This window comes from Lycium barbarum, chromosome 3 (genome assembly GCF_019175385.1).
Source record: "Lycium barbarum isolate Lr01 chromosome 3, ASM1917538v2, whole genome shotgun sequence".
Lineage (NCBI taxonomy): Eukaryota > Viridiplantae > Streptophyta > Magnoliopsida > Solanales > Solanaceae > Lycium > Lycium barbarum.
The window spans coordinates 140,269,845-140,526,658 of NC_083339.1; the positions used below are offsets into that span (position 1 = coordinate 140,269,845).

Sequence of the window (256,814 nt, forward strand, 5' to 3'; positions counted from 1 at the left end):
CTTGTGTTGCAATTTTTTTTATACTCTGCTGGGGTTCGAACCCAGAATCTTTGATTTCATAGACCATTGAATAGGGTTACTTTGACATACACATGTTCATTAAATGAGAAGTATGGGCAAAATTAAGACCAGCAATTTGAAGGGCAAAAATTAAGGACCAGTCCATATGAAGGGCAATGGGCAATTCACATGATTGCCCCTATCTTGGGGTGGTCTTTAATTTTTTCCCCTCAAATTGTTGGTCTTTAATTTTTGCTCTTCGCCACTTTAAGTAATAAAAAAGTTATAAAAAACACCCTTGTCATTTTGTGTTCCCATTAGAGTTTAAAAATAATAATTTCGCAAGACAAGATTTTCATAGAAAATATGCCTATTCGGGCAAAGTTATGCCTTAAGGCATAGTTCTGTAGTATGCCTTTTCCGACATAATTTTGTAGTATTACTTAATTTCTACAAGACTATGCCGGACAAGACATAGTTTCTATGTAACTACATAGAAACTATAAGCCTGTTTGGCCAAGCTTATTTTTCTTCAAAAGTGCTTATTTTTTCAATAAGTGCTTATTTTTAAAAAAAGTGACGTGTTTGGCCAAACTTTTGTGAGAAAATAAGTGCTTCAGGAGAGTAGCAGAAGCAATTTTTCAGAAGTTAAAAGAATAGCTTTTGTCCAAAAGCATTTTTTTGAAAAATACTTTTGAGAAAAATACACGTGGAAGCACTTTTTAAAAGCTTGGCCAAACACTAATTGCTGCTCAAAAGTGAACAAGAAACCACCACCTTCAAGGTGGTGGTGGGTGGTATCAATCTGGTGAAACGATTATCAATGCATTTTTCGGAGAAGTTCAAGGTTTTCTAGATCTTGTTCATGATTGTTTCCATCGGATGATCAGTAATTATAATCAATCTATCATTGAGACATTGACTCATAGACTTGATTTTCTCGTCAATGAATTTCACTATTAGGAAGAGGAATAGTAACCAATGGAAGTTAATATAAATCATTGCTTTCACTAATTTGATGAAGAGGTAGACGTGAAATGAAGATGCAGGTTATTTAGTAGTAGATGTAGTGGTTTTGTACGGTGATTATCGGAGAAGAAAAGAAGTTTATAATAATTAGATTTAACATTAAAGAAAATGAAAGAGCAGTGGTCTGAATGGTTTCCAGACTTCGTACAAGATCTGATTCGGTCAGATGTTTTCAGACGTATTCAGTGGTTAGATTGGTAAAAAAACAAATGCACTTAATGGGCTTAGAGCTGAACCATTCAGATTCAAACCTCTATTAAGTGCAAACAAATGAGGCCTAAATATTCTTGAATCTACTTGTTGAGTCTATTTTCTAGATTAAACATTCAAATAAAGAAGGAAAAAGGTTGCAAAATTAACATGTTTCATATTTTTGAAAAGGGAGATATTTTAGAGTTACTTTACACTTAAGTTGAATAGCCTTTTTTTTACGCGGAGTGCCCTTCTTTTGGGATGGTCTTTATATTTTGCCCTTCATTTATGCCTTCTTTAATTTTTGCCCCTGCCGCCTGTTTAATGAATGTTTTTTGACGAAATTACCCTTACCCCATTAAAACCCTTTCTATTTCGTCATTTGCCCTTTTCTTTTCTTTTTTTTGCTTCTTCGTTCCTCATTTGTTTTGTGTCTGTTTTATCTGTTCTAAAATTTAGGTACGAATTTGGATATTTTGCTCGTTTCAATATTTGTTTTTATGTTAAATTGTTGTTTGTTGAATTGATATCTTTGTCTTCGTCGTTTTTTATATTTAATTGATCCTTTTTTATTTAAAATTATAGTGTTTTTGTTACAGTGTCTGTACGATTTTTTGAACTTTAATTTCGTTCCCCATGGATATATTATGGTTTTTTGAATGTCGTATTATGAATGTCGTAATATGTTTTAGTTGATTTTGATATGCGTTTTGATTTTCTCTTTGTTGAATCTTTGAAGTTTTGCCTGTGAACAGCTGTTTTATGTTGTTGCTGTTGTTTTTGTTTAATAATCTGGGTTTTGTGAAGAATGTGTTTGTCTGAGGCAACATATGCCGGGTCCGGCAGAGTTGTTGCTTTTTGAAACTGAAGTTATGCCGGTTCCGGCATAAAGTTATGCCTGTTCTGGCATAACTTCATGAATTAAGTTAATTTATGTGTGTCTTGGTTTTTTTGTGTTGTCTTGTCAATAATTTTGGTTTTTATGCAATCTTTATGTGTTTTGGTGTTGTTTTGTTAATAATGTTGGCCTTTTATGCAATCTTATGTGTTTTGGTTCTTTCTTCTATTATGCAGGTATTTGTGTACCAGTCTAGGGGCTGATTTTTTATTATGGTATATGCTAATTATTTTCATTCTCATTTTTGGTTTATTCTTATGCAAACTCTTGGTTTCTGTTGACATTAATTTTTCTTTTATAGGAGGAACATCCCTTGGTTAAGTTTGAACACTGGGTTGAAGGAGGTGGCATGTGGAGTGGTGATTTTCATTTTCGGAGTTTGATTTTGTCCTTTTTGAGTGTCTCTCAATTGGAGTTGTTGAAAGAGGGTGTGTTTGGACAGTTTATGGATTTGGTTGATGTCCGCCTGAGTGATAGTATTTTCCATTGCTTGATCTTATCGCAACTTTCATCTAGTAATGATAGTGCGTTAAAGTTTAAGATTTTTGATCGCGCGTGTGTATTTGATTCCGAGTCTTTCCGTCTTATTACTGGGTTGGATTCTTGTGTTGGCGATTTTAGTGTTGTGTCTAGCAGACCAAATAGATTGTTGAGACTTTATTTTCCAAATCAGGATAGAATAAGGTTGTGTGATCTCAAGAGTTTTTTACAGATCAAGTCAAGTAATCGTACTGGTGGTTTTTAGGAAAGATCTAGTGATCCTGTTAGACTTGCTGAGGTCTATATATTGGAGAGGGTTTTGTTGGGTCGTAACGAGAAATGTGTTGTTAAAGGTCATCTAATGAAGATAATTGACGATGACAGTCTTCGGGTGTCTTATCCTTGGGGTTCTCTTAGTTTTAATTAGTTGGTACGGTCGATTCGTGGTTGTGTGAAGACTTTCAAGAGCATGCCATCTACACGTTATATGATTAGTGGTTTCCCTTACGCTTTAAATGTGTGGCTGTTGGAGGTTTTCCCTATCTTTCGAGGGTTTTCAAGTTTTCATGGTCTGAAGTCTCCTCGTATGTTGTCTTGGGGTCCTTCAAAGCAAGTTAATTATAAAGTTATTACTGATAATTTCTTCCATGCTGAAAAAGTATGTGTTCCCCTTTTGTTGATGCTTCTTTTTCATGGTTCTTTTTCCCTCTTGTTATTTTTTGTGTTTTTGTCTAAATTGATGTGTTTGTATTGTGTTATTGAGATTCAAGAAATTTATTGTCCATGCTGTTGTTGTTGGTACGGAACAAGAGATGCTGGATTATCCAGTTGCACTTAAATTTCCTGATGATTCAGGCCCTTGTTCTTCCCGTGCGATTTTGCCATCTGAAGTTACTTCTCAGATAGTTGATGTAAGTTGTACTTTGCTTTTTGTGTTTTTGGTTGTTTAACTGAATTCTGAGTTAGAGGCCTTGTGGTATAGTATTTTAGTAGGAGACATTTTTGTAGTCTTTTCTGTTTTGGTTATGGAAATTAAAGTTTATGCCCCTTGAGGCATACTTTTTGGTTTTGCAAACTTAGAATCTGCCCCTTCCAGCATACATTTCTCCTTTCATATTTTCAGTTCTGCCCCTACCGGCATACTGTTCTCATTTTGAGACTAATTTTAGTAGGTAACACCTTTTGAAGTCTTCTCTGTTTTGGTTTTGGAAATAAAAGTTTATGCCTCTTGAGGCATATTTTTTGGTTTTGCAAACTTAAAATCTTCCCCTTCCGGCATACAGTTTTCTTTTCATATTTGAATTCTGCCCCTACCGGCAAACTGTTTTCATTTTCAGACTTCAGTTCTGCCGGTTCCGACATACTTGTTCAACATTAGTTTAGTGACATCAAAAGTAATGTGTTGTTTTATTGATCTGTTATACAGGGTGTTTTGTCTAGTGTGAAGAAGCAACTTGATGATGAACGATCTACAATTGTCAATCAAGTAAAGTTATGGCCTTTTATTTTTTTATTTTTGAGTTTGTTAATATGATATGTATACTTTGCATGCTGCATTCGTTGTTTTTGTTTATTCTCATTTTCTTTTCTTCTTTGTTTATTTTTTTTTTTCGTTTTTTTGTAGTCTTTGGATAGCCGTTTCGAAGAGTTGGATAAAAATTTTGTTGGCGCGATTAATGCTGTGGATAGCTTAGTTCGTGTACATGATGAAACAAAGTCAGGTGTAGCAGCTTCTGAAAGTGCTAAAAGAACTTGTTTAGAAAGTAGACTTGACAGTTTGGAAAGTAAATTTGATTATGTGATGCATTGTGTTGAAAGTTTAGTTTGACTGCATAGCGAAAACAAATCTTGTAAAGCTTGTGCATCTGGTAAAAGACAACCTGATTTGGGTTATTCAGTGAATGATGAGGTGAAGTTAGATGCACATCTTGGAAAAGAGGAGAATATGCTTTGTAAAGCAAGGTCTAAAAAAATGAGACGTCTCCCATGCTCGATATGCTCTGTGATGCTGCTGTTTCTTCATCAAGTCAACCGTCTAATAAAACTCAAACTCTTTCTCAGTTTGAAAAGGAATTTGTGAAAGAAAATGAAGACCGCGTTAAAGAAATTGCTGCAAGTAATAATGCTTTTCAATGCGGAGATTATGTGTTTTCTTCTAATGAAGTATCACAAAATGTAAATGAAGCAGCAACTGCTGTTGAAGATAGTAGAAAACGTCCGAGATGCGAAGATGGAAACAAAGAAGATGATGGTAGTAGAAAACATCCGAGATGCGAAGATGGAAACAAAGAAGATGATGGTTATCCTAATTGGTATTTGCTTACACCAAGCAGTACTCCAGTTGAGAAACGGTTGAGATCTGTTGTTGAAGATATATACTGTACTGCAGAAGAGTTAGGAAAGTGAATTAATTTTTTTGTTGTTATTTACGGCAAGTGTTATGTTATTGTGTTTCTCCCTTTTTCGAATGATGTATATGTAAATTGGTCTTTCATTTCTGTACATATAATGAAGTTTCACTTTTTCAAACTGTGTTCTGTAGTCTGCCTTAACCGGCATACTTTTGCCATTTTCTCAATAGATGTTCTGCCCCTTCCGGCATACTTCTAAGATGGAAGTAACTGTTTTTCCTAAAAATAAAAAAGATAATTAAAAAGTGACTCTTGTTCCAAAACATCTCGAATAAGTGCGACAGTTACTTCCAATTAATGTATTAATTATTTTGTTTTTTAAAAAAAAAATGGAAAGAAAAACTGAAAAATTCTTTGTATTTTTGTCAATAGTTGCGACAATTACTCCAATTTAAATTTGAGTAACTGTTTTTGCTTTTAAAAAAAAATTCAATAATTTTAATCTTGCCGCCTCCGGCATAAGTTTACCCGTTGGGAACAGAAATTATGCCCCTTCCGGCATACTTCTAAATTCGTAGTAACAATTTTTTTTTTTTTGCTATAAATAAAAAAAGATAATGAAAAAGTGACTCTTATTCCCAATATCTCTAATAGGTATTGCTACATTTACTTCCAATTGAAAATGTATTAATTCTTTTTTAAAAAAAAAAAGAAAAAAGAAAAAACTGAAAAACTCTTTGTATTTTTGTCAATAATTGCAACAGTTACCTCAATTCAAATTTCACTAACTGTTTTGGTTTTTTTTTTTTTAGAAAAAACTGCAAAACTCCCTGTATCCTCATTCAATTGAAATCCAATCGTTTCAACTGTTATTCCAATTTAAAATGCACTAATTTGAACTTCTATATAAAGTCACACAGTTATGCCTACAACGACAAACTTTTATTCCTAACACACTTACATTATGCCGCTTTCGGCATAAGTTTTGTCACGTGGTTAGCACGTGAGCAGTTTTAATTTTTTTTTTGTTCAATATATATTTGCCCGCTCTTCCTGTAATTTACTTTTTATTTTCGTTTGTTCACTTTAAAGCTGAAGAAGACAGTTGCTTTGTCACGTTTCCTATATCATCTTTATCATTCATTGATTTCTCTTAGTCGGGTTTCAATTTCATCTGTAAGTTATTAGTTACTGTTTTATTACTTGTTGATAAGTTATTTCCTTCAATTGTTTGTGTCTGTATTTTATTTGAATAGGGTTTTCTGTTTTTTTTTTCCTTTTTACGTTTTTGGTAATGCATTGTGGTAATGTATTTTTGTTGGTAATGTTTTTTATGTGTTTTTTTTTCCTGATTGAATTTTATGTTTTGCTCATGTCAGTGTGCTAAATCATGAGACGACAATTTGGACAAGTTGCTGACTATTATATTTCTCCGGAAGAGTGGACGGACACACGCATCAGTGCTGTATGGCGAGGGGATGAAAAGTTTATTAAATTTGTTGAGAAATTTCTTACAAAAGAACAGTTGGTAATTTTGAAGAATCGTCCTTTTGGGAAATTTATGGAATTACATAATATAAAAATGCCGGGTATCTTGGTGAATTTTATGTTGTTGTCGGAAGTTCAGTGTTCTGAAACCAATGAAATGCATTTTAATATACAAGATAAACTTGTGACATTTACAGACCAATCATTTAAGAGAGTCACTGGGTTATCAATTACTGAACCTCTTAGATCTTTCTATGCTAAATATAACAAAACCAATGACAGTTGTCTTTTGAGAAGATATTTTGGTGTTGAAGATGGTAAAAGGAATTTGGAAATGAGGGATTTGAAGAATGTGATGAGTGCTGAAAATGTAGATTTTGAAGATGACCTTGATGCGGTGATGCTAGCAGAGGTATACATTCTTGGTCGTGTTTTATTGGGCGGTAGAATTGATAAAAAGGTGTTGTGGCAGCATATTGTATACATCGAGGACAATGAATTGTTTGAGCAGTTTAATTGGGGGTCTTTGTGTTTTTCCGAACTCCTGAGGTGTTTCAAATTAATATATAAGCAAGGGATAAACAGAAAACATTGATTATGGTGTTGTTGGTTTTGTTTTGGCTTTAGTGTTTGGGTTTGGTCTAGGTTCAATGACTATCGCAAACAATATGTTGATATTATTGACAATTGTCGTGAACCTCTGTTGTTGTCGTATGTCAGCAATAAATCTCCACATTTCAATGATGTGAAGAAATTGCTTGTATCCGAAGAGTACACGAGTGGAAAGGTAATGGTGTTTATTGCCCTTTACTTTTCGTTTGACTTTTAATGTGGTTTTTCTTTTTCTGTTTTGATGTCATTATTTATTATTATTGTTGTATGGATTTTATTTCAATAGCGAGGTAAAGGGGTGGTTGATGAATCTCTGGACAATTCAAGTGCTGATGAAAGTGAATCTGAAGATGCCAATATTGCTGGCAAATCCACTGAAAGCTCTTCTCTAGAGCGTCGCATTGAGGTATTTCTCACGGGTCCTCTCTGTTTTTCCTGTAAAAGTTTTGTTCCTTTTTTTTTTCTCTTGAGTTTAACACTTTGCTGTATTTGTTTATTTTCACAGTTCCTAGAAAATGTTTGTGATGTTAAATTGGATAGGATTTTGAATAATCAACAGAAGGAGAAGGCCCGGATGGATCAGCTGATTTCTGCTTTGCAAAAAGCAGGGTTAAATTTTGAATCCCAAACTGCTTCTCATGCTGAAAATGTTCGTCGACATGTTGAGTCTCCTCGTCATGTTGAAAAGGGTAGGCGCAAGAGCACAAGATCTGTTCGTAAAAGTGCTGCTACTAAAAGGAAAACTAAACAAGCCATGCCTCGTAAAAATGTTGAGCAATCTTCCGTTGGGCAACGAAGAAGATCGGTGCAGTCTGATGTTGGGGAAGATGTTGCTGATCTTGAACAGGCATTTTGGGAATCTGAAACTGCCACCGGAGACGAGGGGGAAAACGGTGTTGATTTGTCTAATGTTGAGGCTGAAAGTAATCAAGAAATTCAGATGGAAGATGTGCAAGCCGATTCTAGTGAAAGAACCGTTGATGAGATAGAGTTGGGAGGCAAAATCCAATTTTACAAGAGAAGAAAATTACGCAAAATATTACAAGATGCAAATGCTTCTCTAAATGTGGCATTTGAAGATGTTTTTGGAGAAGGCCAAGCAAATGTGACATGTCCCATGGAGACAGATGTTGAACAAGTTGAATCTCTAAATGCAACCGCAAATGTTGAGGCTGAATTGCCTTCGGTAATTTTACATTTATGCTTTGTTGTTTTCTAAATCTAAGTTGCCTGGCACACTTTTCTGGTAGTTGACACTTTGTGTGCTCTTTTTTGTTTCCCCATATGCAAATGATAGTTTTGCCCGTCCTGGCATAATCCCTTTTTTTATTGCAACTCATGTTCTGCCTACTCCGGCATACTACCTTTTTCACAAAGTTATATTTCTGCCTACACTGGCATAGTTTCACATTTTATATGCAAACTCATGTTCTGCCTCCTCCGGCATACTCATCTCTTTTGGAAAGTTATTTTCTGTCCACTCCGGCATACTTTTACTTTTTGAAACTTAAATCTTGCCCCTTCCGGCATACTTTTCCCCTTTTCAAGAATAAGGTTTGCCCCTTCCGGCATATTTTTTCAAAACTTGTTCATAAATTTTCCTTTTGTGGACCTAACTTCTGCTTGTTTCGACATAATTTTCAATCTTTTACCACTTTCAGAATTTGTTAATTTTTATTTTAATATTTTTGTTTCGATGATGGATGTTGTGTTTCTTAATTTGTTACTTTATGTAGGTTGTTGTGGAGGAACAATTTGCCAGTGAACAGTTTGGTGACGCTAATCGTGAAGAATCCAACGTATCTCCACCGAAAGAACATATGCTTGAAAATCTTGAGCAAATTCAAGATGACGATGTGGTGGTTTCTGATCATCTCGAACGAGATTTATCTCCTGCCAGAGATGATAGGATAGAAGAAGGTGATACGTTGGTGTCGCCTCATCATGATGAATCCATTGTATCTCAAGCTGAAGGAAATGCAACTGGAAATGTTGAGGCTGAATTGCCTTTGGTAAATTTACATTTATACTTCATTTGCTCTTTTCTGTTTTGCTTATGCAAATGATAGTGTTGCCCCTCCTGGCATAATCAACCCTTTTATTGCAAACTCATTTTCTGTCTACTTCGTCATATTACCTTTTTTCGCAAAGTTATATTTCTGCCTACACTGGCATACTTTTAGTTTTTGAACTTAGCTCTTGCCCCTTCCGGCATACTTTCACATTTTATATGCAAACTCATGTTCTTCCTTCTCCGGCATACTCATCTCTTTTGAAAAGTTATTTTCTGCCTACTCCGGCATACTTTTACTTTTTGAAACTTAAATCTTGCCCCTTCCGGCATACTTTTTTCTTTTTCAAACATAAGGTTTGCCCCTTCCGGCACATTTTTCGAAACTTGTTCGTAAATTTTCCTTTTTGTGAACCTAATTTCTGCTTGTTTCGACATAATTTTCAATCTTTTACCACTTGCAGAATTTGTTTATTTTTTATTTTAATATTTTTTTACTTTGATGACGGATGTTGTTTCTTAATTTGTTACTTTATGTAAGTTGTTGAGGAGGAACAATTGGGCGGTGAACAATTTGGTGACGCCAATTGCGAAGAATCCATTGTATCTCCACCAAAAGGAGATATGGCTCAAAATCTTGAGCAAACAACACTTGAAAATCTTGAGCATATAAGACGTGAAACACTTGAAGCTCAAGTTTCTAACGAGGGTGATGAACACGCTGTTGTTCCTCATATTGGGGTTATGCCCGAGCCTATTAATGCAGTTGAGCCATTGAGGAGCGAACCAGCCAATGCAGACCTGCCCGAGCCTATTAATGCGGTTGAGCCATTGAGGAGCGAACCAGCCAATGCAGACCCGGTTCAAGTTAGTACTCCAAGGGAGTCCGCTGTTGTTGATGGAAAGGGTGAGAACTCTCAAGGAATGGGGGACAATTTTCGATATGTGTCCTTTGAAGATATTGTAAATGTCGCTTCTTCCGCTGTCAAAGAGAGTACTGTTAGTCAAACCCCTCCTATTGCTGAAGAAAAACCTGTTGTTGAAGTGGCGGAAGTGCTATCTTCCTTGAAGACAAGGCGCCAGAGGAAAAGGAAAGTAGTGGGTGATACCCCGGCACCCGGATGGATGCTATATTCTGGACGAAACGATCTTCCTTTTGGGTCACGGAAGGACGAAAGTTACTGGGATGAACAGTACAGAAGGATGTGCCCATTCCATTACTTCAAAAGCAAACTTGCCGTGACCTTTTGAAAAAAATTTATCAATCCTCAAAATCTTCCACCAAGTAGATTTTGACCTACTGGGTAAGTTTTTAGTTATTGTGTGCTTTCTTAAAAGTTATTTTCTGCCCACTCCGGCATACTTTTACTTTTTGAAACCTAAATCTTGCCCGTTCCGGCATACTTTTCCCTTTTTCAAGCATAAGGTTTGCCTCTTCCGACAAACCTTATTCATAAAATTTCCTTTCTGTGAACCAAACTTCTGTTTGTATTTTTCTAATTTTTGCTCCCTTTTCTTTAATTAGGGAAGAAGATGAGGTAATGTATCCTGGAAAGTTGAACCAACTGAGTGAAGTTTATAAGTTGGGTGATGTTGAGCCAAATTATAGGATGTTTTTTTTGGAGCTGTACCATGATGTCTATGCGCTTAATGATGAGGTTCGTGATTGTCTTTTACTTTTTCTTTTCTTATTTTTCTATTAGTTATTGCTTCTTGTTTTTTTTTTCTTTATTGCTGAATCGCTATTTTTTCCCCTTAACACAGCATATTGATGTGATGCTATATTATTTGAGGAAGAAAATGATGTATTATCCTCCAACTGCCAATGCTGTTAAGTACACAACCGTAGATATGATGTTTGATCAGCTTGTGCAATTTGACATCAATATATACTACCAAAACCCGGTTAATTACCACTGGTATGCTGGCGGCAGTGATGATGCATTTTTGCTGAGTAATATTGTGTATGGGCAAAGAGGAAAATGTGGTATATCATGGGAGAATGTCGACAGAGTATTAATTCCTATTCGCCCAGGATCTGATGATCCTAAAGCAATTTCTCACTATGTACTTGCTGTTTTCATGATTGATGAGGGTAAATTGGTAGTTTATAAATCACTCAATCATAATGATGATCGTTTGGTTCGCATTGTCGAGGCCTACTGTGGTATGATCCCTAAGTTGTTGGAGGTCAATGATTTTCAATTATTCAGGCCATCATACAATAACATCAGTAATCTGACATATACCTGGGCTGCCTGTCCAAAGCAAGGATCGTACGTTTCATTCTTATCTTTTTTAGCTTTTTCCATTGTTTTTTGTTGATTTTTATATTTGTTTATTGTTTTTGTTTTTTTGTTGTTCTAAAACATCTCTCTTTTATGACTTTCAGAGATTATAATTGTGGTCGTTTTTTGATCAAGTTTGCAGATATGCTGATTAGTGGTGAAGATCCTGCTGATTGGGATGATTCTGGTTTGATGGACTACATGAAAGAGTGGTCAATCAATTTGGTTTGTCATGGGAAAGATAAGCTGAAAAAGGGTTATGACACGCCACCAGATACAGCTGGAAGCGATTATCATGAGCATAACGATATGGAGTGTGAGTATGAGATGAAAAAGAGAGCAAGATCTGTGAAGAAAGCAAAAAAATAGTTTGTTTTAGTTGAGCAAGATCTGTGAAAAAAATAGTTTGTTTTAGTTATTTTTGCACTATGTAATTTTTTTTTCGTGCGCACTTGTGGTTTTTGTAAATGCTATAAGATTGTATAGTTTGTTTGTGTTATAAATTTCAAGTTAAAGCCCCTTTGTAATTTGATGGTGTTCATTTTTAATCTCAACTTCTCCGTTCATAAAAGCTGTTATTTTGTTGAAAATCCAAGTTATGCCCTTTCCATCACAACTTCATGGTGGTTGTGTAATAGAATTTTGCCGGGGTTGGCATAGTTTCTCATTTTGTAAATAGAAGTTCTGCCCATTACGGCATAATTTAAGTTCAGAAAAGTTGCCAAAACCAGCAACAAAGACAAACCCTTTGAAGTTATTGACCAACCAAAATGCATTTATTGGGGATTATTTGTGACGTAATGCTGTTATTTTGTTGAAAACCAAAGTTATGCCCTTTGCATCACAACTTTATGGTGGTTATGTAATAGGAGTTTGCTGGGGTCGGCATAGTTTGTCATTTTATGAATAGAAGTTCCACCCTTTCCGGCAGAAATTAAGTTCAGAGAACTTGCCACAACCAGCAACAAAGACAAAACCTTTTATACTTTTTCACCAGTCATAACGCATTTTATTGGGATTAGTTGAGACCCCATAATTGTTATTTTAGTATGAATGAATTTTTATTTTTAGTCTAAGTTGTTGTTGTTTTTTTTTTTTCCAATCCAAAATTTGTATGAATGAAATTTTAGGATTGATGAATGAAATATTTTACTTAGTGTTAATTGTATTGTGCTGAATGTTTTATCCAATTTTTCAGCATTTTAAAATATTGTATAAATAACAAACCACATAAGTATGCCCCTAACGGCATACTTATTTGTTTTGTAAGCGGAAGACCTGCAGATTCCGGCATAAATGTAAAACTTGAAAATATCAGACAGAAACAATATTGTTATGTCCCAAGGCATAAGTCTATTAAACTTACTAGGGTGTAGTCTTTGAGATACCAATTTTGTTTTCACAGCAGAAATTAAGTTCAGAGAACTTGCCACAACCAACAACAAAGACAAAACCTTTTAACTTTTTTGACCAGTTAGAATGCATTTTATTGGGATTAGTTGACGCCAACTTTTTGGGCGGTCAAACGCATTTATTAACTTTAATTAAATGTATTTTGACTATACTTATGATTTTACACTATAAATTAGACCATTTTTACATTCACTCACATTTTATCTCTTTCTTATACAACTTTTGCCGCATAACAATGGATGTGAATTTCGAGAAAAGGTTAAGCAGGTCCTATGTCCATAACGATGACTTTGTATGTGTAAATGTTATCAAGAAACTTTTTTGTTTTCATCTGGGTTTTTATTCCATTCATCCTTATTTTTAGTAATAATTTTGTGTGTTTATTTCGTTGCAGATCCTTCCAAATGACATCTCAGACAGTTTTCCGAACTCTGAATGTGAAGCCTATGTGCTTTATGGTCGGCATTACTACAAGATGACTTACAAAGTTGGTGCATATCGGCGCCTTTGCCAGGGGTGGAAAGACTTTGTTGATTCCAATGGGCTGCAGGAAGGAGATACTCTATGCTTTAGGCTTGTTGAGTGCAATGTTGGCATAGGGATTATTGTTGAGAAGAAGGAGGAGATTGTAGTTATAGACTAGATCTGCTTATAATTTTTATTTTAGTATGAATGGATTTTTATTTTTAGTCTATGTTTGTTGTTGTTTTTTTTTTTTATTGTTGCTCTCCAAAATTTGTATGAATGAAATTTTACTATGAATGAATGAAATATTTTACTTAATTTTAATTGTGTTGTGCTGAATGTTTTTTTCAATTTTTCAGCATTTTAAAATATTTTATAAACAACAAAGCACATAAGTATGCCCCTAACAACATACTTATTTATTTTGTAAGCGAAAGACATGCCAGTTCCGGCATAAATGTAAAACTTGAAAACAACAGAGAGAAGGAATATTGTTATGTCCCAAGGCATATATTTATTAAACTTACCAGGATGTAGTCTTTGAGATACCAATTTTGTTTTGCCATTTCCCCGGCAAAAATTGTTATACCTGTCAGAGGAGGCATAAATTATAAAACTGGATAATTAAAGTTGATGTTTTTTTCTTTTTCCTCAATGTTTTATGGTAGAGAATTGTAGATTTCATGTAGGGACATTTATCTGTTGCTATTATATAGTCTTTTATTATCAGCAACAAGAAGATAACAACTTAATAAAAGAAAATAATAAAAGAAAGAATGGACAGAAGAATAAATGAGTGATAAGATGCTTGAAGTCTCAGTCTTAGTAATACCAAAGTTTTGCCATTTCTTTCAGGCAGAGTGTGCATTATGCGTCAAGAATCATAAGATAAATTCATATAAACCATGTATAAGAGTGTGATGTTAGGATGACAATTTCCTCTTCCTGTATCTTTGATAACTTCCAAATCCACCCTATTAATTAGAATGAGCATGGTCGTATGCAAATATAATTTACCCAACTATGAGTCGGGGTCGAATCCCACAGAGAACAATATATAGGCGATTAGGAAAAGTAGGAATTATCACCAATAATAGCTATGCCTAACAATAGATAATATTTTGGTTTTTGGAGAAAAGTATAACTAATGCAAAAATGTAAACTAACCTAGAAAGCAAGTAAAATGATCAATGGCCACAAGCATGGATACAAGGGAAACTACGCTCAAGTAACGATCCAATGTACTTCATGATTTACAAATAATGGTGAGTTTATATTACTTAGCCTCGGATAATGACTCTAAATTAGCTTCTTCCGAAGACTAACTAGACTACCTAATTGAATATCCCTAAAGCAATTAGGAGCATTAAGAACACCCGAATATGGCTACAAGTGGTGTCGCCTATCCCTAGGTCGATTTCCATTAGATGAGGGTTAACGCCCCAAATTCTTGTTAATTAATCTTTCCCAATCCCGAGTTTGCCTCTTCCAAGTTTAAATCGAAATAAATGGGCAAGTCTTAGGGTTAGCTACTCCCTTAAGAATCATTCAAAATGAGATTAATTAAAGAAACAATAACCCACTTCATTAGGAATAAAATCATTCAACACATAAGCAAAACAAGAGATTCAAACCAAACTTAAACAATGTATACTTCCATAAACAAGGTTCAAGTATTGAAATGAAATACTACACACATAAATATTCAATACAAAACAAAGAATTGAAGAAAGGATTAAGAAATATCTCATTAAAGTGCTTCCAATCTTCTCCTCCAATGGTGTTGGTGATGAAACCCTAGCCTCCAAGTTTATGTGTTATGCCAAAGATGATAATGTTTTTGCCCTAAGCCTCTCTTTTATGCCCCATATTTCAGATTTGCAATTCTGCCCGGTTTAGCGAATCTGTCCCGTTTTTGTAAAACTGTCCAGTTTTGACAGTTTTGCAAATCTGTCCAATTTGGCCTTTTTTTTACTTTATTTTCACTTGGTTTCTTCCGATCACTTCTAAATCATATAAAAACTGTAAAATAGATGTAAATGATATTAAATGCACTATTTTCTCAAGCAAACATAGCAAAAATATAAGATTAAAGAAGAGATAAGTTGGTAAAATACTAACTTATCAATCTTCTTGAATATGGATTGAGAGCTGGACTGTTGTTACAGGTTGTCCTAGTGTGTCCAAAGAACTTGCATCTACCACATCTGTATGTGTACTTTGTTGATTCTCTTCTTGGGCGATATCTTTTTGTTTATTTTCTTCCAGGTCTTATTTTAATATCAGGCGGCGTTATTTTAATATCCATAATGCTTTGTGGAATAATCCATGAGTCTTGATTTCCAACTGATAGTATTTCACCATTGTATGTCTCTTGGCAGACTTGTTTCTTGAACCAGTCCGCACAGTATGTAGATTTTGGCAAACTTCTTTTGTCTATAACTGCCATGGCATGTGTGCATGGTAACTCGTCAGTTTGGAACTCCAAGCACTCAGAAGTCATATTCTTCAGGTCTACATTGTATTGATATCGTTCATCTTTCACAACAAATTTGACGGGAGTTATGTTTTCTACCTGTGGAAATTGACAATATAAATGAGTGATATTTTTTGTGGCAATTTTCAGATTATATGAGAGTTATGCCCTTTCCGGCATACTTCCTGTACATTTAAAATAAGAGTCTGCCCCTTCCGGCAGAACTAAGTATAAAATAGGGTCATAGTTGTTTCTTTGTCCAGCATAACTTTTGTGTTTGGTTAATTTTAAACTATACATTGCTCATAAAACTAAGATTGAAGTGTGTGTTGGTAAAATCTACTTACTTTCATTGTGAGCATAAAAACAGTGTCATAGTTATGCCCTCACCGGCATAATTCCATGCTAGTTAATATAAGTGTCTGCCCCTTCCGGCAGAACGAAGTATAAAAATAGGGTGATAGTTCTTCCTTTATCCAGCATAACTTTTGTGTTTGGTTAAAATTAAACTATGCATTGCTCACGAAACTAATATTGAAGTGTGTGTTGGTAAAATGTACTTACTTTCATTGTGAAGCCTCTACTTATCTTTTCAAGCAGAATCTTTTCAGCCCAACATGTCAGGTCGTGGGACGGTCCTGTTGCGTCCAATTTTCTCTGGTAAAAATTTTTTTGCAGCTTGTTCGGGATGTAATCAATACATGCCATTATTGGCAACTCCCTTGCTTTCCTCAATACAGAATTCATTGTCTCGACATTGTTTGTTGTGAGCATGTTGTAACGCCTGTTGGTGTGGAATGAACGTGCCCATCTTTCCGGTGGTTCTTCTTCTATGTATTCTGCAGCTTTTGGGTCGATTTGTTGTATCTGTGACATATAGGTACGAAACTCTGCCTGTTTGTAGGTAGTTGCTGCATTGTAGAACAGTGATAGGATCGCTTCGGATGGGAAATATTTCTGCAAGTTCTTCTACATGTGGTAGATGCATATTCCATGTTGTGTATCTGGATACAGTTCTTTGATTGCAGTTGCAATTGACGAGTGGCGATCGGAAAGAATTGATAGGTCTTTGCGCGTGCCAAATACCTTTTTCACGTGTCTGAAGAACGCACCTGTAGGATTCATTATTCTCGGAGTCTGCAATACCAAATGCGAGAGGAAATATGCTATTGTTTCATCTTTTGCTACTGCTATCATGAGCACACCGCGGTATTTTGATTTCAAGAAGGTTGCATCCACCATCATTACTGGTCTGCAGTGTTTCCAACCCTCAATTGATGCTCCATACGCGAAAAAAGCATATTTAAACTTATTGTCAGCGGTCCATTTGATGTTAGCAACTATTCCAGGATTTCTTAATTTCATCATGTGAAGATATTGCGGTAGAAGTGTGTAGTTATTTTCTGGGCTTCCTCTTATGACATTATAAGCGTGTTGGAGGGAACGCCATGCTCTGTGGTAACCAATGTGCAAGCCATATCTGCTTCTTATTTCTTCAATGGCAAATTTGGGTGTTATCTCTTGTAGTGTATGGCGTACTAGGTCTGTAATGTATTCCGCTATGACTTTTGAAGTTGCATTCCTCATGTCAGAGGTGATGAAATTTATTGAACAACTATGTCTCTTTTCAAAGTTAACTACTTTGAAAAGTTCTGATCCTCTGAACCTTGAACTGTGGAAACGCCAAATGCAGGTTGGATCAACACATCTGATGTAATACCGTTGCGTGCATGACTTTTCTACCTTGTACTGTTGATGACGAGTAATTGCAATGTTATTCATGCACTTTTTCACGGTATCTTTGTCTTTGAATAAAATGACAACTTCTATTTGATCAATCGATGCACTAGGTGTCAAAATTTGTGTATCATTTTGTATCCTCTTCCTTTTTAGTGTCTTTGTTTTGTTGCATGGCTGTGTTTGTGTCTCTTCAACTGTCATGCTCGGAGTAAGTGATACAGCATTCATTGAAGTTGGATGCTGAGAAAGGTCATTGTTTACAACTTGCTCAATGTTTGGCGGTTGCCATTGTAGCTGCTGAGGTGTCTGGTTAGGAGTTACTATCTCGCTCTGCTCATGTGGAATCCCAAGGTTATGTCCAATAGGGCTGTGTTGTTCGTCATCCAATCCAACTTCAGACATGTCTTCTTCATAAGCAATGCAGAGTTGTCTGTCAATTTTCTCTATGGTTTGTCCTTCTGTCATTAGGATAGATTCATTATGATGTTCTTGTAATGGGTTGTTCTCCGCATCAACTGAATTGAACTCTAATGTGAAACGAGAATTCCTGAAGTTGTCATTGTTGTTGAGCAGGTACAAGTAAGTGTGAAGATCAATGTCGTTTGTTACACGCATCCCTTTGGATGTTTTCTCACTGGTGTCAAACCATATGTTGGCCTCTTTTTGCTGAGTATCTTGTTTATGCCCCGCAAATATCTGTTGAGTGAATTGTTGAAAATTTACACCATCATTGACAAGTATTAGCTTAGTTTCATGATTAACATAATTGTAGGCGGCGTCCCATTTGCCGTTGAAGGCTACGTAGATGCATCTTGGTGTCATTTTTTTTTTGTTAAACTTCCTGCATAAAGAGAGATTCATTTGAGAAAAAACCAAAATGAAATGTATTTAATTTGTTAGTTTTGAAAATTTAAGTTCTGCCCTTCCCAGCAGGCTTTGTATGTAAAGTCATGAAGTATGCCTGAAACGGCATACTCTACCATTTTGTAAACAGAAGTTCTGCCGTTACCAGCATTCTTCAAAAACGGAGTAACTGTTTCTACAACAGTTATTCCAATGAAATTGCAACAGTTATTTTCATGAAACTGAAAAACCTCCTCTGTCTTTATCCAATTTAAATCAAATCCATGCAACAGTTATTCCAATTTAAAATGGACTAATTTATACTTCTATATAAACCAACACAACTTTTGGAGGAAGGAAAAAAAATACTTTACTTTTGAAAACCAGATATAATCACATACAAAATGAACCAAAATCAACATATTGTACATGTTAATGGTGGCCACGGGAAAGCACATGAACATGCCCATCCTCATAACCAAATCCATCCTAATATTGCAAATTTGCAAATTACTCATGAAATTGCTGATATCAAAAGAGACATAGATTTTCTGAGGGCTCTTTACGGTGCTCTAAGTAGAGAAAATGATGATCTGCGAAGAGAATTACGATTTGTAAGGCAGAGGTTATTCCAGCACACTGGCCAAGTTGACGATGGGGCAATTTGGAATGGGTACACATGAAATTAGAACTGATGATGGTAGTTTGGTACTCATGAAGTTAGGATTTTATGTTTTGTGGATATATATATATATATATATATATATATATATATATATATATATATATATAAATGTATGTTAATGAAGTGTAAGTTTCTTTAGGTTTGTAGAATTTTACTTTAATGGCTTCTAAACAGAAGTATTGCCTTCTACGGCATACTTGTTCAGAAGTTTGTTCAGAACTTTGCCTGTAACGGCATACTCTACTACTTTGTAAATTGTACTTTTGCCTTCTCCGGCATACTTGTTATGAAATTGGTTCAGAACATTGCCGTTAACGGCATACTCTACTCTTTGTAAATTGAACTTTTGCCTCCTCCGGCATAAACACTTTTTGTTTTGCTGATGATAATGCAGTAACTGTTTTTGGTTAAAAAAAATTAAAAAAAATGAAAACCTCCTCTACCTTCATCCAATTTAAATCAAATGCCTGCAACAGTTATTCCAATTAGAGGATTGACGCAACTGGACTAATTTATACTTCTACATAAACCAGAACTTTTGCCTTCTCCGGCATACTTGTTATGAAATTGGTTCAGAACATTGCCGTTAACGGCATACTCTACTCTTTTGTAAATTGAACTTTTGCCTCCTCCGGCATAAGCACTTTTTGTTTTGCTGATGATAATGCAGCAACTGTTTTTGGTTAAAAAAAAAAAAAAATGAAAACCTCCTCTACCTTCATCCAATTTAAATCAAATTCCTGCAACAGTTGTTCCAATTAGAGGATTGACGCAACTGGACTACTTTATACTTCTCTATAAACCAGAACTTTTGCCTTCTCCGGCATACTTGTTATGAAATTGGTTCAGAACATTGTCGTTAACGGCATACTCTACTCTTTTGTAAATTGAACTTTTGCCTCCTCCGGCATACTTGTTCTAAATTTGCACACAATTTACCTTAATTCAAGTTTAAATCGATAAGCATTGCCTGATTTAAATTGAATTTACTATAATTACAATTTCAAGTAAATAAGCATTGTATACTAATTTAATTAAGGTATAAAGTAATTAAAATCAGAACAAAGCATTAAATCCAATCGATTCTATTTTGCTGATTAATTTTATCATGCGTAATGTTCAATCTGAGCTGTATGTATCTGTTTCTTAATAATCAGGTCGTAGAAGATGATCTTTTTCAAATATTAACAATCTAAACTCAATAAAATCGTTAAATTGAGTTGAATTAAGATTTGTACGGTTTTGCCCTAGGTCTTGTCTCATACTTGTTCTAAATCGTTAAATGGAGAAATCTGGCTTGGGAACGAAATTGGGCTGGGTTAACGATAGAAGGATTTGAGAATAACGATTTTTGTTGTGTTCTATATGTAACGGTTAGGGGTAGTAATGTCTTTTTACTATGTTAGTTTTGCTCGGAAGGACAATAATTAAAGACCACCATTTTGAGGGGCAAAATCTAAAGACCAACCCAAAAGAGGAGCATTCGCGCCAATTGCCCCAATAAGTACCTAGGTAGACTTCAAAATAACCTAGAGTAACGGTGTAAAAAACTTATAAAATCGAAAAGGCGATTACATGTTTCTCTCGTGGCATACACCACAAGAACTGGGTTATAAGTAGTAACAACCAGTGATGTAGCTATATAGATTGAACACTCTTTGTCGGAAAAATTATATATTTGAGAAATAATACTGCATACATAAGTCATAATTAAATTACTGTTATAATATACTATATATTAAAGCTTGAACACACTTAACAATATTCCTGATTTCACCACGGTAACAGCTAACAACAACCGGAACATTATAAACATTTCCATAAGGACATCTAGTAAAACAGAGCATAACAAGTTTTTTTTTTTTTTTTTTTCGTTTTGGTACATAAAAAGAGCAAAGCCACGGTCAACTTTCAGTATTGATAATCGCCCCTAAATAATTAAGAGTATTAGAGGCTAATTAATTAAGGCTGAATTCGAATAGGTTCATCAGTTTGAGTAGGAATTGGAAGGTGGCCCTTCTCCTGCAGGCTCTTCACCGTCTCATATAAGCACTGTTTCACAGGTGTAAACTCCAAGCCCAAGTCCTTCAGCTTTTGGTTCGTGAATTTGTACGGTTTTGCCCTAGGTCTTGTCTCATCCGAGCACCTGAATAATTATATTTAATAATGATACGCTTTAGATAACACTTCTAGAAATGAGATTACGTGTCATATATGAAACTGGTATTATACTAGTCATTGCTAACAACTACATTGCTATTTCAGTTTAATAATCGTTAGAGATGATTTAAATTATTAAAAAGGAGGTCCCGTACCACTATTGTTGGCACTAAGATGCATCTGGATGTAAAGAGGGGCCAGCCAAGATTTTGATGTTTTGTAGGTAAGGCAAGTTCAGGTCCAGAAATATTGCTAGAAACATACTTGAACGTTTGTTAATGGGTAGTGGGTACTTGTATTCATATTTTATACTTATACCGTCTATGCTTAAGTCAAATTCTTTCCTAAAGTATATTACACGATTTTGTTTGTCGGGTACACCTACTAACACATCATCATTTCAAACAGAGGAAAGCTCTTTTTACGCATAAAGAAAGCATCTTAGATATGGAGTATATTTGTAAGCGCATTAATTGGTATTAATGTTTATTTCATGAATAACAGGATCAGCTCCTCCAGTTCTTTCCATAAAAATTCACTTTCGACAAGGAAGCTACAGCTACTTCCAAACAATGGTTTCAGATATGGAATTTTAAAAGTAAAATAGGCAGAATTTCTTAGAAGATATAGTGGACACAGTGGCTGATTCTCGTCACTAAAAATATGATCGAAATTTATCACTATTCTATCACTACATAGCTCGTAGCTAACAAGAAATTTTTTAATAATCCATCACTACTCTGTCGTTAAATAGGATTAGCAATAGAATTTTGTTATTCAGCGACAGATGTTGTTTGTCACTAATTCTTGTTTCTTTTGTCGTGTATAGTCTAGGCACTAAGGTTAGTTCAAATAATGATTAAATTTTGCTGAAAGATCTGGGAAGTAGAATTACTTGGTGGGGATAGGATACTCCGGGAAGAATTTAGCAAGAATTTCGACCACCTCACCGCGATGAAGCACGCTCTCAGCACAGATGTAGCGGCCAGATGCAGAAGTCGTCTCGTAGAGAAGTAAGTGGGCTAGTGCAACATCCCTAACATGAACATATGCCTGAGTTGAATTGGCATATGTTTTTGCAGAACCAGTGAGGTACTTGAGTATGTGAAGAACGCTGGCATTCACTGTTGGTTGGAGCAATGGTCCAAGCACCAACACTGGATTGATCACCACCAAGTCTACTTTTTCCCTTGCCTCATCCCATGCTGTTTTTTCAGCCATCATCTTCCCATAGCAGTACCAATTCTGCAAAGACAATTTTGAAAAGTGTGTTAAGCAAATTGAGATCGATTGTATGAACTGTCACTGTCAACTACTCCTCTCAATTTTTATGTTTACGCATAAGTACAAACTCAAAGTCATAGTTGTAGATTGGGTGCGTGATTTGCTGCCAACTAGCAATTTTGACATTTTATGCCAAAAACATGTTCCGGAGGTCTCTACTATAGTTTGTCATAATTTGTTTGAATTGAGAGGTAAGCTAAAGGACATGCGCATTAATCAATTACTTCCTTCGTCCCAAATTACTTGACCCTTTCATTTTTAATCGGTCCATAAAAAAATGATCCATTTCTATATTTAAGAGTAACAATTTACATTTAAATTTCCTATTTTACCCTCATGAGATAATCTACGGTCACACAAATATCCATAAATTGTTTTACACTACAAATTTCAAAAGTTTTTTAAACCCTGTGCCCAGTTAAATGCGTTAACATAAATTGGAACGAAGGAAATATTTGACAACGAACCTTAGTATTCTTGCAGAAGTCAAGATCACTCCAGCAAGACTCGTCGACAACTTTGTCAGGGGCCCTGTTAGGGTCCATATACACCGCCCCTATTGTCGAAGTGAACACAACCCTTCGAACCTTGGCTTCTGCTGCTGCTGTTATCACATTCTTCGTCCCAATTACTGCTGGCTCCATCATTTGCTCCTTCAACATTTATTAACCAAATTAAAAAAACAGCATTATCCTCGTACAAAAAGGACATATTTCAACTTGGATATAGACGTATTAGGGGAACTGAAAGCTAAAGCAATTTTGCTAGTGCACCTTGGACGTGTTGGTCAATGATGAATTATGGTTATATACGTGGGCCCACCATTTACGTGACTGATCCTTTTTTAAAAAAAAATATACTCTGTATTTCTAGAGAGTATCTTTGTAATTCTAGTGGCTTTAATTCTAAATAGTATCTTTGTAGTATAATATTTTGAAGCATTTGAGTTTTTTTTTCTTTTTCTGGGATTTATGAAGGATCAACTAGGAAGTAGGCAATTTATGAGGTATATTAATAGAATATTAATTTCTATTTTCATCTTCATGCGGTTCAAAAGATGAGGTTATTCGGCGAGTAAATTCCCTAAAAAGTCACCTGTGTATTGAGAATTGACTACAAATATCACTTATGTTTCCTTTAGGACTAGAATATCACCCAACTATCACTATTTTTCTCAAAATATACTAAACACACAAAACCTCTCCTTCTTTCACAGTTGGCATGCATGTCACACAAAATTCTATTGTTTAACTCATTCAATTTATTTAACTCATCCAAACCCAAACGTTTAACCGGTTAAAAAATATCAAAGAAGCATAACTTTTATACCCATTTTTTTTTTTTTTTGCATCTTGCACCTTAACGTATACTCCCTTTTATGATTTGCACCCTATCCTATTTTTTTAACGATATGGACCCTAATCTTTTCTTACAAAACCATAAAAGAATTATTTTGTTTTATTATTTACAAGGGCAAAAATTGGAAACAATAGAAGACTAGTTTTTTCATTTTTACCCTTGTAAATAATAAAACAAAATATTAAATCTTTTATGATTTTGTAAGAAAATACGAAGATTAGAGTGTATTTCCTTAAAAAAATAGAATAGTGCGCAAATTATAAAAGGGAGTATTTTCACCCTAATCCATTTTTACCAAGAAGTAAGTATAGCTTGTTTTACCAAATAAAGCTTGAAATTTACCTACTTGGTATGTTACATTTGCTTGATCAGATCAATTCATTGGACATAAATTTAAATTAGGTCCTACTCTTGTGTACAGACAGTCCTATTACGAGCTAACTTAAGACCGTTCTTGATCCCGTTCTTGATCCCATACCTTGTACCTTAGCTAAGGCTATTAGCTCTTTACAACAAATTTGCCTTTTATTAACTAAGTTAGAATAGCCAGATTAGGATAGCGCTTATGTTAATAATTAAAAGTTGAAAATTAAGATTGAGAGAATAGGTTACTTAATGTTTGTCAACTATAAACAGTCTAATTGTCGTGCTTTAACTCAACATCGAACGCATGACGGTAATACTACATAAAACACTAATTATTCAATTCAGGGTATACACAGAAAAGAGAAAAAGTAATAATAAAACAAAATAATTTTTTTATGGTTGTGTAAGAAAATATAGAAATTAGGGTGCATATCGTTAAAAAAAAAAAAGGATTGGGTGCAAATCATAAAAGAGAGTATACATTAAGAGCGCAAAATGCAAAATATCCAAAAACAGATATAAAAGTAATGCTTCTTTGATGTTTTCTAACCGGGTCAAATGGGTATAGTTGGTTGGTTAAATGGGTTTGAATTGGGTTGAATTAAATGAATTTGATGAGTTAAATAAATTTATTATCAAAAAAATAGAATTTTATGTGACATGACATGCCAACTAGGAGAGAAGGATGATTTTGTGTGTTTAGTATATTTTTGAGGAAAATAGTGATAGCTGAGTGATATTGTAGTCCTAAAAAAAACAAAAGTAATATTTATACGCAATTCTCAATACATGGGTGACCTTTTAGGAAATTTACTGTTATTGGGTCGCATAATATGAATACTTACTGGATCATCAGTGAGAGGGGAAGCCATGTGGAAAACTCCGTCACAGCCATAGATTGCTTCCTTCAAACTCTGGTAGTCCAGAAGATCACTTCTGCACAGAGTTAATCTTTCCTTTGCACCTTCAAGTTCCCTCAAGTGACTATTTTTGGGATCATCTGTACACAATTATAGTCAATAAACATCATCACAAGCACATATTCAGAAAAAAAATTGAAGCAATTTGGAAATGTATCATGAACTTTGACTGAATTTGTATAACAACAACAACAGCAACAAACCCAATGTGATCCCAAGAAGCTGTTTCCGGTAAATCCTTGGCTCAAAAGAAAAGTAACTGACGCATGATTGTAACAAAAGAGACAACAAAATAGCAATATACAAAGACTGAATTTACATAAAAAATTAACAAATTCAATGTATATTACCAGGATTCCTAACGGTTCCTCTGACAGTGTAGCCTTTTTCAAGAAGGATTTTAACAACCCAAGAGGCAATGAACCCACCGGCACCGGTAACACAAACGACTTTGCCGGATTCTGATGGCATGCTTACTTTTAGGAATGAAAAGTAAGAGTAAAAAGAAAGGAGCGAGTGATCTCAAGATAAAGAAAACAAGGGAAGGGGAAGAGTTTATATAGAGTTGGAAAAGCCAAAAGCCATATTCACCAACTTACCTAGTACCTACTACGGTTACACAGTAAATATTTCTTGTGCTTGAAACTTGAACTAGTTACAGACTTACAGTTTCTTGACACCTCTTTTTTCTCCGTCACTTTCTTGAGTCTTGCATCGTCAGGAATAATCAGGAAAAGGCATTAAACCTCTTGGAAGGTGCAGCATTGTTATCTTAATTCATCCGTGATAAAATTAGCCCATAAAAATATGACTCGTTTAATTGACCTCAATTGAGCCCGTTATTAACTCAATACATTTTGATCCGTCCAGTGGTCTACTTAAAAGTTGGGCTGATATATAACGTGTATGATCCATCGGTAAGAGTTGAGTGTTCTTAGTTATGACCCATTGTTTAGCGCATTTTAATCAAGCCTATTTCAGCCTAAGTAACCTTTGAGCGGATTAATGACCCGTTCAAGATAGTTAGCCTTGAGCTGCCTAGATTGGGTTAAGTTCACAAATGGCCTTCATAAGGAGTGATCTTGATATTTTGGCCCCGCTTAATATTTTTTTTTTTTTTTTAAATAGCTTTCGCTTTAGAAAATCCGCTAGGCAATGCTCGGGCATAAGTTGTGGCAATGAATTAGTTTTGCCTATATGGCAGAAGTTCATGATATTTTAAGACAGTAAATCTGCTCAATTGACCACAAGTTCTGCTTTACAGGAAAAAGCTAAAACTTATGTCTGATGGGCAATAGAGGCAAAACTTTTGTTGCCCGTCGAGCATAAGTTTGGGAATGAATTCATTTTGCATGTAAGGCAGAAGTTCAAGATACTTTAAGACAATGAACTTGCTCAATTGACCACAAGTTTCGCTTATATGCTAAAGCTAGAATTACTTATACCTGATGGGCAACCAAAATTCTTCCCATTGATTTTTTTTTTTTCAAATTAATGTCATTTTTTAAAGATTTTGTTAAGTGGGAACAAAAATTCAAGACCGGCACTTTTAGGGACATCATTCGTAATTTCCTGAGTTAAATACAGTCTAATCTGCCCATTTAATGCCCGTAGCCGGATCGTACTAAATTTTGTTAATTTTTCAATTCTCTGTTAAGAATTTTCTAAGCACGTCTTATATTAGTATTTAGTTTTTCTTCCAGATCGTGTAAAGACTAAGGGATCGTTTGGTATGAAGGTTAAGTTATCCCATGTAAATGGGATTGGGTGGATAAGATGGGATAACTTATTCCACCCTCTAGGAAAATTTAATTAAGGGTGATTTTTTAGTTTCAAAATTAAGAATGGACGACTCAAGTTATTTTTATTGAGTAGGGGTGACTCTTTTGAGATTAGTGTTAATGACGCTAATTTGAAAAACCCCAAAGTTTTATTATTTACACAAAGCCCCCATCCCTCCCACTCCCCCTTCCTCTGCAGCTGCCACCACCCCTACTTATGCCTCCTCTACCGTTGCCACCACCCCTTTCCCCTCCGCTGCCGCCTCCTCATACTCCACCACCACCATCACCTTTTCCTCACTACCACTACCTCCACCTCCTCTTCTACCACCACCATCACCACCTCCTCCTCCACCTTTTTTGCCTCACCTTCCACCTTTCACTTTCTGCAGAAAAATTCAACAACTAAAGTAGTTGTTGCAACAATTACTGAAATTCTGTTGCAACAACTCAAAAAATACTGAGTTGTTGCAACAAATTTCGTAACTGTTGCAACAACTATCGTGGTTGTTGCAACAAATTCTGAAGTTGTTGCAACATATTTCAGTAATTGTTGCAATAACTTCTATAATTTGTTGGATTCTCTGCAGATTTTTTTTCAATGACTTGAAAAAAGAATCAAACTTTTTTCCACAAAATTCTTACTACCAAAGCAAAAGAGTCCATAGAATAAGAAAAAAAGGGGAAAAGGGTCAAAAATGTCCCTTTACTTTGGAAAAAGTGCTAAAAATATCCTCCGAACTAATTTTGGGTCAAAAATACCCCTCTCGTCATTAAAGTTTTCAAATATACCCGTATCTTAACGGAAATCTACAACATAATCCAATTTCATTTTTAAACCCACTCCGTTTAAAATCGACCCAACTACATAAAAAACTCATATGCCATCAACCTGTTCCCGAGTCCTACATCTGGAGCCACCAGGCACAGGAGCGGGCAACCCATATGCGTTTTTTATTTAGTTGGGTCAATTTTAAACGGAGCGGGTTTAAAAATGAAATTGGGTTATGTTGCGGATTTTCGTTAAGACAATGGTATATTTGAAAACTTTAATGACGGAAGGGTATTTTTGACCCAAAATTAGTTCGGAGGATATTTTTAGCCCTTTTCCCAAAGTAAAGGGGCATTTTTGACCCTTTTCCCGAAGAAAAAAAAGAGGAGAACAATCCACCACCACCACCAACACCCACACCGCCTCTCTACCGCCGCCACCGCTGTCACTATCACCACCACCGAAGAGAAAAAGGAGGAGGAGAAGAAAGAAAATGGAAGAGAGAGAAAAAAAGGAGGAGAGTAATCCACCACCACCACCAACACCCACACCGCCTCCTCTTCCGCCGTTGTTATCACTATCACTACCACCACCACTGAAGAGAAGGAGGAGGAGAAGAAAGAAAATGGTAGCGAGTGAAGAAGGAAGAAAGAGAAGAAAAGAGAGAACAAACAATGAGATGAAAAAATAAAGAGAAGAAAGGGATTTGAATTTTGAAATCTTAAAGTAGGAGGGAAAACTTTTTAAAGTTTTAAATATTACATTTCAGCCCCAAATTAATTTAATCAAATATTAAGTGGGTTTTGACTTTGGATGGTCAAAGTTGTCACCATTTCTAATTTCAAGATTTATAGAGTACCTTTAGTTAAATTTCTCCGCCCTCTACATGGGATAACTTATCCCACATTTTATCACATATAGATGGGATTAGGTGGGATACCAAAGTAGTTATGCATCAACCAACTATGGGATAATTCCAATCTCATGAGACTAATAATCCTATCTCATCCTACCAAACAACCCCTCAACCAAATATGGGATAATTACAATCTCATGAGACTAATAATCCTATCTCATCCTACCAAACAACCCCTAAGGAGTTTCGGAAAAAGTATATACTCTATTTTTTCTTAGTGTATTATTCTTTTCCTAATTTCATTCTGTCTTAACTTTTCCTAGTGCCCTAATTTCAAACTTTTTATATCTAAGTTTAAGTTTCCCCTTATGTCCTGTATTTCCATCAAATAGGGAATGAATTCAACATTTCTTCTTTTAGATATCTCAATATCTTATCTGATCTTTAGAAAGAAGTGAATCTTGGTACCCAGGTCATCCAAAAGAAAGGAAGTTTCAAGTATCTTGGGTCTATTTTACAAGGAAATGGGGATATTGACGATGATGTCACACACGTATTGGTGCAGGATGGTTGAAATGGAGGCTCGCTTCCGGAGTGCTGTGTGACAAGAAAGTGCCACCAAAACTTAAGGGCAAGTTCTACAAAGTGGTGGTTAGACCGACTCCGTTGTACGGGGCAGAGTGTTGGCCAGTCAAGAACTCTCACGTACAAAAGATGAAAGTCGCGGAAATGAGAATGATGCGGTGGATGTGTGGGCACACTAGGAGAGATAGGATCAGGAATGAGGACATCCGGGACAAGGTGGTAGTGGTATCAGTGGAGGACAAGATGCGGGAAGCGAGGCTGAGATGGTTTGGGCATGTGAAGAGGAGAGACATAGATGCCCCAGTGCGTAGGTGTGAGAGGTTGGCTATGGATGGTTTTAGGAGAGGTAGAGGAAGGCCAAAGAAATATTGGGGGGAGTTGATTAGGCAGGACATGGCGCAGTTTTAGATTACCGAGGACATGACCTTAGATAGGAGGTTGTGGAGGACTCAGATTAGGATAGAAGGCTAGTAGGTAGTCTCGCTTTTCTTTCGCACTAGTAGGCGTAGTTTTCTCTACTTTTTATTGCCCTTTGATTCCTGCTTTTATGTGTTGGGTCTTGTCTTTTCATGCTGTTTTATCATGACTTCTTTGCTCTTGTTATTTCTCATTTTCGCATTGCTTTGATTTGCTTGTCTGTATATGACTCTTTTCCCTTGTTTTCTTTTGAGCCGAGGATCTTTCGAAAACAACCTCCCTACCTTTCCAAGATGGGAGTAAGATCTGCGTACACTTAACCCTCCCTAGACCCCACATTGTGGGATTCAACTGGGTATGTTGTTGTTGTTGTTGTTGTTGTTGTTATCTGATCTTTAGGTAAAAAAAAAATTCCTCCTTTACTCGATATCCCACCTGTGCTTTCAACGAATTGTTCAAATTTGTATTCGATGTCCATTTGTACCTCCATTATTATTTCTTATCCAACATCTTACCATTTTTTTTATTAAACTTTTTTCTATTAATAGGAAAGAAATATTTTTTAACCTTTAATTGGAATATTTTCTATTTAAACACGAAACTCCAATATGTAACTGCTCCATTATTTATTAGGGTCGAGTGTAGGTATTGAATTCTCTAGAATGAGGAATTTAGTTATATAGACGCATCATAAGTTATGGGGTCTGAAAATTAAGTTTGAACTAATTTCGAGTTTTTAATCAAGTATAGATTCATATCTGATTATATGATCGAATCATGCGACTCTAATATGAATGAGTAAAGTCCACTTTACCTACTTAATCTTTTAGATTTGGAAAATAATGCCCTCTTCACATTTTGAATCGGATAATAAACCCAGTTATTCTTAAATCAATGGCTAGAAATTAGTCGGATTATCAAATATATTTTTAAAATGTTAAAAACGAGCTTCAGTTAATTAATATGGATTATAACATGTACTCTTTTAAATAGAAAATTTTAAGCAATAACATTGCATAAAAATTAAACTTTGTTACCTCTTTTTTCCTTTAATCCTTTTGTTTTGATTTTTCAAGCCTGATTTTGCTGCATGAACTTTTTTTTTTTTTCGTAGAGCTTCAAATTGTTTTGATCCGTATCATATAGTATTGCTAGAATTGAAAACTTTATTTCAACTATTCAATTTTATATAATAATCATTCTATTTTCGTATCATTCTTACATATTATAAACCTAACAATTTTCAAAGAAAAAACACAATGTAAAAACTAACTTTCAATTTATGATTGACTTTTATATGTTTTTCAGATTCTAAATAACTACCAAAAAGTACTCATCAACATTGTATATAAATGAGTAAATTTTATTTAACAATCCTAAAATTTTGAAATAGAAAATAATACCTCCTTTTGTATTATGAAATAAAAAACTAATTTGAATTAGCATTTTAAAAAAAATTAAATAATATCAGTTATTACTATATTAATATTGGAGATTCTTACTTTTGTTTACAATATTTACCAGTAAAATAACTTCCAAAATAATTAGACTTTATGTATGTAAGTGTAACATAAAAATAAAAATAAAAAATGTTTTACAAAAAAATTAGTTGTTGTAGTAAAATTTTAACACTAATAATAATATAAATAACGAGATAGTTACGACATTTTTAACTCTAAAATTAAAGAAATATACCATGAATCTTATCGGCCGGGTTTGAGAAACAAAAGGAAGGAAAAAGAGATGTATGATTTTTAGTTATTAAATACCATTACTTAAATTTTTTAATTACTGAAAAGTATGTCACAATTTATATTACTCCTAGTGAGGGTTATTTTTGACATTTAAAAAATTCATGCAATGATTCAACTCATTTATTGCCGTTGATTCAAAATTAAGGGGGTTCATTATCCCATTCAAAAAATAAAAGGGGTATTATTTCCCAAACACAAAATGCTAAGAGGGTGTAGTCAAATTACCCAATATGAATGCATAACTTTATAGGATCTCAATTCTAAAAATAATTTCTCGAGTGGTTAGTAAAAGAACGTTCCATTCTTATAAAAGTAATTTATGTCATTTTATGGACAAATAAAGAAAAAGGCTTAATTCAAACTTCATCAATACGTGTTTAAAGTTGGGGACGGTCAAATTTAACTTCAAATTTAAATATGTGAAAAGTGTACGACACTACATAGTTTGACGGCAAATCCCAGCAGCTGATTGTATGGCAATGAAGTGGAGTCCAACACTCTGAATAGACAGAAAGAATTGTTACGCTTCAATTTTCTTTGAGCGTTCAACTTCAGAAGGAAAATTTTGGGCAATACTGAAAGGTTTAATTCTCCACAAGTGTATATGATGCGTATATTATTACTCCTTCCGGTGCTCTTTAGTTGTATATTTAACTTTAACACGCCTCTTAAGGAATATTACTCCCTCCGTCTCGATTTATGTGATACTTTTTGCTTTTCGAGAGTTAGTTTGACTAAATTTTGAAGCTAAATTGAATTAGATTAACTCAATATTTTAAGATTAAAATTTGTATATATTGAAAACTACCTGAAAATTACTATAAGTTTCAACTTGGCGAAAAATACATCTTAAAATGTTGGTCAAAGTTCATGCAGTTTCAATCTCGGGAAGCGAAAAGTATCACATAAATTGGGACAGATGGAGTCATTAAAAGGATAATTTGACTAAGTTATCCATAGTTATTCTTTGATCTTAACTTAATATTAACTCAAAAGGTCGAAATATTAAAAAAATATTTAAAAAATAAATAAATAAGAGGTATGTTAGTTTTAAGAGCAAAAGTGAGCCTGAAATGTGAGCGGAGGGGTATTTTTCGCAAAATAGGTAGATGAAAGGTATATTTAGAGACCTTTTGAGATAGTTCAGAGCATTTTTGACCCTTTTCTGTTCTTTCTTTCACCACACTAATCTCTCTCCACAATTACTTTAGGTGAAAATAGAATCTATTGTCCTCTTACAATTTGAATAGAAGAAAATGGTTTTTCCAAATCTCTTATGTGTTTTTTCTAGATCTCTTATATGTAAAAAATGAAGATCTCTTGTAAAAAGGCCATAAAACTAAATAAAGTTTGTAAAGGATAAAAAAAACTACTTATATCTTAAATAACAGTTATTTCTGGAACAATTATTTTTAGTAAAATTAAATCGGACAGGAGGGAGTACTATTATTACTACTTAATATAAGGGTGAATCCTTACTTTTTGTCATCCTCACAAACCTTTGGTGGGGCCTCCTAGAAGAAATTCCTAATAAATCTCAAAACTTAGGCTGTGATGTTATCTTAAAAAGACAACTTAGACTATGAAGATTTGTACAATGAGCTATGTAAATGATACCTTGTACTTGTTCTTATCTCATACATCACCGTTGGCTTCTAATAAACACGTGTATTTACTAAGGAAGTAGCGTATTTCTTCCTCTGTCCTTTTCATAAAAAACAACAGTTGTCCCCTTATCTATTTTTTATTTTTTTTTAGTTTTCCACTCGGTGTTCGGTATCCGTATTGAAGTCCTACTAAATTCATATTCGCACTGCGTAAGACCCATTCAGGGAAAGCGCTCTCTAACAAGAATTTTTCCATACTCAAGGCTCGAACCCAAAATCTCGAATTAAAAGAGGAGTAGCCCCTTCCGCTGCACCACATCTTTTGTGGTTTTTTTTTTTTAAAAAAATAAAATAAATACCACTAAGTTGTACTTAGTAGTTTTATTTTATTAAAATAAATATTTACAAAGCAGATAAAACAAAACAACAAAAGGAAAAGCTAACAGTCACTTTCCACTTTCCTAATCTATACTTCAAAGACATCGACCTTACTTAGCTTATCCCTAAAAACTCTCCACCGCCGTGATGAATCACCGTACACCGGCAGCCGGTGCCGATCATTTCAACTTTTGGTGATTCTCCGTTTGTAATGGATCTTTCGGTGGTTCTCCGTTTCATTTCATTACAAATTTGGCCAATTTTTTAAAAGTCAATCACTCCAATAAGTACAACACCTAGCTAACACATGTACAACACGTAAAAAGTTTTAAATGCAACATTGAATATCCAAATGAAGATATGAGGGGTTGCTCAGATAATAAGTACCCTCCACCTCCAATCCGAAGGTTGTGGATTCGAGTCATCAACGGAGGAAAAGAGGTGAGCTCCTGGCCTCGGGGGGAGGGGGGGAGAGGGTAAAAGAAAAAGAATATCCAATTGAAGACCTAATTTTATCTCTATCTCTTCATCCCTGATTTTTATCCTTATAAACGGAAACAATATTGCTATCACGGGTTTTAAACCTATTGATGCTAGCTTGCCAATTTTTTTACTATTACCAGGAAAGTTATTTTTCTCATTTTTAAGGAACTTATTTTTTTACAAAATCAAACATAAAAAAATTGAAAAAACATTTTCTAAAATGTTTTCCTCCATACCGAACACATTAGGAGTATGCAAAATCCGGTTTAACCGATTAACCGAACCGAGAAAAATGTTATTGATTTATCGGTATCGAATTATTGGGTTAAAGGTTTTTAAATGGTTTTGTAAATATTTTTATTAGACTATTGGGCTGGTTTTCAGTTCTGAGGTTTTAGTTAAAGGTTAAATTGATAACCCAATAAAATTATATTAAAAATACTTTTTTATCTCTAATTATATTAGTGACTTTAGCTTTTAAATACAATCTCTATTTCCTAAATTCTTACTTTCGTTCCAGGACACTCTATTTCCGCAAGTGACACTTTAGTTCTCTCAAACTCGACCAGAAAGAAAACAAGTTTGTTTTAGTAATAACGGCTTTGAATTTGCTTCTGCTTGTAATTTGTGTAGACTTTTATGCATTAAGGCAATGTCTATGAACAAATGAAGCAAGAGAAAGAAAAAAAAAAGCATTTTCTTATCGGTTAAATCGAAAATTGAACCTTTAAGGACCTAAACTGATTAAAACCGATAACGAATATCATATTGTTTTAAACCTCCAAAGTTTTACTTCTTTAGTGAATATCAAATCTTGTATTTGCTAATTCTCATTCTAAACTTCCTTCCTCATAAATAATTTACTTTTTATAAATTATTCAATTATGTGACTGAAAAACTCTGATAATTATAAAGATTTACCAATAATGATACACGTGCCAATAGATTAAATTAATTATGCAATTAAAAAATGTAACATAAGTGATATTTTTTTAAAATTAAATTTAATATTTTTGTAGCATGAGTTTGGGAGCAGCTAGTATGAAGTATATATATATAAAAACTTATACCCTTTATATATGGTTTTGAAACTTGTCTTAGTATGAGTCGTTCATCTTTCAAGCTAAATTTAGAGAGACGAATATAATTTAGCTCCAAGTTCAACATTGACGCATCGAGGATTAATTACTCGTCTTTACCAAAATACCTTGTATAATTCTTGTCAAAAGCAAGTGGATAACTATCAGAATAATCAATTACTAACAAAAGTCTAGAGCTTTCAGTTAAAGGAAAAGTAACTCAAAATGATCAATATACTATGTCTTTTTAGTAACACTGGAAATAGTATAAACACTTAAAAATGTACAAAAAAGAAATATATAACATATATACAAGAATAGTACTCTTTCCAATGTGGAAATGACGAATATTACTCTCTCCAATGTGGAAAAGAAGAAGACCAGGAATTGCGTTTCAAGGTTTAGTCTTTATATTTCTTTTGGTCAAATATATAACTGCTCCGTTATTTATTAGGGTCGAATGTGGGTGTTGTTCTCTAGAATGAGATAATTTTAGTTCTAGATGCATCATAAGTTATGGGGTTTGGCAATTAAGTTTGAGCTAATTTCGAGTTTTTATTAATCAAGTATAGATCCAGATGCATAGTAGTTATTCTTCTAAACTTTGTTATGATCCGTGCCTGGTTACAACAACAACATATCAGTGTAGTCCTACAAGTGAAGTCTGAGAAGATAAAATGTACGCATACTTTACTCTTATTTTTATGAGACAGAGAAGTTGTTTATGATATACCATCGGCATCTGGTTATTTGATTGAATCGTGCTACTCTAATATGAATATATATATAACAAATAGAGATAATTATTTTGTCGTTGTTAGTTGTTACAGTACCCTGTCCAGGTGAGATTTGTATTCTACTCTGGGCCAAGCTTGGATAATTGGATTGGGCTGATTTGGAGCCTCATATGTTTCTGGGTGTTATATCCATATATCACATTAAAAAATTAAGTTTATCTTATTTGGACACCGTTATTTAACTTGTACTTACTTTTTAAGTTTTTTTTGTATGTACACACTTAGAATAACTTTAGACAGACGAAGTCAGAAGTTGAATAAATGTTAAGTTACATATATATTGTTGAAGTTCAAAGACATTTCTGCTTAACGTAAATGCTTTGAAGTTCAGGCAACAATGACTCAGGTAGGAACGACGATGGTGGAATTAAGGAGGATGGCTTAGTTCAAACTTCATAATACGTGTATAAAGTTAACAACTGTCAAACTTAACTTCAAACTTAAATATATGAAAATATGTACATAAACTACTTAGGTTGATAGCTAATCCTAGCAGTTGATTGTATATCTGTATTACAATGAAGTGCAATCCTCTATATCAATTAATCGATCAAACATCGTGTGAAAGCCAGTAAACATCACCACTATTAATATGTTAAACTTCAAATTAAACTTTGGCAATTCCAACTTCAGAGTCATTCTAAAATCAGAAAAGGCTCATAAATATTCCTAACCTATTGAAAGAGACTCATAAATATCCTCCTTCCACCTTTGGGTCTAAAAATACCCTTTCATCCACCTTTTAGGTTTAAAAATACTCTTAAGGTTTGTTTTTGGCTCAAATATATCCCGTTAAATTTAACTCTTTTAAAAAGCCACATGGCATTTTGTGATTGGTCACACTTTTTAATTTTTAAAACCCACCCAATTTTTAAGACCCAAATCCATTGACCCATTGCAGTTTTGGTTGCAATGATTGTTGTTTTCTCTGCAGCAGCATCGGCTCAGGAGATTGGAATGGCTCCGGTACCGTCACCTGACGCCGGAGCTGCATTCGCTTGGCTCAATCTAGTGCATTATTAAAGTTGGACTCTTTTGTTGTCATATTCCCTATTTCTTCTTCCTTTTGTGTCTCTGGTCGTGATTCTGTTACGTTATGGTTCCAAGACTTCCAGTTGTGTTTTGGTGAATGTTCTCGTCAAATGCTTGCACTGGAAGATTACAATTTGTTTAATCCAACATGAAACAATACTGGAGAAACAAATAACACGAGATTTTTGAGCTGAAGAACAAATTGAAACTAATGTTTCATTCTGTTAAAGCTTTTAGCTTTGTGAAATTTACCTTTTAGTATTACTCCTGTTAATTTTAATCTTCTGGTCATTTCTGTCAAAGCTTTAAGCGTTGGAAAATGATTATTAAACCTTTGAATGTAGATGGTTAAATAGTATTACCATGGGTCAATGGGTTTGGTCTTAAAAATTGGGTGGGTTTTACTTATTTTGAAATTAAAATGTGTGATCAATTACAAAATGTCATATGACTTTTTAAAAGAGTTAAATTTAACCTGTTAGTTTGAGGGGTATATTTGAGCTAAAAACAAACCTTAAGGGTATTTTTAGACCTAAAAGGTGGATGAATGATATTTTTAGATCCAAAGGTGAAAGAAGGGTATTTATAAGCCTTTTTCAATAGGTTAGGAGTATTTACGAGTCTTTTCCGTTCTAAAATTCATCATTTAAGACCCGAATTCTTCAACTCAATCTCGTATTGATTCTAAAGTTGACTCAGAAAAGGCTAAATTTACCAAAAAAAAAAAAGGTAAATTTCGAATATGTTTTAAATAGCGGTCTTCCAACCGGCGGCTACCTGTGGTCGTACCCCTCCATGCGTAGCATACTGGTAATTGATGGAGATATTGAAATAGAGTCGAGTTGAATAACACTTATTGTTTTGTATATCGGAAAGGGAAAGAAAACTAATCTTTCATTATTATAAAAACACTATGCTGTTTCAAATACAAAGTTTCTTATCACAAAATTACAAGGTGTTCTATCCTTTGAGAAAAAAAAATCAATTTAGAGTATGAACACCACATTTTAGTTGAGCGTTAGATTGCTTACGTGTTAATTTGCTATACCCCATGAAAGAATTTTCATTAAAGCTCTCCATAATGCTTTTTTTTTTTTTTTTTGAAAAATAAAAAATATTCTTAGCGGGAACCGACATTTCCTGGAAACAGCTGAAGAAGCTAGACTCTTTCTTTCCCTTTTTTTAAGAAGATTTCTTTAGATTGCATTTTTAATTTACGAAAATACATTATGTAGGAAATATTTAGTCAGGTGGTATTGACCGATGATTTTGAAAAAGAAAAAAAAAAGTATTGACCGATGAACTTTTTTTTTATGTGTGCTTTTTGGCTATTTAATTATTTCCAAAACTAATTCTTCCAAAATTAAATTCAAATATTATGTTAAAGCAAAACTAAAACCAGAACTAATTTTCTAATCCGACGTTGTCCAATAAATCTATAGGTTCCGAACAAATAGTTAAGAAATTCGTGACAATTTCCTTGTGTAATTTATCTGCTATCGAGTTCTTAGGGAGCAAAGAATAAAGAATCAAAGATGGATAGAACTTGTATGCATGTAGCCAATTAGAATATATTTAAATTGAAGACCTTGCATTATATAAGAGACTTAATATTTACTTGCTGAATAATCGTTTTATACTTGTTTAATAATCATAAGCTGCATGTTGGAACGATTTTCTTGGGATAACCATCAATATCAGAGTTGGTCAGATGGACACTGGCAATTAGAAAAAGAGTAATTAATTACTACGGTATACATCCTCGATATTATAATTTAATGATATTTCAGTGTAAATATTTTCGATCATTGACGGATTTATAGTAAATGCAGATTGTCAAGGGACGCTAGCAAAGAAAAAGAAGTAGGTGTTACTTGGCCCTGTTTGAATAAAAAACAGTAACCATGCTTTTGTTTTCTGATTATCATAAACCTTAACAATCAATGTAGCAACAATATAAACTATACTGATTATTTATAACAATGTAGCAAGAGTTGTTATAGTAAAAGCCGAGGAGGCAAAGACAAATTAATGAATGTACAAATTAAAAAGGCTTCTCTTATCTAAACATTAATTAAATAAATTCGGTGAGAGGTGAGGTGCCCAACATATATTAATATCTATGATTTTTTTTATTTAAATATTTAGCAGTTTATACTTTTAAATAAGGTAAAATCAGTAGTCAGTTTGAATCCATTTTCCTTCTTTCACAGGTGAACTAGGTGTATAATGATATATACACCAAATCAATCTGGTATTTCAATTTATCAGCTCTGCTTCTTTTTTATTCTTTATTTTTTAATTTGTTGCAGGCTAGGAGTGAGAAGCATATCTACGATTTTCAATAGATGAATAGTGCACCACACCTATATTTTTTATGTCAAAGGATACAGATTGGTGTATATAAATTCAAGGGGAAGGTAATGACTAATGAGAATAGAAAAAGAAAAAGGTAATGCTAATGAGTGCAACCACAAGCTAGCGACATTATATTAGGGTTACTGAACCAGTTAAATATTCTTTCGCTGAAAATTATATTGTGTATATAGGTCAGAAATTACTTGTATATAAAAATGTAAACATTCACGGTTCAAGTTAGAAGGTTGGCTCAACAATGAAGCATGTTCAAAACTACTTGAAATTTGCATTCTCAATTCTCGCCTAAAGTATTAACTTGAACATTGTCTAACATTTTTTGTTGAAAATTCCCTATTTTTATCCCTTTTTCTAATTTTCCATGCCTTTCTATTTATTTCTTTGTCTTTTCATCTTTTGTAATTTTCTTTCCGTTCCTTTGAGCTTTCCCCTTTTTTCTCTATTTTCTTTTGACGATGACTATAAATGATAACACACGCAATATATATATATATATATATATATATATATATATATATATATATATATATATATATATATATATAGCTCTTAAGTTCTTAACCAAATTTGTAAATTTCCTAGTTCATTATGATTAAGAAACTCTAAATGAAATCGAACTAACCGTATGTGTCTTGTTTATTAGATTAAGGAATTTTAACTCTTCATAGTGTCCAATTCAATATAGAATTCTGACATTTAACTATAATAAGAATATTTGTATAGAGATAGCATAATTTTAATAATTTTATTTTTTGAGACTCCTGTTATCTACTTTTATGTTTAACTTAGTGAATTCTTTAATTTTATTTTTTATGACGATGGTATCGATTCGAGTCAGTTTGCGCCCATCTCAATCTTTAATTTAATTTTATCATGCTCGCGAGAATAATTACGCACGGCGCTCATTCTCTTTTTATGTGCTCTTTATTTTATTTTCTATGACTATTCTATTTATTTATTTTTCTTTCCATTCCTTTGGATTTTTCCTTCTTTTTTTTTCTGTCTTTTTTTTTCTGTCTTTTTTTTTCTTTTTCTATTTTTTTGACGGTGACATTTAAATAAAACACACAATAAAAAATTCAAAACATCCAAAAGCTAAAAGTTTAGCTTTTAAATTCTTAACCAAGATTGTAAATTTCCTAGTTTATTAGGAAACTCTAGAATGAAACTAGTTAAAGGTCTGTCTTGTTTATTAAAATTAAGAAATTTTGACTCTTCATAGCATCCAGTTCAATTTAGAACTCTTTGGCATTTAAATTATGATGAGAATATATGTATAGAGACAGCATAATTTTCTTAATTTAGTATTTTTCAAGACTCATGTTTATCTACTTTTATATTTACGTTAGTGAATTCTTTTATTTGACTTTTAAATAACGCTGGAATTAGAGTCAGTTTGTTCGCACTTTGATCTTTAATTTAATTTTATCATGCTAGCGCGAATAATAAGCATTTGTATAGATAACATTTTGAAATTAGATAGGGTACTAACTATGTAACCTTACTCCCTATCAATTTTTTTGTTTCAATTTTGTATAAATTCATATATTTGCTAGAAGGGTGTGGTTCTCCTATTAGCGAGTGATAGAATTACAAGGTTGGATAACGAGTAAAATAGAATTACGTAGAAATTCTTTTCCCTCTCTTTCTCTTTCTATGTAGACAAAAAAAAAATCTAATTTTGTATACGGCTTCCTTCTACGTAAAATTCAATAGCTGAATAGTCTAGCCCTTTAATTCCAATAAAATGATGATGGAATACACTTTTAACTGTTGAGAAAACAAAAAATTGGAAACAGAAAAGTTGCTCAATTTTAGTTGCACCCACTAGTGTTCGATAATGAACGTTAATGTTTTACACTGTTGGGTGTTTGACTAACTGGAACCTACTACATTTCGTTATTGATTTTCCATATATATTATTTACTTTATTTTCCAATTGCAAAGCCTTTTGCTATGTTAACACTACCTAAAGTGACGCTGTAAATTAACATCACTTTTAGGACTTACGTTTCCCATAATATTATATTTTGTATGGTTTATAGCTCGCAACCTACAATTGACAAATGACAACTTTCTTTTGTCTTTTCTTTTTCTTATAGGAATTTCGAGTACTTCTAGTTTGAGAAGTTCTAGATGCGTTTGGTTTATAGAAGTTTCCAATAGGTTTGGCCAGTCATGGATAAAGAACCTAGGAGAAGTATTTCATCAGCATGATACACATACTCGGTACTCCACTTATGGATACATTATTTATCACCTAAATTTGTACTCGATTACAAATAGTATTGTTTTAGTTATATAATTACTTTCACAAAAGATTAATAGAAAATAACAAAAGAGGTCTGTGAATAAACACCTATTATACTTATTGGATCATTTTTGTCTATTCAAGTTATAAATCGGCATAAGAGATTATTTCCTCCTAACAAAGTGTACAATATTTTCCTAAACATGAAGTGTTCAATTTTCCTTTGCTACCAAGTTCCTTTATCAACGTCTACTCCTCCCTCAACACAAAAACACATGCGCACACATATAGAGCCCGTTTGGATTGGCTTATAAAGTTGCTTATAAGTTGCTTATAAGCTGATTTCAGCTTTTTTGAGTGTTTGGCTGGCCAGCTTAAAGTCATTTTGTGCTTAAATAAGCTCAAAAAAATAATTGGGCCCATTTGACTTAGCTTATCTAAAGTAGCTTATAAGCTGAAAACAGCTTATAAGCCAAAAAAAATAAGTTAGACTACCCCAACTTATTTTTTTTAGCTTATAAGCTGCAAACAACTTATAGGCATAAGCCCATCCAAACAGGCTCATAATATTCATACCAAAGATACACATACATTTTTTTTTTTTATCTTCACTCCTAACGACAAAGTAAAACTGGACTAGGTAGGAACTGGTGATGCAGAAAATATACCTTTAGGAATTCAAGATTCCATATTATCCCAGTTTACATCCTATTAATCTCACAAAATGAAGGATAATAGTTTGCTGTAATTACCTGTTTGATTTGAGCCAACAAGTCCAGCATGAATAACTAAATCTCAGCCCAATAGAATTTATGGACCTATTGGATTATATCGACTACTATCAGTGACTTCTTCCATTAATACATTGAGTCATAGAATTCCACTGCTCCACTGACTATTTTGAAGACTCAACCTGATATGGAAGTCACTATGAATGCAGTTGCTTTGTTATGAACTCGGAAAGTTCACAGCGCAACAAAAAGAAATGAAAAAAATCTGAAAACAAATCAAAATCGCAAAGGACAAAATTACAGGGAAAACAAAGAAATAGTAGCAAGCAGTAGGATATTCATTCATGCTCTTAAAAGGCGAATGCATGGAATCCTCCAGCTGTCCGTTCAAATAAACCGCTTTAACAAACTAAGTGTCTCATAGCTTTCAAAGTTAGAGAAGCTATGTGATTCAATAATGATATAAAACTTCCAAATTTGAACTAATAACGAATAATGACTACTGTCTTTTTCCCAAACAAAACTTCAGCATCTTTATATTTTAGCTTCCTTCATTTTGACAACGTTGTTAGTCCACTAGCGTCAATGAGCTCTCTAAGGCAACTTCTAAAGTCTTCAACTCTGCTTCTGTGACCATGTTATCTTCCTTGTGCACAAGTTCTTTTTGCCCACTGCTCGTTTTGCAACCAACATCGATAGCATCATTCATCATATCTGGAATTGGAATGTCCAGGGGTTCAATATCACTCTTTTGGGCATTTCTTTTAGACCTGAAGATAGAAACCTACTTGTCAAAAACCTCAGAACATTCACTTCGGATATACTGCGGGCAAAAGAGTACAACAACAGAAAAACAACCTTTTCGATGAAGAGACTCCAGTTTCCCTTTTTGTTGAGGTTCTTTTTGCTTTCTTATTCGTTGATCTGCTCAAGTTCATCAACCAATAACCATATCATAACACAACAATAGTAGAGGCATATGAAGGTGATACTAAATACTATCTCCATAATAAATGCAGGAGATCATAGAAGTAAACACGACAGACGACAGTCAAGAATATGTAGAAAACTAGAGTATGTAAAAGGTTACAAGGAAATATAGAAATCAATACTTACGGAACAGATGAAACACCAATGGTTTTTTGAAGAACAGCGTCATGCTTTTGTACATATTTCATCCAAAAGGACTGTATCACAAAGATGTATAATGCCACTTATAATTTGAAAATATGTTAAAGTAACACAGTATCAGATGGAGAAAGGACCTTGTCAGAAGGATGGTCTTCAAGCGTCGATGAGCTCTCTAAGGCAACTTTAGAAGACTTGGACTCTGTTTCAGCGATGATGCTATCTTCCTTGTCCACAAGATCTTTCTTCCCACAGCTCGTTTCACAACCAACATCAGATGCATCATTCATCTTATCTGGAGTTGGAACATCCCGGGATTCAATATCACTCTTTTGGGCATTTCTTTTAGACCTGAAGATAGAAAAGCTACTTGTCAAAACTCTCAGAACATTCACCTCAGAGAGCAATACTGCAGGGAAAAGTGTACAACGAACCTTTTGGATGAAGTGACTCCAGGTTCCTTTTGCATTGAGGAGGTTCTTTTTGCTTTCTTCTTCGTGGATCTGCTCAAGTTCATCAACCAATAACCATATCATATCAAAACAATGGTAGTGGCATATGAAGGTGATATTAAATACTATCTCCATAATAGATGTAGTAGATAAAAGTAAACAGGAAAGACGACAGTCAAGAACATGTAAAGAACTAGGATATGTAAAAAGTTACAAGGAAATTTATAAATCAATACTTACGGAACAGATGAAACATCATTGCTTTGAAGATCTGATTCATGCTTCTGTAAATATTGCATCAAAAAAGAATCGTATCACAACAATGATATATTGCCAATGCTAATTTGAAATATGTTAAAGAGACAACACAGTATCGGATGGGGAAAGGACCTTGTCAGATGGATGGTCTTCAAGTGTCAATGAGTTCTCTAAGGCACCTTCACAAGTCTTGGATCTCTGCTTCTGTGTGATATCGTTATCTTCCTTGTCCACAACTTCTTTTTTCCCGCTGCTCGTTCCGCAACCAACATCAGCACCATCATTCATGTTATCTGGAGTTGGAAGATCCAGGGATGAAATGTCACTCTTTTGGGCATTTCTTTTAGTCCTGAAGATAGAAAACCAACTCGTCAAAATCCTCAGAACATTCAGTTCAGAGGGCAATACTGCAGGGAAAAGTGTAAAACAACAACCAAAAAAAAAAAAAAAAAAACCTTTTGGATGAGGAGACTCCAGGTTCCTTTTTTGTTGAGGAGGTTCTTTTTGCTTTCTTCTTCGTGGATCTGCTCAAGTTCATAAACCAATAACCAGATCATGTCAAAACAATAGTAGTGGCATATCAAGGTGATGCGGAATACAATATACAACATAAAAGTAGTAGGTAGAAAGTAAACACAAAAGACGACAGTCAAGAACATGTAAAAAACTAGGATATGTCCAAAGGTTACAAGGAAATTTAGAAATCAATACTTACGGAACAGATGAAACATCATTGCTTTGAGGAGGTGCTTCATGCTTCTGTACATATTGCATACAAAAGGACTGTATCACAAAGATATATAATGCCACTTAGAATTTGAAAATATGTTAAGATAACACAGCATCAGATGGAGAAAGGACCTTGTCAGATGGATGGTCTTCAAGCATTGATGAGCTCTCTAAGGCAATTTCGCAAGTCTTGGATCTCTGCTTCTGTGTGATATCATTATCTTCCTTGTCCACAACTTCTTTTTCCCCAATGCTCGTCTCGCAACCAACATCAATAACATCATTCATCTTATGCGTAATTGGACTATCCAGGGACTCAATGTCAATTTTTTGGGCATTTCTTTTAGACCTGAAGATAGAAAACTTGCTTGTCAAAACCCTCAGACCATTCAGTTCATGACAGCAATACTGCAGGGAAAAGTGTACAACAACAAAAGAACAACCTTTTGGATGAAGAGACTCCAGATTCCTTTTTTGTTGAGGAGGTTCTTTTTGCTTTCTTCTTCGTGGATCTGCTCAAGTTCATCAACCAATAACCATATCATATGCCGACAATAGTATCGCCATATCAAGGTGATGTGAATACGGCAGTCAAGACTTTGTCGAGTTCTAGGATATGTCCATGTTACAAAAAAAGTTGGAAATCAATACTTACGGAATGGATGAAACAGCATTACATTGAAGATCTGCTTCATGCTTCTGCACATAATGCGTCCAAAGGAATCATATCACAAAGATGTAATGCCAATGATAACTTGAAAATGTTAAAAGTAACGCCATATCAAATGGGTAAAGCACCTTGTCGGATGGATTGTCTTCAACTATCTCCCACCGTTCCTTACTCAGATTCAAATTTTCAATTACACCGTCATCATATGTGATCTGTTGTTTTTTAAGAAGATGTTGCAGCCAAAAAGATTGGAAGAATAATTAAGAATGTCTCTCAATAATTTTATTAAGCATAGAGGGATTTAATCAGTCAACTTGAAAACATAATCTGCAAAAAGCTGCATAACAAAAATTCAAAAAATCTAAAATATCTCAACAAACTAAAAATATAATCTAATAGAAATTTAAAATTCAAAACAATAGATTCATCCTAAAACTAAGCAACTTATTAAGCTAAAAAAATGCAGCAGTAACTGAAGGAAATTTCAACATGATCTCAAAAGGCAAAACAGCAAATAGCATCAGTCAACTAAAAAACTTCAGCTAAAACCACTACTTCACTCCCAGGATATTTCCTTGTGCAAAAAAAAAAAAAAAAAAACGACTACAGTCTTCGACAAAAAGGTCTTTTAGGCTGTGTAAGGTCATACCTAAATATGTAAAAGGAACTTCTGTTGCAGAGATTATATTTGGTTCGGTAAATGGTTTTGGCTCTACTTTATTTAACAGGAAGATGGAGTCAACCTCGGTAAATAGTTTTGCCTCAACATTACTTAGCAGGAAGAATATTTTAGCAACGGTAGGAGAATAATAACAAATAGAATATTTGGAGTTCGTCTCAAGTTAAATTGAGAAGGAAAATGGATTCAAACTGACTACTGATGTAGAATTTTTGAGACTTGGGATGGTGTATAGATTCTTGTCATCATTGTTAAGTGCATATATGGACATCGCAAACTGAAAAATACATAACATACTGGGAAGAAAACTGTAAAGAGATAAATTAAAAACAGCGCACGAAGCTTGATAATAACGTCACTACCTCATGCTTCCTTTTCACAGAATCAAATGTAGAAATTGCACCCTCATAGAACCTGCAAAGGGAGATGTAAAATCAAAAACTTTAGCTAGAATGCTTTCCTTTTTTCTTTTTCTTTTTTTGAGAGAGATAGAGGTGGTAACTGTACTATTAATATAGCACCAAGAACAGGATAGCAAAAGAGATCCCATCCTATTCTTAGAGGGATTATATGAGATCTATCACTGTTGTAGCTAGACTTAGTTCTTCCATATGTCAAGACATGATAAAAGCCAATCTAGTAGAAGGAATTGAAGATGTGCTCTGATACTCCACAAGTCAAAGGAATGAAGCAGATTCTTGGCCGACAGCCTAGCAGGCAGGTCAATTTTATAGACGACAAACTTAACAACAAAAGCAATCAAGTTGAGAATGGATTTGTAATTAGTGGCATAAATTTACAATAGTGTGACAGTCCTGACATAACATTTTGTAGAACTTACACTTTGTCCAATGGCCACCAAACTCTTATTCTGGTACCAACCACTTCTTCTCCATAATTTTTGGTGAAGCGACGCTTTTTAGAATCCTGAATGAAACAATAAGGAACCATAAGCTCTTTATACATGAAAGTCTCTTGGAAAAAAGATAATTTGAAAGCAGTAGGGCCTAAACCAAAACTACTTTCAGACTTTCAGTCCTTTAAAATCTATTGAAAAGAGGTAAGCATAGTGTTTGCTCCGAATTCAAAAAGGATAAAGCAGCTTATAACTTATTCTTGCTGTGATTGGATTCCTTTGAAAAAGCAAAGAAGTCACAGAATTTTGGCAACAAGCCACTACATTTCAACAATACTGCGTGAATAGAAGCAAATTCTGCAAATATGGAAACAAGGTGGTTCAGTTTACTTCAAATAATGCTATATTAGTACCTCATCCTTTCTCATGGAAAGCTTCCTCCGGCGCTTGGTTTTGGCAAGCTGGCTGGAGATATTTTCATCCCCTAATGATAGTTTAATCTCCTGTAAAACCCACAAGCGCAAAAAGTGATTGTTAAATTTATGCTTAAAAAGAATTATAAGCACATATCTAGAGATAGCAACTTCTAAGAAGTTTTCCTTTCAACCTCATCTCTTGATTCTTCAATCTCATGAATATCAATGGTAACCCTGTCATTCTTCTGTGTTTTTCCATCAACTAGTTGCACTGGTGACTCCTCAGCATCAGTAAGGTTTCCTCCTCTTTTGACAACGTTAAGACCAGAAGTGGTGTGCACATCACCTTTCGGAACAGACCCGCTCTTCTTTGAGCGCTGACGTGGTTTTCTTTTGCTACATGCTGTGCCCTTACACGATCTGTTTCTCTTATCTTGAGATTGCAGAACATCGCCTTCTGGAACTAACACTTCCAAGTGAGCACCCTTATTTGCCCCGCTCTCTTTCTTCTTAGCCTTTTTCGAAGAGGCACCATTAATATCTGAAGGAGTCCCATCTTCCAGCAGCATCTCACAGATAACAGCAGCAGATGGAAAAGCAACTTTTACAGGATACACGGCATTTGTCACATTTTTATTTTCCGTCTGACCATAAAACTAATGTTAGCAAAAAAGGGAAAGTATCCAATAGGTTTTTTACTTATAAGGAGCATTTTTTTAATCAGTAGTAATTCAATAGCATATTTTGATAATTAGTAGCAAGAAAAGACATGACACTGAAGCTACATATTAAGCAAAAAGGATCATTTGATATAGTCACGAGGAGGACGCACCATTTGTTCTCCCTCAGGCATTTCATTGCATAGTGCGGCAACTATTTCGGCATAATCATCAAGATTCATGCCTTTTGACTTGAGAGCTTCTAAAAGACAAGGTCTAACGGTGGAAGCACATTCTTTCAGGACCTTCTCTCCCAACTTTGACGAGATAGGTGAACAGATCTATACAGTATATATATAAGATCAATAAAAGCACTAAATAAAGAAACATGATTAACAAAAGATCAATAGGATGAGGGGTTTATTGCCTGATTTTCCTTTCTGAGGCTATCAAGAAGGGGCTGAAGAAGCTCCATTGAGATTTCATCACTTTCTTCAATGAGAAGAGTCATGATTTCCTCCATGCTTTTGAATACGACATTAGGATGGTCGGGCCTTACAGCATCAAACATAAGCATTATCAGAGAAACCTTATACATGATAACCTTATAATCATTTACTGGGCCAAAATGACTGTAACACTAACTAATCACCTGCACCTCAATCCCATATTAGCTGGGGTCGACTATATAATCATCTGTATTTATTCCCTGTTGTTCAGGTTATTGTCATTCCAATACTGAATAATTAGTTTTTTAAGGAAACTAATGTTTCTCTAACAGTAGAGTTCTCAACAGTCAACATCTCACTTGTCCCTACATAAACATACAACTTTGTAACAGAGAAAAAACACTCTTGACAAACACTAACCAAATATAAGCTTAACGATGATCCTGAGAAACATTTGCTAAGTTATTCTGAAGGAGGTTAAATTCATTGCTTGACGTAATAAAACCACAACTCTACGTAACATTCAAAAACGAGGGAAAAATCCAAGAAGCTTGTAAATATGCTAAGTTACCTGATGACCCTGAGAAACAGCTGGAATATCTTTATAACCAACGCATCACATTCAAGGTCCAGCAATATCACACAGACCTTGACATCTGCTACTGTTTCAAGAACATTCACAGCCTTATAATAGTTGCAGCCGGAATGAGACAACTCCTCAAACGCCCTTACAATAAGTTGGAAAATTTCCTGAGATTTTTCAATGCACCCATGTGAAAACAAAAGGTAATGGATATAAAAGTTTGAGCAAGTGGCATTACCCAATCTAGTTTGTGTGGCTCTCTCTCTCTACATATAAGTGTGTGTGTATTAGGAAAACAAAACAACAAACAAGAATGTTATATCTTGGATACCTTCATCAGTCCATCATCGTAAGGTTGTTGCGGAGCAGTTATTCTTGAAAGCTCAGTGATACAAGATACAACAGAAACTTTGACATCTGTATCAGCATGCTTTAGAAGTTCACTTCCGACCATAGCTCTCATTACTGGTCGGAGGGCATCTTTCATTGAATCGGCAGGGGCTTGACCTACCTTAATCAATAGACACTCGACTTTCTAAAAGACACAAGAGTTGTAAAGGAGTCAACTTGCAGCCACCATAAATTACGGAATATGAGCAAACAGCTTCAAGAAATCACAAAGCTAATTTATAAAGATTAAGTCGCAAACGTGGAGAAATTGCTCTATGGTGGGATTCATGTATTCATCTATTAAAAAATGATGTCCCTTTTCATTTAAATCCAAAATGATTACACAAAACTACATTTACCACTACCGTTCCTCCAATTCTGATTCAACACCATGTCATTTAATAAGCTAAGAACAAAAAGTTTCTATTTGGACCCAAAAAAACCATCTTGATGCAGAAGAAAAACTAGGCACCAGATTTATCTACTTGACAAACAACCATTCCTCTAAAAAGATCTTACCCTCATCAATATCAAATCAGTCTAAATCATTGTCCTTTTCATTTTAATTCCAAAATCATCACACCAAAACTACATTTACCACTTCTATTCCTCCAATTCTCATTCAAAACCATGCCATTTAATAAATTAAGAACAAAAAGTTTCTATTTGGACCTATAAAAAACCATCCTAAAACAGAAGAAAAACTAGGCACCAAATCTATCTAATCAACAAACAACCATTTCCCCTAAAAAGAATCTTACCCTTATCAAAATCAAATCAATCTAAACTGAGAACACATGAAAAGAGGAAATAAAAAACACGGACAAAACTAGTACTTTGTATGTAAAGAACATGAAAAAGAACAAAAATTGAATCTTTACATCAAGTAGATTGAGTAGCTCTTCACTGGAAGAAGGAGGATTGATGAGGGTAATCCCAAAATCTTTTAGGCCATCCTCAATTTCTTTATGTGAAGAAGAATCATCCATTTCCCAGCACCACTCAATCTCACTCTCAAAACCCCAAGAAAATTGTATCAATTGCTCTCTCAAGAACCCCAAAATAAAGAACACCCAAGCAAGAAAATGCGGCTCAGATACAGCAAATGCTGATTATATAAGAGGGGGAAACAGGTGGGGTTTGTATTTTGGAAGTAAATTTGGGACCAAATTGGAAAATTTGCTGACATGCAGAGAGCCTCTCTAGATTGTAATAATCTGCACTGGCTTCACTCACATTTATTGTGTTTTGAACTAATTTTCAGGGTTATTGTGCTTTTCTAGTGTGAATGTGCTTAATCTTGTATGCTATTTTGGGATTTTGGCATTGAATTCAACCTGGCTTTGCAAAGTGCAGAAAGACACGAAATTTATGTTTCGACAGTTTAAGAAAGGAGGAATCTTACTCAGACAAGGAAATAGAGCCATATTATTGGACTGTTTTGCCCCTGGAACATTGGACTTGAGTACTTGAGAAGAGGTCTTTTTCTGTTGTTGAAGTTGTGTCTAATATTGGAAAAGTACTATAATGTCTCCACTTCATTAGCGCGCCTATTAGCGGGCAAAGTTTATCTTTTTTTGAGCTTTGAAATTTTTTTATTGCAAATTTAATTTCTAGTATTAAATTGGAAAACTTATAAATTCTATTTTTAGCATGTTTGGCCAAGCTTTAGAAAGTTAAAGTGTTTATTTTAGAAAATTGAAGCATTTGTCCAAGCTTTTAGGGAGAAGATAATTATTTTTAAATAGTAGCAAAAGTTGATTTGTCTGAGCTAAAAAAAAAAAGGTAATTTTTCAGTCAATAGCACTTTTTGAACCTTGGTCAAATACAAATTATTAAAAAAAGTATTTTGATTTTTCAAATTGAACACAAACTGCTACTCCCAAAAGTACTTTTTCGAAAAACACTTCTGATAAAAAGATATTTTTCAAATTAAGTCAATTTTGGAAGTTTGGCCAAATAGACTAGGGTGCCGTTTGGCCATAAAAATTATTCACTTTTTTCCGGAATTAGCGTTTGGCCATGAAAATTTAGAATACAACTTGAAGTTGTATTCCGGAATACCAAAAACTCAAAAAACTTATTTTTCAAAAAAAAATTACTTTTTTCACTTTTTTACAACTATATTTCACCAAAAACTACAATTTCAAAAACTATGACCAACTCCAACTCCAACTCCAAAATTCCAAAAAAAAAAGTGAATTTTTTTTTGGTATCTATGGACAAACGGGGCCTAGAAGTTTGTGTTTGGTGCTACTCAATTTGAAAAGTACTTTTGGCAAGACTCGACGTTTAACCACGGCCCAAAAAGTGCTTTTGGAAATAAATTACTTTCCAACTTCTAAAAACAACTTCTCTGTTACTCAAAAACACTTTTCTTTTTTCTAGAGACTTGGCCGAACACAACAAATTTCTAAAGGGATAAGGCATCAGTATCCCCTGAACTATACTCGAAGTTTCAGGACATATCTTTTCTTTACGGGGGTCCTATTACAGCCCTAAACTATTTTAAAGTGTAATAAACGCAACCCCAACTATTGACGTGGCATAGAGAACCAAACTCTTGGTGGGCAGTTCCAAAATATTGGTCAAACAGGCTATTACTTATGTTATCCTATTAGTTCACTTTTCTACAGATGGTCACGTGATTTTTTTTTTTTTTTGGTCAATATGTTGGATTGATGATATGGTAGCTTTGTTCGCTAGTAATACCTATAAATAAAGATTTCTAGTATATAGAAGAATCTCACGAGGAGGAGCTTGTGATAATATGACTTCAATTAAAACAACCTATTTATTTGTTAGTCACACCTATAAATATAAAGATTTCAAGTATGTAGAAAATTTGATTATTTCCTCATGAGGAGCCTGTGATCATATGACTTCAATGAAACAACTCATTTATTCTCTCTCCCCATCTCTCTGAGTTGATGAATTTTTGCCAGGGGGTTCAAAAAATTAGTTCACTTTTTTTATAGATGTTCATGTGATTGTGTGTGTGTGTTTTTGTCAATATGTTGGATTTATGATGTGATAGCTTTGTTTGCTAGTCATACCTATAAATATAAAGATTTCTATTATATAGAAAATTTGATTATTCCCTCACGAGGAGCTTGTGACAATATGACTTCAATAAAAACAACCTATCTATTCTGACTACCCATCTCCCTGAGTTGATGAATTTTTGCAAGGGGGTTCAAAAAATTAGTTCACTTTTCTATAGATGTTCATGTGATTTTTTTTTTTGGATCAATATGTTGGATTTATGATATTGTAGCTTTATTTTGCTAGTCATACCTGTAAAGATAAAGATTTCTAGTATATAGAAAATTTGATTATCCCTTGTGATAATATGACTTCAATGAATTAACCTATCTATTCTCACTCCCATCTCCACGAGATGGTGAAATTTTGCCAAAGGAGTTAAAAAAAAATATCAAAGAAACAAGAAATTGTTGTAAGCAAGACTCAAACCTACATGCTCTACGAAAATATATGCCCCCCCCCCCCCCCCCCCTTTACCACTAAGCACAGTCTTTGGTTTGTGTTAAGGGGGCTTAGAGACTATGAACTCATAGGGAGCTGGAATGAACTTGATTAGCTGGGTGTTCAACATTTAATATGTACACATAAAACATAAATTTGATCCTATATAAAATATATAATTTTTGATGTAGATCCCCATGCTTGAAATTTAGCTACTTCTCAATAATAAAGGTGCCTCTTAACCCTTATGTCTCAATAAATTCTTCTTCTTGTAACATCGGATTTAGTCGTGTTGTTCATTTCCTCCTGACTCAAAAAACTGTAAATATTCGAAAATGTAAGTCTCAAATGTCTCTTCTCCACATTAGATAAGACTCCAAAAGTTGATTTTATTTCCAATACCTACCTATAAGTTATGATGCCAATGAAGTCCTATTCTTTCATAGTATTCCTCCAAACTCTACGTCCAAATAGAAGTGTGAAGTTTTAAGTCCTCTGCCCCTATTTCATGATTCCATACTTATCCCCAAGCCGTCGTATATCTCCATAATGTGGCTCTATTTCTTTGCCTTAAAAAAATATTCTTTCTTGAACTGTTGAATCAAAAAATTGGTCTTTTTGCATTGCTCAGCCACGTAGAGTTCAATGCCAAAATAGCATACATATTAAGCACACGAGAAAAAGCACAATAACCCTGAAAATGTTACGGATTTCAAACCCAAAATTAGTTAAAAACCCAATCAATGTGAATGAATCCAGTGGAGATTACAATTTGGAGAGGCTCTCTGCAGTGGCGGAACCAGAATTTTCATCCAGGGGTTCAAAAATTCTAAAAGGTAAATACACAAAGAAGCCAGGGGGTTGAACATCTACTATATATACATAACAAAATAATTTTAACTTTGAAAATACACTGTAATTTTTTGCCGAGGGAGTTCGGATCTGGAACCAATGTGGCTCCGCCCCTGGCTCTCTGCATGTCAGCCATTCTTCAATTTGGCCACAAGCTTATAAGTACTTTTTAGCTTATCTACATGGTTTTGTAAATATTGGAGTGCTTATAAGCCAACATGTCAAAAGTCATAAATTAGTCATCCCAACTTATGACTTTTCAACTTATAAGCAATTTTAGTTTGATCAACATGTCAAAAGTCATAAATTAGTCATCACCAACTTATGACTTTTCAACTTATAAGCAATTTTAGTTTGATCAAGTATTTTATTATTGGAAAAAGGGTCAAATACCTCTCTACTTTTATTTATTGATCAGTTTTATCTTCCGCTATAAGCTGGGGATATTTTTGCCCCTGTTGTTACTAAAGTTACCAAAAATACACCTCATTTGACGGAAACTCTCAAATCAACCCAAATAACCCGATTTAAATTGAAATTACCCACTCCCACTCTTTTAACCCGACCCGCGACCCACTAAACTAAACCAAGTTAAATCCCAACCCACTAAACTAAGCCAGTTCATCGTCGTGGTCTGATTAGGCCTTTGCCACCTCCACGTGAATTTGGAAAATGACCTTTAACTTACGGACAATGTGTAGATTTGTATTATCAAGATGCATGGTGGGAAGGTGTGATATTTGACGATGAAGAAGGTGACGAGGAGCGAAAAGTTTTCTTTCCAGAAATGGGTGATGAAATGAAGGCTCAAGTGGACAAGCTTCGTATAATTCAAGATTGGGATGCGCTTAGAACTTGATATCATGAGCATAGAACTTCAATGGCAAGTTCTGAAAATTCCCGCAATTGACCTCCCTCTACAAAGACCTGTGAGGAAGTCAGTTTAGAAAAAAATTGCTTGATAGTTAACTTGGTACTATTATGCACAACTTCCTTCACCAATTTCCTCTAAATATTTGTAGAAGACATCCACCACTGCTTGAGAAATTTATCATAATCATTCTTCAGTTGCACTTCATACCAAAATTGTTTCACTGATATTAAGCGCGGGTGTAGCTTCTCAATATCCTCAATCACTTCAATGAAAATTCAAGAACCATGAGACTCCTATTCATCTGTAACCTCGTCCCTATCTTGAGTTATACGAAGCTTGTCCAGTTGAGCCTTCATTTCATCACCCATTTCTGGAAAGAAATTTTTCCGCTCATCTCACCTTCTTCACGGTCAAATATCACACCTTCCCATGAGGTTCCTTGATTTTCCTTGAAGTGATTGAGGAGATTGAGCAGCTACACCTGCGCTTAATCTCGGTGAAACAAATTTGGTATGAAGTGCAACTGAAGAATGACTATGATGAATTTCTCAAGCAGTGGTGGACATCTTCTCTGATAGATATTTGGAGGAAATTGGTGAAGGAAGTTGTGCATAATAATACCAAGTTAACTATCAAGCAATTTTTTCCTGAACCGAACTCCTCATAGGTCTTTGTAGAGGGAGGCCAATGCGGGAATTTTCAGAACTTGCCCTTGAAGTTCTAAGCTTATGATATCAAGTTCTAAGTTCATCCCAATCTTGAGTTATACGAAACTTGCCACTTGAGCCTTCATTTCATCACCCATTTCTGGGAAGAAAATTTTAAGCTCCTTGTCACCTTCTTCATAGTCAAGTATCACAATTTTCCACTAGATATCTTGATAATACAAATCTACACACTGTCTATAAGTTAAACGCCATTTTCCAAATTCACATGGAGGTGGAAAAGGCCTAATCACACCACGACGATGAACAGGCTTAGTTTAGTGGGTTGGGGTTTAATTTGGTTTAGTTTAGTGGGTTGAGGGTCAGGTAAAATAATGGGAACGGGTAATTTCAATTGAAATCATGTTATTTGGGTGGATTTGGGGGCTTCAGTCAAATGAGAGATATTTTTGATAATTTTAGTAACGGCAGGGGAAAAAACAACCCCAGCTTGTAACGGAAGTTAAAAATGACCAATAAATGAAAGTAGATGGGTATTTTTTTTACCCTTTTTTCTTTATTATTTGATCTGTGATTATTTTTTCTAGTTCTTAAAATATCTTTCCCAAAATAAAATTTCTAACTTTCTCTTTACTTTGTATTCATCGTTCCTCCTTTTTTTTTTTTTTTGCGCCGATACTTTTGAATTAATAATCTTTTGCTAAAATTATAGGGGTATTTTAGTTATTCTAACAAAAGAACAGCTTATCAACATTTCTTTACCAACTAAATCAATTGCTTATTAGTAATTTCAACACTTCAATACACACATAACTGATTATTTGTAAATTAATTCAACACTTAAACTTATCAACTATATAAAATCAGCTAATCCAAACGAGCTTACTTCTAAACACCAGCCCCACTTGTCTACCCTCTTATATATAATCAGCATTTGATGTATCTGAACTCGCATTTTCTTCTTTGGGTGTTCTTTATTTACTTGAAAAAGAAAAAAGAAAAAAAGAGGCCAATTGTCTCAATAAGATTCTTCTTAAACTGTCGAAACAAAAATTTCGTGTCTTTCTGCACTTTGCACAGCCACGTTGAATTCAATGCCAAAAGCCCAAAATAGCAGTCAAGATTAAGCACACTAATACAAGAAAGAAAAGCACAATAACCCTGAAAATTAGTTCAAAACACAATAAATGTGAATGAAGCCAGTGTAGATTATTACAATCTAGAGAGGCTCTCTGCATGTCAGCAAATTTTCCAATTTGGTCCCAATTTTACTTCCAAAATACAAACCCCACCTGTTTCCCCTCTTATATAATCAGTATTTTGTTGTATCTGAGCTGCATTTTCTTCCTTGGGTGTTCTTGATTTTGAGGTTCTTGAAAAAAAAGAGGGCAATTGATACAAGTTTAATTGGGTTTTGAGATTGAGAGGATTGCTGGTGTGACATGGATGATTCTTCTTCACAGAAAGAAATTAAGGATGGCCTAAAAGATTATGGGATTAGCCTCATCAATCCTCCTTCTTCCAGTGAAGAACTACTCAATCTACTTGATATCAAGATTCAATTTTTGTTCTTTTTCATGTTCTTTACATACAAAGTACTAGTTTTATCTGTGTTTTTTATTTCCTCTTTTTCTGTGTTCTCAGTTTAGATTGATTTGATTTTGATAAGGGTAAGATTCTTTTTTTTTTTTGTTTTTTTTTTTTTTGTTTTTAGGGGAATGATTGTTTGTTGATTAGATAGATTTGGTGCCTAGTTTTTCTTCTGTTTTAGGTTGTTTTTTTAGGTCCAAATAGAAACTTTTTGTTCTTAACTTAGTAAATGACATGGTTTTGAATCAGAATTGGAGGAATTGAAGTGGTATATGTAGTTTTGGTATGATGATTTTGGAATTAAAATGAAAAGGACAATCATTTTAGACTGACTTGATGTTGATAAGGATAATATTTTTTTCGGGGAATGGTTGTTTGTCAATTAGATAAATCTGGTCCCTAGTTTTTCTTCTGTATCAGGATGATTTTTTTAGGTCCAAATAGAAACTTTTTGTTCTTAACTTATTAAATGACATGGTGTGAACCAGAATTGGAGCAATGGAAGTGGCAAAGTAGTTTTAGTGTGATGATTTTGGAATGAAAATGAAAATGACAATCATCTTTTAATAGATGAAAACATGAATTCCACCATAGAGCAATTTCCCCATGTTCGCGACTTAAATCTTTATAAATTGGCTTTGTGATTTCTTGAAGCTGTTTGCTCGTATTCCTTAATTTATGGTTGCTGCAAGTTGACTCCGTTACACCCTTTTGTGTCTTTTAGAAAGTAGAATCTCTATTGATAAAGGTAGGTCAAGCACCTACCGATTCAATGAAAGATGCACTTCGACCAGTAATGAGAGCTATGGTCGGAAGTGAACTTTTAAAGCATGCTGATACGGATGTCAAAGTTTCTGTTGCATCTTGTATCAGTGAGCTTTCTAGAATAACTACTTCGCGGCAACCTTATGATGCTGGACTAATGAAGGTATCCAAGATAAAACATTCTTGTTTGTTGTTCTGTTTTCCTAATTCATACACACATATATATGGAGAGAGAGCACACAAACTAGATTAGGTAATGCCACTTGCTCAAACATTTATATCCGTTACCTGTTGTTTTCACACGGATGTATTGAAAAATCTCAGGAAATTTTCCAACTTACTGTAAGGATATTTGAAGAGTTGTCTCATCCAGGCCGTTGTTTTCATAAGGCTGTGAATGTTCTTGAAATTGTTGCAGATGTCAAGGCGCCTGTGTGATGTTGTTGTATCCTTTTGGTAACAAGTTAAATTCTCGGTCATTTGTTGGACTTCTTCTTCCAAGCATTCTGTAGGATGACAAGAAGTAGTACTTGTTGGTTAGATGTGCTGAAAAAAATGCTTGAATTTTATATCGTTGAGAAATAGATGTAGTTCCAATTTTGCACTTCAGAAAGAAGTTGTCTAATTATTCCATGAATCTATTTGTTGAGTCTTTTTCAGATCAAACATTGAAATAAAGAAGGAACAAGGTTGGAAAATTAAGATGTTTCATATTTGAAAAGGGACATATGTCGCATTGAAAAGCCTGCAATATGAGAGTTTCAATTATGTCTTTTCTTAAATGAGAAAAAAAAATGCTTAAATATTGGAATTAGGGACTATGAGTAGACCTCAAGTATAATAAAGAACGCATCGTTTAAAAAAAGTTTATACGACTGAAGATTTTCAAAGTATTTCCATTTTCTATTTAAGGACATAAGTAGCTATCTGGTGAAAATATTGATAACCGGATGACCACATAAAATCAAAAGACAAGTTGTAGCTAAAATGTATATTATACACTATATATGCATTTATTATACACTTCATATATACACTTTCATACTATATATATAAATATTTTTTTTCCTATATCTGTACATAATAAATGTATAATCGACGTATAGTCAGTGTATAATGTATACACACTAATTATACACATATTGTACGCTATTTACATAATGTATAAATGATGACAAATTATACACATATTATACGCTATTTACACAATGTATAAATGACGACAAACCTGTCCAGAAAAATATATTCTCCGGCATGATTTTCAGATCCGGTTAATTTTCAGTTAGATCTGAAAGTTTTAAGTGTCTTTCTGGTGATATTCATGGCGATGTGACGATGTTATGGAAGGAAGAGATAAAGAAAAGATGAAGTGAGTAGAGATTCCGATCTATTTAGCGCTTTTAAACCGGCGGTCTTCGGCAGCAAGCTTTAAAGCTCCGCTGCTAGATCATCTCCCTGGCAGATCTCTTGGCTTGAAAATGGAGGCGGGGGAGGGGTCATTTCCAGATCTAAACAACGACTATAGACAACAAACACAGAACTATGCGGCCAATAAAATTCCAGCAAAAAACTCTGGTGAAAAATACGGAGTAAAGGGAAAAATAGTGCTGAAATGCAGAGTAGTGGTGTATGGTACGGACTACGGCCAGATCTGAAATTTTCTCCTACTATCATCGGATATTGGAGCAAATGAAAAAGAAAGAGGTAGATGTGAGGAACAGAAGAAATAAAAATAATAATAAAAAAAGGAGGATGTGAGTAGAGATTTCAATCTGTTTTGCGTTTTTAAACCGACGGTCTTCAGCAGCGAACTTTAAAGCTCCGCTACCAGATCCATCTCCCTCGAAGCTCTCTTGGCTTGAAAATGGTGGCGGGGAGGGGTCGTTTCCAGACGTGAAAACAACTATGGCCAACAAACACAGAATGATACGGCCGATGAAATTCCAGTGAAAAACTCTGGCCAAAAACACCAAGCAAAGGAAAAAACAATGATGAAACGCGGAGCATAGGTGGTGTGTGACCAGATTCCAATGAATACAGTCCAGATCTGGAATTTTATTCGGCTAACATCGGAGATTTGAAAAAAACAAAAAGAAAGAGTCAGAGGAGAGGGGACAAGCAGTGGTTTGTGTAGCGTCGTTGGTTACCCTAGTTTGGCGAAGCTCCGCCATTGCTTTATCGGAGAAGAAGGTTGAGTCAGATATTCTCCAAGAAAATAAAAAGAGAGAAAGTGTTTAAGGAATTCTAAATTCTGAAAAGTAGGATATATATGCGATCAATTCACCGACACTTCGAAAATATCGAATTGTCCAAGGATCCCTAAATGGTGTTGCAGTAAAGGATCATCAACAAATTCATTATGTGTATATAAAAAGAACATTAATGAATTCATTTTACTAAAAAAATCGATGATTATGAATAACCTCAGATAATTTGTAAAATAATTGATTGCAAATGAGATGTACAGAGATATACTTACGTCGATTCAGAGATATACTTACGCCGATTCAGTTCAAATCAATTGAAATTCTCCTTTGATGAAGCAAAGATGAAAGATATGTATCAAATTCATCTCAAACAATTAATTACTTATGACTCTGACTTGCATACAATCTAGCATGAGAAGCACGAACAAGGAAAATATGTTGACTAACACTAGAAAAATAAACTGTTAAAAAGGAGGAGAGAAAACAGATAGTTATTGGTTTGAAAGAAACCTAATTAGTGTTCTTTAAATACTTGATTGACTTACTTATTTTGACACATCAAACAATCTGCCAATATAAAAGGACCAATATACCCTTGAACTATCCATCACAATCCATCAAGATAAAAGGACCAATATACCCTTGAACCATCCATCAAACAATACGTCGAGATAAAATAACCAATATATCCTTGACGGATTATTCAATGCAAGATAAAAGACTAAAATACTCTTTACTTGACTCAATAATTACCCGTCACGTTTTGTATATAGTGTTCCTTTTTTACAAGTTACTCATTCTCATTCTCAAATATCCAAAGTAAATTTGTACAAGTTTCTCAAAAATGAAAATTGCACATCCTCACTTGCTCATGGTGGTATTCATCGTCATAATCTCCCTCTCAAACACGCAATCATGGACTTAGAGGATCAATTGACTATATCGTCTTGGAATTTGTAAGTCATATCATGTGTTTGCCCCTTTGTGTTTACTTTTTAATCATCTATTATCTGTCTTGCTATGTAGACATAAGAAAGATTCACCACATTAACTCGCATTAAATGTAGGAGCATTTTTATGTGATGAATGTTTGTGTATGATCTTATGTGTAACGCTATGTAATTTACATATATTTAATTTCACCGAGACACTTCATGATATCGGATTGTTCGAGAAACCCTAAATGTTGTTGGAGTAAAGGATCATCAACAAAAGCGTTATGTGTAGTTAAAAAGAACATTAATGAATTCATTTTACTGCAAAATCGATGTCATGAATAACCTCAAAATATTTGTAAAAAATAATTGATTGGAGATGAGATGTACATTACATTGATTCAATTCAAATTAATTGAAATTCTCCTTTGACGAAGCAAATCTGAAAGATACATATCAAATTCATCGCAATCAATCAATTACTGATGACCTTGACTTGCATAAAATCTAGCATGTACAAACAAGGAAAATATGTTAAGTAACACTAGAAAAACAAGTTGTTAAAAAGTAGGTGAGAAAATAGATAGTTATTGGTTTGAAATGAAACTTAATTGGTGTTATTTAAATACGTGATTGACTTCCTTATTTCGACACATTGAACAATCCATCAATATATAAGGACCAATATACCCTTGAACTATTCATCACAATCTGTCAAAGATAAAAGGATCACTATACCCTTGAACCATCCATCGAACAATCCGTCAAGATAAAATGACCAATGTATCCTTGACTAATTATTCAATGCAAGGTAAAAATACTAAAATACTCTTTACTTGACTCAATAATTACCTGTTACATTTTGTATATATCATTCATTTTTCACGAGTTACTCATTCTCAAATCTCCAAAGTGAATTTGTACAGTATCTCAAAAATGGAAATTGCACATCCTCACTTGCTCATGGGGGAGTTCGTCGCCATAAACTCCCTCTCACACACGCAATCATGGATTTGGAGGATCAATTGACTACACATTTTTGGAATTTGTAAGTCGTCCCATATTTTACCCATTTATGTTTACTTTTTAATCATCTATTATTTGCTTTTCTGTATAGACATAAGAAAGATTCACCACAACAACTCGCATTAAATGTAATGAACTAGTGTTGTTTGGCCCGCGCCCAAACTACATTCAAATTAATAATTGACTACATATTTTTGGAATTTGTAAGTCATCCCATATTTTACCCCTTTATGTTTACTTTTTAATCATCTATTATTTGCTTTTCTGCATAGACATAAGAAAGATTCACCACAATAACTCGCATTAAATGTAATGAACTAGTGTCGTTTGGCCCGCGCTAAGCCCGGGCCCAAACTACATTCGAATTTATATTTACAACCTTTTTTATGTGTTTCTTTGTTACTCTTCCTTTTTGTTTTGTTTTTGTAATAGTATATCAATTGTAAAGATAGTTTGACAAATTTCCCGATGTTCTAAAATATCAAATCATATAAAAAAATTGTAAGTTAGAAAACAACATTTTTCATAGAGTACATTTAGACTTCATTTTTACAAACAAATGTATGCACCAAAGTTATCCTCCTGAAATTTTTGGGGTTAAAGTCATTACTAATGATTCTAATTGAGTTTTACCTTATGTTGGATTACTTAATTATTTTTTCTCATTAAACTTATATTAGCTATCCCATTATTGGGGGGAAAATAAAACATTTACAGTATTCAAGTACTCCCTCCGTCCCAATTTACATGACACACTTTCTTTTTTAGTCAGTACCAAAAAGAATGACACATTTTCTTATTTGAAAACAATTTAACTTTAAACTTTGCATTTTACACTTAACGAGATGATCTATAACCACATAAATATCTTTAACTTGTTTTAGACTAAAAGATTCAAAAGTCTTCCTTTATTTCTTAAACTCCTTGTCCGATCAAACTACATCATATAAATTGAGACAGAGGGGGTAATATAAAAAATATTTGATGCTACAAATTGTTGTATGATGATGTCAATGAAATTAACTTATTAATAAGGATAACATTTAAAATTAAATAAATAAAAGTCTTCATATGACGAAATGCTTTTGTAGATGTTCCTTCAAATTAAACCATACAAAAGAAATTGAAAAGTTGATGATTTTTTTTTTATACTATAATCTTTCATGTTCTTAAAAAAATGCATGTTAAGAAATGATGTATTTTTTTTTCAAGGAATTTATATTGTAATTTCTTAAAGAGAAAAGACATTTTTTCACCTCTGAACTTGACAGCAAAACTCACTTTAGCAATTAAACTTAACTTATAATTATACACCCCTTATCTAATATGAACTGAAATAAATACCACCCGGAGATTATAATACGACTCTGACAATGGAAGGTGCATTACACACGCGCCATGTCACTGCCACATCAGCACACGTCACTGCCAGATCAGCACACGTGGCTGCCATATCATCACCACATTAGAGCACCTTCTTCTTCACACCCCCACCCCCAACCAAACCCACCTTATTCATTCCTCCTTCTTCTTCTTCACGCCAACCCTCACCCCTAACCAAACAACCAAACCCACCTTCTTCTTCCGCCCCTACACCCCCACCCCAGCTGCAACGAAAAAGGAAAACTCAAATTCATTGTCATTTACCTCCATTATCATCAACGCTCCATCAACAACAATGGCTACCTTTCTTCTTCCATCAACAACCATGGAACTCCAAAAATCCGAAAAAATCAACAACCATGGAACTCCAAAACTATCAATAACATTCTTAATTACGGAAAAACAAGAGGAAGCAGTGATAAAATAATCCAACGGACATCCGTTGAGATTAAGATAATAAAAAACCATCCCATCGGAAAAAATAGTACCGGTGAACTCTAATCTTTCCTACCAATTGATTTTTTTTTTCTCAACCTTTAATCTCATTTCCATTTTTTCTCTTTTGCTCATTTAATACTTGAAAGAGGCTATGTGTTTAATGGAGAAAAGACATCTGGGAAGAAGACAAACATGAAAGAGGGAGAAAAAACGACCAAGGAAAATGGAAAAAGAATAAGAAGAAATATTGAAATTGAAACCGTTCTCCTTCCACCGGCTAACCACCACCATCGTTGTTCTCCTTCCACCGGCGAACCACCATAACAACGAATTGACCTAGCAACAAAACATAAATTTGATTCTAAATGTTTTATGAATTATGAAGAAAACTAATAAAAAAGAATTTTGCTGAAATTGCTGATAGAGTTGTTGAAGAATTCAGGTTTCAAATTCAAGGAGAAAAATTAAAAAAAGAAGAAGAAAGAAGTTGTTGAAGAAAGAAGAAGATAGCAGCTGCGATTTGGGGGAAGAAGGAGAGGGAGGAGGGGTTGGGGGTTAGAAGGAGAAGGGGGTTTAGGGGCCATGCGGCCCATTTTTTATTGTAAAATATACATACATCAGTGGGCCCGCCTTATTTTTATGAAATTTACGAGCATGGATTTCTTTTTTTTGCCACATCAGCATTAGACGTGGTATTTATTTCAGTTCATACTAAATAACGGGAGTATATAATTACAAGTTAAGTTTAGTTGCTAAAGTGTGTATGTAGTTTTACTATTTCATGTTTAACTAACCATTCGTCCTAAATTATATAAAACGTTGATTATCTCTCGTAAAATATTTCAATATCCAAAAAATCACTCTTGTTTGCAATTATTTAGTATTTTTATTATTTGGAGAGCTAAATTGTATTTTTTTAATTAATTTTTTTCAAATATTCTTGGCTATAAATAAAAAATAATTTTTAATTAATAATTAAGAAGGTTAAGGTAGAAAGAGAATGCCATGATAAATTTCTAACTTGTCTATAATAAATTTTATAGGAAAAGAATAATTAGAAACAAGTTTAATAATCATTTCCACATAAAAGAAATACAACAAACTTTTGGATCTATTTTAAATTTGGTTGAATAAATAGATTTTTTGTAGTGTCACTATCACTTTTTTCACATCATCACTCCTTATAGCATTAAAAAAGCCCATATAGCTATTCAAATTTACCAAAATATATAAAAACTTGCAATGTAATTAAAGCTTCAATTGGGGATAAAATGGACAAAAAAAATCATGTGAGTACTACAAAAATTGGAGATTCTCGCTTCCATAGAATAGTAAAGTAATGTGCGTAAATGATTTTAGTGTAGGGACTGGATCACCTCCAGTACCAAATGCTCCAGTACATTTAGGGATGACAATTGGGGAAAGGAGGCAGGGCGGGGTAGGGAAAAGGCATAATAAGACAGGGCAACAGGTAATTGGGGCGGGGCGGGGCGGGACAGGACAGGACAGGACAAAATTTAATTTTTGAATAGGGAAGCCCAAGGATTCAGGTTATATTTGGATTGGATAAAAAAGGACTGACCCGTTTTCTCATGCTTCATTGTTACCCATTGCTTACTCTTCTTTTTTTCCCGTCCAGTGCATGGATGGTAACCCATTAAGTTTCAAAATGTTGTTATACAAAATCACTAGGATCATATGATGATTAGAAGCATAGTTCAAATGAAATCTTTGTGATTATAAAATATTTTTTAGTTTTTTCGATCCTATCTGATTGACTCATTTTTTTAAAAAAATATTTAAAAATATGATTTATTTTAGGTAATTTATTTTTGATATTGAAATGGTTAATGTACAGTGACGATTTATATTGTTCGTCGTAATGGTGTTAATTCACCTTAATGATCATACTGATATATCACTAAAATGTTATTTTTTAAAAAGAAAATTGATTTTGATTAGAAAAACTAAATAAATTAGGTACAGATAATCCAACCAAATAGACCCTAATCTATCACCTATATGGCATATAGTTTAATTGTTTAGGTTTTGACTTACGTGGAGGCAAAAACGATAAAGAACAATTCAATAAAAAAGTTGAAATAGTTAAATAAAAATAAATATAACTGAAAAATAGAGAAAAAATATGAAAAAGAGTCTAAATGGGGCAGGGCAGGACATGGCAAACTTTTGAAAAATTGATAAACGGAGGGCAGGGCGGGTCAAAGTCTTAGTAGGTTAAGGCTTGCTCTGCCGTGCCCTATTTACATTCCTAAGTACATCTCGATGCAGGTCTTGATTGCCGCCACGTGTTATTGTAAAAAATTAAAGGCTTGATCGTGGAATGTTTTTTTTCACTTCACTCATCTCTATCTTAGAATACACAAAACACAAATATCTCCAAAGCAAAGAACTTTTTACTTTATCATTCCATTTCTTTCCTCCAACTTGTAACAGCAATTTGTCACTTTTTTCCCTGGAGAGGAACTTTTCTGAATTATGCACTACCATTTTCTTGTACCCAATTCAACCGCAAAAACCCAACTTTATTTTCTTCAGAGAAATTAAAAAATAATCTATTTTTTATCTTGACAATTTGTTGTTGGATAAATCAATAATGAATTTAGTTTTGCTGGTTTGATGGAATAAATAGAATTAGTGTAATTGTAACACGCACATGGAATCCGTTGGAGAATTTAGTGCTTCCAATCAGTGGCGAATTTAGGCTGAAAAAATAGATCACGTGAACACATGATCCTCCGACTAAACTCGCTATATTATGTGTATAATTTTTAAAATATATCTAATATTAGCGGAAGTAACCCATTATCAATTGAGATTGAGTGGAGCACTGGTTAAGTGTCAAATCTAAATCCTCAAGGTCGAGGGATTGAAACCTACTTGCTGCACTTTCGCATTTTTTTCTTTTAAATTCTAAAGCAGCCTTTAATTATGCATCTCTTTGATGCCGTTGTGATTATAAAACAATTTACTTATTTTTTGTTTGTTAAGTTGATGTCACCATAAAATTCTATATCTTATCTTAAAAGCAATGGTGAATTCATCCTCTTGAAATCCTGAATTCGCCTCTGCTTCCATTGTTGAAAGCTTAGCTTATACAGTGAAAAACAAGCACAGATATGTTTTGGACATAAGAAGTTGAGACAACGTATGAAGAAAGACCAAATAAAAAGAAAAGAAGTTGATGTTATCCCCAACCTTTAGAAGTTTAACGTGACACGTGGCTTAAATATAAAATACCATTGAGAAGTACTAGCGGATTTGATACTGGAGGGGATTTTTACCCTTATATGTAACGCTATGCAATTTACATGTATTTCATTTCACCAAGACACTTCTATAATATCGGATTGTTCGAGAAACTTTAAATACTGTTGGAGTAAAAGAACGTAAATAAAAATGTTATGTGTTGATAAAAAGAATATTAATGAATTCATGATTTTGCTGAGAAATCTTTGTCTTGTTCTACAATTTTGAGGGAATCGCTACCCACCTGCCAAACAGCTCAATGAAGGAGGATAGTGATATGAACACGTTAGTGTGATTTACTTGCATAGATTCTTTGTTGTGTTTTTGAATCATCTGTGTATTGATTACGACAGATTAAAAAAATCTATACCCCATTCCAGAAATCAAATTTGAAAGCTAATCTAACACACTATATCACCGTAGTCAAGATTCACTTACAATGAATGTTTGTGATCGTTATGTCCAATCTTTTGCACTTCAGTTAGAAGATAGACGATATTAGTTATGTCACAATGTAAAAGGAGGTTTATCATTTTGTCCAAGCTTAGATGTAAACAATTGCTAGTCAAAAATATTACCTGTTGAAACAATCTTGATGATGAATGTTTGAAAACGTGACATATTTCTTTTTATTATATGAATGATTTTCTGCACAGACATGAAAATTAAAATCTAATTATCTTCACAGCAGCACTAATTTAATTCAAATATTCAGCTCGATCTCAAGCATCACCACACAAGACAAAGAAAAGCACAGAAGATGTGCTTGGGGCAGGGGTGGGCAAAGTCGACCCAAGATTTTAGTTCTATGGGTTCAACCTTTGGGGTTCTTACTTTGAACACATTATATTTCTAAAGTTATGGCTTTATATATAGTACTATTTATTACAATATTAGTAGGTTTTTACATATAAATTTATACACCGCGTGAAAAATATTGGGTTTACATAAACCCACTCTGTGAAAACTGCAACTGGCCATGGTGGGGGGGGGGGGGGGGGGGTTGGATCATTCTTTTCTTTTGGGGGTGGTGTCGAAAGAGGGAATAAGCTTCTGGAACAAAGGGTTATCAAATTTGAAATGGATTAGTTCAAGCATACCTTTAGCAGAAAACACTAGACAGAGCACCTCACTGCAATTGTTCAAGGTGTTTATAGCATTACATACAAAAACCCCATTCTAGTTTTTGTTATATGACAAACTTAATACTGCACAAAATGCGAATGTTTCCAAAAAGAGAAATGTTACTATCATGTACAAAACAAGATTCAACCATGTGACACTTCCCAGATTCATGATTATCATTCACAATTTACAATAATGTCTTGACATAGAAGCTATTATGTCAAGATAAAGCAGCTGCGGACTACAGAAGCTCATTCAACCTACTCAGCCAATATTGTGCTTGATCCTTAACAGCCTTGATGTCCTGCTTAACTTTTTTACCCAGTATGTCAAATACTTTGACAGACCTTTTTGCCTCTCCTGCCCGGCTTTGGGCCTCTTGCAAGCGCATTTCAGCCTTTTTGAGCCGTTTCTCTGCTGCTAAGACCTCCCTGTTCCTTTGTACCATGTCCTTTTTAGCTGCTTTAGAGACAAGCATGGTAGTCTCGCGTAACGCCATTAGATAGGAAGACTTTTCCTCCATATCTTCCTCTTCGGAAATCTCATCCAGATATTGCTGCAGCCAAGTTACATCAAGCTTGGCATCCGAAGCATCAGAGACTACAGATTTCATAGCTTTAATGGAAGAAGAATTAACATCACTGGTTTTCAGCCGCCTGACAACATCACTAACCACATCAAGAAAGGAAGCTCTGACAGTAGGTGACTTATAGTGACAGTTGATGGTAATGTCACCATACTTGGCAAAAATGGCAGCAAGTATAGGAGCATTGCTCGCTTTTACTTTATAGCCATGCACATCCACCAGTTCACTGCATACATCACCATCTTCGGGGGACACCTTTACAGGTGTTGTCCAACTCATTGGATTTCCCTCTACCCCAGATTCTGAAACTTCAACCTTGATCCTTTTATTTTGGTGCACTCCTTTTGGAGTTAAATTTTGCTGCATGGTCCTTCATAAAAAGAATACTTGGTTCAGCTCGATTTCCATTTATATGCAAAGGGGTCTAAATGCGATATAAATAACTTACATTGTTGAAGGTGGAGTCGGATCATCAGTTGCTTTACCCTGCCAAATTTTCGAGCATAGACGGGTGTTATGAAATAAATACTAAGATTAGGTTTTTAAAATTTCTATCACTTTGCCATGCAAGTTTTCTAGGTTGCACTTTGTCATCTAAATTTCTGCTGCAGTTCTCCATTCACGATGACACACTGAACACTTTCAGAGACCAAAAAGGTTGTCGTGCAGGGTGAAAGGACTAATTTAGCAAGGCAAAAGTAGAGGATATAACAGGAATCAATTACCATAAATTAATGCCTAGGAGAACTTACATTTAGAATCAGTTTGAGCTTCAAAGAAGGCTGAGGAAAAATAAGTTCAGGTGAAGGTGTATGTCTCTGCTTATAACTTCTCTTTTGAAAGTCTTAATAACAAAGAAGGGCTATTCCGTTCTTTCAGAAATCATCATTTTCTTTCAGATAAGGTGATTGGATATTAATGCTTAGAGATTGCAAAATGTTACGTTTAGTTAGAAGGAGATGACAACGTACAATGTAGCAGCAGTTTAATGGCAAAGTGACAAACCCTAAGAAAATAAGATGGCTACAGAAGAGAAGAGAAAGAGCCAAGCATTAGTGTACTGGACTATAATAAAAGGACCAGCTTACCCAACATAACTTTGCTTTGCTGCAAATGATCTTCTTGCTTTCAGTACCAGGAGTAAGCACCGGCACATCATCATTAACATTCAAAGCCTGCTCAAGAAACTGACACCAAGAATGCAGAGAAAATAGGTCGCATAAAGTGAAACACATTTCAGACCACGGAGAATGGTATTAACTCATGCAAGTTCTACCAAAACTACTATCAACTCCATAAAATAGGTGAAATATGATGTACCAGCAAAGGAAGTTCTTGAGCAAATCTTAAACCAGGATATCTTAAAATAGGTGAGGTATACTTTCGTCAACTGAAGATGCTCAGCAGAAGCAAGGAGAAGGATGATATCTATTAAGGTATCTAACAGAGTAGTCAAAAACGAAAAGCACAGAAAAGCGCCAAACTCTGTTGGGGTTTTAAATGCAAAGCACAATTAAAGCGCAAGCCTTAGCAAGAAAAGCGCTATAAAAACAAAGAAAAATATACTTGTAATGCAAGAACATCTAACTAAAAACAAAAATAATACTCCCTCCGGTTCAAATAAGTGTCCACTTAGCCCCTTTTTTTTTTTTTTTTAAAATCAAGTAAAAGTATTTTCATTCATAAACATGGCCAAAGAACGACCGTATACAAGGGATATACCAAAAGATAAAAGAATCTACAAAATATGATTCTCTACAAACTCCACCCAATCCTCTATACAACTAGGAACTTTCTGATTACACCAAAAGAAAATAAGGGAGCGAAGACTACTCCTCAATTGAGAAAAACTTGACTCTATTCCTTTAAAAGCTCTCTTGTTTCTCTCATTCCAAACTACCCACATCAATGCAAGCGGAACCATGTTCCAAGCCCTTTGTCTTGTCCTTCTTCTCTCGCTCTTCCAACTGACCATCAACTCTTTCACAGTTCTTGGCATTGCCCAAGAAGTGTTGAACCACCCAAACATGTCCCACTACAGTCTCATGGTAAACCTACAATGTAGAAGAAGATGGTTCACGTCCCCCCCTGTCTCATTGCAAATGTAGCACCAACTGACGCAAACAACCTTTCTCTTTCTAAGATTTTTCGCCGTCAAAATCACTCCTCTAGTGGCTAGCCAAGTGAAGAAAAACACCTTCCTCGGCAAACTTGGAACCCATATTGCATTACATGGGAAATCAACTTCCTCCCTAACCATAAGTTTCTCATAAAAAAACTTCACCGAGAACACTCCATTATTTCCTTGGGCCCAACACCACACATCGGGATTATCCACCCGGTTGACTTGCCTATGAAGCAAATCTATCAATCTTTGAAACTCATCCACTTCCCAATCTTGAAAATCCTTTCTAAATCTCAAATCCCAAAAAGTCTCTCCACCTTGAGTCCCCCTAATCTGCTAAATTGTCAAATATCTATGGCAAGATATTTTGTACAAACTCTGGAAATCATCTTTCAATAATATGTCCCCACACCAGTTGTGTCCCCAAAAATATACCCTTCTCCTATCACCGACCTTGAATGAGATATTTTTCACAAAATTATCCCATCGCTACATGATATTTCTCCATAAACCATAACCAAAAGGCAAAACGGTATCTCTAGTTTTCCAGCCTCCTTCCATAATCCCATATTTGTCAACTATCACCCCCCTCCACAAAGCTTGTACCTCCACCCCGAACCTCCACATCCATTTACCCAATAAAGCTTTATTAAAGACTTTTAAATCCTTAATTCCGAGGCCTCCCCATTTTTTAGGAGACGTCACAATGTCCCACCCTGGCCTTTTTATTTTGGTTAAAATAAGTGTACACTTACAAGATCAAGAAGGAATTAACTTCATTTTTCCAAATTTGTCCCTATGCACTCAAGGCAATAAATAAGCAAGAGTCTTATTAATCAAAGGTAGTTTAGTCAAAATATCTATTTTTTTCTAGGAGTTAATGTTTTCCTAAGGGGTGCGAAAAAAGCTAAGTGGACACTTAATTTGAACCAGAGGGAGTAATTGTTTTGACAAAAGGATGGAAAAAAATAATTAAACTATATATTTGGAATAAGAATCATGTCACCACAAATCTCAAAGGTTGTCTCAAACTCTAATTTACGCAGTGGGAGTATAGGACAAGGTAAACATATGTGGACTAGCAGCATGCTCTACCCTGACTTGAATTTTTTTCTTTCTTTATAGTTAGAGGCCCCAAAGATTGTTTGTTGAAGTGTTCTATTGTTCATACTAAAGACTTGTATGACTACATTGTCTTGACTCAAGTTAAAGCCAAAAGATAATCATAACTAGACCCATCAATTAGATGCTTGAACTGAATAGGAAAGTAAGCTTGTTGACACCTACAATTGAATTTCCACGGTTTACTTTCCTATTTATTACCCTTAGAGAACCTCAAAGACTATTTGCTAAAGCATTAAAGACACGCACAGCCAGATTGTCTTAACCCTAGTAGTTTAAGATGAACATAAAAAGACCTCCTCAATAGATGACTTGGAAGTGAATTGGAAAGTAAGCTTATTTATACTTACAAATTGAACTTCCACAGTTGAATTGCCAAGTGCAGTGGTAGAAGAAGTTTCCAATTAAAAACAGCTACTGAATTTCTTATTCCATAACTCTTAAGAATCTAATAAGCAGACCGTTTTTTGCAACAGTGAGATAACGCCAGCTTTTTCTGCCTCTCCTCAACATTATATGAAAACACTTGTTTCTGCCTCAGTCAACATTATATACAGACACTTTTTCTACCTCTCCCTCGACATTATATAAAGACAACTTTTCTGCTTCTTTTCCAGAAAATTTACCATAAGAACAATTGACATTATTCAGTAGCAATGTAAACACTCTCCCTGGTTTACTTAGGATCTGCACTCTTACTTGAACTCAAAGATTAAAGATAAACCACTTTACTAATCATGTAGCATGAAGAAAACTACAAAATGGGGGCCTTGGTTTACACAACCCACCCCAAATAAAATAAAATAAAAATCCTAAAGGAGGGACAATAATTTGAATCTCAATCTATGAACAAGAGTCTAATCAGATAGGAAAATGCAAATGCATTTGACAGCCACATGCATTCTTCCCATGATTTCACTGATTTTGGTAAAGGTGAAAAAGTTGGATAACAACACCATACCCAGTGTAATCCCACAAGTGGGGTCTGGGGAGGGTAGAGTGTATGTAGACCTTACCTCTACCTTGGGAGGTACGGTGAAAAGTTGGATGCCATTCCAAAATAGAGGGTTGAAGTAATAGCAGGTAAATCTTGTTAAATTTCCACGATGAAAGGCAGCATTGTTATGGAAAAATGTTAATGCATTTGAAAGGTATGACAACTTCCCCAAGGAAGTCAATTGATTTCAATGAAAACAAAGATTTGTCCAATTGTACCGCTCAGCAAACATGACATGCCGTCAACCTTATTAGGAATGAAGAGGCACATAGACTCAACATGGAAAAATGCTGTAGACCACACTAATAGCACTATCAACTAACCATAACACAAGGTATTCCATGGATAAAGATCCAGGAATAACCTACAAATGGAACGTTATTTGAGGATCAAGCAACCAAGGTGTGAGGAAGTGTGAAAATTTCGGCATTCTTTTATATCTCTTGGCTGCCATACAAGGGCATCACTATATAGCATCTTAGCAAATCAAGCATATTGACAAGCATTCAGTGCTCCTTGGATCATCATTTACCCGTCATTCACAAATGGACCATTATTTGTATTGAAGTGTGTGACCATCTCATCTAAAAGCTTAAGGTGTTAGAGAGAGCACACTTTTAATATTTAATTATATTCTCAATACGCCCCCTCAGGTGCAGGCCTGATTTTTTTCATGGTCAAGCACGTGATTATTCTTTTTGATTTAGGTGGCAGTGAGATTCGATCTCAGTATCTCTGCCTGCTTTGATACCACATTGAAGTGTGTGACCATCCCATCTAAAAACTTAAGCTGTTAGAGAGAGCACACTTTTAATATTTAATTATATTCTCAACAATCTGCTTTAATGAATATTCGAGAGGAAGAAATTGAGATCTGTATGTGAGTAGAAATTGTAAAGAACCTCTGGCTCTAAGGGACCACGATTATTGAATATTTGTGACCAGCAAACTGTAGCAAACCCCACATTGGATATTGGATTAAAATGCGTCCAAATGGGACGAAATGGATAGTGAGGATTCATATAACTAACCCCAACTAGCTTAAATTTGAGTACAGCCGTGGTTGTAGAGAAAACTTGGGAGGCTGAAATGAAGCAGAAACACGCGCTTGAAGCAGAATGTAACAACGGAGAAATAGAAAGAGATGAGTTTCACTATAATCTTTCCTCCCCAGGATCTAAGTTTTTGATCAATAGTGTGATTTGTAGTACATAGAGGACCTTCTGCCTATCTGGTATTGAGTTTTCTATATATGCACTTCTTTATTTTTTATTTTTTTTCACTAAATATGCACTACAGAAAGGCTAATTAGCTTGCACCTTTTAATGCAGTAATTTGACTTAACAAGAAGTAATTAACAAAAGAGAGAGAACGAGGACAGTTTCCTTATAGAGAAAATTGACCTATTTATCACCCAAAGCCAAAGAAAAAGGCCAGAACCATGAATAACGTTTTCCAAGACCAACTATCGTAAGAGAATTAGAACGAGGCCTTTTCAGCTTTTCCCAAATTTCAAGAAGTTATATCAGAATCCTAGCAGGCCTTTACTGACCTTCAACAAAGAAAACAGAAATACTCCTTACACAGAGAGCATTCCACACCATCACAAATGGGCTTATACCACCAGAAAGAAACAAAACGGAACATCGATAAAATATTCTTTGAACTTTATCATGTGAATTTCCTGAAAGGAAACATGGTAACTTTGCAGTATAAACATATAGTGTTGCCTGTTTCATTTCACGTGATCTTAGAAAGAGATCTGAACAAAGATGTGTATCTCATAGGTCAGAAAGCTCCTATACAAGTACTCTCACCTTCTTCTTTTTCCTTATCTGGCGATATGAATCAACAATGCAACCAAGGCGCCTGCACATTAACAACTATGTAATACTTATCAACCACTAAAATTGTTTCACGCAGATATCTGAGGCAATAGCTTTGAAGTATAACACAAAATTTATAAACTTAAAATGTGACATAGTATCGTATCCTAAAGGTCATAAGAAAATATAGTAGTCCTTGTGACTTTGTTTTTGCATTACTAAAAGCATCCCAGTAGTTGGTTTAGTCCTGCTGATGCGTTAAAAAGATTTACTGAAAATCGGCACCATTATACAATTAACACGGAATGCAATCAGTAAACATCTTGAACACCCAACAAAATTTCATTGACATTCTTTTTTTACTGGGTTTTATTACAGTTCATTCAAAATGAAGAAAAAAAAGATCAGTACAAACATAACCTTATTTTGTTCATTTATTATTCACATACATTAGTGCTTGAATTTTAGTTGTTTTTTCCATTTAAGCATATACGTTTAGAATAAATTCTAAAAAAGTGTCTTATATCTTGTTTACACCCCAATTACGCTAGAAAGAAATTGCCTATCAACAAAATGCTAGAAAGGAACTGTAATTATCTGGAAAATGAAGTATAACGTTTCATGCTTTTTGTTTGCTTTAAGAAAAATGAGAGAGGGTGTTCGTCAGACATTTTGTAAACAAATTAAAGAAGGCAGGAGATGAAAAGGAAGGTTTTAACTCCCTACTACATTATGAAAGCTGTCTGCTTGACGAACCTTTTCGCATGGTGTAACGTGATTACGTGACTTATGTAAATAACTCCGAAGTGTTTTGGACTTGCTAAGCTCCCTAAATTTGTGCTAGGAGAACTGTGATTCTGTACAGGAGCTAATCTTTTTTTTTTTTAACTCATTTGCAGCCTCTGGATGGTCTATGAATGGGCTAATTTTGCCGAAAAACGAAAAGGAAGGTTTCATTTATAAGAGGAACAAAAAAAGGAAAGATCTCATTCTATTGAAAGGGAGGAGTCGAAAAGAAAGCTTTTAATATAATCTATAATGTAACTGACTGAAGGCTCTAATATAATAGGTTAGACTTTAAGGGCATCACTTTTAGCTCGGAAGCTTGCTAACGTACTTTCAACGATGGATGCATCACTTAAGAATCCACCTTTGCAAGAAGATCTGCATACTATCTGATTGGCAATAAGCCCCTGTAGATTTCCCTATTAACTTTTTGGATTTGTCAGCTCATTTGCTTTAGCACGTTTTTGTATCAAAGCTGACTCTTTCCCCCTCTGCATCTTCTTGATGTCTATTCTATAAGAAGTTCTTACTTCATAAAAAGAAATATCTCATTGGATACAAGTATCACTATTCTGATGCATGCATTTAACATATCATATTAAATGCTTATAACATAAACTTCCAACTAAAGGTGAAGACATCGTGTAAGGGTAGCTGATCTGAAAATGAGGACACCAAACAACGCGGCAAAAGAAGCAAACTAGTGAAATAGGAAATGCAAATGTAGAAAGTTTGGTCACCTAATCTATCGAGAAGTTTTGCCAAAGGAAAAGAAGGGAAGAAAGGAAAAAAAAAAAAAAAAAGGTGACATTTTCAGTCAGAGACTTGCAGGTATATGCATGTGTATGTGAGAGAACAAAATTAAAATTGGATTATTGAATTTAGATTTGATGCACCGAAAGAAAATTAAAGGGCGCAAGAGTAACTCCACATGGGAAAAGCTAAATGAAGGTGGTTTGCTCTAGCATCTATAGCTATCCAGCATGTCACAACGATCTAAGTTTTACTTCTGATGCTAATATTTCACTCTCAATCGGACAGAATTGTAACCGATGAGATGCCAACTGTAAAAGTTGCACCCTCAGTTTTCATTCTCACATTCATAATCTAGAAACAACAAAATTGTTGATCATGTCAACTTTACAAGCAGCATTCTAAATCATCAAATGACTTGCCATGAATGAGAAGTGAGGTGAATGAAGCTTACCTGTCAGACGAATCACTTGGACCAGGAACAATCTTGTGGCTCTGAAATACATTCAATAAGTCATGCAAATAAAGACAAGTACAGAACAAACAAGTAGAGAAGGGAAGGGAAAAGATAAGCCTGGCAGGAACCCACAGGAACTGATGCATTGTCATCTTCAACTAGTTCCCAGCGTTCATTTGTAAGATTTAGCATTTCTAGTTCACCATCTTCATAGCTCACCTTAGAATATCATGAAAACCATAAATGACAAAACATAGAAAACTGCTTGACAAATTAACTCCAATTTAGATTCCGACAACCTGTGAAAAAGTAGACTGACACCAGCCTATTAACATATGAGGAGCATCAACCAGCAATTAAGGGAGTATGATTACATAAAGCAGTTTAAGTCAACTAACATACATGAAAAATATCATTTATACAGCCATACTAAATCTTTACCATGTGCTTCTTCTTTGAATGGTCAAATAAAGTGATACGTCCTCCATAGAACCTACAGAATGTGAATGCTACCTGATTAACATTTGAACTAAAAAATAAACTTCATTAGAACGAAACAAATAATGTGTCAAAAAAATATTAAAAAAGGATAATGAGCAGGCTAAATGCTCAAAAGTCTGCCTGTATGGATTCTTATTTTTGGGGCACTGACTTTTTGTTGTAAGTATGATTCTGTTTTCTTTTGTCTAAGCAGTTGGAAAAGTGTGAGGAAAAGAAATAGTGATGAAGATTGGTGGCAGGTCATCCCTGCTTGTATATGGTGGGTAGTCTGGAAAGAAAGGAATTCAAGATATTTTGAGGATACTAGCAGTTCCATTCAGAAAATCAGGATGAATTGTCTTAGTTTGTTCTTTTTTTGGCGTAAACAGAATTTGTAGGGGGATATAGGAGATTTGGTAGATTTAATTGGCAATGTATAAGTGTTTAGCTTTTGAATAGGGGCACTGACTTTTTCCTGTAAGTACGATTCTGTAAAGTTCTTAACTTAACATTTTTTAGGTGTTAAGTTATGGTTAATATGATGCATCAGCATCAGTTATGATGTAATCAAAAAAAAGAAAATCAAAAAAAATTACCACCAAAAATCTTTTTGCACAACGATACTACTACATCTCTAATATGATGTAATAACTGACCCAAGCACCATCAAGATATATCTGCATAATGATGTCCTTTAACTTGTCATATTTTACCTTAAGAGAGGCCCCTATTGGTTGAACGTCAGATTTGAAACATATATTACTAAAAACCTTTTCTTTTCATTTGGGTGGGGGGTGGGGAAGAGGGGAGAAGAGAAAAGAACCACAATTTTCTATTTAAAACATAAAGAATCAGCTGCACCGTTATCTTTCTCAAATATAACCTATAATGTTAGGCCCTCACAAAACTATGTTTTTGAGAATATAAGCATTCAATGGGTAGAATTAAGCTTGAAAGTGGAACCCAGGAATCACTACTTGCATAGTTCGATTCATCAGATCTACCTTTTTCAGCTTTTAGTCAAACATTGTTAACATGCAGGCGTACCACCTCCCCCTTCTCTACGACAAGTCATCAACCCAGAGTTTAGATGGCCTTGAGTCCTTATGTCTGGACTACAACAAGTACTTGTATTTAATTTTTATAGCAAGAAACTTTAAGAATACAGTTGACCAGACTATTCCCTCTTCTTTGCCCCGTCCAGTTAATTGGGGGTCCCATCAGTGTCATCTTCATGAGTCAAACAGAGCTAAGTTCTTTATACAATATTCCAGTTATCTAGTTCCTGTCGTTTAAATTTAAAAGTGTTTACCTACTTCTGCAATTGACAGCATAACTGATGCTGATGCATATGTATTATCCATACTCAGAAAATTATGACAGAGCAATTCATTCAGAATTATTCAGATGAAAGAATTTCTACTCATTCAGTGAAAGAGCAAGTCAACATTTAAAACTTTTAACAGGAATAGCAGAAGCTTGGCTGCATAATAATTAATTCAGTGATTGGCAGGACAAATGGCTTGGGGACACTTTAGTAAAAGATTTATTTCCCTCACTATTTCTGATAGCTTCTAACAAAGAAGCAACATTAGCTCAATATAGAGTTAACAACTGTTGGACACCAATTTTAAGGAGAAACTTACAGGATTGGGAAGTTGATGATTTTCTTTCTCTATTAGAAAGTTTGGGACAAAGTACTTTGGTGGCAGATTTTCAGGACAGAATACTCTGGGGCAATTCTAAGGAAAAGATTTTCACTGTGAAGGAATGTTACAACAACTGGTGCTCTCAAAATAGCCTTTTAGAGGTTTGGCCTTGGAAGCTTGTATGGAGAACCAGACAGCCTCTCAGAGTTACTTGCTTCACTTGGACTGCACTGAAGGAAGCATGCCTAACACAAGACAATCTTAGAAGGAGAGGTGTAATAGTTGTTAACATGTGTACCATGTGCAAGCAGACCAATGAAAGTGTCAACCATCTATTTTTGCACTGCCCTGCAGCAGCTAGCCTCTGGTTTTTCTTCTACTCTATGCTTGGTCTACAATGGGTAATGCCCTTCAACATCAAAGATGCATATGCTAGCTGGATACTCTGGAGAGTTGACAAATCCATTAAAAGAATTTGGAGAATGATCCCAGCAGTAATTTTTTGGACCCTATGGAAGGAGAGAAACAACAGATGCTTTGAAGGAATCTCAACTCCTATTTGCTCTCTAAAGTCTAGGTGTTTAGTTAGTCTTTTTAGTTGGCATTTTTTTGCCCCTGTAAACAATGTGGGTAACTTTCTAGATTTTATCAGCTCCTTTTCTCTAGTTCAGTAGAGATAGGATATCTTTAGATTGTTCTACAGGTTTTGCCAAGCCTGCCAGCTTTTCCCATCTGTAACCTTGCATCTTCTTGATGTTTTACTAATGAATTTTATTACTTTACCAAAAAAATAATTAATTCAGTGAAATCACATACGCTTGATCAAGTGGCCACCAAACCCTTACTCTGCAGCCAACCAGCTCGTCGCCATGCTCGCTGACAACCTTATCCACAGAATCCTAAGGAAAAGATGATAGAGATGCTCATAAATCTAGAAAGCAAACACTGATACATGCAGAAACGAGGTGGAAGCATCGACAAGTATCCACATCAGATTCCTTATTGATCAAAAGTCTTTTCTCTTCAGTTACAACTGATAACTTTTTTATAAAATTTCATGACATCAAGCACATGTAGAGGACAGTCACGTTGAAGATAGAAAAAAGAAAATATCCTCTTCTCTTAAGCGAAATAGACAAAAGCAAAACTAGTTTTCAGCACATAAATAACCTCATTGGCAAATTTAATGGAACATTCACTTTAGTGAACACTTAATGAAGGTTGTCTTAATCTCATTAACTATAAGTTAACTCTAATTAATGATAGTAAATGTTTACCTCTTTTTGTGAAAGCGAGTTGTTCCTTTTACGTTGTTCTTTAGAGATATTGGGGAAGTTGCTTTGCTTGGTGATTGAGAGAGAACCCAATGCCTGCATTCAATTTTCGTACATAATAAGCCTAAAACTAAGGGTAGAAAATAAATACTGTACCTGAATCCACATAACTTCCAAACGAGAACATTTACTTTTCCTACCTTATTGAAGAACGTCTAATGTTATTAACTGTAAGCCAGCTCTAATTAGTAATAATAAATGCTTACCTCCTCTTGTGATAGGGAGTTCTTCCTTTTACGTTGTTTTTTAGACGTTTTGAAGAAGTTGCTTTTCTTGGTGATTGAAACAGAACCCAATGCCTGCAAAACTCAATTTATGTACATAATAGGTCTAAAACTAATTAAGGGGTATAACAAACACTTTACTTGAATCCACATAATATTCCAAAAAAAGTACGTTCACTTTAGTAATCACTTACTGAAGGTAGTCTACGATCATTAACGATAACCAGCTCTACTTAAAGATAACAGATGTTTTACCTCTTCTTGTGATGGCGAGCTCTTCCTTTTACGTTGTTCTTCAGAGGTTGTGGGGAAGTTGCTTTCTTTGGCCTGCAGAACTCAACAATGTACATAATAAGTCCAAACAAAGGGGTACATTAAATACTTTACTTGAATCGACATAACTTTCAAAACAAGAACATTCACATTAGTAATCACTTATTGAAGGTTGCCTAATATCATTAGATAAGCCAGCTCTAATTAATGATACTGTAATAAATGTTTACCTCTGCCGAGTTCTTCCTTTTACGTTGTTCTTTAGAGGTTTTGGCAAAGTTGCTTTCTTTGGTGATTGAGAAGACAGACCCCAATGCCTGTACAATTCGATTTATGTATATAATAAGTCCAGAACTAAGGGGCAGAATAAATACTTCACTTCAATACACAACTTCCTAAACGTATTCAGCCAATTGACGCAACTGTTTGATTTACCTCAGCTCCAGATTCCGGTACTGATGACCGCCATCTTTTATCATGGTAGCTGGCAGGTACATTTTTCTTTTCGTCTTTTTCATGTTTCTTTTCTAATGCCTCAAAGACACCAAATTCTTCTGAAGCAACCAATGTAGGTTGCGAGACTTTTTTCTTGGTTATAGCTCCCGGTGAATCTCTTGCTGAAATTGATGAAAATTGTGCACCATCATTCTGACCTATTTTGTCATTTTTCTCCTTTCGGCGTCTCTTTATAGAAGTCATTATTGGAGTCTTCTCCTCACCAGATGAAGAATACAATCCAGTGGAGATTGCAGATTTAGGTGAACAGCTACTTCTCTTTTTAGTATTTTTCCCACAACCCTTCATGCGAATATGGCCTTTTGATCTCCTTTCTCCACTTAGCCATGCATGATCATATCCTTCCTCTGGTTTATTCAAAAAATTAGGTTTCCAACCTCTTTTCTTTGAAGCTTGAGTAGCTTCCAGATCTAGTTCTTTTGTGGCTGCCTTTATCAAACCCAAGTTTTCAGGTGGGGAAGACTTCCTTGATTCTTTACTTCTCTGCTGCTTCATTGCATCTCCATGTTCTGATTCTTTTAAAGTTGTATCCGTCTCTAGAACGACGTCATCGACCTTATGCTCGGGATCATCTTTCCCTGGCAGGTGAGATGGTTGATCTAAGAATGAAGCCACTCTCTCAGGTGCAGAATGTGGTGCAAGCTCACTAGGGCCATCATTTGTGGGCGTCTTGGAAGATCCAGGTAAGGGTGGACCAACTTTGCCACCATAATTAGCATTGTGGGAAAGCTTTTCAGAGTCATTATTGACCAGCGTCTTAACGGAATCGTCCACAGATCGCACAGAAATTACAACAGAGCCATTTGATGCAGCAACTTTAAAATCAGTGTCTGGAAGCATGGAAGTTTCTTCCGTGGGTGGCCTAACATCGTCAAAGCAAGCAACTTTATGACAAAGCTCTTCAGGACCATTTTCCACCTGTGATTTTGATGCTCCATTCACAAATTGATCACTTTCTTCCTGCCCAGATTTTCGAAGAAACATTATAGCATTCTGACAAGTGCGTAGCAAAGGAAGAATTTACATCATTACTACAAATCCAGAACAAACATCACCTATAATCTGTGAAGTTACCTTTACTTATCACTTTTGGATCAACAATTAATCAGCAGATTAAGAACATCTGACTATCTCATAAAGGAGCTTAAGTTTTATCTTTCTCAAGCTAGTCTAAAAATGAGGACAGCTTGGTGGAAAATAACAAGTATACACATTCCTGAGTTTATAATAGAAAAAAGAACCTAAGAGAAACATACAGATAAGTTCTTGTTCACGTCTTCAGATGAAGTAAAGGTAACTTCACAGATTATAGGTGATAATAAATGGCGGAAAAGGTAATTTAGCTACTCTTACATAGTAGTAATACGCCAAAGCTCAAGATCTAGATGTTACTACCATATTCCTTTCTTGTTAGACTATTTTCTAGTCTACTCTCGTATTAAGGATATGGATTTCAAAGCAGGCCAAGTTCCTTTAAAGTTGTGAAATAAATGCATGGGAAAATATTATTAAGATGTGCAACTGTTGTATTACATTGAGTCCTATATATATATCTATATTCTACGCAGTACATAATGCACAGTGTTCAATGGGGACACTTAGTAGAATACTATATAAATGAACTATCTAACAAAAGTCAACTGTGAAGATAAGTAGGATGAGTTCAGCAGCAACTGGATAATTGATGTAGGAGAGTTTCAACATCTAATCTCAGCGTCAGTGCTTTTAATTTCACTAGGAACATGCAATCAAGGTTATAAAAACTCCGTAGCACATTGTGTAGTAGCATGATCCATGATAAATACTCGCAGCTGGTGCTACAGATTGCCTTCAAGGCATAAACAACGAGGATCCAAGTCATCATATTTGAATGGTCAAACATGTCATTATTTCCTTTATCAGAATTTTGCTTTCTTCTTCTAATTTTTTGATAGTTAATTCGTATTTCTTTCTTTTCCCGCCTCTTTTTCTAAGACTATTAGATCATCTGTTTTTCATGATCAGCTGATTAAGCACTGATCCTAGACATATTTCAGCATTCCTTTTCCAAGGTTCACAACATATGCCAGTTTTCTATTACTCCTCCGGAACACCTAAGCTGAGAAATCAGAACATAACCAAGAAAAGAGGATAAGTTTGACAGAATACAGAACTTGAAAGTCATAGCAGAGATGGTCTACCACAAAATGAACATTGCATGTTAATCTGCTTCCATTTCTTTGGTGGGGGTGGGAACTCCATTCTTTGTAAGTTAGAAAAGAAAAGGAAAAGCAGAGAATTATACAACTAAATAATCATGTATTTTACAAATAATTTCAGCAATTAGTTTGAATATCAGATGAACCCACTGTAGTTTTACTTTTAATTACCTCTCTCATTATTAATTCAAGAACTTCCGAATAGTTGTTAGTGGAAATGCGGAGGGACCTCACTGCTGCTGGAAGATATGGATGAAGTTTGACAGCACTTTCTTGAAGAACTCTCTCTCCCAGCAGATAGGAACGAGGTGAAACATTCTGAAACAAAGACGACGTCATTAAAAATAATGAGAAAGATGCATCAAAGATAAATGAATAAAGTTGTAGAGAAAAAGCAATACCTGGTTTTCCTTGTTAACACTACCTATGAGGATGTTCAGAAGCTGAATTGGAATTCCTTCAATACTCTCTTTTATTATCATGCTCATTATTTCCGCGATGTTCATGAATACATGATCAGGGTGGTCCGGCCTTAAAATGGGACAAGAGACGAAACCATTGTCAGCCATTTCCCAGAAGAAAAAAAAGGCATCCTGAGAAACTGGTAGTCTAAGAACTTTATGAGAGAAAAAAAAAACATATCCGGTAGTCTTTGGAATGCTATGTACCTTAGCATCTAAGTTCATTTATGCTGCATCCAATATAAGAATGTAGGACGGTGAATATTCTGCTAAAACTGCCATATACTCCGTCCATCCCATTTGCGATAACAGTGTTTGATTGGGTACAAACTTCAGGCTTAATACATTTGATAGCCACTTAACTTGCCAGAAAATTCCATTTAGACACTCGAACTACGACGTGTTCCAATTGAGCACCTAAACACGTGATAAAGTGTTCCTATTAGACACTTTTGGTTCAAATTTTGGAAAACTTTTACGCGTGTTCTCAAATGCACATTACATAGATACGTTAACCACTTAAAATATGCCACCTCCTTTAATTATACGCATTCGCCTCAGTAAGTCGTAAAACCCAAGGCATTTTCTTATTGAGGCTGAAGTATATAATCAAAGGAAATGACTTATTTTGTGTGCTAAACTTAACTACCTAATAGACGCTTGAGAACATGTGCAAAAGTTTTTCCAAGATTTGAACCAAGAGTGTCTAACAGGAAAACTTTATCATGTGTTCAGGTGCTCAATTGGAAGAAGCCATAGTTCGAGTGTCTAAATGAAAAATTTGTTGGCAAGTTCAAGGGGGTGTCAATGTATTAAGCCCAAATTTATGATAAATTAGTGATAGTGGAAATATATCTAATTAATAGTCAGATTTCAAATTTGAATAGTCACAAACATTGAATGTTTAGAAGTTGTAAAGTTGCATAGAATAATATTTGCTGGTTGTTGAGAAAATTCAGAAAAATTGAGTGGACGAGAAGCCTATATACTAAGGGAGGGAAGATAACAGTACTAATATCAACTCTCCATATACCCAAATGTTTTATATTTATTGTCTATACTTAATATGCATGTAAGTGTTTCAACAGTTTGGAGAAGATCATTAGAGATTTTTTTATTGGAAGGGAAAGAATGGCAATAGGAACTTCACCTAGTAGAGTGGAAGAAGATTATGGTTCCCACATGTGAGGGGGCAGGAATTCGGAGACTATCCACCTATAATACAATGCCTTTAGTAAGTTGTGGAGATTTTCTCCGAAGTAGAATGCTCATGCTTCATGGAGAAAGGATATATCAACTAAATATGGATTAGTATAGTTTTCTGGTTGAGGGGTAAATTCATTTGGAAGTGACTTCTCTTCATCATGAGACTGATCAAAGCTGCTGAAATTGTACTTGATTGGTGCCAGCAATGAGACACAGTTTCTCCCACTCCTGGTCTTTCAGCCTTTACTTCCTTTCTTTTTTTACTTTTCAAGTCTACCGACCTTTTCTTTATGATCGAGAAATTCGTCTGGAGCCAACGCTTTGGGCAAACCGCAACCTTCTAACTCGGGGATGATGGACCCACTCCTCTACCCTTCTCCACTTAAAGACTGGATTTAGTTCGCTTGAGGCAGGGCTCAAACTAGTGACCCAAGAAACGAGTCCCTCAACTGGTTCCTATTGAGCTAATCCCTAGGGGCTTAAGTCTACCAATTTTTTTATCCACGAATACCAACATCCCAACTTTATTCATGGTGCCTAAATAGAGAAGAGAAAATCGACACTGTAATTCACCGCTGTTGTTTTCCACGTTTCCACTCCCATTTTACTAGCTTACATGTTCAAAGCCCAAATCAGTTCAAATAGAACAATTTATATTCAAAAAAGTGAAGTGCTTGGTCTCAGCAGGAGCAATCTTTCAAGGACATGAGACTGCTGAGGTGCCCATATAAAAGTTCTCCTAAGACAGAAATTGACCAAGACAAAACTCTAAGTCAAGTAGCTAACTAAAATATACTGAACCCCAAGATAGCAGTAGTCACAAGCAATTGCTCATCTCATTCATGAAGGTTGACTTTTTGCAGTTTAGTATTTCATTGTCCCAGTGCACAAAAAAATAAATGAAAATGAGAAAAAGGGAAAAGTAATACTTTAACTTGTAGCAAGGACAGAGCACACATTATATTACCAGAAACAAATAAAACCAAAACATAAAATAGCAGCAAAGTTACACCCATGTGTCGGGTTCAATCCCTCTTTCCGTTAGAAAAGTTATGAATGAATAGCATAATTGGAGATATACCTTATACTATTCAGAAACTGTTGAAACATCTGAACAACCAAGGCATCTAACTCGAGATCCCACATTAGCACGCACGTTCGGTACTTCGCAAGAACTCCAATAATTGAAACAGCCTTTGAATAACACCGACCATCCAAGCAAGACAATTTCCCAAACGCCAACACTGCAAGCTCAAAAAAGTCCTGTCCGCCAATTGAGCAAGAAACAAAACTGTGAGTATGTGTAAATACTATTCATGCACCCAAGAAGATCACAGATGCATAACTACTACAGAATCTAAATTCTGAACTGTCAGTTACAAAGCAAAACAGCCTAGTTAGAAGAGAGACTAGCAACCAGCCTTGACTTCCAATTTGGGTAAAGAAGGCTGTATGAGTTGTGCTTGCCTTAATTCTGCTATCATCATATGGTTGCTCTGGAGCTGTAATTCTCATGATCTCACTGATGCAAGATGCAACTGACACCTTCACTTCTAAGTCAGGATGCCGTAGAAGTCCATCTGCAACTAGTGCTTCCATTGCAGGTCGAATAGCATCTAGAGCCGATGCAGGGGGAACTTGCGCCACCCTTAACAGAAGATGCTCTAAATTCTGAAAATTACATACCAAAAAGAAATGATTGAACCATGTCAAATACATGGAAATGCTATCTGGACACATGAAGGCTAGATCATGAGATCTTGTAGAAAATAAAGAAATAGATAAAGTTCTAAACTACATCACTAGGTCAAACATCTCCCTCTCTCCCTCTCCGCAGTTTTATGTCCTTTCATTCAACAGGAAGCCTGATTATGTCCTATACACAACAAGAAGTAAAAGAAACATATACAGATAATTGAACTACCAGGAAAAGTGAATAAGCTATGCCAAATAAAAATCTTAATCTATGATGCAACTTAAGTTCAAGCACAAGTTCCTTCAGAATGGATCAAGTTCCTTCAGAATAAACATGATTCAAGATGGATCATGTTGACTGATCCTTCTTCCACAGTTACGTGCAAGGGACATGTTGATAATAGTAGATATCACAATCTGTCCAGCTGCTAGGTAGATGATAACTTTTTCCCTTAAAAGAAAGAACAAACAACAAAAAGTTCAAAAACTTAAGAATCATTCAACGTAGTACTATATTCATTGAAGGACAGGGTATCACATTTGTCTCCTGTATAAGCCTAAAAACTTCCTTAGGGTGAACGTTTAACCCCACAATCCCAAATCTACACAGACGTGGGATAAAAATTACAAGTGAAAGAATGTTCTTGTACTATTTTGAGAAGCTAGGTTGACAGCTTTTTTGCCTGTCTTGGTTCACCAAAAATTCAAGCATATATTATTAGGTGTGGTAGAGATCTCAGCCTTCTAAATATTACTGAATTCATAACTACTTTAGGGAAACCATAAAATAAATCAAACATTGTGTTAAACATGGCAAAATTCCACTTACCCTTTTGCTTAAAGAGGATATATATACCCACGCATGGCATGAAATGGATGATCTATAGCTGGAGGAAAATAAAAATTAGAGGTATGTAGCACAAACTAGTTCGAGAGCTGAGACGCAATCACAAAACTTAAGTGTTTGCATCTTCTTTTACTCATGAGGACTTTTTGGCCATTGTCTTCTCCAAGCAATCATATAATTCCTAGAACATCAATCAACCTACGTATCCATTCCGCTATTTCGGCCCTATTCAGAGATACATCTAATCAACCGACGGCATCTGTTATTTGGACTTTGACCCCTCTATGCTAAGCGAAGCAAACATGGAGCTTTTAATTACTCGAATGTCTTTAAAAAGAAATAGACCTCTTAGAGGAGATGATCTTTCACTAGGGATGCTTATCAGAATTTCACCATAATCAATCTACATTACATACAATGAAAAGGGTCATTTTTTAACAAGATGGAAATCAAACCCTTACTAATAAAGAGAAAATTCAGGTAGTAAACCAACTAAACTACTAAAATTTTCAAAAGAAGAGTAACCAATAACTCAATCATTTCATCCTAGGATTAATTAAAAATTGTTAACCTGAAACAAATTTCAAACCAGTTTAGGAAGTCAGTTATAAAGAAATTAAACAAGTTACAAAAAACATACATTTGCATAGGTTTAAACAGATGGAAAGAGAAAAGAAAAGGGTTCTCACATCAAGTTTTTCCAGAAGCTCCTCTTTAGAAGATGTGGGATGCTGAAGCAGCTCATTCCCAGCTTCAACAAGTCTTTGGTTGCGTTCCTCCCACTCATTTACAGAAGCACCAGCCAAAGCAGACATTTTCTTTTCTCACAGCACACACACAGAACAAGAACAGCCACTGGAATTTTAGAAACCAAGTCTCAAAAACCCAAGAAAGAAAAATCGCTAGAGAGAGAGCAAAGGGAAAAACGGAAGTGCAAATAGACCCAAAAGGTGACGCTAGTACTATTTAGTATACAAAGAGAGAAAAAGAGGGGTTATATGAAAGATGGAACGCATGCAGCAAAGGCTAGCACATCTGTCAATGAGTCTTTCAAAACCCACAAAAGTATCAAAACCAAATTACTAACGTTTTGTGCTGGTGTGGTACAATTTCAACGTGACTTTAGTAGGACTGAGGTTGTCATTACTCTAACTCCGTAAATTTTCAGATTTGCCCTCTTAAAATTGAGTTTCAATTAAGGGAATTTGCTCCCAAGGGTGTCCTAATAAATGTTTTGCTTACATTACAGTAATCTGTACAGATTCACTTCCCAACTGCCCTTTTTTGTTGTTTAACTTCATTTTTCCTCCCTATTTAATCTTGGGCCCTTCTGCTGCGAACGAATACAGACACCCAAAGATCAAAGAAGCACTAGTACTATAAGGATTATTATGATTAACAATAAAAAGCTATCAGTCTTTAGACCTTTTACCTTCTTATTAAGGTTTTCTAAATATCTTTCTAGTATTTTGAAACTTGAATGAGTAATGTTTTATGCTAGAATTTATATAATTTAGGACTTATACGAGATTCTTCTATAATCTATCTCTGGATAGCAGAAATAGAAATACTTTTGCAGTGGGTCTTGCACTGGATGTTCAAGTCAGAAACTTATTAAGTTCGAGATTAAATTTATACCGTCGACCCAACATAATATAAATTTAATTTCAAACTTAATTCTGAATATCCCATCATATCTTATTAAATTTGGGATTATTTTATCCCACTTTTGAAGTGGGATAAATTATTCCAAAAATTATAAGCCCCGGACTATAATTCCGAATAATTTAGTCCGCTAATCAAACAATTTGAAATAAAAGATTTTTTTTACAAAAACAGAACAACATAGGAAAAACTGAGTAAATCAATTCTGTCGCCACTTAGAACCTAGGGGGGACCCACGTACTAAAAGGTTCAGGAACAAAACCTCGGGTCCTGTCCAGACTAGAGACAAATTCAGTTAGGCGGGTTACCCACTGATTTGAGTTTAGAGCATGTATAAAAAAAAATTAAAAAAAGAAAAAAGTAAAAGTAGACACGCATATATGATAAACCGACTGATAAAGATTGCAAATATATTACTCACGTGGACGTACACATAAGTTGCCTTTCTTGTAAACAGTGTTTTCACGAACAGGTGGAAAGACCACTTAGCGGATTGCGTTGCCTGGGTTCTATCTCCTTAGCGGCTGCCCACTTGATGAACATGTTATACATTGGCTTTAAGGTCATACTGTTGTAGAAACTCAACACTGTTGCATATGACCTTGAGCTAGGAAGCTCTCGTGGATTTGCACTAGAATAGACAGTTGGCTGTAAAATCACTTTACTTTGTAAAGATGGCATCAGATACAGGCGTAGACAGCAAATAAGAGTCCCTAGGCCATATCATGGGCCCTGCAGATCAGCAAATTATTAGAAATGATTAGTCCAAACATATAAGATCGATCCTATACTGAAATAAGTAAATAAGTTAGAACTTATAGGCAGCAAATGAGTGTTACCTCTTTATATCAAACCTAGAATATACTGTACTATGTAAGAAAGGTACTAGTTAACTTTTAATTTTACATCCCTGAGCTATACAAGGTCGATAAGCGTTATCTCCACAGGTTAAAGGTTTGGTCCCCTAACTCGCTGAGCCTCCTTGTAGCAGTTCCGTTCTAAATAGATAAATGTCATTTCTTTATAGCTTCTTATATTTAAGACAATAGTAATATTTGTTTTAGTCACTGGTGTAGTTAAATCAGCTTTTCTGCTAATATTATTCACAATTCCTATACTTTTCAGCATAATAAATCCTTGTCCTGCAAAGACAATCAAGGAAACCTCAAAGCTGAAAAAAGCTTTAACCTTCTGTACAAAAGAGCAACTTGTATGGATAAGATCAATCAAAAGGCTTGAAGAAGCCCGCTGCAGAAACTCGCATAGAACATTGCACTCTAGAAAACTTCTTCTTTAAATGCAGAGCAGAAAAGTAGGGAATCCTTTCCCAAAGTTAGACGTAGAAAATAAATGGAAGATATAGAGCACGAGTAAGTCATCTTCACATACATGATATTAGCTCGACATTTGTTTATGGTCATGTTATCATGCAAATATACAAAAGTTATATACAGGTTAATTTATCATTTCTAGTTACATTTTAAATCAAGGCAGATTCATCCATCTTCCTGAGCATCCATATAAAGGTTAAATGTCAAAGCCAGAGCTATTCGCTTGCATATGCTACATATTGCATCAGTACAAAGCTATTACTTTCAGTGGTAATGCTCTTACTGCACACTTTGTTAACAAGTAACAGGGCAGATACTCAAAAGCACTCAAACATTACACTTTTACTCAAAATCTTCAAACTTTGACTAAAGGATCCAATGTGAGAGGGAAGTACATGGGAAAGATGGATGAGCTTGACTAAGAGTGCAGAAACCTTAAATGATTTAATGGTCAGACGAACAAACATAATCTTAAAAAAAAATATGCATAAAGGGGGGCTAGACATTATCATCAAACAAGAACCAGACAGAGCTAATGTTTCCCTACAACATCTCCAATATCAGTGGGCTCAGGTAGAAGTTTTTGAGATACCTACTGATCCAACTTCAATACAATGGGCACAGCTTTTAAAGGATAGTAATTAAAGACCACTAAAGCACATATACCAACCTTAGAGGAAGCTTGACCTTTGACAAATGCGATAATAAGGTAGAACCATCCACCAGACACCACATAATAGCACCCCTTGCACCATAAATACTATGCGAGAGTAATTTAAGCAGCCCCCAAAAAAAATCATGAGATGTCAATATTTTTTCTTAAAGTAGCAAAACTACACAACATACTTTACCCAAAATGACTCCTCTCCAGCTGAGAGTACTAACCTAACCTACCTCACAAGTCACAAATCACAATCAACAGCGTTATTTTAACTGTCCACAGGTTCTCTTCATCATAGAAGAACAGTTTCAGCCTTTCAGGCTTCAGAAGAAGCCATAACAAGTTTCCAAAGTCAAATGAACTGAACAAAATTAGAAAGAAAAAAACTTAAGTTTATTAGAATAAACAGTTCTCATCTAAGAGTATTTCTAACTTTACCTCACAAGTCACAACGACAGCTTTATTTCAAAGGTCGACTGATTTTCTTCGCCATGGAAGAACAGTTACAGCCCTCAGAAGAAGCCATAATTAACAAGTTTCAAAAGTCAAACTGACTGAGCAATTTAGAAAGAAAAAAGCTAAAGTTTATTTGAATAAACATGCTCGTACAACATATGACGTGGTTGAGAAGCTACCACAGTATACAGATAAGAAAGTAATCTATTAACCTACAAAGGTCGCATAACAAACCTATCTGTCCCATCAGATAATAATTTGTGAGTTGTGACCATGATCTTTGTCCCTGCACAATTTAGAAACAGTTAGTGTCACTACTAACAGCAATAAATCCAGCTTAAGTAACAGATCACAACTAAATAATCACATGATCGAGGGACTACTTCTCCATATCTGCAATATCAACTGGAAATCCTCAGTCAGTTTACCTTCCCGTTCTTTAAATAACAAGATATGGAAGTATGGCAGACTGGCAGTATGCGTTATTGATATAGGAACTGTGTTAGGCGCCGGCATAATGATAGTTAAAAGATGTTGAAGCGAGTCTGGGTATGGTGGCGCGGAACCCTAGCAATGAATGGCGAATATATATATATTCATGAGACGAGTAACAAGTGAGAACGATTTGGAGCGAAGATGAATAGATGATGGACAAGTTTGGGGAGTAGTGCTTTTATATGGAAAACTTTCGATTGAATGGCGGGAACGCCAAGCTTTTAGATCCCACTCCCCCGACTTTATGCGTATCAAACTTGTTACTACTACTTAGTAGTAACTGAAAAATAAATAAATAGATTGGTTTTAATAAAATACTCTTTAGATTGGGAATAACTACCACCAATTTCGGATCGACGCTCGCTCACAGGCTCTTTATCTCCTTTAAGGGAATTCTTAGATGGTGGTGTAACTAATACTATTTATTTGGTATTTATCGATAGTAGCTATATTTTAAAATAATTACAATACATAGCTAATATTGAATAGTTAATTATAATTCGCATCAAATTTGAGTTTATTATAATTCTTCCTCGTCCACCATCTTCATTTTTCAGATCTTAGTATTTCCTCCTAGCTCCAGCGTCTTTGCCGTCGATCGCGGCAGCGGACTTTGCCGTTGACAGCGGTGGGAAAGAAATGGTTGACAGTCGAACGACAGCATCGTTGCCGGATCTGAGTGTATTTCTCAAATCTGAATGTATTTCTCAGATCTGGGTATTTATCATTGTTGTTGCTTGAGATGTATTTGTTTTTGCGTTGAATACATCGAAAGAAATGGTTTCTGGTTGGATCCTTACAGGACGATGGCGCCGTTGTCGGCGATGGAAAAATCTTCGACGGTGTATTTAAGATCTGAGTGTATTTTTTTTTCTTGTACAGTATCTCAAATCTGAGAGTTTTTTTTTTTCTTGTATCTCAGATCTGCGTGTATTTCAGTGTATTCATTATTTTTTTAGTGTAAAACAGAGTGTTTCTTTATGTATTTTTCACTTGTATTTCGAAGAAGATTTTTTTTTTTGTATACAAATGAATACAGTTGAATATCCTTGTATTTTTTTGCATTTATGTTGTTTGAATACAACTAAATTTAAATACAATAAGTTGAATACAGTGTAAAAGTAGTTACGAATGAATACATCCGAATTGAATACAGCGAAATACAACCGAATTTGAATACACGTTATTGTAGCTACGAAATGTAATCAGCAAAAATACAGCTATGCCTAAAAAAAATAGTCATTTGCGTAAGTTGCCCGTCTTTTAATGTGAAAGGTTTAAAGTTCAAATTTCACTAGTAATAATGCGTAGCATCTTTTTCCTTTTCTTCATCTCCCCCAGTGTTTTAAAAGTCAGTTTCAGGGCTCGCCCAGGGGCGGGGCACTGGCAAAACGCCCCGAGGCTCACATGCAGGGCTTAGTTCCTGTGAGGCTTACGCCTCAAGCGCCCGACTGTACGCCCTAAACACGCCTAACGCCCAACACTCGGGGCTCGCCTAATAGTTCTTACACAAATTATATGTTAAATTCCTTAATTAGAATCATTGACCCTTATAATTCTTTAACAGATAAATGATACTTAATAGTTTTTCATCTATAGAAATAAGAAGATTGGGTGTAACTTGAATAACAAGTCATAGTATTGCATACATTTGAGAATATCGTGAGGGTGAATATCACTTTATATTTCTTTTAAAAATACATAACCGAATTGTACATTTTTAATTGTCATTGGTCTTTTGTCCTATGTATCAAAATTATCATATTTTATTATTTCGCTATTTGAAAGTGATTTTATTTTTATTCATGAAGGAGTTACGTTTTAATTATAATACTGAGATAAAATGAATAGTATGATAACAATATTGTTTTAAGAAATTATGATTTTTTCATTGTTTGAAAGTTAAGGTGTTATAGTTGATTTGCATTTCATAATAGCTTTTATTTCATTGTATTATTTATACTTGTAAAATTATATTATAGTATATAATTACAAATTGTAAGTGACGTATAATGGATTACTTTGATTAGTTTTTTCTGAGAATCAAGCAATATATATATATATACTAGTTATGTAAGGCCCGTGCTAAGCCCGGGCCCAAACTCAAGATATAAAAGTAGATATTTTAACTAAAGAAATATAATTTGTGTTAGTAAAAGTGTACAACAACAACAACAAAAACCATATACCCATTGTAGTCCCACAAGTGGGTAGTTATATGAAAGCAAAATTTTCATTCCACTCCTTTAATATTTTGACTTCCAATTTGATGAAATTATTTAATTCAAATCAAATTTGGAGCCAGAATTTAACATTAAAACTTATGTATCCTAATTTTCTGAAGTTATTTAGTTCTAAATAAATAATCTATACATAGTTAATGAACTTTTAAGACAAATACATAATTTAACTTGTGCAACGGATGGAGTTGCTCCTCTCTTAATTAGGGATTACGGATTCGAACATGGATATAGAAAAAAATCTTTGGAGGAAGCGCTCCCCCCGAATAGGCGCGATACAGTGCGAATTATCTGGATTAATTGGGCTCAAATGCGGATATCGAGCACCAATCAGAAAATCAAAGAACGTGAAAAATGAGGTAGGAGGTTCGATAGCTTTTGAAAAGTAGATTTAAAAAAAAAAAATTGACTTAAATAAATAATATTAGAGCCTAAAAGTAATTAATTAAAAAGTTTTAAAAAATTTTGAAAATTATTGTGAGGACTACAAAAGTCCCCAGTTTTGATAGCTTTTGAAAAGTAGACTTTAAAAACAAAAAACAAAAAAATTGACTTAAATAAATAAAATTAAGACATAAAAGTAATTAATTAAAAAGTTTATAAAAAATTAAGAAATTATTGTGAGGACTACAAAAGTCCTCACATTTTCTCTTATATAATATAGTAATATATACACTTTTTTTTATTATGTAATTTTACCAATTTAAAAGTATTTATTGTAATTATATTTTATGAAATATTAAAAATTAAATACCCATGGGGCTTACGCTTCGCTGAGGCATATGTAAAACACCCCGCCTTACGCCTTTTAAAACATTGATCTCCCCTCCCCCTAATATTATAAACATATTTTTAAAATGACATAGTTTTTTTAAAGTGCTTTTTTACTGCTAACCTCTGGGTTCGCATGTAACTTGGGTTTGTAACTAATTATAGGGGTAGGAATGTAGGGTTGACACGTGGATTGTAATTAGGGGTGTTAAATTGGCGGATTAAATTGAATTTATGTAGGTTAAAATGGGTTGAGTTAATGAATAAGGAATAGGGAAAAGGGTAAAAAATACTCGTCTACTTTGAGAAAGGAGCTAAAAATATATCCTCCATTACGAATGTGGGTCAAAAATGCCCCTCATGTCATTAAAGTTTTCAAATATATCCATATCTTAACGAAACTCCATAAATCCCCCAAAATAATTCAATTTTGTTTTTAAACCCGCTTCATAATTTGACCTGGCCCAACTAAAGAATAACATTGTATATAGTGAAAACCGGATGAACTTGTGTCCGATGAGAACCGGAGTAAAAGATAGAGCCGAGGGGTGACGAACACATTCAACTCTGCCTCAACATCGAGGGTATTTTACCGGACACGGAGAATCCAAGCCTAAAGAGCACACTCAATATAGGTTCGGATAATCAGTTATGGAGCAGGCCACGCGTCATCTAACCGTTCTGCCACTTGCGCTGACAATAGTACGGTTGTCAGACCGTACAGACACAGCCTTATCCATTTTAGAATTTTTCTAGAAAAGCTTTTTCTACATTGTACTAGGGCCCATCTACTGTTACCTATAAATAGAGGGCTATCCCTTCATTTTTTAGGTTAGCTTTTCACTATTCAACATATTGTAATCAGCAAAGTGGCATAAATATTTCCTCAAATATTTTGGCTCAGTTAAAAGAAGCTTCTTCCAGACCGGACCAATTCGCAACATTTGTCAACTCATCTTCTCTAGTTTCCATTGCTATTATTTGTTAATACATATCATTACTTATTCGTTACTATCCTATATTATAATTAAATCTATCCACATATTCTTTCCGCCACTTATAAATTTAACGGAAAATGGCCAAAAATACCCTTGAACTATTGAAAATGGTGCAAAAATACCCTCCATCCACCTTTCAGCCCCCAAATACCCTTACCATCCACGTATTGGATCTAAAATACCCCTATTGCTAACAAAATATTCTGGTCAAACACGTGGCATTTTTTTATTGGTTGGCTTATAAAATTAATTAAACTAATTGACCAGATAACCCAAGTGCCCCCCACCCCCCCCGCCATGATTTTTTTTTTTTTTGAAAAAAAAGTTGACATTTTTTTTGCACCCCACCCCGCACCCTACCACCTCCCCCGCACCCCTACCCCCCCCCCCCCCCGAAGCAAAAAAAATTAATATTTTTGAAAAAAAAAGTTTTGACGTTTTTTTTGGGTTTTTTTAGCTGCGAGGGGAGGGGGGCGTAGGGGGAGGGGAGGGGTGGAAAAAAAGTCAACTTGTGCCTTTTAGATTTTTGGGGGGTGCGGGGGAGGTGTAGGGTGCGGGGTGGGGTGCAAAAAAAAATATTGTAGTCTACACTTGTGCCTTTTAGATTTTTGGTTGAAAATATACCATGTTTTTTAGGGTGAGATATATTTTTTTTTTTGGTAACTCAATTACATTAGACATTTTAATTTATCAAGACATTTCACAGTACTTGTGCTTTTTACTAGGAAGTTGAGAAGCGTAACAATATTTTTTTTGCACCCCACCCCGCACCCTACACCTCCCCCCCTCCCAGCTGAAAAAAAAGTTGACTTTTTTTTCCACCCCGCACCCTCCCCCTCCCCCCACCCCCCAAACCCCACACCCTACGCCCCCCTCCCCTCCCAGCTAAAAAAACCCAAAAAAAAACGTCAAAACTTTTTTTTTCAAAAATATTATTTTTTTTGCGTCGGGGGGGGGGGGTAGGGGTGCGGGGGAGGGGTAGGGTGCAAAAAAAAATGTCAACTTTTTTTTCAAATTTTTTTTTTCATGGGGGGGGGGGGTGGGGGCACTATCTGATCAATATTGCAAAAGTTAATTAGTTTAATTAATTTTATAAGCTAACCAATAGAAAAATGACACGTGTTTAATGAAAAGATTCTGCTAGTGATAAGGGTATTTTAGACTCAATAGGTGGATGATAAAGGTATTTGGGGGCTGAAAGGTGAATGGAGGGTATTTTTGCACCATTTTCAATAGTTCGAGGGTAGTTTTGACCCTTTTTCGTAAATTTAATTGTTATCCACTATTCGGGGGTAAACAAACACATATGATCATCCTATTGCCCCCAATTCTCTCAATCGTTTTCTACTTCTCTTCAGCAACAGTAGGAAGGACTTGTGATGAAAAGAGTAATTATTTCTACTAAGCTTGAGTAGTTGAAGAATTGGTCACAGAAGCTTCATATATCATGATAGGCATGCTGCAAGTTTGGTGATGATATCTCTCATAGTTTAGCTGGTAGACTTTAGTAGTTTAGTTGGACTTTACAGAAAGCAAAATGTACTAGGAGCTGATAGACTTTAAATTAGTTTCTTCTTTAATAAATTCTATAAAGTTGCATTAATTGTAAACTAAATTTCAGAGTTTAACTACAGAACAAATTATAATGTGAATGGTTTCACCCTTTTCTTGTTTCTTATGAGTGATTCTACCCTGCAAACATTACAGTGGTTAACAAATAAAAAAAAATCATGAATAAGAAAAAATCATGAATCACCCTTGAACCAATCTAATAGGATAGCACAAGATGGGTGCGATTACTGCTAACTAGAAGAAGATGCTTAAAGTAATGAAATTAAAGGGTCAATCTTTGTTAATTCAGAATAAAATGTTTGAGAGAATTGGGGGAATAAGGGGATCGGATTGGTTATTATTTAGTTGGGTGTTAAATAATAGAGCGGGTTTGGAAAATGAAAGGGTTATTTTGGGTGATTTCCGCTAAGACATGGATATATTTAAAACTTTAATGACGGAAGGGGTATTTTTGGCCCAAATTCGTAACGGGGATATTTTTAGGCCTTTTCCCAAAGCAGACAGGTATTTTTAACCCTTTTCCCAAAGCAGGAAAGTATTTTTAACCTTTTTCCCTAAGGAATAATGACCCGTCTAAAATGAATTAGGTTGAAGTGGGCTAACAAATGGTTCATAAACCAATCCCTCTTATTCTTGCTAAGTTTTATTTTCTTTGTTTATTTTTTTTATATTTTATTTACGTACCTAATAATTTTTCCTTTATTATGGCAACATAACAATTTGTTATATAAAAAAAAAATTGACAAGATTTCTCATGTCTTAATTTTTGCATACCAATTCAACATTTAGATGTTGAATTGGAATTGTCAAAATAAACTGAGTTAATAACTGCGTGGATCATGACCTCTCCGAACTTGAGCGGGTTAGGCCGATCATATTTTCATGGGCTGATTTTTGATTTTTGACACTGACAAGTGAGAATTTCAACCAATTCAAAAGTAATAACTTAATGTCACATTCTAACTGAATTTGCTTAGTTTCAGATTTCCGAAAGTGATTGGAGTGATTGAGGACGAAGTGAATTGTAAAAACTCACAAGCTAAATTCAAGACTGAGCAGAAGAAGTAATCGATCTGCATTGATGGATTGCGACCGTAATCAATGAAGCAAAAAAGTCAAACCAAGCGGCTGAAAAATGAAGCAGTGCGAATCGAAATTGAAAATTGTGATCGTGCTCTAATTCGTAATTCAATCTATCTATATATCCCAAAACCTTAGAGAAAAGAGAAAAACTGGTGAAAGAGCTGTAGGAAACTGCGAACGCAATACTTAAAGTGCAGACTGCACTGGACAACTGTGAACTGTGCGGCCCCAGTCACTTGCCGTAACAAATCCCTCATTGTGAAGATAATTAAAGGCACCAAATGCACTGCCGCAATGTAATTTCAGTGCCAATTTTGAAATAAATTTCGAAGCATTATAAATAATTATTTTTAGGTTCTTTAGATCATCTTTTCGCGATAGCTGATGGAGATTAGGATTTTTGCCACTTTTGAAAGATTTTAAGTTATGATTGGAGGAGATCAAACACTTCCTTTTTTTTTTTTTTTTTTCATTTACATATTTCATTTACTTTGATATGCAAGTTGCTTTAATTTTTAGTATGAGTAGCTAATTTTGCATCTCGTAATCTAACTTTAATATTTGTTTCTTATGGGCTTTTAATATGATGCTGCTTTTTAAATTAGGTTATTTTTATTTAGCCATTTTCATACTTATTTGTGAAGTAATGGTTGTAAATTAATTCATGCTCTATTTGACCTTTTGCTTGAGAAAGAAGAACTATGCCTGGAAATTGTAGCTATAAGATATTATTTTAATTGAGAAATTGGTTAAATTTAATAAAAATGTCAAGACTAGAGATAGAAGACTAGAGATAGGAAAAACATCTCTTGGACTCATAATCAATTGCATATCATGCTACCCTATTTGTCTTGAGAAAGCCAATGGAGTCATTTTGCTCATTAATGGACGTATATTGAGTGAGTCTCTTAGAATTAAGAGTCGGAGCAACCTTAAACAATTCAGGAAAGCTAAACAGATAATACTCATTAGATTTATACCTAAGTGTAGGCTATAACTATAGGCTTTTCTTTATTAAGTTACAACCTTAATTTAATTCTCTAATTTCTGGTATTCTGATAAATCACGTAAAAGACAACGTAACTATTTTATCTCCTCATTTTAAAGCTAAATTAAAAGATATTGAGTTTCTCATCAAGGTATTTATTACTTGAACATTATATAAACATTTTATAGAGTGAATCTCGACTCTATTTGAGTCATTATATTTGTCACGACTGTCATGTATTGAATTTGAACGAGACATGTTAAATTTGAGCGCCCCTAATTGTTAGCATAAATCAAGTCCATGTCATTTGATTGCAACCCTCATTCAAAAGTAGTTGCAAGATTTTTCAACAAACTGATTGTAAATTGTAATTACTTGTAAATTATTTCAACAATTTTTTCTCAAAAGATTGTAAAATTAATAAATGAACATCTACAGCTTATACACAATGTTCCGTGTCGACCGGTTTAATCTTCGTCAAGACGTAGAGAACAACCATCCTCTTCCAACCAAAACCAGCCAAGTCATCAAAATTCCACGTGTAGCAAATTCATTTGCTCAGACTCCTCCTCCGACGTGGCATCCCGAGGCTAAAAAGCCTCCTGCATCCAAGCCCAACCCAAATCCCACAAAGGAAAGTACAAATCGCTTGGAATTTCACCTCATAATCAAAACATTGTCGGAGCTCCACCAGGGCATCCGTAAAAGAGGTTAATCGTGGCTCCCTCAGGCCCACAACAACATCAAACGCTTACTCGAAGGAGATCAGCACCACCATCTACATTGAATCAAGCTGTAGGTTCGGGTCCGAAGCGAATAGTGCTCAAAGAAACATCCGAATCCGAGCTTGATCTTCCATTTTGGCAAAGAACCTGGTTTATATTGCTGTTACTTCTCATGGCTATTTCCTTTTTTGCCCTCGCTATCTTCCTTTTTCTCTCCCTTGACTCTGATTACACCTCAACACCTGTCTCTGCTGCATCTGAAGGCGTCCAGGTAACGTAATATAATTCCACTTAACTCTTCTCCTTCATGTGAAAGCTTAATAGGCATTGAAATTTGTTCTAATTTTGGCTTTCATCTAATTTTGAGTGTTTGGATCTAAAGTTTAATCCAATGAATACATTACCATTCTAAAAAAATATCGACGATTTTACGATGTCGTAGCACCTAACTGTTTATGTTTTCCTAGGTATTGAATTTTTTCTTTATCTTGTCATATGCTGGTATCATAATTCGTCTTAGTTAGCTAGCATATGTGTTTATGTTTTAGCTCTATGTAATCGTACGATGCCATAGAACCTTAACATCACCAATCTGTTTATGTTTTCGTAGATTACATATGGATCCGCGATTAAGTTGATGCATGAGAGGACAAAGTTTCGTTTGCATTCCCATGATGTGCCATATGGTTCTGGCAGTGGGCAGCAATCGGTCACTGGATTTCCTGGCGTAGATGATGCTAACAGCTACTGGGTATGTTAGATGATTGTCTTGGAGTGTTATCTTCTTGCATTCACTTCAAAATGTGTTTAACTTCATTAGTTTTTGGTTGGTTCCAATTGATCTGTGAATTGTGATTTATCACCAGATGGTTAGGAGTACTGACTCAGCCAAGCAAGGTGATGCTATTAAGAGTGGAAGCATCATCAGGCTGCAACATATGAAGACCAGAAGATGGCTGCATAGCCATTTGCATGCATCTCCCATATCAGGGAATATGGAGGTTCGTAGGCTGGTTTATTTCCCTTTCTCAGTTACATAATGCTTGTCATATATTTTCTTTCTTCTTCTAGATAGTGGATGGTATGTTTATGCATATCAGTTAATCCTTGAACCTTCTTAAATTCGGAGTTATATTTTGGGGTATAAGAAATGTTTCATCTAGCACTTGGTGCTCAAATTATTTACACTGAAAAGGGAATAGTGGAAAGTGGCTATTCTCTTATATACAAGCGTAACATATGTGAGGTTTGTTCCATGATCACCTAGACCTTGTTTGGGAAAGTTCTACCTGCATTTGCCTTAGTTTTAGTCTTTTAGATTCATCAACAAATAGAATATGCCAGTTCACAATTATGGAAAAAAAGGAAACTAAAATATAAGGTGCTTAAATAGTCCGTCTTCATGTTCTTTATTGCTAATCAAAAAAGTAAAAAAAATTCATGCTCATGTAGATCTAGTCGGGGAAATTTCCATCTGCTTTATTGTTTGTTTTAGACTGATCAGAAGATATGATATGACATTTTCTCATAATGGAAAAAGAAAACTAAGGTATGCGATAACAAGTCAATATATCCTTCTTCAAAGTGCTGGAATGATCTTGTTATATGCATTGAATTTGTCTGATCTTTTCTCATGACCTATGCAGCATGGGAAATACTATGAGAACTGCCCTTGGTATGATAGATGCAAAACTTTAAGAATTAGAGGGATATGATGAAGTTATGTACACATGTATTTGTTGTTTTATATTGCACTATATATTTACAATCGGAAGAAATATTAAGCACTTGATAACCTTTGGCAAACAAAGTAAGAAGTTCTAAGACACATTCTATAGCATTAGGATTGCTGAGTCAGTGCGACTCTTATACGAATAGGTAAAGTGACAATTTACAGTTTGGATGAGTTGCCTTTATCTTCCTCGTAGTGACTCTTCATCAACATCTCTGGCATGTTATGCACTGCTCCTGTCTGTTAGGTCTTCTATGCTTCTCCCAATTTTCTTTTGATTGGTTGGACGAAATTGTGCCCTGAATTGCTATTGTGCCTGTTAGTAGCAATCTAATTTCTCCTCTTTTTGCAGATCCTTTGAAAACTTTACCGCTAAACAGTAGAAATTGTGGTGATGTATCTCAGTTGTTTATTCACTTGCAATTGTTTTATCCATTTCCATGCATTGATAATCATCAAATGGAACTGTGAAAAGCTATGCTATAAGGCCTTTAGTTTGAGAAGTGCTTAGAACATTCTTCACGGCATACGTAATCGAAATATTGTCTTTTCACTTGAAAATTTGTGAGGCAGATACTATTTTAAGGCAGATATTGTTTGACCATGGAATAATCAAATTGACCTCGAACTGCTAGTATATTTTTGCCGTACTTTGGTTTGTCTGGGTAAAACATTTTGAGGTCCAAAATGGAGAATGCCCTGGAATCCTGGATTAATGGTTAGGGAACTATGGAAGTAACAAAAAGGCATCTAGATGAATTCTCATTTTGATGCCAGTATAATTATGATCATGCTTTCACGATTATGTGAACATCTAGTTTTTCAAGGATAGTTTTTCCTATGACTTGAGTGTTGCATGTTTCGACTTACCAGAAACCCCATCACCAATCAAAAGTAAACGTTTTCTTTGGTTTACATTGAGATAATGGCCCATATATTGCTTGATGCAAACAATTGCATAGGTTCTATGTTGTGAGTTATGACACTAGGTACATCGTTCTCTATTGAACAACAAAAGGTGTGTTCCCTTGTGTTGGTCCCTAACAAATATTGTTAAATATGCATTTTTTTCCATTCTTAGTAGCATCATCAAATCTGTGTGTTACATTTTCTGGTTGATGAATGACCAAGATACATTACATTCAGTTGGTGTTAACACTGAATATAGGTTTTCTATTATGCAAATGTATTCATGATGGATATGATTTTAACTCCTAATTTTCTGAAGTTACATATGAATTTTGGCAATAAATAATCGTAGTTTGCTACTGTTGGGTAGCAAATTGGCAGCGTGTTACTTATAAATAAAATTGGCACCTCAGTTCACCGCAAAAGTCCCTCTCATGGTTGAGTTAAAAGATTAGAATGTTAGTTTGAAGGATGCTAAAAATTTTGGTTCACCTGATCAATATCATTGAAGGCCACAACATTAGGACACACCATGTTATATTTTTCCAATCAAAAGTTTGGAATTTTAGTTCACACAAGGGGCGGATGTTGGCTGCAAGCAAAAGACAACAGGTTTATGTGCTCTTGTTTTTTTGGGTGGGAATAGGGTTGGCTGTGCTGCTATTATTTTAGATGCCCCTCTCTGTTCTTGCGATTTAGTCACTTTAAACTGTAGTTTTCTGATGTCTCAATAACATCCTTGGTTGTAATATCAACTGCTGTTGAATGTTGGTTTCTCTGATATTTTCCAGCTGAAATTAATTGGTGGACAATTTTGCAGGTGAGCTGCTTCGGTGATGACAATGAATCTGATACTGGGGACTATTGGAGGTAAGGCTGGATCAGTCCTTTGGATACAATCTGACATGTGCTGCCTTCTTGTAGTGACCCCCATCACCTCTTTGTTTGATCTGTTCTTTTTTCTCCCCTTGGTAGACTTGAAATTGAGGGCAGTGGAAAAACTTGGAGGCAAGACCAAAGAATCAGGCTTCAACATGTGGATACTGGAGGTTATCTCCACAGTCATGACAAGAAATACACCCGAATTGCTGGAGGTCAGCAAGAGGTGAGCTTAAGATTGTACTGGCGTCGTGATAGTTATGCTGTGTTCTGCTACTTTGATAGCCTTAAAATCTCCATATATGCATGTTGCAGGTTTGCGGTGTTAGAGAAAAACGTCCAGATAATGTTTGGTTGGCAGCAGAGGGTGTCTACTTCCCAGTTACTGAAAGCAAGTAAAGATTGTTGATGGCGTGAGTTCTCTGGATCACATACAATTTCCGTTTGCTTTTCACCTCATATTGGAGATGGCTCTGAGTACCGCATCTTTGTCCATGGTCATCATCAATTAATAGAAGTATTTTCTAACAGCATTGTAGCTGAATTTTATCTGTAGAGACAGGCTAATTAATAGTGTACCAAACCTTTACTAGTACTTTCTGCTGTTTTTTAGCATTTTCACTGTTGCAAATGGTAACAATTGAGTGATACTTCTTCTCTGCTCGGTTTCCTTGTTACTTCCCTCAGCTGAGAGTGATTCTGGGTCAATTGTTAGAAAGAGTTTAAACCTCATCTTCCCAAAAAAAAAAAAAAAAACATGTCCATATTTTGATTCTGACACCCCCAAACTTGCACTGCTAATCAGGTCCACTGACCTGTGTTGGGAATTGTTAAAGATAATATAATCTGTTAAGAAATCACACAAAGCTGCAAAGCATGCCTCAAGTGTTTATGACGTATCATGCTACACATTAAGCAATCAAAGGAGGACCAAGAAGAGGAGCTTTTCACCCCTTCTGGAAAACAAAGTAATATGTTAATTCCAGCTACAAATAAAGCAAATCACATAGAGAGAATACATGAAGGCTGAACCCCAACCAACCTTGAAAATAAATAAGCATTAAAATAAAACAGGTAGAGAGAACGCCATTCTTAGTCATGAATTTTAAGTGATAACGGAGATTTGCCAGACTTCATAGCTCTTACTCTGGGTCTGGAATAGTGCATTAGCTATTGTTGAGAGTTGGCCCAAACAAAATAGAACTTGCATTTTATGGAAGTAGTTTAGCTTGTTTAACTGGAGAACAGTTCTTGGCAAAGTTTGTGTTAAATTCTACGGAGAAGGGCCTAAAATACCCTCGAACTATTGGAATTGGTGCAAAAATACCCTCCATCCACCTTTGAGCCCCCAAATACCCCTGTCATCCACCTTCGAGCCCTCAAATACCCCTTTCATCCACCTATGAGGTCTAATATACCCTTATTTCTAACAGCCCCATGTTGACACCCAATTTTGTCCATCCTTTCATCCAATTTATATCGTTAAGCTTCTATTTTATTATATTATTAATTATATTTTTTTATCACAACTTGTAGTCAAATTTCTTGATGATTTCTATTACTATTATTACTTTTATTATTATTATTACTACTACTACTACTACTACTATCATTATTATTATTATTAATCTTGAACTTGGACGTATTTTTCAAATAGATTCTGGTCCAAACTTCTGTCATTTTGTTCTTGGCATATTAGATGAAAAGAGGAAAGTTTTGATTTCGCAATTAAGGCGGATATTAAGCTATTTTTTTTTTACGATTACTAGCAAGAAATTAAGGTGAATGAATTAAGGAAAGAAAGTGGAATTGAAAAGAGAAGAGAAGAGAAAATCAAACTAGAATAAATGAAGGAATATAAACGGCACAAAGAAAGGGATTTTGTAGCTGTGGAATTTCGACGAGAATCGGGGAATGTTTGATTTTAAGGAAATTTAGAGATGACGGGGTCTTAGGAATTTTGAGTAAATAACAATGAGTTATGGATATTTTGTTTTTGGGGGTATCCTGATGCCTTTGGGGAATTTTAGTTGGAAAGGGATTATGGGCTGGGTAGACACTTTAGAAAATGAGTGAAATTTTTTATTTGGTTTATTTGGGGAATATAGTAATTTCAAATAGATTTTCTCGATTTTCATAATGATAATAAAAGTAGAGGGACAAAATATTTTGGTAAATAGTTTTATCACTTGTAATAGTAGAGTAATCATAGAAACATAACAACAACAATAAGTGTGACGCTAATACAAAAAATATGTTTAAATAAATATTTATAGAGAATACGAATAGGATTAACACTGCAATTAAGCCGGAAGGAGAATAAATGCATGAGTGATTTTTTTTTCTAGTAAAACGAAAAGGTAGTAGTAATAATAATAACAATAATAATAATAACAATAGTAATAGAGATCATCAAGAAATTTAACTATAGGTTGTGATAAAAAAATATAATTAATATTCTAATAAAATAGAAGCTCAACGATGTAAATTGGACGAAAGGATGGACAAAATTGGGCGTCAACATGGGACTGTTAGAAATAAGGGTATATTAGACCCCATAGGTGGATGTCAGGGGTATTTGGGGGATCAAAGGTGAATGACAGGGGTATTTGGGGGCTCAAAGGTGGATGAAGGGTATTTTTATACTAATTCTAATAGTTCGAGGGTATTTTAGGCCCTTTTCCGTAAATTCTAATTCGCAGAAAAAATTCAGGCTAATTAGGCATTAGAGAAGCGAGGCTTTTGTAATTAGTCATTTGGATTATAAGAAATATTGATTTTAACTTCCTAAACGTCATTTACTATTAGAGCACAACATTGAGCTATTGTCCCAAAACACTCCCATCCAAGACCATTGATTCCATTGCTGTTGCTGCTAACAAGAGAAGCATAAGTAGTATATAATTTGCAGGGAATAAAGGGTGTCAAGTTTAGGGTGGTCTCGAAGAATTCTACATTACCATTATCTTCCATGAGTTGCAATTGACTGGTTCAATATATCGTTTCTTTCGCAATTGACTGTTGTTTCTCATATGTGGTCCGTCTCGTCCAAAATTGCTTTACAAGATATTATATGCTCTTATTAACAACCAGTGAATGGGTCCGCGCGAATAATAAAATACCTCATTAAAATTTATAATATATTTTTTTTAACAATGATATTGAAATATTACAATTGTTTAAGACTTCAAAAATTGCAATCACTTTTTATTTTCAAACTAATGAATTAGATTAGTGAAAGGCGTTTCTCTAACTTTGATTTTTGTATTAATAAAATATTGGTAAAGATAAAACTTATTTTCATTAAAAATTATTGCGTTAGTGCTAAATTTTTGTAATTTTCTCACTTTCTCCTTGTTTAAAATCTAATAAAAGTTAGAAAAGCAAAACGAAAATGAAAGAGGAATAAAATAATAAAATCGGATCCATCTATCCCAAATCTTCTAAATGAAATAACTTTTATTTTACCTACCTTTTCTCTCTATTTTTGTGTGCCTTTGTTGTTATATATTTTCTTTATTTCTAGCTCTCACACTTCTCTGCCTAGTTATTTTCCTAAAATGATTTAGGTATTTCATTTTTTAATTTCTTCTCCTTTGATTCTTTTTAACTATTCATTACCAGCCACTTTTTCGATATAAGATAACATATTTTTTCTTCAAAATCATCAAATTATACCAAATAGCGGAAAATTCAAAGATACGTTCATTCTTTTTGAAAATTTATCTTATAAAATCAAAATACAAATTCACAAGAAAAGAATGGCCTAGGAGATATATAATCTATAGGAGCTTAGGTTTTGCATGAGCTACATCTATATATGGACAATTATTATTCTAATCTCATATATAAAAAGTTCATACACGGTGCATTTTCACTTTATATTTCGAATTGCTAAAAATTTCACATTATTTTTTGTCATTCCTACTTCTCCTCTTCTTTGGTATCTTCCTCGCCATTTATTTCCTTGTTATCTTCTTCCATTCATAACTTCTTGTCTGGATAAATAAATAAAATCACAGATTTAATTTTTCAAATATTTTCTAATTGAAAAAAAATTGTTTCAAGGTATTCTAATATGGTAAGCAAAATCATCCAAATAAATCTATCCAGCAGAGAGTAAAATGGCGCATTTTGCATACAAGAAATAAATTTGATACCCACCCATTTCAAACAATGATACAAGATAAGATTCCAAAATAAACTAAGACACCCAACGATGAGAAAAAGAGTTTAAAAGAATAGATTAAGTAAACTGTACATATAACACAGTGAAATGTATGTTTTAACATCTCATGGAAGAAACAAAAAGACTACCAGTAAAACACCACAAGGAGGACGTGCACCAAGCAGAATATAGTTATCTAGATCATATAGCAGCATTTCAATATTTATTTTGGAAAGAAAAAAAAATCAATAATAGACTAATAAATTTATATACATGATCCTGGTTATGTGATAAAAAAATCATACCTTGCAGAGGGTTTAAGACAAAGCCCCCATCATTAACAAAAGAAATATTCAAAGCATAGAGATGATAAGTGACCCAACTCGAACTCGAGTCTGGATACTTAGAATTAAACTTGCACACCCTAAATAATCTCAAAATATTAAAAGAGAAAAGTACTCAACTTTGTGAAAATATCAATATCTTATAGAATAATCTCAGAATCAAATTATATACAATAGAAGAACAAAAACCGCATAAGAAAACTATAAATCTGGAACGAAAATTACCCTCCATATCAATATTAGCGGGGAAGAGTCCATCTGGTAAAGATGCTTTAAGTCCTAATATGGAAGTGGAGTAAACAATTGTGACCTTTGGGGAAAAAAAACTGAAAGCAATGATAAATTTCTTAAATGAAATAACTTCGTCATTTTAGAAAGAAAAAAAATTGTACGTTTGCAACTTTAATACCACAATCGTTTAAAGGTTGTAACTGTTCATTAGTCTAAATAGACTTTTAGACTTTCTAGTACAATGTAAAATCTGAGGAAAGCTTTTGCACATTGCTTAGCATCTCCAAAGTTAAGTTTAATGCTTGTAAAATCTGAGGAGGCTTTTGCACGTAGCTTGCATTTTTAAAATTAAGTTTAATGCTTTTACTAATAAATCTATATATAATATAAAGCTAGGAATAAACAATCTTATGTGACACCTTTCTATGGTCAAGGATTCTATTTATCTTTTTTCTCCTTTTTTTGACTTTTTATATCATTTTTAATTATTTTATTTGAATTTAAAAAGTCATCTCCAAAACTCACACCCCTTCATCTTCATAACTCCTACTCTTAATTAGTATTAATAATTAATTTCATAATTCCTAATTTAATATACAAGTTGTGACACCTAATTAAAATCACACTAACATGGTATTCTCATTTTTTGACAATTTTTTATTCATTTCTCTACAAAATTTATATCTATATCTATATCTATATCTATATTCTATATATAATATAAAGCTAAGCCAAAGAAGAGTGATGTGGCACCTCTCTTTGGCCAAGGATCCTATTTATCTTTTTTCTCTTTTTTTTTAGCCTTTTTCATTTTTTTATTTATGAGTTATGTTAAAAAAAAAATTACTCCTTTAATTCTCTTAATCATATCTTAATTTTGTTAAATGTGCTACATTTAACTCTCTTAATAACATTTATCATGCAGACGGTTAGATGCTGCTAAATGACTTTAGTATTGTATTTTAATTTTATTTTTCTTACCTTTCTCATTTTCTTGACTTTTTAATTGATTTGTTTTCTCTTCCTTTAAAATTGATTGCTTATTTATTGTTGTTTGAAACTGTTGAGGTGGCAATGAGGAGTTGTAATTCTTGAGGGCAACTAATTGTAGCATTCAACGAGGAAACAAATGGTTATTTTTAGCCAAAATAAAATTTCTCTTAACCCACTCTATAAATTGGGACTCACATACACACACAAAAAAAAAAGACCAGTTCATATCATTGAAACGGCAAATTAGAAAAGAATAATCGACACCAATGTTTGGTGATAGCGGAGACTGCAAAATTTTCCTTCTTCCTCAACGTTGGTAATTTTATTTTTACGTTTAATTATGGATAGGTTGTGGTACTACTATATCGGATTTTTCATTTACCAATTGCAAGCTATGTTCCTACCCTATAGATTATTTTTCTTGCTCTAAAAAATAAGTTAAGTTTATCATTTTCTCGACTTACTTTGTTGTATTGTATTATTTGTTATTTTTTAAATTTTGGGTCTATTGATTTATTGCAGAGTTGAATGACAACAAAATATAACTTTTGTGGCAAGTTTATAAGGATTGCTGGTTATTCTTTAGTGTGTGTCTTGCCTGACGTTATTTTTTCAGAACATGCACTATTTCGGAGGTTCAAGTTTGGACGTTATTTGTGACGAACATGAAAGACATGCTCTACCACAGTATTCATAGAGAACAAATTGGATGATTTCACTAGGTCAGAAGGATGCATATTATGGTAGGATGAATCGTTCAGAGAGACATGTGAATATATATTGTTTATGAATTTGCCAACATATCACTTGGTCCTATCACTAACCGATCAAAGGAACTTATGTATACATGTGATTCGTTCTCTTTAGAGAAGAATTTAGAATATATTGCTTTTGGAATATATGAGAAAATAACTTGCAATGTTTTAGTTCCTGTATCATGAATATCTATACATTAATTAATTTATATAGTATTATTTTTGTGCTAATATTCGTTAAATGTTTCATTTTTCTTTTACTAAATGTGATCTTCCTATTCTTTTTTCTTAGTGATACAAAAAAAAGATGTTAGATATACACACAGTGAGGCTGAAAATAATAAGTTAATGAGGTAATTTTTTACTTTGAGATAATTTGAAGAATCTTGACATCCAGAAGGAAGAAAAAAAAAAAAGAGAAAAAGAAATAGAGTCTAAAAGTAATAATGATTTTCATCACCCAATAAACTCATTTTTTCTCCACTAAAAGAAAATAATGAATTTGATTAAAATTTTTAGTTTCAATTATCATTAAACTTATGTACACAAATATGCATTTAGAAATAGGAGTTTGGATTGTTGCTTCACTCTCTCAAAGTATTCTATTTCCTGCTTTATCATTTTTTCTCCAACCTATTAAAAAAATTCTTTATTTCCTTTTACACTTTAGTATTGAAACACGATTTGTTTTGATCCAGATAAGGATCAATTATTTCTCTAAACATTCGCTTCTATGTCACATTACAAGGACTAAAATTATTTACAAACATGTTATGTCTATTTTTTCTTTCTTATTAGTATTTTAATTTGTTTATTTCAAATACAAAGTATGTATCCTTAAAGAACAAGACTTCACCGTGCAAGTTTAAAAATTTTGTGTTGCAAGGGCAAGAGATGGTGTTCCTAATGATGTTCTTTTGCCAATCCAAAAGTTTGTATTTCATTTATGTAAATTTTCTTCTTCTCAATAGACAAATAAATTATAATTTGAATGTCTTTATTCGAATAAATTTTAAAATGAAATTTATGTAAATAAATTAAATTGTTGTTTAATGTTAAATTTTTAAAATCTTTGATAATCTCTCTTACCGAAATAACACTTAAATAAGCCTCATTAGAAATATACAATTCATTATATTCACATGAAAGTATATGTTCTAATTAAATTAAATTTCTGAATTAACCCAAATGCACTTTATTTATACTCCTAAGTCTTTTTCTCTCATAAAAAGATATATATATATATATATATATATATATATATATATATTACATCAATTCGTTTTAAGACTGCTAATGGTTTTTCACAAATTTGTTTTTGCATTTAACGACCGCGCGAAGCGCGGATAAGTATACTAGTTTAATATAAAGTAATCACAATAGCTATAGGGGAAGTGATGACAAATGATGTTATTAAATGGTGAGTGAGTCTTTATTATAGGTGGAGGGATGAAACTTTTAATATTTTATTTTATTGTAGTAAATTATGTTTAATGCTTTTACTAATAAATTTAATATAAAGTAATCACAATAGCTATAGGGGAAGTGATGACAAATGATATTATTAAATGATGAGTGAGTCTTTATTATGGGTGGAGGGATGAAACCTTTAATATTTTATTTTATTATAATAAAATAGAGAAATGAAGAAAAAAAAGTCAAAAAATTGAGAAAAGATAAATAAGAATGGACTCCGTATATGCTAGCTTTATATTATATATAAATATAGATAGATTTCTATTCCTCTTTCTTTCTCCTAATTTTTTTTTCTAATCATTCGACACTTCATGTGCAGTCTATAATGTTGTCTACTAAAAGAGGTGCGTTGCATGTTCCTCAGTGACCAATCTTTCCCTTCAATGATTTTGGATTATTAAAGTTGATTCGTCAAACAAGGGCATACTAATATCGCCAAACATAAAAAAAAGTGATGGCTCACTGATAGCGTACATTAAAAAAAATATTATAACAGCTTTTAAGACATGTAATTTAAATTGTTTTTAATTAATGATTAAGACAGAACTATTTGTGTCAAAAAATTTATCATAACCCTTGAAGAAGGGTGATTGTATATGGTGAAGGAAGGACGCAATAAGATTTGAACTTTTTTTTACTATATTTATCGATTTGCTCCATTAAGTGGTTATTATTATCATTAGAACTTGTGTTTATGGTGAAGGATGCAATAAGATTTAAACTTCTTTTTACTTATTTATCGATTTGCTCCATTATGTGGTTATTATTATTATTAGAAAATGTGTTTATTTAGTAAATGCCCACATTTCATCTTTTTCTCTTCCTCCTACATAAAACCACATTTCAGACTCTTCATCCCTCAAAAACCCCAAACAATCAAAAGCCATAAAAAAAAAAAGAAAAAGAAAACCAAAAACCCTTCAACCCCAAAAGAAAGAAAAAAAAAAAGAAAAGAAAAAAATAGGGAACCATTAACAACCACCCAACAAGTTTTCCCTTTATTATTAACAAATAAAATTCCTTCAATTTTTTGTTTCCACAGAATATTCCAAAATACAAAAACCAAAAAAATTATTTCGAAAAAGCATTTATAAATGTGTTGTTTTAGACTTTTGAGAAAGTGGACAAGAAGGGGGGGCCCCATCTCTTTTTCTCCCTCTAGAGTATAGCATAACCTTATTTCCAAAAAAAAAAAAAAAAAAAAAAAAAAGCAAAAACAAAAAAGAAAACCAAAAACAAAAAAAAGTCTTTCGATTTTGCCCTAAAAAATTCATATTCATATCCCTCTTCGCCTCCTCACATCGGTTCTATTCAAACCCTAATCTTTCAAATCTCTCTCTCTCTCCATTTATTTATATACGTTTCAATCATCGATTTATGGTTGAAAGTTCCAATCTTTATTTGTAGAAATAGAAAGGTAAGTTTGGAAGGATCTATCGGTTATTATATGTGAATTTGTTGTTTATTTGGGCTAATTTTGTTAATTGCATCTCATTTTTGCAGATCTAAGGGATTCAAAGAGATCCATATTTATTCCGGCGATTCGTCGGAATTTGTGAGGGTAATTTAGTCATTTCGTTGAAAAAATGTCGATTTTGCCGAAAACAGATTCGATTCACATTAGAGAGGTTTGGATTGACAATTTGGAAGAAGAATTTGCGTTAATGCGTGAAATTGTTGATGAATTTCCTTACATTGCAATGGATACTGAGTTTCCAGGTGTTGTTATCCGACCGGTTGGGAATTTTAAGAATATTAATGATTATAATTACCAAACCCTAAAGGATAATGTTGATATGTTGAAATTGATTCAGTTAGGGTTGACTTTTTCGGATGAGAATGGTAATTTGCCTAAATGTGGGACTGATAAATATTGTATTTGGCAGTTTAATTTTCGTGAATTCAACCCTAATGAGGATGTTTTCGCGAATGATTCGATTGAGTTGTTGCGAGAAAGCGGTATTGATTTTAAGATGAATAATGAAAAGGGAATTGATGCTAAGCGTTTTGGTGAGCTTTTGATGTCGTCGGGGATTGTGTTGAATGATAGTGTGTGTTGGGTTACGTTTCATAGTGGTTATGATTTCGGATACCTGGTAAAGTTGTTGACTTGTCAGGATTTGCCTGATACGCAAGAAGGGTTTTTTACGTTGATCAATGTGTATTTTCCTGTCCTTTTCGATATCAAGCATTTGATGAAGTTCTGTAACAGCCTTCATGGTGGATTGAACAAGCTTGCGGAGCTGTTGGAGGTTGAGAGAGTTGGTATTTGTCATCAGGCGGGTTCAGATAGCTTGCTTACCGCTTGTACGTTTAGGAAGTTGAAAGAACATTTCTTTAGCGGTTCACTGGACAAGTATGCCGGTGTGTTGTATGGTTTAGGTGTTGAAAATGGGCAATGAAAAAAAAAATTAAAGAAGCATAGATGTTTATTACTTGTGTGTGATGTATGATGCCACATCCAATGTGTACTTCTGTTAAAAAAAGGTTTTGTGGTTATTTATAATATCCACCTTATTTTGGTTTGATATGACTCTTTTCTTCCTTCCTTTCTGCTGCTATTAAACATCAATTCGTGCATATTTCCATTTGTCAATGTTATCTTTTCGATGTTAGTGCTCATTGTTTTGCTCCAGGATAAGAAAGGTATGATTGCCGAAGCTTCCATATATGGGCGCTAGCTAGTAGCTTCCAGGTTTGTTCTGATTTTTCCCTCTGCTTTTCGATTGAGCTATGGGAGAAGCATATGCAAGGATATAATGCTGTGCATCGAGAAATGCTTTTGTGCTGTTGTAGTGTTGTGACGTGTTGATCGGAGTTGGGAAATAAAGGTGTTGTCCATGACTGTCATCCTCACTTGTGGAATGAAATGATTATCTTCAATCAAGGTTTTCCTTCTAACTGAGGATAAATTTTATGGTGAATAACTGAACATAAATTACAACATCATTACAACCAATAAGAGGCTTCTGTATAGTTACTACGTGTGGGGATTACCTGTAGCCACGTACTTTCGAAAAGATTTTCCCCAATTTTAGTAAAGAAAGAAAAGAGAGATTAGGAGAGTCTCTGGATAATCTCTTCCCTAGTTGCAGTTTAGAACTATCACTCTTGTTCTTGATTCCATCTATTGTTTTAGCACATGGTGCATTAGAGTATTGCAATTTACTTGTCCCGCATATATCATATAGAGGATAACATTGGTTGGCATATTGCATCACTCCGGAAGAACGACGATCCCTGTTTTCTGATTTACAGCTATGCATGCATAATTGGTTTTCATTTTTCCTTTCAGAGGGAGGGAGGAAGAGGTACCTGGGTTCTCTGAGCTATGGCTGTTACATTGTCCTTGCAGTTTTTGTTTGAACTGTTCTGTAGGAAGACTCTCAGTTTGACATATTTAGTTGTCCGCGGTGGTGACAAATAATGCTAATTACAATTACTTCAGATGAAGGACATTTGTTGAGCTGCTGATTCTTTCTGTTGAAAGACCAGTTGATTCTGATGATATTCTTCTGTACTTTGTGGGTTACAACTTACACGGCTTCAAGTGTTTTGGCTGTTGGACTCTTGAATTTGTAGTGTGAGTTTGAGAAAAACGTTGAATTAGAGTAAGGGTAAAAGATAGCGCGGATGTGGAAAGGAGATCATTAACTTGTTTTTTTGTTAGTAAAAGTACTACATTGATATACATTAACAAGTGCGTAGTTACATTACAGTGTGTGTAATGAGCTCAAGAAATCAACCGTGGCCTCTATGTTTCTGATTTATGTGTATGAAAAAGCATAGTGGTAAAAAAATTGTTTATTATTATAACATGTCACTTGCAGGTCTTATCTTCTGAACCAAAAGATGTTGGATACTTGCTGCCATGTAGTTTTATTCTACTTTTGCGCAAGCTTGTTATTCAAGTCTTTGTAAACTGGAAATCTCAGATTGAAAACTATTTCGAAATGTCCCAGCCTGCATTGATTAACGAAAAGTGGGTTTACTGACTGATATCATGTTAGGACCTGATCCACTGTTGAAGAACTTGTTCGGGTACAGTTGAAGTAAATACTTGGAAGGGTTCAAGACTAGAAGAGCCAATATCTCAAAATTTTCCGTGTGGGCTATCGTGCTTTGATGAGACTGTAAACATTATACCTTGACTAGTAGAGTGATCAGGAGGATAGAAAACTTTATTATGCCACCATTTGATGATTCTCCCTATTTAGTTAACTCGTTTGGGGTGCACGGTTCTGTTAAACCTTTGTTATGAATAGCATATGCTTTAAAACAGAATGGTAAAAACGTATGGCAGGTTTCTGTTTGCTAACATACAAATAACAGTCCATTTCTAGGCAAATGTAGTGCTCAGATTTTGGCTTCGCAGATGCAGAAAATATTGGTGTAATACTTCATATGATAGGAACTTCTTGGAAATAAGCCCTCTTCCCCCACTGCAGGGACTGAAGCTTCTGTTTGCGTGTGTGCTGAACGACAGACTTCCTAATGGTTTGAGGGGCAAGGATCCTGTTGGCTTGTTTGGTTATGACTATGTTAATGACACATGGGCTCAAAGTTCAATTTATTAATAATTTTATTGGCTGGAATTATTGCAATTGGCCTAACAGAGACTTCTCAGTGAAAAGCATGAGCATAGTCGAATGTTGTCCGGTTCTATTAAAGAAAATACTCTGATAGGCTTTCCTCTTACGGATGTGTTGTGTTCTTTAACTGGGCTTTATACCTTGGATGTGGTCTGGATTGAATAATGGCCGAATTAGTTAAGACTATATTTCTAGGCTTCGAGCTGTATATTTATCTTCTTGTTCTGCTCCACTAGGCCCTTAAGACCAGTGATGTCTTGCAAATAAACAGCACCATCCTTGGCTATACGGGCCGTGTAGTTAGGGGCGAATTTATGTACAAATTTTGGACACGTGAACCCATGATTTTTCTGCAAAATTAGATATTTTATGTACATATTTTCTGGAATTGATTTAATATTACTTGATGAGCTATAAAAAAGCTTCATGGTATACTTGGTTAAACGCTTAGTTATTTACTAAGAGGAATAAGGATCAAATTCCCATTTAATACCTTTTTTTCCTCCTCTCTGGAGTACACTCATATTTTAAAAATCTTAGATTCACCTTCTGCGTGTAGCTAACCCATATCCCGAAAAGGAGTGAATTTTTTACTTGGATCGACATGCAAATGTTCTCATCTCACGTACACAAGTCAAATAATTGAGAGGATTGTCCTTTGCAGACTTCCTTGGGATTTTCTTAACTGATTGCATTGAGGTGAACACTCTTGGTTATAAGACATTTTCTCCCAATAACATAACTTATTATTTTTCTACGTTGGCATTGATCATTTGGGGGAAAGGCAGGGGAATGACGCGGGCTTTAGTAGATGAGTGATCTTTCACCCTTCGAAGTAGGCCAGACACAATTGCATACTTTGAATATTCCCTCGTGAAACCTGCACAGAATTTCATCTAAACACGCCATGCTGTACACTGGATATAAAGCTGTCATATTTCTACATACTTGGTATTGGACTATGTGTTCTCCTCTCGAAGGACAGAAAATCTGATTGCAGAACAGTTTCAAATAAAATCAAAAGACAATTGAACATTTTAAATTACCATTCACAGTCGCATATCAGAGTCGATAATCATATTTTCAACTGCAAAGAGTCGAGTCCCACAAAAGGATAGTCTCCACTGAGTCGTGATTTTACAAGCATCTTAAAAAACATATAGGGGCTACCTGAACTAGTTTGCAGCAAGACATGTCAACCGCCTTGCAAACTTACACATATCTGAATCCCAAAAGTGCATGTATACATCCACCATCAAAAAGTAACTACTCTGGTACATCCCTAAAGTAAGAGCAAGTTTAGATGTAAGCAGGAATCCCATCTGACAACCAGAGAAAGGAGATGAGATAGCACCTGGCTATCATGCCCTCTTGCGTTTTTGCGTCTTCAATTGCTTGAAAATTAAACTGATTACTTCCTTCAGTGTGGCCTTCCCTCCTTCCGTGAAATTCCATAGCTCAGGAACTGCGTACCTACCACTTGGATTGTATTCCTCTATCTCATTCAGAGCTGCAGTCACCGCATCGCAAATTTCATCCCCCAATTCCTCCTTTAGCTTTCGTATTTCTTCATCATTCTCATCTATTACTCTCTGCATTTGCAGACTAATGGTCACACCCCAAGCTATCAACACGACATGACAAGGGTTCTCCCCCTCTTTCTTTTGCTTGTTTAATTGTTGTAAAGCAGTATGGATAGTATATTCTTGATCTCAGCTTCCTGACTTGGAAATCTCAGCTTCAATGCATTATGAAAGGCCTTTGAATCAATTTCCCCCATTCTTTTTATCCCAATATGGGCTCGCCCACTGCTCAATATCTCAAGCAATCCCTAAAGAGAGGATTATTGCAAATAACTCAGCATGATAAGTAATACAATGTTACAACAAGAAACTGCATCACCATCAAATGCTTGTATGGATTCAACATGTCATAAGGTTTTGACTTTTGACTGCATAAAGTAATTGAAAATCTTACTGCAATTGATACCCAATATCATACCTTTTTCAATGTGCTCCGTGCATCTAGCAACTCATCATTACTTTGGCACTCCTTCGCAAGGAGAGTCTGGTTTAGGGACTCCATACCATCCATCTCCTCCATTTTATCTTTCAGCTTCTCATTCATCTCTTTAATCTTATTCTGTACAGCTGCATCGTCATTGCCTCCAAGGTGCTTCATAACCTCTAGTTTTCCTTTAAGTTCTGCTATTTCCATTTCCAGCTTTTGCTTGGCATCGATGTCCCACTCTAGCTCAAGAATCTTTTTCAACGCTTCCTCCTTCTCCCTCTGGATATATAACAACAACATGAGTAAAGCTCTGTTTACTTTGTGCTAACAACAATAGCAGAAACCCCAACTTGCAGGTTTTGCCAGAACCATATGCAGAAATAGCCTAAATAAATAAATACACGCAAACACATGAGAGGGGGGGACATGATTATGAATGACACACCTTTTGTTCTTCAACCAGTCTCAAGACATTCTCATCAGCTTTTCTTCGTTCCACAGAGGATATTTGAAGTGCTGAATTTCTCACATCATTCTGAATCAACAAAATAAAATTCAACACAATAGAGTTCGAAAGAGTTGGCTTTAGAGGACTGGAAGCTTGCAAGTTACATTCCACCCACATAATATAGGCACGAGCAAATGTAAATCATTGTCGTTCTATCATGATAAAGAGAAATATTTATATATAATTTTGACTCATGCTGGAATCTGATACCTGTTTCTTCTCCTCATCAAGCTTTTGCTTTTCTCGCACAGTTAAGGCTTCGCGTTTATTCAGTTCTCTGCTCCAAGAATCAAGCTGCTTCTTCTTGCTCTCCAATTCTAGACTCAACATTTCTTGCTCCAGCAGGACCTTCTGTACATGCTCACGTGCAAGGCGTTGCATCTTCCTTGATTCTGCACCATGTACACTTTAGTTAAACTCTAGAAACTAGTGGCACTTTGTATTACCCGATGAATATCCAAAAAAGGAGCCTCTCTTAGGAAACACCCTCCCTTTCCCCAATACACTTTTCAAAAAAAAAAAAAAAGGAGCCTCTCTTTACCTAGTGATCTTTGTCAAAACAAGGATCTAGAATCACTTTCAAAGCAAATGTAAGATGCTTAAAGTTAGTTACATACTGACTAAAACCATTTTCAAGAGACAAACTCTAGCAAATCCCTTTCGTCCAAGTAACAAATGAAACAAGCTAATTTTAGAGTAGATGAAATAGAACTGGCACTTTACAATGTCACATCTATACATTCTCACCTATCAGACACGTGGCAGGGCCATCAGATAAGAAACATAAATTTCATATATCATCTGCAGACCAGATAAAACAATTAAAAAGAAAAGGTTTGCAACTGAAGACCTTCAAAAAAAGAACGGTGTAGCATGTCTTTCTCCTCGAGCATCTGACGAAGAGACAGCGTATTGGAATTGAAATTGTCTGCAGCTCATCCAGATTTTCATTTTTCATGTCAAGTTCATTGGTTAGAGAACTTTTTCAACCAATACTCCTTGTCATCTAGAGATCTTCCATTTGCTGTTTCCTTTGATATATTAATGACAACCCCAGTCCAAGGCCAAAAAAACAGTTCATCTCTTTCAGGTTCTGAACGCTCTGGTGTCACAGCACGTTTAGGTATTGGCTCAGCCTCATTTACAAGGTCTGTTTCCAGATACTTTACAAGTGCTAAATGGTTTGCTTTCTGTTTAGCCCTTCGGTTAGAAAAACCCTTGCTAACCCCTTTAGCATGTTGAAGAAGGTCTTTATACTTGTAGTCTTGTTTTTTCTTCCCTGCACAGAAGGGACCCGTTTGGACCCATCACTCTCAGTTTTCTGGTTCTTAATGCTTCATAAGGCTTCTCTTTGAACTCAAAAATCTCAGAATCACTCAAATCTGATTCTTCGCCTGAGCTGCTGCTCATCTGGATTAACAATAAAACAAGAGTTAATTCTAAGGAATGTACATATAATATAACACAAACAAATATCACGCAAATCAAGGTAAATCTTAAACAAGCAACTTAGAGGAATTGAGTCATAGCTGAAGATGTTACAAATAGCCTACAGCGCATGTAAAAATCAGTAAATACGCAGAAACTATGGCAGGACTTGAACCATAGCTGAATAATCAGTTAACATATAGAAACTTTAAAAGAAGCAGCTTAGAGGACTTGAATCATGGCTGAAGATGTTATAAGTAGCCTACGGCACCAGTAGAAATCAGTTAATATACAGAAACTGCTGTGCTAACTGCTGTGCTAAACATTGACTGCAACAAAGTACAAAATTTAAAGTATTACCAGTCAACTGAAAGAGAGATATCACTAGCTTCTGAAGCAATACCACTGAAATACACCATTAAATTATGGAAAATAGATACTACTTGTTGAATATAAAAGGGTGTTTTGACTGACACAGTATAATTTCGCGTCATCACCAGACCTACCACTTGATAATTAATGTAGACTGAAGAACAATATTAGAGGAATATATTATGATGTTTCAGGCAAAACCTATCGTTTCCTCAAGTTAATAAAAGAATATTCAGAGGAAAGTTAAAACCAATTTCTGATTTGTAATTTGTTCAATCTCGGAACGATTAAAGTCCACTATTTCCGATTACTCTAATTAAAAAATCCTAACAGTAGTCAGAATTATATTAAAGGATGAATCAAATTTTTTATCTAGTGATCAATGGATGAATCAAATTTTTTATCTAGTGATCAATGTAGCTCTCTCTACACAGGTTAAGAAGCTGAAACTCAAAGCTACCCAAGCTGTTAGTGAAAACCGTCCAATTTGCACTTTGATGAGGCATAATAGAATTTACACAACTCTAAACTAGAACCAGAAGACGACAAGGAAGTAAAACAAGTAGATTAAAGATCTGTTTGGAAAATATATCTCAAAATAAAATAAAAGAAGAATTCTATCAGAAGTGTAAAATCTTGTTAAGATATCAAGGGTGGGGTTCATGGTTACTAGACAAACTGATGCATAACCTTAATGAACAGCATGAACTAAACACAACCATAAGCCCCTCTGAGAGGGGGATAAATTCTTTGTGCACTTGAATTTAAATACTTAAAACTGTGGTAAGGAGAAGATTACTGAATATTGACTTAGAGCCCATTGGCCTCTGTACAATCTTATCCTGAAGAATCAGTTCATAAATACAAGTTTCAAGTCTCTACCATGCAATAGATTACTAAGGACCCGTTTGGCCATGAGAATTATTCACTTTTTTTCCGGAAAAATATCTGAAAATTAGCATTTGGCCATGAAAATTCCAATTACAACTTGAAGTTGTATTTGAAATTTGGAAAACACCTAAAGCCCTGTTTTCACTTTTTTCACTTCCAGTAGGAAAATATCTGAAACTCAGCATTTGGCCATGAAAATTCCAAAAATAACTTGAAGTTGTATTTGGAAATTGGAAAACACCTAAAATCCTATTTTCACTTTTTTCACTTCCGATACATACCCGTTTGGCCATGAGAATTTTCACTTTTTCCGGATTTTTTTTTCACTTTATTCGTTTGGCCATGAAGTTGTATTTGGAATTTGAAAAAACACCTAAAAACATGTTTTCACTTTTTTCAATTTCAGTGCATTCAAACAACCAATATTCTTTGCAAAAACTATAACCAAACATAACTCCATTTTCAACTCCAACTTCTAAATTCCAAATAAAGTGAAATATATTTGGATTTCATGGACAAACGCTTACACAAATTACCAAATATTATTTTGCAAAAAGTATAACCAAACACAGCTCCATCTTCTACTCCGATGCTCAAAAATTCCAAATAAAGTAAAAAAAAAAAAAAACATTTGGTTTCTATGGCCAAACGCCTACTAACATTTGAGTACCGTGTGTTAACAAAAAAGTTATAGCTAAAAGGTTGGTCACATTCTAAAGGACAATCCAAGAAACCCCAGTGTTCCAAACACACACAAAAAATGAAATGGAAGCAAAATAACAGGATGGAATTTATTAAATGACCCTGTACAAAATATACCAGATCGTCTTGTGTTATGTCAGAATAACTCATATATACAGAGGGTCATCGTAGGGTCATATACCTCTATTCATTAAATGCAAAATCATAAAACCAAATCGCTAATACTGCAAACCCCAAACACCACCACACCCACAAAACTAAGCAAAAACAAGGCAGAAAAAAAGGTGTATCCAACAAAAATAACATGTTTCAGTTAAAAAAAAAGAAAAGGACATTGTAACAAGGAAGTGGAGAAAGAAGGGGGGTTTTTTCTTCTGCATTCTACGAAAGGGAGCGACAAAGTTGAAAACAGAAATGTGTATGGAAATAATATGCTTTGATGGAATAGAAACAACAAAAACCTAAAACTGATGAGTAGCCAAAGAAGAGTGTCCGTCCTTTTTCTGCTTCACCAAGAAACTGCCTCCACTAAAGTTTTGTCCTCTACTGGCGGATGGATGCCACGTGTATAATAGCAAATTCTTCATTGGCGTGCATATCAAATTTTTCATTGGCGCGTTAAAATTATGCGTATATGTTGTGTAATATGGCCTTCATTTTGATATAGCATAAGCCTATTAGCAAGAATCAAGTGGAAGATTGAACTTGGGCACCAAGTTTTAATATGTGTGGTGGATACATTTGTTACACATGACATCAAACTTGGAGACCAAGTACTTCTTGCGATAAATAGAAGAGTTTCCCATAGTTGAAGACACACCAAAAACAATTTGAAGAGCTTCTCTTTCTCTTTGTCTTCTTCTCTTCTTTTAGAGTATTATTGTAAGAGAGTTGTGTGTTGGGAAACACTTGTGTGAACCCTTCTTTGGAATGATCTTGTGAGGTTATTCTCTTGGGATACTTATTGGGGTAATTAGAGTATTTACTCTAATTTTGTGCTCTCTATTGTACTCTTGTTGATATAGTGAAATTGCTCCTCTCCGCTTGTGAACATAGGTCACACTGACCGAACCACGTTAAATTTGTGCCTCATTTATTTTCTTTGCTTGCCGTTGTTATCAACTTACTATTGTCTTTGTTATTGTCATTATAACGTTATTTGGCTAAATTCCGCATTACCCGGGTTCTTGATCCTAACACGTTGGTTATTTAATAGTAGTAAATATTAGTATTATTATAGCTGGATTCCTTATCAGTACCAATGTTTTAAGCTCTTCAAACTTTTCTAAATATTCATTGACTTGCTAGTTTCAGCATCCTGAAACCTTTTACAAATTTCTTCAGAGAATTCCCTCCAACTTAGTCTTCCTTTGCTTAACTGATAGGCAAAATACTAAGCCTCAGCCTTCCCACTTAAATGTAGGACTGATTCCTCTAACTTTTGTTCTCTATCTGTGATGTTATTGTAACTAAAGTATCTTTCACATTAACTCAGCCAAGAACAAGGATCTGACCCTGTTGCTCCATCAAAGTAAGGAAACTCCACCCTGGAGTGGTAACTGTTATGCTGAGGTCGATGGGATTATCTAACTGCCCTGCACCATTTCTTCTTCTAGATTCTTCCACATGTGAAGATCCAGCCGGGTCAGTTCCAACCGCCCTTGTTGGATGAGGTTCACCTGGTCCACTACCAAGTATTTCAGCTGTGTTTGTAGCTCCTTGGTGCAGTTTCTCCCTGAGCAAGTCCAGCTTCTTTCCCAAATCATCCAGTTTGGACCCGTTAGAATTGAATTTTCGTGTGGAGTCCGCCATGAGTGTTTGAAGTTGAGCTTCGATTTTTTTGACATTTTCTTCTGTAGTTTTTGCTCGTGTTTCTGTAATTTGCGGTTCCAAGACGTGGCTCTGATACCAATTGCAATGTACTTAGGATAGAATTATAGGATTTGAGTTAAATTGGAGAATTTTATTAATAAGCTACCAGACCAACTGTAAATGATTCGATTAATAAACGAACTTCAATCACAAGCTTGCACAACAATGGTGAACCTGAAATGGAGAAGAAGAATTGATTAAGGAGGGAGAGAGATTATAGAGAGTGAATTGAAGAGAAATGAGAAAGAAGAGAAGATATGTTCATACCAGATTTCTAACTAACTCCTCCTCAATCAGTTGGGCTGATATATATATATATATATAGATTGCCCTCAATCCAAATCGTGGCCCAACTGTAAACAGCTGGCCCTTTAACTCTCAGCCGTCGGATGATCCTTTTAATGAAATGATCTTGGCCCTCCAATTCAGACCACGTGACCTGCACGTGACTCTATTTATTCTACCCCACAACGACTACAACTCTCTAAAATCCCCAAATCCACTTCTAAATCCCTAAATCGATCCACTTCCATGTCCGGTACATAACATTCTCAAACCCTAATCTTTCAAATCGCTCTCTCCATTTATTTATATATGTTTCAATCATCGATTTATGGTTGAAAGTTTCAATCTTTATTTATAGAAAGGTAAGTTTCCAACGATCTATTGGTTATTATATGTGAATTTGTTGTTTATTTGGGCTAATTTTATTAATTTTCACCTTGTTTTTGCAGATCTAAGGGATTCAAAGAGATCCGTATTTATTCCGGCGATTCGTCGGAATTGTTGAGGGTAATTTGGTCATTTCATTGAAAAATGTCGATTTATGGTTGAGAGTTTCAATCTTTATTTATAGAAAGGTAAGTTTCCAAGGATCTATTGGTTATTATATGTGAATTTGTTTCTATTTGGCCTATTTTTGTTAATTTCACCTTGTTTTTGCAGATCTAAGGGATTCAAAGAGATCCGTATTTATTCCCGCCATTCGTCGGAATTGTTGAGGGTAATTTAGTCATTTCATTTAAAAATGTCGATTTTGCCGAAAACTGAATCGATTCACATTAGAGAGGTTTGGAATGACAATCTGGAAGAAGAATTTGCGTTAATGCGTGAAATTGTTGATGAATTTCCTTACATTGCAATGGATACTGAGTTTCCAGGTGTTGTTATCCGACCTGTCGGGAATTTTAAGAATAGAAATGATTATCATTACCAAACCTTAAAGGATAATGTGGATATGTTAAAATTGATTCAGTTAGGGTTGACTTTTTCGGATGAAAATGGTAATTTGCCTATATGTGGGACTGATAAATATTGTATTTGGCAGTTTAATTTTCGTGAATTCAACCCTAACGAGGATGTTTTCGCGAATGATTCCATTGAGTTGTTGCGCGAAAGCGGTATTGATTTTAAGATGAATAATGAAAAGGGAATTGATGCTAAGCGTTTTGGTGAGCTTTTGATGTCGTCGGGGATTGTGTTGAATGATAGTGTGTGTTGGGTTACGTTTCATAGTGGTTATGATTTCGGATACCTGGTAAAGTTGTTGACTTGTCAGGATTTGCCTGATACGCAAGAAGGGTTTTTTACGTTGATCAATGTGTATTTTCCTGTCCTTTTCGATATCAAGCATTTGATGAAGTTTTGCAACAGTCTTCATGGTGGATTGAACAAGCTTGCAGAGCTGTTGGAGGTTGAGAGAGTTGGTATTTGTCATCAGGCGGGTTCAGATAGCTTGCTTACCGCTTGTACGTTTAGGAAGTTGAAAGAACATTTCTTTAGCGGTTCACTGGACAAGTATGCCGGTGTGTTGTATGGTTTAGGTGTTGAAGATGGGCAATGAAAAAAAATAAAATTAAAGAATGATAGATGTTTATTACTTGTGTGTGATGTATGATGCCACACATTCAATGTATACTTTTGTTAAAAAAGTTTGTGGTTATTTATAATGTCCACCTTATTTTCGTTTGATACAACTCTTTTCTTCCTTCCTTTCTGCTGCTATTAAACATCAATTCGTGTATATTTCCATTTGTCAGTGTTATCTTTTCGATGTTAGTGCTAATTGTTTTGCTCCAGGATAAGAAAGGTATGATTGCTGAAGCTTTCATATATGGGTGTTAGCTGGTAGCTTCCAGGTTTGTTCTGATTTTTCCCCCTGCTTTTCGATTGAGCTATGGGAGAAGCATATGCAAGGATAGAATGTTGTGCATCGAGAAATACTTTTGTGCTGTTGTGACGTGTTGATTGGAGTTGGGAAAAAGCTCTAAAGCCGGGTATTCTGTACCAGCTCGGCTAGATCAAAGACTGCCGTAAGTTGCATCTTGAGTCTTAAGAATTGGGTCCCTTAGCCCCTGGATTGGTGGCGCAAGTTACATCCAATCACAAACTACACGAAAGTTGTCCCTTTTTTATGGAGATTTACCCATCACAGAGGAAAAGAACGGGAACTGGATCGATCTATTCTATGGTGAAGCATCCGAAGCATAACTGCACACTCACACGATCTTTGCCGCGAGATGGGAGCATTCGGTGGAACCGGTGAACTACACTTGCTTCTGGATAGATGTGTGGGACAGACGGCTCGTCGCTTTGAGCCGAAGCAGACGCTGCCCATGGAGAGCCTTTTCCTTTGTGAACATGCCCATAAGACAGGACAAAATAGCCCAAAATTGGGCTTGAGGAGGATTCCTTTTGATTTTGAGAAATGGTTTCAGTCGCGCTAAAGCAGCAGCATACTTTCAAGGCTGAAGGAAGATCTTTCGACCCCAGGAAATGGTGTTGTCCATGACTGTCATCCTCACTTGTGGAATGAAATGATTATCCTCAATCAAGGTTTTCCTTCTAACTGAGCATAAATCTTATGGTGAATAACTGAACATAAATTACGACATCATTTACAACCAATAAGAGGCTCCTGTATGGTTACTACGTGTAGGGATTACCTGTAGCCGTGTACTTTCCAAAAGACTTCCCCCAATTTTAGCAGAGAAAGAAAAGAGAGATTAGGAGAGAGTCTCTGGATAATCTCTTCCCTAGTTGCAGTTTAGAACTATCACTCTTGTTCATGATTCCATCTTATTGTTTTACCACATGTAGCATTAGACTATTGCAATTCACTTGTCCTGCGTAAATCATATAGGGGATAACATTGGTTAGCAACTTAGCATATTGCATCACTCCGGAAGAACGAGGATCTTTGTTTTCTGATTTACAGCTATGTATGCATAATTGGTTTTCCTTTTTCCTTGTATTGCTTGTGGAGTGGCTGTTTGTTCCGAGGAGGGAGGAAGAGGTACCTGGGTTCTCTGAGTTTGTCCTTGTAGTTTTTGTTTGAACTATTACGTAAGAAGACTCAGTTTGACATATTTAGTTGTCCGCAATGGTGACAAATAATGCTAATTCACAGTTACTTCAGATTAAGGAAGTTCGTTGAGCTGCTGATTCTTTCTGTTGAAAGACCAGTTGATTCAGATGATATTCTTCTGTACTCTGTGGGTTACAAGGCTTCGAGTGTATTTGGCTGTTGGACTCTTGAATTTGTAGTGTGAGTTTGAAAAAAACGTTGAATTAGAGCAAGGGTAATAGACAGCGAGGATGTGGAAAGGAGATCATTAACTTGTTTTTTTATTGGTAGAAGTACTTCATTGATATACAGCAACAAGTGCGTAGCTACATTACAGATTGTGTAATGAGTTCAAGAAATCAACAATGGCCTCTATGTTGCTGCTTTGTGTGTATGAAAAAGCATAGTGGCAAAAAAATCCTTAGTTTATTATTATAGCTTGTCACTAAGTTTATAAATTATTATTATAGCATGTCACTTACAGGTCTTATCTTGTGAATCAAAAGATCGCATACTTGCTGCCATGTAGTTTTAACCTACTTTTGCGCAAGCTTGTTATTCAAGTCTTGTGAATCAAAGATAAGACCTGATACTTGCTGCCATGTAGTTTTAATCTACTTTTGCGCGAGCTTGTTATTTAAGTCTTTGTAAACTGGAAATCTCAGATTGAAAACTATTTCCAAATGTCCCATCCTGCGTTGATTAGCGAAAAGACAACTGCTTTTTACCTTTCTGATGTAAGATGTTTGCCTCAAATCCCAAAAAGTGGGTTTACTGACTGATATCATGTTTGGACCTGATCCACTATTGAAGAACTTGTTCAGGTACAGTTGAAGTAAATACTTGGAAGGGTTTGAGATTAGAAGAGTCAATATCTCAAAATTTTCCATGGAGGCTTTCGTGGTTTGTTGAGACTGTAAACATTATACGTTGACTAGTAGAATGATCAGGAGGCTAGAAAACCTGTTTGTGCCACCATTTGATGATTTTCCCTATTTAGTTAACCCGTTTGGGACACAGGGTTCTGTTAACCTTTGTTATGAATCAGAATGGTGAAAATGTATTTCAGGTTTCTGTTTGCTAACCTACAGGCTGCAAATAACAGTTCATTTCTAGGCAAATTTAGCTCAGTTTTTGGTTTAGCAGACAGAAAATATTGGTATAATACTTCATGTGCCACTGCAGGGACTGAAGCTTCTGTTTGCGTCATGCATAAACATGGGTGTGTGCTGAGCTACAGACTTCCTAATGGTTTGAGGAGCAGGATCCTGTTGGCTTGTTTGGTTATGACATAATTTATGTTAATGTAAATGATAACATGGGCTCAAAGTCCAATTTATTAGTAATTTTATTGGCTGGAACCATTGCAATTGGTCTAACAGAGGGTTCACTCTGAAGGTCGGACCCTCCTGTGTTTTATTCTTATTGTCATTGAAACAATGAATACCTCTAAGCTTGGTGGTGTTTTGTTAGGCGCTGTAACTCTTGACCATTGATGACTTCTCAGTGAGAAGCATGTACGGTAAAATGCTATCAGCATAGTCAAATGTTGTCCAGTTCTATTAAAGAAAATACTCTGATACTCTGTCCTCTTACGGATGTGTTGTGTTCTTTAACTGGGCTTTATACCTTGGATGTAGTCTGGGTTGAATAATGGCTGAATTAGTTAAGACTATAGTTCTGGGCTTCTAGCTGTATATTTATCTTACTTGTGCTGCTCCACTAGCCCCTTAAGACTGATGTCTTGCAAATAGACAGCACCATCCTTGGCTATACAGGCCGTGTAGCTAACCCAAATCCTGAAGAGTGAATGTTTTTTACTTGGATCGACATGCAAATGTTCTCATCTCACATACACAAGACAAATAACTCGGGATTGCCCTTTGAAGACTTCCTTCGGATTTTCTAGTTAATTGCATTGAGCTGAACACAAGGAACTATAGTGAACGCTATTGGTTATAAGACATTTTTCTCCCAATAAAATAACTGGTTTTATTCTCTTTCTCCGTTGGCATTCTTCATTTTGGGGGAAGGCAGTTGAATGACATGGGGTTTAGTAGATGAGTGATCTTTCACCCTTCGAAGTAGGTCACTATTGGTTATAAAGACAAAATTGCATACTTTGGATATTCCCACGTGAAACCTGCACAGAATTTCATCTAAACACGCCATGCTGTACAGTGGATATAGAGCTATCATATTTCTAGATACTTGGTATTGGACTATGCATTCTCTCTCGAAGGACAGAAAATCTGATTGCAGAACACAGTTTCAAATGAAATCAAAAGACAATTGAACATTTTAAAGCACCCTTATCAGCCGCATATGAGAGTCGATAATCATATTTTCAACTGCAAACAGTCAAGCCCCACAAAAGGATAATCTCCACGGAGTCGTGGTTTTACAGGCATCTTGAAAAAACATATAGGGGCTACCTGAACTAGTCCTGCAGCAAGACATGCCAACTACCTTGCAAACATGCACATATCTGAATCCCAAAAGCGCATATGTACATCCACCATCAAAAAGTAACTACTCTGGTACATCCCTGATCCCTAAAGTAAGAGCAAGTTTAGATGTAAGCAGGAATCCCATCTGACAACCAGAGAAAGGAGAGGATATAGAAAAGCACCTAACTATCATGCCCTCTTGCGTTTTTGCGTCTTCAATTGCTTGAAAATGAAACTGGTTACTTCCTTCAGCGTGGCCTTCCTTCCTTCCTTGAAATTCCATAGCTCAGGAACTGCGTACCTACCACTTGGATTGTATTCCTCTATCTCATTCAGAGCTGCAGTCACCGCATCGCAAATTTCATCCCCCAATTCCTCCTTTAGCTTTCGTATTTCTTCATCATTCTCATCTATTACTCTCTGCATTTGCAGACTAATGGTCACACCCCAAGCTATCAACACGACATGACAAGGGTTCTCCCCCTCTTTCTTTTGCTTGTTTAATTGTTGTAAAGCAGTATGGATAGTATATTTTTGGGACAAAAATGCAAAGTTGTTTTTTTTTTTTTTTTTGGTAGTATCCAAAATATTTTCATAAAAGATACCGAGTAGTAAACTTCAATTAGGTAAGCAATTTAACCCTCTAGTTATTTTGAGCAGTCAAGGTGACCCTAAACTATTCAAACATTGTAATCATAACATTTCTATTAGATTACATAAATGTTACTGTTGTAACAAAATTACATTGATGATTGCAAATGTGATTTTGCGAGGGGCAATTTAGGTATTTTGAGAAGAGAAAACTTAAAAGAAGAATTCTTAACATTATTCTTTCCAAATATTCTTAAAGAAAAAGAAGAAGAAGCAGACCTAAGATTTCATAATACAATGCTACTTGGAGATTCCCGGTGTCTTTATACTTGGAATATGGGAGAAGAGATCCCATATTTCTCCTAAGGAGAGTTGATCAAGTGACAACCTCCATCTCCAAATATAAGGTTAGGGTATCAAGTCACAGCAGGGAAAGATGTGGGAGAGATCCACTGTGGCCCTCATGCAGAGGGGTTCGCGGGGTGTGCTTCACACATAGATAGTATAGGGGTAAAATTGCTTATCTAACTAAGGTTTAAGGAGTGGCAGCACACTTTGCCCTTTAATGAAGCTCTTCCACATTGACCAGATGCAAATGAGAAAAAAGAATGGATGACCTTGGATACTAAGAGCAAGAGAAGTCCTGAGTGCTTTAACAGAAGGAACTAAATTGGCAGAAAAAGGGATACACTGAAATAGCCAAATGAAAGAACAAACCTCTACATTTGAATCATCAACCCTGATTGTTTTAAAGGGATGCCAGTCAGGACCTTGTATTTTTGCCTGCCACAGAGAAAGATGTTCTATGGCCTTGATCTCAGCTTCCTGACTTGGAAATCTCAGCTTCAATGCATTATGAAAGGCCTTTGAATCAATTTCCCCCATTCTTTTTATCCCAATATGGGCTCGCCCACTGCTCAATATCTCAAGCAATCCCTAAAGAGAGGATTATTGCAAATAACTCAGCATGATAAGTAATACAATGTTACAACAAGAAACTACATCACCATCAAATGCTTGTATGGATTCAACATGTCATAAGGTTTTGACTGCATAAAGTAATTGAAAATCTTACTGCAATCGATACCCAATATCATACCTTTTTCAATGTGCTCCGTGCATCTTGCAACTCATCATTACTTTGGCGTTCCTTCGCAAGGAGAGTCTGGTTTAGGGACTCCATACCATCCATCTCCTCCATTTTATCTTTCAGCTCCTCATTCATCTCCTTAATCTTATTCTGTACAGCTGCATCGTCATTGCCTCCAAGGTGCTTCATAACCTCTAGTTTTCCTTTAAGTTCTGCTATTTCCATTTCCAGCTTTTGCTTGGCATCAATGTCCCGCTCTAGCTCAAGAATCTTTTTCAAGGCTTCCTCCTTCTCCCTCTGGATATATAACATCAACATGAGTAAACCTCTGTTTACTTTGTGCTAACAACAATAGCAGAAACCCCAACTTGCAGGTTTTGCAAGAACTATATGCAGAAATAGCCTTAATAAATAAATAAATATATAAATACACGCAAACACATGAAAGAGAGAGAGACATGATTATGAATGACACACCTTTTGTTCTTCAACCAGTCTCAAGACATTCTCATCAGCTTTTCTTTGCTCCACAGAGGCCATTTGAAGTGCTGAATTTCTCACATCATTCTGAATCAACAAAATAAAATTCAACACAGTATAGTTGAAAAGAGTTGGCTTTAGAGGACTGGAAGCTTGCAAGTTACATTCCACCGACATAATATAGGCACAAGCAAATGTAAATCATTGTCGCTCTATCATGATAAAGAGAAATATTTATATATAATTTTGACTCATGCTGGAATCTGATACCTGTTTCTTCTCCTCATCAAGCTTTTGCTTCTCTCTCACAGTTAAAGCTTCACGTTTATTCAGTTCTCTGCTCCAAGAATCAAGCTGCTTCTTCTTGCTCTCCAATTCTAGACTCAACATTTCTTGCTCCAGCAGGACCTTCTGTACATGCTCACGTGCAAGGCGTTGCATCTTCCTTGATTCTGCACCAAGTACACTTTAGTTAAACTCTAGAAACTAGTGCCACTTTGTATTACCTGATGAATATCCAAAAAAGGAGCCTCTCTTGGGAAACACCCTCCTTTCCCCAATACACTTTTCAAAAAAAAAATAAAAAAAAATGAGGAGCCTCTCTTTACCTTGTGATGTTTGTCAAATCAAGGATCTAGAATCACCTTACTAGTTTTCAAAGCAAATGTAAGATGCTTAAAGTTAGTTACATACTGAATAAAACCATTTACAACAGACAAGCTCTAGCAAATCCCTTTCGTCCAAGTAACAAATGAAACAAGCTAATTTTAGAGTAGATTAAATAGAACTGGCACTTTACAATGTCACATATATACATTCTCACCTATCAGACATGTGGTAGGGACATCAGATAAGAAACATAAATTTCATATATCATCTGCAGACCCGATAAAACAATTAAAAAGAAAAAGTTTGCAACTGAAGACCTTCAAAAAAAGAACGGTGTAGCATGTCTTTCTCCTCGAGCATCTGACGAAGAGACAGCGTATTGGAATTGAATTTTGTCTGCAGCTCATCCAGATTTTCATTTTTCATGTCAAGTTCATTGGTTAGACCCGCTATAACTTCCTTTCTACCGTGTTTTTCTTCTTTAATAAGGTCAGAGATAGTCTTCAGCTTCCCCTTCTCTCGCAAATATTCTCCTATAGCCCCTTCGGCTATATAATCATCTTCTCGAGCAACCCATCCATATAAATTTGGATCAGGGCGACTTCTATGGGATTTCCATTCTTGTTTGCTGCAGTGAGAGGCTTCAAACGACTTCTCAAATTCCATTGCACCCTTAAAACCAGTCCAATCACTATTGAACCTCACAACAGCTTTAAAGACCTTTGCTTGGTTATCACAGAAAAACTTAACTTCCAAAGGCATATACAGGGAGAACTTTTTCAACCAATACTCCTTGTCATCTAGAGATCTTCCATTTGCGGTTTCCTTTGATATATTAACAACAACCCCAGTCCAAGGCCAAACAAACAGTTCATCTCTTTCAGGTTCTGAATGCTCTGGTGTCACAGCACGTTTAGGTATTGGCTCAGCCTCATTTACTAGGTCTGTTTCCAGATACTTTACAAGTGCTAAATGGTTTGCCTTCTGTTTAGCTCTTCGGTTAGAAGAACCCTTGCTAACCCCTTTAGCATGTTGAAGAAGGTCTTTGTACTTGTAGTCTTGTTTTTTCTTCCCTGCACAGAAGGGACATCTAAGGGACCCGTTTGGACCCTTCACTCTCAGTTTTCTGGTTCTTAATTCTTCATAAGGCTTCTCTTTGAACTCAAAAATCTCAGAATCACTCAAATCTGATTCTTCGCCTGAGCTGCTGCTCATCTGAATTAATAATAAAACAAGAGTTCATTCTAAGGAATGTACATATAGTATAATACAAACAAATATCACGGCAAATCAAGCTAAATCTTAAACAAGCAACTTAGAGGAATTGAGTCATAGCTGAAAATGTTACAAATAGCCTACAGCACATGTAAAAATCAGTAAATACACAGAAACTATGGCACGAGCAACTAAGAGGACTTGAACCATAGCTGAATATGGTACAAATAGCATGCATAAATCAGTTAACATATAGAAACTTTAAAAGAAGCAGCTTAGAGGACTTGAATCATAGCTGAAGATGTTATAAGTAGCCTACGGCACCGGTAGAAATCAGTTAATATACAGAAATTGCTGTGCAAAACATTGACTGCAACAAAGTACAAAAATTAAAGTATTACGAGTCAACTGAAAGAGAGAAATCAGTAGCTTCTGAAGCAATACCGCTGAAATATACCATAAAATTATGGACAATAGATACTACTTGTTGAATATAAAAGGGTGTTTTGACTGACAAAGTATATTTTCGCGACAATCCACCAGACCTACCACTTGATAATTAATGTAGACTGAAGAACAATATTAGAGGAATATATTATGATGTCTCAGGCAAAACCTATCGTTTTCCTCAAGTTAATAAAAGAATATTCAGACGAAAGTTAAAACCAATTTCTGATTTGTAATTTATTCAATCTCGGAATGATTAAAGTGCACTATTTCCGATTACTGTAATTAAGAAATCCTAACAGTAGTCAGAATTATTTTAAAGATGAATCAAAAAATTTATCTAGCGATCAATGTAGCTCTCTCTACACATGTTAAGAAGCTGAAACTCAAAGCTACCCAAGCTGTCAGTGAAAACCGTCCAATTTGCACTTTGATGAGGCATAATAGAATTTACCAAAACTCTAAACTAGAACCAGAAGACGACCAGGAAGTAAAACAAGTAGATTAAAGATCTGTTTGGAAAAATATAGCTCAAAACAAAATAAAAGAAGAGTTTTATCAGAAGTGTAAAATCTTGTTAAAATATCAAGGGTGGGGTTCATGTTTACTAGACAAACTAATGCATAACCTTAATGAACAGCATGAACTAAACACAACCATAAGCCTCTTGGAGAGGGGGATAAGTTCTTTGTGCACTTGAATTTAAATACTTAAAACTGTGGTAAGGAGAAGATTACTAAATATTGACTTAGAGCCCATTGGACTCTGTACAATCTTATCCTGAAGAATCAGTTCATAAATACAGGTTTCAAGTCTCTACCATGCAATAGATTACTAAGGACCCGTTTGGCCATGAGAATTATTCACTTTTTTCCAGAAAAATATCTGAAAATCAACATTTGGCCATGAAAATTCCAATTACAACTTGAAGTTGTATTTGAAATTTGGAAAACATCTAAAGCCCTGTTTTCACTTCCAGTAAATGACCCGTTTGGCCATGAGAATTATTCACTTTTTTTCCGGAAAATCTCTGAAAGTCAGCATTTGGCCATGAAAATTCCAAAAACAACTTGAAGTTGTATTTGAAATTTGAAAAACACCTAAAACCCTATTTTCACTTCCGGTACATACCCGTTTGGCCATGAGAATTTTTCACTTTTTGCAGATTTTTTTTTCACTTTATTCGTTTGGCCATGAAGTTGTATTTGAAATTTGAAAAAACACCTAAAACCATGTTTCCACCTTTTTCTGTTTCAATACATTCAAACAACCAAATATCCTTTGCAAAAACTATAACCAAACATAACTCCATTTTCAACTCCAACTTCTAAATTCCAAATAAAGTGAATAATATTTGGTTTTCATGGACAAACGCCTACACAAATTTTCAAATATTATTTTGCAAAAAGTATAACCAAACACAGCTACATCTTCAACTCTGACGTTCAAAAATTCCAAATAAAGTTAAAAAAACATTTGGTTTCTATGGCCAAACGCCTACTTACAGTTGAGTAACATGTGTTAATATAAATAGTTATAGCTAAGAGGTTGGTCACATTCTAAAAGACAACCCAAGAAAACCCCATGTTCCAAACACACACACACAAAAAGAAATGGAAGCAAAATAACATCTACGATTAAACGAAAAAACCAAATCGCTCTAATACTGCAAAACCCCAACACCACAACACCCACAGAACTGAGGCAGAAAAAAAGGTGTAGACAACAAAAATAACATGCTTCAGCGCCAAAAAAAACAAAAAAGGAAAAAAAAAAAAAAAAAAAAGGCCATTGTAACAACAAAGTGGAGAAAGAAGAAGGGTTCTTTCTGCACTGTTTCACCTCTACAAAAGGAAGTGATAAAGTTGAAAACAGAAATGTGTATGGAAATAATATGCTTTGATGGAGTAGAAACAACAAAAACCTAAAACTGATGAGTAGCCAAAGAAGAGTGTCCGTCGTTTGTTCTGCTTCACCAAGAAACTGCCTACACTAAAGTTTTGTCCGCTACTGGCGGATGGATGCCACGTGTAAAATATCAAATTCTTCATTGGCGTGTTAAAATTATGCCTAAATGTTGGTTAATTAATACGAGTGGTAAATATTATTATCATAATTTATAATTTATAATTTAATTATAATAAATTAGTATCAAATTATATCGCATTGGAATTTCGAGAGCCACCCAAGTTTTTCTTTGATCAGAATTTTTTTTTATATGTCTTTAAATATTTTAAGTTGTTAATTATTGTGCTTTCTTACGTAATTTTTAAATATATAAATTTTATTTAAAAAAATTTAAAACTTCTATGTCCGAATTGACGGTCAAAGTTTAAAAATTTGAATCTTAAAATTTTCAACTTTGCCACATAATTGGGATATAGGGGATAATACATATACTCGAGTTTAAAAATATTATTAAGTGCATAAATAAATAGGTGAAAGAAAACATGAAAGGGTCTCATCAAGTAAAATAATCCTAAGTCTTTAATGTTGCTATTGTAGATGTCTTCATTTTCGGACGAAGTAGGCAAATAGTAATCGTTAGAATTGTTATTTAAAAAAAAACAATCGAAATTTATAAAATATTTAAAGTTAGGAGCCGTTTGGACATGAGATGAAAACATGCTTGGACATGCAATTTGAATTTCTTAAGTTGCATTTTTTTTATAAACATAAAAATCCTACAAGTTGTGAAAACTATCAAAATTTTCCTAATTTTTATACAATCTTACCAAATGAGTAAATCATAGTTCATAATAAAATTAATACGCTACTAGAATACTTTTCTAAAAAATACAACATCAATTAATCTTTAGTTCAATAAAAAGGAAAATTTAACATGAATAGTAATGTAACTACTCTTTAATATAATCCTCCCACATGGTAAACATGATTGATAAGTATATTTTACCAACTTGCAGATTAATATTTGATACAAATGGTTGGTAAACATGATTGGTAAATATATCTACCAACTTATGAATTTTTTTTACAAAATATAAACGTATAGGTCAAATTTTACATTTATATTTTTTGAAATTATGATTTCAAATCCCAAATCAAACCTTTTTAAATAATTTAGAATTTCATCTCATGAGATGAAATTACATCTCCTAGCCTACTTAATATTGTCTTATCAAACTTTTGACTTCGGGTAAGAAGTTTGAATAGCCAACACTTAAACTTCATACTCGAAGATTTGTTAGTTCAAAAATTTAGACCCAATGGTCTGAAGCTTTTCGAATTTGACTAAATTTTAAATAACTTTTAAAAATTAAATTTATTTTAGACGGTACTACTTGCACCTTTGACCCAGGCATTGATTGGAAATTGAAATGTTGCATGGAGCTGAATGATCCCATTGAATATTGGGCCTTTAAAAATTCCTATGTTAGCCCAAGAAAGATAGCGGGCTTGTAATGGACTTGTTAGTTCGGGTTCATTTTTGAAAAATTTACTTGTCATATCTACCTCTAAGACCTATTTGTAAATAATAATTATCTTTTATTTTATATATTTTTTATAGCTAAAATATTTTCTTAAATTACACATCATAACATGTGCCCTTATTTCACAAGTTCAATTAATTTTCCCTCACCTCCCAAATCTATCTTCTTCTTTTCTCTCTCTCTCTCTCTCTCTCTCTCATCACCCCCCAGATCTGTGAGATCTTTGTGGAGTATTTTTTTTTTGTTTACCCAATTAGAAGCCAAAAAAAAAAAAACTCCACAAAGATGATGATGATATCAATATTCAGTTCATTTGATGCTCCCTCCGCTGAGATTTTTGGCCAAAAGGTTAACAGCTCTTGGGCACATGCTAGTTCTGAGAAGAAAAAACAACAACATGTAGTCGGCCCTCTTGTATCTGATCGCAAGGCCACCGCTTCTCCGCCGTCAAATTCTTCAATCGGTGGTTTGAAGAAGGCCGGAGAGGTGGCGCCGCCGTCATCTTCAAAATCGTAGTCGCGCCAACAACAACAAAGGAGCAGTGGCAGAGCCACATGTAGTTGAGGGGGACATCCCTTCGTCGGAAAATTACGCTGTGTAGTTAGGTAAATTTTTTATTTTTATCTATATATATTGCATATTGACAATCCTTGGCTTTTTCGTGAATTTACTTCTTTATATTTTGACATCCCTTATTGAAAATTCTACCTCCGCCACTGCAAAGGAGGCCAGGTTTTGCGCCATCTTTCCATCCCATTTCAGTCTAAAGTGTATTTTATATTTTCGCCGGACATTTGACCGGATTTGACTGTATTCTCCATTTTTTAAAATGTGTACATAGAGTCTATTTTTTTGCATTTTTACAGGAGATCCGACTGGATTTGACTGTATTCTCCATTTTTTAGTATACTTAAGAGTGCATTTTTTTGTATGCTTGTATTTCTATATTTCGAAGGAGAAAATGTTTATTCAAATACACTAGAATACAGTGTATTTCTTAAAAGGATTTGCATGTATTCATCTTCTTTTGGTGTAAATACAGTGGTATTTTATATTTCGCTTATATTTTTTTGTATATAGTGTATGTTTTTGTATTCGATTGTATTTCTGTATTTTGAAGGAGAAATTGTGTATTTGAATAATCAAATACACCCAAATACAGTGTATTTTTTAAAAGGATTTGAATGTATTCATTTTTTATTTTTCTTTGTGTAAATACAAATGAATGTTTCAAATATAAAGCCTATATTTCTCCACTTTGTTTTCACGATATTTGTATTTCGTTATATTTCAAAACAATGAAATACAACTGAAACCATATAAAAGGTAGCTCCAAATATAGAGCCTATTTTTACTCCACTTTGTTTTCATGTTTTTTGTATTTCGCTGTTTTCACTCGGCTTGGTCTCGCTTCCTTCCCTCACTATTCCTCCCTATTAAAAAGAGCGATTGAGAATCTCGAGAACCTTTCTGAGCGTCTGTCTTTGCGGCGCGATTGGAAAGAAAGGAGTAAACAATTCTTTTACTGCCTTCCATTCCACTATTCTGATTGAATTAATTGCTCTTCCGAACGGCCAAGTCATTATTGGAATCTAAAATACACCACTTCAATAAAAAATAACCACTGCAAGATCAGAAATAATTTGAAATCGAAATTCGCGACTGTTTTTATTTGAATTAGCTTTTGTTGATAAAATTCTATAATTCTCAATTATCCTCCCTGTTTTTTTATTTAGATTTTGTTTTTGTGAATTTTGAATTCAAAAACGTTACTGTAGAAGGAGAGAGAATCCTGAACACTTAAGGAACGATAGGCTGTTACGCGTGTATTATGGACCCATTGATTTCGGTTGCAATTAATAGGATATTTAGTTCTAAATTGTCACGACCCAAACCAATGAGTCGTGACGAGTGCCTGACCTCTAGCGACCAAACACCCCTGTACTCATATCTGAACTTTATTGAACATCAAGGGCCTATAAGTGACTTAAATTGTTCTCATAAATAGGTGACATCATGAACTTTATACAACCTGTATATACATAAACATGTTGAAAGAAACAGTGCAAGCCAGCTGGGCTGCTAAATATATTGTACACAAAAGAATAGAAGCCGATAAGGCTACATCATCTGACTAATACATGCAACTGTCTACAGACCTCTACTGGAATAAAAGCTGTAGAAAGGACGGGACAGGGCCCCGTCACACCCATATGCTTGTACATCTCAAAAGACTAACATACCAAAATAGACTATAACTCCGGATCAATGGAGCGCACTGACCACTGCTGGATAAAAGTCCTACTAAACTGGACCACCTACCGGTCTACCTGAACCTGCCGCCATGAACGTAGCTCCCGGAGCGACGGGGAGTCAGTACGGATAATGTACTGAGCATGAAAGACATAAGAACAACATGTATATATAAGAGCCATGAATAAGATTTGAACTCCTAAGCTGAAATGACTATCTGCATGTACTTGTATGAACTAGTATCTGTATGTATCTGCAAAAATCTGTATAACTGACAATGCCTCATTGGGCGCATAATATGCATGCTCCTGCCTATATATATATATATATATGCGTATATAACGCTGTCAAGCCTCTATGGCATCCCATCATATCATGTGGGCCTCTTTGCGGCCATCATCATATACATTGTTGCGGTACGTATAGCCCGGTCCTCATATCATCATCATGGTGCACCAGCTGATCATGTGGTAATGCGTATATAACGCCTATTCATTTCCCCATACCCCATATACATATAATATTTGCGTATATAACGCCATCTGGTCACGGGTCATTATGCATATATATTGATGAATGTAATGCATGAATAACTATATACATAGAACTGGACCCATGAACAGAAGGAATAATCATAAACGGGGTACATGAACATCAAAGACTGAAGTACTCCTAATGCTTCTAAGAGCAGAGTAATATGGAAGCTTGCTTACTCGTTTGTTTATTCACATCATAAAGTCATGCCAAAAGAAAGAAAGGATAGCCTTAACATACTATGAAGGTATCCAATCGTCCAACTTCTACCTCTCGAACTTGTAAGTCTACAATTAAGATAACATAGGCCTTAATTAGACTATTTACCTTGCTTACTAACCATCTTTAGATACATATAGAGCTTAACGAATTATGGACAACATGTTCCTTGTAAGCTCAACAACCCTTCGACTTCCCATTCGATCCAACATCAACCACAATACTCACAACAACAATAACAACACTTATATATATCAAAATATACTTAAATCCATTTCCAATCATATCTTAAAATAACCCCAAATCACCATCTTACCCTTCATCAACTTACCACTTCCATAAGTATCCTCTCTTCACTTAAAACCACTAAAACTCTTGATAATTTACTTAAATACAAGGGTAGAAATCATTTACATACCTTGAGGGGTCTAAGATTCCAAGGATCAACTTCAACTTCAACTTCCTAAGCTCCACAACTTTGAAGAAACCCTAGAAATAACCTTCCTTTCCACAAGCTCGGGTTTACGAGGCTCGAATCTTGTCAAATCACCACTATAATGATAGAAAAAGTTAGGCGTAAATATACTAGGGTTTTTCCCCGACTTGGAAGAGAGGAAATTAGAATCAAAGTCATGGATCACATATTTATACTCGAAATTAAAAAGTCCAGCGGTACAGTTCGACGAGAAGGTCGACGACCCGTCGATGTGTCGACGGTCTGTCAACTTGCCCGTCGACCTACACCTGTAGATTTCAAGGCTGCAGAACCCTGTCGACGCCGTACAACGACAGTCCATCGACTATGTCGACGGCCCGTCGACGATGATTAGTGTCTCTAGATTTCTCAGATTCAGCTCAAGTCGCGTCGATTCGGTCAACTTCTAATCCTGTAAATTACTAGGGATACCTGTTGGTACCCTTGTAAATGGGGTAAGACACTTTCTATCTCCAAAACTCGGACACGGGTCTCAATTCCAAAGGCATACCCGACTATGAAACCATAGGTTTTTACTATGACGAGAACAAGAGGCGTAACATAAATTTTCAACCGATTTTTTTCCTCGCCCCTGTTATTAGATACGGACATTGCGATTATGTAAATATAGAGAAATACACACGAGACTACCCAAAGACTAGCTACAAATTGTAATATTATAACTTATAGTTATAATACGTTACCAGGTACTAAAAAATAGCTATTTATGTAAGTCTCTCTTCATTTTTTGGCGCGGATCTTCCTTCTTCTAGGGTGCTTTTTAGTTTTTGACCCTCAAATTAGTGGTCTTTAATTTTTGTCCTTCACCGAGTTTCTAATGTTCTTGTTCAAACCCAGCTTAGTAAAAAAGAGAAGGAATTTCGCAAGGCAGAGATTTGCATTCGCAAGGCAGAACTTTCAAGTCGCTTTTGTTGCATTTTTTAATTTCTGTTTTCTAAATGCTTGATGGTTGTAAAATTGCAAGCAGTGATGGTTGTGCATGATGACGTAAATGGATCGATTGAAAAAATCAAGCAGTGGTATTGTCACGCCCCGAACCATGGCCTGGGTGTAACACGACACTCGATGCCTGACTACATATGACCGAGCGAACCACATGACTTGCGGACTCAACATGAGCATGAACTGATTCGAAATAAACTATGAACATGCATGCTTTAAGTAAAACGTGGGACCATAAATGATAAGTCTGAAAATATCATAATATCATAAGGCGAAATAGTCTGAATAAACATAATAATAATGAGCGAAAATGGCTAAATGACTCTGAATATCTAACATAACATAACTGACTAGCCTATGAAACCTTTGACATGAATCTGACTACCAGACTGTTTACGGGACAAGGCCCCTGGCATACCGTAACTGCAAGACTTAAATAAACATAAGTAAAGCTAAAACCCCGAATAGAATAGGGCTTACCAAAAGCTGATATGTGTTGAGTCGTAATGTAGTAATCCGTCGTCCTGTAAATCTGCATCGTGAAATGCAGGCCCCAGGCAAATAAAGGAAAAGTCAGTACACTTGAATTGTACTGGTATATAAAGAGACTGAATGAAACAAACATGGCACATGAAATAATAATACAACAACAACAATAACAACAAGCCCAGTAGAATCCCACCATGTGGGTTCTGAGGAGGGTAGAGTGTACGCAGACCTAACCCCCACCTTGAAAGGTCGGGCGGCTGTTTCCAAAAGACCCTTGGCTCAAAAGAGGAAAACAAGACAAAAAGTCAAATAAGGACAAGCATATCAAAAACAATATGAAAACGAGGAATAACAAAAGAGAGAAAGTCATGGTAGAACAGTCCAGAGAGAAAGTCATGGTACAAAGGCCCAACAAATATAAGCAGACATCAAATGCAGAAATCAAATGGCAATAAACGAATGAGCAAAACTACAACTACTATGGTGAAAGGATAAGCAACCAACCTAGCCTTCTATCCTAATCTGAGTCCTCCACAACCTCTTATCTAAGGTCATGCCCTCGGTAAGCTGAAGCTGTGCCATGTCCTGTCTAATCACCTCTCCCCAATACTTCTTCGGCCTCCCTTTACCTCTCTTGAAACCGTCCATAGCCAGCCTCTCACACATCTGCACTGGAGCATCTGTGTCTCTATTCTTCACATGCCCAAACCATCTCAGCCTCGCTTCCCGCATCTTGTCCTACACCGATGCCACTCCCACCTTGTCCTGGATATATTCATTCATAATTCTATCCCTCCTAGTGTGCCCACACATCCATCGCAGCATTTGCATTTCCGTGACTTTCATCTTCTGAACGTGAAAGTTCTTGACTAGCCAACACCTCGCCCCGTACAATAAAATCGGTCTAACCACCACTTTGTAGAACTTGCCTTTAAGTTTTGGTGGCACTTTCTTATCACACAGCACTCCGGAGGCGAGCCTCCATTTCATCCACCCTGCACCAATACGAAGTGAAACATCATTGTCGATTTCCCCATCTCCCTGTTTAATAGACCCGAGATACTTGAAACTTTCTTTCTTTCGAATGACCTGGGTACCAAACCTCACTTCCTCTGCAGCCTCATGCGGTATGCCACTGAACCTGCACTCCAAGTATTCTGTCTTGGTCCTACTCAATTTAAATCCTTTAGACTCCAACGTCTGTCTCCAGCCCTCCAGCTTATCATTGACTCCGCTGCGAATCTCGTCAATCAAGACTATGTCATCCGCGAACAATATACACCAAGGCACCTCACCTTGTATTTGTCATGTCAATTCATCCATCACCAAGGCTAATAGAAACAGGCTAAGAGCTGAGCCCTGATGCAACCTCATCAGAACATGAAAGTGCTCCGAGTCTCTTCCTACCATCCTTACCCTGGTTTTAGCTTCATCATACATGTCTTTTATCGCTCTAATGTACACCACAGGTACACCTTTAGCCTCCAAGCATCTCCATAGGACCTCTCTTGGCACTTTGTCGTAGGCTTTTTCTAGGTCAATGAATACCATCTGTAAGTCCCTCTTCCGCTCCCTATACCGCTCTACCAATATCCTTACAATATGAATGGCTTCTGTAGTCGAGCGCCCCGGCATGAATCCAAACTAATTCTCTGAAATAGAAACACCTCTCCTCACCCTCATTTCCGCCACCCTTTCCCACACTTTCATAGTGTGACTTAGCAGCTTGATACCTCTATAGTTGTTGCAGCTTTAAATGTCACCCTTGTTCTTGTACAAGGGAATCATTGTACTTCACCTCTATTCTTCCGGCATCTTCGCTGTCTTGAAAATGACATTAAACAACCCAGTCAGGCACTCTAAGCCTACCGTGCCTGCACTCTTCCAAAATTTCCCAGAAATCTCGTCACGTCCGGTCGCTCTTTCCCTGCGCATCCTACGAACAACTCCCTTAACCTCCTCAACCTTTATACTCCTACAATATCCAAAGTAGCGACGCCTATCAGAGTTCTCCAAATCTCCCAACACAATGTCTCTGTCCCCTCCTTCGTTCAAGAGTTCATGAAAGTATGACTGCCATCTCTGTCTAATGTGGGCTACCTGTACCGACACTTTGCCATCCTCGTCCTTGATGCACTTCACTTGATCCAAGTCGCGTGCCTTCCTATCTCTCGCCTTGACAAGCCTAAACAGCTTCTTATCCCCACCTCTGTCCTCTAGTTCTGCATAAAGGCGTTCAAAGGTTGCCGTTTTTGCCGCCGAAACTATCAACTTTGCCTCCTTTCTCGCCATACTATCCGCTTTTCTTCGTTATCCTTTCTATCTACCAACTTTACATATGCCTGCTTCTTTGCTTCCACCTTCATTTGGACTTCTCCATTTCACCATCAATCCCCTCTGCGCCTACAACGGCGGCCTTTTGAGACTCCCAATACCTCTCTAGTTGCTTCCCTAATGCAAATGGCCGTCCTATCCCATATACTGCTCGCATCCCCCCTACTATACCACGTTCCCATAGCCCTCAACTTCTCCCCCATCTCTACGGCACTAGACAAAGTCAAACTCCCCCACCTAATCCTCGGTCGGTCATCCACGACCCTCTTCTTCTTCTTCTTCCTCCTTATCTCCAAATTCATCACTAATAGCTTATGTTGGGTCGTAAGATTCTCACTCGAAATGACCTTGCTGTCCTTACAGAGGCCTTTATCATCTTTTCTACGGAGCAAAAAATCTATCTGCATCGCAGCCACCGAGCTACGGAAGGTCACTAAGTGCTCCTCCTTCATCGAAAAACTCGAGTTGGCTACCACCAATCCAAAAGTCTTTACGAAATCCAGGAGTGAGACTCCTCCACCGTTCCTGTCCCCGAAGTCAAATCCTCCATGCATCTCGTCATAACCCCTCGAAACAGACCGAGTGTGCCCATTGAAATCTCCTCCTATGAATAACTTCTCAATAGGCGGTATACTGACTACCACTTCGTCCAAGTCCTCCCAAAAGCGCCTTTTTTCCTCCTCGTCCAAGCCCGCTTACGGCGCGTAAGTACTAATAATATTCAAGGTGAACCCTTCAACGACCAACTTAATCGTCATCATCCTGTCATTGATCCTCCTAACCTCTACCACCTGATCTATAAGCTCACTATCTACTAAGATCCCTACCTCATTCCTATACCTCGACTTACCCGAGAACCAAAGCTTGTACCCGTCTACATCCTTAGCTTTAGGTCCTACCCATTTAGTCTCTTGGACGCAAGCAATATTAATCCTCCTCTTCTTAAGAATCTTAACTAACTCTATGGACTTTCCCGATAAAGTCCCAATATTCCAAGACCCCACTCTCAACCTAAAAGCTCCCTCAACCCCCTTAGCACCCCAACCCTAGCCCCCGTCCCCAACCGAGAACGTGACCCTAGTCTACCATCCCTCACCAAAGCCAGTAAAGCAAATATATGTTAGTGAAAGGTTAATCTAAGATAAACAAAGGATCAATACTAAAGCACAAGTTAGCAAGAGTAGGAAAAATTTATAAGGCTAAAAGACAGAGAAATGGCTACTGGAGGTACTGACTCCAAGTAAATAAAACCTGTTCACCACCAAAAAATCTCAGTTTGCCGCCGGAAATATTGTTCTCTGCGGAAAAGTACTGTTCACTGGCCAGAATCACTGTTCACCGCCAGGAACTGCCAAAAAACTTAAGTACATGTGCAGAAACTGACCGGAAACCTACTGGTGAAGGGTTTCCGATCGCAGGGTAGAAGAGGAAATAAAAGAGAGAAAAAAAACAAAAAAGGGAGAAGGAAAGAGAAGAGAACAGAGGAGAGAGAGAGATCTCACCAGTGGTAGTGGTCGTCGTTGTCGGTCGCCGGTTGGGGTGGCTTGGTTGGAGGGGTGGATGGGGTTCGGGGTTGGGGGGCCTGAAACTTACCGTTATGGGGGAAGGTGAGAGGGGAGAGAGGGCGGAGGAGAGAGAATAATAAAAATGAAATTAAAATTGTAAGCTGAACATGAACATGAATATTATCTGATATGAATATGTATGTGTATCATGAGTAAAAAAAATTCAGTTTGTAAAGATATATGTGGGAGAGCATTATTATAACCGACATGTAACCACTACGTGAACACATGGCGTCTGATCTCTAGCCGATCAGCTAATCCATCTTGTACCTTGCCGGGGTACTAGACATGAACATGAATGGATCCAATAACCACAATGGGTAAATATGAAGGTATCGTCCTAACTGGGCGGAGCGATCCTTATCCTACACTGGATACGTAGTTTCAGGCTGTCTGAGCCTTCTCGGTAATCTGTACAACTCCCAAAACATGAACATAGATATGGTTGGCTTAGTAGCCCATGAATTATATAACTTGCTTTAAACGTGATTCCTGCTTGTATTACAACATGAAGATACTATATAATATAACTTGTATGAAAACATGGAAAACATGTAGAAGTTCATGAAAATAAACATAAAAGTTCATATGTTGCATTTAAGAACCCATAGAATGCAAAGTAGGGGTTTTCATGGATTACATACAGATTCTGAATAACCAAAAGGGAATATTAAGAATACAAAATGAAGTAATCATACAAACATGGTAAATCATGGTACATGAATTTAGGATTATTATGAATATGGCTAAAACCCTATTTTTGGTAAACATTCGTATAATCATGGAGGAACATGACGTTAAGAAGAACAATGATGTTCCTACACATAGATAGAAACTCTACATACCTGTAAATGCTCCAAAACTTGTAATAGAATTCCAAAAGCTTGAACTTTGAACCTTGAACTTTCAGATGGATTTTCTTGAAAACCCTAGGTTAAGAATAGTGGAATTCGCTTAGGAATTGATTATACTATGATAGAATCCCCTGAAAATACGTGGAAAGGACATACTTTGATGTAGGAGATGGTTGAGAAGAGAAAACCTTCGTGCTAAAGCTTGGGACTTGTGAAAACTGATTTTCTAGAATAAAGTGTCGTATTTATACTGTTTGCTATTCGACGGTCTGAGTCTGGGTAAGTATGGGCCGTCAACATGTCGACAATACGTCGATTGGATCTTCGTTTGTGCAAATTAGAGGGAATCAGAGAAGTGTACTTTTTGAAGCGAAAGTACGGTGGAAAGGATAGTGCATCATTGACGGTTGTTGACGGTTCGTCGATTCGACTGTACTGTCAGTAGTTTGAGAAAGTCCAGAGAGTTTGCAAAAAGAGGTTCTAGGGACGGTGCATTTTGATGAGCCATCGATCAATCAACGGTCCGTCCCTCTGGCCATTGAATGCCACCTGCAGAATTGAGTATGTTTTTTCAACTTAAACTCCCTTTTTTGGCTTCTGGGATCCTTGAGTCATAGACGCGGCTTAGTTTAAAGGTACGAGGTCTTACAGGCATGGATGAGTTGCCAACTTTCCATGCTGAGAATATGCAAAACAAAATGTAAATCATTTAGGTAGAATTTTACCTTCAGGCTTAAGGCAGAATTTTGAACCCAAAACTCTAAATTTTTTAAATTTTTGACTGAGCAGGGGTTCGAACCCGAAATCAAGAAGTTCTAACGAAGAACAAAAATTAAAGACCACCAATTTAATGGACAAAAATTTAAAACCACCCCAAAATAGGGCATTCCTGCGAATTGTACCTTTCAGTTTTGTGTTTGTCCTTTTCATCTCTTTTTCATGATGATGATGAACAACTTTCTTATCAGTATAGATGAAGAATGAATAAAGGTGCATATAAGAAGACAAGCTTGAGCCTAACGTTTTGGACCGATATTAGCTCCGCATCGTATAATAACACTCTCCTACTAGTCCTACTAGCTGCTAATTTTAGTCAACTTTGTAGCTAGAACTGATGCTCATTTTATCGTGATCACTTGATCTAGAAAAAGAATAATGAAAGAACTATAAACTGTTTAAGTTGTTACAATTGAAACACATAGTGTTATTCTATTTTTTATTGAATTTAATCTACAAGACGTGTTTGTACTTGCTTATCAATTTCTTTAAAAAAATTATGTTAAGACACATTATTTCTAGAGAGCCCTTTTTCTTTGATACATGCACAGATAGTGACAACCTTTAACACTCATGTCTATTAGCGATTTTTTTTTTTCAAATATATTAATAATGACTAATTTTAACCAAGTTCTTAGCTAGAGTGGGCGCTTGTCTCATCATAGCTATTCACTATTCGTTTGGGTTCGATTTCTCCAATCCAAGGCGATGTAGCATTAATATATACTATATGTTTCAGTTTCACGTCAATGCATTAATTTTTCTTCAAACTCTAAATTTGTCTAAAATATTTATAAATATTTAATTATGAACTCAGTTATTATTCTCTACAACAACAATAACATACCCAAATTTTCACATGTAGGGTTTGGGGCCGATGAGTGTATGCAAACTTTACCTCTATCTTTGTGTGTGTGGGGAGGGGGGGGGGGGGGGGGAAGGGGTAGAGAAGTTGTTTTCGATATACCCTCGGTTCAAAGAAAAATGTTTTTCAGAAAAGATTTGAAAGAAATGCAAGAATCGAAGGTTATAATGAAAAGAAAAGTACTGACAGTTAAAATATAATAAGGATAGCAAAAGTAAAAGAAACAACAATAGCAATAGAATTGCTGAATATAGAATAATGCCAATAATATCAGTTATTATTATATATTAATTTAAAGTAATTGTTATAGGAGAAAATACTTTAAATTCTGAATTCACCTCTTGGTTCGATGAAAGATTTTGAAATCCATCCAATTAAGAGTGCTCAGATTCTTGCTGTTTTCCATGTGTTAAAAAGCAGGTCTATACTCTATTTCCCACCCCTAAAATTTTATACCAATTCATCGCAGACAAGAAACATTAAATTTGAAGGACGCTGTCCATTTGAAATGACAGTTTCCTTAAAGAATTTGTTTTAATTGGTTTCACATCTTAATAGTTTAGCCTGTGATTCTGAAAAACAAAAAGGCATAGAGAGGAACCATTCATATCTGAAGCACTAGAATTTGTTCTTTACTTTGAGTTTTATTCCTCCATCAGATAAAAATCTTTTCACTGTCTATTCGATATTTTTCTTCACTTGTTTGTATCTTCTCCATGTTGCAAGTATCTATTACTATGTCTAGCCGTATACAAATCCACACGCCTTTAGCGACTTAGTATTCGAGAGTGGCAATAAAGGAATTTGGAGATATATATTATTATTATCATTTTTACCTAACGAAGCAGAAGATAAATAATGATATTTTCCTTCTCATTAAACTTTTTTTTTGAAAAAAAAAACATTGATCAACTAATGCAATGGTCTTTTACGTATTTAATCTTTGGACGGTTATTACATATCGTTTCATATAATGTATTGTATTGTACTGTATTGTTTTGACAAATATAGAATCTGGATAAATTGTACCGGTTCTCGTCCTTTAATTTCATATTATATAATGCCACATACCAGAAATCCGAAGAATAAAAACAATATTACAAAAAAAAAAAAAAAAAAAAAGAGAGAAAGAGTAGGATACGAGGTAGAGTTCTTTCTTATAAAAAAAATAGGATAAATGATAAAATATAATTATTAAATAATAAGTAAGGGCAAAAAGAGAAAAAAATGTTAACGTAAATACGTGATCACAAAATTAATTGCTACATAAATAATACTTTTTCTCATTATATAACAACATATTTAACTGTATAATACAACAAAATCCAGTGTACATTCAAAATAAATATTGTTTTAAAGTAATAATCCGGCACAATAGCAACAACCATTCAAACAAGCTGTAAAATTGAAGGGGCCTAATGCTGGTATCCTTCCTTTTGTACCATCAACCGCACCTGTTCAAAGTTCCTTGCCTTTTTCCCCTTGAACTGGCCGACTAATTATCACCATTAATATGACGAGTCAATTCTTCAATTCTTCTTTTGTTTAATGATTATGTCTGGAAATTAATTATGCCAATGACTTTTTTTCATTGCAGTTGTCACTCTTTAAATGATGGATGCAATGAGAAATGAGAACCACCAAAATTGTAGGAAAAAAGGAGAAGAAATAATGCTAAAATAAAGAAGGAAAATAAGAAAGACTAAAGACAAACCTTGTTATAGTACTTGATCAGTGTGACTACGTCGTTGAAGAGAAAAGTTAGCTTTACTATTCATTACACAAATATTCCCTGCATTATTGATGTTTGATAGTATTGTTTTCTTTCCAGTTTATGATTTACTAAAAGCTGACATATATTTAGTACAAAGCCTTCATCTGAATGCTTGAGGCAGTGGCGGAATCACATGCAATAAAGAGAATTCAATTGAATATTTTTCGTTGGGAAGTCGGTGCAAATAGAACTACAATTTTTTTTCGATACATATATAAATGTTTGAATTCCTAAGAGAGGTACATGTTTAGAATATTGACTTAAAGGAAATATTGGAAGAACTATTCCATTACCCATTCCTTGCCATTTTTTTGAAGCATCAGCTAAATATATTTGATTATAGAGAATTTGTATGTTGACTTCATATTCATGACGTACCAAATAAGAAAGCCAAAGTGGGAGGCATGGAGATCCCACCAATATTTAAATGCATTATTGACATTATATTGCGTTTGATTTTGGAAAACAATACGCCAAATTTCTTTAAATTTCAGTTTCTAGCCATCTGCTCAAGTTTTGTGAACAAAATTACTCGGCACATGCTTACAAGCTAGCCCAAACATGCCACGTTTATTAAAAAAAAAAATCTATTTCTTGCAGTATATATATGAGTCCATCTACATTTACCACCTACTAACTTTTTTTTTTTTTTTTTTTGGGTTTTCCGATCCATTGGGTATCCGGCCTCTACATTGAGGCCCTGGCTAATCCAGATTAACGCCACGTAAGAACTATTTAAGGAAAAAACACTTCCTAACAAGATTTTTCTATGTACAAGACTCGAACTCAAAATCTCTAATTAAGGATGGAGAGATTCTGTTCATCCCACCCAAACTTCTGTTGGTTAAATACTACCTACAAAGTTGTTAGTATAACCTAATGGAGTACAACATAGAACTTATTCCGTCTAATTATTTTTAAAAAGCCATAAAGCATTATCAATTAAGTGCTAAACTCACTGATTTGACAGACGACCATGGATTCTTCTGATCTTCTTTTGCTTAATGATTATGTTTGGAAATTAAATGAATAATGCTGGGACATTCTTTTTTATTGCACTTGGTCACGCTTTAAATGGTGGATGCAATGAGAAGTGAGAGCCACCAAAAACAGATGGAAAAAAGAAAAAAGAAGTGAAGGAGAAGACCCGAGAAGAAAAGAAAAGGACAAACCGTATTACACTTCGAACGCAGTAGGCCTACGTTGTTGATTGGGAAAAGCTTTGACATTCATTAATTAAAGATTCCCTGCCATTATATGCACTTTTAGTATAAATTTCCAGTTAATGTTTTTACCAAAAGCAGTATATTTGATTTAGTATGAAATCCTGCATGTGCGTGGATGCCTTCCATTCCACTGACCTTCCTTATTTTTTATATTTCTTATTCGATATTTGGTATCTATTTTGAAACTCCGATTAGTCCAGATTTGTGTTGCGTAAGACCCATTAACAAGGTAAACGCACCCTGTTGGGACCTTTTCATTCTTAGAACTCGAATCCGAAACTTTTAATTAAGGATGAAGGGATGTTATTCATCCACCACGACCCTTGGTGGTAATTAACGCTAACTCTAAAAATGGAATATTGCTAGGTGACTTGTTCCAGCATCTTCCGGCTTAATGAAGCACTTAATTAGAAGTTATAATTCTTAAAGACCTCCTATAATTTAAAGTTGTACTTTGGGACTCTCATATGCTTGCAAATTAAATGTTAGTTCTAGGAATCTATAGGTTTGGGTTCTTAATTTTCGTAAATATGAGTCAGGACCTCATCAATATTTAGGTTCCCTAAAGTGAAAATTTTAGGTGTTATGACCTCGTCAAAATGTTTTATAAGTAAATGAATGCCTAAAGGAAGTTAGTAGAACAAGCCATACACATTGTGGAGCAAGGTCGATTTGGGGTTTGGGGGTTTCCTTTTTCCTTTCTCCTAACAATCATGACAATAATTCAAAGAATGATTTACTTTATTAAAGGAAAATGTATATAGATTGATTTTTGGCCACTTCCTAGCAATTCACCTACCGTGATTCTTTAGATGGGAGCATGGACAACTAAACACCTACGTGTCCATAAATTTTATTTCTTTTTTGAAATAATATTTCAAGATTATTTCATATAAGTATTTGTTTATCAAATAGGTCCATTATTTCTGTTTCATTTGAAATATGAAAAACAGATTTTAGGAATTTTTCCAAGATTTTACTCCCAAAACTTTAAACGTGTCTTCATATCCAAATACAAATTTAACTTTCAAACACTTTTTTTTTCAACTTAACTTCAAATCAGAGGCGGACTCAAGATTTAAATTTAATGGGTTAAACATTTAAGATCTTAACATTGTACTCATTATACTGTAAAAAATTATGGGTTCAAATATAAGTATTTCTTAGTAATATTATAATAGGTTTCACATATATAGCTAGATCCTGAGTCGAAAGTAACGAGTTCATCAAAATCCGTAGCCTAAGCCTACATCTACCCTTGCTTCAAATATTACATTTTTGATATATCAACCAATTCATATCCAAGCACCTGCTAAGCAGCTGGAGCAAAATAGTCAGCTCCATGATTGTATGGTACAGGATCTTGTGTTAATTAATAACAAGATCAAGTGGGCAGGGATAGAAAAAAAAATGACTGATGTCTAGAGTTCAATGCTTCAGTTCCTTTAAATTCCAAATGCAAAGGTTTTTGATTCGTGCCCCACTTTCCACTTCCAAATCCCACTTTCCTTTTCAATCTTTCAATTCCATCCACTAACTTTTTCTCCTCTCTTGGGATTCTCCAAGTCAAACATTCTTAATGGCTGATGATGCAATTACTACTATAAATAGCATGCATTGGTGGCTCACTGTCAGTAGACACATTACAAAGTAGAGTTAACTCAAGCTTGTCTAGCTGTTAATAAATTCTAGAGTATTTGTTTTTTCCTTACAATAATAGTTTTATCTTTGAGAAATAGAACTATCTGATTTAACTCGTTCTCAATAGTCACGATGGACCCTGAAGAAGGTGTGTCAGCCCCTTCAACACCAGCAACACCAGGAACTCCTAGTTTTCCTCTCTTTGATGGATTAAAGCACGAGAGAAAAAACGGCAATGGCAAAAAATCCCTTCTTAAGAGCTGTAAATGCTTCAGTGTCGAAGCATGGGCCACGGAAGAAGGAACCTTGCCCGCTGTTTCATGCATGTTACCTCCTCCTCCTGTCTCCCTAGCCAGAAAGGTGAGAAAATAAACACAGCCATATTCAGAATTCAAATTACATCAACATTGAGTTCAGTTGAACCTGTTGATTATATACTGTCTTTATAGGCGAATGCAACTGCTGATATGAAGATTGGTTTGTATTATATGTTTCAGGTGGGAGCAGAGTTTATAGGTACTCTGATACTAATCTTTGCAGGGACAGCCACACCAATTGTGAACCAGAAGACACAAGGCTCTGAAACCTTAATTGGACTGGCTGCCTCGAGTGGGCTGGCTGTAATGATTGTCATTCTGTCAACTGGCCACATCTCTGGAGCCCATCTCAACCCTGCTCTGACCATTGCTTTTGCTGCTCTCAAGCATTTCCCCTGGAAACATGTACTATTACCTGCTCCGTACCACTTAATTCACTTATGGCTCTTGTTTAAGTTGTCGAGTGCGTTAATTTTACTTTTTGACAGGTTCCTGTGTATATTGGAGCACAAATTATAGCATCATTATGTGCTGCATTCACACTAAAGGTGGTTTTGCACCCAATAATGGGTGGTGGAGTCACTGTTCCTTCTGGTAGTTATGTTCAAGCTTTTGCGTTGGAGTTCATCATCAGCTTTAATCTCATGTTTGTTGTCACTGCCGTGGCCACCGACACCAGAGCTGTAAGCATTCACTCTCTTCTGGTTTCTCTGCTCCTACTTGTCAATTGGACAAAAGTTACACATCCTATTTAATTTGTTTCCAGATCCTTATTAAATAGTGGTTTGTTGCTTTATTCAATCGCAAACTTTACTCACATCCGATATTTACACCGTTATCTAAGCTAGAGTCGTCTTTCTTGTCAAATTATAGGTGGGAGAGCTTGCTGGAATTGCAGTAGGAGCCACTGTCATGCTCAACATACTAATAGCTGGGTAATTATCTGCAATTCTTGCTCTGTTTAACCTGTAGCCATGTGCTGTTCATGTTGCATCTTTTGTACCCTCTCTCGCCACCCACCCACCCCCCCTCTTGGAGGATCTATAGTGTTTTCACGCTTTCCCTCCAGTGTGACTCGAAACCTGGCCCTAACGATCGTGGGCGGAGGTGCTTTACCAACTGAGCAACCCTCACTTGCCCATGTTGCATTTAAAGTGTTCATTAAGCTTTTGCGGCTCCTTTAGAGGCAGATCAGTTACTCCTATGTAACTATCTGAATATTTAAGAGCCAAGACGTTCAATTCCACAGAACCACTTTAAAGGTCGGCTTTTTTTCAGCCTAGTGACATACTATCATCTACTAAGTAACAGCAATCCTTTTCGGTTTTGGCTAAAAATATAATAGGCTCCTGAGACTGCCTAAAAATCATAATCATGAAAAGGTATCATATTACGGCTTTCTTACCCTTTACGGTGCATTGTTTCGCAATGAAATGGTGAGGTCATCCGGATCAGGCGCGGAGCTAGCATTTTAATTACGGGTTCGACAGAATTAGTAGCTTTGGCGCATATCCTGTATTTGTGTTAAAAAATTCACTTAATATGCCTAAATAATTTTTCAAGAATCTAATAAGTTCCTTTTTTAGAATCTAGAACCTATAAAATCAAACTTCTAGCTCCACCTCTTATTCGGATATCTTCATCATAATCAGGTATTCAAAATCAAGTGGTTTCACTAATTTGATCAATCTTTGTAGAATGAGACCTATAAGGGGCCATTTTTTTTCTTCATATTATGGCTCAAACTCAAGACTTCGGTTAAGGCTTAAGGGTTATGGTGGAAGAGGGAATATCTCCAATTAGGATTGAGTAGCCATTTATTTCTTTGAGTGCTTTCCATGCTGATGGATAAAGTCCCCTGAATGAAGATCCATGTACTAAGCTAAAGTGTGTATTTGCCAGCTAAATGGAAGCTTTAGAAGTTACTTTAGGATAAATTAGACAGCTTACTCCCTTCTTTCTTCTTTATGTGACACTTTTGTTTCAAATATAAAATATCTCCACTTAACACCATCTTTTAATAATACCACAACTACACACCATACCAACTTTCTCAAACATTAATTTTTTTTATAGTAACTAATAATTCTGAAAAAATGTTTTCAACAACTATTTCAATATATTTTACACCCCTGCTTATATACATACTGTAGCACATAATTTAACTAGTACTAGTAGTTTATATTCTATCCAAACAATTATGAGACATGAAATGAACAACTATGGGAGCCCAATTCCATAGGAATCACATCTAGACGGTGGATATAGCTTGTGAAACAAAATAAGTAATAGCCTATTTAACGGTCTTCCTCACGATTGGTATCTCTTGTGTTTTAGAGAGACAACTGGAGCTTCAATGAATCCAGTAAGAACCCTGGGACCAGCAGTAGCAGCAGGAAACTACAAAGCCATTTGGATCTACCTCACTGCTCCTATTCTTGGCGCTCTCGTTGGGGCAGGTGTTTACACTGCTGTCAAACTGCCTGATGAAGACAGCAGTAATCATGCGAAGCCTTCACTAGAACAGAGTTTCAGAAGGTGATTCATCAGTAACAATATTACACCATGATAATCACCTATTTTAGTCGATGTGTGCAGTTTTATGAATGTAAAGCATCTGTAAGGCAAGGGTGGGTTGAATAAAACAAAATCTTTCCACTCTCTCCAAATGTACAGATTTTGAGCAAGATAAAACTTATCAAAGAACGGATAAGAGCAGGATATAATGATGGAGAGAGGAAAGAAAGGAATGAGCATTGGTGCCTATGTTTGAGAAGAGCTACTATAGGCAAATTTATGGGATTTGTAGAATTGGTTAGTTTTTACTGGATTGTATAATAGATTTCTGTATAACATGTGTTTCCGTTCACAGAACTAGTGCCATATGAAGTGGAAATTCTTCTTTTTTTCTTCATCTGTCTGATCTTCGAGGGGTATGAAGTGCGGCTGAGTGAGTAGTTTCTTGTTCCATGCTTTTTCTCCTACATCATTTCAGTGCGCGGCTCTCTTCTTCAAAATTCCAGCCATGGTAAATAATTAGGAAGCCAGCTAAATTGCGCTGCAACAGATCCAAAATATGACAGAATAGTTTATCCATGAGACTACCAAAATAGAAAGAAGTATTGTTCATTCATAAAGTATTGCCAAATTGGCACAGGGGAATTCAACTTATTATCATATTAAAAAAAAATTGTTTCTGCATTCAGAGAGCTGCTTTCTGTGTTGAGTTCAACCTGGCATGAAACTGTTACCTCTGTTTGTACACTGCTGATTTAACTATTAATTTTTACCAACAACACTTCTTTTTTTTTCTTTTTTTTTTCTCCCTTTCATAAGCATGTTTCAGTATTGATCATTTACCTCAGAGATCTCTGAGATTACTACATATAATAACAAGGTGATGTGCAGCAAAGAAAACAGATCAGAAGTTGGAGGCTGGCAAATAAATTTGTCCAATCTTATTCTACTAAGATCTTCACATATTCAATAACTTTCAATTTTCAATTATCTTGGTCATCCAAGAAAGAAGGATGATTTACTTGGTATGTCACTGGACTGCTAAATCCATGTAAAAGCAAATTCAACTGCTCCCTCTGTCCCAAAATAAGTGTCACCTTATGTTACCTTTATCAAAAAAAATCAAAAAAAAAAAAAAAAAGTGTCACCTTAGCAAAAAAAAAAAAAATTATCCCAAAATAAGTGTCACCTTAAGAATTCAAGACAAAAATTGACAAGTGTTTTCGACTTTGCCCTTAGCATTAAAGAAGCATTTCTCTTTAATATTGCTCAATTTTCAAAAAACATCTAATAAATAGAGGTAGTTTAGTAAACTCGCCATTATATTTATAGATTTCTTAATGGTCGTGCTTTTTGCTAAGATGACACTTATTTTGGGATGGAGGGAATATTTTTTAAAAGAGGTACTATAAAAATAAAAGTCCAAAATCTGCTTTCGTTAGTAGATTTGGCTCTTAAGCTTAGGACAAACAATACAGCAGAAACAAGATCCAAAGTCCTAATGACAACTATTCTACCGAGGGTGATGTGCATATAATTAATTCATCAATGAAATGAAAATTAGATAAAAACATGATCTCAAACTTGAAAGAAAAATCAATTATTGAAGACATAAGATTTAGAGTGAAATGGCATCCAATTGTGAAAGCAATTTACATGCAATGTATGTTTCTATAGGAGCTGCTCCCAAGAGCAATGTACTCATGAAGATCCTAACAGAGAAAAACAAAAACAATTCACGTAATGCTTGCAAGGCTTGCCCTGGTGCTCAGTCTACTGCTGCAATAAAAAATTTCAACTTCACTTCAAATTCTATTTTTATTTTTACAAATATCAACCAATCTATATGTCCAAACACCTGCTACGTAGCTGGAGCAAAATAGTCAGCTGCATGATTGTATGGTACAGGATCTTGTGTTAATTAATAACAAGATCAAGTGGGAAACAGGAAATACATGACTGATGTCTAGAGTTCAAATGCTTCGACCCTTTAAATTCCAAATGCAAAGGTTTGTGATTGGCGCCCCACTTTTTCCACTTGCAAATCCCACTTCCCTTTTCAATATCCACTAACTTTCTCTCATCTCTTGGGATTATCCAAGTCAAACATTCTTAATGGCTGATGATGCAATTAGCACTATATATAAATAGTATTCATTGGAGGCTCACTGTGATCACTAGTCACAAGGACAAAGGAGCTAGAGTTAACTCAAACTTGTCTAGCTGTTATTTGTACTTGTTTTTCCAGTTACTAATAATAGCATGGACCCTGAAGAAGGTGTGTCAGCCCCTTCAGAACCAGAAAATCCAGGAGCTCCCCGTGTTCCTCTCTTTGATAGTTTCAATCATGAGAGAAAAAAGGGCATAAAATCCTTTCTCAAGAGCTGCAAATGCTTCGGTATGGAAGCATGGGCCTCGGAAGATGGAACCTTGCCGGCTGTTTCATGCACGTTACCTCCTGCTCCTGTCTCCCTAGCTAGAAAGGTGAGAAAACAAACAGAGATAGATTCAGGATTTGAAATTATATTAACTAGTGAAATTACAGGTTATTTAAAATTTAGTGATTTTTAACATATCGGAGTGTGTAATTTCTTTTGTCGAAAACATCGAGTTCAGTTGAATTCATTGATTATATACTACATAAGCCTCTATATGCAAATGCAACTACTAATATGAAGAGGGGAATCTAAGTAGTTCAGTTAGTTAGCAGGGTTCTTTTCCCACCTTGTAATCCCATCCGCCTATCTGTTAATAAAAAAAAATACTGATATGACGATTGGTTTATTTGTGTCTCAGGTGGGAGCAGAGTTTATAGGTACTCTAATACTAATATTTTCTGGGACAGCCACAGCCATAATGAACCAGAAGAAACAAGGCTCTGAATCTTTAATTGGACTGGCAGCCTCAACAGGGCTCGCTGTAATGATTGTTATTCTGTCAACTGGTCACATCTCTGGTGCCCATCTCAACCCGGCTGTGACCATTTCTTTCGCTGCTCTCAAGCATTTCCCCTGGAAACATGTATTGACTGACTATAAACTCTGTTTTATTAGTACCACTCAACTTATGGTTCTTGTTTATGTCGTTAGGTGCTTTTAATCTTTATGTTATACAGGTTCCTGTGTACATTGGAGCACAAATTATAGCATCATTATGTGCTGCATTCACACTCAAAGTAGTTTTGCACCCAATAATGAGTGGTGGAGTCACTGTTCCTTCTGGTAGTTATGTTCAAGCTTTTGCTTTGGAGTTCATCATCAGCTTTAATCTCATGTTTGTTGTCACTGCAGCGGCTACCGATACTAGAGCTGTAAGCATTTACTCTCTGGTTTCTTTGTTCTATGCTTGGCTACTTCGTCCGTTGGACAAAAATCACATACAACAACAACAACAACAACAACCCAGTGAAATCCCACAACGTGGGGTCTGGGGAGGGTAGAGTGTACGCAGACCTTACTCCTATCAAGGTAGGACGGCTGTTTCCGAAAGACCCTCGGCTCAATAAAAAGCATAAAAAGAGGTCAGATAAGGCTAAGAAATCCAAAGCGATATGGAAATGCAAATAACGAAAGCGACACAAATAAATAACAAAAATCACATACCAATGCCTATTTAATTTGTGTCTAGATCCTTATTAAATAGTAGTAGTCACTTCTTTTTTGGTCTAACTCACTTCCTTTTTTCTGTGTGAGTTTCGGAAATATCCCCATTCATAGGTCCGAGATCTACATCTAGTTGTGAGATTATCTAAGCGAAAAAGTTACTCGCATCACCATTATCGTCTTTCTTGGCAAACTCCAGGTGGGAAAGCATGCAGGAATTGCAGTAGGAGCCACTGTCATGCTCAACATACTAATTGCCGGGTAATTATCTGCAACTCTTGCTCTGTTTAAGCTTAGCATGTCCCGTTAATTTTGCATCTTAAGTGTGTTCATTGAGTTTTTGCTGCTCCTAGTACAATTTGGTGAAGAGACTCCATGTATTTATCTGCATATTTACGAGTCAAGATGTTCAACCTCATGAACAATTTAAACGCCGGCCTTCTCACGGGCACAGCCTAGTGACATACTATCATTTGAAAAAACAAGTAACAACAATCACATTTTTCGTTTTCGTTTGGCTACTCATAGAGTCTCCTGAGTTATGGAATGCCTAAAAATGATGAAGTGGTATCGTCATAGAGCTTTCTACCCCTTTAGGGTGGCCACTATTATGCGATGATATCTTCATCATATATCAGGTATTTAAGATTAAGTGGTCTGACTAATCTAAATTTGTGTCGTGTAAGACCCATTAAGGGGAATGTTGGGTGAGAAATTATATCCTCACACCACACTCTTTTATTGCAAAGAGAAGATCTTCAATCAGGATTGAGTAGCCATTTATTTCTTTGACCGCTTTTCATGTTGATGGACAAAGTCCCACTGGATGAAGATCCATGTACTTGGTAACGGGTCTGTTCGTGCTTAATGGACGCTTTATTAGTTACTTTAGGACTTTGGTGCATAAAGTAGACAGCTTACTTGAATAAAATACTCCCTCTTTTCCTATATACGTCACACTTTATTAAAAAAAATATCTCCACTTAAAACCATTTTCTAGTAATATTAACTTTTCCAACTTTCTCAAGCACTAGAAACAATTTATAATTAATAATTCTTAAAACATCTTTTCAACAATTATTTCAATATATTTACACCGCCCCTACATATGTACTATAACACAATTTAAACTAGTATAGTTTATACCTGTTCAAACAATGATTTGACATAAAAGTGAATGAACTATGAAGTAGTACATACAGAAAAAAGAAGTAATGACAGCCCAATTCCACAGGAATGACTACGTAGCTTGTGAAGAAAATAATAGCCCATTTAACTGTCTTCCTCACAATTTGTATTTTCTTGGCTTTAGGGAGACAAGTGGGGCTTCAATGAATCCAGTGAGAACCCTGGGACCAGCAGTAGCAGTAGGAAACTATAAAGCCATTTGGGTCTACCTGACTGCTCCGTTTCTTGGCGCTCTCACTGGGGCAGGTGTTTACTCTGCAGTCAAACTGCCTGATGAAGATGGCAATAATCATGCGAAGCCTTCACCCGAACATAGTTTCAGAAGGTGATTCATCAGTAACATCATCAAACCGTGATAATCACCTATTTTAGTCGATGGTGTGCAGTTTATGAATGTAATAACATCTGGAAGGCAAGGGTGGCTGAGTAAAAAAAATCTTTCCACTCTCCAAATGTACAGATTTTGAGCAAAATATAACTTATCAAAGAACAGATTGGAGCAACGAACGGAGAAAGGAAAGAAAGGAATGACTGTGGTCTGTGGTGCCTAAGTTTGAAAAGGCCCACTATTAGCAACTTATCCGATGTTAAGAATTTGTGACTTTTTTACAGGATTGTAGAAGAGATTTCTGTATAATATGTGTTTTACATTCACAGAAATAGTGCCACGTGAAGTGAATTATTTTTCTTCTTCTGAAATCTTGGAGGGGTATGAAGTGCAGCTGAGAGACTAGACTCTTATTTCATGCTTTGTCTCCTACGCCATTTTACTGCGTGGCTCTCTTCTTTGAAAATTTCAGCCATCGTGTATAATTAGGAAGCCAACTAAATTGCACTGAAACAGATGCAAAACACGAAAATATTGTTCATCCATTGGACTATCAAAAGAGAAAGAGATATTGTTCATCATTAAAGTACTGCCAATTTGGCACAGGGAAATCCAGCTTATTATCATATTAAAAGTTTTCCTTCTGCAATTAGAGCGCTGCATAACTGAAATAAACTCTCCGTATTGAGTTCGACCTGACATGAAACTGTTACTTCTACTTGTGCAATGCCGATTTAACTATTAAAATTTTCACCAACACTTCTATTTTCCTTTTATAAACATGTTTCGGTATTGATCGTTGACCTTAGATATCTCTGAAATTACTAAATGTAATAACAAGGTGATGTGCAGCAAAGGAAACAGATAACTAGTTGGAGGCTGACAAATAAATTGCTCAATCTTAAGCCACTAAGATCTTCACATATTCAATAACTCAAAATTTCAATAACAATTATCTCATCCTCCAAAAAAGAAGGATGCTTTACTTGCTATGTCACTTGAATGCTAAATCCGTGTGAAAAGAAAATTCAACTATCTTCTAAAAGAGGTACTATAAAAAAAAATAATAAAAAAAAAAAAACAGAAACAAAGAAGGCCAAAATCTGCTTTCTTTGGTAGATTTGGCTATTTCGCTTGGGACAAATAAGCAAGCAGAAAAAAGATCCAAAGTTCAAATAACTGAAATAACAACTATTCTACCAACAGTGATATGCATATAATTAAGTCATGGATTGAAATGACAATTAGATAAAAATATGATTTCAATATTTGAAGGAAAAACCAATAATGGAAAGACAGAAGATTTACAGTAAAATGGTATACAATTGTGAAAGTAATTTAAATGCAAGTATGTTTATATATGAGCTGCTCCCAAGGGCAAAGTACTCATGAAGTTCCTAACAGAGAAAAACAAAAACAATTGACGTAATGCTTATGCCGAGATTCTATCGGAAACAACCTCTCTACCTCCCAAGGTAGGTCTAAGATGTGCGTAAACTCTACCCTCCCGAGACCCCACTTTTGGGATTACATGGGTATGTTGTTGTTGTAATTCACGTAATGCTTACAAGCTTGCCCTAATGGTAAGTCTACTGCTGCCATAACGTTAGGATTCAATCTTTCTGCGACTAATTTATTTTTATCTACTTCATATGACTCACTTGTTCATGAGTATGTAGGTTAAAAGTTCTACATTGTTTGCATTAGAACTCCCATTACATCTCTCTGTTAGAGTCAATTAATCTCTAGTCTAGGTTTTCCTAAATAAAAAAAGAAAAAACAAACATTTTCCAGTTCAAAAATTGAAAAACATTTAAACAAAGAAATTTGAGTGTGGTGAAGTACCAAATTGAATGATCCATTTAAGTCGAGTAACGGATTAAACCATCTGGAGTGCTTTAGCTTGAAGGGATTGATCGGTTGTGCGGTGAATGAAGGATGATTTTTTATAGAGAGATAAAGCGAAAGCAGCGATAAGAGTGCCAAAGACATCGGCAACAGCATCCTTGGTAGACGCACCTGCTGACCTGAAATAACCTAATTCGTCGGCGACCTCCTTAGCGGCGCCGGCAGCGAGGGAGACTATGGATCCGATCAAGATGCTCCTTCTCCGGATGAAAGGGTACCGAGCTCTTTCTGCCAGAACAGTCGTAATCATAGCAATGAAGAAGCAGAAAAGAACGTGGTAAACCTTATCAGGGGCTATCCAGTCATCTCCATCCTCCATATTTTTTCTAAATTTAGAGAAGAAGAAGCAATTTTGGGAAATGCGAGGTTTAGAAGAGTCAAGACATTAGATCTCCTGTCAATTTGAAACTTGGTTTTCTTTGTATTATTATATTATATATCTCTCTTTGGATAGTCGTTACCCATGGTTTCATGAAAGAGTGAATCATCCTTGATGAAATGGTTTGATACTTGCAATTTGCTAAAGTCTTCTTTGATGATGATTACTCGGATCAAATTCACTATCAAAAAGGTCATTGGAACTTTGTTTCTTTATTACTAATCACTATTAGCCTTGTTCATCAACTTAGGAACGCCGTGCGGTTTAGGGTATATGCTTAAGTTATACTACATATACCTAAAATATAGTAAGAATATACTTATATATATCAATATACTTAGGTTATGTAACTTACATATATATATATCTGTGTGTGTGTTTAAGTTATATGTATACTATATATTATAAGTATATTCTTAGTATATTTTAGTTATTTTTCAAGTATATAACTTTCTAGTTTTTAATTTAAGTAGATGTATATTATAAGTATATTCTTAGTATATTTTAGGTATATTCCTAACTTAATATAAGTAAAAATATGAACACAAGTAAATAGAAGAAAGCTCGATGAGCCATATATTTTATTCATTCTTGGATAACATTTATTTGTAAGTTGTAATTTTTTTTAACTTGCAAATAATACATGAGTTGCAAAGAAATAGTAGAATAATAAAATCACCAATTCTCAATCATTTGGTTAATTTTCCCCATATCATATTCGTCCATGGAGATATCTTCAACGTCTTCCATTTGATCCGTCCACTTGCTATCAAATCTTCAATCTCTTCCTCTTCGCCTTCCTCCGCTTCTAAGTTTTGGTTGCGTCGCTCCGATCTAATCCAATCGCGAATGCACACTAGTACTTGTAAGCTAAAGCCGGATAATGAGTGTCAATGGTCTCCAATTTGTTGTCCTGAACCGTAAGGATATCTCGAGTCATTCTTGAGAGTATCGGATGACTTGCCTTGTATTTCTTCCACCATGCTAAGACGTCCAACTCATCTAGTTCCTTGATATCCACATTTGGCTGCATCAAATAAAAGTGATATTCCTCAAAGTTTGCACTACAAGAAGGAGTTGGATGTGAATGTAAAACTTTTAAACCTGACAAGCCCTTTTTGCTACTTTGAGAAGTAGTAGGGCGTGGAGCAACGGGTGTAGCATATTCTTCCAAATTAGAATAATGAGTAAAAACTTTTCTAAACTCGTCATCAATAGCGAGTTCGGCTTCAGCTAAAGATGGTTGAACTCCCTCTTCAATTTCTAAAAATGTATAAATTTGACCAACCAATGCTTTAGTATAAGACACTTTTAAACAAGGATTTAAAAGAGAACCCAATATAAATAAAGTTGGGATGGAAAAAAAATACTTCTTAAATTTTGTTGTCATATCAAAAATAGCCTCTTGATAACCGGGTTTATATTTATACTCTTGTAAAACTCTAGCTATTTCTGCTAAGTAGGCTAAAATTCCGATTACCGTGGGATAGATTTGATTAGAAAAAGCAAAAGTTGCATTATAAAAAATTTCTAAGAGTTCAACACATTCCTTAACATCTTCCCAATGCGTAAAATTTAACCAATCATCACTATTAATATTATATTTGTTGTGAACTTGTTGTATGGGAATACTATACTCATATGCTTGTTGTAGCATAATATAAGTGTAGTTCCACGTAATCTCAATTTCTACTTGAATTTTTTTAGGTCTAAGGTTATTTTCCACACAACAATTCTTAAAATCTCTAAATCTTTCTCTATTAGCATTACAAAAAAGAAACACAACCGCCTCTCTAACTTTTTGAATAGAATCGTCAAAACGCACAAGACCATCTTTAACAACTAAGTTTAAAATGTGACAACTACATCTTACATGAAAAATATTTTTTAGCGGAGGGTTTAATTCTCTTTTTAAAAGACCAATCGTCTTTGTATTATTAGAAGCATTATCTAAAGTAATACAAAGTGTTTTTCTATAAATGTTAAAAAAATTTCATAATAGTAGACCTTGAATCCGCTAAATTTTTTCCATCGTGACGACTTTTTCCTTCATCATATAAAAAAGATATAATTCTTTTTTGCATAACTCAATTGTCATCAATCCAATGACATGTAATAGCAAAAAAATCTAACTTATTAAGACCCAAATCAGCGGTAAGAGAAACATTACAATTTAAAGAATTAAATACGTGGCGCAAATAAAATCTATATTTTTTTATACAAATCTATAACATCCGCTCTACAAGTACTTCTAGGAATACCCTCAAATAACGGATTATAACAACGTTGAATGTAAGTAACAAACCCCAAACCCGAAGGAAAGGAAAATGGTAAACAATCATAAGCTACCATTTTAGCTATTTCTACACGCTCTTTTTTCTTGTCATACTTAAAAATTTTACCGGTTCGTGGGTCTATCGTCATTTGAATACCCCCACATTTGAACCCGTTTGCTCTCCCCAAACATCCATATGTTTCTTTCTCATATGAGCATTTAGTGTATCCGTTCCACCATCCTTACTAGTTTCTTGCCTAAAAGTAAATACTTGTCCACATAGAGTACATTTAGCTGTTTGGCTTTCCCTATCCTTAATCATAAATTTTTAAATTTTAGCGGTTGACTTATGAGTTCTAAGCGGTTTGTCTTGTGTATGTGATTGTGCAGGACATCTATCTCATATGGGATTTTCGGGAGCTTGTGTTTCATCATCATCATCAATTTCATTAAAAGTGTTGGTATAATGTTGTTACATTGCCTCGTGACCTAAAAGTGAATTATTTCCACCAACATCAATACCTAAATTAAGTGTTTCTTCCACAAATGTTTCCTCATTAAGCCAACGCCTAACAATACCACTACTACCGACACCACGTCTAAATCTCTTCGCCATTATTAAATAGAATTAATTTAAATCACACTCAAATAAATCACAAGAAAATAAATTGCAACAAATTAAATTGCTAGAATTAAATTGCGTAAATTAAATTGCGAAAAATAAATATAGAGTTGGAACGAAGGTACCAAATTGCCGGACTAATTTCCAACAAAGTGAAAGCGGCTAGAATTGCAAATCCACCAAAACTATTTCGGATTGTTGCAAAATCACCAACTCCACCAATAATATTATAATTGCAAAATTAATAATTGAAACTATAATAAGACTTTATAATATTTATTTGAGAGAAATTTAAAGTGACTAATTATTGCAAAATAACTATAATTGAGAGATTGAGATTTGAGAGAAAGAGAAGAGTGAATTGGTGTGAATTAAAATTGAAATGAAGAGGGGTTTATATAGGGGGTGGGAGATGGGTTAAAGTGTTAAAAAAAAAATTGGGCGATTGGGAGGGGGGAAATGGGTTTGGGACCATTTGGCAACGGCCATTTTTGCAAATGGACCGTTGCCCAACGGTCCATTGGGCTGCCCCAACGGCTCTATTTAACAAAAAAAAAAAAAAAAAAAATCCCACCAGTTTAACTTTTATCAGTTTAACCGGTCCGGTTTTGGTTCCAAAAAAATTAAAACCAGACCGATATGTAATAAACGGTTAACCGGAACCGGTTTACCGGTCCGGTTAACCCGAACAGGTTGACGGGTTTAGCCTGAGCACCACTCACTTTCGGTTCAGTACTCTATGGCATCTAAGACTGTCCAGAACCTTTCGATCGTTGCATAGAATTTAGTGATCACTGACGACAGAAAAGATTAGTTTCACACAAAAAGGTAAACTAACAAGAAACAACCAACGAAAATGCTATTGCGATCAATGGAAATAAATATCGTTTTAGGCATCATAACTACAATTCTTCTGTCATCGTACAAGAAAGATTCAAATGCTACATTCTTAGATGACACTATCACAACTACGATACACCGAACAAATAGACCCGCTTGAATAGGCTAATTCATCTTGCTGACCAACTCATTGATCTGACCCTCACGATTGCCTGAATCGCCCCCGTCCACAAATCGCTTTTTCTTACCCTGCAATGCCTTTTCTGGCTTGGTGAGAGTAAAGGGACACAGAAAACTAGTGACGTCTTTGAAATGTGGACCAACATTGGCAATCTCATTCACAACGTCTTCTAAGCATAAAATACCATGTTGCCCCAATGCCTGCAAACAGTAAATAGTTAATACACAGGAACTCCCACAGGCTATAATAAGATGATAGAGGAAGATGTGCCTTCAGCAACTTGGTAAAAGGGAAAAGAAGGATTCATGGTACCTGTTCGACAACTTCGTTGCTTGTTAAAGGCACTCTCTGGTTGTCAATTTTTCCAGCACCTTTCTTGTAAAGCAGATCCTTGATGCTCTTGAGATTTGGATACCTTCAAAAGCATGAATTGTTAGAACTATTCTACAGCCCATAGTTTATCACAAAGAGGAAAAGATATTTTTTTGATAAGGACAATAGAGGAATATGGAGATAATGGTCAAAAAACATACCTCAAGTATCATCTTTTTGTGAGTTTCCTACCCAAACTATCACCAATTAGTTTGCAAAACACACCTTAACTATCAATTATTCACTTTTCCTACCTAAGCTATCACCAACTAGTTTGCAAAACACACCTCAACTATCAATTGCTCACTTTTAATGAGGTGTATTTTGCAAACAAGTTAGTCATAGTTCAGGCAGGAAAAGTGGACAACTGATAGTTGAGGTGTATTTTGCAATCTAGTCAATGATAGTTTAGATAAGAAACTCTCACATCTGATAGTTCAGAGGTAGGAAACTAAAAAAAGGTGATACTTGAGGTGTGTTTTTGACCCTTAACCCAAAAACAAAACCTCCTACTTAAGGAATAAACTGCAATTTTAATGTTCTACATAATTTGGAATTAGCAAGTAAGTTTGTTTGGTACAGTTGCGTAATCTTGATAGTTTTTAGAACTTGTGGGTATAAGTCATGTTTCATATTTTATTTTATTTTAAAAAAAAAAGTGAAATATGCTTTGAAAACCTATGGCCAAACACATACTCAACTTCAATACAAACTTCACCCAAATTAGGTTTTTCAAAAAAAAAATAAAAATTGGGAATCTATGGCAAATGCTAGCTTAGTTACTGCCGCAGGACATTAGACAATCATGCATGGATATTCTAAGACACCCATTGAACACCTTCATATTGTAGTTATACCAGATGGTTGACAGCACCTTTAACTTGACAAGAGTGATATAGCCAAGAGAGAAAGTCAAACACCTTGTAACATGTATCAAGGACTATTAGACGTGAACAACGGAGAGAGAAAAGTAATCAACCAAAACCAAGAAACCAGTAAGATAAAAAGGTGAGGTCACCCGCTGTACAGCAAGCATAATGCCTATACTTACTGATTTGAGTACTTTGGGGATATCCAGTAAAGTGAGTTCATCAAATGTGCAGCAAAGTAGCAGAAAAGGTTATTTAAACCTACCCATATGTGACATAAGGCTCCACCTTTTGCAGAATTTCCAATATTCTTGCATCTGCCTTCACAAATACACCACTGAAGATTTTCCTCAGCCTCAAAGAGTACAAAAGCTTTCGTGTTTTTGGATGCATATCAGATTTCCTGAAGTGAATCACAAATATTAGGATCCAAAAATTAGTTGCTCCAGCCAAAAAGTAAAGTATGATCGCAAAACCAGGAACTCACCCTCCAATGCGTATGATGAAAAGGAGACTGGAATCAGACGTGACAAATGCTCGTCTGGATCTTTTCTTACCCCTTTGTTTCATTTGGACAAGGTCCATTTCCTAAATATATTTACAACAGCTCAGATGAGAAGAATGTTGAACAAACACTATACCCCAATTTTTTGAAAATGAACAATCTACAACAATTTATAAATCAAACTGTTGCAAGTTGATATGTAGGTGATTTTATGGCAAAATTAGATCCAGAGTATTGGCCTAACCCAAAATAAATAGTTGCACTCCTGGTCCCCTAAATTTAAACATGCAATAAATCTCTCCTTCATACATCTTTGTCCATACTGCTTCAGAAGGTCTTTTACCCTCTTTCTTCTAGCAATTGCACAGCACCGTCTTTTCTCTTTCTTGGAGCATCATTAATTGTGTGTTATGTCTAAAGGATATCTAGAGAATGCTAGTGAGAAGATTTGGCCAGAATCACTTTCATAGCCAGGAAAGACAAAAAGATGCCGGTTACTTGCAAATGATTATAAGAAAATTTGGAGATCATTTTGTTTAGGGACACAAACTAAAGGATAAGTGAATCAAAGTAAATATCACACATTGAATATATTAAAACGTAACAAATGCACTTCCGCTGCACAACAAAATCCCTGATAAAAAAAATTCTACAACAGATAAAGAAACTCAAAACAGAATAAAATGCTGAAGCGAAAAGAAAAAAAATGGAAAGATTGAACAATTGCTTGATGAAATAAATGTAATGTGTCACAAATAAAGAAAATCATAACAAGATGTGTGCAAGTAATAATGTTACAGTAGGTATATAATGAAGGGAAAAAACAGAAATTCAATATAAACAAAAGATACAATTCATAGGTATACACACCTTGTCCCTATACTCTCGAATAAACTGCTCAGGCTTCTTGATAGCAAAATTATCAGATTTATGTTTCTTGACTTTCTGCTCTAGCTGGAGTTTTCTTCTGATTGCCCATTCTTCATTGTTTTTCCTCTTCTTTAGGATCACTTCTGGTATATAATTTAGAGCCTTCGGAACCTCCTCTGCCATTGTTAGCTATCTCTGAGAGAAGAAATAGGCATTAGTGGACAAAAACTTAGTTAGGGGTATTAAATATATGAACTATCAAACTTGTCAAACACTGACTCTGTAACTCAATTTAGGGGTTGAGATGAACTAGCTTGAAATCATAAGAAATGGTAAAAACATACAACACCAGCAGACAATGCCCACATAAGTATACGTATTTTATCAGCAAAACTCAGTATGGAAAAGTGTGAGACATACAGGGAGAGCGCGAGAAAGAATGAAAAAAGTAGACTTACAAATGGATAATGGGACAAGTTGTTCGCCGGAGAGGACCAAGTGAGATGGTGAGGGAGGTTTAGGGTTTTATATTTTGGACCGGTAAGGAGGAGAGTACCTATTATTAGGCGATTAGACAAACCAACTGACTATTTACTCTCTTTATAAGTTGACGGGCCGGATCCATATGATATTGGGCCCTCGTGAAATTTATTGGACAAAGTGGGTAAATAGCCACTTTCCAGACCAGCATTGAGCACCATTTCAAGAGTAATTAACATCTAGCGCCGTTTTATAAAGTTTGTATCCCATGAAAATACCTCTAAACTAAACGGGGAAAGCCTGCATTGCTTAGAAAATTTGTATCCTATGAACCGTTCCTGGAGTTTGAACTTATAAATCTTGAATTTCATGAATTCTTCGTGGAACTCAAGTACTCTTTCATGAGTTTGTAATTTTACAGTTAAAAACTCCAGAATGTCTTTGAGTTCGAATTCAAGTAAAGGATTATTAAGTTCGTAGATTTAAAGATGAAAACTCAAGAAATTTGTCTATAATTTTGAGCACTAGCACAATACTTGTCAAAGTGAGAACTCAAGAGAGACTCATTGAGTTCATGGTTTTACATTTAAGAACTCAAGGTTCGGTTTTTTAAAATCCATTGGAGTTTCACTTGTCAAAAATTCAAACTGTAGTGCCGTATGCTCAACCTTTTTTGTATTTGTCTAACAATATTTTCACTCAAATTTTATGCTCACCTTAAAAAATAGCTATTTCTCAAGTAGTAGCTAGTTATTCATAAGCCATTCAAAACAAAGAAATCGTACGGCTTATTCTTCAAATCAAATGAACAAGTCTTTAATTTTTGCCCTTGAAATAGGCTGGCCCTTAATTTTTACCTTCCAACTTAAACTTATGCCCAGCGAGACATAAATTTTTTTGAGGCTCAATGCATAATTTGTGAAATATTATATTGTAAAAATATCACGAAAAAAGCTGTTTGGCTTGAGGGACAAAAGTTAAGAGCAACACAAAACAGAGATGACCCGTTCAAAAGTGTCCATTAGGAAGATGACCCGTTTGGCCCATGAAACGCGCTGTATAGAGCAGAGCAACTGGCAGTCGACTAAAGGATTTTGATAAACCCTCCTTTAAGCCCTTTGGAGAACAAGCATGGCAATGGCACGTCGTTTATTTAGACCTTTAGGAGGAATAGCCAAAAGGGTTTTGCTCCAGCAGCCAGTGATGTTCAATTTGAGTAGAAATTACATATCAGAGATGCGTAAAGAAGCATTTGAAGAGAACATTCTCAGACTCCTCCGCTACGAGATTCGTTATGAGCTTGAACGTTCTCCTCCCTCTCAGGTACCCCACTTTCGTGTATGACGCAATTGCTTGTATCAAACAAGGATTCCAAGTATTTTTGTGTTTGGTTGTAAAGGAGAGAAGAGAGCTTTTTTTTTTAATTTTTTTTTTTTTGGAATTCTGAAGATGGAGTTGGAAAACAAGTGATAAATGTTCATGGCCAAACACTGATTTTGAAAAATAGTAAAAATTATTCCGGGTAAAAGGGAATAATTCTCATGGCCAAACGGGTCCTAAATCTTTTCTGATGCAAATTAATATTTTCACTCTACTGCTACCGAGATTTGCTACAGTATTTGGTGCAATTGATGCGCCTGCTACTACAGCTATGCCTCAATAGCTAGCAAGTTGAATCATTTATATGAATCCTGAATATACATAAGGCTTAGGGAGAAAAGGAGCTTATCTGCTGATTCTCCTTTCTTGTTAAAGTGGGGGTTGCAAAGTTAGCTAATGTACAGTGGTGGTGTAGCGGATTAGTTCCTTTTGTTTATTTCAGGTGGTCCTGTTTGCCAATTTAGGGTAGAAGGCTAGCTGGTAGTCACGTTTATCCTTTCTTACGAGTAGTTATATTGCTCTATAGTTTCTTGTCTCTTGATTTCTGCGAGTATCTGTTGGTTTGTAATGGCTTATTTACTTTCATTGTTTTTATTTTCATAATTGCTTTGATTTGTTTGCCCGTATCTGACCTTTCATATGCCTTTTCTTGAGCCGAGGGTCTTCCGGAAACAGCCTGCCTACCTAAGGTAGGGGTAAGGTCTGCGTACACTCTACCCTCCCCAGACCCCACGTTGTGGGATTCACTGGGTATGTTGTTGTTGTTGCTGTTTGCCAATGTTTTGAGCAGGCAACTGGACCTTATCAATTTATTAAATTATTGACTCTAGAGATATAGTAATGGGGAGAAGGCAAAAATTTTAATTTTGCTGATTAGAATTGACATTGGTGTTCCATTATACAATACCCTCTTAACCATGCAAAGAGATGAACCTTGTCAAACCCCATGTTTCTTCTTCTTCTTCTTCTTCTTTTTTCCATGTTTAGGCTGGAGTTTGATGATCTTTACCATTTTCTGAAGGTGTGACTGGTATACGGGAAAGCCTGATAGATTTTCACTCTTTCTTAAAGTAGGGTTGGGCTTTTTGTTGTGCTGCTTGTTGGGAAAAAACTAGTAGGATGAAGGTGACTTCTGAGAAGAGTAAACTGTATTAATGAACTTTGTCACCGAAGATCTCAAACCAATTTCCTCTTGTCCAGGTTAAAAGCAATGATTTTTTTTTTCCTGGGATAACTTTGGTGTCCGGGCCAGCTTGGGCACACTCGACAATTCCACGGATACCTGCTACCTCTCACCAGCAACAGGTACCAGGTAACTTAGTCACCCAGGCTAGAATAGATGTGAAGACATCACCTAGTGATCTATTCCACACCGTAGATAGGATAATCGATACCTGCACGAAAACGAGAATGTTCATTTACTCTTGAGATAACACAAGGACAAGAGAATCTTAGATTTTGCTTGTTTGCTAAAAGTGATAATTGGATATTATTGAACTCTAGCTTCGCATCAGATACGTTTGATAGTAAAGTAATGTCATCATATGATCTGAAGCATACAATACATTTAAATACGGGGTCACTGAAAAGATGAGACACACATTTGTAAGTGTATCAATTAACACAATCGCCGAACAAAATATGTATTAACACATTCCGTGCATCACAAGGTCAAGTCTGAATGTTGCTCATGTAGCTACCACACCCTGATTTCTTATAAATTCTAAACACGTTAAAAATAGGCTTTGTGGTAGCTAAATTTGAAAATGCTAAAACATAAATTTGTAAAGCTACAGAGATGTGTATTCTTGGCTTATACATGTAATGCGGACTTACTTTAACTAGTTAACTAGTAATTATCTTGCATCTGCTTCATCTCTATGCTCTGATGTATGGATGCAACACATGTATACCTATTCCAAGTAATTCGTGTTGCAGAAGGTAATTTGTGAACTATGTCTGTTTTTACTATTGGCTCGTTGTTGATAAGTATTCGTACATATTCAGGAATGTCTCTAGTGCTAATCTTTGCAATTACTGAATTGCAGCCCATCACGGAATTTGATTCATTTATCATTGATGAAAGACCTGGAGAACAATGGATTAAATTAAACAAGAAATTTGGGGAGAATGAAGAAATTAGAGTTGAAGTTACCATGTTTGATGCATCTGTTCCTGTTAAAAAAGGTGGTGATGTGTCTGCAGCAGATGACGTGCACCTTCACATAACTATGATTGTGAATGTTCTCAAAGGAGAAAGCAATGATGTGCTTGAGTTTGTTTGTTCTGCATGGCCAAACAGTGTTGAGATTCGTAAAGTTTACACACGTGGGCAGAAAGGCATAGTGGATCAACCTTATGTTGGGCCTCCATTTAAGTATGTATCTCTGATTTAATTTCCTAATCTCCATCTAGATTGCTAAAAATTTCTTATTTAGAGTTTTCCTGCTGAATTTGCCTGTGTTTGGTAATGACTTCAGGAGTGGGAAATGTGTGAAACTGAACATCCCAAAATTTCCTCAACTCTTGTACTACCATGATTTTGAATCACTCCTGTATTGTTTTAGTTATGAGCAATGGCGGAGGCAGGATTTTCGCCGAGGGGGTTCAAGATATAAAAAAGTAAACATACGAAGAAGCCTAAGGGGGTTCAACGTCTACTATATATACATAAAAAATAATTTTAACCTTGTAAAAACAGTGTTTTTTTCCGCTGAGGGGGTTCGGATGAACACCCTCGGCATAGTGTGGCTCCGCCACTGGTTATGAGTATTTATAGTTGAAACTCAGCAAGGAGTCATTATCTAGTTCTGATAGGTTTTGCGTTGGTGATGGTACTCCCAATTCTTCATGTATATTTTCTTTCCGTTTTCTTTTCCTGTGCAACTGTTGGACTGTCATCTCCAGCGATTGCAGTTCACCTGATAGTTTGATTGGTCTTTCTTTTTCAAATTTTAATTTGCAGGGAATTGGATGATGAACTGCAGAATTCTCTTTATGATTTCCTGGAGACAAGGGGAATAAACGATGGACTTTCTGTATTCTTACATCAATACATGAAGAACAAAGATAAACTTGAATTTATTCGCTGGATGGAAAAGGCCAAATCGTTCATAGAGAGGAAATAGAGATAGTGTTTGCATTTCTTCCGCCAGTGTTGCCTTGCTAACTTGCTTGCGGACCATGCTCTGGATTCATTAGTTGAGAAAAATTATACTTGCAGGTTTAGAATGAGAAAGAAACACTTTTCATCTCAATTGGAAGTCTGCCATGCTAATTTTTTTGTCTTTTCAAGGTTCCTAGAATTCTACCATATCAGACAAATGAGCCTTACAGAGAAGACGGACAACAACATTACTAATTTAGTTGGTGTATTATGTGAAGTTCAAAAATCATGATCCCATTCTTCAATTGACAAAGTTTGCACTGCATCTTAGTAAAGTGTACACGTGGGCTTTGCCATGTTATAGGTTTCTCCTTTTACTCGACCTCTCTGGTATTTACTTAACTTTTCAGACTGCTTTGTGTTGACCTCTTACACAGAGATTTTTGGCTGGTGCTTAAAGAGCTGCCAATAATGTCATAATTTTTAGGAACAATGTTATTTTATGTATTTGTGATCTACTTCAGTAGCAAGTAGCAATTTAGCCAGTTCAACTTTGAGCAAGCTTCCTCTTTTGACGAGTTTTTCATCATGCCATGTCCTCATATGGGCTTTGTTTCTTACTGTTTCAAAAACCAACTATCCAGGTAAAGGTAAATTATATTTGGCAACACCATCTTATTTTCTTTGCTTCCCTTTTTCTTTTTTTAAATCATTTTGCTGCTATTCTGAATTTCTTGGTGTAAACTGTTTCGCATTTTACTCTGCGGTTACTGAACATCTTTAATCAAATACTTTGTGATGCAGCATAAGTGCTTCCTTCCAGCTGTTTACGGACTGTTAGTAACTTGGTCACATAATTCAGAATGGTAATCTCCCCTTCTTGAGGCTTGGCTATATATATCAACACTCTCTTTGCCAAACAAATTGGAATGGTGACATCACCATAACCCTCCATATCACTTTCCTCGCCATCACCCTCAAGTTCATTATACCCATGATTGCCCTCTTCATCTTCCTCCTCATATTCTCCGTCATCATCACTACAAGCTTCTTTCAAAATGAAGGCTCTTCGATTGGGATACTTTACTATGTGGCCAAAACCTTGACACTTAGAGCATCGGATTGGGTTAGATTTCTTACCTCCTTCTTTGGAAGCAAACTTTGGAGGTTGCTTCTCAACTTAATTGTTCATTTCAAAGGGTTTCTTGGCTTCTTGCACGGGGCCCTTACCCATTAAGTTCTTCATCATAGTCATAACCTCGGTGGTCACGACCTTGGTAACCTTCACGAGCTTGGTATCCTCATTGTCTACCCATTTGAGGGATAGGACCATTTTTTCCACCTGTACCTCGATAGGCACCTTGTGCTTGCCCTCGTTGTCCCAAGCTTGATTGGCATAACGCTGATGAATAGCATTATCTATCTCATCATCATCAAGTGGTGGCTCATCCTGGTACGGTTGTCGGATATTTGGACGGTTTTGGGCTAGCATTGGTTCATGCGGTGTTTGGTCTTATGGAGGTGGTAGGTCCTTTTGAGGTGTTGGAAGGTTGGGTGGTAGTGTGGTGTTTTGAGGGGCAGGATAATATAGTCGATGAATGGTTCCGGGTGACAACGTAGGGGATTGGTCTGGATGTTCCCTACTCGTAGTTCCTTGGAATTGAACTTGGGGGGAATATGACGATTCCCTCATGCTTCCCTTCATGGCTCCTATCTCTCCCTCAAGGTTCCACATTGGACTAGACATTTTCCCCATTTGTCTAGACATCTCGATTATCATTGAAGCCAATTCATTAAGTGTTACTTCCCCGTTTGGAAGTTGAGTTCCATCTCCGGTTGACATGGTACCTAAAAGACAATCAACAAAACAAGGAAACGCGTTGGGTTAGTGCAAATCAACTCACAATCGCTCAAGTATGTGCACCTTTGGTTGCTTCAAAAATTGCTTTGGCCAATGATTGTGTCCTTGTTAATACCGATTAGTCATAAGGGATTCAAATTCTACTCTTGGCTGGAATAGATTCTTGTTAGACTAAGAAAGACGGACGACTCAATTAATCTAGCGGACTTGAATCAAGAAGTTTCAACGAGATTAAAAACAAGAAGGTTAGGTTGAGATAGCTCTCACTGTTTAGCTGCATCTACTCGCTATTATTAAGCCCAAGTATGATGACGATATACTCATTGATTCAACAGCTGTTATACTTTTTTTTGATGATCTAAGCTATATCCAGTAATGGGGAAAGAAGGCATTGGTCGTCTAGATCAATTATTGCCCTGGTAGAATGCTTGTTCCTACATGCATCATTTTTCTACCACTACCTACACCTTTGCTTTATGTTAAATTTAATGGTTCAAAATGGTCAAACCCTCGAAAAGAGGAAGCTTCTATTGCATTATCATGAACTGTGAGTTTGAATTTGATGAAATTATCATTTTTGTTGTGCTCTATTGAGTAGTCCAACGTTGTTGCTTTCCCAGTCTGAATGTTATCTTCATGGGTGGGAGTTGCTTTCGGAATAGAAAGCAACATATGAGACAGTTAGTAGCATTATCTTATGGGTCATACCACATTGTCTGGTTTTTGTTGGATACAACCAACTTATTGATTATTTAAGCATACAGATAAACTAGCAGTCTCTCCGTGAAACACACATTGAAAAGGAAGTGGAGTTTTCCTTTTCTTCAATAGTTCCTTAACCTACCAAACAGGGAGAAGAGTAGCGGTTTGCTCGTTACTACTTCATGTCCTTTGTTTATTTAGTATTACCTTTTAGATGACTTTGTAGCATACGTTATTTAGGTATCTTGTTCTCCATCACATGAGTTGTTTTAACTTGAGGAAAGGTCCAGTGCAATTTCCTTCACTGTGCAATTTCCTTCACTGTTTACGCATAGTTAGCAAAGAAATACATTCCTTGTCAAAATGAGTGTCCCACCAAAAAGAACAAAGACATCCAAGGTACATCCTATTGCTTCGTGTTTGTCTGAAATTTACACGTTATATGCTTTGAAAACTTAGTTGAAGCCTATTCTTTAACCTTTCTGTATTGACAACTCTTGCATTTCTGCAAGTGGCCTCACCACTAATCAATACAGCTATAACAACTACTACTGGTATGCTTCAATTTTAAGTGAATTGAGGTCAGTTATACGAATCAGCACTGCACTTCATTTAGGGTGGATAGCATCCAAAATCGAAAAGATGCATAGGTTCTTTGAGAAAATCTATTGTAGTAGTGGACAATGTAGGTCTATTTCTAGCCGTGGAGAGTGCAAATTCATTGGTCCAAATCCAGATCAGATTACACGTGTCCCTTAATTTCAAAGGCTATAGTCGGTATTCGGAGAGTCGAGTCGTTTCATTTGACAACTTGGAATGTCAATAAATGGCCCTTTGCTCATGCTTAGAGGTGATAAACGGACGGTATGGATTAAATTTAGACAGGTGAAGGTATATTGAATCAAGAAATTCATCATTGAGTAGTATTAAAATACTGAGTCAAAATGAGCTAAACAATATGCTAGACCAATCTCTTTGTTTGTTATATGAAATAAAAAATTATTAAAATATATTTTTTAAAAAAATTATGGTCAATTTTCTTCTATACGTATCCCAAACCAGGCAAACTTGTACCTAAGTGGAATTTATGTTAAAATGACTAATAAATGGATAAGTGGAATTTAATCTGTCCAAACTTGAATAGATTGAATGTTTCATATTTTGTATGGGTTAATTTTGTCACCCTTATTCATGTTTTGGATCAAAGAGTTCAATCGAGTTGGTTGAGAAACTGCCAAGTTGTACATGTTGCTTTCCTTAGCTGCGGGAAAAATGAAAGGAAGAAAGTAACCATCAATCAAGCAATGAAAATACATACATTTGGCCCACGTTGTCCATTTTAAAGTTTTCGAACTATTTGTCGTTTTTTGTGCCATAAAAACACCAGAGAAACATATTTTCTTGACTTACTCTGTAATATCAGTAATGCCACCAACCCCACACCTTTTAATTTCATTTGGTTTTCACTCACACAGACAGATAATTAAGTATTTTTCTCTTGCACGCGCCAAATGATTTCTGATCCTCAACTCTCTTTACATGCACATCATACCTAGTAGGAATAATTAATTAGTGACCCTTAATTAGTGGTAGTCAGTGGTTTTTGTTTGTTGCTTTGAGTTGGATTACTTTGAGAAAATGACATGATTTGAGTTTAAAATCCATCATAAAGACTAATTTGGTCCCACCATATTATGGAGCGTTCCTGTTTAAAAGATTTCTTAGGTAAGAAATCAATGCAATCAAGATTTTACAGCATTAAAATACGAGGATAATGATGTGATTGAATAGCTTAAAAATGTTTCTGAGACTTAATTAACAAGATCTCTAATGAGCGTGGACAAAGGTCATTTACACAACTTACACTTCGCACATGCCTCCACCCCACCAACCTAATGAGAATGACCCCTCAATAGATAGTCTATTTCATCAACCGCTCACCGCATATTTTGGATAATCCCAACCATTGGAACTGCAAGATTATATTTGGAGCGGTAACTTTTATTAATTCATCAAACGGTATGAAATTTTTGTCGGCATGTGCATTTGTCACGCATTAAGCATCAATCCCATCCGAGGCCAAATAGTTACTCCTTTGTTTTGTGGTACAGTTTGAATTTTTTAAATTTTGATCATGACTTCGAATATAGAATTTTTAAGTTTTTTAAAATAAAATTCATATATTTAAAAATTGCGTAAAAAATACTATAAGTCACAATAATTAAATAATTTAAAAGACATAAAAAATTGCTATAAAAGTAAGAAATTAAAAGATCACGATATAAGTGAAAAAATTAACTTTCGAAATCCAAAAGTATCACAACATAAAGACTAAGTAATTTTTTCATATGTGGACTTTTGAAGTTGTGAAAACATGCATTTCCAGCTTGTAAACTCAATTATTGAAGAAGTACGTTTACATTTTGGTTGTCCGTCATTGGAGGCAAGATTTGAGTATTATCTTTACCAAAATTATCGGAAATCACATTATAAGAATTAACTAGTCGTCTGCAGAGTAGTGCAGCCGTAAGAACATTTACAATAGTGGACCTATAATTTACCGACCAGCAATGCTACTAAGTACGAAATCTGAAAAGAAAATAGTAAATCAAGGACGAAAAATGTAAAGTACAAAAAAAAAAAAACTTAATGCTACTAACTAGTACAAATAATTTAGAGTCTGAGAGACAAGTCAAGCTTCTTCAATTCTTCTGGAGTGTGAAGAGGACCACCACCACTATCCCATCTGTATGGTGAAATACCATCAACCTGCGCACTAGGAAATGTTTGGATATTGTTATCAAACCTAGCAGCACCACCACCTGATGATGTTCCAGCTGTCACGTTGTAATTATTAGTAAAATTACTCTCCACCCCGAGTCTACCAATAGCAGGCTGCTGTTCAATTGGCCTTCTAATTGACCAACCAGGACGTCCGTATAACGGTGCACCAAAAGTGCTTTTACTAGGCTTGTCAATCATGGAATGGACTTGAATTCCAAGAGACCTATTGAATGAACCATGCAGTGGTAATGAAGCCATGCTTGAATATTTGTCGTAACCAAAATCTGCTGATGCATTAAATTTTGCTCCTCTTTTAGCCATTGTTCTCTCACGTTTATGCGCGTTTTGATGACCCCCAAGTGCCTGTGAACTGTAAAATTTCCTCTGACAATAATTGCAAGAAAACACACGGGGCTCAGTACTTTCGTTGTTGTTGTTATTATTATTATTACCTGATTCGCGATCCGATGAACTTGTCTGAATATTGGATTTGGACCCGTGTTCGAGGCTTAGATCAAGAATAAGATTATCTTTTTCTTGTTCATATGCTTGAACTTCCATATTCTTTGGGATTGGATTGTGTGGAGTGTGTATTTATTTGGACAATTGAGACAAGTACATATCACATATGGATCAAAGAAAGGGGAAAGTGGGACTAGGAATTTGCAGTTTCAGCCACTCTGTGTTGTGTTGTGATGATGAATGATGAGTAGGAGTATTTTTTTGGGGTTTAATAGAAGACGGAATAAATGTTTATTGATTGAGAATTTTAATGCTGTGGTACTATGTAAGGAAGGATGCATTGCAGTTACAGTGGCTTATTATAGTAAAAAGATACTCCAGGGGTTTTTTTTATGTATACTCCAAATAATAATACAGATGGATACGGGGATGGAGGGGGTTGGGGAGGGTCGGGTGGGGTAGGGAGATGCATGTGTTCAAGAATTTGATGGAAACTCATGAAGGAAACAGGGGACTGTCACAACACCATATATATATATACACCCCATTTAATGTTTCTTTAACTTTTTCCTTATCTGTTCCCACGTTTCCTGCCTCTTTTGGCCACCATCCATATTTTTGTCTTCTTTCGTTTTTCCCAATTTTGGATTTCTCTGCCCTTCTATTTATATTTCTTTCTGAAAGTTATGTACTAATTCACTTTTACTCGTTCAGTATTTTAAAAATAATTTTTTTACTTTTATTTGTCAGTTTTAGTATATCAAGATAAGATAATTTATTTTTTTCTATTTTACCCATAGTATTAATTACTCACTTCAAATTATTTTTAAATCCAATAAAAATATATACCAATTAATATAGATATATTGGTAAATTATGCACTTCATTTATTATTTTTTAAATACAGTGAAGAGTTCAAAGTAGACAAATAAAAATAAAAGAAAAGAGTATTAACCTTGCTTCTCAATTTTCAAAATCATTTCGTACTAGCACTAGATTTGACCTATCAGGTAAATGTGCAATGATCAAGATTCAAGACCATGACAAGAGAAGGGGTGAAAATCTTTGATTTATTTTTGTCCGTTTGTATTTTGTGAAAGGAAGAATATTAGTAGGCGTTTGAAATCATGAGATGAAATTGGACATGCATTTCATCTCATGGCTTTAAACCATGATTTGAAATTCCAAATCATCCAAAAAGGCATGATTTAGGTTTCAAATCATGATTTCAAAATTTTTAAATATAAAGCATGACCCATAAGTTTATATTTTGTAAAAAAAAAAAAAACTCATAAGTTGATAGATATTTATAACAATTACTCCCACCAATTATTTACCAACCTTTATTTATGTCTACCATGTGGGATGATTATATTAAAGAGTATTTACATTACTATTCATGTTAAATTTTATTTTTTATTGAACTAAAGCTTGATCAATTGATGTTGTATTTTTTAGAAAGGTCTTCTAGTAGCGTATTGATTTTGTTATGAACTATGACTTGCTCATTTGGTAAGATTGCATAAGAATTGAGAATATTTTGATAGTTTTCACAACTTGTGGGGTTTTTATGTCTATAAGAAAAAATACAACTTAAGAAATTCAAATTACATGTCCAAATATGATTTCAAATCATGATTTCATCTCATAGTTTCAAATAATAATTTCAAATCATGTCCAAACGGCTCCTTATTACTACTAAACATCAAGTAATTATAGTCCAGTTTAGAGTTTTAGCATTTTATGGGGATTAATTATATTTTTTTCAGAGCCAGCCAATGTTAAAAGGATATGCTTTAATGAATCAACGTATATCACGCATATTTTTCACATCAGTTACATATATTCCTAAAGTTAAATATTCAAAGTTTTAACTGTTGATCTCACTATCTAAGTTTTCTTTCAAATTTGAACTTGCAAAATCAACTTTTGGCACAAACATGAGTTGGCAATTAATTTAGCGTGTCTTTTTAAAACTTCCAAAATAATCAATAGTGAAAGACTGTGGAGTATAATTTATTGCGAAAAAAACAGAAAGTACTATTTAAGTACAGACCGGGTAGTGCTGCTGATACTGCCTTGCATTAATTAGCATCTAATTTATGATTTTCGACTACAAACTGAAAAATGCCCTCATTTTTTGTAATTTGCACTTTATTAATTATTTTCATTTTTGGTCGTTAGTAGTATTTTATTTCATTCAAGCGTTTGTTAGTACTTTGCTTTCACTTAAGTTTTCATCAAAAGTCTAATAATGAGGATCAGCTTAGCCAGATTAAATGAGGACATGAATTCATTGACCTTTTGATAATAATATACAAGTACCATAATTCGGTAAATAGTTATATTAAGCAAACGTCTACCAAAGAAGGATGTTATAAAGATGGTTGCTGAAAGATATTATTTTAAAAATTAAGTAATAGTACCACTCAATATGTAGCAGATCTTATGGTCTAGCAAGCAAATCTTTATGTTTTTGCGTATTTACAAGTTCCGTCCTTATTTGCTCAATGTAAATTAGAAGCAGATAAGTATGGTACGACTTTTGTTAGATTTGGTCCGCTTGGGAAACAATTTTGGTTCTTTAATTGGTTTTATAATATTACTCCATTTGCACCCCAAAAAAATAATTAAATTCTTTGTTTTGCTTCTCTATCGCTCAGCTAGATATGATCAATTATATTATGCATATTATATTCTTCGTTTTCTGCAAATTAAATAGACGTTCTATTTATTCCATCCTGCCCAGTTTTTTTATATAGTTCTTATTTCAATATTTCTGGATGAATTTATTACTCCCTCTGTATCAATTTATGTATGGTTCTAATTTTTTTTATTGGTAAATAAACAATTTTATTACCAAAGTATTTATGTACAAAGCAGGGAAAGCCCCAAGTCTCAATCAACATCTATCATCCTATCAACACCAACATCATTCTTTATCTTAGTCTATACAGATCTATGGATAAAATTTGTGACTTTCAAGCTTCCCAGCTAGTCTACTCTTCATAGTTCCTCTTCCTACTACCTCTTCGAGTGATCAGCCTAGTAATAAGTAACTGTTGGTGGTTTGCTTCTTCCTATAGTTATTATATTTGGAGAGTAAAAAGATACTTTTTAAACTTTGATCATGATTATATTTTTTCGATTTTTTTAAAAATATTTTGAATTGTTAATTATGTGATTTATATTACTTTTGTGTAGCTTTTAAATGTGGAAATTTTATTTCAAAAAAATTGAAAATTTTATATCCAATTCACATCGAAAATTAGTTAGTTTACTTTAACGTCATACTCCGAATCAGGACACATAGATTGAAACGGAGTACATACTACTGGCTAAAATCAAGAAAAGGAAATAAGTAGATATATGCCAGGGCCTGGTGATTAGTTGAATATATAATTAGCTTTGAATGACATATGAGTGTGAATTAAGTAGCAAGTCTCACCGGCAATATCATTTTAACATAAGCAATAATCAATAATCAATAATAAGAAAGCAGTGGGCCAAGCTTTTCCAAATAAAACAAAGAAGCAAAGCATGGAGTTTGGCCACTTTATTTGGCCGAAAGAGACCTACATTTGCAATTGCAAGTGATCAAAACTGCTTTCATCAACGAAAACAGATAAATGTTCATTAAAGTCCATTCTAAAAGAGTATAGTCCCAGATATTATGAAATACACCAACAGAAGTATTGATGTGTTAATTTTGTAATTATGTATCATGCACCATTATTGCCAACTATATAAATGTTTGTTTGAAACTGATTTCAAGAACACTATATAGCTACTAATGGCGCAGTATTCATTTATTTCGATCACTTTTCATGCATACAAATATCTCAATTTGAAGCAAAAATATAAATGCAACATAAGGAATATTCATGCATGGCTGTCACAACTCTAATAATGGATAAGTTATAAGTTCAGTGTACGCGAAGATGTACCTTTCTAGTAAAAGAAGGGAAATGGATGTACCTACTTTTATTTCCTTATGTTACTCGAACTAGCTATACCAAGAGTTCGGAACCAAAATGACCCAAAAAAAAATCTTTTGAACCAAAATATCCCAACAAAAAAAAGACATAAGTACCTTTAGCGCAATATTTTACTGCCCTAAAACACTTAACGGCTCCGTCACGGTTAAGTGCTTTAGCGCAGTATTTTACCGCGCTAAACCAATTTTTCTCTCCCCTATAGCGCAGTAAAATACTACGCTATAGGAGTCCACTATTTACCCAAAACAGCCACTTATTACATTTTCACACATTTTTACGTAGTTTAGCTGTATTTTAATCGTGCTTTGAAACTCCGGAACTTCAATATTTTTTATAGAACCCTACTTATATTTGTACGATTAATAAGGTTGGCTCAATACTTCAAGGATACGCAAAAGTTTGGATTGTCGTTTTAGTGGTTGAAAAGGGCGCGAAGTCCTTTTTTGTTTGAAGACTTGTAGTCATTAGCTTTACGTCATTTATCTTCTAGGGGTTCGTGTTATTTTCAAATTAATGCTTAACTTTATTTCGAACGTGTCACGTTTTTTTTTATTATCAATTTAGGATGTGAAACTATAAACAATAATAAAAACTAAGATAATATTTATAAATATAAATAGATATGCAAAAAATATATAATATTTACGAAAAACTGTACAACACTAATGTATATACACTATCGTGGATGGGTCCCACATGTGGTATGCCTGAGACTATCCTTAGGCCTAAGGCTCATACCATTCCCACCGCCCTCGCCATCGTCTCCATCACTCTTTTTCTTCTTAATAACCGGGCGCTCCAAGTCATGATCATCTCCTCTTCCCCTGGCCCGTGCGCCCTTAACTAGAATGTACTTCTTCTTGGGATCTGGTCCCGCTAGCACGGGCAGAACCTCATGCTGACCTGGGTCTGGAAACTCGACCCCTTCCTCGTCGGGAGTCGCCACCGCAGGCGCCAAATGATGAACCTGAAAAGTATATAATAATTAGTATCATTTCTTATTTATATTGAATACATTAACATTTGTTGACTAATCAAACCTGTGTATCAACGGGCGCCTGAGTAGGCTCCTGAGATGAGTCTGTAGGCTCCTAAGACGGGTCTGGTGCAGAATATGAGGTAGTCTCCTAGACGAGATGTTGTTCGAAGTCCAAATAAAGGTTATAAAAATTAAATAAATATTTAACTTATATTGAATAAAATTGATTTTAAGTAAAAATCTTACATGCGCCTCGGAAGTCTCATGAGAAGACACCTCTGCCTCGGCAGGCTGATGAGAAGGCTCCTGAATGGGTCGCTACTGTGGACCCACTGGCGTCGAATCCTAAAATATGAAAAAACAAAATAATAAGTAACATACATATTTAAAATAAGTACTTTAAATAATCAAATATGTATTTAAATATTGACCTTATATTGAATAAAACTAATTTTAATAAAAATCTTACCTGTGGCTCGACAGTCACATGGGAAGACACTGTTGGCTCGGCAGGCCCATGAGAAAACGCCTGAGTAGGTGGCTCTGCTGGACCCGCTGGCGCCAAATCCTAAAATATAAAATATTACTAAATAATAAGTAACATATATAGTTAAAATAAGTGCAACATATATATTTAAAATAAGTAATTTAAATGAACAAATAAGTATTTTAAATACTAACCAGGATAAAAAAACTCATCGAAGTCAAGAATCCTGGCTCCCTCTAAATTCCTCGTAGGTGCTCATCAGCTAATGAAGCACGTAACGCCGCCCAATCGACGTTATCATGCTCCTCCATGTATGCATTGTGGCTCGGCTGTGATGAAGACCCAGGTATCTCAGCAAGTATGAGTGCCGGCGTAAACGTAGGTGAGTCCCTAGGCGAGCTGCCACCGGCTTGGAACGACTACTGATGGACTAGACCGGGAATGTCCTCTAGAATGGGATCGGCCTCATCTACCAGATGGTGTCCTCCACCACCAGGTCCTCTAGCAGCAACACCGCGTCCTCTACGCTCATGGCGTTATCTTGCAGCACAGCGTCCTCTGCCAGCACGGCCTCCTCCTCTGGGAGCACCCGGTCCTCCTCCTGGCGCTGGCTGATACTCAGCCTCTAGAATAGGCTGCTCCATGCGCCTAATCTCTCCTGCCTGCCGGATACCATCCTCAGATATCCATACCATCTCCGACGCAAGCCCCGAAAGCCCAGGGTAAGGCATATGCTCTAACCCCTACATGCGTAATCGTTGTACGACTACCAGCTACATTTGTGTTCAACAGTAAAAAAAAAGTTATTTTTTAAAACGTAACAATTAATGCAATTAAATAAATCTAAATACGATAAACTTACCAATGCCTCGTACTACCCCGCGAGTGTTGAGTATCCTACATCTCTAGCGGGACGCAAAGCTGGATTGCCGATCAATCAGCGTGTGATCTGATGATACCAGCGCATGTAATCCTCAATGGGAGTCAAATGACCGACCACCGCTAAAGTGCCAACCTGTTCTCCTAACGGTGAAGCTGGATAGCCATGAAATCCAGAAAATCATCTTCAACGGCAGCCCGATCGTCCCGCTGGTAGTGTCGGAGCTCATGACGGATGTCAGGGGGTATACTTTGTGTATGCCCAAACTGTCGTAAGACACGCTCAGGCATGTGGTCCTCTATGATGTCCAGGTGTATCAATGGACACCGCGACATCCAAACCCCCAGACCTGCCCTGCAAAAGGTCAGCAAACCATCTAATATAGCAGCGTACGACGTCCATATAAATAGTTGCTTAACATATAAATACAAATCAGTGATCAGCAAGTAGAAAAGACGTTTAATTAAATTAATAATGTAAAGTTAAATAGTTTTAGCGCATCGTCTGTCATGTGATCAAGCTGGTCCCGGAATGGAAGAATACTGTGGTGCATATCCACATCCGGGTCAAAACCCGCTGTCCACCTCCTCGCATAAGGCATGTCAATCTCGAGGTGATGCCTAGGTACGGGCTGAAAAGGCAGCATCCTCTCCCACGCCCATAACTGTAAACGATATTAGAAAATACGATTTTTTAGTCGTCGTTTCAAGAGGTTTGTTTACATTAAAGGAACGCACACTTAAAATATTACCTGGAGAAGAGAAAAAAAATCCACATATATCTCTGACCGCTCCAATAGACGCTCGGCCTAGGCATCTGTAAAGATACGCCAAAACAGCACCTCCCCAGTTGTAGTCTCCCAAGCAGTCCAGATACTCCAAGAAAACCAAATAACGTAAACTGACAAAGGCACCCGATGAGTTCGGGAACAAGATGCCCCCGAATATAATAAGCAGGTACACACGGGCATGACGATCAACATCGTCCTGCCGGGTGCCGTCCACAATCGGATCCGGATCCAGACCCTCCAAATAAGTGCAGAGTGCACTAAGCTGAACCCGACTCTGTCCCGATATCTGGCCACGACATCAGGCACGAAGTAGGTGAGCCTAGTCAACTCTGTCACTCATGTCCGACCAGGAGGAGGCTCGTACCGAGTGTATAGTGGCTCTTCATCTACCCGCAATCCAAAGAGAACCTCCACATCCTGAAGTGTAATCGTGGCCTCACCAGTGCGAAGATAGAAGGTATGGGTCTCCGGCCTCCACCGCTCAAGTCAACCATGGCCGTAATGAGCGCCCAATCATGCTGTACCTGACCAACAGACACGTAACGATATATGCCGCCCCGAAACAATATCTCTAAGACGCGAGGGTGTGGGGGGCGCTCGCATAAAAGAGTCCATGCTCTCTGCAGCCTACGGGGACAGATCCTAGTCGATATCCCTATAGTACCAGCCCATAATAACTCTGACATATGATTTCCTTGCAAAGACAATACTGATCTATCAGCAGGCCCCGGGTGAACAGTGGCCCCCGGGTGATCTTCGGGCCTAGGGGGAACATTCGGATCCATGAAAGAGTCCGGTCTGTACAAACTAAATTAGTCATTATTCTTGAAATGAAAGATAAATTATATTAACTAATTAAATCTTTATTAGATAGTCTTTTCCAAAAAATATTTTCACTCTCCAACCAAATATTGGAATAAAAATAATTATTTTCAACATAACTTTCGTCATATTAAATGTGCAGTAAATTTAATATGTGATAGTAAGGACACATATGTGATGGCAAAGACTTTTAAGTTAATTAGTTTTGAATTATGTGACGGCAAAGACTTTTAAGTTAATTAGTTTGGGAATCGAAATTCAGCAGTAATATTTGTTTAGAACTCTATTTTGAATATGTGATATATTTTTAGTTGACCAAATAGCCAACATAACTATGATAAAATTAGATTAAAAGAGTATATTCATCGACCACATATTTTCCTACAAACTTTACATTTTTATCGTTAACTTATGTATTTATGAAAACAAGAACTTTAACTATTCTTTTTTAGATAATCTTTTTTTATTTAACATATATATTCATGCTTTTAAAATAACATAGATTAATAATTCATAATCATTTACAACTTGTTTGGATGGTTGTTACCTATTGTATTATATTGTGTTGTTAGTTTAAATACAATATTTGCTTTGATTGTTACTTTAATTTTATTGTATCGTATCGTTAAATCCATCGTTATGTAACGACGAAAGGTCCTATTTTATGTAACGACTGATTTGGTCCTATACAGTACAACACAATACGATACATTATGAATTAATACATAACAATCATCCAAACAAAGTGTTAACAAAATAATAATTCATTACCAATCAACTTCTTTCAATTCATAACCAATATTTAACAACTAATTAATTCATAATAAATATTTAACAAATAATAAATTAACAAAATAATAATTCATTAACAATTAACAATTCATAAACAATTAACAAACCAACAACTCATAAACATATAACAACTTAACAATTCATAAACATTTAACAAAGTAACAATTCATACACATTTAACAATTAATGAATTAGCCACAAAAAAAAAAAAAAAATCAGAACGGTGGCAAAAGTCACTGCCCAGCCCGATCAAACCAAAAAAAAAAAAAACGAAATTTGATTTTTTTTTTGGAAATTAACGACGATTAAATGTTAAACATGCGTACAATATAATGTATATAACAAATTAATAACAAAAGTTCATAGTAGAAAACCCTAATCGAAGATTTTTTGTAGAGTTGTGTTAATCGAGTTGTACGTCGCTTTTTCCCACAATTCGAGCTTAGAATCTTGCTCCTTGACTTGAATATATCGAGAATCTAAACTTTCCCGATGAAAATTAATAGAAAACGACGTATTTTGTTGTAGGGACCACCTTGAAATCGCCTCTAATGGCGTTTTTGATTTTTTTTTTTTTGCCACTGGAGGGACCAGTGGTGGAACCCGATGGTTTTTTATGTTGGGTGATATAGCGCAGCATTTTACTGCACTATAGGGGAGAGAAAATATTGTTTAGCGCAGTATTAAAGGTACTTCTGTAACCTTTTTTTTTTTTTTGTTGGGGTATTTTGGTTCAAAAGATTTTTGTTGGGGTCATTTTGGTTCCGCCTATACCAACTCAAAATTATTTGATTGATCAAAAGAATAAAGTAAATCGATTCACATTAATATTTCTAACTCCACTAAATATACAAAAGAGAATAAAAAAAATAGGGAAAAGGGCCAAATATACCCCTGTACTATAGGAAAAGATTCAAATATACCCCTCGTTATACTTTCGGTCTAAGTATACCCCTGTCGTTATACTATTGGTTCAAATATACCCCTGTAATATGAGAAAAGGTTCAAATATACCCCTTCTCCGTTAAGATTGTCCAAGGTGGACATCTAATCCCACGTGACATTGACATTTGATGAGGTGGATGCCACGTGGCATGCCACCTCAGCGCCCCTAACCCATTTTACCCCTCCCCTTTATTTCCTTCCCCTTTACCACCATTGCCACCAAATTCACTAACTCAAATTACTCAGTTTTAGGTGGAGGGTTTTAATTATTTCTAATGTGAATGTTGTAATGGTAGTACGATTTGCTTGCATTAGTGTTAACTAGTTTGAGGTAACGTAATGAAATTTAGGCGTGTGCACTCGCATTTCTCCTTGATTGCTGAATCCTCACATGTTTGTTGACCCGATTTCTTTTCAGGTCTCTTCAAATTTGGTCGGAAAAAATAAACGTGAAAGGAAAATAAACTCCAGTAAACTGAGAACTAACCTAATGTCCTCTTAACTGAGAATGAAAAGCGTGTTCCATTTTCCAGAGTAGTTTGACCTCGAGCATGCATTATTAGTCACGGACTGAAACATCTTGTCCAATTCCACCATTGTATTAAGGACAACAGTTCTGTTTTAATGCATTGACTAGTAAAAAATTTTTACTCATGAATGATGAATCTGACCATCAGTAACTTAAAATAAGTAGTATGAAGTAAATTTAGCGGTGGAGGGGAAGGAAATAGAGGGAAGGGGTAAAATGGGTTAGGGGCGTTGAGGTGGCATGCCACGTGGCATCTACCTCATCAAATGTCAATGCCATGTAGGATTGAATGTCCACCTTGGACAATCTTATCGGAGAAGGGTGTATTTGAACCAATAGTATAACGACAGGGGTATATTTGGACCAAAAATATAACGAGGGGTATATTTGAACCTTTTCCTATTATACAGGCGTATATTACAATTTACCCACGCCTTTTAAATGTACAGGAAAAAGTAGTACTATTACAATTTACATCAAAATAAGTCCCTTCTTTTCTCTTCGCCCGCAATTGGTGGTTGCTACTTGCTACTATTGTTTTAAAAAGGATCTTAATTAAATATAAAGGTTTATAGCACTTTTTGGTGTTTTTGTTATTGGTAAATTTTGATTTTAGTCCTTTTAATTTCTTATTAACCAACCGTCAATTACTTGAAACATGCACTTATGCTCGCCTTGTGAATATTCATAAATCTAGCAGAATTATTAAACTATTCCACCATTTAATTACTCATGTTTATGTTAAGTTTGGATTGTTACTCTATATTTGAGGGTAATATATTTCTAAACATAGTCCAATGTAACATATTTCCTATATAAAGGACCAAAAGCACACATTTTATTTAATTGAAGATTCAATGGACTGAGTCATATATTACAAGGACCAAATTCAAATTTACCAATAGCTGATAGACGAAAGTGCTAATAGTATCCCTGGATATAATGTTTTCACAGTAACATTAAAAAATGTGATAGCATAATAGTTACTATTTTTATTAAGTTGCCAATTAATCTTTGTTATGAAAGTTTACTTTTAATTACTTTGTATGTGACCTAATTGTGTATTGCCATGCATTGAATAAAACTTAATCTACAGAACAGTTGTAAACATTTATTTCCACGCTGCATCTTGATCTTGAGACTACGCTTACTATTTGATTTCATGGTTCTTGACAAATAGATAGCTATGTGCATATTAAGGAATAATATGAGAGGCTATGGATTTATGATTTTAATTTGTATTGTTAGGTATTACTCCACAACTGAGATGACATCAAACGGGACTGTACTTGAGGACTGAGGCTTAGGAATGAATTGAATATATTCACACTGTTGTCAATATCTATAATCTAATCATTTTTTTCTAGGACTGATCATTTTAAGATAATTATTATTGTTTCTCTTGTCATACTACATGCAACAATAGTAATCAATAATTAACGATTTGGCTTGTCTATCTGGCTTTCACGAGATCAATATTTATTACAATATACATATTAACTATAGGCACACATTTTAGAATCCATACTCTATCAATTTAATTACAATACTACAAACAAAAACTGCAAAAAACAAAACTCATGACAAATATAGTTTATATACTCGAAAAAAACTAGTAGTATAATAGTTTATATATACCAAATCTCTAGATATCTTTACAACGTCTACTGCAGTGGCGGATCCAGAATTTTCACTCAGGGAGTTCGAAAAAAATAATAAAAGCTAAATATAAAAAATAATATTGTCAATGAGAATTGAACCTAAGATACATGGCAATTTTGAATACTATGAATCACTTAAGCTAATTTTTTGCATTTATTCAGGATGTTAAAAATTAATATACATATATAAACATAAAATATTTACCATATATATACATTATAATTTTATGTTCAGGTGAACACCCGATAATTCCGCCCCCGTGTCTACGCAGAAAAATATCTAAAATAGCATATAGTGGTTGATTGTGGAAAGTGTCTTGATGCAGGACAAATGGCCGACAATTAGATGAGAAGCAGATGGAGAAATTAGAAGGGCCCTCTATAACACAATGTGCAGAGGAGTTAGTGCTGTCCTAGGCTAGAGCCACTGGATAATAACATAAAACAACATATATGACATGACTATATAGTAAAGCCTCTTTAGCTAAATAGTTAGCCGCATCGAATATTTACACCTGACTAAATAATTAACCTTAAAAATCAACAAATTAAAGTGATGATGCATATTACTTAATCATGGTTAAATATTAAAAAATATATATGCAAGACACCTAATATTCTATATTCATTATTGGCTTGATATAAACACTCGGTAGAAATAAATTTTTGTGGACCTCTTTATATGTAGAGAGATAAGCATAATTTCTCCGTGAAACATACATCAGTACAATAGTTGTTTGAAACAAAAAAGATGGTTACTTTGAATGAGAAAAAGAAAAAATCAAATGGCCTTTTGGGGAATGATCCAAAAGGAGAGCAGCAAATAGTATGGGCATCTTAGTTTTTGTCCCAATGCAAGTGAGAGGATTCTTAAAGATTTTGCGTGTGGTTAAGGGGTTTGCTTCGTCTAATCAAAAGTAAAAGAATGGGGACCAGAGTCCTCTCAACTCATGTTATAGATTTCGCTGTCCGTGTATCTTTGTGCAATCCTAACGTTTTGGGGAAGCGAGAAAGCAGTTTTTTGGCCTTTTTTCCCAGATAATATAATCCACCTCCTCGTTATTTCACATGGATATAGATTAGGGTGGTAAAAATGGCCATGAAAATATATAATTCGGCTCATTTTGACCTGTTGAATTTAGGGCAATTAGCAGGAATGCCTCTTATTCAGGGTGGTCTTTAATTTTTACCCCTCAAATTGATGGTCTTTAATTCTTGCACTTCGCCTAGAATACCATGAGGTTCTGGGTTCAAAGAACCATGATCTAGGTGTAACACGACACTCGGTGCCCGACTGCATGTGACCGAGCGAACCACATGACTTGCTCAATCATCATGAGACATACATGAGCAGAAATATAACGTGAAGTGCATGATGAGCTTTTATAAAACATAGTAAATCATAATATTAAACGTAAGTACTTGATTAAGTCATGAATGCGGATAATATCATAAATGAGCCAAACCGGCTAACCAACTCTTGAAGTCTAACATGACACTTGTTTTGTCTATGAAACCTCTAACATGAGTCTGAAAACACGTAACATACTTGCTAGGACAAGGCCCCCAGCATACCTTTAGATGCAAAACTAAATAAAGAAAGACAATGCCTAAACCCCGAATGAGAAGGGGCTCATCAATAAGCTGGTAAGTGCAGATCCTAATGAGCAGAGGCGTCGTCCTGTAAATCCGTACCTGCATCGTGAAATACAGGCCCCCGGGCAATAAAAGGGGACGTCAGCACATTGAATGTACTGGTATGTAAAGCAACTAAAAGAAATAACATGGGACATGGAATAACATGATAAGAACTGAAACTGAAAATCTGGCCATGAACATGAGCATGAGCATGGGTATATATATATATATAAATATATATAACATAAGTAAAACATGATAAGTAGGGAGAGCATTTCATAAACCGACACATGATATCATCACGTGGATATGTGGAGTCTAGTACCTCGCCGGACCAGCAGAGCCCCCATACCTTGCCAGGGTATAAGGTGGTAACGTGTCTGATGGATCCATTTAGTGTAAATTAAGGAATCACCCTAACTGGGCGGAGCGATCCTTGTCCTACGGTGGCTACGTAGTTTCAGGCTATTTGAGCCTTCTCGGTAATTCGTGCAACTCCCAAAAACATGAACATGATATAGTTGGCTAAGAAGCCCATGATTTTCGTGAATTAACTTGTACTTGACTTGTAATCATGATTTCACGAAATAACTTGTAAACATGGTTTCATGAAATAACTTGTATTTAGCATGTATGTATCTTGAGTCATGGCATGAAGATAGTTATATAATACAATTGCATAAAAACTTGTAGACATGTAGGATATTCATGAAATAAGGATTTTTATTTACAAACATGCATGCAAGAACCCATGGAATACAAGATATGAGTTTTCATGGATTACGGACGGATTCTCAATAATCATAAAGAAATATTAAGAACTCAATGATGGAATTATAACAATTCATACATAATATAATCATGGACATGGACCTAGGGTTATCATGAGCATGGTATAGAAACCCTAGTTTTAGTAGAGAATCATAATTTATGCATTTTGAGGCGTGGGGAAGAACAATGATGTTTTCACACGTAAATAGTAATTCTACATACCTGGTAATGCTCCAAACTTGAATTAAAGATTTTAACTTTGAAGAAGATTTCCAAAATCTTGAATTCTTAAACCTTGAGATGGGTTTTCTTGAAAACCCTAGTTTAGGAACAATGATTTCTTGCTTAGATTATTAGAATATATGTTAAAATTGAGTTGGAAGGGTTTGGATTGACTTACCTTGATGTTTTGCATTGTTGCTAGGGCTTGGAATTGTGAATAGTGAAATAAAAGAACTGAAGGCTTGAATTTATATGAAAGTGAAGCGGAAGTTATATGGACGTATTATTCGGTCCGTATAATATGACCATATTTTATCATGGCTGAAAACAGAACGTCGATTTGAAGTTTCATGAAGTACGGACGGGTTATACGGTCTGTATAAAATTATATGGGCCGTATAACAAGTTCGTATAACATGACCAGTGGACGGACTGCTCTGTAATCCTTCAGTAAAATGGCCATAACTTTTTGTACAGATGTCCCCTTGACCCCCATAACATACCGTTGGAAAGGTATTTCAAAGGGCTAAAACTTTCATTTAGGAAGTTTTCCCAAATTCCAAATTAATAAAGGGGTTATGGTCGTAGGAAGTAAGACCTTCTACAAACTCACTTGCAAACATGCCCCGTAGAGTGGCTTCCAACTTTGCTTTGCCCAAAGACATTTCTTATGACTTGATTAGTTTTCAAAACACTTCCTATAACCCTCATATTGGTTCCATTATATTATCATCTTACGAGTCAAACCTTCACCCGAAGCTACAAGGTGTTACACTCGGCTCAGGCAAAAAAATAAAAAAATAAAAATCGCAAGGCAAGACTTTTGGAAAAGTATGCCTTATGCGGCATAGGTTGCCTTAAGATATAACTAAAGTTATGCCGGATCCGGTAGAGGTTGTCTTATAATGCAAACTTTTAGTTATGTCTTAAGGCTTAATTATGACTTAAGGCAACCTCTGTCGGAGATATCATAGGTTGTTTTAAGGCACAACTAAAGTTATGCCGGATCCAGCATAGGTTGCCTTATAAGGCAAACTTTTAGTTATGCCTTAAGGCAACTTATGTTGTATCCAGCATAACTTTAGTTATGCCTTAAGGCAACCTACATAAGTCAGACTTTTCTCAAAGCCTTGTCTTGCAAAATTATTTTATTTTTATGCTTGAGCGGGGGTTCGAACCCAGAACCTCAGTATTTCTGGCCACCTTTTCAAGCGACGGGCAAAACTTAAAGACCACCAATTTGAGGGGCAAAATTTAAAGATCACCCCAAAAAAAGGACAATCCGCGCAAAAAAATGTTCAATTTAGCCCATCTAATAAATGTTGGACTGATTTGGGCTAGGTTGAAGTTCACAAATACCCGATTTTAGGACCCTTATTTAAGTTATACCAACAGTGCGCACAAATTTGCATGTATATCAACTTCAAACATGTGTGGTGTCTAAAGTTACATGAATAAAGTTCAAGCATATATGGTTGAAGTTCAGTCATCTTTGCCTAAACTTCAGGAACGTATTACTGAATCCAGTCATTTTTGCATGAACTTCAGTCATATGAAAAGTTTAAAAACTAGGGTACAAGTTAAATGGCAGGGTCCAACTAAGGACCCCATATGATTTTTACCTAAATATATAGATCAAATTGACCCACCAAAAACCTTATAATAAGTGGATTTTAATTTTTTTGTTTGATATGTTATATACTCATAGTAAGTAAAAAAATAATTAAAGCTTATAAATTATAAAAATATTAATAAGGAAACTAAAGCTTAGTAAGAGTTGAGCGGGTTGGTGTATGACCCATTTTTACTTCATCTTAGCCAAAATAACCTCTGACCGTATTAATGACCATCGCCTTTATTAACTCAATTTAATTTAGAAATTTTACATGGGTAAGCTACTTCTGAGAGTTAATTACCATTTCTCATGATAGTTTATTTAGTTATAAAATATAGTAACAGTTTACCAATTATAGCAAATGTAAGAGATACAGCTCCACTATTTCCCATTTTAGGCTAGAACCGCCCCCCCCCCCCCCCACCTCCCCAACCCCTACCCCACCCCCACAACCCCCTCACACCAAACATACCCAAGTCGGAAAAACTCAATCAACAGTCATTAAAAAGCTTTAAAACTTTGAATTTGAAAATTGAATTTTGAATTATTATTATTTGAATTGGGTTTTAATGCAAATGATTGAGAATATCATTAGGAGTTATATGTCAATTTTGAGGGAGTTTGGTGAGGATGTGAGTTGATTTTTGTTAGAATTTCAAATTGAAACTCGAAGAGGAAGAAGAACAATGTTATTCTTTTTAGATTTTGATGCAGAAATAAGTTGTATATATGTATTTTATATTTTCAGTGTACGTTATTTGTTTGTGCAGTGTATCACTTGATATAGAATGACATACATACAACATAGAAAAATACATGCAAACGACATACAAATACATAAATGTATGCAAGTTGTATGTTTTGACCTGATTCCATATTACAAAAGTTGTATATAAGTTATATATTATGACCGGATTATAATTTTTTTAATAAAACTCTCACTATTTTTTGAAAAATAGATTATCGTTAAATCAGGTAAATATTTGTATAATTTTACATATCCAAATAACACTTTTTTTATTTTAACTCACTCAAATCCAGTCAAATTCGTTCATTTGACATCCGTAAATATAGTATCAAGCATTTGATGCACCAATCTATTGTCTTCTCCTTTTAATTTTGGCTTTCAGTCCACTCCAAAAGACGCTTTGAATCAAATGCATGTTCATTTAGCATTACACACACCACCAAAGGATGTGGTACAGTGGATGAACATGCTCCTTTTTTTAATTAAAGATTCGGATTTGAGTCGTGAGTATGAAATTTTTTTGGTAAGGAATGTTTTCCCGAATGAGCCCTACGCTGCGCGAATTCAAATTTGATCATGCTCTAATACGGATATCGGAGAAACCAACCAAAAAAAAAAAACGCATCGCAACACAAATCTTCATTCATGGGATATTATTTGAATGCTTTGACAAAAAGTATACTCCAAAGTCCAAACGCTTAATGACTAAATTCATTGGTCTATCAGTGTAGTGAAGTACTTGACAATTGACATTTGAAAATGACCCCAAATTTTGGTTACTAATGCACGACCGTCTTTAATTTTGCACCACGTGATTTGGGAACTAGTCATTTCCTTGTCACCATGCTATCGAGAATTTACTTCTTCTTTTTTTTTTTTTTTCCAAAATGCTCATGTCCATATTTGTTTGACTAACAAGTCATTAGTGATGTTTGGTACGTAGATAAAATTAATCCAAGACTATAATTTTGAAACTAATTTATGTCATCTCTTGAGACTAATTTATCTTATCTAGAAGACGGAATAAAATAATTCCAGGGTTAATGGGATAAGATGAGATATCTCATCTTTAAGTTTGGGATGCACTTTATATTTTGTTTAGCATAAGGTATAAATTTATCCCAAACATGATATAAAATTAATCCCACAATTAGTATTGAAATATCCCAGCTAATACCGTGTAGCAAATAACCCATAAGGGGACAGACTTCAACTAAACTAGACCTTTCAAAAGTTGTACTTTCTTCAACTTCGATTTTTGAAACATCGTTAGCCAATCTTACTGGTTTAACACGTTGTACTCATATATTACAACGCTTATAATTTGCTCTTATGAGACCAGGTTACCCACTGATATTTGGCACAAATATCATGTTTTGTGTCGTATTACAACTTCTTCTTATGACTTTTATCGCTTAATTCATGAAGTAACCGTCGTATGTGAACTTATGTCGTTATATTTTATGTGTATAGGTACGATGACGACAAACGATGGAAAATGTGCTTGAAATGATTGGAAGTCGTAGCAGATGACGATTGGCTGAGGTGACGATTCGATCACCACAAAGGATGAACTAGAGGAAGAGTAATCACCTACAGAACCTCGCTTTCCCTCCGCATCGCGGAAGGATCGCGAGAAGCTCCAGAAAGTCAGGCCAATGTTCCGCATCGCGTGAAGATAGCGGAACAACCAAACTCAACCATCAGAGTGCGCGATTGGCCCGCATCGCGTGAAGAAGGCGAGCAGCTGCAGAACATTGCGCGATCCTTCCGCGATGCGGAAGGAAAGCGGGACTCTGCGGACATTTTCCCGATTAGACTAGGATTTGGATTCCTTATTTATTATTTTTTACCCTAGCCTATATATACACGGTTATATAGCTGAGAACGATATTCTGGGATTGGAGAAGGATTTGTAAGCCACCGTTCTCCTTTTTCTCTCTCTAGGTTATTTTCTTTTTCATCTTTTTTCAACCCTAGTTTATTCATGGCTTCTTTTGTCTATGATCGAATCATGAGTAGCTAAATCTCCTAGTTCTAGGGTTGTGGCGAAAGACTTGAAAGTTGATGTGATGACAATTATTATCTATTGATTTTCCATATTGTGGGTTGCTTATTTATTCTTGATTTCAATTGTTTGATTATCTGGCCAATAGTTAGACACTATCTGTGGTGCGTGGGTTGAACTTGAGAAAGGGAATTTACGTACGTAATAAGAATAAATAGAGTTTGTTCGATTTAATCGTTTAGCTAATGAGAATAGAGATATACCCTTTAGCCCTACTTAGTGAATACGGTAAAATAAATGCGTTCTTGTTACATCTGATGACCATAGAGATATAGGCATTAAGGTAACATCTACAGGCTTGTGAGTAGTTCGAGAGAATATCATAAAGCATAATTGACCTGTTAACTAGTAACCCAGGAAAGAAAATAGGTGGAATTGTCTGAAGATCAACTGGATTGTCGAAAGCCATAACCCTAGATCTTTCTCTCATCTGATAATTCTTACAATCTCTGTCAACATAGTCCCAGTCCAAAAAAAAAAACCCCCATCATAAATTGTTTACTTTTCAAGTTTTAGTTTAGTACAACAAACAATCTTGATTTTCACTTTCTTGAATAGTTTCATTCGAATTTGAATTAGTTTGACAGTAGAATCTAAGTCTCTGTGGGATCGATATCTGGACTTAACAGTCTATATTACTTGTACGACCACGTATACTTGCGTGTGCGTTTGGGAGCAACAAGTTTTTGAGATATCTAGAAGGTAATAATATCTAGATAGATACAAGTTTATCTTATCTAGAAGATGGAATAAAATAATTCCAGGGTTAATGGGATAAGATGAGATATCTCATCTTTAAGTTTGGGATGCACTTTATATTTTGTTTAGCATAAGGTATAAATTTATCCCAAACATGATATAAAATTAATCCCACAATTAGTATTGAAATATCCCAGCTAATACCGTGTAGCAAATAACCCATAAGGGGACAGACTTCAACTAAACTAGACCTTTCAAAAGTTGTACTTTCTTCAACTTCGATTTTTGAAACATCGTTAGCCAATCTTACTGGTTTAACACGTTGTACTCATATATTACAACGCTTATAATTTGCTCTTATGATACCAGGTTACCCACCTTGGGGGGGGGGGGGGGGGACACGTACCCGTAATTTCGAAAAAAACCCTATATACATATATTTATATATCTTGAAAATTTATCATATATTTTAAAAGAATCACTCAATCATAATTGCTAAAGTAGTTCAGTTGGTAGGAGTGCCCCTAAGTTGATGCTCATCGGTCGCGACCCGAGTTTGAATCTCAGCTCCTACAATTATTATTATTTTAAATTTGTGCAGTAAACTTGCGTTTAATGCAGATTTTAATTTTTTAAAATTGTTTAGTCCTCCTCCCATTTTACTTTTTGGCTTAAATCCCTCCCCCAAAAAGTCCCAAATTTCAAAAGATCTTTTCCACTTCCTACTCATTTTTTCCCAACGTAATAAGCAAAAAAGAGACTCATTTGGCCCTCTCCATTCTCAAACCCTTCTTTCATTCTTCCATTATCAAGTTTCTCACAAATCACTAAGTTAAGAGCGTCACCCATAGTCGAATCTATTGTCGATATTCATTAATTTCTCCGGCAATCGAATTCGAGCCAACAATCGGACTTCTCTTACGGTAAAGCTTTCCCTTATTTTTTAGTGATTGATATAGATTACTTATTATATAACTATATAAAAATATTTAATTACTAGGGATTGCGGAATACATAATTTTATAGATTTCATTTAATTAAAAAATTTATTATCTCATACTAGGCCCTAAAATCTTATCATATTCTTAAATTTGAGATTTTGTACAATCAACTTAAGGTCTTGAAAAGTCATGGATTTGGGAGAATTTTATTGGTTATTTATCCTCTTTTTAATAATATAATGATAATAATGAGCCTAAGATGAATTACGTAGTACTATTAGTGATTTTTTGTTAAATAATTGTTTAGTTTGTTACTTTGAGAAGGAAGTATTTGCACTGTAAGCAATGATGCTATTATTGACCATTTTCAAAAAATGAAAAGCGTCGAGTTCAAGTATAAGTTGATGATGTACTTTTGTTATATTAGTATCAAATTAATCATATTTAATAATATTGAAGTTTGTACTTTGCTATTGTAATTAATAATTTTTTTAACAGTCACACGCCTAACTTTGTCGCTAGTAATTGGTGCACTAAAGATAATGGTGCTCCCGTTGCACTCAAATCCTGAGTCTGCCTCGTGTGAGACTATGCGCAAATAGAATTGAAAATATGCATGTATTCCAAGTCGCCCACAAAATTCCAGCAACTCCCTACCACCCACACAATGCAAAAATCACTATGAACTCACATTACACCACCAAGCTTGTTTTGGTTTCAATAAAATCTGCTAGTTCGATCAAAAATTTTTTGCAAATATCACCTCTTGGATTCTTTTCATTCGCTTATACTCTCATCTCTAAATATTTATGCTGCTACATTCATTTGGCCGAGCAAAGTCTTCCGTTATCTTCTATGTATGGTTGACTCTTCTTGATATTGACGGATCAAATGAACTCACATTACACCACCAAGCAAGGAACAAAACCACAACAATTGCAATGATTTTATTTTCTTTTTAAAGATAATAAAATACACTTTATTCGTCCTGAAAAAAAAAAAAAAATGGGTGAAATGGGCAAATAGCCACTTTTTACACCGCTGATAAAAAAGTTCCATTTTCTGATCAAATCTAGTAATAAACCATTTTCTGATCAAAACTAGTAACAAACATTTCACCACTTTGAAATAGTTGGACAAAAATACTCCTAAACTAGACAAGGAAAATCTAGGCTTCTTCTTCTTAACTATGTTTTTTTTTTTCCACATAGCCATCCAAAATTAACAAATGCTTTCCATTTTTATTCAAAAACCAAACACATTGCAAAAATATATGAGAGGGGGAAAGATTGACCTTGGGTTGAACTGATACACAGAAAATTCGAGAAACTTTTCCCGGAGTTGGAAATGATACATTTCGAACTCTAGAAAGATTTCTTGAGTTTGAACTGCACATGAAATTTTTCCTTGAACTCCAGGAATTTGTTTTTGGTTTCACTTTCACACATAAGACTTTCGAAGATCCAATACACTTTGTTGGAATTCACGTTAGCAATTATCAATTTTCAATTATATATGTTCGTAGGGGCGAATTTAAGTGTAAAAAAAAGGTCACGTGAACCCATGATCACCCGATTAAACTCGGTATATTATGTGTATAATAATTCTTAAAATATACTCTAGTATTACCTTTTGGACCCATGCTATAAAAGGCTTGGTGGTGCACTTGGTTGAATGTTAAGTTATTTACCTAAAAGTTCAAGGACCAATTCCAGTTAATGCATTTTTTTCTCTTTTTTTTTAGTAGTGCACCCATCTAAATCCTAAATTCGCCTCTGTATGTTCGTTCTTATTGCACCAAGCATGCTTATTAATAGTTCCTTCGTTTAGACAATCGTTACAAAAGTAATGAAATCCTGCATGTCAATTGGAATTGCACTTGGACAAGTAAATCAAAATTAAATGGTTTGGTGATGTAGAGTAAATTGAGCAAAACACATAAGTTTGGCGTAAATCAAGGAAAGAGTTCTGTAATTCGTGATTCTACAACTGAGAATTCAAGTAACGAGATCTTAAGTTTGTAATTCTACAAAATGATAACTTAAAGATTCTGACATGGAATTTGTTGTTCTATAACCAAGAACGCAGTGAAAGAGTCTTGAGAAGTTTGTGTTTGGACATGAATTCTAAATCCATCTGCTTCTATTTGGTTCTGCTATTTCTCTTAAATATACTTATATTGTATGCATTTAGACTTTATTTGGTTAAAGTTAAAAGAAAAAAGATTAAGTGAGAAGTTTGTGTTTGGACATGAATTTCAATTGGAAAAAAAAAGATTGAAATTAATATTTCAAATATTAAAGAACGGTATTTCCAAATACGGATAGCCAAACTTCAACGAGCAAATAATACTCCAGTATTGGCAAGTGAAGCTGTTGCCAAACATGTGGATTCCTGAAACAAAAATATCAATGAATATTGATTTTATCAGGAATTATCTAACATATATAACAGACTATGCCTCAGCCTTTAACAAGGCAGTACTCGGAATTGGCTAGCAAAATCGCACAGAAGCCTTTTGATTCGGCTACCAACAAAAGAATGCTATTGTCAAATGTCTGATGCTCCAAAATTAGGCTTTTCCGGTTGGAAAATCTGCAACATGGTAGCAAGTAATCCTTACAAATGTTAGATCTTCCAATTACCTTCTATGCGACACACATCGATTTGAAAAATAAGCATCAGCTCTTCGCAGCAGTGGCTTTTCCCTATTCTGCAAAGCTATGTACTTCTGACTCTTCAAAAAACTTGACTATCCTGAAATAATATATGCTACTGATCTCGTTTGTTGGCGTCATTGGAGGAACCTTCCATTTTTATATGCTTTTGATCAGGCAATACTGTTTTTGTTTGAGTTTTCCCTTCACTAGAGGGAGTTGTTGTCTTTTCCTGAGTGTTAGGAGTCCCTGGCTTGGCTGTTGCAGGTTCTTTCTTGACAGCATTGCCAATTGGTCTGTCCGCAACATCACCTGATTGTTTTTTGGACTCGACCACAATTTCTTTTATGGTCTCCTCCACCTTATCTAGTCTTGCTTTCAACTCGGAAAGTTGTGGATCAGTCGCTTCTTGTTTTTCCTCCTCAGCCATCAATTCCAGCTCTTTTGCTTTTGCATCTTCTTCAGCTTTCTTTTTCAATTCAGCTTCCTGATTGGAATATTTTGAACAAGATAGTCAATGACTACAAGTATTAGCAAAAGCAACAAAGGGTAAAGAATGGCAAAGCTCTGATATTTAAAGTCAAGAACATTTGGATGTTGTAGGAGAATTCTCTCTACTTGCCTCGATCACCAAATAAGACATGTAGCTAAGGGAAAAAGATAAGTATTGGATAAAAAATATAAGCAATAGTCCCAGAGATAGCGCAAGAGACCAGATTTAAGTAGATAAAAGAAAGTATATGAAGTACAATGAACACGACTCAACCATACAATTTTGCAAGAAACAGTCGCGTGCTTTTTGCTAACAAGCACAACTATTCCAGACTTACTTTTTAATAAAAAGACTTCACTAGATAAATGCCAAATTATTTCAAAACATTTCCAATATGACTGTAACTATATTCTCATTCCTCTGACATTCTTACCCATTTACATAAAAGTAATTATTCCTTGCACCAAAGTTATAAGTGATACAAAAGCGATCTATTCATACTCCTCTAACATGCTCTATGTTATAGAACATTCTCTTTTTTGTTTTTAATAAAAACGGTGTCAGGGCAAGCTTTCGTGCAATACCTGCCACCTCTCACCAGCAAAAGTACAGGGTAACTCTGTCTACCAAGGTTAGGCAGATGGGAAGACATAACCCTATTGTTTTTTAGTCTTTGCTGGATGCCAAGGTTTGCATCCACTTCATTGACCTCTAGGCCACACCCTTGGCTGAAAATGTTCCAGAACATTCTTCTATTCTTCTTTCCCAAAAGCATTCTTCTATTCCTCTTTTCCAAATGGTCCAAAATTGGCACAATGGTGTCGCTTCCAGGGCTGTTTTCCCTTTCCTGACTCTCTGCACTTTCCACTCGCAACTGTTTCCACCCACGGTTCTTAGCAGCACCCCACAAGGTCAGATACCTAGCAAAGGAAATCTCATGACTTGTAGTAATTCTGGAATGCAACAAAACATAGTCTATATTTTGCACACACTCCTCCCACACACAATGCCAACTCATCAGGATCCTTCTCTCCTCCTTAAATTATTAGATGTTAAGATTATATTTCACGCTGCACAACATGTGAAGAAAGCAATCTTCTTTGGCACCATTATATTCCATATTGTCTTCCACACCTCACTCTACCCACTTAAGATTATCCCATGTGGTATGATTTTACAGCGAATACCCTTGGGTCTGACCCCCTGCATACCATCCTATCCTCTCTCTTTTCGTCTATTTTTTTACTGCAAGTTGGTCGAACTTCTAGATTTCCATTCACTAACAACCCTGGAAAGCTTATCGAAAAACATATATTTACATTACCTTATCAGGAAAAAAATCCTGGATAGCTTTCTAGAATCTTATGTTCACCTCAACAATATTCCACTTATCTTCATGTTCATGGAAAATATTCAGCTGAATTTGCATACTTTTGGTTTTTGGTTTGGCTTTGGGATAAATTATTCTGGTATTATTAGTTATTTATTTTTGGGGAAAATCATCAGTAGATCCCTAAAACATTTTTGAAGATTTCTATTAGCGGAATAAAGAGATAAAAACAATTAAACGTCTTATTTACTATACTAAACATATTTTTAAATTACAAGATTGTTGAAAAATGAAACAATTTTGGGCCAGAAAAGAAGAGATGGATCATGAGTGCAAATCTGGATAGCATAGAAGTGCTAAGAGGTCACTTTACACACTAGGCCAAGCATAGGGCCCACTTTTGTGGTTCTGGACCACCATTTGGATTGTCCTTTCTTTCCCTTATTGGTGTTGTTTTCCCATTGGTAGCATTACTTCAAATTTTTGCTATAATTCATTTATGAGTACCTACCAAAGTGAAAGGCAAGTTATATAGAACAGTAGCAAGACCGCCAGTGTTTATATGAAGAGAATATTGGGCCTCCATGGTTAACACATCCACAAAATGAGTGTCACATAGATGAGGATGAAAACATACATGACTTTTCATAAGATAAGACAAGATTAGAAATGATCATGCTACAAAAGGTGCAAGTGGCACGTATAGATGATAAAATGAGAGATCGCTAAATGGTTTGGTCATGTCTTATGTGAATTTCTAGATGCATCAATCCATAAGTATAAAACTATGATAGTTGAAGGTGTGAAAGGGGGGACAAGGTAAACCTAAAATTTGATCGAAAGACCTACAATCTCTTGGAATCTATGCAAACTTGGAAAGCTATCCATAATGGAAGAAAACGATCCATATAGGAGATACCAACTAGTGAGATGAAGGCTTAGTTTTGTTACTACGCTCACATTAGTAATATCTTCACGAAGTCTTTTTAATCTTGTTAGGGATTTATATGTCAATAGAAAAAGTAGGGAATTTCTAGGAGTAGAGAACCTAATATATTGAATATTGCAATGAGGGATCTAAATGAACAAAATGGACAGTGAGATTCATATAGTCGATCCAACTGGCTTCGGATCGAGGCGTAATTGTTGTTGGTGTTGTTTTCCAATTATTTCTTGGAAACAAGATCTCTTGTTTGTTTTTGGAAATAATGGAATTGCTTTTGTTCTTGGAAAGAAACGCCATCTCTTGTTTCGGAACCTACTAAGAAAGAGATACTGGAGAGCTAAACCACGAATAAACTGATGTAGTTCAACCAGACTAGAAGAATGTTGGTGAGATCAGCCCAAAACTTCTCTGAAAGAATTTACAGACAAAAAGAAATTTTGAGGATAAATGATCTTGAGGATGAAAAGCTTCACTATAAAGTTCTTGTATCCCATGATGGGAAATTAATAGACGGTTGCCATTCAATGCATAAAAAGTTAAATGTTTTTTCCATACATGTTGAAAAGTAACTCGATGAATTTCATCTAAAACTCACTCTTTCATACATGCTAAACACTCAGAGGCAGAACCCTGCAGCCTCTTTATAAATTCAAGCACAAGTATCCCATGAATACGATTATCTAAAGAAAGAATGTTGAAGTACCCCATGAATATGTAAGACCATGGAACATAAATTATAATTTGGATCATAAGAAGATATTCCGGAAAGAAAAATGGCATCAATAAATGAAATCTAAAACTAGTTAATAGCCAAATATTATAAGATGACCCAAAAATAAAAACAAAGAAGGAGAAGTTCCATTACCGCCTCCATTCTTCTAATTTCATAGCGAGCATACTGAGCCACCAAATAAACAGCTGTACAAGAAATATTGTTTTAGACAGGCGCAGGAAGGTACTTCAAATATGAAATAGCATGGGATAAAAAAGGAAGTAGAGGTACCCAGTGAAGGCAAGCAAGCAAAGAAGAACTGTACCAGATGAAAATCAAGCCTGATCATGGAAAGAAAATATGTCAATCAACTGAAATAAGGAGGGAAGTACAACCCCAGAGAAGGAACAGTAAAGTTAAAAAGAATAGACAGACATATCTGTATCCAGAGCTTGAGAGGAATTTTCCATGAAAAATTCACAATATTCATGATGATGCAGCTTAAAGGTTGACGAGAGGAGACATGTTAATTTTGAGGGCATCAAAGAATAGGTGAAGTGTGTTATGTTTTTTATCGTGTTTGTGTAAGAGGACATAAAGAAAGCGAACTTATACATTCCAAATCTTTTTTGGTGACATTATACCTCAAGACTACGTCATTATCTGGATCCCAGCAATAATGAAAACAAACAAAAAATTATTTTAACAAAAACTTAATGAAATGGGATGCGGGTTACAAAATGTCAAGGGAATGTATCCCCTCCATCCTTGTTTCTCTAGGGCACTAGGCATAAGCATGTTGAAATTTGGTCACAAATTCACAGTATATAAGTAGGGTCAAACTGAACGGAAGTATCGTATAGGCATTCTTTGGCACATTTATCAGAAACATGTAACAAGGGAAGACACCGCCACAGTAGTTAAGCTTTTTAATGAAGAATGTATGCGTACAACAACAACATACCCAGTGTAATCCCACAAGTGGGGTCTGGGGAGGGTAGAGTGTACGCAGACCTTACCCCTACGTTGGGAGGTAGGAAGGCTGTTCCCGAAAGAATTAGAATGTATGTGTAACTACCCTAATTCTATGTGAAGCCTAAATAGAGATAAAATGGATTACATGCCCCTGCAGCATACTGACCCCCTATGAGAGGGTGGATAAAGTTAGATGACGTTCTTGTATCAATATCCAGTTTCAACACCATTCAATTTTGAAACCATTCGTCTTATGTCAGTGTGCCACAACAACATAACTATGCAACAATTTACTTAATTCAATATCAGGAGCAAAAGTGAACTTAAAGCATGTCAATAGACAAAACAGGAATATAACGTGAAACAAATATGCATTCAGGTAAAATGAAAAGACAAGCAACAAAACTGTTCGATAAAATGCCAATGAGAAACCTTTCTACGAGTAAAGTACCCGAATTTCTTCTTCTTTGCCGGTTCCGTGAAAAGCATCTTAGTAGCAGTCATGAAGTCAAGGTTTTCCAACTGTTTATAGGCATCGTGTCGACTTACAGCAACAGAGTTTTCAACTTCGTTGGTTGTACTATTACTACGGACCTTGCCGCTGTTGTTGTTGGAGATGGGGATTGACTTGTTGTTGCCGCAAAGTGTTCTTCTGTGGAAGAGCGTAGATCGCCTTGAAAGACGGACCAAAATGCTTCTAGCGCTAAACATCACATTTCACCCACCAAAAGCAGGCGGACTGATGTTCTTTTGAAACTAAACCGGACTGCTTATTGTTATTCGGATTCGATAGGGTCCGATCTCCAGTTCCACTGGATGACGTCATTCTAAATCCCTCAACTTTTTCGCCTTTTTTTTTTTTCACCCCATTTAGGAGTATTTATAGTGTTTCCACACTTCCCCTCCAGTGTGACTCGAACCCAGGACCTACCGGTCGTGGGTGGAGGTGCTTAACCACTGAGTCATCCCTTACCACCTCTGTTTTTTTTTCTTTTTTACAATTATTTACTCTCTCACTCCCAATTCAAGTGTCTTAATTTGATTAAGCACGGAGTTTGAGAAATAAAGAGATACTAAAATATCATTTGAATTTTGTGGCTATAAACTTGTCTTATAGGATTCTTGAATTGTCAATTTACTAAATATAGAAAGAGACATTCTTTTTTAGACAGACCGAAAAGGATAGTAATGTTACACCCTGGATTTTCGCACGTTAAAGTAGCATCATGAGTTAGTTGACACAAGTTTAAAAGAAATTATCTTGAGATTAAAAGAGATTGAGCTTATTAATATAAATGGTTATAAGAGTCTATAAATAATATTAGTAAGTGGCGGAAGGTTTGGAGGGTGAATGAATCAAAAAAGGATGAGTTTCGTCAAATGTCGGCAAGTTGGGAATATGATAACTTGTACTTTTGGGTGAGACCATGAGTGCTTCACATGCTAGGCAAGTAATTATATGAAGTATTTGAATCGTATAACGGTCTCTTGTTAAGTTTGGAAGTCAAACGAGTTGTAATACGAAAGTCGACAAAGGGCGTCGCAAGTTAAGTTTGTAAATTTTACTGAAATCTGGGTCAGATGTCTCGGAGCTTTTCTCTCAATCTACTTGGAGTTACCAAGTGATCCACCCACCAAATCGAAGGCCTTCGAGTTTACTTTCAAGCGCATTTTACCGTTCATCGAGACGACGTCCGAGTAGAGAGATATTCGCATTTCCGTCCAAGATTGTAAACTGTCACGGGACAACAAAAGCCAAAGTCGGTGGCTGCCTAGCTCAACATTTATAAAAAAAAAAGCCCCAAATCATTTTTAACCTCATTTCTCTCAAGACCAAACCCTAAGAGACCTCCCAACCCCTCTCAAACATTCCTCCATTATCCATGAACATATCAAGGAGCTAATCAATCCATCTTAACACAACAACGACTGTGGCAATCACGAAACCTTCATTTCTTCATAAATTCGCTTTTCGGAAGAAAACGTCATCTTGAAGCAACTTCTATTTTGGATTGATTTTGGGGATCTAAGGTATGTTTTATCCTTTTAATCATCTCCTTATGATTCTTCAAGTATTTAATCTAAGAAATTTGGAGGAAATCCCATATATATGAACCGTATGAACTATTATGGATGAACTTGATTGGTTGAGCTGATTTATGTGGTTTGAATGTATTTTCTTGGAGCTATGAAGTTATGGATGGACTGATAAGGAAGTATAGGAGTAAAGTAGAAGAAAAACGGTAGTCTTGAATGAAGAAATTAAACTAGAAATGACCCTATGAACTTACGCCCGCAAGTTGTTCCATGAAATGCCTCAATGAGTATTTCCATAAGCTATGAACTTGGAATTGATCCCAAATTGGTCGTATGATGTAGGTTATCGTTCGTAAGGTATTCGAGGACCCGTGGAACGTGGAAAACTTCGTCATTAAGGTATGTAGGGCTTTTCTCTTCTTTTCTTGGCATGACTAGAATTCAAATGCATTTTTGTTTAAACATTATCCCGTTGACTTGTGTCGATCATATCCAAGAATGAATGAGCTAATCTCTACTTCCTACATGACTTGTATAAAAGAACTCTCCATGCCTCCATATTCCGTTTGGGTATCATTTTCGTCAAACATGTATCGAGGGTGTTCCAAAATGATTAACCTTACTTCTTCTAATGAATAGTTAACATTGAAACATTTTCTCACATTTCTTATCCTTCTTGTTTACCGAGAGAAGTATAATGTTAATTGTGGTTGTTTTTCCGTTAAATTTGAGTTGATTTCACTATGTTATTCTTCGTATTGAGGTTGAGCTAATGGTATTTTATTCAGGTGAGCCGATCTTTATCACTTACATAATCATTATTGAAATATATCTCTTATTCTCCACATGTTGTTTCTTGAATTGAAAAAATAAAAAACGTAGCGACAATAACGATAGTCGAAGGGTAACGACGATAGGTCACTCAGACTCTTCTTATGATATCTCTTCAGAGGTTAGTCTTGCATTGCACTTATATATATATATATATATATATATATCGTTATAGTCGGCCGGGTACGACATCTATTGTGCACACCACCATCGTGGGCAGGTTATGATGATGTTCCGGACGCGGGATGATATGATATATGGATCGGGCTGCACGTTCCGCAGCACTAACATTTATGGAATATATATGTATGAAAGATGTTTCTTTTAAAAGCTAATCATACATGATATCTGCTTTAAGAGGCAATCAGATGTACAGGTTACTTCTCTTATCTTATGTTCCTTCCATACTTTTATTATGTTGTTATTCATGCCTTACATACTCAGTACATTATTCGTACTGACATCCTTTTTGTTTGGGGACGCTGTGATCATGCCCACAAGTACAGGTAGACAGATTGGTGTACCTTTCTCAGCAGGGTACCAGAGTTCAGCAGAGATGTTCGCACCCCATTCTCCGGAGTTGCTGGTCAGAGTCATCAAATAAGATGCATGCATGTGTGTATATATATATATATATATATATATATATATATATAGATGGGGTTGGGTATGGTGGAGCCCTATCCCGACCAGTTGTTGCATTTTAGTACTCTTACAGGCTTACAGATTATCATTCAGTGTTGATGTGTTTTGTTGTCCTTGTCGGCCTCAATTATGCATATATATGTTATCAGGCCTTGTCAGCTTATGATTTATATTACAGAGTTTAGATATCACAGTTAGTTCGCTTGGCCCTTCGGGTGCCGGGTGCTGGCGACACCCCCCCCCCCCCCCCAAAGTTGGGGTGTGACAAGTAAAACACTTAAATTGGGACGGAGGGAGTACACGAATTCCCACATAACATATTACCATGTGTGTTATTTGGTATAGCCAATTAAAAGCTACATTAATTATGTGGTGATCAATTCTTTTTATAGGACCAATCAAATCTATATAACAATAATAACAACATATCCAGTGTAATCTCACAAGTTGGGTCTGAAGAGCATAGAGTGTACGCACGTCTTACCCCTACCTTGGCAGGTGTAGGTACAGATACTGTTTTCGATAGATCTATACAATAATAATATATTCAGTATTATTCTAGTGAGGTTTGGAAAATGTAGAATATACACCAAGCTTGTCCCTACCTTTATAGGGTAGACAAATCAAATTCTATACGAGCGTTGAAATTAATTATTTCAATATTATCGATCAAACGATCCTGTCAAAACTAAAAAAAACTCCATGCAGAACGACAATTTGGAATTTTAGTAGGTGTTTGGCCAAAGAAACCAAAAACAATTTCACTTTTTTTTTTAATAATTTTTGAAGTTGGAGTTTTGGCCATATTTTTTGCAAATAATATTTGGTTGTTGAAATGTACTATTTCTAAAAAACATGAAATATGATTTGTACCCCCAATTTCTAAAAACTAACAAAATCACCCAAAGCAATTAATAAACATAACCAGTGCGAGAAATATAGCAACTATACTCGAGATCAGCTTATGGAGTGTCAAGACTGATGGTTTTTTCCATCAAAAGGGTGTAACTAGAAAGCTTACTTGTGTACACAGAAAATATAACATCTCTAAATATGGCTTTGTTGCAAAATTCCCACATGCTTCTTTTCTTTTGAAGGCTTTTTAGCACATAATGTTCAGTGTTTGTTGGAGTGGAGAGCAACTGAGCAATATAAGTTGCCTCTGACCAGTGAAAAAAGTTGTATGAACTTTTAGGGTAAAAATTGAGCACCATAAAAACTTTTGGGATAAAAATTGAAAACAGAAAAACAAAAGTAAAGGTCCAAAATAGAAAATGGAAAAAGTGAAAAACAAATTTTGATTATTTTCCAAATTCAGAGTTTTTATGGCCAAACACCACAAAGTGAAAAAAGTGAAAAAAAAAAAAAATCCAGAAAAGAGTGAATAATTTTCATGGCCAAACGGATCCTATAGATTTTTGAAAGTAAAAGTTAGAGAAGAAAATATGGAAAAGGACACTGTGTCCAATGGCCTAAAGTAATGCCACATTTGGCCAATGTTTGGGCCTAATACCCTCAGGAGTCCGGTCGGCCCAAAATAATACCAAGGCTGGCCGGCCCAACAGCCCAGGCGCTTAAAAAAAAAGACTTTTTGTTGCGACATAACTAAAGGGTTGCTACAACATATATACATATTATATACCACAATGATACGGTTTCTATAATACATTTTTTATACGTATGGTACACTTTCTATACAAGACTGATACAGTTTATATGCACATGCTGGAATTATATATACACTTTTTATACAAAAATGATACATATTATATACGAAAATGATACAATTTTCTATTCTATACAGGGCAGTTGCACTGTGTTGATACACATTATATACACAAATGATACATATTATATACACAAATGATACATAACTTAGTAATTCATATTTTATACAGTTTCTATACATTACAGATAGGTACTGATACATATTTTATACACAAATGACACATATTATATATAAAAATCGCCTCAAATATTTTTGTGTTTGGGTTTTTAGTTGAAAATTGTCTTATTTAAGTTTTGGCTAATGAATGAGATTAGTTTAGTGGGTAAAATTTGGGTTTAGAAGAACTTTGGCCACCGGGTGGAATTAGTTTCAGCCCACCGGCCAATTATGTCCTTTACCCAAGAAAATAGGATCGTTACACAAGACATATTTGGGCCATGTGACATAGTACCCAATGGATCCAATAGAGATGGACCGAGTCCATAGCTCATGAGATGCTGATATGATTCCTCTGTGTTAAGAGGTCGAACTAAATTTCTTGTCAAAAATCACAGGTATATTGCGTTAACCTATTTACATGGGGATCATGATAGATTGAATCAGTAACATTATATAGAGCCCGTTTGGATTGGCTTACAGCTTAAAGCTGTTTGCAGCTTATAAGCTGAAAAAAATAAGTTGGGGTAGTCCAACTTATTTTTTTTGGCTTATAAGCTGTTTTCAGCTTATAAGCTGCTTTAGATAAACTAAGTCAAATGGGTCCAATTATTTTTTTGAGCTTATTTTAAGCATAAAATGACTTTAAGCTGGCCAGCCAAACACTCAAAAAGCTGAAAACAGCTTATAAGCCAACTTATAAGCCAATCCAAACGGGCTCATAATAATTATTTTATCTTAACATTTATATTTTAAACCTATATTTTTCTTCGCTATATACTACTCCCTCCATTCACTTTTACTTATCCAATATTCTAAAAATACATTTTCACTTTTACTTGTCACTTTTAACATATCAAAGATAATTTTTTTTTCCGTTTTACCCATAGTATTAATTACTCATTCAAATCATTTTTCAAGTCCGTTAAAGCTATACTTCAATTAATATGGTAACATGGTAAAATATGCACTTCATTTATTATTGCTTAACAGGTGTGCAAAGTCCACAATGGACAAATAAAATAAAAGTGAACTAAGGGAGTAAACATCAACTGTTCGCTTGACCTCTTTGAAAGAAAAAAAAAACTAAGATATTCAATTATTAAATAAAGTAAGAAAGACAGTTGAGCTGATTAGGATAAAAAGGTAAAAGCACATGAAGAAAATCTTTATTTGTTTTTCGCTGTATATCTTCATTATCAGATTTTTCTGGTTGGGGAAACTACAACTGGAATCGATGATCTACCTAGAGCCCATTGGTACAAAAAGGATGATCTACATTAAAGAGCCATAAATAAATAAACAACCCAAAATTAGCACAAGTTTGGTTTCTGTATTACAAGGGAGAATGAGAGAAATACAACGCATATCCACAACAAATTGAATCCCATTTTTTCCCCACAATTCCCGTTAAAATTAAGTATTTAACTATCAAAGTTTGATAAATATTTGACAAAGATAAAATATCCCCACTTTTACAAACTCCCGTTTTGACATGCACCTTTTTTTCCGTTTTTAAATAGCGTTTGGTTATGCATTGGACTATTTTTAAAAGAAAATTTAAAGATAAATTTTAAGTTTGAAAAAGTGATTTTGACCAGCTCTTAAAAGATCAAAACAATTCAAAAATTTATTTAAGAGATTATTTTAGATATATTCTCAAATATAAAAGACCATTGTTGGTCATTTATAGATTAAATAATATAGTAACTTATTGTAGCACATTTTCCATATTAGTAATCTCACTTTTGTTTGAATAACACATTTTTCATATTTGACTAATTATTTTTCATATTAGTAATCTCACTTTTTTTAGAAAGTTATATAGTTATTACTCAGGTGACATGATACCGTAAAAATTCTTTTAAATTATCACTCTCAAGTTTAATATAAATAGACGAATAAAAGACTACTTTAAAAAAATTAAGGGTCGTTTGGTAGCCGGTTAAAAGTAAGTTTCATGTATTAAAAATCTATATAAGTAATACTGTGTTTGGTAGCTAGTTATGAAGTGAGTTATTCATGTATAAAGTTAGTACAGAGTTTGGTTTGCAATTTATAAACCCGCATAACTAATACATGTATAAGTTGTGAGGAATCTATGTATTATTTTATGCAGGACAAAAGGTGAAATAACTAATATATGAACAACTAAACCTTAGGGCTCGTTTGGTATGATGGATAAATAAAAATAGTCATGGGATAAAATTTAGTGCCGCCTTATCCCACATTTGGTTGGAACAAAAATTTGGAATAACTTATCCCGAGATTATAGTGTTTTTTTATCCCACCTTGAGGGTGGAATAACTAATCCCGGGAGAGGTTGTTTCCAACCAAACGAGCCCTTACATAACTATAATAGATGAATAAAATAATACATAAATTTCCTTATAACTAATCCATATATTACTAATACCTGCATAACTCTAACCAACTACCAAACGGCCCTCAGGGCGAGTAAGATTTCTTTAAACCAGAGTGATTTGGAGATAAAGCGTCCATAATCATTCCATAACAGGAATATTAGATTAGTGACAACGAGAGAGCCCCATCCCAAATATTATAAGGAACACACTTCATCACTTCCACTGGATATCATAATGAGTGTACGTTACTTTCTCCCAGAAAAATAGAATTTTTCAAATTTTAAATAACAAAACTGCATCACCCATTCACCCTACCAGCTCAGATTCCTAACTTTTCCAACCTTTCTTTTATTAAACTTTCCCCAAATTCCCTCTCAATTTTATAAAAAGCCTCTTTTTTTCTCTCCTTTCTACATTTCATGTACTATAAAATAATCCACTCTCCTAAAAAATTAGACGGCGCTAATATATCTGAATTTTGTTATTAACCCAAGAAAAGAAAAACCCATAATTCTCCTTTTTTAAAAACCTACTAAGATACCTGAATTTTGTTATTAAAGATTCAGTTTTCTGTTCTATAATGTGGGTGCTTATTATTTTTTAGCTATGGTAACAGACTAAAAGGGTGTTTAAATTTTTTTGGGGTTTTGTATAAAGATGTTGTGCAGAAAGAATTCAGTTAGTTGTGGCCGTGGATCAGTACCAGTGCATCTAAACGTGTACGATCTTACTTCCATTAATGGTTATGCTTATTGGCTTGGTCTTGGTGTTTACCATTCTGGTGTTCAAGGTTAGTAATTAATATTTCTTGTTAGACATTACATTTGTTGAATTATACTTAGTTTTTCAGATCTGGGCATATTTTGGTGGCTTAATTAATTGAAAAAGAAAAAAAGTTTATGATAAAAAACAGACCTGAATTATCACTTTTTTCGCGAATTTCACATCTCAACTTCTTGTTTCTACCTGAACTAATACCATTTACAGATGTGTGTTTTAATACAAAGATGGTGATAGTTTAGGTAGGAAAAAAGAACAGTTGATAGTTGGGGTTGGGGTGTGAAACTCGCGAAAAAGTGATAGTTCAGGCGTGTTTTTGATCATTAACTAATTAATTTGGGTTAAATTGTTGTTAGTTCATGGAGTAGAGTATGCATTTGGAGCTCATGAGTATCCAACAACGGGGATATTTGAAGGGGAACCGAAACAATGTGAAGGATTTACGTTTAGGAAGGCAATTTTGATTGGATGGACAGAGATAAGTCATGGAGAAGTGAGAAGAGTTATGGAAGAACTTGCTGATAAGTATAAGGGAAATGCTTACAATCTTATAACTAAGAATTGTAACCATTTCTGTAATGATGCTTGTCTTAAACTTACTGGCAATCCCATCCCCAGTTGGGTAAATCGACTTGCACGAATCGGTAAGCCTCTTAATTAATCAACTAATATGAATCATCTGAATCCACTTTGCTCTATTCATATTCAGGGAGTTCACTGCTAACTATGTTTATGATGGTTGTTAATTTACTGCAATCCTATTTATGGCTCTTAATATGTTAATATCCAAGTATTTCTTGTCACTTCCTGGAGTTCCAAATTTTTCTGTTTTTGTTGGATTTTTTGTTTTCTCATGATATTGTTGAATCAGCGAGTTTGTAATGTTCTCTTTTGCAACTCAATCAGGTTTTGACACTGAAAAATAGCTTAATAGGAAATTGTTATGATCATGAGTTTATGGGACCCAGATGTCCCCTGGTAGATACCAAGTCATAGAGTATAGTAAACGTCTTATTCACAATTGAAAAGCTTCTTCTGATTAAAGCATGTGCCTTCAGGAAATACTTATCCAAGAAGTTTACTTGATATGGCTTTTATGTGATTAAAGTACTGTGCTGATTCTTTTCATATTTGGTCGGTTTCTGTATTCTGCAAGCATGTCTATGAAAAATGTGTTTCATTTGAGAATTAATCGCGTCTCAAATCGTGCTGTAGGTTTATTTTGCAATTGCATTATTCCAGCGAGTTTCAACTCGACTAAAATTGGCCACCATCGTATTGAAGACAAACCATGTGAAGGGGAGAAGAAGAAACTTAGAAGTCGCTCTAATAGGCTGACTCCATCATCGAATTCATCGTCTCCACCTTCGTCGTCGTGTTCTCCTCCGCGTGTCACAACCACAAGCAACAGAAGCCGAAGCAAAAGCCCAGTGCCTTCATCTTCACCCTTGATATCCACTTCAATATAGATTTCTTCGTGAAGAAGGCCGTTCTACATGCTTTTGTTCTGTTTTACAATTGATTCTTTTGCACCTTACTTCATAAACACTACAGCTGTTCAGGAAGCCCCGAAAATTCTGTGCATGAATGATTTCTCACTTGGGTATAAATTTCTTTGCCTCAGGAGTCTCGTATTATAGATAGCTGCCAATTTTAGACTGAAGAAAACATAATATAAAAGGCTGCAACATTTCATTAACTTAATGAATTTGTTTGTTTATAATTCATCAGGTCTCAGAGCATATGCGCACCAAGATTCAACGTGAGTTTTTGAGGATTACTTATTAAACTATAAATAATTCAACAAACCCCTTGATCCTAGTGAATTTTTTGATCTTATAACTTAAAAGTTTCGAAGATTGGTGGCACACAGTTCAAAACTCGGAGAACAATAAATTCACCCTTGTTCCATTTTGCACTTAAATATCAGAGTTTTGTCTAGGGCAGAGTTCAAACCCGAACCCTTTCTTGTACGAACACATACACATACACATCACACACTGCACTCTTACCACTAGACAAAGGCTGGCTCCTAACCAAGCGACACTTCGAAATCAAAGGTCCTAAATTGGTTTAGAGGTCCAATCAAAAGGGCAGTCCAATAGATCAAGGAGACTCGGAATCTACTGTGCTTTTCCTTTCAGAGAAGAATATGCCTTTCTGCTGCTTTCCGCAATAGCAGGCCTCCTTTTTCTCTAGTTTTACCAAATCCATCCCGAATTTATCTACCAATCTTTATTCTTGCGCGCCCATTTTTAGTCTTAAAGTCCAATGTTTACCTGAAATCGGACCCACAATCTTACCGACCTATCATAGTTGGTACTTGTCATAACACTGTCTACTAATTCTCCAGCTAAACCTACCAAGGAATAGTTGGTACATTAGATTCGTAAGTTAAACCAAATTCCACACTTAGAATAAAAGGTAGAAAGAAAATCCTTCAAGGATAACCAATAACAGTAACTTAAAATCTATATCCACTTATCATTCCATATCTCAGCATACAAGTTTTGGGGGTGGGGAGAGGGGAAGGGGGAACAGAAGAGGAGTAAGAGAAAGAAGAAAATAACATTTCCAGAACAATGGTATGCACAGCTTGATGTGCGGCCTGAACCACTCCTGCACGGGAATGATATTTACATTATCAGCAAACCTGTCTCAAACAAATTTCAAGATTCATCCACTATTTGGAAACAGAAAACATACTTCGCATTAACAAATAATATTTGGGGCACAAGGTGACATGCCAAACAGCAGTGTTCTTAACCCTGCTTTGCTCTCATTGACTCGACAAAATTATCCAGGATCAGTGGCCAAGCAAGGTTCGAGTCATAATTGCTCAAGTCTGGAAAACTTATCTGTTGCACAAAAACATCAAGACATGAGATAAGGCTTTAATCTGAACATTCAGACATCAAAATCACCACAAGGCTTCTGATGCAACAACTGTCAGATAACAATCAGATTGCTCTTATAAGATGATGACACAAATAGGATAATCCAAAAATTAACAAAGTGAACTGAAGATTTACCTCATTAACAAACCTAAAAAACCCCATCCATTGATCCATGTTTATAACCTTGTAATCAGTCTGCGTCTGCATCAGTAACCAAGCACATAAGCATAATTTAGAAGGATTATTCTGGCTCTCCACTCATTTTTTTTTGCGTTTAAAATATGAAACAATGACTAAAAGCAGCATGACTTTTTTAGGACAGTCTCCTTTTACAGGGAGGTGAATAAGCATACACTATAAAAGGAGCTATGTATTGCAGCTGCGAGTTCTCAGTCAAACTAGTGATTTTCACCATAAAAGGAGCTCCTAAAGCATCCTAAAGGGATCCACAGCAAAAACTAACAATTATATTGTTCTTGTACTCTGCCGACCAAATGGACATTTTAAGTGGAAAAAAAACCGGAGTATAAAATAGAAGAGGAGCATAGGGTAACTCACCCTCAAATACTGAGTAAGGCCGTCAACTTGGGGCCGAAATTGAGACCCTAAAACGAGATCCAACAGGAGACAAATGCTCTCAACGTCAATACTCTTCTGCTTTTCCTCTAGGAAAGAGTGAAGGAAAAAAGAAAACTGGTAATCAGAAGAAAAGAAGACACAGTTCAAAGATGAAATTTAATATTCCGACTTTCACAGCCAGCCTATGGAACTTGCAATGAACGGGATAACAATTTAATATATAGTTACTATATGGAAATAAAATCTAAACCCAGCATAAGAGCACATGCTGTTATAAAGCTATTCTATTCTGTTTCATCTTTGTTCTCTTTTTCAGTCTAAAGTTGATCAATGAATCTTCCCCTCCATGAATTAACACAACTTAATGTTACATAACGGGTGACAATGGAAGCACCATACCTGTCAAGCAGTACTGAAATGCATAGGAGTAAAAATCCACAAAATTTGATGGCCTTCTAACCTTTTAAAGAAACGAAAAAGCGGATTTAGAGTAGGAATAGAACAAAAATCCTTCTCACAGCAGAAGGAACCAAAACATTCACTCAGCATGAGCAGAAGTTCAAATATGATAAGTACCTCCTTCTCAAGTTCTGGAAGTGCTTTCTTCAATTTCTGTACTGTGTCAGCTCTTAATGCTTTGAGGCCCTTCCGCCACTCATCCTAGGGGGCAAAGCAATGGTGAGTTACCGTCAGGAAGCATACAAGCAAAAATAAGCAAACAAGCTATCAAGCTGAAAAGTAGAGGGCAACTGCATAACATAACAAAAATTTAACGGGTTCAAAGCATTACTTCAGATTTCCAGAAGAACCAACAGGATTTTTTTTGTAAATCATGTCAAATCAGACATTCTACAGTGACCAAAAAGCCGAAATAGTTGCATTCCTAGTAAAAGCTGTTACACATGCATCCTCTTGCATTTTAATAAGTGATGGGCCTCTACCGCTAGCTCAATGGAAGTACAAATGCAATAGCCTAACCTCACTTTGGCACAAAGGTTACCCTCCTGTAAATCCGCGTGCCTAAAACTAATTGGATTAACAGCAACTCAGGCATACTTATAAACAGGTAGGCGTAAGGCCTGCGTACACCCCACCCTCTCCAGATCTCACTGGGTATGTTGTTGCAGAGATCCAATTAACATACCATGAGTGATGCTTCATTACAACATCAAACCAATGCATGACTTCCAATAGCGTAACAGACCAACTAATATCTCAACTTGATTTTCCTACAATAAGCAGCATTTTTTTATGAGGGTGGTATCTGGGCCAACTTGCGAGCACCTCGACTATTCCACGGGTGGTATCTCTGGGCCAACTTGCGAGCACCTCGACTATTCCACGGGTGGTATCTGGGCCAACTTGCGAGCACCTCGACTATTCCACGGGTGGTATCTGGGCCAACTTGCGAGCACCTCGACTATTCCACAAGCACATATACCAACTTAGAAGATGGGAAGAAATAACCTAAGAGCCTGTTTGGATTGGCTTATAGGTGTTATAAAGCCAAAATAGCTTTTAAGCACTTTTGTAGCGTTTGAGCAATAAGATAAAAAAAGTGCTTTAAGCACTTGTTTCTGAGCTAAAATAACAAAAATAATATTTTCAAAAAAAAATAACAAAAATAATACTAACTTATGCTTAAGCTTATAAGCCCATCCAAATAGGCTCCGAGTGCTTTCTGCCTCCACTGGGATCTGAACCTTAGACCTCACGGTTCTCCCCCACTTCATTAACCACTTTCAACTTAATTCCAAAAAAATATTGCGAAAAACACTATACTCGATGAATGTTAGCTTCTAAACCTCACTGATCATAAACTTCCAAAACATAAACCCCAGGATGAGTTCTTAACAGAAGATTCTCTAGGCGCATGTAAATGTTCATTTCTGTTGTATAACATGTCATACTAGACAAAAGAGTATCTCTCCCTACAAAAGTCTGAACATGCTCAAATAGGCATGTCTAAGACACAGTTGGCAAAGCGTAATCCCAAGCAAAAAGGTGAAAAGACGCACATCAATTCCTCCATTTAACTCACTAAGTTTTCGGGGAAACGACTAGGCCTGGGTAGAACTGCTTGACTGTAATCCTGCCTAACCATTGCCGATTTCCTACGTTCTTGCTCTGCTTATTAGCACGCGGGCTTGAGACTTAAATCAACTTTTCAGCACCCTTTTCACTGGACTACTTTGGTACAAACTTCCTAAGACAACAAAGCACACTCATGCCCGGAATAAAATGGCTGCGTTATTTGACAACTCCAGTAACTGAATTAACAGCCATAACAGATAAGTTGAATTTGTCATTCCCAAGTAACAAAACATAGTTACATGAAAGGAAGGAACAAAGGCTACCCGTCAAAAATTGATGAAGATGCTAGAAACAACAAAAAAAGTGCAATACATCCTGAAATGCTAAAGTAATACTAGTAATAGCCAAAGCAAATACATACCAGAGAGAAGTATCCTTGTTTTTCAGACTGCAGTTTCCTAAAATTCAAAGTTGATGCTATTAAACCTCAGAAGATCTATGATAATTCATAAAGACTAACAAGTAACTGAGTATAAGGCATCTTACCATGCAAGCATCAATATCCTGACGTCAGTATGTTCGACTTCCAAATCAGAACAAAGAGATTCAATTCCTTCAGGGCTAACCATGAAAAAATATAAAGCACATTAATCGAGTGCAAAACAGAGGAACTCAAACAAGCTGGTGAAACTGCATCAAAGGTGGAAAAAGTTGGATGACAAAATTCAGACGCGGATCCAGGATTGGGTTCCGAATGTCACCGAACCCACTCGCCATTTGAGATACCGTGTTCAGAAAATTAATATTTGTCCATATTGAGCAGATTTCTTAACACAGTTTGAGCCAAAGCTAGTAGGTCGGTTCAACCCTTAACTTATAATGTACATCCGGCCTGACAATATCCAAATTATTCTTCTTTCTTTTTCCAAGCATAACTTTCTTGCTTAAAAATCTTAGATTTCCTTTTGGAAAGAGATGGATTGTTAGAAGTGCAAACAACAAAAGATAACTTGTAATGCTAGGTATATATAGAATATGAATTACACTGCTGGGAAATAAAAATGGCAATGCATACTTACTCAATCATACCAGACGAAGCATTGGCATATGTATAAAATAATTGATCGATACGTTCCAGTTCCTTACTTGCTGCTTTACTTGAAGCTGAAGCAATGAAAACAAAGTGAGATACTATAATGCAACTACAGTGCATACACTATATTCAAACCATAGAACATAAATGAAAAAAAAAGGAAAGAACACTGATGTCCAAAGGTCTGAATGGATCAGTAGAATAGTTCTGAAGCACCTACTAAAAATGCTACGGATGATACAAGGCAAGCGCCAAATCAAATGGCCATCAATTGATTTTCTTGAAGGTCTATACAGCAGAAAAATAATTTTAAAAGCATCTAGATGTAGACAATAAAAGCAATATAAACACGTCAAATTTTTTTCTTTTTGATGACCGAAAGATCCCTCCGGGGCCAACCCCTAGGACCAACTGTAGTCTCCAAAAATCAGGGATAATGGATCCACCCCTCTACCCTTCTCCACTTAAAAACCAGGCTTAGTTGGCATGGAGCATGGCTCAAACTCCTGACCTAAACCACAAGTTTCTCAACCTTTGCCACTTGAACTAAGCCCGCCATAAGCACATCAATATATTAATACCACATCACAACTATATTTGCTTGATTTCCCTGAAGACATGTCTCAACAACTCTGACACAAACTCTACCGTGAAGTACCTGGCACTCAACCAAGAATACTAGCATCTCTAACATTTCAATGCTTGCTTGGCTAAAGATAGGACACAATGGAAGAAAAATATCTATATATGTGATAGCTACTAGTGGAGGATGGATTTTTTAATGTTAGAGAACTTCTATTATTATTATTATATTATTAACATACAACTTATATTTCACGATTATATTATTTAGGGTGATGATGTTATGAAATGAGTAAAATAAAGAAGTGGGGATTCATATAGCCGACCCCAACTTGTTTGGGACTGAGGCGTAGTTGTTGTTGTTGTATATCATTGTTCCTTCTTTCACTATAGCCAAATAAAAGTTGGGGTATTAATTTTTTTCCTCCGGACGAAGATTCTTGCACCGTAAGCAGCTGCCCACCCAGCAAAATGTTGATTACTAAGCAAATGCATATTACAGAGGATGCTTCTTGCCGGCATTCCCTTTTCTTTTATTTTTTTAAGGAGTATCATCTACATCCCATATGCCCTCTCCCTACTCCCGACCAAAAAGTTAGAAATAAAAAACATAAAGTTTAAAAGTGGGAAGAAAATAGGAACAATCAAATTAAAAATGAAAAACAGAAAAACTAAAATTATCAAGATATTAGCTGAAGGGGAAAAATATCAATGCATCTTACCCACCCCCCACCCCCCCACCCCCCCAAAAAAAAAAAAAGACATGAACAACCACTGTACATGTTAGTCCATAGCAGCTCCTAGAAGCTGCCTGTTTTATTAGTAGAGTGGATCCACAAAGCTAGCACCGACAAATGAGTTGAAGGTAGCTTTTCCTTTAAGCATAGAACTTCCAATTACCATCCACACACAGATATATCATCTGTTCAGGATACTTATTTCTAGCAGCTGACATCCAATTCAATTGTAATGAGGTGCTGGCAAAAACTTGAAATTATACAAATCCTTGGGATATTTTGGACTAGAAAACAATCTGAGAAGCAACTTCAAGAAACAGATTAAAAAAGAAAAAGAAACGAACAACTTCACGAACAAAGAACTAGTTTTATGAAAGACAATTTGTCTACTTTTGAAACACAAGACAGTGGGTCTCCACAGGCTGCATCGGCTTTTTCCTTTTTTATTTTCCATTTTTCGAATTGTCTTTTTCTTTTTTCCAGATACATACTTCTCAACTTCAGTCTTTACAAAATGAACTCCAATTTTCCAATTTATATGCCGACTAAAATATTTGGTTTTCCTCTTTAACCAAAAAATGTAGAGATAAGCTTAGTAGCATCCAAGTATGCTTTGCTCGTTTTTAATCAACTGATTGCACCCACATAAAAACCTCAAACTGTTTAGGGTTTAGTACACGATATCAGAGAAAACAATTTCACTTTCCAATGCTCTCAAAGAAATCACAGAATAACATATCCAAACGCTCACAATAATCAAAACAAAAACAGACTTAAACCAAACAAAACTAACCGCATTAATATCACAGCCCACACCAACAGCGTGATTGTGCAATGGAAAGTGGATGATATCTTGGGCAGACCTTAATGATTATGAGTTCCCTTTTATTTTGAACTCAGGAGGAAGAGGGTTAAAGGTAAACCTGTGAAAATCTAAAGCACTAAAGAATTCCGGAAAAACTAAACTTTTAACACATAAGTTTAGCGATTTCTTCTTCTTCTTTTGCGGGGGAGTTATTAAGGATCCTTACGATCACATAAAACTTGGCAGTGCCACTATTCTTCCTGTGTGGTTCATAGCTGTCTCAAGTGTGTCATGATAATCAGACTTGTGTGGCATGGCATGTTCATCACCACACCAGATGGTTGCTACTAGTACTTACACGATCACCTTACTACCAATAATTCCCATCTCTAATCAAACAACATTGAAAAAGTTAATCCGACAACGCACTTCCAAGCGCTCAATCAAGTCCCAACATGTCGTTGAATTAAATCATTATTAATCATCAGTTATCTCCACTTGAAATTCCAGTTTTCCAACCAATCACATGAAGCAAAATCAAAATGCAGTTCCAATTGTAGGAAAAGATATCATCTTAAAATTGTAAAGAAGAGGGGGAAGAGGAAGGGAATTACCAGAGCGAAACAAATCAACGGCAGGATTAGAGGCAGCAGAAGCAGTTAAGCCCTTCTTGGATGAAGTTCGAGGCATCTCTTCAATTGATCTTCAAGAATAGATGATGATCCTCGACTCGGTCCAAGGGTCTTGAAAGAACTGGCAACTGTACAAGGTTAAATTAAGGCGGCGTACGTGTGGCAGTAGAAAAACACGATACTTAGCTGGCGTTGCCAATCCACCAATTGCAACTTTCAAGCTTTATGTATATTTATTTATTTTAAATATATAAATTTTAATCTTAAAATATTGAGGTAATCTAACCCAATTAGTTTTAAAACTTAGTTAAATAGACTCTCAAAAAGCAAAAAGCATTGCATAAACTGGTAAACAGGGAGTACTAGTTGATTTGATATTTTTATTTTACTCGTAATGACATAATTTATTACTCCACGACTCTCACCATTCCTCGTTTAAATTTTTTTTTTTTTTAAAAAGTGAAATTCTCACTACCTCTCGTTTAAAAGAATACTTTTGATATTTTATGTTAATTTAATTTACATGTCATAAACTTCTGGAATTCCTTAAATTATGTGTTCAATCAAATACCATCACGTAAAATGAGAAGGAGAAACGCTAAACAAAATCAATTTTTTTTTTCTTTCTTTCAATTGTGGGGCGTAAGTTGAAACCGGTACAAGCACGATCAAGTAAATAATTGTATAAATGTTGCTAACAAATTTTCGAATACAAGTTGTATGCTAAAAAAATAGATAACCTACAGAATGACGTGATTCTCTATGAAATAATCAGTTTATTATACAAATGAGAAGCTCATAGTGCACACAAAGAAACAAAGGATTAAGAGGGTATTCATCAAATTTGCAAAGTAATTCTCTTGCCCGTCAAAAGCCCTTCTATTTTTTGGCCTTCTATTTTTCTTTGTTCCGTTATAACACCTATATGCGCTAATGAAGCAAAACATTTCATGCCCTAGCTAACATCATGCATAGTGCTTCGAACCATCTCAGTCCTTACAATCTCGCACCACAAGCACATAATTAGCTGCGACACATAGTCGGTAATACAAAAGAAGGTGATTCACACGCTCGCCCGAGTTCTTACACACATGGCATCCAGTAACATATTTGAACCCTTCTCTTCCTCAAGTTGAAAAGTTTTCAACGGTAAGAATAGTTTCCATCACCACCAACCACGCAAAAAGAAAACAGACACGCACTTCTTCGCGTCCTAGTTAGACATGCTAAGGCTTCCCTTTTGTTTTGTAATGCACTTCAGTGAACAAAGCCCACTGACCAAACGAAAGATCAATATCGCAAGCCAAAGTTTCATATGCTTCATTGGAGAACATAGGAGACACATAAATGTTGTCAATCGTACCCTTCTACATTATGCCAAATAACCAAAAATTTCTGGCTCGAGTACCAAAAGCATGCAGCTAAAATCAATCCAAATCAGATCTTCGGGACACTGCAGAAGGTCGATTCATTAAACTGCCACAGCATGTTACGATCAATCCAAATCAGATCCTTGAGACATTGTAGAAGGTTGATTCATTAAACTGCAATGCCAACTTCTCCAACAACCAAACTTTTACAAGTACAGGATTTACTTGTGAATGTTTACACAATTAACAAAAGCAACAAAAGACCTTGGAAGAAGATTATATGATAATGAGCTATCACTACACTAATGTTCATACTTTTTATGACGTATAAACATACAATAATTTGTTGTTAAAATAGAAATACGGGGTTGACAAAAGGGAACTATGATGGCACTTCAGAAAGGTAAGATGTAAAAAGAGACACAGCATCCTGCAAATGGTATGCACGGGTATCTTCAGGAATGGGTGCCTTGAATACGGTATCGTAGCAGCTTAACTGAACCTCATTTGATGAAGTTCCACAGTTATCAGAAAGCAGCAAATTGCATATCTCCTCAGCCATCTTCGAATAAACCACCCTAGAGACAATAAACATAAATTAGCCTAAACTTGTCACTTTATGAACTCAAACTTACAATAAATGGACTTGAAGCATTCAAGGATCATGTCAAGTTTTCATGCTTTATGGGTACTATACCTCAATATAAACCAGTTGACATAAAGCTCTACTGGGTTAATCATATGTGAGAAGATTTTAGATGACCAGGAACAGTAACACACTCTTAAGGGTAGTAGAAACTTAAAGATCAAAAGAGTGAAAATATTAGTTACTAAATGCAACAATTCTCTCTTTATAACATCCACATATTGTATTGTTTTGAATTTATAAAAGGGGGAATAGCCAAATAGACACATCTACTTGCATTGATGTGTATTCCCAGCCCCTTTATTCCAAGAAAGTTTCATCCAAACACTTCAATTTGATCAAAACAAGTTTTTCAAACACCTCATGACGGTTGACAAGGTTATGTGGCTGAGTTGGAAAGGCTTGTTTTGATCAAGTTGAAGTGTTTGGACGATATCCCATGAAGTAGGGGACCAGAAACACAAACCATCGCAAGTACAGGTGTCTATTTGGCTATTCGACCTTTATAAATGATAAAACGCACCAATATGAATTCTGCTAAGCATGGCCAGTCTCAAGCCCAGAAAATGAGAAAGGTTGGGTAGGTTAATATGAATCCTGGACTACTTAGGGGTTGAAAGTTGAAGTTTTCTACCAGCTAGATATGACATCAGGGATGAGTAACTTTAGTTTATCATTGTCCCCAAAATTTTGTATCCATTTTTTTATGACATCTATCTAAGCAGTTTGTTTCCAGGATCCACGTAAAAGACAAGAAAAATCTAAGAAATGGAACAATGTTTTTGGTCTTTTCTCTTTATAGCTAGAAGGGGGGTCAAGAGAGAGAAATCAGCCCCCATAGATGACACTGGTATGTTTTGCATACATATAGGAGGTGTAATTAAAAGCATAATTGATGCTGAAAACAAAGAGCATTTCCACCGCATTTTAATTCACTATATATTAAGTAGATATATCAAATATTTAAATGTAGCTCACAGACACAGGAAGCTATTCCGTCCCCCTCCCTATAGTATTTAAGAAAATAAAGAACAAATGACTTCTTACTTCACATTCTGGATTTATTCATCATAAAAAAAACAATACCATGTGCACATTAATGCTCTTTCCTTTGGTAAGTAAAAAGTTCCTAATCATTTGTGACCATCTTTACTATCATTAGTATTTTTGAGATTTCACTGAGATTATATTCAGAAAAATGTATTTATGAGTCAAAAATATCAAGGAAGAAACCCTATCAAACTTAGAAATGAGAAATAAGGGTTCAATGAGACGATGGGAAGAAGGGGGAAGGGGGGATTCTAGCATAAAGCAGTCAACTTGCCAGCCTCATGTTTCAGTATTAACAAATTAATGTCAAGTACCTAGCTTTGACAGGCAATCTGCTAGTCCAAACAGCCAAAGAGTCGTTTAAGCGACTGATGAAGTCTGCACATGCATTGTCCTTGTTATCTAGAGAGTCCTGCCAATAAAAATGTGCTTAGTCAATCTCTTAAAAGATATTACAATAACCAGAAGATATGTCTATAAGCTTCAGCCAACAATCTTGAATAGGCATTCGCTCTACTTCCTATTACTATGCAGAAAAAAGACAGATAATCAATTCCTCATGACATTGGCCAGTACCATTTGAGCAAACATAGAGGTTAGATCCAGCTACATTAACGGTGCTCCCACTAGGACGAACTTCCTTTTTTTCAGAAGCTGACTTCTAGTGCATTTTACAAGTTGATCGCTGATCAAGTTGTACAGCTAAAATCTCATTCCCATTCCAGCTTTCCCATCATTAAAAACACAGGCTTCCCACATCCACCAGAAAAAAGAAAAAAGCATTTTGTTCCAAGATGCATGTGACCTCCCAATTGTAATGGTTACCGGGGGAGGCCAAAACTTTCAGCGTGCAAACACGGATGAAAGAATGTCATTGACGCAACCATCACATAAGCAAATTTTGATCTAACAAGGTTAACAGCTCCAGGAAATTTGAGAAAAAGGATTCAGACACATAAAAGTATATTTTAGAGAAATTTCATACCACTTGGTTCATAGCGACACTATCCTCCTGCAAAGAACTTCTCAACAAATAAAAAGATATATATATTCCAGCTCCCAGATCCCAATCTTCAATTTCTGACTTGTGGTCCTCCATGGAAGCTGCTAGCCTCCATATTTCTGAATGTTCCTCTGTGTATTAACAGTGCTAGAATAACTTAGCACATCATTTTTTATCGAAATTCAAGGTTGAAAATAGAGATACTTCCATGGAAACAGAATGTAGTAAAGAATTATTCATCAACATATCATATTTAGTCCACACAATTAACCCAAACTGATTAGCAGTTATTACCTTGAAGTGAGTGGTTTATCCCGCTCATAGACAATTTCACTGTATATACCGTGATTTTCTTAAAAACGACTTTGGGTGGAAGAGAAAATGGTAAATATACTCAATGGGATAAAAGATAGATATGTAACCAATTCCACAGATCAAATAGGTGATGCATATCAGATATTATGAGAAAAAAGATTCTGAGACATTTAGACAAAGGGAAGCGCAAAAGTCAGTACAAAAGCATCTCAATGGACAGAGGATATAGGCATCACTACAATAAATTAGACATACAAGTCTTTAGGTACATATTCTGACTGTTGAAATAGAAAGATATAAAGATGAATCTACATGATCAAAAAAGATATAAAGATGAATCTAGAGATTAGCAACATATATACCTGATAGATAAAGAGAATGAGCAACTGAAGTCATAAAAATGGTGTGCGCTTTCTGCCACTTTCCGCACTCCAAAAAGTGTTCTAGCGCTTTGGGAAAATCAGAGTAATAATTAAAATATGTTGCCTGCAATAGAGTAAGCCAAGGGTGAAAAATAAGATGCAGAAGAGTGATCCCAACACCAGTGACAATCAAGTGCAAGCAAAAAACTAATTTGAGGTAAAAGTATTAGCATTCAACTAAAGCAATTTCAAAGGAAATTTACACTGGAAACTGCCCTCCACAATTTCAGCATAATGTTAAACCATCTTGTCAGAAACAACAAACAATAATATCTTAGTAACCAAAAAAAAAAAATAGATTGGCTTTGATTTGCCTTAAAGTGGAAAGTGAGAAGCATGGATCAATGTAAAACTGAAAACAACGTAAGGCCACCGACTCACCAAAGCCTCATTCAACCATGCTGATGGAATACCTAGGTCCTCAATAAATTGCCGCTGTAAGTCCTGAGAACTCCAAGTTTCACAGTGCTGGAAGAGTATTTCCCTTATAAGAGCAGTGTGTAAATAAGGACAATCTTCACGGTGCGGCATGTGAAGAACCACATAGACAGCCCAATGACATTGACCAAGACATAGCAGCTGAGAAATGAAACTAATGTCTAGCACATGAAGATCATTAGAACTGAAAGCACCAATGGCTTCTAAAACAGCTCGTTGATGCCAGATCATGTGGTAGTCAAGGGGATCATTTGTTGAAGCGAAGGCACTGAACATCGTCTTTAGAGCACTGAAATCAATTTCTTGATTGGCGTGAAGAAGCATCAGATAGTAACCTAGGTCAAAATGTTTCACTGCATGCCAATTCATAGAGGCTTCTATAGGTCCTTCATCAATATAAACTGGAACTGGAGATGGAGCTTTTCCTTCATTGAGAAGCCGCTGATATGTGCGGAACACAACAGGCAATTCAGTCTCCGGTGGAAGCTGATACCACATCAACAGCCCCAGAAACCTTTTCCAGTCAATGTCTACATCATGCAAAGCTCTATGAATGTTGCCAGCAACCAACTCAAGAACCCTAATCCTCTCTGTCTCAACAAAATTGAAGTCCAACCCATTTACTCTCCAAATATCAAGCTGCTTAGCAACATCAGAACGATTAACCATCGAACCACCAGCTTGGCTAAGAAGACAAGCAAGTCTCACATCTCCCCTAGAAGCCGCCAGTTCCACAGCAGCATCCAGCTGCCGACCAGTTAGAAGTAAGAACATATGTTGTAGATCACTTGAATCGTTCAAAGAACTTACTTCTTCCTGTACCCTGTGACAAACACTCTCTTGCAACCAATAGCTGAATTCTGCTCTCCTTATCAATGGAAGTGCTTCTGGATCAACATCTGAAGCAGCTTCTCCCGCATCAGGTATCATATCTTCCTCATCCTCATCTTCTAGAGACTTTAATTTCCCACTCAATTGTCTAGACGAAAATAGCACTTTTATTAATTCCCAAATCATTGCTTGGTGCATCAGAAGAACACGGGATGCTGAAGATAAGCCAGGAACCTCCAATTGCCTCTCAATGACACCAATATAACTCCGACATACATCTGAAAGCATTAGACGATCACACACAACTCTTTGAAGCTTTAACGTAAGGGGTTCCTCCCCGAACTCTTTGGTTTCATGACTAATGTCCTTGTGAAGATGGAGGGCTGAATCAAAACACAAATCAACAAGTTCCTCCCTAAACTTCTTATTTTCATCTCTAGCTACTTGGTCGAATGCAACCTTCTCCAAATTGATTATCGAGGACAAACTGTGGTTGTCTTTACTCCCAACTGGCGCGCCAGAATGAACAAGAACACCATTAGGCCCCCAGCCAATTCCAAATGATCTACCCATGAACAGTCCTGCATCAACAACATTACAAGAGAAGCTTCCACTTATAGGTGTTTGCTCCTTTACATCCAGCTTGAAACCTTCAGACTTTGTGGTGTTTAGAAGCACACCCTTATTTTGTTGGGTCAACAAAATGGACCCAGGTGAGTCTGAGCCAAAACTACCATGTTTGTATTCAATCAAAGCCAATGGAGTCTTGCGAGTCAAAGGTGGACTAACTCTCCGGTATTTGTGCTGCAAAGGGGATTTTGAAGATTCTTGGCTGAATTGTGGTTTTCTATCAGAAGGAAAATCATGATAATCATCTATATCCTCTTCTTCTGCCGGAAACATCAGCATTCTCATTTCGTTCATCTTTACAGGATCTAACCCAAGATGAGCAGGAAGAGAATGTGAAAGATCAGTTGTATTGGCTAGCATGGTTTCTTCATCAATGTCGGAAACGTCTCCTCCGTTCGTATCCACCGGATCTTGAACTTCTGCAGACACATCATCAATCATCATATCTTCATCATCTTCTTCCTCATCGAAACCAAATCTGCTGAAATGCTGAACGACGAATTTCCATTCTCCATTTGATGGATCGAAAGAGATAAAACGTGCTCCTTGTCTCTCCGTTCTAAGCCTTAATTTCTCCACCATTTCTCTAGAAGAATCCACGTCATCGTGTTTCGAGGATCGTATTTTCAGTAGCAAAGTTACTTCAGCAGGCTTGTTAAGCCCCACACCAACTGGAGGCTTGTCATTTTCATCTTCATATACAATCACTTCATGTCTTCTAAACTTAACAATTCGATCCAAATCCAACCCCCTAACATCTGTTTCCCCAGAAAATTTGACAAACCCATAACCAAACCTCCCAACAGTAAAATTCACAACTTTACTGCAATACCCCGGGCTCATAAGCTCCCGGATAGCCAATTCACTCAAGCATGGCTCAGTAAAATAATCAGGAGATCTCAAGGTCGGTAAAACAGCTTCTTTCTCGCCCAAAACATGATCTAAAGCGGAAACTTTTCTTCTTTTACATTGAGATTGAGAAACAATAAGTTGATCAGAAGTCCCTAAATCCACTTCCATTACTATGTTACTTTTTCCAAAACCTTTACAAGTTTCGCTACAAGTGCCTGATAATCAAATTCAAATGTACATATTAAACTTACATAGGTAGCGCAACAGTAACAAAAAAAAAAAAAAACACGTATTATATTACATTAGTAGAGCAGCTCTCAAAACCCTAACAAGTTTGAATTAAAATCTACCACAGTAAAACGACGAAATAGTAGTAAAAAATGGAATGAAGTTACCTTGTACTAAAGATAAAAACAATTAGGGCTTGTTAGCTTCACTAATTCGGAAAGTCCGTCTTCATGAATGTTGCTCAGACTGTGAAGCGCGAAGGAGGGTTTTAGACTATGAAAAAAAAAAAGACAAATTTGGTTAGCTTTTCTCAATTTCCCAAACTCCCGCCCCTACCCCTCAAACCCAATACCCTGGTCAGTGACACGTGCCCCGCACGTGATGCGTCAAAGGTTAAAATGGGAACTCGCATTTTGTTCGGTCCGTTTGATCGGTGGTTAGGAGCCGTTTGGATTTACAATATCATACCACATAATTTTAAGAACAACGGAAACAAACATGGTTTCATAAAAAACCATACATTAATGAACATGGGAAACCACCATCCAAACAGGGGGTTAGGAGCCGTTTGGACATGGTTTGAAATTAAGTTGTATTTTCTCTTATAGATATAAAAACCCCACAAGTTATGAAAACTATCAAAATTTTCCCAATTGTTATACAATCTTATCAAATGAGCAAATCATAGTTTATAACAAAATTAATACGCTACTAGAAGACCTTTCTAAAAAATACAACATCAATTGATTAAAATTTTAATTCAATAAAAACGAAATTTAACATGAATAGTAATGTAACTACTCTTTAATATAATCCTCCCACACGGTAGACATAAATAAAGGTTGGTAGAAGTTAATTAAGTTGGTAAATGGTTGGTGGGAGTAATTGTTAAAATTATTTACCAACTTATGTGGTTTTTTTTTATAAAATATAAACTTATGGGTCAAGTTTTATATTTAAAATTTTTGAAACCCCAAATCATGCCTTTTTGGATGATTTGAGGTTTGAAACCATGAGATGAAATGCATGTCCAAACGCTGGTTTCATCTCATGGTTTCAAACCGCATGTCCAAACGCCTACTTAGACTAGCAAACTATGCTTGTGCGATGCACGGAGCCTAACATAATTAATTTGGTTACTCACTTTTGGGAAAATACATAAATGCCCCTCCAACGTATACTCGGATTAATTATGCCGCACCCAACCTTTGCGGGCGACCTATTACCCCCCCCCCCCCCAGTCTTATTTTTTCAGTATTTTAGTGACCTTTTAGTGGGTATTTTTTAGTGACCCCCATTTTTTAAACTCATGTGTAGTACACGCGCCTTTTAAATTTCCAAATCAGCATTATTTTTTAACTCTCTTCTTACCCCCTTAAACATAAATGAAAATTTATTCCACTCCCCTTTCTCTCTCTCATCGATTTTCACTGCATTTGCACTATTTACCTTGATAATTTTCAAGCGATCTTCCACCATATATACTAATTCGTGTAATACTTAGTGATTTCTAGGGTCGTTTTTGCATTCTCAAGTTTGATGAAGTTTGTTTTGCTGAAGAAAGCTATCATTCGTGATTTTGTAGGTTAAGATTTTTTCGTTTTGTGTATTTTGTAGTGTATTTCTCTACTGATATAGTTTGTTTGTTAGGGTTTTGACACATTTAATTATTTGCTTGCATTCTAGGGTTTTGAATCGGGTTGTTTGTTAATTTAGGGTTTTTTTAGTAGAATAAGTTAAATGAACGAGTAAATTTTGCTGCTGATTTTGTTAAAAATCATATGTTTCCCTTTGATGTTGCTTGTTGGTGAGAAGTTTTGTTGCTTTGTAATTTAGGGGTTTTGTTAAATATTGTTGCTTTGTAACTTTCAGGTATGACTGAATTTATCTATGTTACGTTGAGATGATTTTATGGTGGGGTATTTGATTTAAGTAGTGGTGTGCCAAGACATGAGGGTGGTAATTGTACAGAATTCTTAGATTTCGATATTGATAGGTTGTCATATTTTGAGCTTAGGGACTACATAAAGGAATTAAGATATAGTCCAAGTTGTGGTTTTAAGGTGAAGTCCCCTAATAGTGACATTCTTGTAGATATACTTACCGACAAGGATATTTTTTTACTTTTACCTGAGTTTGAAAGACGAGGACATTGTCGAGATTTATGTATGCCACGTGATAGATGAACTAGATTTATTTCTTAAAGGGTTGTAGCAAGGGTCAACTGCTAGTTGTTGTGGCTAAGGATGGCAATAACCAGATGTTGCCAATTGCTTGGGCTGTTGTGGAGTATGAGAACAAAACCACATGGACTTGGTTTATGAAAATATTGACTGAAGACTTGAACTTAGGGGATGGGACTGGTTACACAGTCATTTCAGATATGCAGAAGGTACTAAAATTGTTGATTTTATATTGTTTATGTTGTTACACTTTACTGATTTAAACTGTTCCTTTTTCAGGGGCTTCTTGCCACTATAAAAGAGCTGCTACCAGAAGTGGAGCAGAGGCAATGTGCTAGATACATCCTTGCAAACTGGTCAAAAGACTGGGGAGGCCTTGAAAGGAGGCTAATTTTTTGAAAATATGCTAGAAGCACATTTGAGGTTAGGGGTGTACATGGACCGGGTTGGTTCGGATTTTTTAAACACCAAACCAAACCAATTGCGTCGTATTTTTCAGTATTAAAGACCAAAACAAACCAATAAAATTCGGGCATTTCAACCTCGGGTTTTCTCGGGTTATTCGGTTTTCTCGGGTTTTTCGGAATTTTTTTCGGAATAGTCTTGATACAAAACATATAACTTTTACTTCAAATATTTCTTTAGTCCTAATAAGATACAGCTATATAATTAAGGTGTTTCTTAAGGAAATAACACAAAATGTGAGAAGAGTGATGACATTGTATTAAAATATTCAACAAAAGCTAATAAAATCGGTCAAAATAAATATTGCTAATTAACAAGCCATAAAGAAAATGACCATAATCTAAAAATACTAAGTCATGCTAAAATAAGTACGGCCAATAAGTATTAATTACGTGACAAAGAAATAAAACTTAAGTTATGTTTTTTCACTCTCTAAATAAATTATGTGAAACTAAAGAATAGCTATCCAACATTATTGTCATTCCTAGAGGTAAATTGAATTTCTTTTGTTAGCATTAGTGTTGAGTTCGTTTTGGTTTGGACTTTATTTGAGTTACTAACATCCATAGGATACAAAACTTATTGACATTCAAAATTTTTAGTTCAAGCTTGAATAATACGATAATAGCTAAAGAACTACGAAAAAATTTAAGAAATATTTATAAATTACATTACAAATAAATATTTTTATGTATAAATATTTAAAAAATTGAATACATGTAATGTCGGGTTGGTTTGGTTCGGCTTGACTTTTTTAGTTAAAACCAAACCAAACCAATTATGATCTGGTTTTTTGTTTCAACACCAAACCAAGTCAAACCAAACCACTATTCGGGTTTTTTCTCAGTTTATCGGTTTGGTGCGGTTTGTCAGTTTACTTTGTACACCCCTATTCTAGGCATATTTGAGGGGAAATTTGGACAAATTGGAGCTGCTTGGTGGTGAGAAGATTGTTGAGGATTTACTCTACTACAAGGAGCACACTTTTTGTAACGTATACTTTAATGACTAGGATAGATGTGATGAGGTCTTTTGCAAACACTTGGGTGACAAGAATACCTCCAATGGCATTAAGGACATTAGAAGAACGCATGGGGAAGTCAATGAACTGTAATATTGTGTTTAACGGTGAGCATGGGTTTGAGATTCTTGTTGGTCCATATCAGCACACTGTTGATATTGTCAATGAGAAATGTAGTTGTATGTCATGGCAGCTCAAAGGAATACCATGTCCACATGTCATTTGTGCCATGTTGTACAAGAAGTATGAACCTATTGGCTATGTCCATGACTACTATAGCAAGGAGAACTGGTTCATAACTTATTGTCACTACATTCAACCAATGACAAATATGGCAGTGTGGCCTAGCTCTGCTAATCCTGCTATTGCACCACCAATCATAAAAAGAATGCCAGGCAGGCCCTCAAAAGCAAGAAGGAAAGAGGCTAGTGAAACAAAGAAATCTAGAAAAATGCCAAGAACAAGCATGCTGATGACTTGCAACCAATGTGGAGATAAAAACCACAATAAAAGAGGCTGTCAGAGGGTATGTCCTTCCTACAATTTTCTTAACTTTGCACTGCACTATTGAATTTTTATGACTTTGCATTTTACTTGTAGAGTGGAACATGGGCTGCTTTTGTTGCTTCTCAAACCACTACTGTATCTCAAACATTTGATGTTTCTTAAACCAATGATGCCTCTCAAACCTTTGTTGCTTCTCAAGCAACTGCTGCTTCAAACAATGTCCCAAGGTCAAGGAGGAGACCAAGAAAAGCACATGTGGTAACTGAAACTCCTCCAAGACCAAGGGGTAGGCCAAGAAAAGAACCTAATGTGCCTAGTGCTCCTCCAAGACCAAGGGAAAGGCCAAGAAAAGAACCTAATGTGCCTAGTGCTCCTCCAAGACCAAGGGAAAGGCCAAGAAAAGAACCTAATGTGCCTAGTGCTCCTCCAAGACCAAGGGGTAGGCCATGAAAAGAACCTAATGTGCCTAGTGCTCCTCCAAGACCAAGGGAAAGGCCAAGAAAAGAACCTGCAGTTGCTACTCCAAAGCCTAAAGGAAGGCCAAAAAAGGTAACAAAGGTTGTTGTTAGTCCTGCCCCTACTGTTCTCAAAAGAGTTGATTCTGAGGGTCCCCCTACTTACCCAAATAAAAGATCAAAAACAGTTGGTATGGGAGTCTTTGTTGCTGAAAATGGTTATACATCCCTGAATGTAAGTTTAATATTTTCTTTACAATGGCATTGGTATGAGAAGTTTTGAAGTGACTAATTTTCAAATTTGTTTATTGCAGCATGGCATGCCTACTAGTAGAGTGCTGAATTTTGGTGGAAAACATCAAGCAAGTCAGCCTATAAGATCAGTTGAAGTCATAGGAGACCTTGGTCACAAGGCAAGGCAAGGGATGAGGTACAAAGGCAAACCATGCTACTCAAGAAGCATGCTTGATGAGATTAGAAGGGATAAACTCAACAAGGCCACTAGCAGCAAAGGAAAGAGGCCATGGAAGTGATGACCATTATTTAGATGACTAGAATTAAGTTGTTTTTGGATATTAAACACTTTGTATGAATTAGGCAGTTTGGAAGACTTGAATTAGCTGTTACAATGACTTAAGTTAATGTTTTATGCTTAATTAAGTGTTAGAATGACTTATTAATCATACTTGTTTGTGTCCATTGTTTGTGCTCTGTTAGTTGTGGTACTGCATACTGCATTTTGGTAAACATATTTGTGCAGTGTGTCACTTGAGCAATGATTTATGATTTGGGCAGTGTGTACATTGAGCAGTTAAGTTAAATGTGCAGTGTGTGTACTGTGCAGCGTGTGTACATATAAATAGGGTTGGGCATAAAATATCGAAAACCGAATTACCGAACTGAACCGGCTATTTCGATATTCGATTCGGTTTTTGGGAATAAAATATAAAATTCGATATTTCGGTATTTAAAAATATACCGTTCGGTAATTCGGTAAATACCGAATACCGAAATAAATACACTTAAAGCCCAAAGGCCCATTGTAATTAAATTATTAGTCCAGCCCATTCTCGATAGGCTAGGCCTACCCGGCTGCCATCACTCATCTAAAAGGCTCAAATCAGAAAATCAACAACAACACTGTCACTACTCACTTCACTTAAAAATCCCTAATGACCCAAGTCCTAACATATTACACACACAAAAGCTCTAACAAAATCACAAAATCCTTAATCCATTTGGCTCTAAGTCTCCAACAACCCTAAAACTTGAAATGAGCAGAAAGAGAGATGGATGGAGCTGCTTGGGAACTTTCTCGATAAATTATATTAATTTTCTTTGCTGCAGTTGGATGGATATGATAACTACATTGTAAATGGGACCTTTTATGATTCAGAGCAGAGGTAACTTTCGACTATTACATCAATTTTAAATACTAGTAGAATTTTTTATTTCTTTTTATATTTCAGAAAACGCTAATTAGGAGATTTGAAATTTTGGCGTACAGTTGAGTATATTAGACATATAGCTGGATTATCTAAAATGCAAGTGGTTGTAATGTTGATGTAGCATTATATTGTTTTATGTAGCATCACGTCAAGTTTTTATGTCTCGTTTTCTAAAATAATGTGCATCTTGCCTTAATCCAATTAGTGGTTAAATAATCATTTTTGTCCCACACTAGTGCTATAATGAAAACGAGACATCAAACAAAATTATGATGTTTGTGAAGTATCAGTATGACTCTTTCCTAGGTAAGAAAATCTCACAGTGGACTTCAACTTCAATATGGTATTATCGAATATCATACCGAACCAAAGTTTGATTTACCGATTACCGAATGACCGAACCGAAGTTTGAAAGTTCGGTATTTGGTATATACTTTCAATTACCGATTACCTTCAATGTAATTGAATTCAGGTACATTGACTGGTAGTTGGGAAGACTAATGGAAATTGTAACCATTCAATATCATCAGCCTATAAATAGGATATTAAGCTGTCCATTTCAACTCATCCCTACACCATTCTTTCTCATTCAAACAACGAATTTCATAGCAAAATGCTTCTAGGTGAAGATGAAGTGATTTATTTCGAGAAGAAACTAACCAAATCATACGTTGACAACGATGACTTGGTAAGTGTTATTTTGCAAACTTATTTCAATTGACGTGTTTCATTATTCATAATGCCTCATGTATTTTGTGCAGATCCTACCTTCTGACATACAGGGATTTTCTTCCAAACACAACTACATAAGTTGTTGTTTTCTACGAGCAGCGTGAATACAATATGATGTATAAGGTTGGCGCGCATACCCGCATCTGCCAAGGGTGGAAGGATTTCATTGATGCAAACCTTCTAAGGGAGGGACATGTCTTATGCTTTAATGGTTTTGAACATAATGAGAAAGTAACCTTCTTTGTTAATATCAAAAGGGAGGTTATTGAAATAGATTAGGTTTCTCCCTATTATGTAAAGTTTATGAATTATCAATGAAATCTATATCTATGAACTTTATCTTTATCTATGGTTTTTCTTCTCAAATTGAATGAAGACAACTTTTTAATTGAACATCCATGACAAGAAACTTCTTCAACTTACATACATAAAGTGAATAACAATCACTTAAACATCCTTCAACATACAAACATGTAATCCTACTATGACAATCGACATTGGTAATGCTTGTTCAAGAACACGCAATAAACCAAATAACAACATCAAAGAAACACAAAAACAAAAACTTGTTAATAGTAAAGCATCTACCCTTCTTCTATTGTTCAAGCTTCATTACTTTCATCTCTTCTTCAAGCTTTGACACTTTCATCTCTTCTTCAACCTTTAACACTTTCATCTCTTCATTTGTAGTGATATTCTCATTACCGATGGCCATTTCACTATTGTCATTACTAATATCTCCATCAATGCAAGAAGACTCTCCTTCTTCCATTTCATTTGTCAAACCAATTTCTTCCGCCATTTTCTTCTTCAATTCCACTGCTTGCTCTTCCATTTTCTTAATCAATTTGTGAATAACAAACTTAGACCTTTCATCAATAGGATCATCCCTCCATTCAAAGAACTTACATTTCTTAGCCTATAAAATAAATTCAACTCATGTTAGGCACACTGTAATGTGTGGCAGAAATAAGGAACGCAACATAAAAAAAAAAAAAAAAAAAATCGTACCCCATAGAATGGGCATGTCCAAAATCTTCTTCTGGGATTATTATGAGACCAAGAAATCTGCATTTTTAATAATAATACGTGCTGGCATCGCACTTGACGCTTCATCTTTGGATCGTCATTTTCAGTACAAAGATTGTTCAACTCTGATTTGAACTCTTTCATTAAGAACCCTAGAAAAAAAATTAAGTGAAAGATATAACATATAAATAAAAGATGAGAATAATAATGAGATTGGAGAAAATAATACTTACCACTAGAATCCATGACACATTTTTCTTCAAGCTATGGCAACAATGGAGTCAAAATTAGAAAATGAAGAGAGAAGGAAGAGAAAATAAAGGGGGAGGGGGTGGGGCGGGTTTTTTACCGTTATTTTTTATCCACGTGGCCAAAAATAACAGGTCAAATACCCCCTCAAGCGCTGCTTGGTCGTGTAGTCACGCACAGTGTCAGATCAGTACTAAAAGGTCACTAAAATACTGAAAAAAATAAGACTGAGGGGGTAATAGGTCACTCACAAAGGTTGGGTGCGTCATAATTAATACGAGTATACGTTGGGGGGGTATTTATGTATTTTTTCCAGTCTTTATCGTTTGTATATTTTGTAAAGGATACCACGATTCTCCTTAGTGAGTCTCCATATTTCGTTTCTTTTCCTTTTATTTTCCCCCATAATTTCTCAATTATTGTTAAAATTTGTCTTATTTTGGTTATGTCCGCCTCTTTTTATATTTAGTAAGTTGACAATTCAAATATCCTATATGTCAAGTTTATAATCACAAGATTCAAAGGATATTTTATTATATTATACACATTTTTAATTTAGAACCACAAGATTCAAAAGGCTATCTTTATTTCTTAAATTTCGTGTTTAGTCAAACTTAGACACTTAAATTGAGATAGAGGGACTATATGCAAATGAAAGGACAATTGAGACACTGCGGACACGTGGGGACTTAAAAAGTAAACACAGAAGAGGTAGAATTAATGTTAAACTTCTGAAATGTACACATGTTAGTCGCTGCTTAAAATACAATTTCATGTGCTTTCTATAATAGAACAATAAAATGAAGTGTAGAAGTAAAGAAATATGATAATATAAAAGTGGAATACACGTGTACAGAGAATAGTTGGCAAACCAACTACCCCTTACGTCCCAAAAATATCGTCTTAGTTTGACTTGACACAGAGTTTAAAAAATCAAGAAAGACTTTTGAAATATATGGTCCAAAACAAGCCTTAGATATTTATGTGACTGTAAATCATCTCATAAAGTTAAATGGTTTCTAAATATAGAAAGGTGTCAATCTTTTTGGGACAGACTAAAAAGAAAAGGAAGACAATCTTTTGGGACGGAGGGAGTAACAGTACTTGTTAAATGAAGTGGACCCACAACTGGAAAAAAAAAGGAAAGAAACCAAGTACAATTGAAATAAGTTCAAATTTAGTGTACAACTCATACATCTTTTTGTATAATTTGTTGTTGCTGTATGTCCCTCTTGGACACTTATATATATTAGAAAAGAAAAGTATTCATCAAGAACGTCAATAGTTAAAAGTAAACAAGTAAAAGTGCACGGAGGAAATAAATATGTATGAGAATTAAAATTGAAGTGCATACGTGTATACATGAGAAGGGAATAAATATTCAGTACTATAGCATATGTCCACGTGGGATAAAAAGTAGTTGGTTAAAATGTATAAGCTATATATCTTTTAGTACAATCATTCATTGCATGTACAATTTATAAAGTTTTTGGTACAAGCAGTCAATGCTGTGTTGGTCCCTCTTCCACACTTAAAGAAAAGGAAGACAATCTTTTTGGGACCGATGGAGTAGTAGTACTTGTTAAATGAAGTGGACCCACAACTGGAAAAAAAGGAAAGAAACCAAGTACAATTGAAATAAGTCCAAATTTAATGTATAACTCAGACAGCTTTTTGCACAATTTGTTGTTGTTGTGTTCGTCCCTCTTGGACACTTATATATATTAGAAATTAGTCAGACCTCTCTATTGCACCTTACTGCAACAATCTACAGTTTTTCTCCAAATTGATTTCTTATGCTATATATATATATATATATATATATTTTTTTTTTTTATCTTTTTATAACAATTTTTTATCTATAACAGTAACAATCATTTTTATAACAGTACATTGTTTGTAAAATTACTCTTCTGTAACATCTACTATCTTTTTTTGGTAATATTAGTAATTAATCATCTATAGGAATAGAATTTCTAAGATTGTCAATAATAAGACTATAGTTTCTGGCCAAAATTTGATTCTTTAACACACTATTTATGACAAAAAACTCATTACATGAATATATATTTTAATTATTAAAAGATTTTTCTTCTTCATACAAAATGTGACTAAACTTATGATTTGACGTCTTTTATATTTATAACAGCAAAATATTATTATGGGTGTATAATGTCCGTCACTATAGCAGCCAAACATTCTCGAAACCAGCGATGTTGTTACAAAAATTGAAAGTGCTGGAATTGTAACACTAGAATTAATAAATTCTTATACTCCTATTATTTAGTACTCATGTTTTGTTTCGTTCATTGACTTAAAAATAAAATATGACGTCATAATCCAAAGAATGAAAATAAATTTGGATGATTCCTTTTTGTTTGAACTCTTCCCTTCTTAAAAAGGATCTCAAGAGGAGAATTTTGGAGAAGCCATCTTTGCCATTTACGTCCCTTCATTTTAAAATAAGTGGTGTTTTTACTTTTTTCAATCTTGTTTTAAAATATATAGTGTTTCACATAATCAAGAAGGCATTAATGATATTCTTTAAATTTTACCCTTATTTAAATAAAGAAAGTTTTACATAACCAAGAAACTACTAAAGAGCTACATTTTTCTTAAGATATTTTTTAAGGATAAGTTAGTAAAAATGCATCTTACTATATAAGAATGAATAGTTTTCTTAAGGGGTGTCACTACAAGAAAGGGTGAAATGGCGGGTTTTTTTAAAACATTTTGTGGCGGTTTGTGACCCCCCCCCCCACCCAAACGCTTTGTGGTGGTTTAGAGAAACGACACAGTTACGCTTGCCACGAGCATTACTGCGGTAGTTTTTTTTTAAATGCCGCAACTTCTATATCGGTCACCACAAAATGGATTTTAAAATTGTGGCGATTTTATTGGGCATTTTGAAACCTCCGCAATATGATTCCAATATTTTTAGAAAATGATTAGTTGCGATTTGAAACCTCCACAATATGATTCCAATATTATTTAAAAATGATTAGTTGCGATTTTATTGGGCATTTTGAAACCTCCACAATATGATTCCAATATTATTTAAAAATGATTAGCGACGGTGTATAACCGCCTCAATACGTGTCCAAGTTAAAAACACCACTTATTTTGAAATGGAGGGAGTAGTATTTTATTGCGGTGGTTTCCTAAAATAGCCGCAACTTCTATATTGGCTGCCACAAAATGGATTTCAAAATTGTGGCGGTTTTATTGGGCGGTTTGAAACCTCCACAATATGATTCCAATATTTTTTGAAAATGATTAGTTGTGATTTGAAACCCCCGCAATATGATTTCAATATTATTCAAAAATGATTAGTGACAGTGCATAACTGCCTCAATATGTGTTCAAGCTAAAAACACTACTTTTTATGAAATGGAGGTAGTAGTATTTTATCGAGGATTAGCTATTCCTAGTATTGTCATCCCATATTATGGTATAAAATAATATCAAGGTTATGGTATAAAATAATTTCGAGATTACTTATTCCAAAGTCCAAAATCCTAGCCAAACGGACGCGATAAAATAGTATCATATTTTATTTTAAGATTATTTCATTATTACAACTTTAACTTGAAATATTATTTCCAAATCAATGTTTGTTTTATATTTTGATTCATTATTCAACTTCAACTTGAAACAAATAATCCAAAGTTGGAGCACTTTTTTAGGAGTATTCCAGGTGAAATAATGATTTCTCCTCGCAAAACTTAAATCTTTTTCCAACAAAATTTATGTGAGAACACAATTTCCAAATACCCTTTTTCAAGCACTTTTGCTTCAAGTATTTTTTCCCGTTAAATAGAAAAAGGGGAGTTGAGTGTCTACCGGAAATAGTCTTTCTATCTCTCGAGATAGGGGTAAGGTACCGGTAGTTCTCCATATCCCACTTGTGAGACTATATTAGGTATGTTGTTGTTGTTGTTAAATAGTGTTGGAAATTGGATTCGGGCCACGCATGTGGGTCAACCCGGATTCATATCCATATAAATAAATGTATATAATGAGTTATATATTATTATTTAATGAAAAAAATATGGGGAAAGGGAAAAGACATTAAGAGCCCTTTTGGATTGGCTTATAAGCTTGGTCAAACCAGCTTATAAGCCATTTTTAACTTATTTGGGTGTTTGCAAAAATAGAAAATAACTTAAATTAAGTTAAGAAGTGCTTAAAATAAGCTAAAAACAAGAAGTTGCTCAACCTCAATTTTTTTTTGGTTGAGATTAAAAGCCATTTTGGTTTGACCAACAACTTTACCCCTTTATCCCTTATATTTTCTGTTAATTTCAATACTATCCTTCTAAAAACTCTTTAAGCACTTTTATCCAAACACGTAATTATTTATTTATAAAATAACTTTCAGCGCCTAAAAAGTACTTATGCTTAAAAGCTACTTTTTTCTAGCTAATCCAAACGGGCTCTAACTTTTGGGAAAATACCCTAAAAGTTGTATCCCTTCGGGAAAATAAAAAAGGTTTCTGCCGACGAAACCAACGTAATTTTTCCTCTACTTCCTTCTCCAAAATACAAAATAGAAAAACTCTCTTTTCTTTTGGTGAAGAACTTCGGTGGAAGATTCCTACTTTGTTCATGGAGTAATCTTCTTCTTTGTAACTCTGGTACGTCATAGACTGTGTGAATATTTATTTTGTAGTTCGTGTTCTTAACATGTGATTACACTGTAGACTAGTGAAACAAAGTATTAGAAAATCCTGGAAGACCTATATGTGTTCTTGTAGATTGTGTATTTTCCTTCAAATTGGAAAAGATGTATTGCAGCATATGATAATATGGTTGTTCTCTGCTTCGTTTTAGTAAAAATAAATTGTTAATGTGAGTGTAAACAAGTAAAGCTAATATTTAAACCGGTTACCAACAGATCATTTAATAGAAAAAGGTGATTACCATCAAAACTTTTTGAACTCCGAATACGGCAATCAACAGAAGATTTTGATAGAAGGAAAATAGGAGGCTGCCCAATCTTAAGACTGTAACATATCTGTCAATTAGTTTAAGATTTGGCTAGTAATGTCCAATCGATTTGGTGCACAAATCTGAATAAAGCAAATATAGACAAAAGCACTGAGAAAGGAAAGCACTAGCTGCAATCCCATAATGAAAATTTGTGCATGAGTGTCATCATTTTGCCTACGTTAAACCTTGCCTTCATCATTAACTGCTTTGTTTTTAACACAACATGTATTTTACTTAGTCCCAAGCTTGCAGCAAGCTAAAGGACCTATAAAAGAAGTACTGCAAATTCAAGCATGATTATAAGTGAAAATATAAGCCCCTTTTGTTGAATCTGAAGTTGCACATGGTAGGCTAATCATGGTGTGTGTGTGTGGGGGGGGGGGGGGGGATAGTTAGTTCGTTAATTATAACAAGCCTATAGGGCAGAGACAACCACCTAATTAATGATGTTTGGTTTACTTGGGGTGGCCCTTTAATTAAATCTTAAGGTCACATGCCAGGTGTGTTCCTCTGAGAATTTTCACAAACAAATTTGTGAAGTTCTGTTCTAAGAAATATCTCCAAATTTAACCAGAGTTCCAATCCATAAAAATCACATGGATGAAAACTAACAAAGTTGTATGTATAATTCGGTCTATATATATAGCAATAAGAGCAATTGTCTAGGGGGCAAAGTTAACCCACTAAAATATGAGTCTGTTCAATCCGTTCAAATTTGGGCAGATCTAGTTGGGTTGAGCATGTTATCATGGTGGTCAATTTGCGCACATGGGCTAAACATGTAGCTCAAATTAACCCATAAGAAAACTTATCAATGTATCTTTAAAAAATTAATTGATACGTTTATATAATTTCCATTGCCAAATTAAATGGGAATGACAATAACTCACTTATTTATTCCGTCTATTTTAACAGGTTCAAATTCAACCCAAACCATTCTTTATAGCTAAAGCATTACTTGAGAGTTTGAGACAGCTTGCTGAAATTGGATACTCTTACATCAAATCCACCCGTTGGCATTAGTTTCCAATGAAACATGCATGAACTAACACAAATAAATGTCATCTCATACGTAACGCGTTAACTCACTTTGTTTTTTACCCCGCTCGCGAGAAAGACAAAAGTTGGCAATCTGTGCTACATTCATGCAAATTAAATGGGAATTGACCTAACCCTGAAGAGCTCAGAGGAAACAACGTGCATGTCAGCATTCTCGTTTTACTCTTGGATCGCTAGTATGGTATGGCTATTTGGACAGAAAAGTCAAATATTTCAGCTAAAAACTATTACAGCATGGGGGGGGGGAGAGAGAGAGTATAGACTATTATTAGATATTCTCTCATGTGACATTGTTTGAATGGAAACGGAGCTTTGAAATTTATAATTTATGGCAAGTTATAGACATTTCTATTTCTATTTCTACAATTAATTATCTCTTTAAGAATAAAAAGAAGATTTTAAAGTTAAATTATTTTTAAAATTGATGAATATCGATCATTCTTTTTCCTACTAAAAGGTAAAATGAGTCGCATGAACAGGAACATATACATAGTATATCACGGTATATATATTAGTTAATACTACAAGTATCTAATATAGGCCAGCACTCGAAATTAACTGTGTCCTTACAATAAGGGATAAGGTCAGATTTTCCTATGTAATCTTGTCCTCAATCATATATTTTAAAATACCGCATATTACTTTACTACTATTAAGAAGCACCGGTTGGGCCTCCTTTTTCGTCGTCTGTTGTGGACCCCCCATAAAAAAAAATTGGGCCCTTAAATTAATAAGCATATTAATAGTAGCAATACACAGTAAAGAAAAATGGAATTTGTCTATACAAAATAAAGAGGTGGGTCCACTGATGTTATAGAAAATGTAAGGAACCAAAGAGCCGTGAAAATAGGAAAAGCAGATGGGCCCCATAGCATAGGCAGTTGAAGTATGGTGCAGCTTTTTCATCGGACAAAAAAGTTGAAAACAAAATAATGGGCGGTTTTTATGTCCAAAAATGATAAAAGTACACCTAATAAAGCAGTTAATTACAATATTCTGAAGGCACGAAAATCATACAATTCCGAAATTACCCTTGAACGATGACGACGATCCTGCTTAATATGATCCCCATATTAAACAGGCCCATAAAAAATAAAAAAAATTATGGGCCCCATATATATTAAACAACAACTAATATTAAAAAAAAATTGCGGGCTCCATATTAAACATCAACCAGTATTAAAAAAAAAATAAAAAAAAATGGATCCCATATTAACAAAATCAAGCAATATTAAAAAAAAAAGTGAATCCCATATTAAAAAAACAAACAATGTTAAAAAAAAAATTTGAACCCCATATTAACAGAATCAAGCAAAAAAAATTATGGACCCCATATATATTAAACAACAACTAATATTAAAAAAAAAATTGTGGGCCCTAAACAAAATCAAGCAGTATTAAAAAAAAAAAAAAAAAAAAAAAGTGGAACCCACCACATCCAAACTCACGGGAAAAAAAGTGAACCCCATATTAACAGAATCAAGCAATATTAAAAAAAATGAATCTCATATTAATAAAACAAACAATGTTAAAAAACAAATGCTTAGAAAATCAAACAATTAAATCAATAATGATGGACTCATTGCCACATGCGTATCAACCCATTAGTGAGAGCAAATGAAATTATTGTACAACAACATACCTAAAATACTTATATATTAAAATAAGATAGAATTTAATCACTTTTTCATTTTTTTCCTTACTCTAATAAATGTGAAAAGAGATTAATGTCATAAAATAAAAAATAATATTAAATGGAGATCAAATAATTAATAAGATAAATTAGTGAAATTATAATTCTAATTGACGTTTCCTTAAAAAACCGTGTAAAAAACAACGTGACAAGTAAAATGAGTTAAACAAAAAATATTTACTAAAAATTAAAAAATAGAAGTTCTTCATGGCCCCATATTAAACACCAACCAGTATTTTTTTAAAAAAAAAAAAGAGAAAAAAATTGGACCCCATATTAACAAAATCAAGCAATATTAATAAATAAATAAAAAAAGGAATCCCATATTAAAAAAACAAACAATGTTAAAAAAAGTGCTTAGAAAATCAAACAATTAAATCAATAATGATAGATTCATTGCCACATGTGTATCAACTCATTAGTGGGAGTAAATGAAATTATTGTACAACAACATACTTAAAATACTTATATATTAAAATAAGATAGAATTTAATTACTTTTTCATTTTTTCCTTACTCTAATAAATGTGAAAAGAGATTAATGTCATAAAAGAAAAAATAATATTAAATGGAGATCAAATAATTAATAAGGTAAATTAGTAAAATTATAATTCTAATTGACTTGAATTAGAATTATCCAAATCAAAATTTGATAAAAAATAATAAGTATTTTACACTTTTAAATAAAATAAAGTTTTAAATATGGAGCACAAACTACAATGTTATATTAATCGTATTTTGAACATAGTGTGTGTATATATATATTATCACTATCTAAACACAACTACATATACATAGATACACTATAATCCAAAGTGTTGAGCCCGTGCGCAACACGGGCATAAGCCATCTAGTAATATATAGAAACACGAGTTTCTATATAGGAGGATCATCGTGAGTCACTAAAAAAATAAAAAATAATAAGGTGGGCCTCAATCTTCTTTAATAGTAGAAAAATTGTGGAGCCCACTCTACTATAATAATAGAGATTAAAAAAATTAAGGTAGGGTCCGCATAGAGAATTAGGAGACAATTGCAAAAAAAAAACAAAAAATTAAGGTGAAGTCCACGTGAAGAAGTACGAGACAATTGCTAGGAAAAAAATTAACGTGGGGTCCACGTGATGAAGTAGGAAACAATTGCAACAGAAAAAAATAGGATATTTAAATAATGATAACAAGTTCAGAAAATGGTAAAGGTTCGCTTAGAGAAAATGTAAAGAAGAGAAGTTCGGGAAAAAAGAAATAACGATTTAAATTGAACACAAAAATTGCTAAAGAAGTCATAAAACCAAAAAATTTAAAACTTATACCCAAATACGTCTCACACCAATAATGAGGAATAATATCAAGAAAACGAAATATAAACGGTCTTCTATAATAGTATATATTTTTTAAAAAATTAAGGTGGGGCCCACTCTTCTATAATAGTAGAATTTAAAAAAAAAAAAAAAAATGGGGCCCATTTTTCTATAATAGTACAAAAAAAAAGGTGGGGCCCACTCTTCCATAATATAGAATTTAAAAAAAAAATAAGTTGGGGCCCACTTTTCTATAATAGTACAAATAAAAAAATAAATTTAAGGTGGGGTTCACTTTTCCATAATAGTAGAAATAAAAAAAATTAAGGTGGGATCCACGTGATGAATTAGGAGATAATTGCAAAAAAAAAAAAAATTGGGGTCCACGTGAAGAAGGAAAAAAAAAAGACATTTAAATAATGATAATAAGTTCAGAAAATGGTAAAAAAAGTACGCTTAGAGAAAATTTAAAGAAGAAAAATTCAGGAAAAAAGAAATAACGATTTAAATTGAACACAAAAATCTCTAAAGAAGCCATAAAACCAAAAGATTTAAAACTTATACCTTTGGGTATAAGTTTAGACACATACGTCTCACACAAATAATGAGAAATAACATCAAGAAGATAAAATATAAACGGTTAAGAAACGTATACACATATTTTCTTAAAATGATGAAATTGGTCTATACTTAAAAATTTAAGACTGCAGCAGATGCTGACACATGAAAGCGCTTTTCAGTGTTGTTGAGTAAAAAAAGATGATGGCATGAAACTCGATAGGAAAAGGTGTATTTCAAATCTTTCAATTGGAGAACCAAACCAGGAAAGTCATATACGAGAGAAGCGGACTAAGTAAAATAATTTATTGATATTTTCAATAAATGAATTATAATACTTTTTGTAATAAAAATTTCATAATTATATTACTAAAAGGTACTCTCTCTGTCCTAATTTATGTGACATAATTTGACTAGGCACGAAGTTTAAAAAAAAAGATCTTTGAAACTCGTGGTCTAAAACAAGTCATATATATTTGTGTGAATTTAAATCATTTCATTAAAGATAAAATAAAAAAATTCAAGTTAAATGATTTCTAAACATAAAAATATATCATTTTTTTTAGACAGTCTAAAAAAAATGTGGTACTATTTTTTACCTCCAACTCATGTAAAAAAAAACGTGGATCCCATATTTTAAAAAATAAAGCAATATCAAAAAAAAAAAATTGATCCCATATTGAAAAATAAGCAATATAAAAAAAAAAAGTGGATCTCATGTTAAAAAATCAAGCAATATCCATATCATTCTCAAAGTATACCCTATTAAGTCAATAATTATGGATTCATTCAGTTGGATTTCTATACCACGCGCTGCATTTGCAGCATTTTTGAATGACTGTCCAAAAAAAATGACTCCCTTTGTTGGTAGATCAAAGTATTTACTTTCTCTTATTGCGTTGTTTTTCTAACGGTTTTATTGGATATTCCAAATTTATGGATAACATGTGCTACATCTTCTGATGTCAGCTTAATACAAAACTCCTTCCTTCCCCGAACAAAAATTGATGGAGGTGGTTTCATCGTCCACCTCCAGCCAAAAAAAAAAAAAAAAAAAAAAAAAAAAAAACTGGGTCCACCTCCTACTCATCTGAAAAATAAATAAATAAGGTGGGGATCCACATGTGTGCTATGGGTCCTACCAAAACTTTCTCCACATTTTTTAGGCTCATTGTCACTTATGCCCTTATTTTGTGTTACTGTTTAATTTTTGTCCCTCAAAAAAAAAATTGTGGGGTATAAATTTATATTTTTGCATCATAATATCTCACAAGTTATGTTCCGCACCATTAAAAACTTATGGTCACTAGGCATAAAATTTAGGAAAAATAACAACCTATGTCTATTTGGAAAAAATATTTACCTGAAATGACTCATATTTTTAATATTACCCAAAATAACCCTTTTATACATTATTATACACTTTTATATAAGATCGACACATTATTTACAGTAAGTGTATAATGTTGTATATCGTGTGTAGAAAAACTATTGTAAAAAAAGTTGGCTATACGAATGTAAATTAAAAATATAACTACGTGGATATAATATTTTATGCCGGGTTGTATATTATTGAAATTATTCCTAAAATTAATTGTTGAAGGCAAAAATTAAATACCAGCCCATTTGAAGGACAATTCGTGCAATTTCTTCCATTTTTTTAATTTTTAATTTGTAATAGACAAATTTCCTTTTTTAAAACTAAACTATATAAAAGCATGAGTTGAAGAAGTGGATCGTTGACTAAGGGCAACCAAGAGCAATTTGGTCAAAACACTTGCCATTGAATAATTCTATTAGTTAAAAGTAGAATCTTACTGTAGCTTAGTATTAAATATATTCGTACTTTTCCTATTTTGCCCCTGCTCATAAAAATTACATCACAACATATGATGTCATTTCAAGTGGTAGGTATTAATTATGTTTTTGGCCACGTGTCACTTTTACACTCCTTTTACTTTTCACTATTTTATCATGCTCACATAATTCCACTTAATAGACAAATAACATTTGTGTATATGTATTAATGTTCATATATATATATATGCATCGAAAGTGCAAATTTAGGTATGTTTATTAGCAATATAAAAAAAAAAAAATATATATATATATATATATATATATATATATATATATATATATATATATATATATATACTATCACTACCCAATACATAAATCTTTACAATTGTACACAACTATATACACATAGATACACTATATAATCCAAAGTGTTGGGCCCGTGCGCAGCACGGCATACCCCATCTAGTTACTACTATATATAAGGGAGGATATCAAGTTTTTGTAGATCCTCACACCATTCTTTGAGCAATAAGATTGCTACATGTGTTTGTTGCTTTTTGCTTACCTATTTTCATTTTTCTCGTTCATTTTTTTATGATCATTCCCACTTGGAACTTTGTAATTGAACTTAATTGACACCATATGCAGTAATTTTTTGTAGATATCTTCTGATGCCTTATTAGATTACTCCTTCCATTTCTTTTTTCTTGTTCCCTATACTAAAAATAATTATTTTTATTTGTCTGTTTTAACAAATCACGAAAAAATTATTAATTTCTCCTATACTACTCTTATCATTAAGTATCTATATAAGAATTATTTCCTCGGTCTAAAATTATCTGTCGTGGTTACTAAAAATAGTTATCTCAACTTATCTGTCGTTTTAGAAGTTCAAGGCACAATTAATTATTTTTCCTCATTTTACCCTTAGTAGGATTTTGTCATTAATGAAGATGACACATAAAAATAGATAAACATTTAATGGAAAGAGATTATAACTTAGACATAAATGAGGGTAAAGTAATCAAATACCCCTCCTAATAATAATTTCTTAAGGGGGATTGTAAAACAAAAAGCGACAGATGATTTGAGGTGGAGGGAGTATATAACTTAGACATAACTTAAGGGTCAAATACCTCTCCTAATTAAAATTTCTTAAAGAGCATGCAAAAAAAAACAAAAAAAAACGACAAATAATTTGAGACGTAGGAAGTAGTAGTCTTACCTCAACTTATCTAAATAGTTGAGGCAGAAAAATGAAATAACTGATAGTTGACGTGTGTTTTGTTAAATAGTTGGTGACAATTCATGTAGAAAACTTGCACACCTGATAGTTCATGTAGGAAACTTGCACACCTGATAGTTCATGTAGGAAACCTACGAAAAAGTGATAGTTTAGGTGTATTTTTGTCCATTATGTCTTCTTCTCCTTCTTATTATTATTATCATACATTTTGATAAAATTCATGTAAATTTGGATTCACAATTTCATTTCCAATTAAAACATTTATTAGGTCTTACTAATTAGTATTTGATATTCTTTTAGATGTGTTCCGTATGAAGAAAATATTTTTCACGAAAATTATTGTTTTAAAAATATTTTCTAGAAAAACAAGTGTGTTGCTTACTTAATTTCTTATCTTCGGTGTAAGCAAAAATATTATACTAAAATCATTTGTCTATAACCTAGACAAGTACTATGGGAGGTGGGGGTGGGGATGTGCGGTGGTGGTTGGTGGGGGTGGGAGCTACAATGGTGGGAGTGAAGATGAGGTGTATTGCAATGTGGGGAGGACACAATGAATGTGGAAGCCACTTTGTGGAACTTGATTTGCCTACTTCTATTATGAAAATCATTTTCCTCATTTTAAGGAATTTATTTTTCTAGAGAAAATGTTTTTCAAAATTTTTGACCAACCAAACATGAAAAATTGAAAAATATTTTGAAAAATAATTCCCTTCATACCGAACACACCCTTTATTTGTTTTAAATCTCCAAAATTATGCTTCTTTAGTGAATATCGAATTTTGTGTCCTTTTGTATTTGTTAATTGTCCTTCCAAATTTCCTTCCTCATAGGTAATTTATTCTTTAAAAATTATGCAATTATGTGACTAAAAAACTTTAATAATTATGAAGATTTACCAACAAGACATGATTAACGTGTTGCCAGATTAAATTAATTATCCAATCGAAAAATGACATAAATTAGGGTATTTTTAAATTAAATTTACTACACTTGTATCATAAGTTTGGGCCCGGACTTAGCACGGGCCACATGCAACTAGTATATCTATAATCTACCCTTTCTATTCTTGTATGATATGATGCATGACATGGTCAGCGGCGAATTTAGGCATAAAAAAATGGGTCACGTGAACATATGGTCACCCGACTAAACTCGATATATTATGTATATAATTCTTAAAATATATCTAATATTAACTGAAGGAACACATGGTCAAATTAGACTGAGTGGAGCACTGGTTAAGTGCTAGGTTTAATCCCTTAA

General features: G+C 35.1%; 18 protein-coding genes, 1 long non-coding RNA gene, 1 other non-coding gene and 1 pseudogene across 38 annotated transcripts; 9 read left to right on the forward strand and 12 right to left on the reverse strand.

Annotated features, from left to right (window-relative positions):
• Nucleotides 1-2,437: 2,437 nt before the first annotated feature.
• Nucleotides 2,438-4,732, forward strand: LOC132634301 (uncharacterized). The gene is made up of 3 exons (XM_060350570.1): nt 2,438-3,510; nt 4,026-4,089; nt 4,222-4,732. The coding sequence occupies exons 1-3, from the start codon at nt 3,412-3,414 to the stop codon at nt 4,425-4,427; spliced, it is 369 nt and encodes a 122-aa protein (XP_060206553.1). The 5' UTR covers nt 2,438-3,411; the 3' UTR covers nt 4,428-4,732.
• A 16,126-nt stretch (nt 4,733-20,858) lies between these two features.
• Nucleotides 20,859-25,771, reverse strand: LOC132633020 (cinnamoyl-CoA reductase 1). 2 transcript variants are annotated; one of them, XM_060349206.1, is made up of 6 exons: nt 25,660-25,771; nt 25,411-25,536; nt 24,986-25,140; nt 22,883-23,068; nt 22,027-22,376; nt 20,859-21,117 (listed from the first exon to the last, which is right to left on the reverse strand). In XM_060349206.1, the coding sequence occupies exons 2-6, from the start codon at nt 25,529-25,531 to the stop codon at nt 20,934-20,936; spliced, it is 996 nt and encodes a 331-aa protein (XP_060205189.1). In that variant the 5' UTR covers nt 25,532-25,536; nt 25,660-25,771; the 3' UTR covers nt 20,859-20,933. The 2 variants fall into 2 exon arrangements, with proteins under 2 accessions (XP_060205189.1, XP_060205188.1); XM_060349205.1 differs by lacking the exon at nt 25,660-25,771 and having other exon boundaries at nt 25,411-25,600.
• Nucleotides 25,772-42,276: 16,505 nt separating this feature from the next.
• LOC132633022 (sister chromatid cohesion protein PDS5 homolog D) lies at nt 42,277-60,119 on the reverse strand. Of its 6 annotated transcripts, none has more exons than XM_060349213.1 (23): nt 59,962-60,119; nt 57,802-57,966; nt 49,170-49,373; nt 48,827-49,005; nt 48,234-48,360; nt 47,980-48,147; nt 47,339-47,791; nt 47,145-47,234; nt 46,717-46,802; nt 46,238-46,289; nt 45,325-45,408; nt 45,182-45,225; nt 44,970-45,038; nt 44,659-44,875; nt 44,513-44,580; nt 44,253-44,321; nt 43,930-44,146; nt 43,780-43,832; nt 43,522-43,590; nt 43,225-43,438; nt 43,076-43,146; nt 42,818-42,883; nt 42,277-42,729 (listed from the first exon to the last, which is right to left on the reverse strand). In XM_060349213.1, exons 3-23 carry the CDS (start codon nt 49,323-49,325, stop codon nt 42,528-42,530), a joined length of 2,754 nt encoding a protein of 917 aa, XP_060205196.1. In that variant the 5' UTR covers nt 49,326-49,373; nt 57,802-57,966; nt 59,962-60,119; the 3' UTR covers nt 42,277-42,527. The 6 variants fall into 6 exon arrangements, with proteins under 6 accessions (XP_060205196.1, XP_060205195.1, XP_060205194.1 ...); XM_060349212.1 differs by having other exon boundaries at nt 59,940-60,118; XM_060349211.1 differs by lacking the exons at nt 57,802-57,966; nt 59,962-60,119 and adding an exon at nt 50,110-52,697 and having other exon boundaries at nt 43,076-43,119.
• A 5,019-nt stretch (nt 60,120-65,138) lies between these two features.
• On the forward strand, nt 65,139-65,232 carry LOC132634528 (small nucleolar RNA snR60/Z15/Z230/Z193/J17). The gene has a single exon (XR_009580246.1). It is a non-coding gene; the product is annotated as a small nucleolar RNA snR60/Z15/Z230/Z193/J17 (small nucleolar RNA).
• A 2,588-nt stretch (nt 65,233-67,820) lies between these two features.
• Nucleotides 67,821-92,348, reverse strand: LOC132633024 (sister chromatid cohesion protein PDS5 homolog C-like). Of its 6 annotated transcripts, none has more exons than XM_060349216.1 (21): nt 91,921-92,348; nt 91,727-91,778; nt 89,476-89,776; nt 88,069-88,234; nt 86,305-86,508; nt 85,919-86,100; nt 83,572-83,701; nt 83,342-83,488; nt 80,892-81,965; nt 80,687-80,773; nt 80,439-80,510; nt 80,166-80,258; nt 79,903-79,995; nt 79,442-79,524; nt 76,938-76,989; nt 76,629-76,715; nt 76,494-76,534; nt 74,492-74,543; nt 69,519-69,617; nt 68,879-68,916; nt 67,821-68,800 (listed from the first exon to the last, which is right to left on the reverse strand). In XM_060349216.1, exons 4-21 carry the CDS (start codon nt 88,192-88,194, stop codon nt 68,086-68,088), a joined length of 3,375 nt encoding a protein of 1,124 aa, XP_060205199.1. In that variant the 5' UTR covers nt 88,195-88,234; nt 89,476-89,776; nt 91,727-91,778; nt 91,921-92,348; the 3' UTR covers nt 67,821-68,085. The 6 variants fall into 6 exon arrangements, with proteins under 6 accessions (XP_060205199.1, XP_060205197.1, XP_060205198.1 ...); XM_060349214.1 differs by having other exon boundaries at nt 89,466-89,776; XM_060349215.1 differs by having other exon boundaries at nt 89,466-89,776; nt 91,860-92,348.
• LOC132633025 (uncharacterized) lies at nt 70,060-74,485 on the reverse strand. The gene is made up of 2 exons (XR_009579525.1): nt 70,403-74,485; nt 70,060-70,364 (listed from the first exon to the last, which is right to left on the reverse strand). It is a non-coding gene; the product is annotated as an uncharacterized LOC132633025 (long non-coding RNA).
• Nucleotides 92,349-100,248: 7,900 nt separating the features above from the next.
• LOC132633027 (stromal cell-derived factor 2-like protein) lies at nt 100,249-104,543 on the forward strand. Its single transcript, XM_060349220.1, has 6 exons — nt 100,249-100,635; nt 100,975-101,115; nt 101,231-101,365; nt 103,826-103,875; nt 103,981-104,110; nt 104,200-104,543. Exons 1-6 carry the CDS (start codon nt 100,537-100,539, stop codon nt 104,281-104,283), a joined length of 639 nt encoding a protein of 212 aa, XP_060205203.1. The 5' UTR covers nt 100,249-100,536; the 3' UTR covers nt 104,284-104,543.
• An 8,503-nt stretch (nt 104,544-113,046) lies between these two features.
• Nucleotides 113,047-114,379, forward strand: LOC132633028 (probable CCR4-associated factor 1 homolog 7). The gene is made up of 2 exons (XM_060349221.1): nt 113,047-113,268; nt 113,355-114,379. The coding sequence occupies exon 2, from the start codon at nt 113,438-113,440 to the stop codon at nt 114,251-114,253; it is 816 nt and encodes a 271-aa protein (XP_060205204.1). The 5' UTR covers nt 113,047-113,268; nt 113,355-113,437; the 3' UTR covers nt 114,254-114,379.
• Nucleotides 114,380-117,451: 3,072 nt separating this feature from the next.
• Nucleotides 117,452-120,371, reverse strand: LOC132633031 (factor of DNA methylation 1-like; annotated as a pseudogene).
• Nucleotides 120,372-124,703: 4,332 nt separating this feature from the next.
• LOC132633030 (probable CCR4-associated factor 1 homolog 7) lies at nt 124,704-126,202 on the forward strand. The gene is made up of 3 exons (XM_060349225.1): nt 124,704-124,873; nt 124,961-125,086; nt 125,172-126,202. The coding sequence occupies exon 3, from the start codon at nt 125,254-125,256 to the stop codon at nt 126,067-126,069; it is 816 nt and encodes a 271-aa protein (XP_060205208.1). The 5' UTR covers nt 124,704-124,873; nt 124,961-125,086; nt 125,172-125,253; the 3' UTR covers nt 126,070-126,202.
• Nucleotides 126,203-129,864: 3,662 nt separating this feature from the next.
• Nucleotides 129,865-136,452, reverse strand: LOC132633029 (factor of DNA methylation 1-like). Of its 3 annotated transcripts, none has more exons than XM_060349223.1 (8): nt 136,379-136,452; nt 133,110-134,007; nt 132,454-132,635; nt 132,181-132,270; nt 131,713-132,000; nt 131,331-131,549; nt 130,205-130,442; nt 129,865-130,127 (listed from the first exon to the last, which is right to left on the reverse strand). In XM_060349223.1, the coding sequence occupies exons 2-7, from the start codon at nt 134,005-134,007 to the stop codon at nt 130,212-130,214; spliced, it is 1,908 nt and encodes a 635-aa protein (XP_060205206.1). In that variant the 5' UTR covers nt 136,379-136,452; the 3' UTR covers nt 129,865-130,127; nt 130,205-130,211. The 3 variants fall into 3 exon arrangements, with proteins under 3 accessions (XP_060205206.1, XP_060205207.1, XP_060205205.1); XM_060349224.1 differs by having other exon boundaries at nt 130,210-130,442; nt 136,297-136,426; XM_060349222.1 differs by having other exon boundaries at nt 136,297-136,426.
• Nucleotides 136,453-153,648: 17,196 nt separating this feature from the next.
• LOC132633033 (aquaporin NIP6-1-like) lies at nt 153,649-157,106 on the forward strand. The gene is made up of 5 exons (XM_060349226.1): nt 153,649-154,235; nt 154,373-154,597; nt 154,681-154,875; nt 155,066-155,127; nt 156,530-157,106. Exons 1-5 carry the CDS (start codon nt 154,008-154,010, stop codon nt 156,732-156,734), a joined length of 915 nt encoding a protein of 304 aa, XP_060205209.1. The 5' UTR covers nt 153,649-154,007; the 3' UTR covers nt 156,735-157,106.
• On the reverse strand, nt 156,815-164,363 carry LOC132633035 (uncharacterized). 4 transcript variants are annotated; one of them, XR_009579527.1, is made up of 3 exons: nt 163,673-164,363; nt 160,483-160,696; nt 156,815-159,185 (listed from the first exon to the last, which is right to left on the reverse strand). XR_009579527.1 is itself a non-coding variant. In XM_060349229.1 (2 exons), exon 1 carries the CDS (start codon nt 164,052-164,054, stop codon nt 163,707-163,709), a length of 348 nt encoding a protein of 115 aa, XP_060205212.1. In that variant the 5' UTR covers nt 164,055-164,362; the 3' UTR covers nt 156,815-159,185; nt 163,673-163,706. The 4 variants fall into 4 exon arrangements, 3 of the variants coding, with proteins under 3 accessions (XP_060205212.1, XP_060205214.1, XP_060205211.1); XM_060349229.1 differs by lacking the exon at nt 160,483-160,696 and having other exon boundaries at nt 163,673-164,362; XM_060349231.1 differs by lacking the exon at nt 156,815-159,185 and having other exon boundaries at nt 160,271-160,696.
• Nucleotides 158,972-161,828, forward strand: LOC132633034 (aquaporin NIP6-1-like). Its single transcript, XM_060349227.1, has 5 exons — nt 158,972-159,193; nt 159,506-159,730; nt 159,825-160,019; nt 160,511-160,572; nt 161,624-161,828. The coding sequence occupies exons 1-5, from the start codon at nt 158,972-158,974 to the stop codon at nt 161,826-161,828; spliced, it is 909 nt and encodes a 302-aa protein (XP_060205210.1).
• A 3,482-nt stretch (nt 164,364-167,845) lies between the features above and the next one.
• On the reverse strand, nt 167,846-171,260 carry LOC132633036 (large ribosomal subunit protein uL30z). The gene is made up of 6 exons (XM_060349232.1): nt 171,107-171,260; nt 170,649-170,843; nt 169,761-169,861; nt 169,539-169,676; nt 168,345-168,447; nt 167,846-168,232 (listed from the first exon to the last, which is right to left on the reverse strand). Exons 2-6 carry the CDS (start codon nt 170,829-170,831, stop codon nt 168,017-168,019), a joined length of 741 nt encoding a protein of 246 aa, XP_060205215.1. The 5' UTR covers nt 170,832-170,843; nt 171,107-171,260; the 3' UTR covers nt 167,846-168,016.
• An 843-nt stretch (nt 171,261-172,103) lies between these two features.
• LOC132633037 (uncharacterized protein At2g39795, mitochondrial) lies at nt 172,104-178,088 on the forward strand. 2 transcript variants are annotated; one of them, XM_060349233.1, is made up of 4 exons: nt 172,104-172,451; nt 173,709-173,813; nt 174,557-174,885; nt 175,474-178,088. In XM_060349233.1, exons 1-4 carry the CDS (start codon nt 172,260-172,262, stop codon nt 175,634-175,636), a joined length of 789 nt encoding a protein of 262 aa, XP_060205216.1. In that variant the 5' UTR covers nt 172,104-172,259; the 3' UTR covers nt 175,637-178,088. The 2 variants fall into 2 exon arrangements, with proteins under 2 accessions (XP_060205216.1, XP_060205217.1); XM_060349234.1 differs by lacking the exon at nt 173,709-173,813 and having other exon boundaries at nt 172,116-172,451.
• A 2,561-nt stretch (nt 178,089-180,649) lies between these two features.
• On the reverse strand, nt 180,650-181,839 carry LOC132634302 (zinc finger protein 3). Its single transcript, XM_060350571.1, has one exon. The coding sequence runs from the start codon at nt 181,520-181,522 to the stop codon at nt 180,851-180,853; it is 672 nt and encodes a 223-aa protein (XP_060206554.1). The 5' UTR covers nt 181,523-181,839; the 3' UTR covers nt 180,650-180,850.
• Nucleotides 181,840-204,416: 22,577 nt separating this feature from the next.
• Nucleotides 204,417-209,962, reverse strand: LOC132633038 (uncharacterized). The gene is made up of 4 exons (XM_060349235.1): nt 209,573-209,962; nt 208,438-208,487; nt 208,300-208,352; nt 204,417-205,152 (listed from the first exon to the last, which is right to left on the reverse strand). The coding sequence occupies exons 1-4, from the start codon at nt 209,830-209,832 to the stop codon at nt 204,781-204,783; spliced, it is 735 nt and encodes a 244-aa protein (XP_060205218.1). The 5' UTR covers nt 209,833-209,962; the 3' UTR covers nt 204,417-204,780.
• Nucleotides 209,963-217,042: 7,080 nt separating this feature from the next.
• On the forward strand, nt 217,043-219,291 carry LOC132633040 (deSI-like protein At4g17486). The gene is made up of 4 exons (XM_060349237.1): nt 217,043-217,125; nt 217,543-217,675; nt 218,022-218,309; nt 218,881-219,291. Exons 1-4 carry the CDS (start codon nt 217,120-217,122, stop codon nt 219,132-219,134), a joined length of 681 nt encoding a protein of 226 aa, XP_060205220.1. The 5' UTR covers nt 217,043-217,119; the 3' UTR covers nt 219,135-219,291.
• An 828-nt stretch (nt 219,292-220,119) lies between these two features.
• Nucleotides 220,120-227,227, reverse strand: LOC132633039 (uncharacterized). 2 transcript variants are annotated; one of them, XR_009579528.1, is made up of 10 exons: nt 227,007-227,227; nt 224,255-224,339; nt 223,722-223,796; nt 223,597-223,633; nt 221,718-221,801; nt 221,541-221,601; nt 221,121-221,227; nt 220,698-220,763; nt 220,372-220,523; nt 220,120-220,284 (listed from the first exon to the last, which is right to left on the reverse strand). XR_009579528.1 is itself a non-coding variant. In XM_060349236.1 (9 exons), the coding sequence occupies exons 1-9, from the start codon at nt 227,080-227,082 to the stop codon at nt 220,428-220,430; spliced, it is 687 nt and encodes a 228-aa protein (XP_060205219.1). In that variant the 5' UTR covers nt 227,083-227,227; the 3' UTR covers nt 220,120-220,427. The 2 variants fall into 2 exon arrangements, 1 of the variants encoding a protein (XP_060205219.1); XM_060349236.1 differs by having other exon boundaries at nt 220,120-220,523.
• A 1,318-nt stretch (nt 227,228-228,545) lies between these two features.
• Nucleotides 228,546-235,133, reverse strand: LOC132633042 (nuclear pore complex protein NUP96). The gene is made up of 6 exons (XM_060349238.1): nt 234,977-235,133; nt 232,212-234,796; nt 231,771-231,894; nt 231,076-231,224; nt 230,405-230,502; nt 228,546-228,972 (listed from the first exon to the last, which is right to left on the reverse strand). The coding sequence occupies exons 2-6, from the start codon at nt 234,747-234,749 to the stop codon at nt 228,777-228,779; spliced, it is 3,105 nt and encodes a 1,034-aa protein (XP_060205221.1). The 5' UTR covers nt 234,750-234,796; nt 234,977-235,133; the 3' UTR covers nt 228,546-228,776.
• Between the last annotated feature and the right edge of the window lie 21,681 nt (nt 235,134-256,814).

Coding starts and splice junctions, on each gene's coding strand:
- LOC132633038 (XM_060349235.1), bottom strand. CDS start 209,832: ATGTTTAGCGCTAGAAGCATTTTGGTCCGTCTTTCAAGGCGATCTACG. Junction 208,488..209,572: donor GCAAAGAAGAAGAAATTCGG/GTACTTTACTCG, acceptor TTCCATGATCAG/GCTTGATTTTCATCTGGTAC. Junction 205,153..208,299: donor AAATTAGAAGAATGGAGGCG/GTAATGGAACTT, acceptor TATTCCAATCAG/GAAGCTGAATTGAAAAAGAA.
- LOC132633039 (XM_060349236.1), bottom strand. CDS start 227,082: ATGCCTCGAACTTCATCCAAGAAGGGCTTAACTGCTTCTGCTGCCTCT. Junction 221,602..221,717: donor TTCCAGAACTTGAGAAGGAG/GTACTTATCATA, acceptor TTTCTTTAAAAG/GTTAGAAGGCCATCAAATTT. Junction 221,228..221,540: donor ATTTCAGTACTGCTTGACAG/GTATGGTGCTTC, acceptor ACTCTTTCCTAG/AGGAAAAGCAGAAGAGTATT.
- LOC132633022 (XM_060349207.1), bottom strand. CDS start 50,217: ATGGATGATTCTTCTTCACATAAAGAAATTGAGGATGGCCTAAAAGAT. Junction 49,374..50,109: donor AGCTACTCAATCTACTTGAT/GTAAAGATTCAA, acceptor TGTGTCTTTTAG/AAAGTCGAGTGTCTATTGAT. Junction 48,148..48,233: donor GCCTCAGAAAGGAAAATCAG/GCAATAAACCCC, acceptor TATACTGTATAG/ATCTGTTCACCTATCTCGTC.
- LOC132634302 (XM_060350571.1), bottom strand. CDS start 181,522: ATGGAAGTTCAAGCATATGAACAAGAAAAAGATAATCTTATTCTTGAT.
- LOC132633037 (XM_060349233.1), top strand. CDS start 172,260: ATGGCAATGGCACGTCGTTTATTTAGACCTTTAGGAGGAATAGCCAAA. Junction 173,814..174,556: donor CTACCTCTCACCAGCAACAG/GTACCAGGTAAC, acceptor ACTGAATTGCAG/CCCATCACGGAATTTGATTC. Junction 174,886..175,473: donor TATGTTGGGCCTCCATTTAA/GTATGTATCTCT, acceptor TTTAATTTGCAG/GGAATTGGATGATGAACTGC.
- LOC132634301 (XM_060350570.1), top strand. CDS start 3,412: ATGCTGGATTATCCAGTTGCACTTAAATTTCCTGATGATTCAGGCCCT. Junction 3,511..4,025: donor TTACTTCTCAGATAGTTGAT/GTAAGTTGTACT, acceptor TCTGTTATACAG/GGTGTTTTGTCTAGTGTGAA. Junction 4,090..4,221: donor TACAATTGTCAATCAAGTAA/AGTTATGGCCTT, acceptor TCGTTTTTTTGT/AGTCTTTGGATAGCCGTTTC.
- LOC132633042 (XM_060349238.1), bottom strand. CDS start 234,749: ATGGAAGTGGATTTAGGGACTTCTGATCAACTTATTGTTTCTCAATCT. Junction 231,225..231,770: donor TCATTCTCTTTATCTATCAG/GTATATATGTTG, acceptor GTTAATACACAG/AGGAACATTCAGAAATATGG. Junction 228,973..230,404: donor AGATTGCCTGTCAAAGCTAG/GTACTTGACATT, acceptor TATTGTCTCTAG/GGTGGTTTATTCGAAGATGG.
- LOC132633035 (XM_060349229.1), bottom strand. CDS start 164,054: ATGGAGGATGGAGATGACTGGATAGCCCCTGATAAGGTTTACCACGTT.
- LOC132633040 (XM_060349237.1), top strand. Junction 217,676..218,021: donor TTACCATTCTGGTGTTCAAG/GTTAGTAATTAA, acceptor AATTGTTGTTAG/TTCATGGAGTAGAGTATGCA. Junction 218,310..218,880: donor AAATCGACTTGCACGAATCG/GTAAGCCTCTTA, acceptor ATCGTGCTGTAG/GTTTATTTTGCAATTGCATT.
- LOC132633020 (XM_060349206.1), bottom strand. CDS start 25,531: ATGCCATCAGAATCCGGCAAAGTCGTTTGTGTTACCGGTGCCGGTGGG. Junction 25,141..25,410: donor AGGAACCGTTAGGAATCCTG/GTAATATACATT, acceptor AATTGTGTACAG/ATGATCCCAAAAATAGTCAC. Junction 23,069..24,985: donor CCCCTCTCACTGATGATCCA/GTAAGTATTCAT, acceptor TAAATGTTGAAG/GAGCAAATGATGGAGCCAGC.
- LOC132633034 (XM_060349227.1), top strand. CDS start 158,972: ATGGACCCTGAAGAAGGTGTGTCAGCCCCTTCAGAACCAGAAAATCCA. Junction 159,194..159,505: donor CTGTCTCCCTAGCTAGAAAG/GTGAGAAAACAA, acceptor TTTGTGTCTCAG/GTGGGAGCAGAGTTTATAGG. Junction 159,731..159,824: donor AGCATTTCCCCTGGAAACAT/GTATTGACTGAC, acceptor TATGTTATACAG/GTTCCTGTGTACATTGGAGC.
- LOC132633036 (XM_060349232.1), bottom strand. CDS start 170,831: ATGGCAGAGGAGGTTCCGAAGGCTCTAAATTATATACCAGAAGTGATC. Junction 169,677..169,760: donor TTCATCATACGCATTGGAGG/GTGAGTTCCTGG, acceptor GATTCACTTCAG/GAAATCTGATATGCATCCAA. Junction 168,448..169,538: donor GAGCCTTATGTCACATATGG/GTAGGTTTAAAT, acceptor ATGCTTTTGAAG/GTATCCAAATCTCAAGAGCA.
- LOC132633027 (XM_060349220.1), top strand. CDS start 100,537: ATGGCTATTTCCTTTTTTGCCCTCGCTATCTTCCTTTTTCTCTCCCTT. Junction 100,636..100,974: donor CTGCATCTGAAGGCGTCCAG/GTAACGTAATAT, acceptor ATGTTTTCGTAG/ATTACATATGGATCCGCGAT. Junction 103,876..103,980: donor GATACTGGGGACTATTGGAG/GTAAGGCTGGAT, acceptor TCCCCTTGGTAG/ACTTGAAATTGAGGGCAGTG.
- LOC132633024 (XM_060349216.1), bottom strand. CDS start 88,194: ATGTCTGCTTTGGCTGGTGCTTCTGTAAATGAGTGGGAGGAACGCAAC. Junction 83,702..85,918: donor CAGTTTCTGAATAGTATAAG/GTATATCTCCAA, acceptor TCCCATTTTAAG/GCCGGACCACCCTGATCATG. Junction 79,525..79,902: donor ACTCGCTTTCACAAAAAGAG/GTAAACATTTAC, acceptor TCTTTTCCTTAG/GATTCTGTGGATAAGGTTGT.
- LOC132633033 (XM_060349226.1), top strand. CDS start 154,008: ATGGACCCTGAAGAAGGTGTGTCAGCCCCTTCAACACCAGCAACACCA. Junction 154,876..155,065: donor TGGCCACCGACACCAGAGCT/GTAAGCATTCAC, acceptor GTCAAATTATAG/GTGGGAGAGCTTGCTGGAAT. Junction 155,128..156,529: donor CTCAACATACTAATAGCTGG/GTAATTATCTGC, acceptor CTTGTGTTTTAG/AGAGACAACTGGAGCTTCAA.
- LOC132633028 (XM_060349221.1), top strand. CDS start 113,438: ATGTCGATTTTGCCGAAAACAGATTCGATTCACATTAGAGAGGTTTGG.
- LOC132633030 (XM_060349225.1), top strand. CDS start 125,254: ATGTCGATTTTGCCGAAAACTGAATCGATTCACATTAGAGAGGTTTGG.
- LOC132633029 (XM_060349223.1), bottom strand. CDS start 134,007: ATGAGCAGCAGCTCAGGCGAAGAATCAGATTTGAGTGATTCTGAGATT. Junction 132,271..132,453: donor TTGATGAGGAGAAGAAACAG/GTATCAGATTCC, acceptor TTGTTGATTCAG/AATGATGTGAGAAATTCAGC. Junction 131,550..131,712: donor CACGGAGCACATTGAAAAAG/GTATGATATTGG, acceptor TCCTCTCTTTAG/GGATTGCTTGAGATATTGAG.